Here is a 257,247-nt window from a genome sequence, read left to right as displayed (position 1 = left end):
CAGGTGCAGATTTTTCCTTGGGTTTACTCCCAAAGCCTTTCTCATGAATGAGTATAGCTGCAAGGCAGCAGAGGTTTAGGATCAAAGTTTTCCTTCTGCCCCTCTCTTCCCTCTGCAGCATGGGCAGAAACCGCCTGCTTGACCATTGGGTCCACCAATGGTCTCCTTCCATCAATCCCCTGGAGCCTGTCTTCACACACAAAGGAAGTCCTTACATCACTGAAGGTCTGAGACCCATCAGCTCCCCTCACCTGGATTAGCTAGCCAGTCAATGCCGTTTCCCAGGGTGTGGCTGCTGACAGCTTTAGGAGCCACAGGTGAGCTAAGTGCAGGGTAGGAGCCAAAGGTGGACAAACTACCCCAAGAATGAGCACAATGTCAAAGATACTGCCCGTCCCCTAACACACCAAAAAATATAGATCATGATATATCCATAATATGAGCCAACATCCAGGATGTAAGACAGAGGTTGCCAGAGACACCAACAAACTCAAATAAATGAAACCTCTGAACCACCACCACAATATATAGTGATTTTACCTAACTGCTTTTTCCTGGTTTTTTTTTTTTTTTTTTTTTGGTTTTTTTTTGCAGTCAGTGCTTAGAGGGCCATTCTCTGTGTTATGAAGCTATTATTGTCACTCAAAAGAAAATGGACCATTTCTGCCAGGGTGTACCTGCTTGCTTGTGTGAACATAGGTTTCAGAAAGCAATCTCTTGGGTCAGGCTAACAGATGTTGAGTGATGTGTTCCAAATGCAATGTCTGCCTGCATATGGGACCTTTTTGTAGAAACCATCCAAGACTGCAATAGGCATGACTTGGAAGCACAACTCAATAAAGGCATTTCTTAAGGAAGCAGCTGAGAGTTTGGTCAGATAACTAGCTCCAAAATACTCTCAATAATGGATAACATGGGGGAAATTTTGAAGTTTCTGTTTAGTTACAGGTTGCATCTGGATTCTATCCAGAAGAGCCAATACCTTAGTTGACATTTATTCAAGAGCAAGGCAGAGTTCAGTTATGGAAAGCAGTTATGGAAAGCTCCTATGGTTTTCTGTGCTTTGACTTTCACTGCCTCCGTATAACACTTTCCAGAGAGGCATTCATTAAAGAGTACACCCAGTTATTTAAATGAGTGAATTTATTCTATAGGCTGCTGATCCATGTCTGCCAAAAATGAAGAACTTTGTCATAGAGCAATTTATAGATAGGCTTTCCTGTTTACAGTATTTGCTGGACACCTCTAAAAGATTTTTGAGGTCCAATTGGGAAAGAGAGAAGAGCACTAAATCATCTGCACACATCAAGATTGAGATCTGTCTGTTCCTTATATGAGGTCCCAGAAAATACCAGAGCATTTTGCATGGACATTTCATCAACAAGTCAAGATTTACTGCCTCTTTGAGCCAAATAGTTGTAATGCAGCATGAGAGAAGAACAAAGATGGCTCTAATTGGTTTTCTAAACATTGCTAACAGATTTGGGTGGAGAGGGAAATGAATTTCACAAAGAGAGGGTTTGCTTGAGCATAATATGAAGCAAGCATCAAAGGCCCAGCATCTGATGATAGAATCATGATTCCATGACTAATGAATGTCCTTCTTGACCATAATGAAAGAGCCCCCCCCCCAATGGCCTGGCAATGCTTATCCCTGCTCATGCAGAACGCAAAAGCCGTTGACTGTGAAATTACCATTAATTAAATAGGACATCCTCTGAAAGTCAGAATATATGCAGAGATGATGGTGGCGGCGGCTGGGATAGAGCAGAGCAACGCACAGGAAAAGGCAGTAATGAAGTCAGCAGGCAAGAAACATGTGCCAATCAGGCCTGGATCCATGACAGAGGGGAAACGTTAGTTGCTGACCCACAGCCAAATCTCCATGCTCTGTTCCACAGTGTTACAGGCCTCTCCTTTCTTTGGACCTATGTAGCAGCAACTGTCCAAACAACCTCCCAGTGCTAATGACTTCCAGAAGCTTGTTTTCTCTTGGGTTTTCTTCCCAGCTAGATTACTACAATGCACTCTTCCTGGGGCTGCCCTTGAAGAGCATTTTTTATAACATACGTAGATTTTCCTTATTGTAAACCTCTTCAAGATCTGTGGGTAGTAAGTATGAAAAGAAAGAAAGAAAGAAAGAAAGAAAGAAAGAAAGAAAGAAAGAAAGAAAGAAAGAAACTTTAGCCATAGCGGTTGATACCATTGTGCTGTCAATCAAGGATGGAACCGCTCCTCCCCCTTGGAAGTTTTGGCACAGAGAGCTGCTTTCTCCCTGCACCAACACGAGAAATGAGTAGAGCTGTCAATTTTGCGTTCTCTCTGTTTCTCATGTTTGAAATCTTAAGTTTGGTTCACATTTCCACATGAGCTTTTTTAAGTTCACTTGAAAATTCATCATCATTTTAGTGCAAATTTCTCCTGATTGCAGGTTTTTGTATGCAGTTCTGCCTACTATATGTATTTTTGCAAAGCATATTTACCTAACAGTTAGTAAAGGTAAAGGTAACCCTGCCTGTACGGGCTAGTCGTGTCCGACTCTAGGGTTGCGCACTCATCTCGCTCAAGAGGCCAGGAGCCAGCGCTGTCCGCAGACACTTCCGGGTCACGTGGCCAGCGTGACGAAGCTGCTCTGGAAAACCGGCACCAGAGCAGCACACGGAAACGCCGTTTACCTTCCCGCTATAAAGCGGTACCTATTTATCTACTTGCACTTAGGGGTGCTTTCGAACTGCTAGATGGGCAGGAGCTGGGACCAAACGACGGGAGCTCACCCCGCTGCGGGGATTCGAACCGCCGACCATGCGATTGGCAAGTCCTAGACACTGAGGTTTTATCCACAGCGCCACTCGCGTCCCTAACAATTATAACAGTTATAACAGTACCTAACAGTTATATGTCCCCTAATATAATGATTGTCTCTCTATTATTTTCACTAAAAGGGCCCACTTTTACCCCTTGTATATGCATTTTTATACTCATTACTTGGCTGGAGAAAGGCATTGCAAAAGTGCAGATTTTGCAGGATTTTGTTTGGGAAGGTGCAAATTAGGTTGATTTGCTTTTATATGTGAACTGGATCAAGTTCCTTTCTCACTACTCCCCCCACCTCTAACCAATGCATTGAGCCATTCTTCAGGAGCGTGAGGACATTTATCTAATTTTTAGCTATATCTTTATCAAGATGCCCACTGTTGGATACTGGTCTCTCTGAGGGCCACCAAACAGCCTCCCTTCCACTTTCCCTAGGAACACTCTGCTTTCCACAAATTATCCCTTCCCTGCCATTCTTTATTCACCTGAATCCCCTCAGGCCATCCTTTCCCTCCACAGATGGATCTCATCCATCTTCCCAAAAGTGTCTCAAAGACAAAGGAAAGGAGCCTATGTACAGATGGAGCCAGGGACACTCCATCATCCATCCAAATCAGCGGCCAATAATGGGACCCCAAGTATCCCCCTGTGTCTATTGACTGACCACCCCGGAACTGCCTAAGATGGCTGTGTGCCCGTGTGTGTGCATGCAGGAAGGGGAGGCAGGGTCAGAAGAAAACAGCATGTGTAAGTTATTAAGGTGCAAAGGCTTAGGTGGGGTTTCTGGAGGAGAATTTTAATAAATAGCCTGTGACACAAATAAATTATACATCTGGAAAGCAAATGGCTGTTGTAAATTTAGCTGCCAAATTAAATTGACGGTGGGTCTCCCTACGTGACAATGGGTGAAATGTAACCCGATGGGAGAGGAAGGAAGAGCATAGCCACACTCATGCTTCATATGGCCTATTAGACACTCATTAAAATGTCACCGCATCATTAGGTTTTGCATTTGGGGCATCAGGCAGAGCAGGGGGCCCTGCGCTCAAAGCACCAGAGAAAGCGTTAGCTGACCCCGCCCAGAATCTGCGAATCTTCTTATGTGTGATCTTGTAAAGGTGATAATAATAAATAAATTGCAATGTTTCTGCATATATTTTATTCATCAGGAATGCTTTGTTCATCTGTTAAAAATGGCGCAACAGAAACTAAATTGGGGGAGAAGAAATCTCAGAGCGAGGGAGGCAGACCCTACTTTTTCATTTGGCTCAGATGATGCCAAATATGGTAATGCCCCCGCCCCCACCTTCCCATCTCCTCTTCCCGTAAGGAAAGAAGTGACCCCAGTATTGCTAAAACAAATCCATGAGGAAATGGGACCATTCTGCTGCCTCCTTCAGGGCTGGGGGAACATAAAGGACACTGTCTATGTTTAAACGGAACTGACTACCCTTAATGCTGTGTCTTGAGACTTCCCAAAATTGACTGGAAGGTTGCAGGCAAGGAGGAGGGGAGGGGAGGAAGGAAGGTGACTCGTCTCTCTCTTTTCCAATGTGCAACATCCAACTCTGATCTTGCATATGGTTCACTGGTCACAAAACACATTCAGGGGACATCTGTGGAAAAGAACATCACCCAAATGCCCCAGTTTCCCCCTTTTGTTTGCAAAGCACATTTCCCCCATTCTTATTTTCTGTTTGTTTGTTTGTTTTATTTTCATTATTAACCCTCCCATTTGATGTCATAAATAACCACACAGAGAGAAAGAGAGAGAAAACAAAAAAGAACAAATTGCACCCTCTTGTTTCCAGATTCGCAACACAATCCTATGCATGTTTGCTCAGGGGCTAAGTCCCAGCGTGTTCATGGAGGCTTTCATCCAGGAACATGAACAGAGGACGGCAGCCTTGGAGTGGGATTCCATTTGCCTCTTTCCAGCAGTTCACCAGGCCAAAGCTCTGGGCTTGGAGCGGGCCATTTAGGCTGCAGCATTGCCTGGCTGAGCTGCCAGCTGACCCTCCCATAGGAACAAAAAATGAACCCAGACTACTAGCAGGTGGTGGAGAAATTTGAATAAGTTTGCATCCAAAGGCCAACCTACCTAATCCATACGTTCAGAAAAAGACATGCAGACTACAGCACATACATACATCAAACCTCACATTTTGTGTGTACAAAAATGCTCAGACTAGGTGTGCATGAAAATGCATATATTTGAGAAGATAACATTTGAGAAGATAAAGATTACAGTTGGGAAATAGCTTTGCTATTTGGACAAATATAGCTTTGCTATATTAGACAAATCTGCATATAAAAGCATGTAGATTACAGGAAGTTAGCACTAAAATGCTGATGAATTTTCATGAGTGCTTTTAATGAGGATGAGGGTGATAATGATAATAATGAACCCAAACTGATTTGGAAATGTGGGGAAGGAAGGCTTAAGATTAGGAAAATGAGAAATGGTGAGAAACTGGAAGGGGCTGATTCATCCATCCATGCAGACCATCCCTGGACTCTGGACTGTGTGAAAGGAAGCGTGATCTTGCACTCTCTGGAAATATGAATTAGTGCTAACAAAAAACTTAAGTGCCCTGAGAATGAGGTGGAAACATGGAATCCACTTTTCTAGGGGAAGAAAAATTTGCAGACTATGCTAGGACAGGTTTCTTCAAGGAGCTCCAGGTGGTGTACAGGCAAAGCTAAGAAGCAGCGACTGGCCCAAGTTCACCTCAAGTGAGCTTCCTTGCTGAGTAGGGATTCAAATCCTGGTCTCCCAGTGTTAAGTTGTGGGTTGACAAAGCAGACGACACAGCGATTTCTCCAAAGCAGCTCTTTATTTTGTAAGCTGGAACAGAACTAACTGAGGAGCTCAGTCAGCCTGCTTATATAGAGCTACAGAACAATTGTAACTGTTGCAACGTTCTAAAACTATCCAATCACTGAATGTCACTTTTTGATCCTTCATTTGCATAACTATCTACAGTATCCCCCTCTTGGCCCAGGGTGAAACTACACTACATAACACCCCTCCCCACCGAGATAAGGCGTTAGTTACAATCGTAATGGTTTCCTTATATACAGCACTACACGTAATGGTTCAATTAGGCACAAAAGCATATCGGTTACATTTCCCATACTTAGACCAACAGTGATACATGTCCAACAACATAGTTCTTTAAATAAGTTGGGCGCTTGGAAACTCTGCCAGACTGCCGGGGACTGGTAGCCAAGTCCGGGGGGCCACACAATTCTTGCTGAGGCTGTGGTGCGACCCTAGGTGGCATTGAAACCAAATCCCCTGGATCCGCTGCTGTGGGTGGAGCCTCCGCAAGTGGAGTGGTCTGAGCCTGTGGTAAGTCTGGCAGACCCTCTGAAGCGGCTTGGTTCGGCTCCACGCTGGCAGTTTGCGAGGGAGGTGTAGGTGGAACCTCGCCATCTGTAAGTGTCTCTTCTGGAGCCACAAGCGCAGTTGGGGGCACCACGGTAGTGTCCAAGTCCCCAACCCTGCGTCTAAGCTGGTCTATGTGCCAGCGCCACAAGCGTCCATCTTCGAGTGCCACCTGGTACGAGAGAGGTCCAGTGACTCCCACTACTGTGGCTGGCACCCAAGGAATGTCCCCCACATAGTTCCGGGCAAAGACCTGGTTTCCTGGAACAAATGACCGTGGCGCGTTGGCACAGCCTGGGGGTTCACCCACGGCAAAGTCCGGTTGCAGCCGGTCGAGCGGTGACCTGAGGCCCATAAGCAGTTCAGCAGGACTCCGCCCTGTGGCCGCATGAGGGGTGATGTGTTGCACGAACAAGTATTCGGTGACCCGCTCGTGTCAGTCTCCCCGGTCCAGGCGCACCAGTGCCTCTTTTGCCGAGCGCACCATTCTCTCCGCTTGTCCGTTGCTAGATGGATGAAATGGTGCCGTTAGGGCATGGCGTATGCCCAGTCCCAAAAGATACCGCTCAAAAGTGCCTGACGTGAACTGCAGTCCGTTGTTGGAGACAAGGACATCAGGACACCCATGCGTCGCAAACAGGCCTCGCAGCACCCGGCTGACGGCCTCGGTAGTGGTGGAGGGCATCAGGGCCACTTCCAGCCATTTGGAATAGTTGTCCACCACTACCATAAAGGTCCGGCCATGAAAGGGGCCAGCCAGATCGATGTGCACCCTCGACCAGGGTGTCTTTGGCGTCTCCCAGGTGTGTCCCTTAGCTGCCGGTGGTGCAGGCCTTGATTCTTGGCACGCTTGACAGGCGGACACCCAGGCAGTGATGGCATCGTCCATGTTAGGCCACCAGACGTAACACCGAGCCAACACCTTCATTTTGACAATTCCCGGGTGGCCAACATGCAGAGCCTCCAGGACACGTTGACGGAGCCTTTGGGGAATCACGACGCGGTCTCCCCACAGCAGACAGCCGCGATGAGCTGAGAGTTCATGTTGTCTGGTTGCGAAGGGCTGGAACTCCGATGCAAAAGGCCCTTGTGGCCACCCCCTCCACACCCAGTTGAGCACACGGCTGATGGTGCGATCCTGGACAGATGCGGAGGCCACAGTGGCAGCCGATACAGGCACTGCCGGAAGATCCTCAATCAGGAGGAGCGATGAAGCTGGAGCCGGATCTTCCACAAACGCTGGAAGAGGGCAACGGCTGAGGGCGTCGGCATGGCCCATCAATTTCCCCGGGCGATGGACGAGCCGGTAGTGGTAGGCAGCCAGGAAAGCAGTCCATCGCAGCATGCGCGGCGAGAGGACCGGTGGAGTTGGACGATCACCAGCGAGGAGGCCCAGGAGCAGCTTGTGCTCAGTGATGAGGTCAAAAGACCTGCCATAGAGGTATTCATGGAACCTCTTCACTCCAGCCACAAGTGCCAGTGCCTCCTTGTCGAGCTGGCTGTAATTCCGTTCCGTCGGAGATAACGTGCTGGAAAAGTAAGCGAGCGGTGCTTCTCTTCCGTCTGGAAAATGGTGACTAAGGACAGCGCCAATGCCAAAAGGTGAGGCGTCGCAGGCAAGGACCAGCGGCCTGGATTCACTGTACTGTACCAGCACCCTGTCTGATGAAAGGAGAGCCTTGACCGCATTGAAGGCCGCCGTCTCCCGATGACCCCAGGACCAAGGCGTCTTTGTGCTGAGGAGTTGGTGAAGAGGCTCGGCTACCATCGCTTTGTAGGGCAGGAACATGTTATAAAAGTTCAGCAGCCCCAGGAACGCCTGCTACTCTGTCTTGTTCTTTGGGATGGGGGCCTGCTGGATAGCGTGGATCTTGGATGTGGTTGGGTGAAGGCCGGAGGCGTCGATAAGATAGCCCAGGAACTCTTTCTGTGGAACGGCGATCTGGCACTTCTCCCTCTTTACCTTGAGCCCGGCCTCTTGGAATCTGGTCAGCACGGCACGGAGGCGCTCGAACAGCTGCTGGTGTGAGTCTGCGGACACCAAGACGTCATCAAAATATGGTACCACGCCCGGAAGCCCTTGCAGGAGATGCTCCATAAGGCTTTGGAAGATGCCAGGAGCCACACTCACCCCGAAATGCAACTGGCGGCAATGGAATATCCCTCGGTGGGTGACGATCGTCTGGGCTTCAGCAGTGGCATCATCGATGGGCAGTTGTTGATAGGCTTGGGCAAGGACCAGCTTAATGAAGACCTTACCCTCACCCAGGGAATGCAGCAGGTGTTGGACAAAAGGAACCGGATAAGCATGCTGCTGAAGTGCCTTGTTGATCGTGCACTTGTAGTCAGCGCAGATTCTCACCAACCCGTCTGGCTTGACAAGCGTGACGATGGGGGTTTCCCACTTGGCGTGGTCAACCGGCTCCAAAACTCCTTGGGTGATCAGCTTGTCCAGTTGTTCGTCCACCTTAGCCTTGAGAGCAAAGGGAACCTGACGTGGCTTTAGCTTGATGGGGGCAACTTGTGGATCAAGGCTAAAGGAGATGGGCGTACCTGTATATTGCCCCAAAGTGGCGTCAAAAACCTCGGCAAAGTCTTTGACCAGACCCTCAGTCTCTGAATTAGAGATGCAGTTGATGCCGGTGACTTCCAGGCCGAGGGCATCAAACCAGTCTAGCCCTAGGAGGCTTGACCACTGACCTTCGACCACCACCAGTCGGAGCAGGCCCGAAAATCCTTGAAGGCAATCCAGAACCGGCCAATGCCTACCACGGGAATGTCGTTTCCCTGGTAGTCTCTCAGGTGTATGCGGTGAGAGTCGAGTTGCCTTTTGGACACTCTGGGTACCAGTCTTTTGATGGTGCTCCAAGACACGATGGACAGGGCAGACCCAGTGTCGATCTCCATGTCACATGGAGCTCCTTCAATGAGCACCGTGACGTTCAGCTTGCGTCGCGTAGGCGAGTCGGTTTGGCCAATCGTGGTTCCAGGCGGGCAGCGGTAGTTGGTGAGAGCGAAACAGCTTTCCTTGGCAGACTGGAGTGAAGACTTGGACTTACGAGTCGGTGAAGGGGGGGTGTCAGACGGAGCCAATCGGCAGACCTTAGTGATGTGGCCCCTTCTGGAACACTTCCGACAGATGGCATCTCTGAATCGACACTTGGCACGGGAATGGTTGCCTCTGCAGCTGGCACATTCCGGTTGGCCCTTGGACTTCTGTTGGAACTTCCTGCGCTCCCGCTTTGTCTGGTGCACCTCATCGTCTTCACTGGAGGATTCCTCATCACTGCTGGCCTCTTCGTGATGCACTGGAACTGGCTTCCTAGCAAGACGTGGGCTGCTGGACTTGCGGATCTCCTGGGTGGAGCATTCATCAGCTTCTGAGGCCACAGCCTCCTCAATGGCTTTCTGCAGCGTGAGGTCTGGCTTGGCAAGGAGACGCCTTTGCAGATGGATGTCCCGGACCCCGCAGACGATTCGATCCATCAGGGCATCGTCTAAGTCTCGGAACTCGCAGTGCATTGCAGCCTGTCTGAGGGCAGTGGTGTAGTTGTTGATTGACTCCCCCTCTGCCTGGTTCCGGTGGTAAAACGCATGGCGGGCAGCAATCTTGGACGGCTTTGGTGAGTAGTGGTTGTGGAGCTTCTCTTGGATCGTGTCCCACGGTGTTGCCTGGACTGCTTCAGGCGCAACCAATACTCGGGCCATTTCAAACACCTCAGGCCCACAGAGGCTGAGGAATAGGTCCCGCTTACGCTCCTGTGATACTTGCGTCAGCTCGTTGGCTTGGAGGTAGCAGTCAAACCGAGCAAGGTAGGAGTCCCATGATTCAGAGGCTGGCACAAACGGCGGTAGGGGCACAAGTGAAGCCATGATTCCGATGCCGGCGAGAAGGGCGATGGATGGAACACCGTGCTCTAGCCAGGACAGTCAGCTCTGAATTGGTTCTGTTTAGTGATTTCGCTCAGTGATTCAGCTCAGTGATTCAGCTCTGCTCAGAGGGTGGCTGCATCTGGCTGTGCTCTGATGTCCATCGATCCCATCCTCGTCGCCAGTGTTAAGTTGTGGGTTGACATAGCAGACGACACAGCGATTTCTCCAAAGCAGCTCTTTATTTTGTAAGCTGGAACAGAACTAACTGAGGATCTCGGTCAGCCTGCTTATATAGAGCTCCAGAACAATTGTAACTGTTGCAACGTTCTAAAACTATCCAATCACTGAATGTCGCTTTTCGATCCTTCATTTGCATACAAAGCTATCCAATCACTGAACGTCACTTTTCAATCCTTCATTTGCATAACTATCTACAGTATCCCCCTGCTGGCCCAGGGTGAGAACTTCAGTACATAACACCCAGGTCAAAGCCCAACACTCTAACCATTATACTTCACTTCTTCCTTCAATATCCCTGAAGACATTTAGTTAAGTAGGTAGGAGCAGCACTGCACGGGTGAGTGGTGTCCCTAGGGGGCTGCTAAGAGGCAAAGGGGTAGCAGGAGGGCTGGAGGTATAAATGACTACCAGGCTTTGAAAAGCTGGTGTCACTGGGGCAAGTTCATCAGGTTTTTTTTAATTAATTCAACTGAATAGATTTTTTTGGATTCTGAATCAATATGCAATTGTTAGTGTTTGGAATTTCATGATGTTATTATGCTCCTTAGTGGGTCATGCAACATGCTATTCTGGTTCATGTTTTTTATAGGATAGGGGAGTGGGCACAGGGATTGAGTTTATGGAACCAAAGGAGGAGTGGCCCCAAAATATTTGAGAACAACTGAAGGTCAAACAACGAAAACCACCTTTATACCATAGTATTATTTACTGAATTTATATACCACCCTATACGCATAGGTCTCAGGGTGGTTCACAACGTAAAGTACAATGTAAAAAGGACAAGGTACATAATAAAAATAATTAAAACAGTTAACAATACTAATATATACAAAACCCCCCAAAACCATTCCCCAGCAAAGCCCCTAAATAACAATACCCCAGCCCACAAATACCAGGCTCTCCAAGTCTCCCTGTTTTCCAGGGACGGCCCTGATTTAGAGAAGCAGTCCTGGTTTCTGATTTGATCCTGGAATGTCCCACTTTTCCTTAGGATGTCCTTATTTTTATTGGAGAAATGTTGGACGGTATGGAGTTATCTGACCTCCAAGCTGTCTGAAGGCAATCCTGTATAGGGAAGTTTTTAAAAAATGTTTAATGTGAAATCCAGATACAAAATCCAAATTAACATATAACATTTAACAACAATTTAAAACAACCCCATCCCCAATAAAACAACACCCCCCATCCCACCCCCAAAGGGCAGCCCCCAGAGGGACAACTCCTTGGGGGCAGCCCCAACCTTGGGCAGGCAGGCAGGTGTTTCCAATGCTGGCTACCCGCCCAGGGTGTTGGTTCCTGCCCTACTTGCACAGCTGCAGGCAGGTCCTGGTCTGGAAGTCCACTTGAGGCCACAGGTCCAGCAGGTGGTGGGGAGCGGAGATGGAGATCAGATCAAGTGCTGGAACTCTTTGCAGGCCCTCTTGGAGGAAACCGATTTTCTAGATGCATTTCAATCAGGATTTAGGTCCAGTTTTAGTGCAGAAACTGCTTTGGTCATCCTATTTGGTGACCTTTGTCAGGAGAGAAAGAGGGGAAATGTGCCCTTGTTAATTCTCCTTGAGCTCTCAGTGGCTTTCAATACCATCGACCATGGTATCCTTCTGGAGTGACACTCCAAACTAGGGGTGGGTGCCTTTAGGTGCCAGGCAAAAACATTCCTCTTTCCCAGACTTTTGGCTAATTAAGCAATCTATGGCATTTTAAACTGGGGAGGGGGCATTGTTTTTGTTTGTTACTATGTTGTGCATTTTTCTGTTATTATATTGTAAACTGTGCTGTGATCCTCGGATGAAGGGTGGTATGGAAATTTAATAAATATTAATAAATAATAATTTTGTCTTCTGGAGCCCAGGCACAAACAGAATGCAGATGTGAAACAGGATAATCTACTATGAAAATCAGATCTAATGCCAAGCGCCCCTTCATGTTTGAGCTCCATAAATGAGGTTTGTCAGTGAAAGGTTAGCTGATTGTCCCATCCTAATTAGAAACCACATCAGCCAATTATCTCAATTATCGTGCATTTGGAAAGATCTGCTGCATCCCCACAGGGAGGGAGGAATGTCTTAAAAATTAATAATAATAACCCAACCAACTCAGTTGTTAGAAGCAATTTGAATTACACAGATTTAAGCATCCATGTTCAGTGCGTAATAAGACAAGCGCGATGGGGCATTCCTCTGTAAACTCAGCATGATTTGCAATTTTAAAAAATTCTATTGATCATGACAATCAGGAAATGGATAGTACTATGTGGGGGGGAAAGATGACATTTGGATTTGAGAATTGAAGGTAATGGTTTCTAGAAAGTAGCTTTATTAGGTGTTATACTGGAGAGGGTGAAGTGAATAATGTTTATATATAGCAGACAGATGAAGAATTGGAAGTTCTTTAGCTTCTTAACTTTTCTCTCTCTCCCCCCCCCTTTTTCTCTTCTCTCTCTCTCTCTCTCTCTCCCCCTCCTCCCACTTTTTCTTTCTATTCCCTTTCCTTTATCTCTTCCTCTTTCCTTCTTTCTTTGCCCCCCGACTTTCTCTATCTTTTTTGCTTCTTGATTTTACTTTATACATTCTAATAAAATTCATTTTTAAAAAAAGAAATGGGTAGAACTGAATTTCAGATTGGAAGAATGAAAACCTGAAAGAAACCAAAATTGACACATTTGTCCATCTCTAATCCCCGTTTTATATTTTTTACTGTAATTATTGGTATGTTTTAAACACATTTTATATAGGGACATGGGTGGCGCTGTGGGTTAAACCACAGAGCCTAGGGCTTGCCGATCAGAAGGTCGGCGGTTCGAATCCCCGCGATGGGGTGAGCTCCTGTTGCTCAGTCCCTGCTCCTGCCCACCTAGCAGTTCGAAAGCACGTCAAAGTGCAAGTAGATAAATAGGTACCGCTCCGGCAAGAAGGTAAACGGCGTTTCCATGTGCTGCTCTGGTTCACCAGAAGCGGCTTAGTCATGCTGGCCACATGACCCGGAAGCTGTCTGAGGACAAATGGCAGCTCCCTCGGCCTATAGAGCGAGATGAGCACTGCAACCCCAGAGTCGTCCGCAACTGGACTTAATGATCAGGGGTACCTTTACCTTTATAGATGTATATAGTTTTCATTCTATCCATGTTTAATTGTATTTTAATGATTGATTTTTCTATGCTTTTCTAATAGGTCTTGTTCTTATCTATAAGCTACCTTGTGTCCCATCAGGAAAAATGCAGAGTATAAACCAACCAACCAACCAACCAACCAACCAACCAACCAACCAACCAACGAGTGGTTTCCAATCTCAAAGAGGCTGTGATATTCTGAGCAATTTTGAGAGGGTTCCTCCTACATTCTGATGTCTAATGCCTTTTGGAGTGGGACACAGGAAATCAAGAGTCGCCTGTTTGTACTTGCAGAACTTTTTCTTATTGTTATTTTAAAGTTTTAAAAGTTTGTGCAAAATATAATGAAAGAAGAGAGAAGAAGGTACAATATATGCTAATATATATATGATTCTTATATATGCTAATACCTATATAATAACCAACTGTATTCTGTAAAAGAGCTGTGGGTAGAGCTGTGGTCTAAACCACTGGTTAAAGGGAATCATAGTTTTGTACTTCCAGTTCATCAGTACCAGGCTTTCGGCTACAGTTAGGGTGCATAGAATCCATTTTTGTTGTTCTGTTTCCAATTTCCATATAATAGGTATATAATTCAAAATAATATTTTCCTCTGAAACATTTAAGTTTTCCCTTACACTCAAATTTATACAGTCCAACACTTTCTCCCAAAACCTGGTGAGAACAGGACACTGTAAGTACATATGTTTCAAAGAGACATTATCCTTATTCCATCTCCAACAAAGAGCTACATACACCAGACACTCCTTTTTTATACAAACATAATGGAATCCAATAGATTCTAAATATTATTTTCTGTTGCATAAGTCTTAGTTTTAGATCCATTAATATCTCTGCTATCGAAACTGAGGCCGTGTCCCACTGCCAAGGTAGTATTGTTGTTGTTTAGTCGTTTCCTACTCTTTGTGACCCCATGGACCAGAGGTCACACAGAGGCAGACAGGAATAACGACTAAACAACAACAATACTACCTTGGCAGTGGGACACTGTCTCAGGTACTCTAGGAACAACCAATTCTTCATTCCAACCATTTTGCAAAGTCTGCATATCAAACTAATTTATTAATAACAAATATCTATAAAAACGATAGTTGGTTTTTTGGTTCAAAATGATTTGATCAATTGTTCTAATATCTCTGGTGTCTCAGAGACTGAAAAAGCTGCCAGTCCAAACATTGTTGTTACAACATGTTGTAACTGCAGATATTGCCATTGGGATGCATCTGATAGATAGTTGTCTCTTAAACCACTTTGCGTATAAAATTCATCTTCCTCATTTTGCCCGCTTGCATCCAATTTTTAAATATTCCCATCTTTTCCTAATTTTTAAAGTTGAGTTTCCCCAGAAAGTCAATTTAGCATGTGAAAATGGGTCACATTTTTTTCTTAGACATTATATTCCATAAAAGACCCAGGGCTTGACTATGCCTGTTTATTTTTATTTTATTTATTTCATAAAATTTTTATACTGCTTGAGTATTTTTTTTTATTTAACCCCCCAAAGCAGTTTGCAAAACAAAGAAAACAATAAAACTATTAATGAAAACAATTAAAACATTCAGAATAGTAAAACCAGCAATAAACTGTTCTGGGTCAGCTCATCTAAACAGGCATTGAGAAGAACACAGCGATGTCATTAGGCGGGAGTTCCAAAGCACAGGTATCACCATACTAAAATATTGATTTCTTACAAATGCACCTGTGTCACTTCAGCTGAGAGGGCCTGTATGGGGCAAGGGGGTCTCACAGGTGAACTGGCCCCCAGTTGTTAAGGGCTTGGTATGCAAGTAGCAACACTTTGAACTTGGCATTGCAGGGAAGACCCTTTAGTCACCTTCCAACTGTACAATTCTCTTATTCTCTGATTCATGGCCCTTCCTTTTGGCCCAGGGAGCAGAACATGGGGCAGTCTGTGGTCCACAGGACCGTTGAGATGCATGAAATTGCAGGAGAGCAAAGAACAATGAAATGGTCACATATGTCTCTCCCCCCCTCCCCAGCCAGAGGACTTCAGCTGCAACTTCATTGAAGCCAAGACCGACCACGGTCGCCATGGGACCGTCTTCATCCAGCAAGAATGGCTTCTTGTAATAACCTCTTGTGTTCAGCTGCTTCATGAGGGCTGCAGCGGCTGCTGTGACTCTTGTCAATGACAATTAATGAACAGCTCGTTAATGCTCGTTTTTTGAGACGGCCCTGCTATTATCATGAATGACTACAATTAGCCACTGGAAATGGAGCAGCTGTGCTGGGTGGATGGGAGAAAGGGAGAGGAGCAACAAAGAGATGCAAAGTAGCTTATCTGGTTAGCAGGCCTCCTACAGAGCTTTTGCCCCTGGCTATACAAAAACAGGATCCGGATGCATCCTCCAGCCTGGAGGTGGAGGAAAAGAGGCACCATTATCCTGGATGACTTGATTAAGGCGCTCAGAATGTAGAATTTAGTCTGAAGCAGGTACTTGTCTCTTTCCCTGCAATGGGGGGGGGGGGCACGCTTGACATTTAGATGCACAAACTCTACACTTCTGAATTATTTTGCATAGCTTTATTTTGACCTCAGAAATGGTAAGATGCCTCCCATAGGTGTGTGGACAGAGTCCTTATATGGCTTAGTCACTAATGGGAACACGGGAAGCTGTCTAAGACTATTAATCAGCCTATCTAGTCCAGCATTGTCTACACTGACTGGCAGTGGCACTCCAGGGTTCAGGCAGAAGCCTTTTCCAGTCCTACATGGAGATGCTGGAACTTGAACCTGGGACCTTCTGTGTGGACAGCAAGCCCTCAACCATTGAGCTTCAGTCCTTCCTGAAGGCACAGAGCTTGGATGAAGCCAGTTTTCTGTGGCTGTTCTGTCCTTGCTTAAAAGAGAAAAGTTCTTGTCTCTACTTACTGGTGTGCCCTATAAGGCTTTCCTTCGTTCAAAAGCCAAACCATTCAAAGTAGAGCTCTGTGAGTGTTCTGTGAGCTCTCAAGGAAGTCAAAGTCAAGAGGAGAGCTTGCAGGGGCAGGACCTTGGGCAGCTCAAAGGGACCCTGCCAGAGCTGTTTCCTCTGCAGTGATCTAGAGGCAACAAAAGCCTTGAGCGCACTGTCCAGACCTAGAGGGGCTGGACTCCACCGTCCTGGAAGAGCTGCCTAGGTGGCAATGTTGGAGAGAGAGGCTTGGAAGACAGATCCCTACTCTCCATTTGCAGAGTTAAGCACAATGGTGATTGCTCCAAGCATATGCAAACTTAGAATTACATTTGCCCTCACCCACCTTGAAACTAATGTTCCCCATGAAAATACTTGGGCTAGAATACACATCACAGACACTTAGTTTTGCAAATAAGTGAATGCTTTAATCAGATAGTTTCCAGAAGTTACAGCAAACAAGTCTCCATCTGCTGGCAGTATAACAAGGATGGAAACAGGTTCTAAATGACTTAAAAAGAAAAGTTTGGTTTCCTTACAAAAAGGATCGTGCCATCTTTGGGTTGGCAAAGATACAGGCTTTAAAATCTCCATTTGGGGAGTTCTGTTCACTTGGCTTTTCTTGCAGCTGGGAGTCATTGGCCGCCTGACTCCTTGCTTGTTCTAGGAAACACAAACAGGGGAAAAGGGCAAAGGGCAAAGCTACTGGAAACCAGTTAGGCCACCCTCACTAGCAGCATGAACTCAGGGTTCAGGTTAAGTCTGTTTATGCAGGCAAGTAGGAGTCAGTAACCGCATATTACACCAGGCTAAAGGGTCTTCACATCATTTTGCAGTCTTTGGCTTTGCAAGGCTGGAGAGACTGAGGTATTCCAGGGGACTCATCCTCTAATTCAGTGTTTCCCAACCTTTTTTGGGCAAAGGCACACTTGTTTCATGAAAAAAATCTCGAGGCACACCACCATTACAGCCCCGTGACGTCAGCGCGCAGCGTCACGCCGGGAGGGACATGAATTGCTAGCAAATTACATAATCAACTCCTTGAGGACTGGCTCATCTTCTCCGAAGGCAGAACCCCATTAATTAACAGCACAGACTCACACCATAGCCAAGACGAGGGGGAAAAACCTCAGTCATGCACAGTCATGCACATGTGGGGGCTAAATGAGGACGAAGACCGGGCAGAGAGCAGGGTTCAAATCACCCCACCTGGCCAGGACAATCCCTGGGTGCTCCCTTGGGCCACTCGCCTGACCCACCTCGCAGGGCTGTTGTTGTGAGGATAACACGGGGAGAACCACGCGCGCCCCCGGGAGCTCCTTGGCGGAGAAAGCGGGCGATGAATGCAATGCACGAAATATATGAGAGGCGACCAGGTTTTGCAGGTGAGGGGCCCCCGCCAGCCTCCGCTTCCAACACCCGGCGCAACGACGCCGAAGTTTCCCCCCGGGCTCGGCTTGGGGAGCAGCGCTGCTCCCCCCCGGCTCCCCTTCGCCCTCCCGGCTCTCTCTGCCGCCCACTGGGGACCCCCCTCACCTGCCAAGTCCGGAGCGCCGGTGGAAGTTGCATGCATGCAGGGCGCCGCGTTGCCATTGCATTGCACTGTACTCCATGCAACGCCTGCACGCATGCATTGCCTTGCACGCCCGCCAAGGGGTCTCCCCGCGGTCCGATGCGTCCCCTCCGGCGCGGATGCAGCATTGCAAAAATAAACACACACCCCCGACGCAGCCCTACCTGGGGGGCAGCCTCCGCCTCCGCCGCTCCGCCTCCGCGGGGATCCCCGGGCTCCATCCTGCCACCCGATCTCCGCGGGGGTGCAGGCAGGCTGCGCGGGGTCTGCGCGGAAGAGCCCCTGCCCGCCCGGCCGCCGCCGCCGCGCTCATTCCATGGCCGGGAGAAGAGCGCTTCAAACAAAACGCCCGGCCCGCCAGGCCACGCTGGGAAACGTAGTTTGCGCACCCCGCGTGGGCGCGGAGCCCAAGGGCGAGGGGACTACGGATCCCGGCAGCCCCCGCACCGGGGACGGAGGGGGAGAGGCCGGGTGCAGGAATGGAGGGACGGGTGGACGAGCGAGTGAGTGAGTGGCAGCCGCCAAGCCTTGGCCGAGAGCCAGGAAGGGCCTCCCCGGAGGAGGAGGAGGAGGGAGGCGCAGAGCAGGAGGGAGGGAGGGAACCCCAGGGGTCATCTAGTGACGGCGCCCCAATCGAAAATTTGACTTAAAAAAAAAATCTTTCGAATTTTTTAATTTTTCCCGCGGCACACCAGGCAACATCTCGCGGCACACTAGTGTGCCACGGAACAGTGGTTGGGAAACACTGCTCTAATTCACCCACCAACCTAACCATTTTATTTGTATGCCACTTTCCCACAAAACAAACATGCTCAAAACTGCTTACAACAAAGAAAAGGGGGGCATTTCAAAACCATTCAATGGCAGAATGATAGAAATGCAGATACTGGCTACCACAGCAGCTCAACACATCTGGCCATTTCCGATGCAAGAGGTAGCTACATCATCTACATCACAGTACTGTAATGAACTTGCCCTGAGTCTTGGACTTATAGCCAGACAGGTCATTGGCCCAGTTCCCTGTTACATCCAAGCTTGATGAACTGTGGTTTGTTCCAACCATAATTAGTTAACAAACTAGAATATCACACCATGGTTTGATCCTAGCTTGTTTTAAATAATCACAGTTCCTTGAAATATGATGTAACAGGGTATGGTGGTTAGCTCAAAAGCAGAATGTTCCAATCTTTTTCTTGCATACTTGAAGTGTCTAAGCTCACATTAGCTTGTTTTTACAATGGAAAACCAGTGTAAACTGGGCCATTAGCTGGGGAATGGGATGAAATGAAAGCAAATGCATCCAGATTATCTTTCTGACACTGATGAAAATTCAGGTGTTGAAGCATATTCAAATGGTGGAAGAAATAATTTTCCATATGATTTCATTCCTTCAAGGGAAGAGATGGCTCTGGCAGAGAATGCAGCAACTCTGGGACTTGTCGAATCAGGTTGGATGGCAACGTCATAATGTGACATGACTCAGAAAGGAAAATGCCGTCTGTTGCCTCCTAAAGCAAGGTCTGCTCCAACACAATAAGCAGAAATAGAAATGTAAGTTTGCTGTGCAAAGCTGCCTACCTTGCTGAGGCATGGGAAGTGAATGGATGGATGATTTTCAGGTAGCAACAAAGGGGGCTGGCTTAAACTGAGCCACACCATTGCCCCACCCAACTCTGTATCGTCTACACTGACTGGCAGCATCTCTCCAGGGTCTCAGGAAAGGGACAGTTCCAGACCTACCTGAAGATGCCAAAGATTGAACGTGGGAGCTTGTGCAGGCCAAGCAAGTGCTCTTCCAGAGACATCACATTTTATTCACCTCTCGCCAGAGGCAGGCCGTGTGGTGCCCTCTCATTCTCCCTGGTCCCAGGCTGACTGGGGCTGAGGAAAGTGATGGTCCACCAACATCTGAAGGGCCTCCTCCCAATTCCCAACTTATTTACAAGGAACGTCACCTGAGTTTAGTAGTATGTGAATGAATGACCCTTTGCTGGGCTCCCCTCTCTGCTCTCTCTCCCACCTGACTTGGAAGGGGAGTTTGGAAGGTTTGGGGTTTGCTTTCCCTTAAATGAATCTTGTCATTTTCATCCAAACTGGGGATCATCATTTATCAGGAGCTTTGGGTAGTTTCAAAACAAGCCAGTTTCAAATCAGGCATCATGGAGCTGACTTGGTGAAACTAGCTATAGTTATTGCTAAACCAGTGTTTCCCAACCTTTTTTGGGCAAAGGCACACTTGTTTGATGAAAAAAATCTCGAGGCACACCACCATTACAGCCCCGTGACGTCAGCGCGCAGCGTCACGCCGGGAGGGACGCACGAAAGTGTAAGTTTCAATTTTTTCCCCTCCCCCTTGCCGGGGAACCTCCAAGCTTTGGGGGTGGGGGGGGAGGCAGCAAAGCGAGGGACTGAGGGACTCCTCCAATGACAAGGGTTGGGGAAGAAGAGAAAGGGCTATTCCGCTCCAGTCCTTTCTGAAGGAGCTGAGGGTGGGGGTCCTCCGGCGCCTTCGGCGAAACGGCGCCAGCCCAGAGCGCTTCTAGGAGGCTGCCTTTGTGCGCGACGTAAAGCCCTCTTTCCCTCCCTCCAGCCCCGTGTCACCTGTGGAAAAGGGGGCTGGATCCAGTGACGCAACTCGGAAAACTGTTAGGGAAGCCAGAGCAGGAAAGTGAGTGGGGGGCGGCGGCGCCACTTTAACCCACGTTTCCTTTTTGAAAGAGAAACTGACCCTTGGGACCCCTGCCAACTCTACAGTTCTATGGCCCTTTGTGGAGGGGGGGCAGCACCTGGAAAGACGGGCTAGGGGATAATTGGGGCGGCCGCCTTAGGCACACCAGAAGCGAAGCACGTCCTGAGCTACAAAAACAAACCCAATTCCTGCCTCGTTTTTTGCAGTTTCTGCAAAGTGAGGGAGTCTCCCCCGCCTCCATTCCTCGGTGCCTCCTCCTCCCCCTGCTCCCCACTACGGGTCTCCCCTGCACTTGGCCAGGCCGCCTCGCCCTCCTTCCTTTCCCAGAGCAGTGGCTCAGAGCGCCTCCTTGCACCGCAGGTACACTCCGTGGGGAGGGGAGGGAGCGGAAGCCCAGACCAGCCCCCAACCCGCTTAGTCCGACCCCTCAAACCTTCCCAAAATAAGAACTCTGCGTTCTACAACGTCACCCCCCAGCGGGGCCCCCTTTATTCCCGGTGAGAGGGGGGCGGCGGAGGGAAAAAGCTGCTTCCCACACTTACCCGCCGCCATCTTGACTTCCCGCAATGAGCCGGATGCGGCGCCTAAGCTCCCTGCCGTCGCTTCTCCGCCTCCTCTACTTTGCACAAGGCTTCAGGGTCGCCGGCCGATTCATCCATCGGCCGAACTTTCAAGCCCACTCGGAGGAGGAATGAGTCGAAAGAGCCAGAGACGCAGCCGCAGTGGAAGCCCCGCCCCTCCCTTCCAGTCTCGGGGCGGGGCAGAGGCCACCAGGCTGGCAAGCAGAGCGCCGAGAGCGAGGAAGCTGATGCAACGCGGAGGCAGACCCCGGCTGGCGTGTGTTAGAGCAGTGTTTCCCAACCTTTTTTGGACTCGCCCGCCTCCCTCCAGGCAACATCTCGCGGCACACCAGGCAACATCTCGCGGCACACTAGTGTGCTGCGGAACACCGGTTGGGAAACACTGTGCTAAACTATGGAATACATTGCATGCAAACCAACCTTGATTCTTAGATTTCAAGCTTCCTTTCTTCTTCTTTGTGCAAGGAGGGAATCAACAGCTCACACTCCTGAGTTTGAACTAACCACAGTTCCTTGTTATGTCAAACTCAAGGAACTGTGGTTTAGATGAAACAAAAAATTGTGAATTAAGCTTCCAAACTCCTCCTCCTTGCTGTACAGGAAATGAAGAGAAGAGGAGGAGAAGGTGAGCCTGGGAGGATATGGTCACTCAGACAACACCAAAGCATAATTTTGTGTTAAAACATAGTTGAGACTGCCCAGTGGTTAGAGCAGCTTTCACAGCTCCCTTCATTTCTGACCAGTGGCCACACTGGCTGCTGAGGCTGCTGTAACCTGGCATCCAGCAACTTCTGAATGGCACCAGGTTGCAAAAGACTGAGTTCAAATCCCCAGTCAGTCATAAAGCTCAGCGGGTGACTCTGGATTGATCACTGGATTTCATTCAGTGTAGCACTACTTTCAAGTCATTTAGCAGTATAGTTGTTGCACTAGTGGACCATTGTGGTACAAAAGTAAAGACAAGCACATTCCAGAAGATGGCTGGGCAACTGATACCACACCAAGGGTTAGCTGTTGGGCAGCAGACTTCCACTAGAGTAACTGTTGCATTGGATTCCTATGTCATGGACCAAGAACTCCAGATACAGCCTAGCATTTCTCAGCCTAATCTACCTTGCAGGGTTGTTGTGAGTATTTTAGCAGGGCAGGGAAGAGGAACGTCTGCTGCCTGGAGGTCCTTGGAGAAAGCATGGGGGGAAAGTAATAAATGACATTTGGGGTGTGGGGAGAAGGAATAAGTCTTCTAAAAATGGTTCTCTTACTCTTGAGGATAACATTGCGTGCATTTCTGAGAGGTTGCATAAAGTTCACTGTTGATTTTTCTGCTTAGAGGTTGTCTATTTTTGTTTTGCTTTCATGCCAAAGGAGGCTTGATGCATGGCTTATTTTGGATCCTTTGGCTTCTGAAAATCCCCAGGTGTCATCCCAGCGAGGTCGCTCTGCATGGCTTCATGCAGCCTCTGCAAAGTCTGCGGCTGAGGGAAACTGGGTCATGTTGACAAACTCATAAGAACATAACAGCACAAAAAGAGCCTGCTGGATCCAGCCAGTGGCCCATCTAGTCCAGCCTCCTGTTCTCGCAGTGGCCAGCCAGATACCCCAATGGGACCCCCTGGGCACAAGAGCACTCTCACCCATGCCATGGTTTCCAGCAACTGAAATTCAGAAGCATTGATGCTTCCAACATTGGAAGCAGAGCAGAGCCATTCCAGCTAGTGGCCATCAATAGCCCTCTTGTCAGCCATGAATTGGTCTAATTCTCCTTTAAAGCCACCTAGGTTGGTGGCCACCCCTGCCTCCTGGGGAGTAAGTTCCCTTGTTTAGTTATGTGCTGCATGAAGAAGGGCTTCTTTTTATGTGTCCTGAATCTCCAAACATTCAGCTTCAAAACTCAGCAGTGCCTTTCCCCCTATTCAGCCACAGCAAACCATTTTAGCTGTGATCCTAAGCATGTTGACTAGGAAGAAAGCTCCATTCTGCTCAGGGGGACCAATTTCTGAGCAAACATGTGTAGGATTTTGCTGCTTGTCTGAGGAACACCACAAGGAACAGCCACCCACCCAGGATCATGAGCGCCCTCATAACTTGGATTAGAGGAGCTGTAAACTGCAGACACCACACCATGCTATTTGTTTGGGATACAAGCACCCCCCCCCCCACTGACACAGGGGTCACATTCTGGGCCCCCAAGCAGAAGCAAAAATCATGTAAGTGGGGAGCACCCTCTAAAAAGCCTCCAAACACCCATTTTAACCCTGCTCTCCCCTGCTCTCTCTCTCCACACAACTGGAGTTGAAGCTCTGGAGTCGGCTGGAGGATGTGCAGGAAAAGGGCCGCTGTGGCTGCTGCGCTATGCTGTACATCAGCTGTTAGGCTGTTAAGGGTGCGGAGCATTCTTGTTGTTGTTTAGTCGTTTAGTCGTGTCCGACTCTTCGTGACCCCATGGACCAGAGAACGCCAGGCACTCCTATCTTCCACTGCCTCCCGCAGTTTGGTCAGACTCATGTTTGTGGCTTCGAGAACACTGTCCAACCATCTCGTCTTCCAGCGTCATAACTTTCATATGCCTGTTGTCTTTGTCCATGGAGTTTTCTTGGCAGGGATACTGGAGTGGCTTACCGGTTCCTGCTCCAGGTGGATCATGTTTGGTCAAAACTCTCCACTATGACCTGTCCATCTTGGGTGGCCCTGCATGGCATAGCTCATAGCTTCTCTGAGTTATTCAAGCCCCTTCGCCACGGCAAGGCAGTGATCCATGAAGGGGCGGAGCAATCTTAGGAAGCCCCTATTCCCTCTCACAGAGCTGCCATTCCCTAGGAAGAGAGATTGATGGTTAAACAGCACTGTGAGAGGGAATAGGGGCTTCCTAAGAAGGGATGCAGGTGGCACTGTGGATTAAACCACAGAGCCTAGGACTTGCCGATCAGAAGGTTGGCGGTTCGAATCCCTGTGATGGGGTGAGCTCCCGTTGCTCGGTCCCTGCTCCTTCCAACTTAGCAGTTCGAAAGCACATCAAAGTGCAAGTAGATAAATAGGTACCGCTCCGGCGGGAAGGTAAACGGTGTTTCCGTGTGCTGCTCTGGTTTGCCAGAAGTGGCTTACTCATGCTGGCCACATGACCCGGAAGCTGTACACTGGCCCCCTTGGCCAATAAAGTGAGATGAGCGCCGCAACCCCCGAGTCGGCCACGACTGGACCTAATGGACAGGGGTCCCTTTACCTTTAAGAACGTTCAGCATCTTTAACAAACTGCGGCTCCCAGAATTCTCTGGGGGAAGCCCTGACTGTTTAAAGTGGCATCATAGTGCTTTTGGTGCCTGGCGTGGATGCAGCCAATGTACCTGCTTTCAGAACTGCAAGGGTAGTGCCTCCTGATTCCTAGCTGGGCCTTCTTTGGACCTGGAAAAGTGGAGCTAAATGCTTCTGGGGCTTTTCCACATGGCGACGGCTTTGCCTTCTACAGCAGCTTGTCCTGGGGGTATATCAGGCCTGCTCAAGCACAGGACCCCCCCCCCCCCGCTTCAGAGGCTCAGCCTTGGCCTATCAAGCCTCACACAGGTTCTTTGGAGAGGATGTGGTCGGCCACTGCGAGAGCCGGATGCTGGAGTCGAGGGGCTGAGCTCTGCTTGCTTGAGCTAAGGCCCTGCAAAACGCCCTTCCTTGTTCCCAGTTCATGTCCTCCAGGTCTGATCCACTGCACAAGGAGGAAGCAACCCATCCTAAGTGAGGCCCTCAATCCAGTGATCCCGTATTGCTCTTAGCACGGAAGGTTTCAGACAGAGGATATCCTTAGCCTTACTGGGAGATGCAGGGATTGCGCTTTCTGTGTGAAGAGCAGATGTTTGGCCCTGAGACGCTGCCTCCCCCTGCCTGGCACCTCGCTGCCCTCTGGGTGGGATGAAATTAAGCCTGGCTTCTCAGGAACTCTGAAAGATGAACTGAGTCATAAAAGATGTAGGAACTGGCCTCCGCTCTCACTCAGCACATCCCAAAACACAATGATGAACTTCTTTTAAGGCTAAAGTTTCCATAGGGGAAAACAAAACACCCAACAAAGACTGATGACAGCAAGTGTGTTAGTGTGTGTGAGAGTGGGTGCACATAGGGTGAAGTCAAACCGGTACATCATTTGAAAAGGTATCAAAGCGGTTTACAGTAATATAAACATAAAAGCATACAATACAACCTACAAACAGTTAAAAGCAGACATCAATTAACTATTGTGGAAGGATGTATTTGTAATTCTCTGCATGGGTGTGGCAGAATAAAAAAGGTTTTCAGCAAGCATTTGAAAGTTAGCACAGAAAGCACCTGCTGAATCTCTAGTGGCAGAGAGTTCCACAGGACTGGGCCAGTGACACTAAAGGCTCAGTTTTTTGATGTTGTCAAAGGAGCCTCACCAACTTGGGAAATGACCAAAGAAGCTTCTGCAGATGTCCTCAGTGATTGAGCTGGAGTATCAGTCTGCACTCTGTTGGGCTTCCCACTTGCAGCGTCCAGGGAAGAGCTAAACTGTGCCAGGGTTAGCAAGTTCACAAGTGTACACACAGAAACATATATCCAAATTAAATGCACTTCTTCAGTGCCTTGATTTAAATGGAACGTGTCCAGAGGGCGGCAACCAAAATGGTCAAAGGCCTGGAAACGATGCCTTATGAGGAACGGCTAAGGGAGCTGGGAATGTTTAGCCTGGAGAAGAGGAGGTTAAGGGGTGATATGATAGCCATGTTCAAATATATAAAAGGATGTCACATAGAGGAGGGAGAAAGGTTGTTTTCTGCTGCTCCAGAGAAGCGGACACGGAGCAATGGATCCAAACTACAAGAAAGAAGATTCCACCTAAACATTAGGAAGAGCTTCCTGACAGTAAGAGCTGTTTGACAGTGGAATTTGCTGCCAAGGAGTGTGGTGGAGTCTCCTCCTTTGGAGGTCTTTAAGCAGAGGCTTGACAACCATATGTCAGGAGTGCTCTGATGGTGTTTCCTGCTTGGCAGGGGGTTGGACTCGATGGCCCTTGTGGTCTCTTCCAACTCTAGGATTCTATGATTCTATGAAATGGTTTTACTCAGAGTATGTCTTCATTTAGGGGCAGGAAAACTCTGGCCCTCTCGATGTTGGAGCCCAGTGTCCATCCGCCTCTGCCAGCATGTCCACTGCTTAGGGACAAGAGGAGTTGGGGTCTAACAGCATTGGGAGGGGAGCAGGTTGCCCCTCCCCGACTTAGTTGGCTATCACTCATATATTTTGTGGGGAGAATTGCCAGTCCCGTATGAGGAGCATCGCCCTCTTTCTTTCTCCTAATAATAATAATAATAATAATAATAATAATAATAATTTATTTATATCCCGCCCATCTGGCTGAGTTTCCTCAGCCACTCTGGGCGGCTCCCAATCAGTGTTAAAAACAGTACAGCGTTACATATTAAAAACTTCCCTGAACAGGGCTGCCTTAAGATGTCTTCTGAATGTCAGGTAATTATTTATCTCTTTGACATCTGATGGGAGGGCGTTCCACAGGGCGGGCGCCACTACCGAGAAGGCCCTCTGTCTGGTTCCCTGTAGCCTCACTTCTCGCAATGAGGGAACCGCCAGAAGGCCCTCAGCGCTGGATCTCAGTGTCCGGGCTAAACGATGGGGATGGAGACGCTCCTTCAGGTATACAGGACCGAGGCCGTTTAGGGCTTTAAAGGTCAGCACCAACACTTTGAATCGTGCTCGGAAACGTACTGGGAGCCAATGCAGATCTCTCAGAACTGATGTTATGTGGTCCCGGCGGCCACTCCCAGTCACCAGTCTAGCTGCCGCATTCTGGATTAATTGCAGTTTCCGGGTCACCTTCAAAGGTAGCCCCACGTAGAGCAGCCCCACGTAGAGCGCGTTGCAGTAGTCCAAGCGTGAGATAACTAGAGCTTGCACCACTCTGGCAAGACAGTTCGCGGGCAGGTAGGGTCTTAGCCTGTGTACCAGGTGGAGCTGGTAGACAGCTGCCCTGGACACAGAGTTAACCTGCGCCTCCATGGACAGCTGTGAGTCCAAAATGACTCCCAGGCTGCGCACCTGGTCCTTCAGGGGCAGAGTTACCCCATTCAAGACCAGGGAATCCCCCACACCAACCCGCTCCCTGTCCCCCAAAAACAGTACTTCTGTCTTGTCAGGATTCAACCTCAATCTGTTAGCCGCCATCCATCCTCCAACCGCCTCCAGGCACTCACACAGGACCTTCACCGCCTTCACTGGTTCTGATTTAAAGGAGAGGTAGAGCTGGATGTCATCTGCATACTGATGAACACCCAGTCCAAACCCCCTGATGATCTCTCCCAGCGGCTTCATATAGATATTAAAAAGCATAGGGGAGAGGACAGAACCCTGAGGCACCCCACAAGTGAGAGCCCAGGGGTCTGAACACTCATCCCCCACCACCACTTTCTGGACACGGCCCAGGAGGAAGGAGCAGAACCACTGTATGACAGTGCCCCCAGCTCCCAGCCCCTCTAGATGGTCCAGAAGGATGTTACGGTCGATGGTGTCAAAGGCTGCTGAGAGATCCAGCAGAACTAGGAAACAGCTCTCACCTTTGTCCCTAGCCCGCCGGAGATCATCAACCAGCGCGACCAAGGCAGTTTCAGTCCCATGGTGAGGCCTGAATCCCGATTGGAAGGGATCCAAATGGTCCGTTTCCTCCAGGCATGCTTGGAGTTGTTCAGCAACCACCCGCTCAATCACCTTGCCCAAGAATGGCAGATTTGAGACTGGGTGATAGTTGGCCAAATTGGCCGGGTCTAAAGATGTTTTTTTAAGAAGCGGTTTAATGACCGCCTCTCTCTGCGGGTCTGGGAAGGCTCCCTCACAGAGGGAAGCATTCACCACCCCACAGAGCCCATCGCCCAGCCCTTCCCGGCTCGCTTTTATCAGCCAGGATGGGCAAGGATCAAGGAGACAGGTGGTCGGTTTCACTTGTCCAAGCAGCCTGTCCACATCCTCGGAGGTAACAGATTGGAATTGATCCCATGTAACAGGACCAGACAGAGCTCTAGCACTCTCCCGCCCTGGCCCTGCTCCCACGGTGGAGTCTACCTCCTTCTGAATCTGAGCGACTTTATCTGCAAAAAACTTTGCAAAAGCATTGCAGGAGATCTTGGGGTCCCTACCAGGCCCCGGTAGTACAGGTGGTTCTGATAGATTGCGAACCACCTGAAAAAGTCTCCTGCTGCTGTTTTCTGCAGATGCAATGGAGGCGGTGAAGAAGGCCCTCTCCGCCGTCGCCATTGCCACTTGGTAGGCTCGACGTTGAGCTCTAACCCGTGTCCGGTCTGATTCAGAATGAGTTTTCCACCACCGGCGCTCTAGCCGTCTCAACGATTGTTTCATCACCCTCAGCTCCGGGGAAAACCACGGGGCTGTCCGGGCTCCATGCAATCGGAGAGGGCGCTTCGGAGCCAGACAGTCAATAGCCCTGGTTAACTCCGCATTCCAGCGTGCCACCAGGGAATCAGCTGAAAGGCCATCAACTTGGGATAAAGCATCCCCTACCACTCTCTGGAAGCCAATTGGATCCATTAAGTGGCAGGGGCGGACCATCCGAATCGGTCCCACCTCCCTGCAGAGGGGAAGGGTTGCGGAGAAGTCCAGTTGCACCACGAAGTGATCTGACCATGGCACTTCTTTTGTTTCGCTTTTAGTTAGTGTCAGATCACCAACCTCCATAGAGGTGAACACCAAGTCTAAGGCATGTCCACGGCTATGAGTTGGGCCCCAGGGACAGCCCCATGGAGGCCATGCTTTCCACGAAGTCCCGAGCGGCCCCTTGTAAGGTCGTGGTGGCATGGATGTTAAAATCCCCCAGGACAACCAAGCTAGGTGTCTCCAGGAGCATATCCGCCACGACCTGAAGCAGCTCGGGCAGGGAATCCTTGGTGCAGCGGGGAGGTCGGTACACCAGTAGGAATCCTGTACTGCCCCTATTGCCCAACTTCCAGAACATGCACTCAGAAAACTGGGTCTTCCCAATAGGACGCCTGGTGCAGACTAATGACTTCCTAAAAATCACTGCAACCCTCCCTCCCCGCCCACATGACCTGGGTTGCTGTGCGTAAGAGAAACCTGGTGGGCAAGCAGCGGCAAGGACAGGCCCATCTGCTTCATCCAACCAAGTCTCTGTTACACATGCCAGGTCAAGTCCTCCATCCATGATCACGTCATGGATGGCAGTGGTCTTATGAATCATTGACCTGGCATTGCACAACAACACCTTCACGCCATGTGGGTATCCCTTGCTGATTCTAGTATCCGTCCGGTCAGGACCAGACCTGGAGGCAGGAATAGTCCTCAAACAACGACTAAACCTGCCTCCTCGGTAATGACATGTTCTGGTCTTAGCATAACTCCTCCTCCTGCCCGTGATCACTGAGATCGGGTGTCCCAATACATCCCCCCCTGTGGAACCTGCCCCACCCAATCTATTGGCTGAGGCCCACTCCCAGGCAGCCATGACCCTTCCCCTTAAAATGCAAAATACAAACTATATAATAATTTAACAGAATAATAATAATAAAAAAACAAAACAGAACAAAGGAAAGCAAAACACAGCAAGAAACAATAGCGCTGACTAAATGCTTATCCCACCCCAAGCAAAAATAAAATAATGAAATAATATAATATTATAAAAAACAACAACCACCATTTAAGGTGCTGCAAATTAAAAGCAATTAAAACATTTAAAACCATTTTGTCCATTGCTGCCGGTAGCTGCTCAGGCCTCGAAACTGTAGTGGTAGTGCAGGCCCCGCCCCCTAGGCCGGATGGAGTTGGCAGGAGAGGGAGCGGTCTTCCCAGCACTCATACAAGCAGCAACAGCAGATATGAATTGATTTGTTAATAAGACAATACTTATGCCTTCAGGAAATCACAGCAACTGACATTAAGGGCAGATCACAACTGTACATTTAATGCACACCCAACAAACAGTTAAGCCATATGATCCCCACCCCCAATAACCCTGAGAACTGTCTTTGGTTAAGGGAGCTGAGATTTGTAGCTCTGAGACTTTCTCCAAAGAATCCTGGGATGGTTCCCTCGGCAGCTTTGTGGGCTTTTTAGCACGAGGGCTGCAGAAACACCACCCTTGGCAAACTACAGTTCCCAGCATTCATTTTTGGGAGGGGTGGGGGGGCATGCACGAGAAGTGTGTGAAGCTACAGAACATGCAGTGTTTGGAAATAAAGTAGGACGCTTGTCCCCCAAACCTTTTCAGCTTAGCGGTTGCGCAGAAAAGAAAGGAAAAGAGTGGCTGATGGTTGGAGTTTTGGAAGTTCCCAGGAAGGCAATGAAACGAAAGGAGCGTGAAAACCACGTTTGATGGTCTTAGCAAAGTCAGTGCAAAAGGATATGGGACGCGTGAGGCCCCCGTATTCCTTTTTGTGTTTGCAGAAGCGCGCTGCCTGTTTGGCGACCCAGCGTGGCGACAGAGCCCCCCCGCGCCCCGGGGCGCCACCAGCCCGACGCCCTCGCCGCAGCCACAAGGGGCAGCAGCGAGCGGAAAGCGCAAAGGACGCCGCCCGGCAAACGGCCTCCTGCCCTCCAGGTGGCGGCAGAGAAGCCTCTCTCGGGGCCTGAAAGGACTTCCCCGCCCTCCTCCACGACCTCCTGGCGGAGAGCGGCGCGTCATCGTCTGCGTCACCAGGAGGCGCCGGAAGTGCTGCGGGGAGCCTTGGAGACGGGCTGAACTATCGCTGTATCCGTCGAGACAAAGATCTCTGAATTAGAGGCGAGCATTGCGTGGGGAAGGCGAGGGAGGGGGCGGCCCTGGGGGGGGCGGGGTTTACTAGGCCGCGTTTCCATAGCGACATCCCTTTCGCCTCCCTCGGGGGCTCCCTCTGCAGAGCGAGGAAGGGGGTCTCTCCCCCCCCCCAGGGTGGGCCTCTTGCCCGGGGAGGCGCTGGATGCGGCCGCCCTTGCGCTGCTGCCTCGGGCGCCTTGGGGCAAACTTGGGGCCATTGGCTGGGATGGGAAGCCGAGGGGAAAGGCCTCCCCTTCCGCCACCTCGGGGAGAGGGCGACCTCGGCTGCTATTTTTATATTTCTTTGGACTCACCTTTTTTCCATGACAGGAACTCCAGGCGGCTTACAGATTAAGTAGAAACAGCTGAAAATAAAGAGGGGTGGGTTGGAAGAGCCATTAAAAAGCAATTAAACAATAAAATTGAAGCTATCTATCTCTCTATCTGATATATGAGAACATACAGATCATTATAGTAAAAACATCGCAGCACTAACCTTTTAGGACTTGGAAATCATGACCTAGTGAATTTATGGCAGAGGTGAAATTAGAACATGTAGCTTGTTTTCTTGCGCTCTACATTGTTTATTTTATTGCTTTCCTTGTAACTTGATCTTACACACATTTATTTCTTCACTGGGAATGTTTCTACCTTGGTTTGACTACCCCTTTCCTTCCCCAGACCAATTCTGTGTGGCCTCAGTTTGTATGAAGAAATGACTACGCAAGTAAGTGTATCAGAGCCACAACTTTTAATTTTATGATTTAAAATTTATTACTTTATAACAGGGATATTCCTTTTTCTCCCCTAGTACAGTATTCTCTTCAAGCAAGAACAAGGTGAGGAAATAATCCTACTTTGTCCCTGATTAACAAAAGCTGGCAAATTGAATGTATGAGAAAGGTATAGACTTTTAACATAAGTTATGAATTCCATCTTAACTGTTCAAAGAAAGAAAGAAAAAAAGAATTTATGAAAGAAATGTTCTATTTGTCGTGATTTCTGGTATGTTTGAAATATGAAGACACAAAATTAAGGATCAGAAAAGGGAAAAGTGTGAAAAATGAATCCAATTTGTGGCGGCAGAATCCAGAATGCAGCAGCCAGACTGGTGACTGGGAACGGCTGCCGAGACCATATAGCACCGGTCTTGAAAGACCTACATTGGCTCCCAGTACGTTTCCGAGCACAATTCAAAGTGTTGGTGCTGACCTTTAAAGCCCTAAACGGCCTCGGTCCAGTATACCTGAAGGAGCGTCTCCACCTCCATTGTTTTACCCGGACACTGAGGTCCAGCACAGAGGGCCTTCTGGCGGTTCCCTCATTGCGAGAAGCCAAGTTACAGGCAACCAGGCAGAGGGCCTTCTCAGTAGTGGCGTCCTCCCTGTGGAACGCCCTCCCACCAGATGTCAAAGAGAACAACAACTACCAGACTTTTAGAAGACATCTGAAGGCAGCCCTGTTTAGGGAAGCTTTTAATGTTTGATGTATTTTAATATTCTTTTGGAAGCCGCCCAGAGTGGCTGGGGAAACCCAGCCAGATGGGCGGGGTATAAATAAATTATTATTATTATTATTATTATTATTATTATATCCAGCTGTCATAATTTCTGATACCATAGGGATAGGGTACCTTTGGCCCATCACATGTTCTTGGGCTCCAATTCCCTTCAGTCCCAGTCAGCATGGTCACTGGTCAGGATGATGGGATTTGTAGTCTCTAGGTTGGAGAAGTTATGTACAGTCTTGAGAAGAGACAAACAGGGTGGTGGGAGAGACATCCTAACACTCTTCAAATGGCTTCCTAAATAAAAGCTGGCAAAGGCTTAAACTCTGCTGTTCAAGAGGACATGATTAGATCTAATGGGCTTAAATTGCAGGAGAGTAGATTTTGGTTGTACCGTTCTTGAGAACGAGCAGTTTGACAATGGAACCAGTTTCCTAGAGCAATGATAGTGTGTCAGACCTAGTCACTTTGGATATAATCATCAACCTTTATTACAGTCCAGAGACTCAACAAATCCTTACAAGGCAATACACAATTCATACAGCCTACCTCCAAGTTAAACAGCATTTTGTTCAGAATATAGGGATCATTGGTTCTTGCAACCACCGAAAAAAACTTTGCCACTGCTAATGTTCTAGCGTTTGTCTGGTCTTCCAATAGGAACCTGATATAGTAAGCCTCTGATTTTCCCAGGAAAGGTACCAGCAAGGGTAATATCAGTTCAGCCCTGGCTTGCTCGTATTTTGCACAGTGCAACAAAATATGTTTTATGGAATTGATGTCTTGAGCACACGAGCAAAGTCTGTCCTGGTAGGGAACTCCTCTCAACCTGCCATCCAACACTGCAGAAGGAAAGACGTTTAGTCTGGCTTTGGTGAAAAGCCTTCGATAATTTGGTACTATCAGGTTTTTAATGTAAGATGTTAACTTAAAGACACTTTGGATATGGAGCCAGACTTTCTGTTACTCCATCCACCCCTACCCCACCTCACTAGCTGAGTAAAACAAAGGAGAAATATATCTAATTCTAAAATTGTGTCCAGAGTGGACTAATGGATATTAGGGCAGAATTGATACTATCTGTGACACCTTGCTGTTATCCAGTAAAACTTAAGATAACCACAGCTGTTAAACTGCATTCCTTTTTGGAATCATCTTGCATTCATCTTTCAATCAGTTATTTTCTTTCCCAGCACATGACGACGCCATCTGGTCAGTGGCCTGGGGGAAGAATAGAAACGATGGCTCAGAAACAGTCATCTCAGGCTCTTTGGATGACATGGTGAAAGTCTGGAAATGGTGAGTTCCAAAAAAGAAAGAAAGAAAAAGAATTGGTTAAACTGAATTCTCGAGAAGCCAGGAGCATGATGTAAACATGTGCTGGTCTGTTTGGCATCATAGCTAGTTGCTGCTGATATAACTTCTGTGAACTTGTCTAATCCTTTTTCTTTTAGCTCTGATATAATTTGGTTTCCTGTGTATACACGCTGTAGTTCAACACAAATTCAGATTTGATTTTTAAGCTGTGCTTTGATTTACCCAAGCAAGCCTTGCAAAAAATTGTTTTCATTGTGCTGTTAGTAACTTGTGGTTTTGAAAGTGTTGACAGTGGGTTTCAGACAAGGGTGTTTCCTTCCTGGAAATGCCAGGGATTGAATGTGGGATCCTTGCCACTGAGCTAAGGCCTTTCCCATTGACTTTCTTGGGACTTCTATGTGCATAATTATTTCATCTCCTTTTCATGTGGAAGACTGAAATTTGGGGAGGGCAATGGATTGTGAAAACCAAAATTAATATGGAAATGGAAAAATATGCAGAACAGAATTTCAGAATGTGGTGATAGGTGTGCCATATGAAGAAACATGTATTGTTTTTAAATTTTAGTTTCCTTTTATTTTGCAAAGGAATGGAGAGAAGCTGGATCTCAAGTGGACATTAGAAGGTCATCAGCTGGGTGTAGTTTCGGTGGATATTAGTCACACGGGTACCATTGCTGCGTCAAGTTCTTTAGATGCTCACATTCGTATTTGGGATTTAGACACTGGCAAACAGATCAAGTCAATAGATGCTGGACCTGGTAAAGTTCAAAAGTTCTCTGACTACTAAGCATATACGGTTCAAGGGCTGCAAGTGTTCTAATGAGTAGTTAATATTTATTTTTACCATACTGTTTCTAGTATTTGTGTTATGAAATTTATATGAGAGTTATACATTGCTCTGAACCCTTTGAGAGGAAGGTAATTAATAGGTTATTGATTTATTGTTGATATTTAATTTAAAACATTAACTAAAGCTTTATGTATGTATTTGCTATTTTTATAAAAGAGGACCTTGTGGCGGATTACAAGGTGAACATATCATCATCAAACCTTTTGTTGGCATCACATACAAACATCCATAACATAACAGTACAGTTACCACTTCCCCCATGGCACAAAACATTTACCAAAAAAAAAAAAAAAAGGAGAGGCAGAGCAGACTATTGTCACATCTCTAGGTCTCCAGGGAGATCAGTCGTCTGCAATGTGTTTCAACAACAGAATACCAGATAAAGATATTTGGCCACTAACTTGGTGAGCTCCTGGTCATTCCCCAATAGTAGAAAGTGTATGACCACTGACTCTGGTTTCTATTTGGGGATGCAGAGTTGCTCTAGGAATTGCTGGTGGAGATCAGCATATAGTTTACATTTAAGAACCATATAAGTAAGAGTTTCCACCAGGTGGTCATCACATGGGCAGATTCTACCTCACTCCACCTTGTCCGAGAACGTTTCTCCAAAGGAGGTTTGATGGGTTTGAGTTGAACCTGGCCAGCGAAAATGCCCTTCTTTCTTGAGGGTTAAACAAAAATTTGAGATAGTTGTGGTTAGTTTCATGTGCCCAAGAAAGTAAAGAGGGGAGCATGTTTTTTGTGCTGCAACTGTTAGATCTGGCTTTCCTTGTCCCACAACCTAGCCTTGGCAGATGGTGGGGACATTGAACGCAGAAGTTCCATTGACAGCCCAAGTTGCTGTACCTTTGTGTTAAACTGTTGTAGCCTGGGGAAAGAAAGGGATCTAGCAACACTTCACTAAGGAGAGGATCTTTATCTGTTGTGAGGCAGATGTTTAACCAGCATAGAAGAAATCTCGTCCAGGCAACAGTCTCTACCTTGTGTTGACCTCCCTCTAGACACAAGGCTGCATAGGGTACACAGCGTGGGACAGCAAAAATCTTAAAAAGGAAAGCTGCCTGCACTTGTTCAACCATCTGGGTAAACCCCAGCAGCCAGATTGGAATTCCATAGAGCAATTGAGCTATAATTTTGGTGTTGAAGACCTTAAGGGTCATATGTTCCATAAAAATCTAGTCACAACTAACTGCAGTCATATGCATGCTGACTGTAGTTCATCACATTAAACTCTTCAGGACTGACTTCTGAATAACTTGACACAGGATCAGGCTGTGGATCCCATAGAAGTCAATGGGGAGTTAGTAATTTGTTCCATTAGGAAGTAGAGCTCTGCATGTTTGCTCAGATGGTTTGTTCATTGGGACAGTTCCAAGGTGACTGAGCTGGTGATGATTCAGTAAGGGGCCCCAGTTTTAACCTTGTCACTGTGATGAAGTTCACTAGCTGAATTTCAGGTAAGCCACTTCTTCTCAGCTTCTTTTTCTCCATCTTCAGAATGGAGGATAGTAATCCTGACTAGTGATGTGAGGTGAGAATATTCTCCGGAGAATATTATCGAGAATGAGAATACAGTGGTACCTCGGGTTACAGACGCTTCAGGTTAAAGACGCTTCAGGTTACAGACTCCACTAACCCAGAAATATTACCTTGGGTTAAGAACTTTGCTTCAGGATGAGAACAGAAATCATGCTGCGGCGGCAGCGGGAGGCCCCATTAGCTAAAGTGGTGCTTCAGGTTAAGAACGGACCTCTGGAATGAATTAAGTACTTAACCCAAGGTACCACTGTATTCTCTGCTAGAAAATTCTCTGGAGAATATTCTCCTCAAATTATAAATTTGAATGTAAGAATGTAAGAAATGTGGGTTTACAACCCACATTTAAAAAATCTAGTAAATAGTCAAGCCAGTGTAAGTAATGAATAATGATTTTTTTGATCCAGTTACATTACTGGGTATTGTGTCATTCACCACTGGCAGTTCTGAAATGTGAGCATTTTTTATTTATTTTTTAGTTTTAAAAATGCTATTCATTTAATCTGATGTGCATTTTAATTCGCATGCATTTCAACTACATGTAATAGCCTTTTTTCTATTTTGGTGTGACCTTATTCTTAACAATTCTGTATCCTTGGCCATACAGTGTTATTTTTTTTACAGAAAGTAGCTTTAATGCTTTATACACTTAAAAGTACCTAGGCTTATACAATTATGTGTAACAGCATGTGAGGTGGCTTTGATTTAAACAGTTGGTGTTTCTATATTTTTATTTAGTGTCAGTAACTGGTTTTTGCAGTGCCATTCAATGGTACAAGGTGCCATTTACCAGGGATTGACATACTGAAATATATTATCATTTTTATATGTATTCATATAGTTTTGTTTATCAAGCTGTGTTTTAGTCACCAAAACAGTAATTAAGTGTTAGAGCTATTAGAAGCACAAGATAGCCTATTACTGAATTTACTTCTAGCAAACCTTAACATGTCAATTGGATTTTTTGACTAGTCCTGTAACATATACAATACGTGTTCTAATGGAAGAATAAAATATGATTTAACTACTGAGTTTCCTTATACCAAACCTTAACATGACCATTACTGGTGCCATCACCTTAGAATGGTTTAACTTTAATTATAATGAATATTCTATTTTAAATGAAAATTCTCTAATATTCTCATTAATCAAGAATATTCTCGAGAATATTCTCCAAAAGATTATTCTCAAGAATTTAGCATCACTAATCCTGACTCACTTTATTGGATTGTTTGTAAGGATTACAAGATCCATCTGGTATGCAGGCTGAGACCCTACCTGCCTGTGGACTGTCTTGCCAGAGTGGTGCATGCTCTAGTTATCTCCTGCTTGGACTACTACAAATGTGCTCTACGTGGGGCTACCTTTGAAGGTGACTCGGAAACTGCAATTAATCCAGAATGTGGCTAGACTGCAGCGAGACTGGTGGCTGGGAGTGGCCAACAAGACCACATAACACTGGTCCTGAAAGACCTACATTGGTTCCCAGTCGTTTCCGAGCAGAATTCAAAGTGTTGGTGCTGACCTTTAAAGCTCTAAATGGCCTTGGTCCTGTATCCCTGTCTCCTTCTGCCCGGACACTGAGGTCCAGCTCCCAGGGCCTTCTGGTGGTTCCCGCCTTGCAAGAAGTGAGGTTATAGGAAACCAGGCAGAGGGCCTTCTTGGTAGTGGCGCCGGTCCTGTGGAACGCCCTCCTGTCAGATGTCAAGAAAGTGAGCAACTACAGTGGTACCTCTAGTTGCGTTCACCTCTGGATACGAATCCTAGGGTTACGCACGTGGCAAACCCGGAAGTATTCCCAGGTTTCGCCATGTGCACATGCACAGAGCAGGCACCTCCGGTTGTGAAAACCTCAGGATCCAACTGGAGCTCCGGAACGCATCCTGTCCGCAACTGGAGGTACCACTGTATCTTACTTTTAAAAGGCATCTGAAGGCAGCTGTATTTAAGGAAGTTTTTAATGTTTAATGCTGTATTGTATTTTTAATATTCAGTTGGGAGCTGCCCACAGTGACTGGAGAAACCCAGCCAGATGGGCAGGGTATAAATAATAATAATATTTATATTATTATATAAATAATAATAAGTTGTTGTTGTTAAATAATTAATATAAATCATTTTGAATGATTCAAACCATTACACAGATATCATCTTCAACATCATCACCAGGATATTGAGCACAATAGCATGTGAACGATGATAATGGCTTGCAATGGGATGCACCTTCTAATATCTGCTTTCATGCACAGCTAGTCATACATCAGCATTGCTGTGCACTTATAAGGACAGTTCAATCAGTGTTGGATATTTAATCTGGAGTTTAGAGCATTAACTTTTCCCCCCTCCTCCTCTCACAGTGGATGCCTGGTCACTCGCTTTTTCGCCTGACTCCCAGTATGTTGCAACAGGAAGCCACATAGGGAAAGTGAACATTTTTGGTGTCGAGACTGGAAAAAAAGAATATTCCTTGGATACAAGAGGCAAATTCATCCTGAGTATTGCATATGTAAGAATCCTGTCTGTTAATTGGCCTTTGGTGCAATCTCTTTTACTATTTCCACCACTTGCTAATTTGTCCTGAATGCCCTGTGTTTTGCTAGCATTTAAAAAGTGGTGCCAAGGGAGAGATGACCAGGCCCCCGACCTCCGCTGTGCTAGGCCATTAATGGTTTCAAAATGCTGATCAATAAGTGCTGCTTAAGAAGATTTTCAAATCCAGCACCTCTTACTCCGTTTTCTTCTTCCCAAAGCTGTGTGTGCAAATCTAAACCAGATAAAATGCTATGCTTTCACACTATATGGGGCCCACAGTAGGAAAATTGTATGGGTGCCCAGAGACATTAAAACACAGGCCCAGATAAATTGAATGTGACAAGAATATAACTGTGTACTTGTCAACAATCAGTGTTTGTTTTTTCATGTGATTTATAGGTGTGTCCCCACTAGCTGATCCTAGAATATGTTCTGGTGGGGCGCCTTTGTCTTGCCAGCCAGTCGTTGCCCACCAAAGGCTCTAAGCTGGCCAAGGCTGTTTCCCCCAATTCCTGATTCAAGGGCCTTGCACGGAACCCCAACTGAAACAGAAGTGGGGGGGAACCTTCCTTTTAACAGCACTTTGTACATTATGTCATTTTGATGACGTGATTGGCGTGTGGGCAGCCCAGTGAGGCTGATCTTGATAAGGATCTGGCCCATACCGCCAAAAAGGTTCACCACCCTTGTGATATAGTCTGAAATCAGCAGTTGGCACATTTTATGCCCCGGACCAATTGGTGCACTTGATTATGGATTAGGGATCCACCTCTGGGTTTTCTTGCAGGAAAATCAGAGCCTTGTTGAAGTGAGACTGATATCCTCTGGTGGAGTGTAGACCAGTACTGCAAAGCATCTAGTGCTCTGCAGACTTGCCTAATGCTGCCAAACTAGCCCCAAGCAGGATGATTTGTAAGAGACCTGCAATGTCAACCTGCAGCTTGAAGCCTTTCCCATCACTGGATCTGCTTGATATACCCACAGGCATATTTAATCTTCGTGCAGAGAGGGCTGCCTTTCTCATCTTTGTCCCAGAAAAAAATTGGCTGATGTTGGCGAGGCTTAGGTATAGCTGACTTTTTCTGGGTTCCACAACCTCTGGTCTGAATTCCTGTTGCTGGGGAGAGTGCTGCTGCTCTCGGGCTTCCCATAGGCACCTGATGGGCCATTGTCAGAACAAGATGCTGGACTTGATTACACTGTGGCCTGATGCAACTGTGCTCTTTTGACGTAATGTTCTTATAACGTGACCACAGTAATCAAGGCATTGGTGACTTCAAGGTTGGATTACTGCAAAGAACTCGGGGCGGGGGGTCCTTGCCATTGGTTTGAATACTGCAGTTGTTGAGAGCAGCATATTATAGCTCAAGATTTTTACTGGGTGCCAGTTTGTTACTCAGACAAGTTCAAGGTTTACTCTTATTACATAAAGCTGTTGAGAACTTCAGACCAGTTTACATGAAATATCACCTTACCCCTTACATGCGTACTTGACCACTTTGATCTGTGGAACTTGCACTTTCACAAAATGCCACATAATGTTCATTCCTCATCTGTTTGGACTCATCCAGTCTATGCTTTGGAGCAACCTTCCTAACATTAACACAGGCAGGCATCTTTTCTATGCTGTTCTAGATGCTTTCAAAAAACTTTTTATTTCAACTTAGAATCATAGAATCATAGAGTTGGAAGAGACCACAAGGGCCATCGAGTCCAACCCCCTGCCAAGCAGGAAACACCATCAGAGCACTCCTGACATATGGTTGTCAAGCCTCTGCTTAAAGACCTCCAAAGGAGGAGACTCCACCACACTCCTTGGCAGCAAATTCCACTGTCAAACAGCTCTTACTGTCAGGAAGTTCTTCCTAATGTTTAGGTGGAATCTTCTTTCTTGTAGTTTGGATCCATTGCTCCGTGTACGCTTCTCTGGACCAGCAGAAAACAACCTTTCTCCCGCCTCTATGTGACATCCTTTTATATATTTGAACATGGCTATCATATCACCCCTTAACCTCCTCTTCTCCAGGCTAAACATGCCCAGCTCCCTTAACCGTTCCTCATAAGGCATCGTTTCCAGGCCTTTGACCATTTTGGTTGCCCTCCTCTGGACACGTTCCAGTTTGTCAGTGTCCTTCTTGAATTGTGGTGCCCAGAACTGGACACAGTACTCCAGGTGAGGTCTGACCAGAGCAGAATACAGTGGCACTATTACTTCCCTTGATCTAGATGCTCTACTCCTATTGATGCAGCCCAGAATTGCATTGGCTTTTTTAGCTGCCGCGTTACACTGTTGGCTCATGTCAAGTTTGTGGTCAACCAAGACTCCTAGATCCTTTTCACATGTACTGCTCTCAAGCCAGGTGTCCCCCATCTTGTATTTGTGCCTCTCATTTTTTTTGCCCAAGTGCAATACTTTACATTTCTCCCTGTTAAAGTTCATCTTGTTTGTTTTGGCCCAGTTCTCTAATCTGTCAAGGTCGTTTTGAAGTGTGATCCTGTCCTCTGGGGTGTTAGGCACCCCTCCCAGTTTGGTGTCATCTGCAAATTTGATCAGGATGCCCTTGAGTCCATCATCCAAGTCGTTGATAAAGATGTTGAATAAGACCGGGCCCAAGACAGAACCCTGTGGCACCCCACTAGTCACTCTTCTCCAGGATGAAGAGGAACCATTGATGAGCACCTTTTGGGTTCGGTCAGTCAGCCAGTTACAAATCCACTGAGTGGTAGCATAGTCAAGACCGCATTTTACCAGCTTCTTTACAAGAATATCATGAGGCACCTTGTCAAATGCCTTGCTGAAATCAAGGTAGGCTATATCCACTGCGTTCCCTTCATCTACCAGGCTTGTAATTCTGTCAAAAAACGAGATCAGGTTAGTCTGACATGACTTATTTTTCAGAAATCCATGCTGACTATTGGTGATCACAGCATTCCTTTCTAGGTGCTCACAGACTGTTTGCTTAATGATCTGCTCCAGAATCTTCCCTGGTATTGATGTCAGACTGACTGGACGGTAATTATTTGGGTCCTCTCTTTCCCCCTTTTTGAAAATAGGGACAACATTTGCCCTCCTCCAGTCTGCCGGGACTTCGCCTGTTCTCCAGGAATTCTCAAAGATGACTGCCAGTGGTTCTGAGATCACATCTGCCAGTTCTTTTAATACTCTTGGATGCAGTTCATCTGGCCCTGGAGACTTGAATACATCTAAACTAGCCAAGTATTCTTATACTATCTCCTTAGTTATTCTGGGCTGTGTTTCCTTTGCTGAATCATTTGCTCCAAATTCTTCAGGTCGGGCATTGTTTTCTTTATCGGAGAAGACTGAGGCAAAGAAGGCATTGAGGAGTTCAGCCCTTTCTGTGTCCCCTGTTTGCATTTCACCATCTTCTCCTCTGAGTGACCCCACTGTTTCTTTGTTCTTCCTTTTGCTACGAACATACCCATAAAAGCCTTTTTTGTTGCTTTTAACCTCTCTAGCAAGCCTGAGTTCATTCTGTGCTTTAGCTTTTCTGACTTTGTGTCTACACGTGCTGGCTATTTGTTTGAATTCCTCTTTGGTGGTTCCCCCCCTTTTCCATTTTTTGTACACATCCTTTTTTAATCTTAACTCAGTTAAAAGTTCTTTAGATAGCCACCCTGGCTTCTTTAGGCACCTTCCATGTTTCCGTCTCATTGGTATTGCCTGACGTTGTGCTTTTACTATCTCCCTCTTAACAAACTCCCAGCCATCATGAACTCCCTTATCTTTTAGTATTACTGTCCATGGGATCTCACCCAGCACTTCCCTAAGTTTTATGAAGTCGGCTTTCTTAAAGTCAAGAAATTGAGTCCTAGTATGCTTGGCTGCTCCTTTCCGCTGTATAGTAAACTTCAGAAGAGCATGATCACTCGCGCCTAATGATCCTTCCACTTCTACCCCACTAACCAGGTCATCAAGATTGGTTAGGACCAGATCTAAAATGGCTGTTCCTCTTGTTGCTTCTCCCACTTTCTGGACAATGAAGTTGTCTGCAAGGCCAGTGAGGAATCTGTTTGACCTTATGCTCTTGGCTGAGTTTGACATCCAACAAATATTCGGGTAATTGAAGTCCCCCATTACTACTATCTCCCTTCCTTTTGCATGCTTGGCCATCTGTTCCAGGAAGGCATCATCTATGTCCTCCGTTTGGCTTGGGGATCTATAGTAAACTCCCACAATGAGGTCACTGTTATTCTTCTCTCCCTTAATTTTGACCCAAATGCTCTCACTTTGGCTTTGAGGTTCTAAATCTTGGATCTCTTCACAGGTATACACATCCCTGACATATAACGCCACTCCTCCTCCTTTCTTGTCTGGTCTGTTTCTCTGAAATAGATTGTATCCCCCCATTATTACATTCCAATCGTGGGACTTATCCCACCAGGTTTCAGTGATGCCTATTATGTCATATTTAGTTTGCTGTACCAAGAGCTCAAGCTCATCTTGTTTATTTCCCATGCGTTGCGCATTAGTGTACAGACATTGAAGTCCATTAATCATTCCCCCATGTCTCTTATTTAAGGATTTTTTCCTCCCACCACTAGGTCTGCGTGCTGTTTGCTCCATTTGGTCTATGACATTTGGATGATCATCTTCATCAATTGATAGACTCCTACCTTCAGGAGCACTGTCTCCCTCCCCCACATTAGTTAGTTTAAAGCTCTCCTGATGAGGTTTCTGAGATTTTTGGCAAAAACATTTCTCCCAACCGTTGTTAGGTGCAGCCCATCGCTTGCCAGAAGTCCATCTTCAAGAACCTGCGGTCCGTGATCTAAGAATCCAAACCGTTCCTGTTTACACCATTTGCGAAGCCAGCTGTTCACTTCCACTATTTTTCCCTCTCTCCCTGGGCCACGTCGTTCAACTGGGAGGACAGATGAGATGACAATTTGTGCATTTAATTGCTTCAATTTCCTGCCCAGAGCCTCGTAGTCTCTTTTGATCTTCTGGAGGCTATTGCTTGCAGTGTCATTGGTTCCCACATGAACCAAGAGGAAGGGGTATTTGTCAGTGGGTTTTATGATTCCTTGCAGTCGTTCAGTTACATCTTGGATCTTAGCCCCGGGGAGACAGCACACGTCCCGAGACATCTTGTCAGGCCCACAGATCACTGCTTCTGTTCCCCTCAGTAGGGAATCCCCTATCACCACTACACGCCTCCTCTTAGGTTTGGTCGGGGTTCTTCCGTGAGCTGTCCGTTCCAAGGTCGCCTGCACATTCCCTGAGGACTGACTTTGCTCAAATGGAGTCTGTTCTTCGTCTTCCATGCTAGGGGAGAGGACTTCAAAGCGATTGTGTATTTCTAAACAATCAGAGCGAACCCTGGGCCTCCTACTTCTTTGAGTCACGTTTCTCCATATATCTGGCACCTGTGTTGGTGAACTAGCCTCCTTCTGAGGGGTGTCCCCTGTCTCCTCCCTGGTGGAGACGGTGTTCTCTGTTGCTTCCAAGAAGAGCTCCAGCTCTCTAATTCTTTGGAGCGTAGCTACACGTTCCTCCAGTTGCTGGACTTTGTCTTCTAAGAGGGCAATCAACATACAATTGCTGCAGGTAAAGCTGCCTGCAACCTTTGGCAAGATGGCAAACATTGCGCAGGAACCGTAGGCGACTGCAGCTGTTCCCTCACCCTCCATCTTGAAAACGTGTTGTTGGGGGTGGCTACAGTGGTCCTCCATCTTAAAAAGCGTGAAGACAGGACAAATAACCCCCCCCCCCAAATACCTAGGTCTCCCCCAACAAATGTTTGAGACTAGCTCCCCTAAATCTAAAAGATGGATCAAACTGCAAGCTCTGATAAGCTCCTCCCACAGCTAATCACCTGACTCAACAGAAACCCTGCCCCCTCTGCCCTTTTCACAGGGAGAGCAGCTAATCATCCACAAATAAACACACACACAAGAAAACCCTTTTGCTCCTCCTTCAGCTGCTGCCCTGCAAGCTCTGGGGCAGCGGTGGTTGTTTTGATTAGGTGGTCTGTAAATTTCTCTAAATAGAATATGTTTTCCCTTTATGCCTGCTTGCACTTGGGGATGGAGGAAGATAGCATTTTTTTAAAAAATAACAAATTCTCTGTTATTTGCAGAGCCCGGATGGAAAATATCTTGCCAGTGGAGCTATAGATGGAATTATCAATATCTTTGATATTGCGACTGGAAAACTTCTTCACACGTTGGAAGGTAAGGCTTGGAATGCTTGCAGCAGATTGCTCTCCATCTCTGGGAAGTGGTCTGAAGCCTGTGCTTTGCTTTCTTCCCTCGTTTTCAGGTTCCCAGCAGAGCTTCTCCTGCCCATGCTTCCAGAAACAGTTCAGGAAAGGAGCTGGTCAAACAGGGTTGCAGGGGTGGGGGCAGTACAAGATGTGATATCTTCAGGCCTTCATGGATGAAAGTGGGATTCTTTTATATTTCAGGGCACGCTATGCCAATCCGTTCCTTGACATTCTCCCCAGACTCCCAATTACTTGTCACAGCTTCAGATGATGGCTACATCAAGATTTATGACGTGTAAGTGCTAATCCTTCTCTGTCCAGAGCATGGCAGTGTCTCTCAAAACTGATTCGGTGGTAATGTAATGGTAAAATCTTCCCTTTTGGAGATAAAAAAGTCAATTTTCCCTTGACTCTTGTACACCTTTCTACCTCCTTGTATCTCCTCTTAACTGCTCCTCAGTTTCCCAAACCAACAGGAAGTTTCCAAACTTGCCAGGATGTATGTTGATAGCATGTCCTTCAGAGGTTGTTGGACTCCAATTCCTGTGTCAGCGCCAGCCTGCAAGGCCAATGGTCAGGACCGGTGGGAGTTGTAATCCAACAACATCTGGAAGGCACCAGGATGAGGAAGGCTGTCTGAATCACTTACGTCAGTGACAAACTTTGGCTTTCATAGAAAAGAGCAAACAGCCCCAGAAGACAACCCTAATCTAGTGTTAGCAGTTTCTTACAGTGGCCAACAGAGTTAGAAACTCAGATATACACACTAGGCATCACATGGCACCTTAAGCCTAGGTTATGGTCACAACAATGGTGGTGACAACAACAGTGGTCACAACAGTGGTGGTTCCCCACCTTTTTGCTGCTGTTTTGATTCCTTTGGGTTATTCCAGGTGTCTTTTGTGGCCTTTTAAACAATGGAAGCAATTAACCATTCTAAAAAGAAAGCATCAAAAATAAAATGAGCACCCCAGACCATACCTTTGTGTTTTGGGCAAATAAATCCAGAGTAACTACCATTTCCTGATTCTGTTCTAACCAACAACACCACTTATTACAGCCTACACAACTGATGGCAGAGAGGCCCAATGCATGCATGTGCATGTGCATGTATTGCTTGCTAGCTTTTTAATCCAATGGATTCACAAGTTAGTTTACAATTGAGACAAACAATTATAAGTGAGCCAGAACATCATCAGAAAAACTACCAAATAAAACAAGTATCAGTAGAATCGATATGGAAGCGGGCCATTCTTCAGATTGTTAGATGGCAATGGCAAGGAAATCTGCATGCTTCCCATGGCCTCCTCCACTAAAGAAAGGCTGTGTTAAATTTTCACCTACAAAGCTGGCCAGGCCAAATTTAGGGTGCAGAAAAGTCAAAAAGAAAGAAAAACGAAATAGGCCATCACCATGATAGGGCAGGTTTGGTGGCCTAGATTTGAAAGAAAATGGGAAGGATCTTACAAGAGTTGGGGAGATGAGGGGAAAAAGGGGCCATTGCATTTTAAGATAAAGGAGGAAGGAAGGAGGAGAGCAGAATGGAGCCTGCAGAGACAGGATTCAAACACAGAACACTGTCCCTTTAGAAGGGGTCTGGGTGGTCAGAAGGGAAGAAATGGGGGAAATATCCAGACAATGAAAAGGAGAATGATCCGGTGGGGCGGGGGGAGGAAGTGGTCATGAGAAAGCTGGGATTCCTCCCCAAAGGCAGAAACGGTGGGGTGGTGAGTGGGCAAGATAAACTGCAGGAGGCAGTAGAGTGAACATGGTATACTTTAAAACATACACAACCCCTAGCTGGCCAGGCAGCACTGACCCTGGAGGAGACGCTACCTTCATGTGTTCACTCCAGCCTTAACAGTCACACACGGCTTCAGCCATTCAAGCACAGGCAACCCATGCATGTTTTACTTTGGAAGAAGCCCCATGGAGTTCTGTTGCAAGTAGAAGACAAACACCAGATCAGGGATGGAAACAACCCTTTTCTCCAAATGGCACACACATGCATACCTCTTCTCCCACCCTCCCTCTGCCGTCAGAGAGATCTCAGGCCCTGTCCCTCCTCCCACAGTGGTGGCTCCTTCCCTCCCAGCGCTCAGACAGGCTCTCTGAAGTGCAGATTTAATCCTGAATAAAAGCCTCCCCTATGGCACCCTCCCACCCTTGCTTGTTCTTTCTCAGCCTCCTGTGTCTGGTGGAGAAACACAGTCAAATGCAGCAGCAGGCAGCCGCCTTCTCTCTAGAGAGCCAGTGTGGTGTAGTGGTTAAGAGCGGTAGTCTCGTAATCTGGGGAACCGGGTTCGCATCGCCGCTCCTCCACATGCAGCTGCTGAGTGACCTTGGGTCAGTCACACTTCTCTGAAGTCTCTCAGCCCCACTCACCTCACAGAGTGTTTGTTGTGGGGGAGGAAGGGAAAGGAGAATGTTGGCTGATTTGAGACTCCTTGGGGTAGTGATAAAGCAGGATATCAAATCCAAACTCCTTCTCTTCTTCTTCTTTCTCATGTCTTTCTAATGTAGGGTGGCATTAGCATTCACGTGTGCAAGTAGATCCAAGTGGCAGCCAGCAACAGGCAACAGCCTCTTAGAAGCGCCAGTAATTTACCGTATTTTTCGTCCCATAGGACGCTCCGCCCCATAGGACGCACCTAGGTTTTTTGGGGGGAAATAAAGGAAAAAAAATTTCCCTTTATTTCCTCCCCAAAAGCAGGTCGGGGAAACCGAACCAGGTCGAGGAACAGCGGGATGGCGGCGCTGCGCCTCCCTGCTGTCCCCCAAGCTTGTGGGGCTGGCCCATGTCTGCCCAGCGCGAGGGGCACTCTGCTTCAGGGCGCCCTGCCCGCCGGACAGCAGGCTGCTATTCGCAGCGTGGGGAGCCCTGCGGGGAACTCCTGCAGGGCTGCCCACGCTGCGGATGTCTGTCCGGCACGCGGGGCGCTCTGCTTCAGGGCGCCCTGCCTGCCGGACAGCAGGCTGCTATTCGCAGCGTGGGGAGCCCTGCGGGGAACTCCTGCAGGGCTGCCCACGCTGCGGATGTCTGCCCGGCGCACGGGGCGCCCTGCCCGCCGGACAGCAGGCTGCTATTCGCAGCGTGGGGAGCCCTGCGGGGAACTCCAGCAGGGCTCCCCACGCTGCGGATGTCTGCCAGGCGCACGGGGCGCTCTGCTTCAGGGCGCCCTGCCCGTCGGACAGCAGGCTGCGATCCGCAGCGTAGGGAGCCCTGCGGGGAACTCCTGCAAGGCTCCCCACGCTGCGGATGTCTGCCCGGCGCGCGGGGCGCTCTGCTTCAGCGGGGCGCTCTGCTATCCGCAGCCTAGACATCCCTGCGGGACCTCCCGCAGGGCTGCCTAGGCTGCGGATGTGTTCCCGAAGCGCCGGGCGCTCTGCTTTCAGGGCACCCGACGCTCCGGGAAGCAAACTGCTATCCGCAGCCTAGACATCCCTGCGGGACCTCCCGCAGGGCTGCCTAGGCTGCTGATGTCTTCCTGAAGCCTGGAGAGCGAGAGGGGTCGGTGCACACCGACCCCTCTCGCTCTCCAAGCTTCAGAGAAAGCCTGCATTCGCCCCATAGGATGCACCCAGATTTCCCCTTCATTTTTGGAGGGGAAAAAGTGTGTCCTATAGGGCGAAAAATACGGTAAATTAGTTGCAATACACGGCGACAAGACATAAGAAATTCCTCACAATCAGCCCATTCTCTGTTACAGGAGGTGCCTGGTGCCCAGTTAGTTTCAAACACTGGTGGCCACTCAAGATGCCTTTGGGTATCCTGCAAGAGCGGCCTTCTATGTCTGAATCATAGAATCATAGAGTTGGAAGAGACCACAAGGGCCATCGAGTCCAACCCCCTGGAAACAGCAGGAAACACCATCAGAGCACTCCTGACATATGGTTGTCAAGCCTCTGCTTAAAGACCTCCAAAGAAGGAGACTCCACCACACTCCTTGGCAGCAAATTCCACTGTCAAACAGCTCTTACTGTCAGGAAGTTCTTCCTAATGTTTAGGTGGAATCTTCTTTCTTGTAATGTGGAAGTTCTATTTGGTTGACATGTCTAATAGCTACAAAAAACCTCTTTTTCCTTGGATTTTTGTTCCCACCCGGCCATCAGCCCCTAGGAAGCTGCCTTTATACCAGGTGGTATTGGTTCATCGAGCCCATTTTCCCCCTGGACCACCATAAAAATATTTACCTTCATCCATTTGGCTTCTGCAAAGAAGCATCTTTTGATGTTGTTTGCCCATTTCCTTTGGAAGACGAAGGTTGTAATTAATGTGACTGATAAAGGCAGCCTTCCCCAGCCTCTTGCCCTCCAGCGGCTGTTGAACCCCATCTCCCATAAGCCCCAGGCTGCATGGCAACTAGTTAGAGATGATGGGGGTTGGAGCCAGACATCTGGAGGGCACCAGGTTGGGGAAGGTTGAATTAAGGGATAAGTCATATCCTGCTAAGTCATATCCTGTTGGTTGTGTTTCCATGAAGTGTGAACCCTTTCACATGGCAGGAAATATGGGATGCAGTCTAGCACATACGTTTTATTCTTTCGGAATGCTAATGTCTTGGACCTTGAATGAAGAATGTGGTAAAACGGACCCATCACTCCCAGGTAGCTGAGAATTGCAAGGAAGATTCATGAGAAGCAACCGTTTTGTCACACTTGTCCACAATTGCTCCAACTTTTCATTGAGAATCCTCTGATAAACATCTGAAGAAACTCAGAAGTTCCCTGGAATATTATTTTGAAGAGCCTGTTGTTAGGGTGTATTTCTAAATTGGAGCCTGTTTTTGAATTCTGCAGGCAGCATGCGAACCTGGCAGGCACCCTGAGCGGGCACGCATCTTGGGTGCTAAATGTAGCGTTTTGTCCTGACGACACCCATTTCGTTTCTAGGTATGTAGAATGTTGACATGACCTGATTTGGTTAGGTTATGTGTTACATGTTCATCTTGCACTTTCTTCATGGAACTCTAGAAAGGAGTATGTCACTGGTGGGTTCATTGTTGAGCAGCACTTAGCCTAATTTCATGTGGGTAGCAAGGAGAGGGGGAAATGGAGGGGAAAGGAGGTGGTGCAGAGAGAGAGAAGTGGTGACCCACACTGGGCTTTGACCTTTCCACGCCTGTTGCTTGTATGTGGCCTCCAGCAGAGGGAATGGTTGCCTGCTGCAGGCCTATGCTGGGTTTACTCTCTTCTGCCTCCCCCCAAGCCATTCTTTTTAAATCACTAATTTTATAAGGGGCAAGACTACAAACACATAGCACATGAGAGGAATCCCCAGAATTACAACAGAGGTAAGTAGAGCACCCTTGTAAAGCAGGCTAGGCTGAGATAGACTCTGGTCCCTCCTCATCTGGTGAACTTCAAGGCTCACTGTGGATTTGAACTTGCCCCCTGAACCTATGACATTACAGCATCACCGTTCATTTATGTGGATGGGATGTGGAGAGGAAGGCCTGTTTATAAATGGAGCTTCATAGAGTAAAATTCACATAGTTGTAAAACTGAGTGCATGATTTTCTTAATTGGGCAGAACTAAGAATTAGCAGCCTTATTTTCAAAAGGTGCCAAGTAACTGTAGGATTGTATTCAACTAACTTATACTGATAGACTCCTTAAAAATTATGGACCTAAGTCATGGCCAGTTAATTACAATCATAGGTCTACTATTGAGTAAAAGTTAGTTGAATACAACCTATGCAACTGCTTCCCCTATTTTTAAGATGAGTTTTTCACAAATGAATATACTGTATTTGGGGGGGGGGGTTGCCCAGAGTTGTTCAGCTTTTTTGGGGCGGGGGGTTGCCAACAATCGCTCCCCCGCCTGACCAACACTCCCAATTGCCAGCAGCCACCAATCACCCACCCAATCACCGCTGACAATCTCCTACTCGCACCTGCAACCAATTGCCCATCCCCCCTCTGCCCTATCTGTGTTTAAGACGACCCACTAAAAAAACATCATCTTCTACATGGAAAAATATGTGTTGGCGTTAAAAAGTCTGGTTAAGTGTGTATTGGGATAAATGACAAAGAATTCCTAAGGAAAAATTCTCAAATGGGGTCTGCTGCCCAGAGAAACGTGTATGAGGCATTCCGTTTCTTTACCTTGCTGATCCTGCTCTACTGAGTGTGGGTTTGCTCTACTCCGCTGCAATGTACTTCAGTGTGTGGCTTTCCCCATAAACAGCAAGGTGTTAGCAGCATGCCTAAGCTCTTGCCCTTGTTCTCCTGGGTTTGTTTATGTGAGTGGAAGATAACTGTTGGTGTCATCTTCAAGCATGGCAAAATGAGGGGCATCTATTGCAGGGGTATGAGCCGTGCAGAATTTTTCTGACAGCTGCATTGAGCCACACTTGTCTTGCGGGGTTGTGCAGGACAAAGGAATTGCCTTACGCTGACTCACACCATTGATCTATCTTAGCTTAGGGTTCCCTACACTGACTGGCAGCCCTTTCTGCAAGTGCTGGGGACTGACGTCAGATGCCGCACCACTGAGCAAGGTTCTGCATTAGACACAGTTGCAAGCTGTGGGCTCACTTTCTTGCATGTTGTTTGGTAAATGGATAGCTGCCGGTCATCAAGTGTACAGCGAGTGGAATGTGTGAACTGCATTTTGCTGTGGTGAAGGAACATGGATGCTTGAACTTTTAGCTGCCTTGTTGGGTCAGGCCAGTGAGTTCTGCAAGTTTGGTCTCGGTTGGAACCTAAATGCACTGCAGTCTTTAATCTTGTATTGCTAAGGTCAGTTAGTTACTCTTTACTCATCTGCTTAGTTTTTGTGGTGCTGTGGTGTAAACCACTGAGCCTTGGGCTTGCCTCGGCAGTTCAGATCCCCACAACAGGGTGAGCTCCCGTTGTTCGGTCCCTGCTCCTGCCAACCTAGCAGTTCAAAAGCACGTCAAAGTGCAAGTAGATAAATAGGTACTGCTCCGGTGGGAAGGTAAACAGCGTTTCTGTGCACTGCTGTGGTTTCACCAGAAGTGACTTAGTCATGCTGGCCACATGACCCAGAAAAACTGTCTGCAGACAAATGTCGGCTCCCTCGGCCAGTAAAGCGAGATGAGTGCCACAACCCCAGAGTCATCCGCTACTGGACCTAACTGTCAGGGGTCCTTTATCTTTATGTAGCATGGCAGCATCTGCTTTGTGCTGTCTTGCACAACACATGGACTGAACATTATGCATGGCAAATAAACACTTAGGGAAACAAAAACAATTCTAATGCCAGTCTTCAGATTTTCTGCAGAGTCCCTGCTCCAAGCCTCTTCTTTAGTATGCTACACTCTTAAAAGAGGGCCTTTTCTGCATCCGCTCAAGGGACACGTCTGGTGCCAACACTAGCACCTTTTTCAATACCAGGGGAAGACCTTTTTGCCCAGACAATTCAGATGGTGGTTTTGTTTTTGCTTGATCTGTTCTGCTTTTCTTTGGGGTTGGAGGTGTTAGTCACACTTTTGTACACCAGGCCTGGAACTTTTCAATGAAATGTCCTAAATAAACATGACAAAATAGTGAGTACCGTGGCTTCAGGATAGATGAAGTGAGAGATGTGACTTGCAATTTTTTAATTCCCCAAAGAGGGAAGGGCGAGCTCAGGGTTGGAGGCTCACACCAGTGGACTGCACAAATGGTGATGATTTCAGGAAGCAGAGGTGGGTTGGTATTAACAGGGAACAAAATTGTTGATCATTGTTCTTTTCCAGTTCATCAGACAAAACTGTGAAAGTGTGGGATGTACCTTCCAAGACCTGTGCTCATACCTTCTTTGATCATCAAGATCAGGTATATAGAACTTTGTGGCTGTCGGTTGTAGCTTGCCTCTGTGCAAAGTGCTGGTAACGGGGGTGTGAGAGACTGAAAGTACAATCCCATTGGCCTGCCTTTTTAGCAGAATGAGTGTGCTTTTGCTGGCAGAGGGGCCATAGCGTGGTGGCAGTATATGCCTGGCATGCAAAGAATGCAGGTCCAATGCTTGGCATCTCCACATCAAGGAGCAAGCGATGGGTAAGCTCTGCCTCAGACTATGAGTTGCTGCTACCCAATATGAGGCACCTTCTTGTGTTTCAGTTTTACGATTGTCACTGTTTGACTCCTATCAGCCATAGTCAGGCACAGTGGAGTTGCAGCCCAACATCTGAGGGCCCATTGGGTTGGTTTTCTCTTGTGCAGTGGGCGGTACACAGCATATATAAATTACCTTTAAAGAAAAGGACTTGTGATCATTATAATTTTTTAAATGTCTGTTATAAGCTATTGCCTAACTCTATGCAATCAATCTTAACAGATTTTTGGTTTGTTCACAGGTCTGGGGAGTGCAATACAACGGAAATGGTTCTAAAATTGTATCAGTTGGTGATGATCAAGAAATCCATATTTATGACTGTCCAATTTAAATGTACCTAAATCAATTTGGGTTCCTTTTGAAAGCTGTGGAACTTTCAAAAGGTGTCAAGAAAACCTTTAGATTTTGACAAATGCAAATAATCAATATATATCTAAGTTTGTATGAATTTTGCTATTTATGTTTATAAATGTATTTGTTACTTTAAATTACTTAATTTGCCAACTGGGCTACTGGAGTATCATTTCCCCATTAGACATTTTTTCTGTTTTTGGGGTGGCAGTGCTTGTCATGGACGGCACAGGTGTGACTACAAAGAAGAATAAAGGCTGTGCATGTGCTCAGGGGAGCCCTGCAATTTGCAAATATATGCAATATACAAAGAGTTTCTTTCCAGCAGGGGGCACCCAAGCATAAAAAAATCAGAAAAAGATGCTGCTTGCATGCAAGTTCTTAAGCTTTTAGCTGGTGAATTTCTATTGTATGTCCTAGCTCCCTAAGCCAAGAAAGCATTTAGTTCCCATTCCAGAGGGATGGGGTGAGAGAGTTGCCCTCTTGGTTAAGAGTCCTCACACCACACAGAATGGTCCTGTTTTATTTGAAGCAATAATTCAGTTTTACAGCAAACAGGTTTAGAGAACAGCCCATTAAGCTGAAACTATAGCTGTTTTATGTAAATAGTGTTCTGAAAATTATTTCTACATTAGGGATTTTTAGAGAAACTGGAAGTGCTTATTCAACCAAGTTGCAGTATACTCAAGTCTTGCTACAGAGGGATTTTTTTGGTGTGGGTTTTTTTTTCCATGAACGCTTAAATATATAGTTACAAAAATGATACTCAGCATCTCTGTGCTGAACATGACAAGTGGCTTCAAAAGCCAATTTTTGAATCTGTCACTAGCAGTCCAGTTACACCTCCAGTTCAAGATGTCTGACACTGCACACCAGTTCTAGGGCCTTCGTCATCCTCCTCATAGGCTTCCCCATGATTACGGAACGCTCGCTCTCTTGGATCAAATTCAACAAGATCAACTTGATCCATGTCTTCTGAAATCATTACTTCTTCTCTTGGAGGAAGCAGAGCTTCTAACAAGGGTAGCTGTTCCTTGGAAAGCCACTGATGCTCTGGGAATGCAACCTATAATAAAAAGACAGCATTAATGTAACTAGTGTGGAGCTATGCTCACATCCTGCATTTGGAACAGCAGCTCCTTGAACACAAGCAAATACCTTAAGGCTGATTTTGTTAACTACCATCAGGAATTATTGCCACTGTCTTGCATAGATGGCAGGGTAGGCAATCTGGTGTGTGGAGGGGTCAGACAAAATCCAGCACTCTCTCCCTCGTTTTGTCCCTCAGCTGCTTTCTACCAAGATGACACACAGCTTGGCTTTCTCAAGATAGCTTACAATATAAAACAAGCCAGCAATCCCAAAATAAGAGCAGATTAAGTGGCAGAGCTAGGTGAAAACTTTGCTAAAAAGCTATTCAAAGGATCCCAGATGCCATTAAAACAAGAAAACATGGTGATGCTCCTTTGACACTGAACAATGAGTAGTTTTTAGATAACATGGCTGGAGAGGGAATTCCTTTGTGCACCTCCCTACCTCACCTCAGAACAACACATTTTGGCACATCCCTCCCATTTTTACAAATCTTCTACTGCTTCATGTGCACAAACCCTGAAGCAGGAAGCAGGAAGGGGCAGTTGAGGTGCCTCATGAGCTTGCAGTTCAGTGTGTTTCAAGAACGCTTTGCTGCTTGTGTGGCACCTACAGGGGACAGCCCATGTTGCTGACTTTACAACTGCCCATTCAGTTGGAAATGCACTTCATCCAGCTTGTAGGCAGATAGATTCAAACAACTGTTTAAAAGCAACTAACTTACTTACCAAGAACTGAATTATTAGGGAACCTTTTTCCAATGGTGACTTGTAAATTGGCATTCCCTCATTTATGATGCATTTGACATCTCCATGCTTTATCACTTCACCTGTTTGAATAGCGATTACACACAGTTAAGTTCGTTAGCTTTCCGAAACCCCTTTTTCCTTGCAGAGAGGTTCCCAACAGCAAAATGATACATGAAACCCTACTGGATCAGACAAGGGTCTCTATCTCGGTGGTGAGGAACCTGAGGCCCACTGGCCCAATTAGGTAGGTTCTGTCTCAGCTCAAAGTGTGTTGCAGGCTTTGAGCCTTTCAAAGCTCTGTAGAGAATAACGTTTTGAAAAGGGCTTCTGACAATCTGGACAAAACAAACAAAAAAAAACGGGCAAGATGTCATTGTGACATCAGGTACCTGACAGGTGATTGACTCTGCTCTCCTGTCCAACTTTGCTCAAGATGGGTGGGTAGGGGAGACAATTTGGCCCTTTGGGCTAAAAAGCTCAGCGTGGTTCAGCATTCTACTTCCACAGAGCCAATCAGATATTTGGAAAGCTCAAAAGCAGAAAATGGAGTATATTTATACAATATATGAAAGAACACTGTAAACATCTGAAAATGTTTATAGGTTTGAGTTAAAATATTTTGTAATGCTAATATTTGGAGCTGGTTTACAATAAGGAAAGTTTTATTAAGATAGAAAGAAGGTAAATAGGCGGTTATGGAAATGCAAAGATGTAACTGAATATTTATGAAAGCCAGAGAGTGGGATGGGGGGGGGGGGAGTCGAAGCTCAGTTTGAGAAATGTTTTTGGTGATGAGATTATTTAATGGATTGTGATCATGGTAAAATGTAAACTTAATAAAAATTATTTTAAAAAACCACAAAAAAACAAAAGCAGAACATGAGGAGCTATAGCCCTTTCCCACTATAGCCCTTTCCCTGCAATGGGTTCTGAGAGACAATCCCTTTTAAAGCCATCTAAGTTTGTGGGCATCATATCTCATGGAAACCAGCTCGTCTTTTTGTCCATCCTCTGTCTCCAATCATCAGCTCCAGTGGATGATCTAAACTGGTTTGCAGCAGAAACTCATTAAAATCAGTATCTTAATGGAAACATGCAAGCTGCTAATTAAATAGCATTTGCTAAGCATTTTTTCTTTAACAAGGTAGATGCAACACCTACCTGCTTTGGAAGTTATTACAAGGACTCTGTCATCCAAGGTATCAATTGTCTTTTTGAAGCCACACAAGGCTTCCGTGAGCTGAATTTTCATTTTCATAATTAAGTCGTTGCCTCTTCTCTGAAACACTGGGTGGTCTTTCTGATCTAGCACAATGATGACATCTCCAGGCTCCAAATCAGGTTCCTGGTCACCTTCTCCGTGAAATACTATTTTCTGACCATCTTTCATACCTATGAAGCAACACATAAAAAGGTAAAGGTACCCCTGCCCGAACGGGCCAGTCTTGACAGACTCTGGGGTTTGTGCGCCCATCTCACATCTATAGGCCGGGGGCCAGCGCTGTCCGGAGACACTTCCGGGTCACGTGGCCAGCGTGACAAAGCTGCATCTGGCAAGCCAGCGCAGCACACGGAACGCCGTTTACCTTCCCGCTGGTAAGCGGTACCTATTTATCTACTTGCACCCAGGGGTGCTTTCGAACTGCTAGGTTGGCAGGCGCTGGGACCGAGCAGCGGGAGCGCACCCCGCCGCGAGGATTCGAACCGCCGACCTTTCGATCGGCAAGCCCTAGGCGCTGAGGCTTTTACCCACAGCGCCACCCGCGTCCCTTAGCAACACATACACACACATAAAAGAAATCACATTCAGAAGATTTGTCAAAACAGTGCCAGCAACCTGATTAATGGATATCCTGTAACTTCTAGCCTATGGCAAGTTAGGAATACTTCCAAAAGTTCCAAATTATGTGGCCTTATTTCCAAAGTAAAACTGATGCATTAGGAATGCTTTTTAAGTTTCTGACCAAGGGTTTCAACAGCCTTGTACTTTTGCTTCTTTTCCCTTATAACAAATCATACATATTGATAAAAACCACTACAATCCTAGCACAATCACAATGCAATGCAATGTTAAGTATGATTGCATGAAGACTGCTTACTCTGCAGTGTGTTTATAAATGTGTGTGAGGAAGAGGGTGTGCTGCAAATTAACTCTAAAATGCAGCCAACTATATACACTGGGATTAATTATCCTAGTTAAGTTGTAACTTAAGCAACAAAGCACAGCAAAGCTTCAAAATGTGGAGAACAGGGGAAATCCATCCATCGCTTAGTGCCATGCTACTCTACTACTGCCTTCTGAAACAACTGAAACATACTGTATAGGATCAAAATTCCAAAACTGACAATTTTGAAAGTATCTCTAATATTTGAAACAAAATTTTAAAAATCCTTCCAGTAGCACCAACTAAGTTTGCCATTGGTATGAGCTTTCGTGTTCATGCACACTTCAGCTATCTTCAGATACACGAAAGTTCATCCCCATGACAAACTTAGTTGCTCTCTAAGGTGCTACTGGAAGGATTTTTGTTTGTTTAAACTACGGCAGACCAACACGGCTACCTACTTGTATCTAATATTTGAGATACTGTTTATGACTTATTTTAATCTGCTGTGGGTTCCCTACGGGGCAAACAGCAAGATAAAAATTATTGCATGCCTATGTGTCTGCCTTCCTTTCATCACTATGTAGTTACTTGAGCAATGAAATTCCAGTCCTCAAAGATCACTAGGATACCTTAATGGCAGTGAAGCCTTGCCATGAATGTCGTGCTTGAAAAAGGAAGCAATGGGCATGTGCAGGAGGGCCAGGCTTTGGGTATGAGCAAAGAGATATTCCCTCGTGAGCTGCCAATTTGGGTAGCTAGCTGCCTGGGAAGGTTGGGTGTGATGAAATCCTTACCTTTGTCAATGTGTATTTCTATTATTTTTTTCTCTCTAACCACCTTGTTGCCATTGCAGGTGGTGCATCTGTCTTTGGGATTTATTCGTTCCCCTTGGCCTTTACAGTCTGGACAAACAGTCTGGATTTGCTGCACCATTCCAGGTGCGATCTGCTGAACAAGCACCTGCACTCCTCTTCCTTTGCATGTAGGACACTTTTCCACAGCACCTTTCTTTCCACCGAGGCCTTGGAAGGAAATACATAAGCACACACACAGTAACTCCTAAAGTTCCCTGATGGCAGACAGCAACTCACCAAGCTCTCATTACCAATCTTAGCATCCGTGTATAGCTCTCGTACCAAGCAAACAGGGCTTTGACTACATCTTATCTACGAATTCAGTGCCAAACATTACTCCCTCTGAGCTCTGCGTCTCCCTGGGTCTGGCATAATTATTCAAAATAATGAACAAGTCTAAGCATATTTATGTCCAGTTTGGACAACAGCAAGGAAACTATTTGATTAAGTCCGCAAACATTGCTAGGCTACTCAACAGTTTTCAGTGCACTCTTTGAACAGAACAATCTGCTCACTTCTCATGATTTTTCATAAGACTGCCAAATATTTGACAATAGCCTTGAGAAGTGGAGATCAGTTGGAATCCCATCAGTTCACAATTTATGTGATAAATTATCCACAACTGACCTGTATCATCGACCAGAGATGAACACCTTTTTAAAGAGGATCATGGCCACTTTTCCTATGGACTCATTTTTTTTATAGCAATCATTGTTTTGTCATTAAAAAGAATGTTTGCTGTTAAGAAAATTAGCCGTTTGCCCGTTTCAGAGGCAAATACGTCTGAAACAGAAAGTTTCCCGTTTCACCCCTTTGTGGATTGAGATTTTGGATCTTAAGTTCCCTTGGGGAGTGAATTTAACTTGGCAGCTTGTAGAAGAATACAAGCTTCCTAATTAGGTAAAGTATATTTTTCTCCATTCCCATCCTCAGAAGTTTGTCCCAAAAGTGATTTCTAGAGATAGAGTCAAATGCTCCTTTAAGGTCAAGAAAAGGGAAATTCTAGAAAATACCACTTGTAGAAAGACTATGCCTCTGTGCATACACAAATAGAATCCGCTGTGCATAATCGGTTGGTTGTTAGTAGGGAGTGGTATTCACATGGATTTAATGTAGCCTTCTTTATGTTTACTCAGGATGGGGATAAGATGGAGATAGTAGCCAGGTTTCGGCACCATGCAATGAGGACTCGTGAATGCTTATACAATGGTACCTTGGGTTACATACGCTTCAGGTTACAGACTCCACTAACCCAGAAATAGTACCTCAGGTTAAGAACTTTGCTTCAGGATGAGAACAGAAATTGTGCTCTGGTGGCGCAGCGGTAGGAGGAGGCCCCATTAGCTAAAGTGGTGCTTCAGGTTAAGAACAGTTTCGGGTTAAGAACAGACCCCCCAAACAAATTAAGTACCATATTTTTCACTTTATAGGACACACCCGACCATAGGCCGCACCTTGTTTTAGAGGGGGGAGAACAAGAAAAAAAAATCTCCCCCTCTCTGCCCAGCGCCCCTCCAGCGAAGCGGCAGGAGGCGCTGCGCAGAGAGGAGAATTCCCCCCCGTTTTCCCCCTCTAAAACAAGGTGTCGTTCAAGGTGCATTCAGCCGCCTTCAGGCGGCTACCTTGGAAGCCCGGAGAGCGAGAGGGGTCGGGGCGCACCGACCCCTCGCTCTCCAGGCTTCAGAGGTTGCTTTCGACCTGCTCTTTGGGGCTGGCGGGGGGAAGCCCACCACCAGCCCCAAAGAGCAGGTTGGGGAGCAGCGGAAAGGCGCGCAGCCTTCCCGTTGCTCCGCGAGCTTCTCGGGGCTGCCAGGGAAGCCCAGGGCTATGGCTTCTTTAGCCCCGCGCACGCTCTCCCGGCTGGTGAGGTGGTGCGCGGCTAGGGCAATACCCCATCTCCCGCAAAAGCCCACAGGAGCTGCGCACCCTTTAAGGAGTGTGCGGCTCCTGTGGGCTTTTCTACAAGGAGGGAGAAGGGAGTGACTGGCCGCGTCAGTCCCTTGTCCCTCCTGAGGAAAAGCCTGCAAGAGCCGCGCGGAGCTTGTGTGCGGCTTTTGGGGGCTTTTCCTGCCTGCCTCCCCCCTGCATTCGCTCCATAGGACACACACACATTTCCCCTTCATTTTTGGACGGGGAAAAGTGTGTCCTATAGAGCGAAAAATTCGGTACTTAACCCGAGGTACCACTGTACAATGTTAACTCAAGTGTTAGATGCAGGTTTCTGATGAGTGATTTTATTGTACTGAACCATACTGGAATCTTGTGTAAATGTCAATAAAGGTTTGTGAATCTGAAAGAACGTAATGGCACATTCTTGATTTTAGATTTAAGAATGGTTTGGTGAGCACCGCAAGTACTTCCTGAGTAATCACACCCACAAAATGATTCTGTGTCTGACTTCAATGTATTCAAGGCAGCTGGTGCCTTCAAATATCCCTGCATATAATGTTCAGCATTTTCACTTGAGGTTACAGGAGTGGCCTTTAGAACACGTTTTGGGCACAGCCCAACTTCTATATTCAAGTTCACTGAGTCATTACCTTTGCACTTATCACAAATTACATTCTTCTGAAGCGCCAGCTTTCTTGTGGCTCCATTGTACAAGTCTTCAAGGGATATACTCAACTGATGGACAACGTTCTTTCCTTAATGAAAATGAAGGTCAGATGCTTAACACAAGATCCCCATTTCCAATGTTCATTTTAAGCTTTTTATCCTACCTCCCTGCAAGCCTAACAATCCTCCAGAATGGAATGTGTACCTTTTACTAGGAGGAAACTGCTTCTGGAACACAACAGCTCTGTTTCTGCAATACGGCTTAGCTTTTCAGAATTTTGTAAAGTTAGCTTCCTATATAACTATTTAATTTTTTTTTTCCTTTTTAACTTATCTGTAATGCCACACATGGACAAAACCAAGATGAAATCCCCCTCATCTGGCTTTATCATATATGCATCCTAGGCAAAGAAGAAGGCCATGGCAGTTCCTCCCTCTCAAAGGCAATTTTCTTGAAAAAAAATAGCCAGGGCTGCCAGCAACCATGGCAAGATATAATTTAAAAAATTGTACTTGGGAAATTTGAGCAGAGGCTATTGACCAGAATAAACTTGGTCCTCTGGACAACTTACCTCTATCCACTTCCTTGTTTAGACACTACTGGGCAGTGCTGAAATATGTATCCCTAAACCAACCAGTTTTCAAAAGCATTTGTATTAATAGTTATAGCCCTCAAATTCTAAACACTATTCTAAGTGCAGAACAAACCCCCCCCCCCAAAAAAAAAACCCAAGGGGAAACTCTCAAAATTAGTATGTTTCCTGGATATGAAACCAAAGATCTGATTAAACTATCCTGGTTTGAATTTTGCATTTTTTTTTGTTCAACCCCACCCCCCAAATTATTTGGTTCTGAGGTCTATCACCTGAATCTAAGCATTTCCAAAGATAACCTCAAGTTACAGTGCTTCAGATAAACCACACTGCCTTTTCAGCAGTAATGCTAAGTAAGATATTGTTGCCATATTCCCAGAATGGAAAAAACAGGTGCAACAGGGCCAACAAAAGTCAATCATTAATAATAGTAGCTTTGCCTTACAGTAAGGCCAAGAGAGCTGCCACATGAATGAAACCTTCAGTTGCAGTTCCCATTGGTAACTACAGTGGAACCTTGGTTCTCCAATGCCTAGGTACTCAAACATTTCAGTTCCCAAACGCCAAAAGCCCGGAAGTAAGTGTTCTGGTTTTTGAACTCTTTTTCGGAAGCCGAACATCAGATGCGGCTGTCAGCTATTGTTTTCAGGGCACCCACGCCAATCTGAAGCAAAGCCTTGGTTTTCGAATGTTTCTGAAGTTGAACAGACTTCCGAAACGGATTACATTCAAGAACCAAGGTACCAGTGTAAGTATTTTACGCTTTGGACACAATACTACAGTAGCATTCTACATTTTGGTCTCACACACTAGAATTTAACTGATGCAGTATTTAAAACACACATGCATACCTCTTCTTTCTCTATTCATTCTGCCTCCACCACCAAAGAACATGTCAAAGATGTCCATGGGTGAAGAGAAATTGCCGCCACTTAGGCCTCCTTCTTTAATAGCTTGCTCCCCACCCTGGTCATAGAGGTCTCTTTTCTTTGGGTCTGACAGAACTTCATAAGCCTGGGATATGAGTTTAAACTAAGAAGAGAAAGAGACCCTCTAAATAGCTGGCTAGCAGACAACAATAGTTAAGTTTCATACAAGTGATTAAGAAAACTCCTGAACATCCATCAAGAGACTATTCAGTAAATATATAACCAGCAAAAGCAGTCGTCCACCTATTTTAGAGTATTTCCCTCCCTGCAGTGGTTAATATAAGAAAAAGCCAGGCCAAAATAAATGCTGTAAAGGAAATTATATCAATATAATATAATATATCGATCAGCATAAGAAATGCTCACAGTATGCCACGGAAAATAAAACAGATACACAGCATTACTCACTGAGGAAAATGCTCTATTGCCTGCAAGACTTCCCATCCCTGGGTTCAGATGGAACCCAAGAAATTACTAGCAAAATGCCAATCATTTTGATGGATAAAATGTAATCTATATTGCAAGGATCTCTGGAATACAGTGTGTGGTGTGTGTGTGTGTGGATACTCTGTATGGACACCCAATGTACTCCTCTGCATAGAGTACCTGTTTTAGGACTGTTTAGTCGTTTAGTTGTGCCCGACTCTTTGTGACCCCATGGACCAGAGCACGTCAGGCACTCCTGTCTTTGTATTAGGACTACTAAGTGTCAAATGTTGGTCATTCCCACTACAATAACTAAGCACAGTGGTTTACTTCCTTCTGCAAAAGACCAGCCACTTCCTTTCATGAACTAAAAAATAAAGCATGTGCCTCCTGGCTGGTGTCTCAACTTGCCCACCTGCAGTTGCCTCCCTAAGACCCCCACTTCACCCTCTCCAACCGAAGTCCATACCCGCTCGCCCTCGCTGGGATTCTTGTCTGGATGGAACTTCAGGGCTAACTTGCGGTAGGCCCGCTTGATCTCATCCGAGGTGGCACTTGGCTTCACCCCCAGCGTATCATAGTAGCCCGTTTCCTTCACCATGGCAGCAGCCTGAGAGGATGAAAGAAACAGAAGGAATGAAGACAGCACTCAGGTTTTTCTTCATCAAATTTCCCTCATTTTGCTAAAGAATTTCCCATCCTGGAATGCAGGTTGTCATCAAATATGTTTGAAGGCACTAAGAAAGCTTTGTATATGGTAAAAACCAGAACTGGATACTGCCAATTAATCAAATGTTCCCTTTTTAAGCTGGGGTTTAAGACAGAAGAACTTGTAAAAATACAAATGGCAAGAACCATTTTAGAAGAGGTATGCTCTTTCCTTGTACACAAAGTAAATGCTTCATTATTTTCTACATACATTTCATTGTCTAAACACAAAACATGCTTTCTTCAGAACTACTGTATTATGTAAATGTATACTTTAACAAATTAATCCAAAATGAACGCAATTGAATGAACACATTAAACAAGCACAAAAATTGCCCCAGACAGTCCTTACTTTCTTCAATTATCAGAACAGATATCCTCTGGTACAACAGGATTCACCCTTCCACTCCTCCTCCCTGCAGCCCCCCCAAACTCTGCTTAGGATGTGGGAGAACCTCTGCAGCAGGTTTGAGGATGGTGGGGGAACAGAGAAGGGGAAGTCCACTGACAGGGTTATTGGCTGTTGATATGCGACTATGCATTTTGCATGCTGTTTTCAGTCACGTTAAAAATATTTCGGCATCTTCATCTAATGCATTATTTCATTTCATCTACTTGAGGGAACTGGATTTTTTTTTCCAAACACTGATAAGAGAACATAATAGCAACACAGCACAGATTTTTAAAGTTTTGTTTATAGGTTAAATAACTATGGAAAAACAAATTCCCATCAACTTAGAGCAGAAAAAATCCAACAGAAGGCCCACACCACTAGACACAGAAACTACTTAAAAACGACAAAATCAGTTTGCTGCTCTCCTTTTTTAAAGAGTATTCTAGTATCTAAGACACTGAGGCCTTTAGCTCAATGACAGAGCACTTGTTTTTGCCTGCAGAGTCCTTAATTCTCCAACCCTGGGCATCTCCAGCTGGTGTTATGGAAAGACTGCCGTCTGAAACCCTGGAAAACTGATGCCAGTCAATGTGCTGCCCTAGATGGACCCATGGGCTGACTTGCTGCAAGGCAGCTTCTTCAGATCATGTCTCAGGTCTCAGCCTGGAGTTTTCTAGAAGGCCTTAGATGAGACACTTGGCTTCAGCCACTTCACTCAACCCGCAAATGGGGACGACAAGGCTGGCCTAGCTTGCACAGAGAACTGCAAGGCCGTAAGCTAAAATAAATTATGACATGGTAACAAAAATGAAGCACTCTTGAACATTAGACATGGGCCACGGTTGTTCTCCATCTCCTAGAGATGGAAGATAAAAACCAAAGGTCTCCAGTTTGACTATCCCTATAGCCACCAGTTCGTTCTTCCTCAGTCCCCATTTGTCACATTAGTACTGACCTACCTCACTGGGTTCTCAAATATATATATATATATCTGATGTAAATGCAAGGCAATACCAGGACGGCTCCGGGTGTCCTCTTTTAACCCCAGTGCCGCCACGCGAGGTTAACAGCGTGGACCCCCCACCTCACAGCGTTTGCCTTAACTACTACAAGGCACCTTATAGAAACCCCTCTGAACACTCAAAAACACAACGGAAACACTATGTTCCCCCAACATTTCCAAAATGCATATTAGAAATCATCGTATTGCACCAATAACAAGCTCTACTTGATGCGCTTCTTGTTTCTTCATTCACCTGTATTTTTATAATCCTCTTCACCGCGAAAAACAGTGTTTGCGCCTATTGGCATCCCCAGCGCAAACCGCTGCCTCGCGCGACCCGTTCCCATTGCCCCTCTCCGTTTCCAGCCCGGAGCGACGCCCGAGGAGGGAGGAGGCAGGGGGCGAGAGGGCCCCCGCCGAGCCCCTTCGCGGCAGCCCCGGCGCCAGGGGAGCCAGAGCAGGGCGCCGCCCAGGGATCATCCAGCCCACCCCCAGCCCCGCTGCTGCGCCCGCAGCTCTGAGGGCGTTGGCGGCGGCGGAGTCCTTCCTCGGGAGCCGCGCCGGCCTCGGCCCGCCCTCCGCCCGCGCCCGCACCTCAGCCTCGCCGGCGCTTCTCTCGCGTCTCCCTCGCGCGCTCCGACCCGGCGAGCGGCGCCTCGACCGAGAGCCTTTTATAGGCGCCGCCGCCGCGAACTTTCTGGAACGACGCCGCCGCGACGTCACGACTAAAGCCTCGACAAACCTAGCGGGACCAATCGGCGAGCGCCGGGAGGACGAGGCTCCGCCCCCTCCCTTCCGCGCCCATTCAGAGGGGAGACGAGGACGGAAAGGGCGCCTCGGCCGCGCGGAGTTGCTAAGCGACGGCCGCCGCAATCGGGCCGGCGCCGTGCGCGAGGGGGGCGGAGCATGAGGCCCCGCCTCTTGCCTTATATGGCAGCCGGCGGCCGAGCGCCTCCCGGATTCTGCCGCTTTCTCGTTGCTTCGCGAGCGGCGCTTCTGGGCGCCCCAGTGCGCAGTCTCCAGAGCCCAGGAGGACGGCGGCGCTGCTCTAACGAGTCCCTGTTTTGCACAGCTGCCTTGCGAGTCGCCCTTCTCTTTCCGCCTCCCCCCGCGGGGTCCCTTCCGATCCCACCAAGCCGTGATTCCTCTCGGAGGAGCTGAAGCCCCGGGGCCTCCCGCGTGGGACTGGCGGGAGAGGGAACCTCCCCGGCGGGGCGCGCCCGGCTGGTCCCCCGGGGCTCCGGGCAGGAGACTGCCCCGCTTATTTCTTACCATTTATTTATTAAATGTATTGGTCTCCTGTTATGGCCCAAGGCATAGCTGCTTGCAAGCTAGGACCTAGGCTCACGTGATTGACCTGCAGCCCCTGGCAGGTGTCAATCACCTGGTGTCATAATTACATCAGAAGATGTAATCGCCCCACTCGCTTGCTAAAGCTGTCCCCCCACCCCCTACTGAAGGAGGTGAGGACAGGTGCCCCACCTAGGCCCGAAGTCACCCCCCCCTCAAATCAGGCCTCAAGATTTTTTCCAAAATTACTTTCTGAAATATACTCAGAGTCGCAAAGTGATTTCATGCTCTTTATTCAGCTCATAGTGGTGAGGAGGAATGAATGAATGTCCCCTCACAGTATCTGCTTTATATACATTATTTACACAATGGGCTGCACATGATTGGCTAATTCCGGAATTCTACTGTAAGCCAATCAGGTTGTGGATTCACTTCTATCTGGAGCAGGATTGGGTGGTTCCTGCCAACCAATCATACTGCTGCATTGTTCTAGGACCAATCAGACTGCTGCATTCTGAATCCTATTGTTCTAGGACTAATCAGACTGCTGCAATTTGGATCCTATTCTTCTAGGACCAATCAGACTGCTGCAGTTTGGATCCTATTCAACTCAGTACATAACACCCCTCCCCTCTAAGTTCCAGTCCTGCCCGGGAGGTCGCATTCATAGTCCTCAAGGTATGCTGGCGGCCTACGTGTGCGTTGCGGCCTGGGGTGTTCTCTGGTCCGGGCTCCAGGTTCTGGCTCGTGTTCCAAGGATGCTGGCTGTGATGGGGCTGTTTGGTCTGGTGCAACCGGCTCGCTCAGTCGTGGTTCTGGTTCCGGTGTCCTTTCGGCCTCATGGGTCCTCTCTGTATTTACTGATTCTGTCTCTCCTGCTGGCCCCTCCTGCTCTATGGGCCTCACTGCCCCGCTGTTCCCTTGGGACTCCTCTGACCTGTCCTCCTCCTGGGTTTCTCCCGGGAATCGTCGCCGTATCTGGTCGCAGTGGCGGCGCCAGCATTGCCCCCCATCTGTTAGCACCTCGTACGACACTGGGCCAGTGACCCTGGTGACTGTGGCGGGTACCCATGCTGGGCCTGCCCCAAAATTCTTTGCGTACACTGGGTCCTGGGCCTTGAAGGTCCGGGGGTTCCTGCCTTCCCCAACCACTACCTCATCCTGAGCTCTATCGGGGTGAAGGCGGTCCAATCTGATTGCAAGGCGCCGACCCATTAGTAGTTCAGCAGGGCTCCGGCCAGTCGTTGAGCTGGGGGTGCTGTGCTGTGCTAGAAGGAATGTGGCAAGGCGGTACTCCCAGTCCCCTTGCGTCATGCGGCGAAGGGTGTCCTTGGTGGTCCGCACCATGCGTTCTGCTTGGCCATTGGTGGCAGGGTGGAACGGCGCCGAACGGATGTGGCGGATGGCGTTCTGTGCTGTGAAGGTTTGGAATTCTCCTGACGTAAATGCAGTCCCGTTGTCTGAGACGAGAGTGTCAGGGAGCCCGTGGGTTGCAAACAGCCTGCGTAGTACCCGGATGCCTGCGGACGTGGAAGTGGACGGTACCAGTGCGACTTCCAGCCATTTGGTGTAGGAGTCCACCACTATGAAGAATGTTTTCCCCTGAAAGGGGCCAGCGAAATCCACATGCAGGCGTGACCATGGTGCTCGGGCGGACTCCCAGGACTGGACTGGGGCCCTTGGGGGATCTGGGCGGGATTCTTGGCAGGCCTGGCAGTGTTTGACCCAGGCCTCTATCTCTCTGTTGATCCCTGGCCACCACACATAACTCCTGGCAAGGGCCTTCATTCTTACTACCCCTGGGTGTGTCTCGTGTAGGGCTGTGAGGACCCTTTTGCGGAGGGGCTGGGGAACAACGACTCTGCTTCCCCATAACAGGCACCCCTTGTGGGCCGACAGTTCATGTTTGCGGGTTGTGTAGCCGGCGAATTCTGGCCCGGGGCTGCTGCTGGGCCATCCCCTCCACACCCAGTCCAGGACTCGGGAGATGACCCTATCTTTCTTGGAATGGTGGGCAACTTCTTGTGCCTGAATGGGGCGGTCGGGAAGCAGCTCCAGGCTCATAACCTCTTGTGCAGGTGCTGGGTCAGGGCCTGTTTCCGGTAGTGGTAGCCTGCTGAGGGCGTCCGCATGGCCCATCGCCTTCCCAGGTCGGTGAATCAGTGCATACTGGTAGCTGGCAAGGAAAATTGACCACCTGAGGACGCGAGGAGACAGCACTTGGGGGGTCTGCTTTTCGGGGGCAAACAAGCCAAGCAACGGCTTGTGGTCAGTCACCACGGTGAAGGGCCGCCCATACAAGAAATCGTGGAATTTTTTTACTCCCTTCACGATTGCCAGACCCTCCTTGTCGATTTGCGAGTAGTTCCGCTCGGTTGCGTTGAGTGTCTGGGAAAAGTACGCCACCGGTACCTCTCTTCCATCCGGGAGTTGGTGCCCCAGGACAGCGCCAATGCCATAGGGTGAGGCGTCGCATGCTAGCACCACCGGCAGCCTCTCGTCGAAGTGTGCCAAGACAGAGTTTGAGACAAGCAAGTCCTTGACTGCCTGGAATGCGGCCTCCTGGCGCTGGCCCCACACCCAAGGGGCCCGCTTGTCCAGGAGTCTGTGTAGGGGCTCCGCTACCGCCGCCTTGTGGGGAAGGAAGGAATGGTAAAAGTTCAGTAGTCCCAAGAAGGCCTGAAGTTCAGTCTTGCTCTTGGGCGCTGGGGCATCACAAATGGCCCGTACCTTGTCCCCAGTCGGGTGGACCCCTTCTGCGTCCACCATAAATCCCAGAAAGTCCACCTGAGGCACTCCTAGTAGACATTTTTCCCGCTTCACCTTGAGACCCGCCGACTGGAAACGGTGTAGAACGGTGCGGAGGCGGTCCTCGAACTCCTCTGGTGTGGGCCCGGCAATCAACACATCATCGAAGAAGGGGGTGACGCCAGGAATCCCTTTAAGGAGCGAGTCCATTAGATTCTGGAATATGCCTGGTGCCACGCTGACCCCGAATTGCAGCCGCTTTACCCTGAACGCTCCTCTGTGCGTCACAATCGTCTGTGCCTCTGCTGTGGCCTCATCTACTGGCAGCTGTTGATATGCTTGGGCCAAGTCCAGCTTGCCAAAAATTTTCGACCCAGCCAGGGTGGCAAGGACATGGCTGACCACTGGCACTGGGTATGCATGGGCTGTGAGGGCCTTGTTTATGGTACATTTGTAGTCTGCGCAGATGCAGACCGAACCATTAGGCTTGACGGGTGTGACGATTGGGGTTTCCCAGGGGGCATTAGGCACCGGCTCCAGCACTCCTTGTTCCACAAGTCGGTCCAATTCCTCGTCTATACGGGGTTTCAAGGCGAACGGGACCCGGCGGGCCTTGAGCCTGACCGGTCGTACTGCGGGGTCAAGCTGTAGCGCAATGGGGGGGCCCGTATACTGTCCCAATTTCCCGTCGAAAACCCCTGGAAATTCCTTGCAGATGGCGTCCACGTCCACTTGTAAGGTAGTGTGGTTCACCCCGGTGATGGCTAGCCCCAGTGGTCCAAACCATGCCAATCCCAGTAAGCTAATGTAGGGGCCCTTGACCACAAGCAAGTCCAGTTGCCGCATCCGCCCTCGGTATCGCACCCTGAAGGTCCCCACCCCCATTGTGGGGACCTTACGTTTCTGGAAGTCCCGTAGGGTGAATGGGGCCGGCCTGAGTTTGGGACCCCCAGTAGGACACAGTTTCCTTAAAGTCCTTGCCGAGATTATGGATAGAGTTGAACCCGTGTCAAGCTCCATGCGGCATGGGGCCCCCTCTATCTGTACCTCTACATAAATTTTCTCTACGTTGGGGTGGGGCAACTGGTATACCTGGCAGTCCGTGAGCTCCGTCGAGTTGCCTTGGTGCGTTGGGCCCCGGGACCTGGGGCTCTTGGGTTGGTCATCTGATGCCTGGTGTCGGGTGGGCCGAGCCCGACACACCCGGGCGATGTGTCCCGATTTTCTGCACTGCCTGCACTCTGCGTTGCGGAAACGGCAGGTCCTCCTCTCGTGACTCTCCCCGCAGCTTGCGCAGTTTCCTCCTTCTCGTCAAGGCAGCTGTGGTTTGTGCGCTGCTTGAGTGCGCTGCTGTACTCGGTGCACCTCCTCCCTGTCGGATCCTGAGTCGTCGGTGAGGTCTTCGTGGTGGACCCTCGGTTGGGATGGCAGGCTCGGCCGTGCCTCTTGCGTCGACCTCTCGGCAGCTTCCGTTGCCAGGGCCTCCTCCAGAGCGACCTGGAACGTTAGGTCCTTCTTAGCGTAGAGGCGTCGTTGCAGCTTCTCATCCTTCAGGCCACCGACGAGGCGGTCACGAAGCATGTTCTCCAGCTCTGAGAAGTTGCAGAACCGGGCGGCTTGGCGGAGAGAGGTCACAAACCCAGTTATGGTTTCCCCAGGGGCTTGTCGCTTTGCGTAGAAGGCATTTCGACGAGCCACCACTGAGGGCTGCGGCGAAAAGTGCCCCTTCAGCTGTTCCATTATTGTTTTGTATGGAACAGTAGCGACGTCTTCAGGCGCAAGGAGAGCCCGGGCGATTTCAAACGTCTCCTCTCCGCAGACGCTGAAGAATATCGCCCTCTTCTTGGCGTCTTCTTCGTCGGTGACCCCTGTGGCTTCTAGGAGGAAGGTGAAATGGGAGGCGTACGCTTCCCAGTCTCCAGATGCTGGGTTGAATGGCGAGAAGCTGCTGTTGGCTGCCATTCTGAGTTCCTTGTGTCCCGGAGCTGAAGCCTGGATACACGGTGCGAGGCAGCGGTGCGGCAGGTGGCGGTGCTGCGGTGCTGTGTGTGGCAGTCCGCTCAGCGGGATCCCACCCTCGTCGCCAGTGAAATATACTCAGAGTCGCAAAGTGATTTCATGCTCTTTATTCAGCTCATAGTGGTGAGGAGGAATGAATGAATGTCCCCTCAAAGTATCTGCTTTATATGCATTATTTACACAATGGGCTGCACATGATTGGCTAATTCCGGAATTCTACTGTAAGCCAATCAGGTTGTGGATTCACTTCTATCTGGAGCAGGATTGGGTGGTTCCTGCCAACCAATCATACTGCTGCATTGTTCTAGGACCAATCAGACTGCTGCATTCTGAATCCTATTGTTCTAGGACTAATCAGACTGCTGCAATTTGGATCCTATTGTTCTAGGACCAATCAGACTGCTTCAGTTTGGATCCTATTCAACTCAGTACATAACACTTTCTTAGTAGTTAGAAGCATTTCGCTGTGCTGTAACAAAGGTAGCTGAATAGAACAATGCCTTTTCGCTTCTCAGGCTAGCTGACCTTGCCAAAAAGTACATTCAACTTGCAACTTCTCTTTCTGGGAACTGTGCCAATAGAGCAAGAGAAAAGAAGCATATCTTGGACACGCTGAACGCAAGGCTTCTCGTCCCCTTTTCCTGGGAAGGGCGCCAAGAGTCCAAAAGAGTCCCAAGACAGGGGTGGATAAAACCGAATTCCAATCCCCACTTGGCTGTGATACTTGCTTGGAGAGCTTGGGTCACTCTCTGCCTCTCAGCTTAATCTACCTCACAGCCCTGTGGTTGTGAAGGTAAAATTGGGAAGGGGGTACCATGTAGGCCACCCGGAGCTCCTTGGAGAAAGGGTCAGATACAAACATAATAAATAAGCAAATTAAAACAAAATTCGAGATGAGAGTCAACTCCATTGAGCTCCATGAGATGCAATTCCAAGCAAACATTCATATTTTAAAATGTATTAAACATTTGTTCTCTATATTGGATATATTGATATATCCAATATTTTGTTGGATATCTCAACAAGAGATATCCAAGCAAGCTGACCATTGAAAATAAATAAATAGGTAAAACAGTTAAAAAAGAAACGTACACCCCCCCTCCCGCAGTTACTTAGGAGTACGTCTTGTGAAGTTAAGCAAGGCTTATGACTGAGTAAGCCTGAAAAGGGTTGATTAATGATCTGCCCTTTACCTGAAGGTTCCAGAGTGGAAATATATACACTTCAGAATAATAAAACTAAAAATATCCATGATACAAAATAAAGGTTTCCTTGAAAGCAGCAGTGGCCAAAACTACAAATCAGCAATACACATACCCCCCCCTCTTCTTTTGCAATGCAATTATAGATGTGTAATCAGAAGCAAGCCCCATTGAGAAAGGACTGCAGCCTTACAATGCAATCGTACCCATGCCTACTCAGAAGTAATTCCCGTCAGGTTTGATGGACAAGTGAGAGCATAGGACTGCAGTTTAAAGCTGGACCCCCTTGCACACAGAAGGCTTTTTTGAGCATTGTTCTGAGCATCTTCCCAGTTTTCAGGGCTGAGTGAGGACTGTCACTTCTGAGCCACCTCAAGAAGGCAATGGGGCAAGAAGGTCACTGCCCTGACCAGAAGGGGTCAGATCAGTGGATGAAAACCAGTGGAAAGGTTTTGTGCATGCAGCACCAAATGCATGTAAATCCAAAGCTCATGATAGCCATGATAGCCATGTTCAACTATATAAAAGGATGTCACATAGAGGAGGGAGAAAGGTTGTTTTCTGCTGCTGCAGAGAAGCGGACACGGAGCAATGGATCCAAACTACAAGAAAGAAGATTCCACCTAAACATTAGGAAGAACTTCCTGACAGTAAGAGCTGTTTGACAGTGGAATTTGCTGCCAAGGAGTGTGGTGGAGCCTCCTGCTTTGGAGGTCTTTCAGCAGAGGCTTGACAACCATATGTCAGGAGTGCTCTGGTGGTGTTTCCTGCATGGCAGGGGGTTGGAATCGATGGCCCTTGTGGTCTCTTCCAACTCTATGATTCTATGACACACAATTTGGAAACAAATTGCATTGTTAGGACGAGCCTTCCTCAACTTGGTGCCCTCCAGATGTTTTGGGACAACAGCTGGAGCTGATGGCTGATTAAACCATCTACAGCCTTTAAGATGTGTTTGCAGGGAGGGGAATTGCTTTTTTGTTATGATTTAATCGCAGTACCTGGAGACAATCGGTCAGGCTGCGTATCCACAGCAGGGACTAGAGGAGGAATGAGCGCTGGGAGGAGTGCAGAGAGAAGAAGAAGTGCCAAGGTGCATCTGCAGCAGCCTTCCTCTTCCCCAGCTGGAACAAAACCTGTCTCCTCCTCTATAGCCACAGCAGGCACTGTAACTCTCCATTGGTTTGACTTTAGCTCTGAAAATGCAGTCCTCCATTGTCTCCCGAGACAGACGGATGCCAACAACAACAGTTTTTAATTTTTGTTTTATGTTGTAATCTGCCCTGTGATCTTTGGATGAGCAGTATATGAATTTAATAGTTAAAATAAATAAATGGAGGTTGTACTCAAAATATCTGCAGGGCATTAGTGGTGTGTTGAGGGGGGAGGCTGACTGAATGTTATGTGTGCAAATCCTTCAGAAATATTGGGATGTCTCCAAAGTCAGTCGTACTCCGAGCAGACCCCTTGAAATCAATGAACATGACTAATTTCAAAATTGCCACTGTAGGCTCCTCTGGTAAGAATGTAAACTAAATTAAAAATTATTCAGGTACATTGATTTCAATGGGTCTACTCTGAGTAACACTTTGCCGGATACAACCTACTGGGGTACATTGTTCTGCTAGTGGAAGCCAGCACAAGGACTGCTGCTGGTGCAACTCTCCTGCCCCCTTCCCATGTTTCCCATGTGTCTTCCCCAGGCCTGGTCTGGGGGGGGGTCAAGAGAACCCCCAAAACAGGGCATGGGAGGGAGTAGGAGAGGGGAGATGGTTCTGTTTAGTCCAAAGAAATGCTTGCAGCGATGAAGCCATCTCAGAGCCACATTGCATTCCTGCCATTACATCCGCACAGGGCTCTCCAGTGGTGAGCTTGGAGATAGGATCCATGTGCCTGGGTGACAGGCAGCCTGTCTTGGCAGAGAGGTCCCTTCAAACTGGCCCAGTAAGCAGAGAGCAAGAATGCACAGATCTGAGATTTAGGAAAGGCTTCCACGAGGGAGTGAAATGCAATTCATATCAAACATCTAGAGAGCTTTGTGCTAGAATGACCTGGCAGTTTAGAAGTAGTTTTCTGAAAGTGTGCTGACATGTTATAAAATAGTATCTTGGATAACTTTGATTTAAAGGAAGGAATATGCATGGAATATAAGGAGGTTGTCTTACTGCATTTCCATCAGCTTGTTTGTCCTCGGTTGCTTGTCCATCCACCTGCTGCTTCTCTGCAGAATTGGCACTGGGTGCCTTGTCCTCCGCTGGCTGCCCATTAGCCTTCTTCTCCTCCGAGGGCTGCCCGTTGGGGTTTTTGTCCTCTTTAGGCTCCATTTCAGGTTCCTTTGTTTAGATATGCTGAAGTAGATTGGGAAAAACATTCAGAAATGATGAGATATGAAAGTACCTATTCCCCAAATGCAAATTGCAAGTGTGTCCCCCTTGCCCATGATCCATTTTGGGAACACAGTACACATAAACCCTTTTAAACCTTTTTTAAAAAAAAACACTTAAAAACCCCATCCTCCACATCAGGGTCCCAATCTGGATCAGCACCACTATTCCTGCTGACAATTTGTGGAAACAAAAACAACAACCTTGCACTTTAGGACACAGATTCATAGCTAACATAACACATACTTGGATCTTCACTGTCAAATAAGTGCATAGTTCTTTGCAATCTTAAAGCAAAATTATGCATGTTTCCTCGGGGTAGTGGGTGTAGGATTTCAGGCCTAAAGTTTTCTCAGAAGTAAGTCCCACTCAATTCAATAGGACTAACTCCCAGGAAAGCATGCACAGGGTTGCATTCTTCCCTCTGCATTCCTTTTTCTTTGTCTTTTAATATATGTAGAGTGCATAGAAAAAATAAGGTGCTTTAGGAGTGTTAAATAATATTAATATGCACACTTATATGGGATCAAGTCCTATCATGTGTTCCTAGATTCTTCTCTGGCTTGGATTCAAATCTGCGCCCAGGAAGAATTGGCAGCTGATTCATCTTTCATTCATCATACTGCACTGATAGCACAAAAAGGCACCTGAGTAATGTAGCTTTCCTAAGATGTACTTCCAAAAGAAGACTGGACTAAAAAATACACCAAACCTCTTTTGGGACGAGGGGGATTTCTGAGCTACTCCAACCTAGACTGAAGGGAAAGTGAGTTGCCCATCACTAGTGCTTGCACTGAGCATCATTTACCATCATTTTGTTGAGTTGGAAGAGACTCCAAGGGTCATCTAGTCCAACCCTCTTCAATTCAGGAATCTCAGCTAAGGCATTCATGACAGGTGGCCATCCAACCTCTGGTTGAAAACCTGCAAGGAAGGAGAGTCCACCACCTTCCATGGGACCCTGTTCCACTGTCGGACAGCTCTTATAATCAGACTGTTTAGTTGGAATCTCCTTTATTGTAATCTGAATCTATTAGTTCAGATCCCACCCTCTGGAGCAGCAGAAAATGAGTTTGCTCCATCTTCCATGTGACAGCCCTTCAGATATTTGAAGATGGCTTTCATATCCTCTTCTCCAGGCTAAACCTACCCAACTCCCTCAACTGCTTCTCATCAGGCTTGGCTTTCAGACTCTTTTATCACCTTAGTCACCCTCCTTTGCACACTTTCCAGCTTGAACATTGACTGAGCATTGACTTGTAATCTGAAATGTCCTTTAAAATGTCCAGTTTTTAAGTATAGGGACTGAATCAGGGGTGCCAACCTGAATAAAATATTGGGGGGGGGCAGGTAAGCCCCACCCCGCATAATCAATCACATGACATGGCACACCCACACCATATGAATGGCAATGCCCATGAACTTTGGGGGGCTGAAGGGACCTCAGTGCCTAGGAGGTGGCTCCTATGGACTGAATTATTATTATTATAACAATCGTGAGCTGTAATCTTTTGTTGAAGAGGTGCCCAGGACAGGACATACCTGTATTTATGTAAGAATTCATCTAACAAATGTGATGCTTGAAGACATCTTGTCCAAATGTGCAGATGAGAGATTCAGCTGTGTAAACAACGGAAGATCTGCTTGAGAAAAACAAAAACAACAGAGAGCTTAGAAACATCCCGTCCTTTCAGAGACCACTGAACAATACCACCAGCAGCCTTTCCTCTGGCCAACTGTCAAATGGAATGAATGGAATGTTTCCCCCTTTGACCTTTTTGGTCGCTTAGGAACACAGTTGCTCCTGATTTGCTGCTTCCTTTACCCTCTAAAATTATGTGTGTTTGTGTGTGTGTATACATGGGCTTTTTAAAAGAGTGAGGTCTGTTTTATGTGTTTAAAATATTTCCATACTGCCTTGTCTAGTGACTTAATGCAGAACAAATTACTCTGCCACAGCAAAAGTGTGTCCCCCCAAAAAAAATCTATGTAGCAAAGCCACAATTTATTAAAACAACTTCAATAGTAAAAATGCCTGTGCAAGTGATGAGAGAGAGAGTGATTTGGGGGGAGATGGAGATGCAAATTTGGGCCACAGAAATTTTTACATCACGATCAGGCAGGTTTTCTTCCGGGGAGACAAATGAAGGATAATATAAGAAATATCATAGATGTGATAGAATACCTGGAAGTAAGAAATGAAAAACAGGCAGCGTTGATGCTGAAAAGGTGTTTGATAATGTTTCATGGGAATTTATGAAAAAAAAGTCCCTGAAGAAATGAATTTTGGAGAAAACTTTAGGAAAGGGATTCAAGCAATTTACTCTGATCAAAAAGCCAAACTAATTGTAAACCAGGTGGTAACAGATAATTGTAAGATACAGAAAGGAACAAGACAGGAATGTCCATTATCACCTTTATAATTTATTTTGATTCTAGACAAAGTCCTGACAAGAAACATCAGGGCAGATGAAACCATTAGAGGAATTACGGTGGGGAAAAAGAAATAGAGGCATATGCAGATGACCTTGGAATTACAGTTGAGGACCCTAATAATTCTCTTCCAAAAGTTTTAGAAAAAATACAGAAATTTGGGCAAGTAACAGGTTTTAAGTTGAATAAAAATAAGACAAAGCTGTTGGTGAAAAATCTATCAGAAAAGGATAAAAAAGAACTACAGCAGAATAGAGAAATAGAGATCCATAAAAAAGCAAAATATTTAGGAATTTGGTTGACAACCAAAAACATTAACATTATTAAAGACAATTATGAAAAAAAATGGGATGAAATAAAAAGGAATTTAGAAATATGGGGGAGAATGAATTTATCATTGTTAGGAAGAATTGCAGTGATCAAGATGAACGTATTGCCAAAAATGTAATTTTTATTTCAGTCAGTACCGGTTATAAGTAATGCAGCATGCTTCAAGAAATGGCAAAGAGATATTGCAAAATTTATCTGGAAAGGGAAGAAACCAAGTATAAAATATAAATTACTTACGGATATCAAAAATAGAGGAGGTTTCTCTCTTTCAGATTTTAACTTATATTACGAAGCTGCTTGAATTGCTTGGATCTGGGACTGGATTAAATTAGAAAATACAGATCAGTCAGACTTCGAAAGACATAACAGATTTGGGTGGCATGCGTATTTGTGGTATGATAAAGGGAAAGTGTATAAAGAATTTTACAATCATATAATTAGGAGATCACTTCTAAAAGTCTGGGAAAGATATAAAGATTTATTAGAACAAAAGACCCCGTGGTGGTTGTCACCAAGAGAAGCAACATCAATTAAAAAAATAAATAGGAAAGAAAAATGGCTTAGCAGAAATAGAAGGGAAATTAAAATTGAAAGATTGTGAAGAGATTTGAGAACATGTCAATGACTGGTTGCAGTACAGTGGTACCTCGGGTTAAGTACTTAATTCGTTCCAGAGGTCCGTTCTTAACCTGAAACTGTTCTTAACCTGAAGCACCACTTTAGTTAATGGGGCCTCCTGCTGCTGCCGCGCTGCCGGAGCCCAATTTCTGTTCTTATCCTGAAGCAAAGTTCTTAACCTGAAGCACTGTTTCTAGGTTAGCGGAGTGTGTAACCTGAAGCATATGTAACCTGAAGCGTATGTAACCAAAGGTACCACTGTATTTCCAAGTAAATGAGGTATTTAAAGAAGATAAAAAGAAAGGATTCAGTTATACTTTATCTAGATTTCAAAGAGAAATTATAGATGACAATACCAAATTACTGAAGATGTATAATTTATTGCTAGAATGGGAAACCAAAGATGAAGAGGTTAAATGTGTAATGATTAAATGGGCACAACATTTAGGACATAACATACAAATGGAAGATTGGGAAAAATTATGGCAATTGGATTTAAAATTTACTGACTGTATAACTTTGAAAGAGAACTATATGAAAACAATGTATTGATGGTATATGACTCCTGTTAAACTTGTAAAAATGTATAGAACAAGCTCCAATAAGTGCTGGAAGTGTAAAGAGAAAGAAGGTATGTTTTATCACATGTGGTGCACTGGTGGAGGGACGGGGGAGTGGAGGAATTGAACTGCCCCCGGCACCACTATTCTGGTAGGGTGCCATCACGGCACCCCCCTGGACACACGCTGTGTACCCCTTGTGCACCGTCCGGGTGCCACGCCCCCACAGACGGCACGCCACACCCCCAGAACACGTGCCACGCCCTTGCGGGAGGCATACCACGCCCTCAGGATACGCGTCTCGCCCCCTGGGGGCACCAGTCACGTTCCCGCCTGCTCTCCACCCCCGGTAGCGGAGCATGCAGCTTCACCACAGATGTGGTGGAATTGGACAGGAATTGCCAAAAGAGCGCAAGAAGTTGTTTATGTATTCTGCAGTGGCAGCTAGGATTCTACTAGCTCAAAAATGGAAAGAGGACAAGATACCGACGAAAGAAGAATGGCAAGTCAAACTTATGGAATACGCTGGAAAAACAAAACTCACGGGAAGACAATGATAATGAAGACTTAAAAAAAAGATTGGGAACCATTCATGTTGTATCTACAGAAATATTGTAAAGAAATGGACTCACTAGCAGGATTTGAGGAAACACAACTAAGAAAACAAGTGTAAAGGTTAAGAAACAACGACATGGAAATTAATTAAGTGTAAGATGTAATTTGAAAGAAATTTGGTATAAAAATGATAAGAACATAAGAGCATTTAGCTAAAAGATCATAAAAATAAGATAAAAATTAAGCAGAAGTAGCAAATATTTAAAGAATCAGAAGGGGAAGTTGAGGGAAGTCACAGGGTGGAGGGGTTTCATTTTCTTTTTTTCTCTTTAATATGATAAATGTGTTGAATACTAAATCGTAAAATTTCATATACAAAAATTTATAAAGAAAGAAAAAAAGAAAAGAAAGAAAAACCTGCTCCTCTTTTGCTGAACCTTTGATTTGCACAAGATGTGTCTGCATCCGCCTCTCCATGGGCTGCCTCACATGGGTCTTTTTGCTGCATTGGCCCATGAGAGACTGGCTGCCTCAAATCTTGGGGCTTTTGGTTGTGGCACCCTCACCATGCAACTGTCTCCTCGCAGGTCTTATACCGGCTTGCTTAGCATTTGGTATAGTTAGAGAGCTGGCAATCATGTGGTAAACTTTAAAAACAAACAAACACATTCTCTGATATTATATTGAAATTATCTTGGGAATTGTTACTGTTACAGTAAAATTTTGTGCATTTTTTTAATATTAAAAAGTGATATTTTCCCCCTTCATTGCACACACTTTATTTAGTCATTTTAGGTTATTTATTTAATTTGCATAGTGCTTAAATGTAAATAAAACCTCTAAGTGGTTATGAACTCTACAATTCTGTGATATCATAGAATCATAGAGTTGGAAGAGACCACAAGGGCCATCGAGTCCAACCCCCTGCCAAGCAGGAAACACCATCAGAGCACTCCCGACATATGGTTGTCAAGCCTCTGCTTAAAGACCTCCAAAGCAGGAGACTCCACCACACTCCTTGGCAGCAAATTCCACTGTCAAACAGCTCTAACTGTCAGGAAGTTCTTCCTAATGTTTAGGTGGAATCTTCTTTCTTGTAGTTTGGATCCATTGCTCCGTGTCCGCTTCTCTGGAGCAGCAGAAAACAACCTTTCTCCCTCCTCTATGTGACATCCTTTCATATATTTGAACATGGCTATCATATCACCCCTTAACCTCCTCTTCTCCAGGCTAAAGATATGAAATCATTGGACAGCAGAACAGTAGAGGGAAATGGGGGACGACGACGACGACGACGACCTGGTCTTTTGTTTCCCTCACTTGTCTGCTGCACACTTAGCCAGATCAGCCCTTCTGTTTTGCACCCCTCCTTAAGTTTTTCCCCTCCTCCAAATCTTGGAGTTCTCCCAAGCCTGCTGATCCGCCCAAAGGCTCCAGACTTGGAGAATGAGTTTGTGACGAGTATATTGTGAGTGGTAAGCTGCCTCATGGGCTCTTAGAAGCTATGTTAGTCACCCCTAATCTGAACAAACATATATGCTGCCGTTGTTTAAGAGCTGGAGGACTTCATTTCACGAATTTTGCACAATAGCTGCAGACTCTCCCAGGCTGAGTTTAAGCACTATGAATCTGGGTTTTGAATGATGTGTGCCCCACATTCCATCTTTCTGTCGGTCTGTTGCAGAAATGCCTTAAGAATTTCAACACCCTTTCCCCCAAGTCAGTAACTGAGTTCCAGTTCTGTCCTATAGAAAGAGAACCACTATCCTACAAAATATAATATTCAAGTAAGAGAACTGGAATAATTTGAACCAAAGATTAGAAGGGGGGGAGCGAGAGAGAGAGAGAATTTGCATCTTAAAAAGCAGCAGTCTCATTGACATTCTTCTCATGGATATTAAAGAAAGGCAAAGGAAAGTTGTAACTGTTGAACACCATCCAAGCATTGATACATTTTTTAGCATGGTCAGTGAGAAATGGCTCCTAGGAACTCTGAGTCTCCTCCTATTGCATTACGTCTTTGACTAAGAAAGTGACCATTTGCTCTTGGTTCCCTAAGTCGTATCAGCTTATTTCTGCCTGGCCATACAAAACTCTTAGCATATTTGAAGCCAGCATTCGTCTGCCAAAGAAGTGGCACCTCTCCCCCAACTCCCATCAAGGATAAAACAATAAGCGGAGAGAGAATGACCGAAAGCAATGGAATCAGGTAAAGTAATTTTTGTAAATTCGATATTTCTTTCCTAAGAAATGGTGGCTGCAGTCCAATGCAAACTTACCAGCTAGAGTCCTACTGAACACAGCGGGGCTTGCATTGGAGTGAACATGAGGAAGGTTGATTTTTTGTGCATTCTGAGAGCTTGGACCTGATTCTGCTCTTGTAAGAAATTAAATGAGTGTTCTCTCTCATTCCATGACAACAAGTAGTAAATGTTGTAGATTTCAGCGAACGCTCCCTGTAAATCAGCAGGCAATGGGTTGCTCATTTAAAACTGGTAACAAGGATAACCAAACAAGGAATTCTTTGTCAATGGAAGGACATGGAAGTTTGCGCACCGTTTCTCATTTGCTGACATTGACTTGGGAAAGAGAACTTTTGCCCTTCAAAAAATAGCTACTTTGCACCTTGTGGTTTTTTTTTTGAACAACAACAGCAATCAAGCAATAATTTTAAGTTGCTGAACCTTCTAATATTAGCATACTATGTATGTTAGTACATAGATGTGATACTATTCCCCCCCTAAACCCCCCCCACACGCACCTGAAACCAGTAAATGGAGAAAATAGAACAGGAGAGAATAAAGTGGGGAAAGTAGCAATTTGCATTCCGACATGGAAACAAGTGCTGCTCAGTTGGGAGTGAAGCCAAGTCATAAGAATGCATGCAGAAAGGGGTAGGCAGGGAACGGGAAAAGTTTTGTAAAATCGCAAGGTATTCTGCAAACCACATACATGTACACAAAGCAGCAAAAATTGCTGTTATGGGAGTAAAAAACCAAGCAACAAATAAATAATAGTAGTAACAACAACAACAACAGCAGCAACATAATTTGCCCTGATTTTCTATACTAGACACCATTATGTTGTTGTTGTTGTTGTTGTTGTTGTTGTTGTTGTTGTTACTATTATTATTTATTTGTTGTTTGGTTTTTTTTAACAAAGGTAATTCAAAGCAACTTACAACATATAAACAAACACATATGTTGAAACTGTCAGAAAAGAAAGAAATCTAAAAGACAGTTCTGTTTTTAAAAGGCAGGATTAGAACATCCCACCCACTGAAGGATAATTAAGAGCCAAAGACCTGGAGAAAAATAATGGTGTCTGATGTGTGACATTGGGAGTACGGCAAGGCAAGGCACAGCTGGATTGGCTGTGGGGTTGGCTGTGGGGCCCAGTTCCCCATGGGGAACTCAATCATGCAGCTAATCCCCACTCAGAAAGCAGCTCTGCCAACCCAATGCAGGGTGCTTTGCTGGGCATAGAGCTTGCAACACCCCTTGCGGTTCCCAACTTCTCCCAAACCAGGTCACTGTCAGATAAATTGTCCTGCCCACCTCTCAAAGTTGGCTCAGGGGGTGGGGGTTAATGAGCAGGGCCAGCCACCCTGGGCTTACCTGAACAATGAATAAGACTGAAATTATGATGCAGCTCAGGACCACCATACCTCAAGGACTGCCTCTCTCCCTCTGAACCTCTGAGGCCCTTCTTTGTGTGCTGCCTTCTTGAGAAATCTGGAGGGTGGCAACATGAGAAAGGGCCTTTTTTGTGGTGTCTCCTCAGTTGTGGAATGCTCTCCCCAGGGAGGCTCACCTGGCGCCTTCACTACATGTTGTTAGGCACCAGGTGAAAACATTCCTTTTTATGCAAATCTATATGCATACATTTTATGCAAATCTATCTCCTTTTTTCTTTTGGCGATGTGCTTCTTCTGAGTCCATGCAAAACTCTGCCTACAGACTTTCTTCCCCCTTCTTCAGGAATTTGTCAGAAGCACAGAACAACTGGAAAAATTCTGGAACAGGGCAAGAAGATTCCTCAGGTAAGCATATGTCAGGAAAGGGGATACCCACAATGTAGCCCATAATTGCCTAATTGGGCCTTCTGTGAAAGGGGGGGGTGGAGGAGGACGCACAAGAGGCCAATTAACCTGCTCCAGGTGTAGCACCCATCTTTGCTGCAGGTAAGCGTGGGGGGAGAGCAACTGCTAAAGCGCAGCAAACGCAACCTATTCCTGCGCCTGCAGCGCAACCCAAACCGCCTCCTGAGTGCACCGGCTCTTTCTCCCACATAAGTTGGATGGGAGCCTTCTGGATTTGTCCGTGGTAACTTTTCATACTGTTAACCTGAGTTTCATACCTCTCCCTGCTGTGCGCACAGAGTTTCAAATGCGGCTCCTTTCCCCTCTTGTGGTCTGCGACCTCTCTTGCTCAAAGCATAATCAGGAAAAAGCCAAAAAAGAACTAGTTGTCGGTGTCTGCAGAATAAAGGAGCTTTTGTGGGGACCTAGAATGGCTTTTCTGTTCCTCAACAACTTTGTGCAGGGTTTCGATGGCACTCTGCCATTTCTTGCTATGGGAGCATTTGCCATTGTTGAACAGAGCCAGCTTTAAAAGGGGCTTCCTTGCTTCTGGGACTCAGAAGGGCTTCCCCATTGTGTCTGTTCCTCCTTTGTGTGCCGCAACTTCCTCAGTGGTGAGAAGAGCCCTCTTGGATCAGACCAAAATCCTGTCTGATCCAGCATTGGGTTCCCTAAAGGGGGGGGGCAGTTTGAATCAGTCTGCATTGAAAGGCAAAACTATTTCTACTTTCCCAAACAGTATTCTCACAGAAACCCAGCCATCCTTTGAAATTTGCACTTTGTTTAATTTTGCAATGCAGTTTTCCCACCAAATAATGCACACAAAAAGGTATATATGGTACTGAGGATAAAGTGTGCCACTGGGCTGCATGTTCCTCACCGCTGTCCCACATGAATGACTTTGTGCACGTAGAAACGTGGCACAGCAATGAGAGGACAAAGCCAGATCCTTTGTCCTGGCTTCAGGAAGTTCTTATATGGAAGAGCATTCAAATATTGTATCCCCCACCTGGTGAGAAAACAAACAAACGGGTTTTGCACCTTCAACAATTCCAAACAAGAGGGACCCTCAGGAATGTCTAGCTCAGGGATACAGAGGCCCCATTTTGAATGAGCCTCCTTGTGTGGCGGTGGCAATCCAGAGTAGCTCCACCAAAGAGTTTCCAATCCCTTTCAAATCCTCTGCTGCCTTCCTCCCTGACTTTCCTTCCCTGGAAAAATGCAAACTTTCCCTCGGCCTTTCTTTGGGGGATTTGTTCTCCCTTTCCATGCCTTGGTGTCAAAATGATCTTCGCCTTAGTTTTTCTCTCAGCTGAGGATGCAGCACATTCCAAAAGGGACTCTCAAACTTTCTTTCCTTCCCGCCTCCTGGCTGAAGTAAGAGTCAAGTAGCACTTCCCCCACCCCTCCATGGGTTAGAAACAAGTGCTGCTCTGGGGGCTACTTGAGAACTAAGTGTGTTGTTGTTGAGCTAAGCCTTGTCCTATTCTGACTGCCAAACCCTCTACCTCCATGCTTACCAAATGTCTGTCTCCCCTCCATGGATCCAAGTCCTCCCTCCCTGCCACTTTCTGGATCCCTTCACTTTGTCGCACTCTAGCACAGCCATGAAATAAAACACATGGCTCTGTAGCAGTGATGCATCTGAGTTGCAGCTGCAGGAGAGAGGCTCCTTCTTATGCGTTGCACTTTTGGGCATCGGGCCGTGGTCCTGGGTTGGGGGTGGGGGCTGAAGACCTTTTGCTCTTTCTGCAGTGGGGTCTCTGCAATATCCCAGTCTCCAGGGCCCTGGAGTCACCCCACCAACATAAGAGGGGAGCTGTTTAGCCACTGCATGCTCCAAAGTTGAGCATTCAGGAACTCCGAAAACATTCAGTGCCTCCATTTCCAGACAATGGGATGCAGCAAGTTCTGTGACATGCAGTGGAACTTCCAGGAAAATACGACTTAGGTCACTCTGAAAGTGATGTTGGAGCAGCCTGCGTCCTTTGCCCAGTATGTGCACAGCAAATAGCAGATCTTGGTGAAAGGCAACATGTAGCAAGGATCATTCTAATGAATTCATTATTATTATTATTATTATTATTATTATTATTATTATTATTATTATTATTATTTTATAAGATTATTGTATCATCTTAGAAGGTTGCACAATCTTAGAAGGGTCATGGCTGTGACTATTGTGAAGGACTACACTTCTGAATTTGCTACCTCACTCCTGGTGTTGGGTTGGCCTCTGTGCGAAACAGGGCCCTGAACTAGATGGACCTTTGGTCTGAATCTTGGGCTCTTATTATAGAATCATAGAGTTGGAATAGACCACAAGGGCCATCGAGTCCAACCCCCTGCCAAGCAGGAAACACCATCAGAGCACTCCTGACATATGGTTGTCAAGCCTCTGCTTAAAGACCTCCAAAGCAGGAGACTCCACCACACTCCTTGGCAGCAAATTCCACTGTCGAACAGCTCTTACTGTCAGGAAGTTCTTCGTAATGTTTAGGTGGAATCTTCTTTCTTGTAGTTTGGATCCATTGCTCTGTGTCCGCTTCTCTGGACCAGCAGAAAACAACCTTTCTCCCTCCTCTATGTGACATCCTTTCATATATTTGAACATGGCTATCATATCACCCCTTAACCTCCTCTTCTCCAGGCTAAACATGCCCAGCTCCCTTAGCCGTTCCTCATAAGGCATCGTTTCCAGGCCTTTGACCATTTTGGTTGCCCTCCTCTGGACACGTTCCAGTTTGTCAGTGTCCTTCTTGAACTGTGGTGCCCAGAACTGGACACAGTACTCCAGGTGAGGTCTGACCAGAGCAGAATACAGTGGCACTATTACTTCCCTTGATCTAGATGCTATACTCCTATTGATGCAGCCCAGAATTGCATTGGCTTTTTTAGCTGTTGGCTCATGTCAAGTTTGTGGTCAACCAAGACTCCTAGATCCTTTTCACATGTACTGCTCTCAAGCCAGGTGTCCCCCATCTTGTATTTGTGCCTCTCATTTTTTTTTGCCCAAGTGCTATACTTTACATTTCTTCCTGTTAAAGTTCATCTTGTTTATTAGCTATGATAAGAATGGAACCTCCATGTACAAATACAGTAAACCTCTGAATATCAGGCAGCAGGGGTAAACATTAACAAGAAGTGAGGACTATTGCCTTCAAGCCTGGGCTTCCTGCTGGCAACTGGTTGGCTACTGGGGGGGGCAGGACATTGGACCCTAATGGATATTTAGACTTACTCAGCAGAGCTCTTACCTTCTTAGCACTCCAAGCTTTTGTAGTTTTTATTCCTTTAAAAATCATGACAGTGAGGAATTGCATCTAAATGCCAAATCCCACCTTCTCTATAGCAGAATAAGCTGCCTGTAGAATGGGTGGCAAGCACTGAGACATCATTAATGAGAAAATTGTTATGTGCCGCCTCAATCGCTAAGCATGGAGAAACTTCAGGGATTCCAGGGCTCCGTTTCCTTGGAGATGGTGGTGTCTTGAGGATGTGTGGTTTTAGTTGCACACATATAGAACCTGAGCCTAAGATGGAGGGGCTCACAGCATTAACGCCCCAACAGATGTTGCTTCTCCATTAGTCTCAGCTTGAGAAGTAGCACAGAACAAGCAGGGTTCTGGGTCTCCGGATTCAGTGGCAGACCTTGGCAACTCAGATTTCAGTGGCCCCCTGTGTGATGCCAACCTCGGGTGCCCCCCACCTCTCGCCTTCCATTGGACACCATAGTTGTGGCACCTGCTGCAGTGCCTGCAAGGCTCCCTGCCCTGTGCAACTGAACTGGCCTAGATCTGCCTCTGCCTGCTTCCAGCTCAGCTCTCTCCCCCCACTCTACCCACAGTTCTCCTCCCAAGCAGCTAGTGGGGGTGGGAGTAAAGGCCACCCAATAGCCTGGAGGGCAGTTAGCTCTTACAACTGAGCTTGGGGTTTTTTAATATGCTGATGAAGACCCTTAGGTGGCCCCCTAAGGTCACTTAGCCTTACAAAGAAACCTGTCTGACCAGTCCAGCAACATCCTCCATGAGATTCCAGTCCTCCCTGGGCCCAAGAGCCCAAGATCTGGATGGGACCCAGGGCATCACACAGACTGGCACCGCTCCTGCAAAACACAAGAGAATATTTCATTGTCTGCATGGAGATGCATGGGTGCTGCAGCAGTCTTCTATTTCTCTGCCTGTTCCCCAGTGCCTCTCTGGACCACGTCTGCTGATGGGCTGGTTAAGCTGAGGATGGACCCCACATGTCTGCAAGCTCCCATAACTGTTCATCAGATGTTTCAAGAATCCTTAGAGAAATATGGGTCTCTCAATGCAATGGTCAGCAAGAAGGATGGGGAATGGGAAAAGATCACCTTTGCTGAGTATTACAACTATTCTCGCAAAGCGGCTAAAAGCTTCCTGAAGGTAAACTTGGGGGGCCTGAAGCGGGAGATCCAAAATGCTGTCCTTTGGGGTGTGGCTCTTGTGTGGTTGCTTTTCAGAGTAATTTTTAAAGCTTAAGGAGAGGTGTGAACAATAAGGCCACCCAATAAGAACAGACAAGCATCCTAGGAGGGTGGGCAGGGTCCCTGGCAGGAGGACCAACAGCCCCAACGTCGAGAGCAAGCCTGAGAGATGTCTGGTCCAGAAGCTGTCTGTGTCTCGGGGGGGGGGGTTACTGATGTGCCAGTGGGCCAAGCTCATAGTGTTTCTATTAGTGTTTCAAGCCCTAGCAACTTGGGACCAGCTGACCTACAAGAGGGCCTTACAAGACTGCTTCAATCTGCAGAACTTACACTATTGTAGGTGCCACATAATCCCAGTTCCACATGTGCTGGAAACTGATCTTTTAGTGCAGCAGCGCCTGCACGCTGGAACTTCCCACCTATTGACCTCAGGCAGCATTCAGACTTCTATTTCTTTTGCAAAAAATTGTGCTTTATCTTCTCTCTCTCTTTCTCTCTCCAGCTTGGCCTTGAGCGATTCCACAGTGTAGCGATACTTGGGTTCAATTCCACAGAATGGTTCATTTCAGCCGTGGGAGCTGTTTTTGCTGGGTAAGCTTTGGAGGAGGCATAGAGGACTTATTTCAGGCACTGTTCAGCCAACCTTGCTTTGCAAGATCAGAGACAAAAGGAAGCACCATTTATTCCATTATGTCACCACCTCACCAGTATTTCATATATTATATTTTTTACTCTTTTCTTATGTTGATAGCTCACCTTTCTTCCAGCTTGGAACCCTGAGCACATGTGCTTAGCTTTTGCAAGACTATATCCTGGGGAACACATTCTATACTGTAAAGCCAGCGATGTGGAGCCTGTGGCCTTCCAGATGTTGTTGGACCTAACAGTCATCAGCCTAGCCAATGGCAGGGGTCAGAGTCCGGCAATACCTGAGTGGTCCAGAGGTCAGGGTAAGGGACCCCTGACCATTAGGTCCAGTCGTGGCCGACTCTGGGGTTGCGGCGCTCATCTCATTTTATTGGCCGAGGGAGCCGGCGTACAGCTTCTGGGTCATGTGGCCAGCATGACTAAGCCGCTTCTGGCAAACCAGAGCAGCACACGAAAATGCCGTTTACCTTCCTGCCAGAGCGGTACCTATTTATCTACTTGCACTTTGAGGTGCTTTCGAACTGCTAGGTTGGCAGGAGCAGGGACTGAGCAACAGGAGCTCACCCCGTTGCGGGGATTCGAACCGCCAACCTTCCGATCGGCAAGCCCTAGGCTCTGTGGTTTAACCCACAGCACCACCCGCATCCCAAGAGGTCAGGGTAGAAGACTCCAATTTCCAGTGTTACTTGCACTGTTTCCATTACACTGCTGTTTAGTTTCCAACAAAAATTACATCCTTGGGCTTGCTGTCCACTGGGGTGGAATTTTGTGCAATTAGCTGCATTGTTATTATTATGTGATATTCCATACCGTTAGTTTCAGTGTGAAAGAAACACAATGACAATGGGTGTATATCATCCATTATGTGTTGATTTGTGGACTGAAAGCAACAATAACAGTAAATACAGTCCATATGCATCAGACTGATTTCCATTCTGGACACAGGACGAATGAGTAAACATTGTCAATTTCCACACCAGTTTCCGTCGGCATCCTCCGACCTCCTGAGCCACAGATCCCCCAGCCTTATGAGTAATTCTGGCAGGGTGAGGAAGGAGCCTTGGAGTACCTGGTGTGACCGAAGCCCTTGCAAGGATGGTCACATTTCCTATCTGGACTTGGAATAACCAGCCAGATTACCAGTGTGGCTAGAAGCTGATGATGGAAGCTAGAGAGACAGAGGCATCTCTGCTCAGCACTGGACCCCCGGCTGGGGGGGGGGCTTCCCTGGCAACCTAATGGGGAAGTGACATCTGCTGGAGGGTTAATGCTGTGACTGCCTCCATCCCATGCTCAGTTTGTGTATGGGTGTAAATAAAACCATAGGTCCTAAAGACACCACCGTCTCTGCTGACCTTTGTTGCAAGGAAAGTGCAGGAACCCCTAGAGCCTCTCGGAGACGGAGGTGCACACAACATTGCCAGGAAGCAAAGCTTTCATTTTTTAAAAGTATCTTTCCCTCCCCTTCCAGCGGCATTGTGACAGGGATCTACACAACCAGTTCTCCTGAGGTCTGCCACTACATTGCTCAGGACTGCCGAGCTAATATCATTGTGGTCGAAAACCAGAAACAACTGGACAAAATCACGCAAGTAAGAGACTCCAGCTTCTTCTTCTTTTTACTGACGTGCACAAGAAAGTTTGTGCCAGAAAGCTAACCCATTCCCAGAGGAATCGACCGGGGGCTGAAAGGCAAGGCTGGTTGCAGCTGGAGAATGACCATGCTCTGGGGTGAGGCACCTGCTCTGCATGCAGAAGGTCTCAGGTTCAATCCCTGCCACCCCCAGTTAACAGGATCAGATAGCAGGTGCTAAGAAATAACCTTCTGCCAAAGAGCTGCTGCCAGCCAGGGAAGACAATACTGGGCCAGGTGGAGCAGCGCTCTGATCTGTCTGCAGGAGGGCCTTGTTTTCTGGGAAGGCCTGAAGAGCAGAGTCAGGCCTCACTGAGTTGGGTTGTATTCCATCAGCCTGAGCAGCTGCAGATGAGGAGGACACTCCCCAGATCAGCAGACCTTGCACTGCTGCTGGCGAAGGGGAGGCTGTGTGGGTGGCAGTGCCCCCTGGGGGTGGAATCACTTGGCAGGGTGCTGGGAGGCAAGGGGCGGCATTGAAAAGCTGGGCTCACTGGATCAAGTTCATCCATTTTGTTGAATTAATTAAACCAAATACAAGCACCCCCTACTTACTCACATTTTACTTGCATGCAACTGTGTATACGCACAGCACCAGGAAATACTGGTAAATAAATAGAGTCCAGCCAGGTAATGGTGGGAGAGAGCTGGAGAGTCCTCATGACTCCCAAGGAGACCCTCCCTGGAGCCTGAAGGGGACAGCAGTGAGGGCAAAGGATGTCCCAGAGAGACAGTGGCGCAGCGGGGACCATCGGCTGAGGGGAGGGCTGCAGGGCCTGCGCCCTTCCAGGGCCTTTTCCAGCTGGCTCAGGCCCTCATTTGGAACAAACTTTTGGGGAAGTGTGGGAAGTTGTTCTGCTATTGCTTCCCTGTTCCAAGTGGTTAATGTGTTTTAAAATGTCCTTAAGCAGTCGGTGGCATTTTAAATTTTTCTTTCTTTTTCTCCTTTTTTGCTTTGTTGGGGGTGGGTGGGTGGGATGGATATCTGGTTGGGGATTATTTTTAGTATAATTGTTCTGTTTTTGTTGTTTTATTGGTTGTTGTATAGTTTGCATTTTGTTTTTAAGGGGCGGGATCAGGGCTGCCTGGGAGTGGGGCCCCAGCCAACACAATGGCTGGGACAAGTTCCACAGGGGGGGAAGCACTGGGACATCCGAGCTCGGTGATCGTGGGCAGGAGGCGGAGTTACGCTAAGACCAGACCATGTCATTACCGAGGAGGCAGGTTTAGTCATTGTTTGAAGACTATCCCTGCCTCCGGGTCTGGCCTTGACCGGATGGATACTGGAATCAACAGGGGAAACCCACATGACCTGAAGGTGTTGCTGTGTAATGCCAGGTCAATGATGAATAAAACCACTGCCATCCACGACCTGATTGTGGATGGAGGACTTGACCTGGCATGTGTGACAGAGACCTGGTTGGATGAAGCAGATGGGCCTGTCTTAGCTTCTGCTTGTCCACCAGGTTTCTCTTACGCACAACAACCCAGGTCATGTGGGCAGGGAGGGGGGGGGTTGCAGTGATTTTTAGGAAGTCACTAGCTTGCATCAGGTGTCCTACTGGGAAGACCCAGTTCTCTGAGTGCATGTTCTGGAAGTTGGGCAATAGGGGCAGTACAGGATTCCTACTGGTGTACCGACCTCCCCACTGCGCCAAGGATTCCCTGCCTGAGCTGCTTCAGGTCGTGGCCCATGTTCTCCTGGAGACACCTAGTTTGGTTGTCCTAGGGGGTTTTAACATCCATGCCGACACGACCTTACAAGGGGCCGCTCGGGACTTCGTGGAAAGCATGGCCTCCATGGGGCTGTCCCCAGGGACGCGGACTTATAAAAAATATGGGGGGGGGCCCGGGAAAGCTCATGAATAATAAATAAGCTCATGAATATGCAAATAAAGTGGCCCCGCCTCCTCGCGAGCGAATAGGGGAGAGTGTGCTGCGCCTATTAATCAGCTCCGAAGGAAATTGGGTGGAGCTTTTGCTCGGGAGGGAGGGCAGGAGGCATGCAGCCCGACCCTGTGCATTTGGGGCTGGGGGAGGGGCGGCGATGGCGCTCTGCTGGAGGGGCGCCGGAGATTATTGGGGGGGCAGAGCCCCCCCAAACGAATTTTTGAGGGGGCTCGGGCCCCCTCAAGCCCCATGGAGTCGGCGCCTATGGCTGTCCCTGAATAAGTTTGGTCCAACTCATAGCCACGGACATGCCTTAGACTTGGTGTTCACATCTAGTGAAGTGGGTGATCTGACACTAAGTAAAAGTGAAACAAAAGAAGTGCCATGGTCAGATCACTTCCTGGTGCAACTGGACTTCTCCGCGACCCTTCCCCTCTGCAGGGAGGTGGAACCAATTCGGATGGTCCGCCCCTGCCACTTAATGGATCCAAATGGTTTCCAGAGAGTGGTAGGGGATGCTTTATCCCATGTTGATGGCCTTTCAGCTGATTCCCTGGTGGCCCGCTGGAATGCGGAGTTAACCAGGGCTATCGACTGTCTGGCTCTGAAGCGCCCTCTCCGATTGCATGGAGCCCGGACAGCCGCATGGTTTTATTCGGAGCTGAGGGTGATGAAACAATCGCTGAGACGGCTAGAGCGTCAGTGGCAGAAAACTCATTCCGAATCTGACCAGACACAGGTTAGAGCTCAACGTCGAGCCTACCAAGTGGCGATAGCAACAGCAAAGAAGACTTTCTTCACCGCCTCTATTGCATCTGCAGAAAATAGTAGCAGGAGACTCTTTCAGGTGGTCCGCAATTTAATGGAACCACCTTTACCACCAGGGCCTTGTAAAGACCCCAAGATCTCCTGCAACGATTTTGCAAAGTTTTTTGCAGATAAAATCACTCATATTCGGAAGGAGCTGGACACCACTGTGGGAGCAGGGCTGGGGCGGGAGAGTGCTAGAGCTCTGTCTGGTCAAGTTGTATGGAATCAATTTCAATCTGTTACCCCTGAGGATGTGGACAGGCTGCTTGGACTCGTGAAACCAATCACCTGTCTTCGTGGCTAATAAAAGCAAGCCGGGAAGGGCTGGGCGATGGGCTTCGTGGGGTGGTGAATGCTTCCCTCTGTGAGGGAACATTCCCAGATCCACTGAAAGAGGCAGTCATTAAACCACTTCTTAAAAAAACATCTTTAGACCCGGCCAGTATGGCCAACTATCGCCCAGTCTCAAATCTTCCATTCTTGGGCAAGGTGATTGAGCGAGTGGTTGCTGAACAACTCCAGGCACGCCTGGAGGATGCGGACCATTTGGATCCCTTCCAATCGGGATTCAGGCCTCATCACGGGACTGAAACTGCCTTGGTCGCACTGGTTGATGATCTCCGGCGGGCTAGGGATAAAGGTGAGAGCTGTTTCCTAGTTCTGCTGGATCTCTCAGCGGCCTTTGATACAATCAACCATAACATCCTTCTGGACCGTCTAGAGGGGCTGGGAGCACTGTTATACCGCCCTGTGGAACGCCCTCCCATCAGATGTCAAAGAGATAAACAACTACCTGACATTCAGAAGACATCTTAAGGCAGCCCTATTCAGGGAAGTTTTTAATGTGTGACATCTTAGTGTATTTTTGGTCTTTGGAAGCCGCCCAGAGTGGCTGGGGAAACCCAGCCAGATGGGCGGGGTACAAATAAATAGTAGTAGTAGTAGTAATAATAATAATAATAATAATAATAATAATAATAATAATAATTTACATGGCTCAGCCTCCCCGCCTAACAGCTGGTGTGCTGGTAGCGCAGCAGCAGCCACAGCGGCCCTTTTCCTGCACATCCTCCAGCCGACTCCAGGGCTTGAACTCCAGTTGTGTGGAGAGAGAGAGCAGGGGAGAGAGCTGGAGAGCAGGGTTAAAATGGGTGTTTGGAGGCTTTTTAGAGGGTGCTCCCCACTTTATGTGGTTTCCTTTATGTGCATGAGGGCCCAGAATGCACCCCCCACATAAGTGGTGGTGGGGACACCTGTACTTTAAAATGGATTTTGAATAAATGTGCAATTGCTGATTGGTCATGAATTCAGAACAATGCTTATTATAGGGTAAGGGGGAGGGACACTGCGGATGAGTTATGGAACCAAAGGCGGGGGTGGCCCCTAAAAGTTTGGGGACCCCTGATAAAAGCCAAGCCTGCTGGGCAGGAGTTGGGTACATAAGCAGTGGCTCTTGTCAATAGATTGCTGGGGACAGGAGGAATGCAGGGGGCCCAACCCGCAGAGAGTGTCCTTGGCCCAGGAAATCCTATGTACATGGCTGCTTGGAAGGAGCAGGGTCTCTTCCCTCCTTCTGCTTGCGTCATCCCTAGAAAGCACCAGCCGAGCAGATTTTCCCTTGCCCTGCTCCTTTCCAAGGGAAAACCTGCTCTTCAGTGACAGATTGGAACAAAGGGCAATCCAGGGAAGTTGCCGTTTGCTCTGACTGAGCGCCAAAGAGTGGTTTTCCCTGAGGGAGGCCATGGGTGGTAGCTGGGGAGCAGTGGAACAAGAGGGGGTTTGGAGAAGCCCCAGGGCTGCGCTCCTGAGTCAGCCTGGTCACTAGCAGCGCAGGTGGCCCCATGGCTGAGAGTCTTTTCCCAGCTCTTCCGGGTTCACTAGCTATGGGGCTTTTTTTGGAACAAGGATTTAAAATGCAATAAATTCACATATGTTTCATCCCCCCCTTTAAATGTTGCACAGATCCAGAATTGTTTACCACACTTGAAGGCCATTGTGATGTACAGGGGGCCCTTGGCTGAGAAGCATCCCAATTTGTACACGGTATGATGGGCAAGGAACCACAAACCATACAAGAAATTCTGCTTATTTCTGCTTATCTGATTCATTTTGTCTCTTCTTCTTTGTTGCTGGAATGCCTCAAAAACAATGAAAAATGCCTCCAGGAGTGCAAGTTGTTAAAAATAGTAAAGAACAGCTTTTCTTTGGAATACATTGTGCATGCAGAATAGTTGGTGAGCTTGTTATCCTGCAAGCAGAATATTCCAAGGACTGTTTTCAGTGAGTCTCTTTCTTCCTTTAGTGCAAGGATGGGAGAACCTCTCTCAAGCCAAGGGCTGCATTCTCTTCTGGGCAGCCCGGCAGGGGCCACACATGAACTTGACACACACTTGCAGTTCAAGGGCACTTTCCAGGCAGGCCAGGGCACCAAGAAGGCAGGCGAGAGGGAAGCCCAAGAGCCAGGGAGCAGCCTAAAGGGCTGCAGGTTCCCATGCCGGCTATACCAGCATTCTGCATGAATTCCCTGAAGCCTCTGAAGAAGAGCCCCGGGGCTCATTTCCCCTTTGCTCTTCAGATGCAGCCCAGCCTTTTCAAATGGCGGCATCAAATGTCTGTGGAAACGGAAACTTTACCCTGATGCAGGAGCTTGCCAAGAAATCCGCAGCCAGGCGGCTTGGGAGCAGAAGGATTAGCGCTTCATGGGATGACAGGGATCACTTGGCCAGGATGAGGGCATTATGAAGTGTCACCAGGGAATGAGAACTAATCCTTGACCCATAACCAGAGGGATGGCACCTGCCCAGCGAGCGCAGAGGGCAGAAAAGGACGTTGGCTCACGGAGACTCGCCACAACAAGGAACGTGGATTCAGGAATCTTTAGCTCAAACATCTATTCTTTATCATCATGTAGCTATGCCTTAGACTTGACAAACAATTTGGTGTAGATAAGGGCAGCTTCAGATCAGCCCCTATCACTTACTTCTGTTAGATTAACTCTCCAGTAAGCGTCTGCTTACACATTATACATTTAAAGCACCTCACCCCCAGAATCCTGGGAACTGTAGTTTGTTAAGAGTGCTGGGAACTGTAGCTCTGTGAGGGGTAAGCTGCCATTACCATTTGAGCGTGTTTGCAGCAAGTGTCTTTAGTACAGGGGTCACCAACCTAAGGCCCATGGGCCGGAAGCGACCCGTGGAGGTCATTTGACCGGCCCATGAGCTGCTCCCAAACTGAGCTGCCCGCTCACGCTGTGCTAAACCGGCATGGCACAGGGACTCACTTCCATGGCACTGGGAATCGTGTCTGCGTACGTGCAGATGCCAAAAATCGCATCTGCGCAGACGCAGAGCCCGAAAATTGCAGGTGCGCGTGTGCAATCCAGCCCGCAGAGAAATCTCCATGGGACTGATCCAGCCCAGGCAAGATAAACCTTGCTGACCCCTGTATTAGCTGATTCACATGTACTTGTACGTTGGGGGAATTTAGTAAGAGTAACAAAGATCAGAATTTTTTATTTCCCTCTGGTAAACAGGCTATCAGGAAACAGAAGTTCAGCAATATTCACTGATTTATTTAGCACACATGCGCCCTGCAAAAAGGCTCCCAAAGCAGAACACAACAGTCCCGACCCTCAGGCTTATGAGAGCCCACCTGCTTTTGACATCTGCTCCTGAATTCCAGGTGGTGCTTATAAGAATTGCCACACAACTCCAAAAATTAGCTATTTAATTTGCTTGTTTTACTCTTCCCTCCTCTTCCCCTTTTTCTTTTGTGTCGTGTTTGGTTTTGCTTTCTTTTATAGATTGTAAGACAGCAGGGAGGGACTGTCTTGCTTTTATTATTATATGAGCTGTTCTGGAAGTCACATGGCTGAAGGGCAGGGTAAAAATGCTTTATATAAATGATGTTAAATAAGCAATGTCTCTCCTTCCTGTTCTATTGCAGATGGATGAATTTATGGAGTTGGGCAATGAGGTCCAGGATGGAGAGCTGGATGCTCTAATTGAGTCCCAAAAGCCAAATCAATGTTGCGTTCTGATCTACACATCCGGAACGACGGGGAAACCCAAAGGGGTGATGCTTAACCATGACAATGTGTGTATTCCAGGCACCCACATCTCCATGGGCTGGCCCATGGCGGGAAAGTGCAGTTTAGTCTTTAGCTTCAAATAGGCAGTACCTGGTCGTGGGAATGCTTGGAAGTGACTTGCCTTAAGAACACAACAGGACAGGAAAAAATGTTTCTTAAACTCTAAGCAAGAGAGCAGAACAATCCATGGGGTTTGTTGGGACATCTCTCAAAAGCCTGCCTCCAGAATGTCAACCAGAGCGGTTCAGGCCATGGCAGCTGCAGGTAGGGCTGGGAATGAACCCATTTGAAATCATGGAGAGCTGCTCCCAGTCAGTGCAGAAGAGCCAGGGGTCTGAATCCGCATAAGGCTATCTTCCACATGATTTGCACACTGAACCTCCCAGGGTTCAGTTGCTGGCTCCTCCAGCTGGAAGAATAAGCAGACAGCAGGTGATGGAGAAGACTAACTCCCCCAGGCCCTAGAGAGCTGCTGCCTGCCAGAGTCTACCGTGCTGGGCTAGATAGACAATAGGCTACCTCTTCCTGTGTCCCTGACAGTGGATGCAAAGTTGGTGACTCCTGTTTCCCTACGTGATTTCTATTCTGGCTGGTCGACCTGCTCCTGACAGCTGTCAGCGGAGAGGTTATTTATAATGTCACCCTCAGCCTGGAAAAATCCCTTGCCCACATGTGTGGGCTGATGCCCTCTTTATTAAAGTATGTTTCCCTCTGCCTGTGATTAAATTCGGAGCCACAGCATCACAGGATGATGCAGAAAAGCATATTTAGATGCGCAGGAGACACCAAAGCCTTGGGCTCAGAAGAAAGCTTTCTCTGCCACCAGCTCTTGCACCTGCTTGATCTCAGCCTTTGCCCATTGCCCTTCTCCTCACATGCCACAAAGCTTCCCAGTCTTACTCCATTCCTAGTCAAAGTGCTGTGGTCAGAGTGCCGACTGGCGCTGGTCACAGGACACAAGCTCTTCCCCTACTGAAACAGCTTCACTGGCTACCAGCCTGTTTCTGAAGTTTGGGCCCAAGAACCTAAGAAGAGGCTGGCTGCTGGATCCGGCCCATCTAGCCCAGCCTCTTGTCCCCCAGCCAGATGCCCCCAAGGGCAGCCTGCAAGCAGCACCGGAGCACAAGAGCCCCTCCCCTCCTGCTGCCTCCGACTGTGGACTTGGAGAGCCCTTTCCTCCATGAATTTGTCTAATCTTCTTCATCTCTCTATACACATCTGCCCGGGTGCTAAGCTCCTCGGGGAGCACCTTCTCTGGGTCCTGACAACATCAGAAGCTCAGCTGGTGGTGAGACAAGAGAAAGCCTTTTCTGTGGTGGCCCCCAGGTTGTGGAATTCCCTCCCAAGAGAGGTCAGACAGGCTCCCTCTGTCTATACTTCTGCTGGGAGGTTAGGAGCTTCCTGTTCAGGCAGATGATGCTGAGCACTGGGCAGCTGCCACTGCAAACTGAACTTTAATGCTGATTTTAAATGTGCTTTTATGTATTTTAACCATTGTTTTAAACTAGGGTTTACTTTGTATTTTATAATGATGTTTTAAAATGTTGTAAGCCACCTTGAATCCCAACCTGGGATTCTCCCAAACGCTTGGAGAGTTGCTGCCCTTCAGAGTCAACATTACTAGGCTAAATGGACTAATGGACCACGTAGCATTTCAAGAAGTGCTAATTGGTGAACACAAATTTGAAGTGGGCCAAAATCCCCCCTCCCGTCCCCTCTGATCATGGAGCAACAATTCACAGAGTTCTCTGGGGAAAGGGATTGATTGCTAAACCACTCTGAAAACTGTAGCCCCCTGGACCAACTCCCACTCCCAGAATTATTTGGGGCAAGCCATGAACTGCTTCAAGTGGACTCAGTGTTTTCCATGCATGGTGTGAATGTGACCTTGGTCTTTGCTGATGGAGGGCTCCTCGTTGTCAAAGGACATCTGCTCCATTATCTAACGCCTCTGTATTTATCTGCACAGATAACCTGGACTTCAGCCCATGCCAGCCGGGCTGGGGACATGCAGCCGGCTGAAATCCAGCAGGAGACCATCGTCAGCTACCTTCCTCTCAGCCACATTGCAGCCCAGATTTATGACCTCTGGACTGGAATCAAGTGGGGAGAACAGGTCTACTTTGCAGAGCCGGATGCCTTAAAGGTCTCTGTACAAAAAAATGTAAAAAATAAAAATGCCCCAGTTATTTTTCACTTTTCAAAACTGTCAAGTTGAACTTGGTGTTTTTCAGTGAGATGATGCAGAAGACCCTTTAAAGCTTTGGAAACCCCTCTGGGAAACAATAAGAAGCAGACTATATGGGGAACAAACAGTTAATTTACTGCCTTTGGGGGTGATTAAACCCGTCAACACCCTTTAAGTGTAAAGTCAGACTAGTGATCAGGATGGTTAAAGTATCATTGACTGCAGATATATGTCTTTATTCTAACTGTCCCTTCCTGGACAAAGAGTCCGTAGATTTTGAAAGAACTACAGAACTCAGGCTGAGCCGAAAGGGAGCACTTTTTGAGAATGTCTTTGGTAGCCACAAAAAGCCTTCCCCTCTTTTCAACAATGGGGTCTTCTCTGAAATGAAGCTTCACCCATTCCGAGTGAGGGCAATTCCTGTCTAGGAATGATTGCCTTCACTCTCAAGTGGCTTTGTTTGACCTCAGAAATATCAACAATACGTAGCCAAATAGGAGTAGCTAGCTAGTGTCAGGCTATATTGTGTTGTCTATGCAATTTCTGGTTGTCTGTGGTCTCTGCTTTCCAATTTTGCCATCCATTCTTGGTCTTCTTAGGGGGGCTTGGTGGGTACCCTGAAAGAGGCGCTGCCCACCTCACATATGGGAGTTCCCCGGGTGTGGGAGAAGATCATGGAAAAGATCAAAGATGCCTATTCTCAATCTGGATTTGTGAAGAAGAAAATCCTCTCCTGGGCCATGTCGGTCAGCTTGGAACAAAACCTGAGTGCCTCTTATAGGTATGTCATACAGATCTGGCCAGCAGGAGATTCAGCAGAGATTAGCACCAGGGACTCCTAGTCCTTAAAAACAAGCTCAGGGTAGACTTCCATTTTTCCAGGTTAAAAAGGTCAGGTGGTTTTTGTAGGTGACAAAAGACTCAGCTGAAACTTTCAGCTTTCATGTCATTTTAGAACAAGCTAAAAACTAGCCAAGTTCATCAAAGTTAGAGTGCAAGAGACCCTTTACAAGTTGCATGGAACCAGGCAGAGGGCCTTCTCGGTAGTGGTGCCCTCTCCATGGAACGTCCTCCCATTAGATGTCAAGGAAATAAACAAAGATCTGATTTTACATAGACGTCTGAAGGCAGTCTTATAACGTGAAGTTCTTAATTTTTGAAGTATCGTTGTGCTCTTTTATATTCTGTTTGGCGCTGTCCAATGTGGCTGTGGCAGCCCAGTCAGATGTGTGGGGTATGAAAAACAAATTATTATTAGAAATAGAAATAGCGCTGAATGAGACAAATGCCAGGTGGAAATGGGGGGAAAGGCCTTCTTCTCTCCCTTCATTCCAGCCTTGCAAAAGACACTCCAAGAGAATGTGAGGCAAGGCCCTTGAAGGGGGTGGAGGTGTGGTAATGTTAAAGATAGTAGGAAAGAATATATTGAATAAGTATTACCCTTCCTTCACTCACGCTAGTAAGTGATGTAGCAGAGCAGATTCCACTCAATATAGCTGGAAGCTAGTTTGTAGATTCGTTTGAATCTCTTAGTTAAGATTATTTCCTGGTGTCCCCTTTAATCCCTCCTAAAAGAATAAAGACACAGGAGTCTTTCTGAGTAAAGTAACAAAAAGTTTACTCACATTTCAGTTCACGATTTGATCCCTGAAAGGCAGACTTTTCTTAATAGTTACACAAAGAAAGTGTGAGTTCATCTCATATGTAGACTGAACTCATGTGCTGCTGGCTGAGAGCCAGCAGACAGCAAAATTATATTAAGAGAACAAAATGGCTGCAGGAGACCAGCATGACAGCAAAAGAGAGAAGCAAGACAACAGAAAGACAAAACCAGACTGAGAAAATGGCTGCGAGACTCAGCTCTTTTGTGGAGTCAGCCAGAGCTATGCCCTTCTCCCAGGTCACATGCAGGGGGAGGATGCTCCAGACCAGAGGAACAGGAAGTTACCCTGACTGGATGTCCCCCTGCCTGTGCCCACTCTAGGGAAATAAGGAATGTTGCATTTGACTGCACCAGTGGATTACACCCTACAGGAGGGAGAACCCTGCGGGGCCAGAAGCTGAAAACTGGAGGGCCACATTCCTCTCTCCAGTTTGAGGTTCCCCACCCCTGGTGTAGTCCAACAACACCTGGAAAACCACAGGTGGCCCATCCCCGGAGCAGAGCATTTTTAGCCTCTGTCTGTCTCGGGAGACAATGGAAGAGTGTGTTTTTGGGAATGAAGTCAAACTGCTGGAAGGTAGCAGCCCCTGCTGTGGCTGTAGAGACCAATGCAGGAGAGACAGGTTTGGTTGAAGCTGGGGCAGAGGAAGGTGTCTGGTTGTGCTGATGCAGATGTACAGTAGAGTAGACTGGAAGAGATATTATTCTAGGCAGCTTCCGGGGGGGGGGGAGCCTTTTCCCTGTGGCTGCTTTGCATATTGTTCCATTCTTGATGTCAGTTAGAAAAAAATTCCATTTGGCCTCTTTTTCTGTATCTCAAAGCTATTGCCATTTCTCTTGTCTCCCTCCCTCCTCTTTTATTTTCCATAGTGATTTAAAGCCCTTTCGAATGAGGTTAGCAGACTCTTTGGTACTTGCTAGAATCCGCCAGGCTCTGGGCTTTTCTCGATGTGAGAAGCACTTCTGTGGAGCCGCTCCTCTCTCGACAGAAGCGCTGCACTTCTTCCTGGGCCTGAACATCCCCTTGTATGAAGCTTACGGGATGAGCGAGACCACTGGCCCACACTGCATGTCCAGCCCATATGTTTACCGGCGTTACAGGTAAAGCTGTGCCATCTTTGTTCTTGAAACCTGATCAGAAACAATCTTGCAGTCAGGACAATGGCCCTCAGTTAGGGATTGGTAAGAAATTTGATTCCGTTCACATTGAAATGCGAACCAACCTAATTTGTGCTTTCTGAAACTGTTCACAAACCACAATACAGTCAACTTTGAAACTTGCATTTCTCTGAATTTTGCAATGCAATTCTCTAGCCCAAGTAATGTGGTTCAAAAATACATATATTGAGGTAAAGTATGTATTTGAATCAATGTATCAGTGAAAATAAAGTACAGAAATGCTGGTATTGAGTAATGCTGCTTCTGGAACAAGAAGGGCTTAGGGGAACCAGACGGTGTTAGCTGTATTCCTTCCCATTGCTGATGTTTGCACATTTAACTTTAAAAAAAAAGTTTTTAAAGCTTCCAGCTGCCATCTTGCCTTTGTCCCCCAGTGCCATTGAAGTCGAATAATTCCAAAGCCTTGTGCATTAAAACAGATGCCCGCCATCAATTTTTTTTTTATTTTAAGCTGGAGCCATCTTCCCCAACTCCTCCAAGACTACAGAATAACTCCAGTTCTGGGGCTCTGAGTTTTACAGCATCTGTGTGTCAGAACACTCACATGTTTCCCCCCCAACAAACATACACAATTATTTATTTTTCCACATGGGAGCTCAGAAAAGGGACCCAGGCAGGACTTTGGAGGACGTTTGGGCCCTGTCACCTGCCCAAGCAGGGCTTGGGGGGGGGGTCATGCCTGCTGGGCGAGGACCACGATGATGCGACTGTCCGCTCTTTGGGCTGTTGGTGCTATCACTGCTGCTCCTCGTGTTCTCTTTCCCTTGCAGCTGCGGCAAAGCTGTCCCAGGTTGCAAAGTGAAGTTAATGAACAAGGACGACGATGGCAATGGGGAGATTTGCTTCTGGGGGCGAACTGTTTTCATGGGCTATTTGAACATGGAGGACAAGACCAGGGAAGCGATTGATGAGGATGGCTGGCTGCATTCTGGAGATCTGGGGAAGATGGACAGTGATGGGTTCCTCTACGTCACAGGAAGAATTAAAGGTGCAACACTTCCTGGGGCCTAGTCCTTCTCAGCAGGCCAGCATGCTTAGCACCAGGGTTGCTCAGTGGAGAGGGTCACACCTTTTGGTGTGTTTTTAGGGGATCCTCTTCAACCAAGCACCCTGTGCCTTCTCCCCTTGTTAGCATCTACAGGGCCAGCCCCCCCCCCTCAGGCAAGCGGAGGCAACCACCTCAGGCTGCCTGAGATGTAGATCTTGCCTCACCCCTTCTTCCTTGGTGGGGAGGGGGCTCCATTTTTGGGTCTGGCCCTGGCAATCTTGCTCTCTCCTCTCCTGCTCTTTTGCTATTCCAAATCTGCAGTGAATTGTCCTGTCCTGCCCCCTTCTGGTGGTTTTGCAGCTGGCACTTCAGTCTAGCATTTCCACAGGGTGACACAGAGACTCAGCTGCTCACCTTAGAAAGAGCTGTGTTTCAGAGGGAGAACACCTGCTTTGTACATAGAAGTTTCTGGGTTCAACACCAGGCATTTCCAGTTTAAAGGTGATGGGGAAAATCTTTCTCTGCTAGAGGTTTTCTCCTCCGGTCCTTGTGGGAGTGAGGTCAGCTCAGGAAGCCCTTACACCTGGGTTTGTCTGCTCCCAATGTACATTGAGTTGTGGTTCTCCAAGCCACATAGCCCCCCTCAGCACACCAGTGTAATAATAATATAATAATAATAATTAATTTTTTATATCCCGCCCATCTGGCTGAGTTTCCCCAGCCACTCTGGGCGGCTCCCAATCTGTGTTAAAAACAGTACAGCGTTACATATTAAAAACTTCCCTGAACAGGGCTGCCTTAAGATGTCTTCTGAATGTCAGGTAATTATTTATCTCTTTGGCATCTGAAGGGAGGGCGTTCCACAGGGCGGGCGCCACTACCGAGAAGGCCCTCTGTCTGGTTCCCTGTAGCCTCACTTCTCGCAATGAGGGAACCGCCAGAAGGCCCTCGGCGCTGGATCTCAGTGTCCAGGCTGAACGATGGGGGTGGAGACGCTCCTTCAGGTATACAGGACCGAGGCCGTTTAGGGATTTAAAGGTCAGCACCAGCACTTTGAATCGTGCTTGGAAACGTACTGAGAGCCAATGCAGATCTCTCAGAACCGGTGTTATGTGGTCCCGGCGGCCACTCCCAGTCACCAGTCTAGCTGCCGCATTCTGGATTAATTGCAGTTTCCGGGTCACCTTCAAAGGTAGCCCCACGTAGAGCGCATTGCAGTAGTCCAAGCGTGAGATAACTAGAGCATGCACCACTCTGGCGAGACAGTTCGCGGGCTGGTAGGGTCTTAGCCTGCGTACCAGATGGAGCTGGTAGATAGCTGCCCTGGACACAGAGTTAACCTGCGCCTCCATGGACAGCTGTGAGTCCAAAATGACTCCCAGGCTGCGCACCTGGTCCTTCAGGGGCACAGTTACCCCATTCAAGACCAGGGAATCCCCCACACCAACCCGCTCCCTGTCCCCCCAAAACAGTACTTCTGTCTTGTCAGGATTTAACCTCAATCTGTTAGCCGCCATCCATCCTCCAACCGCCTCCAGGCACTCACACAGGACCTTCACCGCCTTCACTGGTTCTGATTTAAAGGAGAGGTAGAGCTGGGTGTCATCTGCATACTGATGAACACCCAGTCCAAACCCCCTGATGATCTCTCCCAGCGGCTTCATATAGATATTAAAAAGCACGGGGGAGAGGACAGAACCCTGAGGCACCCCACAAGTGAGAGCCCAGGGGTCTGAACACTCATCCCCCACCACCACTTTCTGGACACGGCCCAGGAGGAAGGAGCGGAACCACTGTATGACAGTGCCCCCAGCTCCCAGCCCCTCTAGACGGTCCAGAAGGATGTTGTGGCCGATGGTGTCAAAGGCCGCTGAGAGATCCAGCAGAACTAGGAAACAGCTCTCACCTTTGTCCCTAGCCCGCCGGAGATCATCAACCAGCGCGACCAAGGCAGTTTCAGTCCCATGGTGAGGCCTGAATCCCGATTGGAAGGGATCCAAATGGTCCGTTTCCTCCAGGCGTGCTTGGAGTTGTTCAGCAACCACCCGCTCAATCACCTTGCCCAAGAATGGCAGATTTGAGACTGGGCGATAGTTGACCAAATTGGCCGGGTCTAAAGATGTTTTTTTAAGAAGCGGTTTAATGACTGCCTCTTTCAGCAGGTCTGGGAAGGCTCCCTCACGGAGGGAAGCATTCACCACCCCACGAAGCCCATCGCCCAGTCCTTCCCGGCTAGCTTTTATAAGCCAGGATGGGCAAGGATCAAGGAGACAAGTGGTTGGTTTCACTCGTCCAAGCAGCCTGTCCACATCCTCGGAGGTAACAGATTGGAATTGATCCCATGTAACAGGACCAGACAGAGCTCTAGCACTCTCCCGCCCCGGCCCTGCTCCCACAGTGGAGTCTACCTCCTTCTGAATCTGAGCGATTTTATCTGCAAAAAACTTTGCAAAAGCATTGCAGGAGATCTTGGGGTCCCTACCAGGCCCCGGTGGTACAGGTGGTTCTGATAGATTGCGAACCACCTGAAAAAGTCTCCTGCTGCTGTTTTCTGCAGATGCAATGGAGGCGGCGAAGAAGGCCCTCTTCGCCGTCGCCATTGCCACTTGGTAGGCTTGACGTTGAGCTCTAGCCCGTGTGGGAAAATGATTGCTTGTACATAAGAGCATGAGCAGAGTTCTTATTATTGCAGAGTGATTTTACAGCACGAGATATTGCTAAGAGCATGATGAGCACGTGACCACCTCATGCTAGACTAATGATTGGCTCACGTAGCATAACACTCTCTTTGTCTGTGGGCAAAAGCAAGGTTACATTCCTTTGATTTGGTACCTTTGAGTACCAGGCAGAGCAAGCGCAGTGCTGGAGGAGGGAGGATGATCTATTTTTTACTGCACACAATAAACGTTGCGGCTGAAACCAAAGCTTTTTCTTCAAGTCATCTTGGTGTGAGACTGATTTCTTACTGATTTTCTTACTGATGTCGAGCTGGATTCTCGACAAGCCCGTGTCCGGTCTGATGCAGAATGAGTTTTCTGCCACCGGCGCTCCAGCCGTCTCAACGATTGTTTCATCACCCTCAGCTCCGGGGAAAACCACGGGGCTGTCCGGGCTCCATGCAATCGGAGATAAAGCATCCCCTACCACTCTCTGGAAGCCAATTGGATCCATTAAGTGGCGGGGGCGGACCATCCGAGTCGGTCCCACCTCCCTGCAGAGGGGAAGGGTTGCGGAGAAGTCCAGTTGCACCAGGAAGTGATCTGACCATGGCACTTCTTTTGTTTCGCTTTTAGTTAGTGTCAGATCACCAACCTCCATAGAGGTGAACACCAAGTCTAAGGCATGTCCATGGCTATGAGTTGGGCCAAACTTATTCAGGGACAGCCCCATGGAGGCCATGCTTTCCACAAAGTCCCGAGCGGCCCCTTGTAAGGTCGTGTCGGCATGGATGTTAAAATCCCCCAGGACATCCAAGCTAGGTGTCTCCAGGAGCATATCCGCCACGACCTGAAGCAGCTCGGGCAGGGAATCCTTGGTGCAGCGGGGAGGTCGGTACACCAGTAGGAATCCTGGACTGCCCCTATTGCCCAACTTCCAGAACATGCACTCAGAAAACTGGGTGTAGTGTAGTGTAGTGGATGCAATCCTGGTATGGACAAATTTGTCCAGTTTCTCTCGGTTTCTCATTATTCTGACCATAAACTTGGTTTTTCACATTTCCACATCACTTTGCTTTTTTTTTAAATCCTCTATATTTCAAAGGATAATTGTGTTTCAGTTCACATGTTGAAGTGTGAATTAAGTAGTTTCTCATTAAACTACAGACAGAAACAATATTCTCTCTCTTCCCCCACCATCCCCATAGTCCCATAGCAAGGGCTTTACATTTTCCCCACTTTCCTTTTTCTTCTTTCATGGAAAATTGGGCTAGCGCTACAGATGGGCAAATAAAATGATTTCAGTTTCTCATTTTCCCAATCTTCAGTTCAGTTCTACACAGTCACACATTGATTGTTCAAAATTACTTTTTAAAAAAAGAATTAAATTGCCAGACATACAACCTGTTACAGTTCGCCCCCCCCCCCTTGCAACAGCAACCCCAACTACATCCAGTTGTATCTAGTACAAATTTCTCCTGACATCCACCTTTTAAAAATGCAATTTTGGCAACTATAAACATTTTTTGCAAAGTAATTTCCCAAATACAAGGCAGTATAACCTGCTATTTTCACTATTCTAGGTAACTATTTTTGGCACACTTTTTGTATGCATTGCTTGACTGAAGAACTGTCCTCCAAAACCTGGAGAAGTGTGGATTTTGAAGGATGCCTGACGGGGCGTATATTTTGCAAATTTCTCCCCCATCCTAAAAGGCACATGCATGTCCTTTCTTTGGGCTTCCTAATGTCTCCTCTGGTGTGACTCATCAGAAAGCAAGCTAAGCCATCCATAAGTAAAAGAGTGAGATCTAAACTCCACAATGAGGAATGCCTTGTCTGTCTGTCTGTTTCTCTCTGAGTGCAAACCAGTGTTTCCTGTTCTCAGAGATCCTGATTACAGCTGGGGGTGAAAACATCCCTCCAGTCCCCCTCGAAGATGCTGTCAAGAGGGAGCTGCCTCTTGTGAGCAACGCCATGCTGATTGGAGATCAGAAGAAATTCTTGTCCATGTTACTGACTTTAAAGGTACACGTCCAGCACAGTTAAACATTTCTGGCAGATGTCCAAATGAGGCATAGAATTCAGCGGCTCACTCACTTGGTGTGGAGCAGGAGGGGGACACCTTCTCCACTGAAAACTGCTTATGGCAGTGGTGTCTCCTGAAGGGAGGGTGGGAGGCCAGAGGCAGGGGCGTAGGAAGGGGGGCGGTTGCCCTGGGTGCCATCATGGAGGGGGGTGACAAATTATCAAGGAACAATTTCTGCCCTACTAGGGCGGTTCATTAAAAACTTTTTTTTTTTTTTTTTTTTTGGAAAATGGCTGAGGGGAAAAACAGAAGATGGGTGGCTATCGGTCAGGCATGGTCTAGTTGAGATCCCCAGGGGTTTGGCTAGATGACCCTCGGGGTCCCTTCCAACTCTACAATTCTCTGGTGCAGGCTTGTGCAGAGTTTTAGGTACAAGTTGGATGCAAGGGGTGCATAGGATTGCAGCCCATCTTACGCACCGTCAGCTCAGGAATAAGTCCCACTGATCATGATGCAACTAGATTGCTGCTGTGCAGTCCTGTTTTTTAAATCAATGTTTTCCTTTTCAGATGATAGAGCATGGTGAAATCACAATAAATAAAACCTCCCCTTCAGTAGTTTCAAGCACTACTACAGGTTCCACATAACATCTGTACTGCATTGTTTACTGTGACAGCACCTGCACTTTGGAACTCCCCACCTACTGCAACAAAGCACGTGCCTTTGCTAGACTCTTTTCGGGCACCTGCTAAAAGCATTCTTCTTTAGGCAAGCATACCTAGATGCTTAGGAAGTAGAAGTAATTTTAATCTTAATATTTTAGCTTTTGTATGTTCTAAAGTAGGATTGTTAATTTTTCTTGATTTTACTGCTGTGGTGTTTTTTGTTTTGGTAAACCACTTTGCAGGTTTTTAAAAATAAATTTTATTAAATAAATAAACAAACAATAAATATAAATAAAATAACACAAGCCTAAACACAATCCATCCTGTAGATTTAAGTATCTGTCCACAGTCGTCTACTTGTTATTAGAGGCCCAAAATAAGAAAATATGAAATAACGTAAAACCATTTTTGCAGGCAAAAAGATTTTAAAAATTCAATGTGGGGGGTGACAAGAAATTTTCCGCACTGGTTACCACCTGACCTTCCTATGCCTCTGGCCAGATGCCGTCCCAATGTTGTCAGATTCCAGCTCCCATCAGCCTCTCAGCCAGGACTGCCTACTATCAGCGATGGCAGGGTGTAGCTCTCCCTGCTCTGTGAAATGCCGTCCCCAAAATGGTGCAGCTGGTACATGCAGTATCATCTTTTCCAGAACTTTCTGTTCTCTAAATTTTTAACTCTCATTGTGCTGCTTTGAAAATTCTGTTTCTGCATTTTTTTTAAGCATGTGCTTTTATTCCTTTAAATTCCAAGATGCTTTCTGGGGCTTGCTGCAGTTTTTAGTTCTCTTTTACATTTACTTGCTGCTTTTATATTGTTGCATTTTAAATACTGTGGATGACTGCATAGTGTGGAAAAGAAAATGGGACAGAGAGACGCTTCTCTACCTTTCTCCTGTTAGCAGAACTTGACTCATTCAACAAAACTGCTAAGTTCAGAAGAGGCTTCTTCCTAGGAGTCAATGGAAATTGCTGCCCCAAAGGGCTGAGAGCTGCCAGCTTACCTTGGCCCTTAATTGGGAGTTGACAAAGAGAGAATCCAATACTGTCCCAGGACCTGGAAGCTCTGGGTCTGAGATGAGAAGCCCCAAGACAGAGGTGCCCCTGACTCCACTATTGAACCCTCAGCTCTTCCCAAGCCACAACTCTCAGTGACTCTGCTCCACCCCTCCCAGTATTTTGGCCTGACTGAAATGTCTCCTTGAATGCAAATCCTCTGGCTTGTCTGGGTGTAAGACTCTCTGTGTGTAGCAAAAATGAAACAAATCCACATTTGCTGCTCTGCTCCCTTTTTGCCACTGGCAGGTGTCCTCTCCCCTGCAAAGGCTGCCCGAAAGGGCATGTGGCCTGGCTGGAAAAGGTTCCTCCCTCTGGACTAGATGGAGCTTTGGCCAGATCTGGCAGTAGGGAAGTTCAGGCTGGGTAGCCTCCTTGATACTAGCAGGTCCCCTTTCCACATCAGGATCACTGCGACATAAGTACCTGTGTGAACTCTTTATGCTGTAAACCACCCTGTGATCTTCAGATGAAGGGTAGTATATAAATTTAACAAATAATAAAAAGCTGTTTATTTCACCACACTCTCCTTCCCCATTTCCAGTGTGCAGTGGATCCTGAGACTTCTGAGCCTACGGACAGCCTGACCCAAGAAGCCAGGGAGTTTTGTCAGAAAGTTGGCAGCAAAGCCACTCAAGTGTCTGAGGTTGTGCGGACAAGAGATCCGGCTGTTTATCAGGCCATCCAAGATGGCATAGACAGAGTCAACGGACGGGCAGCGGCCAATGTTCAGCGCATTCAGAAGTGGGCAGTTCTACAAAAGGATTTTTCCATTTCTGGTGGGGAATTTGGTAAGTTTTCCAAGGGCTGGGTTACAATCTGGAGTTCAGTTATATTAAAAATTCCAGATATATCTCTTTGGAGGGATAGTAAGACTGCTAAATTTGGGGTTTGACTTTGGTAAATGTATCCAGTAAAGTAGAACTGCAGGATCTCTGGTGTATTCCATCCATCCTATGCAGTTCTTCAGCTGGGATCATTAAGCCTCTGGATTAGAATCCACTTTTTCCACACACACTTTCCTCATGACAAACTGCTAATATCAATTCATTTCCATTTTAGGTCCAACCATGAAATTAAAGCGGCAAACTGTTGTTGAGAAGTACAAAGATGAAATTGATTCCTTTTACAAAAAATAAAGTCAGCCATCCAGTATTGCTCTTCAAGCTCCAATAGAACAGAAACGCACATTCTGTAGAATATGTAAGACCATCTTTCCAAGGAAGCTGTTTGAAGACCACCACCATTTTGAAGAGGAGCACCAGATACTAACAAGAGCACATTTTGGGTTCCACTTCTAAATGCTAATTAGGCTACAGAAGCCAGAGAGAAGCAGGCACCCCAGAATCAGTGTTGGAAGGGGTCCAGAGGGTCGTCTAGTTGAGCCTCTGCAATGCAGCAATCTCAACTAAAGCATCCATGACAGATGGCCAGCCGATCAATCCAATATTCATTCCAGTGAATATAGATTTTCATTCAGTTATTGATAGGGATGGACCAATCTGCCAGTTGTGATTTCTCATTTTCAGTCCAATCTTAAATAGGATTTGCAACTTTTCAACATCAGTTTGTTTCTTTAAAGAAAGCATTCACTAAAATTCACCATCATTTTAGTGTGCATTTCTCCAAATACACAAATCTCTATTCTGCCTTGGCCAGACCACACCTGGAATACTGTGTGCAATTCTGGGCACCACAATTTAAGAATACTGACAAGCTGGAACATGTGCAGAGAAGGGCAACCAAGATGATCCAGGGTCTGGAAACCAAGCCTCATGAGGAACGGTTGAGGGAGCTGGGTATGTTTATCTTGGAAAAGAGGAGACAAAGAGAAGAAATGATAGCCATTTAAAAATATCTCAAGGGCTGTCACATGGAAGATGGAACAAGCTTGTTTATTCCTGCTCCAGTGGCTTCAAGTTACAAAAAAGGAGATTCTGACTGAACATCAGGAAGAACTTTCTGATGAGAGCTGACAGTGGAACAGACTCCCTTGGGAGGTGGTGGCCTCTCCTTCCTTGGAGGTTTTCAAGCAGAGGTTGGGTGGCCGCCTGTCAGGGATGCTTTAGTTGAGATTCCTGCATTGCAGGGGTTGGACTAGACAGTCCTCGGCTTCCCTTCCAACCCTACAATTTTGATTCTTTACTGTCACAATCAGTGAGTAGGATTCTCCTAATATACATATTTTGTATGCAGTTTTCCTAAGTATAATACATTTTGACATTAATCTTGACCAATATATATAGTTTTATGCACACTTTCCTATAAGATATATACCTTTGGTTGGAGAACTGCACTGCAAAATTCAGAGAAGTATAATTTCGAAAGTTAGCTGCGCTTTTGTTTCCTGCATTGTCTTGGGAGACGCTAATTTGGTCTGGTCACATTAAAATGTGAACTAAGCTAAATTTTTCCATCTTTATTTATAGCTTCTGGAAACAATTCAGATTCAAACACTATTTCTGTTGAAAACATAACCATATTTTTAAAAGTTAGGTTTTCTAGCAAATGAAGTTAAACATACTAATTTGTACTAAATGCCACAGGACTGCTTTCATTGAATGGCTGCAGGTTGTATTTTTGTCAGCTGAATAACAAATTAAAATAAAATTATGTAGATCAGACTACAGAATTCAAGTTTTGCAACAAATGAAAAACAGGCATTGGCACAAGATGTACCGTAACTATGAGTTAAATCAATGGTCTTTTAACCCAATCTTACAAGTTAAGGCTTTTTCTGGCCCTGGCGAATCCAGGTCTCTCTTAGAAGCCAGTGTGGTGTAGTGGTTCAGAGCGGTAGTCATGTAATCTGGGGAACCGGGTTCGCGTCTCCGCTCCTCCACATGCGGCTGCTGGGTGACCTTGGGCCAGTCACACTTCTCTGAAGTCTCTCAGCCCCACTCACCTCACAGAGTGTTTGTTGTGGGGGAGGAAGGGAAAGGAGAATGGTAGCCGCTTTGAGACTCCTGAAGGGGAGTGAAAGGCGGGATATCAAATCCAAACTCTTCTTCTTCTTCTTCTTAGCTGAAGATATGAACCAAGCACCTTCTGAATGCAAAGGTTAAAAACACCTCTTGAATTTATGCTGATTCATTGTAGTAGCAAAGAACATGACAACACAAAACATATTCCTTATGTTCCTTAAAAGGACTTATTTCCAAATCAACATGTAGGATTGCATTGTTTGTGTTGAGGCAAGAGCAGGGATAGGGAACCCCTGTGGAGGACTAGCCAAGGATATTTTTACTGCACACCAATAATAATAATAATAATAATAATAATAATAATAATAATAATAATACTTTATTATTTGTACCCCGCCCATCTGGCTGGGTTTCCCCAGCCACTCTGGGTGGTTTCCATAGAAACCAAAAATACACTAAAATCACAGATTAAAAACTTCCCTGAACAGGGCTGCCTTAAGATGTCTTCTGAATGTCAGGTAGTTATTTATCGCTTTGACATCTGATGGGAGGGCGTTCCACAGGGGGGGTGCCACTACCGAGAAGGCCCTCTGCCTGGTTCCCTGTAGCTTTGCTTCTCGCAATGAGGGAACCGCCAGAAGGCCCTTGGCGCTGGACCTCAGCGTCCGGGCAGAACGATGGGGGTGGAGACGCTCCTTCAGGTATACTGGGCCAAGGCCGTTTAGGGCTTTAAAGGTCAACACCAGCACTTTGAATTGTGCTCGGAAACGTACTGGGAGCCAATGTAGGTCTTTCAAGACCGGTGTTATGTGGTCTCGGCGGCCGCCCCCAGTCACCAGTCTAGCTGCCGCATTCTGGATTAGTTGTAGTTTCCGAGTCACCTTCAAAGGTAGCCCCACGTAGAGCGCATTGCAGTAGTCCAAGCAGGAGATAACCAGAGCATGCACCACTCTGGCGAGACAGTCCACGGGCAGGTAGGGTCTCAGCCTGCGTACCAGGTGGAGTTGGTAGACAGCTGCCCTGGATACAGAATTGACCTGCGCCTCCATGGACAGCTGTGAGTCCAAAATGACTCCCAGGCTGCGCACAGTTACCCTATTCAGGACCAGGGAGTCCTCCACACCAGCCCGCCCCCTGTCCCCCCAAAACAGTACTTCTGTCTTGTCAGGATTCAACTTCAATCCATTAGCCACCATCCATCCTCCAACCGCCTCCAGGCACTCAAACAGGACCTTCACCGCCTTCACTGGTTCTGATTTGAAAGAGAGGTAGAGCTAGGTATCATCTGCATATTGATGGACACCCAGTCCAAACCCCCTGATGATCTCTCCCAGCGGCTTCATATAGATGTTAAAAAGCATGGGGGAGAGGACGGAACCCTGAGGCACCCCACAAGTGAGGGCCCAAGGGTCTGAACACTCATCCCCCCCCACCACTTTCTGAACACAGCCCAGGAGGAAGGAGCGGAACCACTGTATAAGTGCCCCCAGCTCCCAGCCCCTCTAGACGGTCCAGAAGGATGTTATGATCGATTGTATCAAAGGCCGCTGAGAGATCCAGCAGAATTAGGAAACAGCTCTCACCTTTATCCCTAGCTCGCCGGAGAGCATCAACCAGCGCGACCAAGGCAGTTTCAGTCCCATGGTGAGGCCTGAATCCCGATTGGAAGGGATCCAAATGGTCCGCATCCTCCAGGCGTGCTTGGAGTTGTTCAGCATCCACCCGCTCAATCACCTTGCCCAAGAATGGAAGATTTGAGACTGGGCGATAGTTGGCCATACTGGCCGGGTCTAAAGATGTTTTTTTAAGAAGTGGTTTAATGACCGCCTCTTTCAGCGGATCTGGGAAAGTTCCCTCACAGAGGGAAGCATTCACCACCCCGCAGAGCCCATCGCCCAGCCCTTCCCGGCTTGCTTTTATTAGCCAGGATGGGCAAGGATCAAGGAGACAGGTGGTTGGTTTCACGCGTCCGAGCAGCCTGTCCACATCCTCAGGGGTAATGGATTGAAATTGATTCCATACAACTTGACCAGACAGAGCTCTAGCACTCTCCCGCCCTGGCCCTGCTCCCACAGTGGTGTCTAGCTCCTTCCGAATATGAGTGATTTTATCTGCAAAAAACTTTGCAAAATCGTTGCAGAAGATCTTGGGGTCTTTACAAGGCCCTGGTATAAAGGTGGTTCTGTTAAATTGCGGACCACCTGAAAGAGTCTCCTGCTACTATTTTCTGCAGATGCAATAGAGGCGGTGAAGAAAGTCTTCTTCGCCATCGCTATCGCCACTTGGTAGGCTCGACGTTGAGCTCTAACCTGTGTCCGGTCAGATTCGGAGTGAGTTTTCTGCCACCGATGCTCTAGCCGTCTCAACGATTGTTTCATCGCCCTCAGCTCCGAAGAAAACCACGGGGCTGTCCGGGCTCCATGCAATCGGAGAGGGCGCTTCGGAGCCAGACAGTCGATAGCCCTAGTTAACTCCGCATTCCAGCGGGCCACCAGGGAATCAGCTGAAAGGCCATCAACATGGGATAAAGCATCCTCTACCACTCTCTGGAAACCATTTGGATCCATTAAGTGGCAGGGGCGGACCATCCGAATTGGTCCCACCTCCCTGCAGAGGGGAAGGGTCGCGGAGAAGTCCAGTTGCACCAGGAATTGATCTGACCATGGCACTTCTTTTGTTTCACTTTTACTTAGTGTCAGATCACCCACGTCACTAGAGGTGAACACCAGGTCTAAGGCATGTCCATGACTATGAGTTGGGCCAAACGTACAACAACAACACGATTTGTGCTCGTGATGCTGTCAGAGCAGTGGCATGCTGGCCTACCAATTCTGGGATGTTGCAGAATACACCCGTCATAAAACTGTGTGGAGAGGCCACTCAACTACAGTCAAACCTCGGTTCCCAAAAGCCTCTGTTTTGGAACGTTTCAGCTCCCAAATGCTGAAAACCCGTAAGTGTTCCGGTTTTCAAACTTTTTTGGAAACCTAACGTCCGACATGGCTTCCGCTTGAGTACAGGAAGCTTCTGCAGCCAATCGGAAGCCACGCTTCAGTTGTTGAACATTTTGGAAGCCGAACGGGCTTCCAGAACGGATTACATTCAACAACTAGGTTTGACTGTACCTCTTTCTTCACCTCTACCACTGGCCATGCCTGGAAGCAAGACTTTGGGGAGATGGGAAAGGAAGCATAGGAGGACAGCATTCAACCTGTTGTCCTCCAACTTTTTTGGGGACTATTAAAGTTGTAGTCCAATAATTCTGGATCGTGCTCTAGGTTCAAGAAGGCTAGTGCACAATTGTTTTATAGATTATGCAGCAGGCAACATTGATGTGGAGATGTTGCCTGTGGTACATTTTTTTGAATTATAAATTACACACTTCAAAGGAGCAACATGGCCATGTCACTTTGGGGCACTTATTTGCCCATCAAAAGGCTTTAAAACTGATTAACCAATCCATCCTCTGCTACACTATGAATGAAAACCAGTAGATTCTGGACTGAGGACATTGCAACATTTACTGCTTAACACCTCAGGCACCTGAAATGCATTTTTTCACACCAACACTATTTAGCACATTATATGTTTTTAATGAGCCAGTTGTATGTTACTAGCAAAAGCTACTAAGGGGACTAATTTTTGCCTTCCAGTTTAAAGAAGATGTACTCAGAGCTGCCTTTTCCAGAAGAGCCAATATGGACTTCCACAGAGGGACATGAGCTCTCTGAAGGCTGGATTATTCAAAGCTCTTAAAACTAGTCGCCTAATTAAGAACGAAAACAAAGGCAGCGTATCTTGGGGGGAGGGACTTTATTCTTTCCTTGCTTTGTGTGCGAATGGTAACCTCAGTACAACCCAAGAGACAGACAGAAGCAGCAAAAATATAACACACACAGATCAAGCAAGAGCTCTGTTTCCCAAGTTCTTTGAGAAGCCCATATTAATACACAATATTGAAAGGTACCTCTCAGTGCAGAAGCAAAACACAAAAAGACAAGTTCCCAAGGCCTCACTCTCATCCCTACTTCTGGTTGTGCAGATACTACATGGAAACTGGCAAGGCAAAGCAATCCTGCACGACGGCTTTAATGTGTGGGAGAAAAAGCCAGACTGGTGGCACCAGCCAGCTGCAGGCCCAGCCACAGTTCTCCTATTCCTCTTGGATAGAGACACAATGGAGAGAATCTGGCAGGGGACTTCTAGGTGATCAAAAGGTTTGTAACATTCATGCCCATAACAAAACGTGCAAGGGGCATGTTATGAACTTGCAGCAAGAGTTGTTGCAAAATACAGCAACCCTGAAAAGTTCTCTTCTTTTGCCCCTGGATAACATCTGCTCAAGACAATCTATGCACAATGATGCTGTAAGATTGCCCACCCATTTTCCCACTTCATCTGTTGTTGCTTTGGGAAGGCACAGCTCAGGGGTACAGCATCATGCACTTTAGTGTTACCAAATGTCACCACGAGGTGCAAAGCTGCTGTTTCCAGCAGCAGCCATGAGCCACGCACCATTATCTCCTGGCCTGGATTAACTATAAAATCTCTCCATCTGATTGGCTCAAAAAAAATTAATGACCAAGCAGCCTATTTAACGGTAAACTGAAGATATATATATATATATATATCTCATTGAGCACATTACAAAAGCCATTACATACATACAGTAGTAACTGTAAATTATACATTTGGTATCCCATCTAGACAGGAAAGCATTAAACATTCCCTTCACAATCTGTAGCCGACAAAATCAAGTTGCGTAACTAATCTTCATTGAGGAATGCTAGAGCAAGTAATGTGCAGAGAAGACTAAAAAGGAGTAGTCATTTTTACTTTTAACACTTTCCCTTCAGTCCCAGAAGGATAGAGATACCTTGCATTTTATATATAACAGCTCAAACCCATGTTTCCACAGTTACAAGTCTTTATTTATGCTTCTGAAGGACAGATTCCAGGAGTACCTCTGTATAGCAAGCTTTCTTGTTCTTTGCTTTAGAAAAATATATTGTGCTATTTTAAGGCTGTGCCACCTCCTGCATTCCTAATGGATAACAAACCAAGCCTCCTTCAAAGTTGTAGTGATAAAATCAGACCTTTGCATATCTGCACACTTAAATACATCAAGTGTTTCTGAAAAAGTAGGAGGACTCAAAATTGAAGGTTGCCAATTGCGTGCAGTATGAACTAAAAAAAAAGGAATTTGACTTTACAAAAATGTGTCTGACATGTAATAAATAAAAATAAGCACTTGGAAAAAGTCCACCAGAAGCAGGCACAAGATGAATCGCATCCATTTGGGCTGAATTTATTTAACAGAGAGGCTCTCCGTCTAACAGTTTGCTTTCCTCAAGAGAAAGGCAAACAAAATGGAAATGAATTGCAGACAGCTAACACGTTTTAGTAACAGCTTCCATCAGGGGCAACTGAAACCAACAAGCTATGGAGATGCTTTATTCCATCGCCCTTACTCTGCGACAGATCTCTGCTGTGAACTCTGAACACTTTGAGTTACCTCCCAAATCTTTGGTCAAGACCTGAAAAGAAAGATGGAAAAAGATGGTGAAGAAGAATGGACACTTTAAACGCTTCAGTTTAATGAAATGTAATTAGCAAACTACAGCCACATAAGTCTTTTCCAGGATCAGGACACATAGTGTGGTGTTGTCCTTCTATGCCCAAAGTTAGAAGACTTGTGCTAGTTCTTGATTAAGGGAAGGTTTTCCAAACCATCATCTCAAAGGCTGGACATTTTGCAAAGTGGTCCCAACTCAACTGGATGGACATCAAGTGTTTTGTGCTCAGCAGGGCCAAGTGCCAGTTGCTCCATCTGACTGTGTCCTCTCCATAATTATTGTGACAAGTCTGGGTTGAGCCAAGAAAGGCAATGGATTGAACCTGGGATCTTCTGCTTGTATAGCAGGTGCTATAATATCCCCCCTGCGCCACCTGTATGAATTTTGAGTGCCAATGGCACTCTGAACGTCTAATCAAAATCTTATTCAGCACCTATATGCTCACTTAACACATAGCGCTGGGATGATAAGAAAGCTCTCCGTTTTCACCGCTGCTCAATTCAATCATAAGAAACCAATCTAGTTCACGCAGAAGAGAATCTACCTACCCTGCAGGTAGAGATAAGCACTCCTTTCTCCTCTTTGCAGAGCGCACATGCTTGTTGCTGGATACAAACAGCTAAATATTGTCTCCCAACTAAATGCCAACCTCCAGTTAACAGATAATGCTAGCAGCACTGTTTATAAGCTAGAAACTAAAGCAAATACTGAGACACAAATTGGAGCTGGTGGCGCTATAGACCTAGTAGAGATAATGCAATGTTGCACTAGTGTAATGACAATAAAGAATCTATCTATCTATCTATCTATCTATCTATCTATTTTGTGTATGTGCTGCAAAAGAGAGCATTTATAGACCTGGTAGAAGAGAGTGGAAGACTTGTTCAGTGTCAGTGGAACTGGACAACAGAAAATTCTTCCAACCTGGCATAGCGTGTGCTCTAGTCCTATCTGAATCACATTCTGTAGAAACTGGATTGCAAGATCGCCAGTGATAGGTGAACCCTGACAAGGCATACCTTTCCATCTTTGATGGTATCAAAACAGGCATCTTCTATTTTCGTGGCGTATTCTTGCATTCCCATGTGTCGCAGCATCATCACTGCACTCAATAGAAGTGCTGTTGGGTTTGCCAAGTCCTTTCCAGCAATATCTGGAGCTGTTCCATGAACCTATGAAAATAAAGAATGCTGACCTGATTCTTTGGCTAAAACTAAAGCATTGATTCAGTGGATTATCTTGCACCAGCAGTGGAAAGTTGGTGCTTTTTACAAAGCCTGTCTATTATCACATATCTGCTGCTGCCAAGGTAAGTGGTGATGCTGGTAGTGGCAGATGCAGCTGGCCTCTGTGCTACACCAGTGTGCGGCCAAGATTCTAAGCAATTTCCCAAGAGTGAAGGCTAGTCAACATAAAAACAAAACAAAACACTACATCCTTGTTTGGAAGAACAACAAACTCAGCTGTATATTGAATAATATTTCCGTATGAGAAGTGAATTTGAACTCCTAATTCTTCCAAGGCAGCTTAAATGCTGCCTTGGAAGACCCTCTTTTCAAAATCTTGCTACGTTCGGTAATTCTTATTTGACAAAAATTGTATACCATTTGACTGTAAAAAAATAAAATAAAAAACCTCTTAGTGTTTTACACAAATATAGACTAAAACATTAAATTGGTTTTAAAAAAGCATTTAGAAATATTCCAACAAACAATTGCTAGAAAGAAACAAAATAGTTGCAACTTCTACATATCTGGGTAGGCTTGTCTAAACAAAAATGTTTCCATCTGGCATTAAAAAGAGCACAGTGAAGGCGCCTGCTTGATGTCAACAGGCGGGGAGTTCCAAAGCGTACGGGTTGCCAGACTTGCAGATCTATTTCTGACAAGTGAGGAACAAGCATGATGCCGCACCTGTAATAGACTGAGGCAGCTGAGTGGGCATATATGGGATAAGGCCATCCTGCAAACAAACATATCCTACCCTGTTATACAGTGATACCTCCGTGAACATCCGCCTTGTCTAGCATCCATTCCGTCGAACATCCGTGGCAAACCTGAAAGTACTGGAACAGGTTACTTCCCGGTTTGCCAATTGCGCATGCACAGAAGCACTAAATCGCGCTTTGTGTGTGTGCACAGAGGCGGCGCTTTGCCCTATGTCCTTTCTGGCTAGCGGCCAGGGCTCCAGAACGGATCCCGGACACAAAACAAGGTACAACTGTATAGCATTAATAACCCTTTCAACCTGGCTTGGCAGCAAATGGGCAGCTAGTGCAGATCTCTGAGCAGAGGTGTCACCTGCTGACAGGTTCTCCCTTCAGCGAGCAACCATGCTGCAGTGTTCTGCAGCTTCTGGATTGAGTGCAAGGGAAGCCCCCCTCAGAGCGCACTGCAGAAATCCAGTCCTGAAGTCAAGCTTCTTTGTTACATGCACTTGAACAGACCTGTTATGAACTTATTAAAACCCCGCAGAGAGGCATTTGCTTTTCCAGAAAGCAATTATGTCAAAAATCAGAGTTCAAGTTCCAGAATTTTATTTCAGAATAGGAATCTTACTGATTCAAAGATTGCAACTCCATTGGCACCAATGTTTCCACTTGGTGTTACTCCAAGACCTCCAATCAATCCTGCACACAAATCACTGGAAGGAAAATGCAAACACACAATAAATATTTGAGTTGGTATATTTAGGCTCTTTAAATTATTATATACTTGCAGTGGGAAGTTCGGGGAAAAAGGGAGCTAAAAAGCAGAACTAGTGGAAAACAGATGATGATCTTCACAAGGACCTAAAACACAAAAGGAGTGTTTGGTAGCAGAGTGCAGTCACGCACAGCCTGTTTACTGGGTGCAAATAGGAGCAGGCCAGTGCCAAGCATGGCTTGAGGAATGGAGGAGGCCAGACAAACTTAGAAAGCTGCAGCACAGGAAGACCCAGAGAAGCTGTGAGCAAGTGATGCGCTCTGATGGACTTTTTAGGTATCCCAAAACCGTTCCTCCAATCAGAAGTACAGGGTGGCCAACAACACAGACTAAATGAATAGAACATACAATTAAAAAACAACAACACAAAATCAGTGGTGACAAATATCTATAATCACCTCTGAAAAATCAATTCCAATCGTGGTCCAAAAACCTGGACAAATGAGATGTCTTTAGTCTTCATTTAATATGTTTTTATTGTGGGGGTGAACTGGATGTCAGCTGGAAAAGTTTTATAAGCAGGGCATCACCACAGAGAATGCCACCTCATGACATTGTCCTGACAACTCCAAGAGATGGGATGAGTAAGGCATCTCCTGCAGATTGTAACGCAGGCATCAGTTGGCACTGGGGAAAACACACCCAAGTTACTGGGTCCCAAGTGGTTTAGGGCTTTACATGTAAAACAGCAAGACCCTGAACTGGGCTCACAGCTGACCAGCAGCCAGTGCAGTGCTTTAAGAACTGGAGGGATGTGGTCCTTCCCTGCTGGCCAGCAGCATTCTGCACCAGCTGCAGCTTCCAGAACATCTTGAAGCTTAGCCCTGAGCACAACACATTTCAGAAATCTACCCAGGATATAACTAGTGTGTGTCTGAGAGGCCGGGCTATTCTGATCCAGGAAGAGCTGTAGCTGGCAAGCCAGGTGGAGCAAGGCACAAGTGCCCCGTGGGCATCTCCAGTGGGCACTTTCTGAGTTAACATGCTTCAAATTCCATTTTATGCAGCAAGCCAAAATCAGCTTCTGCAAGAAAGAAGGCCTAGTTTTATGGCTGCTTTTCAGAGATTTGTTCATTATTTGCACACCACTTTGAGAGCTTGTGTTGAAGAGCAGTTTATAATCATCTTATAAATAAATACGTACATAAAATCCTTCACACTAGCTCAAGTCTCCTTACCTAAGGATGTCACCATACAAGTTTGGCATTACAAGGACATCAAACTGAGATGGATCCTGCACCATCTAAGGGACAAGAAATAAGCTGCTGTTTTTAGGAGGAAAATAGCAACTATGAAGCACCATAATCATGAGTTTGCTATATACTCACATTCAGACACACAGTGTCGAGATACATTTCATTAAACTTAATGTCTTTACAGTTTTCTGCTGCTTCCCTGCATTTTTTCAGGAACAACCCGTCAGACATTCGCCTGTGCATCAAGGGAAAAAAAGCCGCATTTTAGGGTCCTAGATGTGCGTACCAGATTAATGTTGCATTCAGACATGGGGGAGGGGACAGTAGTAGAGAGGGAAAGCACCTGTCGACGGCAACTATAGTGTAACATGCCGGGCGTTTAGTTTGAGTTCAGAAGCAAATATCCATGTTTCAAAGGTAATATTCCTTTCTAATCTTAAGCAATTCACAAATTTTAAGAGAATGAGAAAGATGGAGATATAACAAGTTATTTTTATGCTTTCTGCCCTAAAAGTAGAAATTGTATTTCTCAGGGAAAATTTATAACCTGCCTTTCCTCCTAGATGCTTAAGGAAGCAAACGTGTGTTTTGTTCTCCCAATAAACCTGTGGAGCAGGTGAGGCTGAGGCTGGCACAGTCTCCCAGTAGCTTCATGGATGAACGGGGATCGGAACACTCTCAATCACTAAATTACACAGAGACCTTACAAGCTATTGTTATATTTGACACTGTTCTCTTGAATGGTCACAGAGATCTATACACATAATGATGCACGCACACACCCCTCTGGAAGCCAGCGAGGTCAAAACGTTTCTCTTCTTTTTGGCTGTGCTCAGTATATATTATAGTAGACAAGTCCACTGAAGAGAACGAAAGGCCAAAACATATCTGACCAGCCAGGAGAGATTTTTCACTTACCGCTGTAGCTGATCCACTAGGGTGGCTGGCAAGGGCCCTCCAGATATACAAGGGAAGGTCTCTTTCATGCCACCCAGGGACAGTGCTGTGGTACTATTTGAGTCAGATTGTTCAGTGACCGTAACATGATGTAAAACTCTTCAGAGCAAGGATGGTTAACCTGTGGCCCTCCAGATAATGCTGGACTTCAACTCCCATCAGTCCCAGCCAGCAAGGCCAATGGCGAAGAAAACGGTAGTCCAAGATCACCAAGAGAGACACAGGTGAGCCATTGCTGCTTTGGCCATGGTATCAAGTGGCCTTCAAAACTGTGTTTAAGATACATAAATACAAACTGTCTATATCCTCACCCACCATACAATTTTCAAAGCAAGGTATTTAACCATAGACTATTAAAAAAAGAAGTCTGTGGTAAAACTGAAAAGTTGCTCTGCCTTCCTTGTTCAGGAGCATCGTGATTCCAACTTATGGAGACAAGGGAAGTGGGCACACTCAGCTATAAATAATACAGCAACACTGTATTGCACCAAGTGTTTGGCAAAAATTTCTTTTTTCCCCCTAGGTGCAGATTTGAATACAAATTCAATTACAGTATTCATGCAGCAGCATCAGGTTTAGGTTATTCTCAGTTACAGTTTTAGACAAATGTTGCAAAATTTAATTGTGCTATCCTGGATTACTGAAACATCCTTATTAATACAAAATTAGCTTTTTTCTATGCAAAACCTTTTTTTAGTTAAGGCTTACTTTCATAATTACCTCTAGTATGCACCATCTGCCAAAAACAGGAAAAAGAGGTGAATTATTTTCATCTAATAAAACATACTGGGCTATGGGGGAAAAGGTTTTCTAACCGAATGGAATTTAGGAGGGAAGGTTTCTAAACAAGAGTGCTATTCTTACATTCTAATATAGAGCAGACTAAACTGGGGAGAGAAACAGGAGCCCTTCTGATGGTCCCAGTGGAAGATGAGAACCTGGCTGTTATTTATTTAGAGCACTTTTATCCCTCTCTTCAGCCAAAAAAGGCTCTTCAATGCGATCAGAAATTAAGAACATAAGAAGTGTCTGAGAGCTCAGGGCAAAGGGGGCTCATCTAGCCCAGCCTCCTGTTTTCACAGGGCCAGCCAGATGCCCCCATGGGAAACCAGCAAGTGGGATCAGGGGCACACGAGCCCCTTCCTCTCCAGGGGTTTCCAGCAACCACTATTCAACTGCATTAATGTCTCAGATAATGGAGGGAGAGCATAGCCATTGTGGCCAATAGCCAGTCCCAGCCTTTGCCTCTACGAATTTGTCTAATCCTCTTTTAAAGCCACTAGACTCCGGCCAACACCATTCCCACACATGCACACAACTCCGTACTCAGCTTCTGGATGTGGGGAGGCCGGGAGCAGCAGGTTACCCTCCCACTCTCCTCCATGGATTTGACGGGGGGAGTGGCTAATAATTTCATAAACACGTGAAGAACTATTTTCTAGTGAGTTAACATATAAACTGTTTTCTTAAAAGTAGAGCAAGGGAATGGAGTTTAAACTTTGACAAAGGCCTGACTGCCAAAAGAAGGCTCCATCAAATGTATGGCATCCTCTTCCGGCAGCAACAGGAGGCAGCAAACCGACACACGCTTGTCCCTTAAAAAACGCAGAATGACTTTTGCACATTAGAACTGGGTTACCATCATGGTCACGTACATAATGTTTGCTTTGTGCACAGCTGTAACTTTGCTTCTTTGATTATTTCTGGCGTACTCAAAGGCAAAATCAGCAATGCGTTTGCTGGCATCTTCTGTGATGAGCTTGATACTCTGTACAACACCATCAACAATCTGAAAGACACAAAATGGTTGCACGGGTAGTCAAAAGCAGACTCCTAAGAAAGTAATTCTGTATAGGTCCGGCAGGGCTGGTCTGGTGAATCATCCAGCCCGCAGAATACTGCATTAGAAAATTCTACAGCAGTTAAGGAAGCTAATTTGTTCAAGTGCTTTCTAGCTTCTGGCTGCATTCTGCACTCATACCACATGCTCGATTCCGCTGTATTCCCCTTCTGTGTTCTCTCGTATTGTGACTATGTCGACATCTGTGTAAGGGGTTTTGTAGCCTTCAATCGATACACAAGGACGGACGTTTGCATAAAGGTCAAATGTTTTACGAAGCAGCAGGTTCATTGACGGGTGGCCAGCAGCTATGGGTGTTTTCAAAGGGCCTGAAACAGACAAAAGGAATGGACGAGGTACAATTGTCAAACCACGGCCTGCTCCTTAGCAACAGCATTCCTCCCTGCCACTCCAGAGTTAAACCCTCTGGTTTGAGATGGGAGGAGGGGAAGTTCTCCCTTATAACGAACGCCTGTCCTTGTTGCCAGGCTCTTGCTACAACTTGCCATGGCATACTGCTCAGCACTAAGCAGAATTTTACACAATGGGTGTCACGGATGATTGGTGGGTGCTAGAAGAGATAAGAGCCCGGGACTCCAGCCAGCTTTACAGGATTTATTAGGTCCATTTTACTATTTACACCACAGAGCTCTCAGAGCACGTCCGGCTCTTTCGGTATCAGTTGCCGAGACTGACCCCTCCTTTCGTTTTCTCCAGCATAACCATTTCAGGAGCCCTCCCCTCTTCCTTTCTCTTTTACGTGAAGAGCTAAACCCCGGAAATTGCTCCCCCCTTCCTGATTCATTGCTTCCTGACAACCCTTCGTCATCCTCCCCCTATGATGAGGTGCAGCTGCTTACGATCGGAGGCTTATCTCTGTATTTCCCCAGCATTTCCCCCTTCTCAGCCCCCAGTTCCCTGACAATGGGGATATATTCTGCAGGAAAGTTCTTCATCCTCAGCTGCAGTATTTCAAAAGACAATAATGATTTCAAACTTTTGGAATCTGCTAAAGGAAAACATGTAAGAGAAGCGGCTGTGTGGGGATCAGGCAGGACAGCCTTCCCTGACACAGCACCCTCCTGGCGCTTCAGACTACAACTCCCATCAGCCCCCGTCAGCACAGCCAGAGATGACAGAAGTGTTAGTCCAAAACATTTGGAGGTCACTAGATTATAAATTATTGCCATTTTTATTCTGTTTGGCAAAAAAAAAGGCTCCCAGACCAGCTTAAAAATATCACTGACAATACAGTCCCTGTCCTCGGGCCCACAATCCAAGAGACACAACTCCAAAGGAGAAGGGACTGGGAGGGAGAAGGGGAGGAAGCAGGCCCCAATTCTTAGTAATGGAGACTTTGCAGCAGGAACAGAAAATTTTGGAGAGGAGTCAGAAATTGTTGGTTCTTCAGGAGAGGCAACGGAAAGGTCCTGCAGTCCCAGATCTTCCTCTCCTTCTGGAAACTGCACAGGAACCTGCTTCAAAGAAGGCCACACTTTGTCTATTGTCTAGCATTGTATACAATAGCAAATAGCAGATCTGCAGGATTTCAGGATGAGCTCTTCTCTGTCACCTGCTGTGTTTCTTTTAAATAGAGATGCAAAAAATTACTTTGGACCGTCAGCACGCACAGGATGCACTCCACCACTGAGCTATGTTACCTTTACAGTTAGCATAACAAAGAAAATTCAGCATCAGAATTGAGAAAATATTTGGAGGCAATTTTGGGGAGAAGTATGCATGAAAATGTAAGCAAGCAGAAGTAGGTAGAATATTTATTTAGGACTCCCCTCTTTTTCTGGGTTAAAAAAAAAAAGAATATTCAAACAAGATGGAATGGGCAGAGGCTGGGGTTAGGTGTTGCTAGACTCCCTGGCCTTTGGGCCATACTTGCTGGACCTGATGGAAGTGGTTCCTCAGCCATTATGTGAAGGGCTACAGGTTCCCTTCCCCAGTGAAGGGCTCCTCCATCATCACTCTGGACTAGAGATAGGAAGGTCTGGAAAAAAGCCAGAAAAAATTGGGGAGAAACCAGGTCCCCCCCCCCCCCCGTTTTTCCCCAAAGCCATTTTTTTTCCGGAAAATTTGAAAAAAATAGTTTGATATAGTTTGAATATTCCATACACTACCCCCCCCCATTTTTCCTGGAAAAAATGGCTTTGGGAAAAACCTGAAAAAACTGCCCCATTTTTCCCCCAGGCCTTCCAGCACCCCCACTTTGGAGCTCCTTGCCGACTGACACCAGGCAGGTTCTCTCACTGTACTCATTCCGGCAACTGCTCAAAACATTTTCATTAGGGCAGCCCATCTGAACACGTGGAAGCTGCATGCGATTTACTTCCTTTTAACCATTGCTGATCTTCTGAATACTCTTAAATACCTGCTTTTAACTGTGTTTTATCAATCATTTTAATCTTCTGTTGTACATTTTTGTAAACTGTTTAGAAAGCTCTCTTACCATCATGCGGTTTATAATATATAATAACAAATTCAATTCAAAAACACACACACTCCTTTTCCTTTCAGTAACTGAATGTTGGTTACTTCTGGGCCTGGTATGCAAAAAATCTTCCTTATGCTTTGCCCCAGATGGAAAGGCCTGGGGGGGAAATCGGATTTTTTTTGGGGGGGACAGCCCCCCCTTTTTTGAAGTCCATGAGAAAAATGACAAAGAAGGAATGATGGCAGTAGTTCAGAAAATGAGATAGAATAAAGTGACTGTATATGTTGTGTCTCCCCCTCCCTTTTAAAGCAGTACTCAAAGGGTAGACCTCCTATGGAGTTTAAATATTGAGGTGGACCTTAACTTTATTTGCTGTTGGTGCTAAGAGGCAAATCTGATTCTTTTTTATGTTTATGGTTTCTTGCCTTTTTTGTTGCTTTTGAGGGAAAGGGGGTGGCTACCTGTTTTATTGCAAGCAAATACTTTTATCTACAATGTGTTTCATGCAATTTGTAATACTGAACTTCTTTTCAATTTTTCCAAAATTTCAATTATTTCTGGGGGGAAACAGGGGGGAAACGTTTTTTCCTTATGGCTTCAAAATTTCCAGAAACTTCACATCTCTACTCTGGACCTTCACACCCATCAAAAATTAGGCTTAGGGAATGTTTCTCATGACACTTCCTATACATACTGGGGGAAAGAAGGGGAGCTTGACATGAACAGAACAAATTGTATGTTAGATTTGTGGATCTTGTTTGCTCCAGGAGATCAATTTGTTCTGTTCATGTCAAGCTGAGTCATTAAGCACCAGTAGAAGGAAACACTTTTGAGGTTGTTCTTTTCATAGTGAAGGGATTGTATTATTCTGGTGTCTTACAAGAAGACTTACATGGAGTTCAAATGCAATGTTTGAAGAATATACACAAGTTGTCCTTGAGAGGCTGCAATCCTACTCGCACAACCTGGGGGTAAGCCCCACTGAATAGTCAGACTTACTTCTGAGTAAACACACAACTAGGGTGCTCTGTGCACTTTACAGAGCTGGAGAACATGACATGCTGCAACAACACCATTTCTCCAATAATGATGCTTCTGTCCTTAGACACAAACTATTAACGGCTTTGTGGGCTTATAGAATAAGGAAGTTCAGAACATTACTAAGAAATTTATTTGTATAGAGCAAAACTCTGTACAAAATTAAACACAGGTTTGTTCAGTAAAGATGCACCTTTTTTTCTTTCTTTCTCTCTCCCCCCCCCCCCCGTCAACAGGAACCTCCAACATACCTTTCAGTCCTATTTTGTTCTTGTCCATGGATTCTTTGGCATCTTGAGGTATTGTCCATTTGCCTCCTGGCCCTTGTATTGCTGTCACGTTTCTCTCTTCAAACTGAACTGGTGCCTAAAAACAATTGTTTCACATTATCTTCTGATCTGTTTTGGGGGGAAATGATCAATTGCCAAAGGGACTTTGTCAAAACACCCTGAAAAAGAGACACCCCCTGCAAAAGAGAAAACACAGCCAGTGTTTTCAGGTTGGATAATGGGAAATATTTACACAGGAATACAAGCTAGCAGGAAGGATGAAAGTATTATTATGAGCTGCTGTTTCTGGATATTGTGGGCTCATGGGAGCATAGGTGGGTGATAAGAGGAAACACCATCAAGCAAGTTAATTGGTTTAAATATCTAGGCGTTTATTTTCATTTTAAGGCTGGCTGGGTAGCTCAGAGAATCCGCCATTAATGCTGCTAAAAGCAGTGTGTCAGTGATCACTCGTTTCTATTATTCCAAAGGGAACCAGTATGTTCCAGCAGTCCTGAGGGTGTTCAATGCTAGATTAAGCACACAACTACCATATGGGATAAATGCCTTCAATCAGGCTACTGAAAGACTTCAGTTTTCCTTTGGAAAAAAAATTGGTGTACCAATTCGTGTCCCCTACGCTGCCCTATGCCTAGAAACAAACCAATGCCTTTTAGTAACAAAAGCCTGGCTGCTAACATTCAAGTTCTGGTTGCAGCTGCATTTTAGAAATGAACCTAACAGTCTGGTTACAGACATGTGAGCTGAATAAGCAACCGTCATGATGGTTGAGAGGAATTGAGAAGAAAATTAAGCAGACCGGAATCCTACTAGACACCCTGTACTCCTTACTGGAAAATTCTGCATTTCAAACAATTAAACACAGATTGTTAGACAACACATTTCAAGAACTTAGTAGCCAAATCAGGAATAGTGTCTATGTAAGTCTGGGGATGACGCGAGGCAGACAGCCAATGGTGACTTACCTTTTCCACTTGACCAACCCAAATCAACGCAGGGCAGGGTGGATAAAAATCAATGGTGTTATTATTATTTTTTAAAAAAATTAAATCGGATTTTAAAAATTTAAATTGGATTTTAAAATAAAATGTTTTTGGAGGGAACATCTTTCTAAATATAAGGTAAAGGTACCCCTGCCCGTATGGGCCAGTCTTGACAGACTCTAGGGTTGTGCGCTCATCTCACTCTAGAGGCCGGAAGCCAGCGCTGTCCGCAGACACTTCTGGGTCACGTAGCCAGCGTGACGAAGCTGCTCCGGCGAACCGGCACCAGAGCAGCACACGGAAACGCCGTTTACCTTCCCACTATAAAGCGGTACCTATTTATCTACTTGCACTTCAGGGTGCTTTCGAACTGCTAGGTGGGCAGGAGCTGGGACCGAACGACGGGAACTCACCCCGCCGCAGGGATTCGAACCGCCGACCATGCGATCGGCAAGTCCTAGGCGCTGAGGTTTTACCCGCATCCCTCTTTCTAAATATAGTTTTCTATTTAAGTTACATTATAGTAATTTTTGATATAACTGTAAAAACTACTCTGAAAATTTATTATTCCAAAAATGAAACCTTCATCTGGTTGTAAATATTAAGATTATACCAGCAAGAATGAGTCTTTCTGTAATAAAAAAAATTAAATCAAGTCTTACTGACTAGTGATTTAAATCAAGTCTTACTGACTAGTGATTTTAATCAAATCCACCCTTACGCAGGGTGTACATCCTAGTCAGACTGAACGTGCTACCTTTGGCAATACTACAGAGGAGACTCTAGAAAATGCCATTTGCCCCTGTGGACAAAGGCAAATAGAAACCATCGCATATGTTCTTTTGTCCTGTCCCTGGCATCAGACAATTCAATCTAAGTTTATTATTCAGTTGGTTGCTAGTAGGGAGTGGCATTCAGACAAATGTTAGGTACAGTGGTGCCTCGCAAGACGAAATTAATTCGTTCCACGAGTTTTTTCATCTAGTGAATTTTTCGTCTTGCGAAGCACAGTGTCGGAAAGGTTTTGGAAAAGCTTCAAAAATCACCAAAAACCTCAAAAAAGGCTACCAGACCGTGTTCTATGAGTTGCTCCTCGAAGTCAAGTCGCAACTGTATTAACAGTGTTAAGAAAAAGGAAACAAACTTGCAAAAAACGCAAGACGTTTTCGTCTTGCGAAGCAGCTCAAAAACTGCAAAACCCTTTCGTCTATCGAGTTTTTCGTCTTGCGAGGCACCACTGTAGCTTCCTTATGCTTACTCAGGTTGGGGATAAGATGCAGATAGCAGCCAGGTTTCTGAAACATGCTATGAGGATTTGTGAATGTTATACAACATTATCATAAGTGTTAGTTGCAGGTTTTGATGAGCAATTTTATTGTACTGAACCCTACAGGAATCTTGTATATATGTCAATTAATGTTTGAGAATTTGAACATGAGTGGGTTCATGTCAGCAAAGTTGAAAATTTTCTGGTGGATTTTTTACCCATTTTTAGAAATTCATTGTTTTTTAGAAAATTGGTAACATAATAAAATGAAACAATGCAAGTTGAATTAGGGAACAGGAATGGACAAAATGTTGGCCTTCATTCTGTCTTCATTGCCTTCATTCCCTACCCCTTTAAGTCTAAGTGACTGGATTCTAATTTACAAAGTATTTTCACCAAATACACTTTAGTGATTCCCGATCCCATGCCCCACCTACTTCCACTACTATTGGCTACAGGGTGGAGTGGGGACTTCTTAGGTCTTTACTAAAACTAAGTGGTCTTTACTAAAGGCAAGTCAAATAAGCAAAGCAAATCAGGTCTCCAACATCTTAGGGTAGGGATAGGAAACTTTTGACTCTCCCTGTGTTGCTGGATCCCTACTCACGTCAGCATGGCCATTGGTTAGGAATGACTGTTGGGAGTTGTAGTCAGGCGGTCCATGGAGGAGCAAAAGAAATGTTTCCCAAAACACACTGGAACTAAATAACATCTCTGGTTCTGAGAGGTTTTGTTAGACAATGTTCACAAGGGCTTGGAACCAATCCAAAACTTCTGATATAGCAGTAGACTAATCTAAATTTAAGTGTCTCAGTTGGTGGAGTCTCTCTCAGCTTTCTTAGATGACAGTCACCTGGGGAATATCCTTTTTTGCAAGCAGCTTATGTGACTTGGCTTGGAGCTCTCATTTGATTACAAGGATAGCCTATCACATCCAAGTCTCCTGCTGTTATGCACAGAGCCACCACAGCCAAGGCATTTGTTGCTCTGAAAGCTACTGCTCTATCCTAAAAAGAAAAACAACGGTTCCCAAACAAGCAGATCGCTTCTCAAAGCAAGAGACCCTTGCTCTTTTGAACCTCTCCTTCAACTGAACTTTCATTAACTTATACCAAAAGTGAACAAATCCCAATGGTGTCCAACTGAACCTAAGACATGCAGTCAAAGAGTAACTTACTTTAGCAGCTGCGAAAATCTCCACAACAGCAGCAGATATTTCTGGTCCAATGCCATCTCCTGGGATCAAAGTTACTGTCTGAACCTAGATGTAAAAAAAAGGCACCACATACCATGATTAAACACAGATTGACAGAAATCTGCATGCCACTTGGGGCTTGCATGGTTTTAAGTTTCCTCTTCTTTTTATTGTAACAGAAATAGAAAGAGCAAGAGCAAGGGCAACCCTCTCAAGCAGCAACTGGCAGAGAAGCAGCAACAGTGCATACTAAGCTTTCAGAACAGCATCACTACGCAGCAAGGCACACGACTGAAAATAAAGTGGAATATGATACTCAGATGAAAGTGACAGTTCTGCTTGCCTGAGATTTATTCGTTTAACGCTAATCCTTTTACAGTTACACAAGTTACAATCCTCCAGATTTCCTCATTCTCCACTGACACTTGGTTATTACAGCATTACCACTGTCAGCTAATAATTTTTTGAAGTTCTCTTTGCCTATGAAACACTAAATGCTACTATGAGGGTTCCCTTACTCCCCATCAAGATGTACATGTGAGATATTTTAATATGGGTACCATATTTTTCGCTCTATAGGACGCACCGGACGATAAGATAGTTTTTTGGGGGGAGGAAACAGGAAGAAAAAAATTCTGAACCCCAGAAGCCAGAACAGCAAGAGGGATCTGGCTTCTGGGATAGCCTCTTGCTGTGCTGGCTTCAGGGACAGCCTGTGAAGTCTCCGCAGGGCAGCGGGGTGAAGGCACCCCGCTGCCCTGTGGAGGCTTTGCGCAGCTAACCCCAAGCTAGAACAGCGAGGTGGAGCGCTGCGCAGTGCTCCGTCTCGCTGTTCTGGCTTTGGGCTTAGCCGCGCAGCCTGCATTCGCTCTGTAAGACGCACACACATTTCCCCTTACTTTTTAGAAGGGAAAAAGTGTGTCCTATAGAGCGAAAAATACAGTACCTAAAGTGTGAATGTGACAAACACTTGGGAGGGAACCAAGGAGGATCACCAGGCACTGTCGTTATATCGCTTTAGGTTCCTTTCTACAGGCCTCTGGCTTTTAACTATCTATGGTCTTCTTGCAGAGGTGGGATGTTTGAATTTTTTTTAAAAGTCTTTTAGACTTCTTAAATTGCTGGTTTTAAATGTATGTATGTGTTTGCTTTTTGCTTTAAATATTGTAAGTTGCTTTGAGCTGCCATCTCAAAAAACTGGATAATAAATGAGTTAAGATAGACTACAGTTCCTTGATGAACTGCATAATGTCTCCAATTTATTTAGTTTTCAAGATCCTACTCCTGCTGATTTTTATTATTATTACATATTCATCAAGTATATACATCAAGCATATGTTTGCAGCAAGGTTAAAACCAAAATAAACACGCTCAAAATAAAGTCATGGACAAGCTTGAAGAAATATGGAAGATTTGCAAAAGGCAACTCACACTATGCTAATAGAAGCATATGTGACAACTGTAATTAAGCACTATAAAAATTGTTGAAATAAACCAATGAAACAGTTCTGAATATCATCACTGTTGAGGAATCATTCTAAAATAATTAAGGATTTAAGCTGCAGAGAAATCTACTCTAGATAGCAAAAATAAATAGGTCTACTGCCTGCAGGGGAAAATATTCAAAACAATAATAGTGCCAAAGATAAGAAGGTTCTCAACTGTCTGTCCTCCACCGCTTTGAAATTTTCCAACCGAGAAGCATTAAATACAAACTATTATTTTCTTTGTAGACTCGTGATAAAAACCAAGGCTTGGGTTGGGATTTGGTTTTTTGCCACTATTCAACAGGGTTTTCTCCAAATGTGTGACCACACAGAGATCTATTTAGTCAAGTTAGACTGAAATGTGGTACTGCATTGAAGTGTACTGGAACAGAATTAGGCTACACTGGCAGAGAAATTCCACAAGCTTGGTTTTATCTTGGTATTTAGCACTTTTATTGAGAAGCTTCTCAAAAAGAAAAGAAAAAGTTATACTATTATACTCACAGAACTACCAAAACTTCTGGTCACCTGTTTTTGGCCTTTGAAAGCCCCTAGTAGACGAAAGACCTGTAGAAATGTAACAAAAGCAGAAATGCTAATATGTTACACAATCTGGGCAATTAAAAAATAATAATTCAGTATGGCTGTATTCTAAGTCAGCAGTGAAAAGACTTTTACAGTGGCACCTCGGTTTACGAACTTAATCCGTTCCGGAAGTCCGTTCTTAAACAAAAACAGTTCTTAAACCTAGGCACTTTTCCCCTAATGAAGCGTCCTGCCACCGGTGCCCTTCCATCGATGGGATTCGGTTCCTAGACCAAGGTAAAGTTCTCAAAGCAAGACACTATTTCCGGTTTTACCGAGTTTGAAAATCAAATAGTTCTTAAAGCGGATTGCTCTAAAACCGAGGTACCGCTGTACTCCATAAAATGGTTTGTGTGTATGATTGCAATGAACCTATTATAAGAGGGCCTACAAGAAAAGAAAGAACTTTTTATCTTACAAGAGTTCCTAACTGTGATTTCCCCCCTGATCTCATAGATGTCAAAGAAGATGAGAAATTGACTGGAGCAAACTGCAGGAGGATTGCTGTCTATGAAGTTTTCCACTCCTGAAGCCCAATGTCTCCTTCCTTTCAAGAGTCAAGTGGGTACTCATCTACATATACACCTCTCTTTTCTCAACACAACCATAATCGCAAATACAATTCCATAAGTACTCTTGAAATTGTGATGAGGAAAGCTTATTGCATCCTCAACAATCACATCAAATACAGAGTCTGTTGCAGTGATGTGCTACAGAGAGCTGCAATATGAAGTAGCATGAAAATCTGCGAAACATATTTAACTAGACACTATGGAAGGACATGAATTGCACCATATGCAGCAACAGACCTACAATGTCACCTCTTACATATCTGATAGAATACCATCACTACATATTCTGAGATTGAAAGATGCTGCAGTATGACCAGTCAAATTCACCAGCTCCAAAAGAGACATCAGAGTAGAATATCAATTTTTACCAAGTAGAATATCAATTTTTACCAAGCCCATTCTTTTTGTATCACTTCAGCAAGCCAGAAAATTGTCAAGATTACTTGAGGACAAGAGGCCATGTCACATTTAATCTTGACAAGCACAAGCAGCAACATGCTCCACTGACCCTGCATAATCCAAGCGCTCAACCATTCTCCCTAATGGACAAGAGCAGCGCAGGAAAAACCTCTTCACCCATTTGAGGAAAGGGCAGCCAACATAATGCTCCATAGTAGTCTGGAATATGACACGTTTGTTGCCACACCTGGCTGGGTGCATACACAGATCACAGTAACTATCAAATTTGCTCAAACCTGATTCGGAAACATTCAATTCCCACAGCCCAAACTGCCCTCTCTCCTGTTTTCCTCCCCATCTGACAGGAACCAGTATGACCTATAGACGACAACTGGCAGGCTAGATTTTGGCAGCAAGCAGAGTGTTTTCCCTCATGGAGCAAAGTGTTCTCACCCCTTCTTCAGATTTAGGATTCACACTGCTGCAACCACAGGATAGCTCTGTATGGGAATAAGCCTCAAAGTTCAAGTCACACACTCAGCTGCAAAGCTTATTAACAAACTCTGACCATCTCTCATGGGCATTTTTGCACCAGCACTTTGGACTTTTCTTCTCTTTACATGATAGTGAGCATCATACAGAGAAAACAGGGGTGATGAAGCATCTGGAACTGTCACATCGCTCTTTAGTAACACAGCTCCTTTGACATATTCAGCAAAAGCAATCTTCTGCTGATAAAGGATGCAAAGCCATGACGATAAACAGAATATCCCCTTCACAAAAGTGCTTCTGAGCTTGACAGGGAACACTCCACAAAGTAACCAAACACTTTTAAGTGTATTGCCAGTCGACCCAACTCACCCTTTCACAGAGTTGCTGCAATTATTTTTAAATTTGAATATTATTGCTAACACACTTCAAGCCCTTGGGAAAGAGTAACAAAGGCATTTTAATTAGAAGAAAGCAAGCCAACTAAGTGTGTGAGGAAATCCAATGGAATAATACCTCCAATAAAGCATGGGATGAATACGGGTTGAAGCTTAGATTTGAGGGGGGAAAATACTATCAGTCACTTAAAAAACCAAAATATACCAAGAAAGATGACTGCCATCCCTCCCCTTTCCAGTCATTTATCCACATGTGAATGAGAGGTGAGAGAAATTTACTCAGAAGTTTTATCCGTGACTCTCTTCCCACACTAACAAAATAGTACAATAACACCACTGAGCTGCCTTCCAACCCTGCTTCTGAGCATCCCAGAGGTACCTGGTTGGGCAGTGTGTGAAACAGAAACTAGCCCAGAATCCTGTTTACATATTTATCGCATTTATATATCACCTTTCCTTCCAAGGAGCTCAAGGTGCAGTACATGGTTCTCCCTTCCAAATTTTATCTTCCCAACCCTGTGAGGGAGGCTGGGCCAAGAGACAAGGTCACCCAGGGAGTTTCATGGCTAAGGATTCGAACTCTGGTCCCTCCAGGGTCAGAGCCCAACCCTTCACCACGGGGCCAGCTCACAGGTGCCCCGAGGAGAAGCAGCACCCCGTGGCCTCGCTTCCTCCTTCGTCCCCTTCTCAGTTACTTGCCCTTTCCTTCCTTCGCTTCCTGTCCTGATTCAACTGCCATGAACTAAATGCAATAGCATGGGGTCATTAGCACCCAACAACAACCAAGGACTAATTAACAGCAATAAACAAATGTCCTTTGGGGGCACTTCGGGGGGGTCAAGCGAAGACCAGCCTCCTCCGCCCGCGCCCTCCCGGCCAGCAGGCCCGGCGGGCGGAGCGCGGAGAAGAGCCGCCCCGGGGAAGGTCACGCAAGGTCACGCGAGAGGGAGAGGAGAAGCCTCGGCCTCGCGCCAGCCCCTCCCGCCTCACCTTCGGCGCCCACCAGGCCATGGCGGAGGCGGCGGCGGAGGCTCCTTCTCCTCTTCCGGCTCCTTCCCTTCGAGGCGCCTCTTTCGCTCCGCGACGACAGAAGAAGCCGCGGCCTCCTCGACGGCCTCTACCCGCTCAACCTCGCGCTCGCCGGCGCGGCCAATCGGAGCCGCCACCTGCCCCGGATGTGGCAGCTGGTTGGCCGGGAGCCGCCGGGCAAGGCGGGGCTTCTGGCGGGCACGCCTCCGCGCTTCCTCACTGGCCGGCGTGGGGCGGGGCGGGGCCACCGGGCGACGGACTCCGCCCACTGGCCTCGGCCCGCTAGGGGGCGCTGCGGGCGAGGTGGGGGGTCGCTCCGCCCGCGACCTCCCGGGAGCAGCCTTGGTTTATTTCTAGACCGTACTCTTGGTTGAAAGCGCAGCGGAGGAGGCAGCCGCCTCTGGTTTCTCTCGCGGAGGAGGGAATGTCTTCTAATCTCAGCATGCTTGTAGTGTGCACGTGAGAATCATCTAAAAAACAAAGGCCTCCGAAATATTGTTTTCATCACTTGCAAATGTAATTGACAGATCAATTAGCCATCTAAAATCCATATGCTTAATCAACATTTCTTGTAACAGGGTTGCTACTCTATTAAAATGCGTAAAGTCTCCCTGAATGGTGCTTACTTCCAACTGGCCTGTTCCACAGAGTTGCTATATCCTGATGTGCATTGAGAAAACTTACTTTTTTAGGAAAGATGCCCAACTGCCACATTGTGTGCTCGCTTACTTGGGAATTCAGTAGCAGTTATTGCTGAATAAACATGATACCTGGTTGTAGGGTCACAATATCCTGTGTTCAGGCACAATGGCTACATATTATGCTTCCATGGCTGGAGGCTATATGCCTTGATGCATATTTCCCACAATGGGGAAGGTGCCGTGGGCAGAATTGGCAGGGGAGAAGGACTTCCCACCTGTCAAACACCTGATGTTACAATAATATCAGATGACTGAGTGCACTGAAGTCCCAAAGCAAGAGCGTCAAAGGGCCCAGAATGGCTTGCAAAGAGCGGCTTGCTTTAAGGTCCCACCAGCAGATGTGGTGGGCCAAATCCTACTTTCCTTCGTCAATGCCAATCGAGAGAGCACTTTACCTCCCCACACCTGATGTCTCCACCTGCCGCAACCTTGTGCCACATGCAATGCCAGGTGTGCGATAGGTGGCTGTGGTTTGAGGATAATGGCCTCATGGGCCGGATCTGAACCCATGCTGAGCCAGATGTCTGGTTGGTGGCTGTGAGAGCCGAATGCCAGACTGGACAGGCCTCTGATCTCATTCCACTGGGCTCTATGCCTACATTCTATGCATGCTTATGAGAGTGAGCCCCGTTGAAAGCCACAGGACTTGTTCTGCATAATCACACTTCAGATCCATGGCTGCAATCTAATGCCCACTTGAAACTGAAGCCCCCTTCAAGTGAGTGGAGGTGGCTGCACTTCAGGTTTGCAACATGCAATACTGGGGCCAGCCCTATCATTGGCTTCAGGCCACAGGTGTATCATTTTATTTGTGTGCTGCGTCTCCACAGTTAAAACCATGTGAGATGTTGAAGCACAGTGCTGTGTGCACCATGTGTCTGATCTGTGTTCTCCTGCTTTTATGTGTGGTGGGGGACACGGTTGTGCGTGGTGAAGTAAGACACAGCTGCCAGCCTGGTTGGCTTGTGTGGGTCAAATTGGGTGGCAGCGGCACCCACTTGACCTTCACCGCAAGCAGCCAAGCAGCTGGGCCCAGCCCCATGCAATATATGGCTGTTTCTGTCCTCAGACAGATGGCAAAGAACACAGCTGAACAGCTTAGCAAGTCAGCGACTTTTTGAGCCTGTTGAATAGATAAACCTCTGAGGACTGACACCCTCTGAGTAACCGGTGGCTGGGAGCAGCCGCCAAGGCCATGTAACACCAGTCCTAAAGGATCTTCATTGGCTCCCAGTGTGTTTCCGAGCACAGTTCAAAGTGTTGGTGTTGACCTTTAAAGCCTTAAATGGCCTTGGCCCTATAGATCTGAAGGAGCACCTCCACCCCCATCATTCAGCCCAGACACTGAGGTCCTCCTCTGAGGGTCTTCTGGCAGTTCCCTCACTGTGAGAAGTGAAGCTACAGTGGTACCTCGGGCTACATACGCTTCAGGTTACATACGCTTCAGGTTACAGACTCCGCTAACGCAGAAATATTACCTCGGGTTCAGAACTTTGCTTCAGGATGAGAACAGAAATTGTGCTCCGGTGGCGCGGCAGCAGCAGGAGGCCCCATTAGCTAAAGTGGTGCTTCAGGTTAAGAACAGTTTCAGGTTAAGAACGGACCTCTGGAACGAATTAAGTACGTAACCAGAGGTACCACTGTATAGGGAACCAGGGACGACCTTCTTGGTAGTGGTGCCCGCCCTGTGGAACGCCCTCCCATCAGATCTCAAGGAAATAAACAACAATCTGACTTTTAGAAGACATCTGAAGGCAGCCCTGTTTAAGGAAGTTTTTAATGTTTGATGTTTTATCATGTTTTTAATATTCGGTTGGGAGCTGCCTAGAGTGGCTGGGGAAACCCAGTCAATCAGTCAATCCCTCCCTCCCTCCCTCCCTCTCCTATAGCCATCTCTAGCACTTTCCTCCATGGGAAAGTTTTAACTTCGCACTGCACAAACCTCCCAACCTTCTGCTTAATTGGATGTCCACAAATCATTGTGTTTTAGAGGCCCTGAGGAAGGAGCTGAAGATTTATGACAACACTGGGAGGTTATGCAAATGAAATTTGAACATGCCCTCTGCAAAAAGAGTCAACGGAATGTTCTTTTCCCCAGGGGGAAAAAGATGACCTCTGTTCTGGGGGTGGGGGGAGTGGAGTGTCTGCAACCCAGAGGTGAAGAACCTGTGTTTCCATCAGTCCAGTCTTAATGGTCAGAGATGATGGGACTTGTTGTCCAGCAGCATGTGGAGGGTCTCTGGCTGGGGAAGACCAGTCAGTGTTGGGCATCAGTTTAGGAATGGATTGGAGGGGTGGCAGTGAGCACACTCAACACAGATCCAGACAAGGCAGGGTTGCTGTGGTCAGGAGTCTTGCTGATGGGAGAGAAACTGTTTAATGCAGATTTCCCCACCTGTTGCCCTCCAGATGTTGGACTCCCAAATAACAACAACAACAACAATAATAATTTATATCCCGCCCATCTGGCTGGGTTTCCCCAGCCACTCTGGGTGGCTTCCAATAAAATATTAAAATGCAGTGGTCTGTTAAACATTAAAAGCTTCCCTAAACAGGGCTGCCTTCAGATGTCTTCTGGTAGTTGTTCTTCTCTTTGACATCTGGCGGGAGGGTGTTCCACAGGGCAGGTGCCACTACCAAGAAGGCCATCTCCCTGTAACTTGGCTTCTTGCAGTGAGGGAACCGCCAGAAGGCCCTCGGCGCTGGACCTCAGTGTCCAGGCAGAACAATGGGGGTGGAGACACTCCTTCAGGTATATCCCATCAGCAACATCCAGAATGGCTAAGGAGAGGGACTGTAAATCAGCAGCATCTGCAGGGCAGCACGTTCCCCATCCCTGATGCATACAAAGGAACACATGCAGAAAGGTGCTTGGTTCCTAGTCCTGTACGCTTTCAACAATGTTGATCCAAGGCTTTATCTGCAAAACCTTTGCTTGCCTGTGATAAATTTTTATTTGGCCATGCAATCTTTGGGCAATTGGTTGGCCATTTGCAAACAATTCAAGCTGAAGCAACACCCATGATGAAAGATGGTGGAGCTGATAACACAGCAGCACCCACAGAAATGTGCTGATGTCACATGGCAAGTTTATCTCGCTTGGATAAATATTGCAAAACAGCCAATGGGAGCAATGGTCAAACATCCTTTGGGGTTGTCAGGCTGAAGTCTCAGGCCCACTAACTTGGGAGTAAGTGTGACCTCAGAGGGACTTCACTTCTGCATAAACATGCCTTGGGGATAGGTGGGCAAAGAAAGCACCCTGGTGGCACATGGCTTCCCCCAAAGAATCCTGGGAAATGTAGTTTGTTGAGGGTGATAGGAATTGGAAGACTGTAGTTGATAGCATCTTAAAAAGCAGAGATATCACCTTGCCAACAAAGGTCTCTATAGTTAAAGCTATGGTTTGCCCAGTAGTGATGTATGGAAGTGAGAGCTGGACCATAAAGAAGGCTGATCGCCAAAGAATTGATGCTTTTGAATTATGGTGCTGGAGGAGACTCTTGAGAGTCCCATGGACGGCAAGAAGATCAAACCGATCCATTCTTAAGGAAATCAGCACTGAGTGCTCACTGGAAGGAAAGATCCTGAAGCTGAGGCTCCAATACTTTGGCCACCTCCTGAGAAGAGAAGACTCCCTGGAAAAGACCCTGATGTTGGGAAAGATGGAGGGCACAAGGAGAAGGGGACGACAGAGGACGAGATGGTTGGATAGTGTTTTTGAAGCTACCAGCATGAGTTTGACCAAACTGCGGGAGGCAATGGAAGACAGGAGTGCCTGGCGTGCTCTGGTCCAGGGGGTCATGAAGAGTCGGACACGACTAAACGACTAAACAACAACAGATGACCCCTCACAGTGTGGAAAGGGAAGAGTCACATCCAGTGACCCTGCCCACTGCCAGCATGTGGCCTTCAAGCAGAAAAAGATCCCTGGTGTATGCTGCAATAACTTGGTTAGTTTTTTAAGATGATATAACATCCAAGTTCTGTTTTTAAGTACGGTGGGCAATCACAATGTCATATTCAGCTGCTTCTCCTTCCCATCGATTTCTTGAAAGGATCCAGAGTCCCTGGCTGGATCTTGCCTGTCCTTTCTCTACCCTAAGACAGGAGCAAACAAGGACACACTATTTTTAAAGCTACAAGCTTATTGCTACAGAGGTAATCTCATGATTAAAGGGATCTAAATGTTTGCCTGTGTAATTCTATTGATCAACTAGGATTTTACAGTGGGAACAGATTTACTTTCTTTAAACTATATCAGTGTTTTCCTTTTCTTTCTTTCATATGTCTGAACTCATTGAACACAGGCAGGGAGCTTGAAAAATCTGATGTGCTCAGAGCAAACTACATGTTCCATGTCTGCACACATGCTGTACATTTAAATCACAGGACTTCCTCCAAAGAATCCTGACAACTGTAGTTTACACCTCACAGAGCTACAATCCCCAGCACCCTTGGCAAACTACAGTTCCCAGGATTCTTTGGTGGAGGTTGTGTGCATGAAATATAGGGTGCCTACACAGCCAATGTCTGGTGCACCCAAAGTCATTTTCTTTTTTGGTAATAGGAGGAAGCAGGGAAGAGGCCTGGAGGGGGATACTTACATGCTACAGCAGGATGAGGAAGGCACATCACAGCCCACCCTCTTTTTTGCAGGCAGGACAAGCTAGTCTCAGTAGGGGTGGGGCCAAGGTGGTGCCCCCAGATGCTGTTGGGCTGCAATTCCCACCAGCCCCAGCCACCACGGCCAGGGGCGCGGACTTATAAAAAATATTGGGGGGGCCCGGGAAAGCTCATGAATAATAAATAAGCTCATGAATATGCAGATAAAGTGGCGCCACCTCCTCGTGAGCGAATAGGGGAGAGGGTGCTGCGCCTATTAATCAGCTCCGAAGGAAATTGGGTGGAGCTTTTGCTCGGGAGGGAGGGCAGGAGGCATGCAGCCCGACCCTGTGCATTTTGGGCTGGGGGAGGGGCGGCGGTGGCGCTCTGCTGGAGGGGCGCCCGAGATTATTGGGGGGGCAGAGCCCCCCAAACGAATTTTTGAGGGGGCTCGGGCCCCCTCAAGCCCCATGGAGTCGGCGCCTATGACCACGGCCCATTAGCCAGGATGAGGGGAGTTGTAGTCCATCATCCCATGAAGAGCACCCCACTGGCCATCCTTGCCCTACAACCTGTTTCAGGTGGGTCCTCTACAAGCAGCAGCTTCTTCTGCCCCGCCCTTTTGGCGAGTGCGGTTAGCATCACGCCCGAAGAAGAGTTCTGTGACACTCCGAAGTCGGCCCGCTCCCCGCTGCGCGATCTTCCTCGGCCCTAAGCAGGTTGGGCGGAGGCGAGTCTCTTTTCCAAAGGGGCTCTTGGCTGCCACCTCGTGGTGGAGAGCCTTCCCGCACCGCGAAGCTGCAGAGAGGAGGGAGGGGTCTTTCGCCGGGGGCGCTGGAGATCGGAGGCAGCCGAGATGGTTTCTCCAGACCCTGGAAGCTCCGCATCAGATTTCCGCCCTTCGGAGAAACCCTTCCGTTGCACCCGAGGAAAACGTAGGGCACTGAAGGAGGCAGCCTTCGGGGGCGATCTTCGCGTGGGATTTTAACCCCCTGCCTCCTGCCTTTGCTGGCTGCTGCTGCCCAGGCGGCAGGCGGGAGCCTCCGCGATGCGGGCGCGGGGATTCTCTTCCACTCGCTCCTCGAGTTGCACGTCTGCTCTCAATGCCTGCAGGACAGAGAACTCCTGAGTCTTGCCATGGGATACCTGTGCGGGCGGAGAGGAGTCCCCCTTTAAGATGGGCAATAAGCAGACGATATTTACCGATGAACAGCTGGATGCCTACCAGGTGAGCGGCGCTTGCCTTGCAGGGGACGGGGATGTCGCCCTGCTGCTCTGTAATGTATATTCTCTTGCCAGAGACAGAAAATCCAGGGAGCACCTGCCCAGGGGGGCAATGCTCTCCCCCGCCCCCAATGCACAAAATACTGGATGCTTTTGAGGTGGTCTTGGGCAGGGGTCAGCAAACTTTTTCAGCGGGGAGCCGGTCCATTGTCCCTCAGAACTTGTGGGGGGGGCGGACTGCATGTTGCCATGATTATGACCCACATTTTTGGCAAAACCCCTTATTGGGACCAGCCCCAACGTTGCCCAAATGTGACTTTTTTTGGGGGGGGGTGTTCCCTCATACAGCCACGCTGCTTCCTTTGCATTTTACACATTGACAGTTCTTATTTCTCTCGGAAGGTGGGGTGGGTGGGGGTGGGTGGGGGGCTGAGGTAAGCGTGCCATTCCTGTCAGCCCTGGAGAGCGTGTGCGCATGCGTGGGTGAAGGGAAAAGCCGTTGGCCACGCGAAGTCAGGCCGGCGCCGCTCAAGCAAAAATGCTCTTTTCCCCACGTGAGGGAAGATGAGGCGGCGGCGGCGGCGATGGCGATTTACCTTTCCTCGGCCCGCACCGCGTAGCTCATGAGCGGCCTCCCCAGCCGAGCGCAGCCGCCCAGGCGCTCCCCGCTTCCTCCAGCGGGGAGCACCGCTGCCACAGACTCGGGCGGGCGTCGCTCCCGAGGCGCCTCTGAGCCCCGGCCGCCGCCGCCGCAACTGCCCCTCCTGAAATCCACACTGTGGCTCCTTTTCCCTCTCCCCCACCCCGGGAGAAAAGATTGCTGCGCGTGCGAGGGGCGGAGAAGGGGCTTGTCTCCAGCAGCCGCCCACCTCACTTTTGACCCCCAAACCTGGCGGAGTCACAAAAACCAGTGTGCACGCGCGTGCTATGCCGGCTGCCTGGATCCCGCACTGTCCGCAGGCCGGATCTAGAAGGCAATTGGGCCTGATCTGGCCAGTGGGCCTTAGTTTGCCAACCCATGGTCTTGGGGCTACATTTGTTTTAACTGCAGTGTAACAGTGTAATTCTGTATACAGTGGTACCTCGGGTTAAGTACTTAATTCGTTCCGGAGGTCCGTACTTAACCTGAAACTGTTCTTAACCTGAAGCACCACTTTAGCTAATGTGGCCTCCTGCTACTGCCGCGCCGCTGGAGCACAATTTCTGTTCTCATCCTGAAGCAAAGTTCTTAACCTGAAGCACTATTTCTGGGTTAGCAGAGTCTGTAACCTGAAGCATATGTAACCTGAAGCATATGTAACCCGAGGTACCACTGTATGTTTGGTAAGAGAAAAAAGAGCCTCACCAAGTCCAATGCAATTTTCACCTGTCTATGATGACAGCCCAAGAGAGCTAGCAATGTACAGAGAGGTGATAGCTCCATGGCAGTGCTCCTGTTTTGTGAGCAGAAGCCCCCAGGTTCAATCCCTGACATCTCTACTTTATAGTCATATCATTTATATTCTACTTTTCCTGCAAAGAGCTCCAGGGCATGGATGTACATCCCTCCCCCCCTTTATCATTACACATCCCTGTGAGATGAATAGAAAGCTCCCATTTCCTTAGTCAGACCATTTGTGTACCTAGCTCAGGGTTTTCTGGACTGACTGGCTGTGGTTCTCTAGGACTGGGAAAGGGGCACTTCCATCCCCCCATGGAAAGACCAGGATTGAAGCGAGAAAAGTCTGCCTGCTCAGAGTCACAGGAGAGCTCTGTCCCTCAAGGAAAGACCTGCCTATACAGAATCAGACCAGTCCAGATGTGTCTAACCCTTTTTTAAAGCAGTAACAGCATTTTCTAAACAAACAACTTTTCTATTATGTAGTGTAACTTTTTTGTAATGAATGTTATGACTGGAATAATCTTATGTAAACTGCTTTGTGAGGCTTGCCTGAAAAGTGATATATACATCCTACAATTTTTAGTTTATGAACACAAGGCTTTAGGGTAGAATCAAGTCTCCCCCATGTGGCTCTTCCCCATGTTACCCATAGACTTGGGGGGGGGGGGCGTCATCCTGCCTCTTAGCATTCTTTGACACAGGGGAGAATCCATCAGGAAGCTCTGCTGTGGAAGTCCAACCAAATGTCATGGTAGGTTGCACCCTGTGGGTTAAATCTGTCTCCCCCTGCTGCCCTCCATGGCTTCTTAATGGCACCCCAGATTTCACAACCCCCCCTCTCTTGCTGAATGGGGGGCAGGGGGCAACAGTGCACATCACTCTGCTCGCACTCACACTGAGTTTCACCTGCCAGTTCCACTCGTTTTGCAGAGACCTTTTTAGAACTCCCTGCAATTCCCTTTTGGTTGAATCCCTTTGAACAATTTGGCATCCTCAGCAAACCTGGCTCCTTCACTGCTCACTCCTGGGGGGGCAGTATCCACCCCCCCCCAATCAGGAGAATAGCTTGTTTATTCCTGTTCTCCATTCCTGTCTCAAGCTATCTTTTGTTCTGTAAGAGAAACTCTCCTCTAATTCCATTCCTACCAAGCTGGCTCAGGAGTCTGGGGAGACAAGTAATTCATCAAAATCTTTTTTGACCTGTCAATAAAATGTTAGTAGACAGTCCCAGTCCCAATATCAAAAGCTTATTGGAAGTCCAGGCATACAGCATCAACTGGCCATTCTGTGCTTGCTGACACTCAGATAACTTTAATACGTTAACCAGACAGGACTTGGCCTTCTGCCAGTTATGAAAAAGCAGTGGCATAATATTCTCACATTTAATTATTTTTATTCATTTCATAAAATTTATATGCCACTTGATTGTAGAAAAAAATCCTTCAAAGCAGTTTACAAATAGAATAAAACTATAACAATTTGAGGGGTTTGACTAGATGATCAAAGGATCCCTTCCATCTATAATTCTATGAATAAAATTATTAGTAAAAGCAATTAAAGCATTCAGAGAATTAAAACCAGCAATAACCAAGAACACATCAGTGTTCTAGATATTTTTAGCAGGTGCTGCCTAAGAGAGTACCGGGAAGACACCCACCTGATATCGCTCATACCTGGCCCCAGTTATTTCATTACAGTTCACCAGTACAATTCACAGCTTGCCTCCCTGCACTTCCTCAGCCTCCAGTGCGTTCACTTGGTTTCAGGTGGGGGGGGGGGTTCAGAGGAGAGCCTCCGAGAGTGCGCTCAGCATTTCAGCAGATTCAGTAGAAGGTGGTCTATTAGTTGAGTGCATGCAAATCTTGCACCTCTTCCTCGCATGAGATCCCTATGAGACTTTTCAGCAGAAATGCAGTGAACGGAAACATGAAGTGAATGTGGACCCACGGGCCTCTGCTTCCAGGAACGCCTGAGCAAGTCTGGCAAGTTAGCCGGTCCCATGTGAATGTTCTCAGCAGGCCTTGTCTTCCTCTTTAAACATGAGGGCTAGAACCTTGCCCCTTTATTATTATTTTAAGCTGAGCAGGTAAATAATGGGTGTGTGACCATGGTTGGGACAGTGTGAAAGGGATTCAGCCTCCTTGGCTGCCAGTTTCTTACCCCCAGAGAATACAGAGGCACCCCTGGTTATGAATGCTTCGAGTTACGAACTCTGCTAACCCGGAAGTAGCTGCTCCTGGTTGCAAACTTTGCCCTAGGATGCAAATGGAAATCACGCGCCGGAGGTCCACGTGCAGCGGGAGGCCCCATTAGCGAAAGCGTGCCTCAGGAGAAGAACGATTTCAGCTTAAGAACGGACCTCCGGAACGAATGATGTTCGTTACCAGAGGTACCACTGTATAAATAGTTTCTGATTTCTGGTTGTAGTTGTTGCAACGTGGTTTTAAACAGGGAGCAGAGACCTTCACTATACAGTATCTTGAGTGCATTACATTCGAGCAGAGCTGGTTGTCTTCACTGACCCAATAAGATGGAGGGAGATTAAACAAAGACTGCTCATTCTTTTGGATACATGACACTTGACCTACAAGGGCATCAATGGCCCATCAGCTGACCAGGAGTTAACTCTGTTATAAAGGGTTATAAAAGGTCAGGTTGGGTGGAGCTTCAGGTTTATGCGAGGGCCTTATTTGGAGACAAAATGTGTTAAGGACCAAAGAGGGCCTCTGGGTGGATTTGTGGATAAAACAGAGAGGCACAGAAACATCAGTTTATATGGATTATAAATAATGTATAACAAATGCAATTTCAAATAAAAGTAACTCCAAAATCCCCAGGCTGGTAACCTAAGCAGGACTATAGATACAGATTTTCTTGAAGTACCCAGACTATACTGCCAGCAAAGTCCATCCATTCAAATAAATAAATAAGGAATGCACAAGCCACTTTGTACATCCTGTCAGGGAGATGCAAAGGGCAAAAGAGCTAAGGGGAGAGACCAGCACTTATAGAGAGCCTAAAGAGATAATTAGTAGCCTGTCCTCCGACAGCGAAGAAGAGGCAGGGAGGGGGGAGGCTGAGCCCGGAACTAGTTATTCTTTGAACAGAGGAAATCGGAGGCGGGGTTTCCACTGACTAGCCTGCTGGGGAAGAAAAAGTAAAAAAAACCCATACGAGGCATCTTAGCCGACAGGGTCAGACATGCTTTGAAGCTCTGGAAACTTTCTTTTGAACTTTGTAAATAACTCTAAAAGACAGCAACTGGCAGCGAGCCTGGAGTTTTATCTATGCCGGCTTTGGCAGCACTCACCTCTCACACATCCACATTGTGAAATAGCAATAATAATAACAGTAGTAGTAGTAGTAGTAGTAGTAGTAGTAGTAGTAATAATAATAATAATAATCCTGCTCTTCCTCTTAAAGGAGTTCAGGGCTGCAAACAACTACCCAAACTTTAAAAACAACTGGATATATTCACAGCTAAATAATATAAATGATCCAAGGAACATTATCTTTCAGCCACCCAGTGTCTGGATGGACAGGAATGTTCTTAAATTAAACCATAATATGGGTATCCACAGGGACATTTTCAACCAACTATTTGTGCAAACATCGTGTTTCGATATGGAATAGGATTCCCCCTTCCCAGGATTTAATATAGCTAATATATTAAATCAAATATATTAAATTATATCATATCAATAGAGCCAAAGTAGTGTAGTGGTTAGAGACTCAGACTATGATCTGCGAGAGACAAGGGTTTGAATTCCCACTTGGCCTTGGAGCTCACTGGGTGCAGCGGCAGAGGAAGACTCTCAGCCACTTGGGGCTTCCCTATGGGCGCCACATGCCCCATCCCGTCCCTATAGGGACAGCACAGGGAGGGATGGAGCGTGCCGTGGGGCCTCAGCCGCCCTACAGCAGCCGGCGGACAGCGCGGAGCCTGTGGGCGCCAAGATGCATGGCTTGTGCGCGCTGCAGGCCCTGCAGTGAGTGCCGCCGGCCATTTTGTCACCCCCCCCCATCAGGGTGGCACCCGGGACACACCACAGCCCCTGCATCCCCCTTCCTATGCCCCTGACTGGGTGACCTTGGGGGCCAGCCACTCACCTTAAGCCTAACCTACCTCACAGGGTTTGGGGGAGGAAAAATGGGGAGGAAGAGAACTCTGTAAGCCACCTTGAGCTCCTTGGAGGGAAGATGAGATATAAATGCAATCCATCAATCAATCAACCCTCTGGACAGATTGCAAAATCATGTGTTTTGAATTAACTCCATCCACTTCTTTCCTGACAGAGGAAGAAAGTCTAATGTGTTCATTAAGTCATTCTCAAGGCTGGCGCAATTTTCTAGCCTAGGGAAGCTGCCTGATCAGATGTGGATGATTCATCTCCATCTTTCGCCAGGCAGGCCAAAACATTTTAATTGAATTGGAATTCAATTGCCAGAGCTCCAGCTGCTACAAAAATAAATAAAAAATAAATTGGAAGGTAAAGTTGGCTTTGTGTTTGCCTGGTGGAATTGGCCAAAGATTTGTTTAAAAGAGCAGGATATTTTCTAGATAATGGCTTGGATCCAATTCTAGTCTTACTTAGAGTAGACCCACCAAAGTTAACAAGCATGGCTCATGTATGCCGTTAATTTCAATGGGTGTACTCTGTATAGGACTGAGTTGGCTACAACTTGACATCTTAAACCTGATATTTAATATTTATTGAGCTGGCTTGTAAAACATGATGACCTAGATAGAATAAATAACGTAAAATAATTTCAGGCTACAACTTGAAAGCTGCAGAGAATTGCAGTCAAACTGTTTTATTGTGTGTTGCTTTAACTGGACAGATATGCAAACCGCCCTGGGACTTTTCTTGATGAACAGGGTGGTTAAAACATCTTGTAGATTAAAGCAAGGAAGCAAAGAAACAGGCAGGTGGTTTGGGCTGCCCATGAAAGAGTCTGGAGGCACAGCGTGAGCAATACTGCTAAATATCCCTTGTTCCCTCCTTGTTTATTTGCCCCTCTCTCCCTCCTATTTCTGTCCTGCAAGGATGGAGAATTTGTGACTTCCAGAAGTTGTTGGAACACCATACAGTATCCCATCATTCCCAGCCAGCTTGGCCACTGCTCTACTGCCTCCCCTGTGCCAATTTTTATATTGCACATTCCTCGGGGCAGGGACCTTTTCATTGTTACATAGTAAAAGCTATGGTTTGCCCAGTAGTGATGTATGGAAGTGAAAGCTGGACCATAAAGAAGGCTGATCGCCGAAGAATTGATGCTTTTGAATTATGGTGCTGGAGGAGACTCTTGAGAGTCACATGGACTGCAAGAAGATCAAAACTCTCCATTTTGAAGGAAATCAGCCCTGAGTGCTCACTGGAAGGAAAGATCCTGAAGCTGAGGCTCCAATACTTTGGCCACCTCATGAGAAGAGAAGACTCCCTGGAAAAGACCCTGATGTTGGGAAAGATGGAGGGCACAAGGAGAAGGGGACGACAGAGGACGAGATGGTTGGATAGGGTTTTGACCAAACTGCAGGAGGCAGTGGAAAACAGAAGTGCCTGGCGTGCTCTGGTCCATGGGGTCACGAATAGTCGGACACGATTAAACGACTAAACAACAACAACAAAAAACAACAACCGTTCACACCAATGGTGCCTTGTATGCCTCTGAAATTGGGGGTGGCTAATGAAGATAGGGCCTTATTTGTGGTGGCACTGCAGTTGTGAAGTTCCCCACTTTCACTACCTGTGCCAAGTGTCTGGTGACTTTTAGGAAGCAGGTGAAGGCTACTTTATTGTCTGGCACGTCCAATGGTTCTAAACATATTTCTAGTGGCTTTTAGCAATCTAACAAGTGAGGTCTGCAGCAAAATGTCATAGTGTGGAGTGCTCCAGTTTAGGGGGCCAGTCAGCCATGCTGGATACTCTGTGATGCTTTATTCCACCCCCCCCCCCCGTCCTTGGTTTTCCATGCCTGCTTAACAGTGCCCAGTTCTCACTGGGCTATTTTTGTTTCATGCCCTAGCTAAGGGGTCTTAGCCCACCTCCCATTTTTTTATTGTACTTCTGCATAACTTGGTGTTTCACTGCAAGTCTTTTAAAGCCCCCTTTCTGAGTGTGGCTGGTGACTTTATTCCTAGGAAAGGACTGGCACTCAGAAAATAAGTTCTCTGTTTGTATACAGGATGATTTTACATAAAAACCTAAGTTGTTTGTGGTAAACTGTCTGGACAAATTCACAGAAAACAGATTTCGGTTTAAAGCTGCTAGTCCATGGCATTTGACAATTCACCACTTTTCAAGGCAAAATGTCTCTGCAAAACAGAGGGGGCCAGATGTGAGTGCAGGGGTCAGATCAGAAGCTCAGGCCCTTTGGGAGCCCCCCCCAGCAGCCCTTCATTTGCCTCCTGGACAGGCTGGAATGTATCCTTGAAGTGTGACTCTGCTGCTTGCCTGCCTGTGGAGAGGAAAGAGCTGGGGGCAGGCACAGAAATCTCTGACTCCTCTTACCCCTGACCACGCCTACTTGGAAGAGACCCCCTGGCCCCTGGAGGGTGGCCTGTGGTGGGAACATGGCCCTCTGGGACTGAAGGTCATTTGGAAGAATCAGTGGAGGCTGCTCTGTATGGGCCAATGGGGCACTGCCCCACCAAGCTCCCTCTTCATTCCTCCAGACAACCTCCAGGCTGTCTACTCCCTCCTTATTCTGTCTTGCCATCCCAACAGCAGGGACAAGGGTAGGATTTCCCTTTCTGTCTGTCTCCCTGCCTTCTGCCATATCCGCCCTAAGAAGCAGCTCTGGGAAGAAGAAGCATTTCCAGGGCTCTTGTGTTTTCCTATCCTTGCAGAGTACTGGGGAAAGGCATCATCATCATCATCATCATCATCATCATCATCATCATTATTATACTGCCCTATACCTGGGGGTCTAAGGGTGGCTCACAGAAAAGTCAAGGCAGTTCCTGTTTTGCTTCTGAGCACTCAGAGGCTTTCAGCAGACCACTGTCAGAATGTTGGGCTAGCCAGCCTGTGATGAGGATTTATTTTATAAAATAAATCCACGGTTTGATGGATAGCTAGATAGATTTTTTTTATTGAAAAATAAGTATAAAATTACAACTGTGCAAGGTAAAATAAGACATGAATAGTAATATAATAAAAGAGCACCCATGTAAAAAACAAACAAAAAACATAAACATTACAAGATTGTTATTGTGCTTATCTTAAACCTAACCTAATACAGTGTTTATAAAAATGATTTCCAAATATCGTAAAATTTGTCCACAGCAAGTCTATGTTTGTACGCAACTTGTTCATGTGTTGCAAGTTTATACATATCTTTTTTCCATTCGTTGACGAGAACCTCATTTTTATTCTTCCAGTTCATCAATACCTGTATTTTTGCCATAGTAAGGGCACGGAGAGTCCATTCATATTGTCCCTTTGTATTGGATATATCATTCAAAAGTATATTTTGCTCTGCAAATTTAAGAGTTTTCTACACAGTCAGTCATTTCTATTCTCTGCCAAAAATTTACCAATGTAGGACATTGGAAGAACGTATGTTTTAAATTCACCGCTTGACTGTAACCTTCCCAAAAAAACCCCTCAAAGTGGTTTCCCTAAAATATATAGCAATAAAATTATCAATAAAAAAGAATTAATAATAATTTATGACTTTTGGGGGGAAAGTAGGCTAAGAATTTTCTAAGTTGCTAAACATGTGGGTAGGCTAGTCTATACAATGTTTTTTTCAGCAGACACCGAAAAGAGTGCAGGGAAGGCCCCTCCTGATGTCAGTGAGCAGGGAGTTCCAAAGTGTAGGAGCTGCCACAATCAGGGATCTCTTCCCTACCAATGTGGAAGAGATGATGATAAGTGGCGTCTGCAACAGGGCCAGTTCCGCAGATGGGAGCGTTGAATTGGCCTATATGGGGCATCACAATACTCCTCCCCAGCAGTAGTGCAGTATTATTATTATCCCTGATTGAGCTCAATGCCGCTCTCTTCTTCCTTGCTGACTTGGACATTTGGATGACATTCCACTCCCTTTCTTGTTAAGTACTGGCCTTGGCTGCTTCTCCAGGCCGATATAATTACACAGCAGGTTGCTTTTGCAAGAGTTAACCCACTTCTCTTTGTTACCTTGCGCCAGCCTTTTGAAATGGAGCTCCCTGAAGTGATAGCTCTGAAAAAGTGAGGTGTTTTGCACATTCCGGGATGAAGGCAGATGTGGCCCTGGCAGCTCTTATTTCCCTTTGTGCCGATTCAGACCAGGTGACATCACCGACCAGGTGCCTGCTCTCCCCTCCCCCTGTGCCACGTAATACAAGTCCAGGAAAGAGCCTCACTTTCGGATCACTTGGGGGGGGGGCTTAATAATTGATGCTCCACTAGGCACAGAGAGGGCCTTGAAACCCAAACCAGTTTGGCCCAGCCCAGGTCTGCTGGTTCAGCTTCTTTCCTTTCTTATGGTTAGTTAGGGCTGGCAAATTAGAACATGTTTAGCTAGTCAGAATTAAACTAGTTTATTGGGGCATCCTGATTGTGTGTTTGGGGGTCTGTAAGAGCACCTCTTGCACCCTTGGCACCGGAGAGGAACACAGGCGCCTGCCTCATACTGAGTCAGACCACAGAGCTCAGTACTGACCACACTGACTGGCAGCAGTGGCTCTCCAGGATTTCAGATGGTGGACCTTTCTTCTATCAATAAAATAAAATAAAATAAAATAAAATAAAATAAAATAAAATAAAATAAAATAAAATAAAATAATTCACTCTCATGAGTGAAGTGCAGGGGCTCTTTTTCGGTCTTGCTTACCTAACTTTTAAGCTGACTGGGGGTGGTGATTATGTTTTTTTTAACCTTTTTATAAAATTTATATACAACTTGATTGGAAAAAACCCCTCAAAGCAGTATTTGTGATTGCTCTTGCTTTCATTCTGTAAAGCATCTCACTGGCGTGCCGACTATTGCAGCCTTCCTGGCTTCTTGCACTTCAGTTCAAGACTCCTCCCATGGGGCCTTTTCAGCCCAGGAAGTGCTGGCAGCCAGGGAGGCTGAAGAGAGATGGAGAAATGTTTGCAGCAAAGAAGCAAGCAACCCCCCACCCCTCCTTGGCTACTTTGCCAGGTGTAAAGGTAAAACCCTCAGACAGGCACCGTCTCTTTTGACAAGTAAGAGGCAACATGATAGAAGTATATAAATGGAGAAAGTAGGTGGAGAAAAGGTTTTCCCCGTCTCTCATAATACTCAGACTCATGGACACCCAATGAGGCTGAACACTGGAAGATTCAGGACAGAGAAAGTGCAGTACTTTCCCCACCGACACACAGACAAACTATGCCACTTGCTCCTCCAGGAGGCATTGGATGGCTTTAAAAGAGGATGGGAGGCTTTCATGGCGGAAGAGGCTGTTGGCGGGACAGGAGGGGGCTCTTGGGCTGGCATCCTGCTTGCGGGTTTCCCCTGGGGGCACCTGGTTGGCCACTGTGAGAAGAGGATGCAGGACCGGATGGGCCCCTGGCCAATGTCGGAACCTGCGATTGGCCGAGCTCCTCCGGAATCGCCTCTGACGTGATTAACGACCTGAGCCTTTGATAAGGCTCCAGGCACATTCCATTATGCAGAGAATCAAAGCAGCATGTGGAAGTGATGAGATTTATGGCTACATTGCAAAGAGTTTTATTTTCCTAACTACGCAGACAGAAAACACATCCTCTCTCTGTGAAAGCAGAGAGCAACTGAAACAAACAAAGGAACAGGAAACAGTAACATCACGTCCATCTCCCGTGAGACTTCCAACAGCCTGGAATGTCTCTGGAATGTAAACAGAGTCTTGTGACTCAAAGTACTGCACAGTGGCAAACAGAAACTAACAGCCAGATCCAGCAGATGCTCTGCTCATGTTCTTAGAGTCTTGTCTTTTTGGCAACTACTGAATAAGTTCTTCTTCTAAATAGAGAGCTTTATCCCACAGTGGCAAACAGAAACTAACATCCTCCCCCTTTCTGTGAACATCACTGGGCAATGTATTAGTACAATCTCAGTACAAACCCAATTTCTGTACATAGGTACAGTGTTGATCCTTCGAAACATCCTTGGACAATAAATCAGCATGAATTTCATTACCTGGCATGTAGGAGACCGTTACGAGTCCTTTCTGAACACATTCTCTAGCATGTTGCAGCTTCAATTGCAAGTGCTTCGTGCTTTGCTTACAACCTTCAGAAGTCAGCAAAGCCAAACATGCTTTGTTGTCCTGATAAACTTGGATTGGACACTTTACAGGAATTCTCATGACTTTAAACAATTGTAACAACCATTCACAATCCACAAGTGAATAAGACAGTGCATTCAGTTCAGCTTCACAAGAACTTAAGCTTACTGTTGTTTGCTTCTTGCACGACCAATCAAATAGACCCTGGTTGTACATATAGCAAACTCCAGACATGCTTTTCCTGTCTGTAGTGTCACTTCCAAAACTCGCATCAGCAAATATCTCAAGACCATCAGACTTCTGATTGTTAAATCTCTGTCTGTAATGCATAGTGCCTTTCAAATAGCGTTCTTAAGGAAATCAGCCCTGAGTGCTCACTGGAAGGACAGATCGTGAAGCTGAGGCTCCAATATTTTGGCCACCTCATGAGAAGAGAAGACTCCCTTGAAAAGACCCTGATGTTGGGAAAGATTGAGGGCACAAGAAGAAGGGGACAACAGAGGATGAGATAGTTAGACAGTGTTCTCAAAGCTACAAACATGAGTCTGACCAAACTGCGGGAGGCAGCGGAAGACAGGAGTGCCTGGCGTGCTCTGGTCCAGGGGTCACGAAGAGTCGGACACGACTAAACGACTAAACGACTAAACAACAACAATATTTTAGTACACCAGTCACAGAAAATTGCTCATGTGTTAACCAAACTAAGCCTGATGGATGCTAATCCTGTAGACACACCAATGACAACAGGTTATCAGGTAGATGATACTGAAGAAGCATTTTCTGACACTACACTGTACAGAAGTGTGCTAGGCAAACTAAACTTCATTGCCAGATGTTCAAGACCTGACATTGTAGTTAGCACGAATTTGCTAAGCAGACAAGTCAACAATCCTACTGTTAAGGATTGGAAAGCTCTGTGTGCAGCATCCGGAACAAAAAGAATGTTGCGTATCGATGCACCCAAGCTGTGAAGAACAACCGTTCCATAGCCTTGACTGGAGATCGTGTGGTCATCCGCTTGGTGAATCGCACCTTTGTGTGGAGTAAAGGACACGAACAGGTGTTTGTCTTTGCAGACGTGCTGGGTCGCTCCCGAGTCAACGATGAAGAAAGATCTAGACGTCTTCTGGACCTTTGGAGTGAAGCGTGAGACCATAGCCTTGTGTTGCATTGTCCTGGACATTGGCCCTTTGCCTTTGCCTTTTCCACACATTGAGCTTTCTCTGCGCTGCTCTGTTGTCTTGGCCTTGGGATGTTTGTACTCCCTCTTCACGTGGCCAAGACGTCCACATGAGTAGCATTTCACTGACTTCAAAGCTTTGGCACCTAGTGGTTGCACTGCATTCTGGGATGACGTCTGTGAGGACTCCCCCTTGATGATACAGCTAGCACTATGCTGATCCACTTCATTCAACACCACAGCAGTAATATGTGCTACCGTTAGCTGAGTAGTAGGCAAAACAGCAAGCTGGCTGGCAATCACTTCCCAGCTTGAACCCAAAGAATGTAGAATCATGAAGGAATACACAGCTTCTGGAAAGGTGATTCCACGCTGTTGCAACTCATGCCTGAGATTCTGTATTTCCATCAGGTGAGCACGTACATCTGCTCCATCAACAAGTGCCATATCATGCAACCTGGCATAAAAGTACAAAGAAGTTCCCGCCTCTGTTCTTAAATGTGACTGTTGGAGACTGTCCCACATCTCTCTGGCTGAGGCCTTGTCACGCAAAAGACATAGCTCTTCAGGGGACACAATCAGCGTCAGAGTTCCCCTTGCTTTGGAATCCTTAGCGTCCCATGCTTCGGTAACTGGAGCTGGGGAGGGCGGGGCGTCTGTTATCACATTAAATAGACCCTCTTTTCTTAGCAGAGCTTCTGCATACTGCACCCAGTCCTGATAATTCCTCTTTGTGAGCTTCGGAATTGCCATCGCATTTTGAAGGGCCTCCATTATTCTGGCATTAGCCTTCTGTGTTATTTTGAAGCAGGCTCTGTCTGTTTACAAGCAGCTGCATTCCAAAAGCACCCTTCTTGAGGCCTTTGCATGCCCCTGAGCTTCTGCCACAATTGGTCAGTGCTTTGGCTAGAAGTTCAAAGGGACTGGCAGGCTTCCCGGGGCAAGAGCACATACCTCTCATCAATCTTCTTGACATGCAGAGAAGATAAGCTGCATTCCGTTCTTCTGGGCCCATAACCAAAAATGTTGGAACCTGCGATTGGCCGAGCTCCTCCGGAATCGCCTCCGACGTGATTAACGACCTGAGCCTTTGATAAGGCTCCAGGCACATTCCCCATTACTCAGAGAATCAAAGCAGCATGCGGAAGTGATGAGATTTATGGCTACATTGCAAAGAGTTTTATTTTCCTAGCTATGCAGACAGAAAACACATCCTCTCTCTGTGAAAGCAGAGAGCAACTGAAAAAAAAAAGAAAAGGAACAGGAAACCAGTAACGTCACATCCGTCTCCCGTGAGACTTCCAACAGCCTGGAATGTCTCTGGAATGTAAACAGAGTCTTGTGACTCAAAGTACTGCACAGTGGCAAACAGAAACTAACAGCCAGATCCAGCAGATGCTCTGCTCATGTTCTTAGAGTCTTGTCTTTTTGGCAACTACTGAATAAGTTCTTCTTCTAAATAGAGAGCTTTATCCTTGCTGTTTTTATTTAATTATTATTTCTTATTCTTATTCATTTTATTTCTATACCACTTTATATTTTTAACATTAATACCTCAAAGTAGTTTGCAATCAACATTAAAACATCAGATTTTTAGAATTAAACATTACAGAAGAAGATCAAACATGAAATATAAACTCAAAGCAACATAATTAACAAAAAAGTAAAATATTGTAAAATCATAGAATCATAGAATTATAGAGATTGAAGAGACTCCCAAGGGTCCTCTCAGCCAGAAAGCATCCCTGGCAGATGGCCACCCAACCTCTGCTTAGAAACCTCCAAGGAAGGAGAGTCCACAACCTCCCGAAGGAGACCATTCCATTGCTGAACAGCAATTACTGTCAGAAAGTTCTTCCTGAGGTTTAGTCGAAATCTCCTGTCTTGTTTGACTCCTGCCCTTCAGAGCTGGAAAAAGCTTGCTCCATTATCTTTTTTATCTTAAAGATTTCAAAACAAGACATTTTATGCAGCAAACCTTTTTTATTATCTTAAAGTTTTCAAAATAAGACATTACTAAAGGAGGTCAAATGTAGAATACACATTTAAAACAGCATAGTTAGCAAGAGAATAAAGCATTTTCTTAAACACAGAACATAATTGTGCTGTTGTTGTTTTAAGTTGTTTCTCTATATGTAATTGTTTTCTAATTGTTCTTACAGATTCCATTGTTTTAAATGTTTTCTATATGCCAGCTGTTTTTGGATGCCACACAGGAAGCGATTCATAAATGAAATTATCACCACCACCCTCTCAAATCAATCAATACTTTTCTTACCACCTTCCCAATGAAAACACCATGTTTCCTTTCTCTTTTTGTCTCATTTGCAGGATTGCACTTTCTTCACACGAAAGGAAATCCTTCGGTAAGCAGATCACACTTCCTTCTGCTCTGCTAATTTGTGCTGGGGCTGGTGGTGGTGCTTCTTTTTAGAAGAAAGGGTTTGTGTACTGAGATGTAATGCTTGGTGATATAGAAACCACCCAAGTGAAGCAAGATAAAAGAAAGGACTTCTTCATGCAGTCCAGTTAAACTATGGAACTCCCTGCCACAGGAGGCAGCGATGGCCACCAACCTAGATGGCTTTAAAGAGGATTGCATCAATTCATGACGGAGGAGAGGGCTGTGGATGTCTGCTAGCCATGCTCTGCCTCTGCAGCGATGCCTTTGAATACCAGTTGCGAGAAACTGCAGGGAGAGGGCTTTTGTGCTTGCCAGTTTCCCACAGACATCTGCCACTGTGAGAACGGGATGCTGGGTTAGATGGGTCCTAGGCCTGATTTAGCAGGCTGTTTGCATGTTCTTGCGTTCTTATCGGTTTGGTTTAAGAGGGAGAAGATGATCCCAGTGAGGGCAAGCTGCTGCCTGACACCATCTGGCGGCCACCGCCTTGGTCTGCCTGATCTGGACCACCGTTGTCTCTGCTGAGGACTCATCTGCTGGCTTCCCAGGCCCAGCTCCGAGCGCTTTGTTTTGTCCTGGTGCTTTCCCTTGGAAAACCTGTGTTTTGCCGCTGAATTGGAGCAAGCAGCAATTCTCAGAACCTGATAGCTGGTTGCTCCAATTCAGCGGTAAAATGTGGGTTTTTCTGGGGAAAGTGCTGGGACAAACAAACCCCCTCCTTGGAGACGGACCTGGAAAGCCTTGGCGTGTGCCTAGAAACACGGAGCAAAGCTAAGAGTGGATGAGGCCCAGCTAGCTGTGCCCTTTCCAGGGCTCTGGCAGAGGTCTTTCCTATCACCTCCTGCCTTATCTATTGTGGAGATTCCAGGGATCTATGAAGCAGGGACCATACAAACCACACTTTCTACAATGGAGTGATTGTCCTGCTTCCAGGCACTGTCTGGCTTTCCTACCATTTAGCCCAGTGTTGTCTACTCTGGCTGTCAGCTGCTGTCCAAGAACTCAGGCCAGGGTTGCTCCTGCCCTCCTAGCTGAGAGACTCCTGAGATGCCGATCAATGAACACGCTCAGATGATGATGACCCAGACAAGGAGTCTCTGCTCCCTTTTACAGATGTTTCCCATACCAGAAGAAATGTCATGTCTTCATGCTTTCAGGCTGGTCTCATCACAAATGTTTTCAGCAGACACTGAAAAAAGTACAGCGAAGGCACTTGCCTGATGTCAATGGGCAGGGAGTTCCACAGAGTAGGTGCTGCCACACCCAGAGATCAATTTCTTGCAGGTGCAGAAGGGTTTTATGTGGCACTTACAGCAGTGCCAGCTAGTGTAGACCCTCCCTAGAATTATATGTATTCATTTCAGCAAAAACAGGTGTCACTTCTGTGTTCAGTGTACCTAAAAGGTAAAATAAAAATGAATGATAATTCTCTGTCCAGCCAAGGCTGCAGGACTTTCAGTTCCCACAAAGAACATAATAGTCTGAGGAGAAGAGAATGTGTCAGGCAGGCACTGGAGGGTGGAATAAGGGAACTGTGCTAATGGGTACAGTCTCCGTTGGTTTATTGATGCCCTGCCTGGCTGACCCTTCCTCACAAATATTTCCCCTTAGGAACAGCCAACATTTTCTGTCTGCTAGGTATGCTGTATCTTTGCATGGCTCAGCCAAACCCCCCATCCTTCTCAAACTGGTGTTCTGTTGAAACCGGACCTCTTGTTTCTCCAAAGTTTTCTTTGCCTCCAAAAGATGCTTCCATTCCCCTGCCAAGTCTCTTTGAAAGAGTGCTAGAATTTCATTCTTTGTTTGGCAGGTGTGAGATTAACCTAATTAATCATTTTGAAGAGGCTGTGTGTGGTGCGTGTATGCTTTTATTTCTCTGCCCTGCTTTTGAATGCCAGTTGCTGGAAACCATGGGGGGGGGGAGTATTCTCACACTGGGATGGGATCCTGCTTGCAAGTTTCCTACAGGCATCTGAGTAGTCGCTTTGAGAACAGGAGGTTGGAGTAGATGGGCTATTGGCCTGATCCAGCAGAGCTCTTAATGCTCTTCTGAACCTCTGGCTTTTGTGTGGCTGGCATGCAGCCTCCTGTGCAAAGGTGAGAGTTGCACCCATTGCTCTGTCTGCTTTTGCCTCTGGCCCCTGAAAACTTTCCCATGTGGAAATGTGGCCCTTGGACTGAAGGAGGTTCTGCACCCCGAACAACTTCTCTCTTTCATGGCTGCTCATCATCTACAGTGGTGCCTCGCAAGACGAAAAGAATCCGTTCTGTGATTCTCTTCGTCTAGCGGTTTTTTCGTCTTGCGAAGCAAGCCCATTGACGGATTAGCGCTATTAGCGGCTTTTAGCGGCTTATCGGATCAGCTGATAAGCAGCTTAGCGGCTTAGAAACGGGGGGGGGAGGAAAACCCCCCCGCAGGAACTCGCAAGACATTATCGTCTTGCGAAGCAAGCCCATAGGAGATTCGTTTTGCGAAGCACCTCCAAAACGGAAAACTCTTCCGTCTAGCGAGTTTTCCGTCTTGCGAGGCATTCGTCTTGCGGGGCACCACTGTACTGGTATTCAAAATCTTGAGATTAACTGCAGCCGTGATGAGTAGCCAGGGGTGGACTTTCATTCCAAGATGACAACTCCCCACCTTGCCCTTTCCCAAAGGACCTAGGGTCAGGCTCCATGGCCCAGTTCCACCTTCTCCTTCCTGTAAAAATGTTCAAGAGAGTGGAATAATTAAATCTGGGAGCCTCTCCCGGCTAATGGATTTTTGCCTGTCTCCTTCTTCTTTCAATGATAATTTGAAGAAAACCTTTAATGAGGGAATATGATTGATGCTTGTCCAAAGAAAGAAAGAAAGAAAGAAAGAAAGAAAGAAAGAAATGTGCTCCAAGATCCCATTAGTAACTGGCAATAGATGGAGATAAAAAGCAGGCTTTTCAGGGTAGCTCAGCAGGCATCCCAGTTGGAGCATGGATCTCTGAAAGTGTATGCGGCACAACATCCATGGGAGCACATAGCACCTCGGGACTTGGCCTCTGAGAGATGCAACACCCTCCTGCCTATGGATTCACGGAGGGGCCGTGTTGCTTTCCACTGAGCCAGCTAATTGGTTCTGGGTCTGTCTGTCACAACATGAAATTACTCCTAAGGAGAATTGCTTCAGCTTTGGATTTTTTGGAAGGCCACAGACAGAGGCGTAGGAAGGTCAGGTGGTACCTGGTGCAGAAAATTTCTTTTTTTATACATAATATTTATTAAGGGTTTTAAACAATATAACACCATACATATACTCCACCCATAAACAATAAGTAAACACCATCACCAAAATAAAAAAGACATACAAAAAAAGAACAACAAACCAAAATAAATCATATAAAAGGTATAAAAAATGATTCAGTTTCATAGACCAAATTTCCATAACCTTCTTTTTCGACTCCCTCACATCTCCCTTTTCTGTGTTCCCATTTATAAAGTCATATTTAGCAATACGTCCCCTTCTCTCAAAACTTGTTTTAAATTGTACATTTCAACTATTATGTCTCCGATTTTACCCTTTGTTACAAATATTTTGGTATTAAGCTTGACATAATAATATTGTTATTCAAATTCCACCTTTGTTCTTATAATTCAATTCTTTTCATACTCCTTTCAACTACATCACTAATGCCATATTGTCTATATGTCCTGCATCATTCTAACATTCATACAATTTACAATGCTTTTGCAAATAGTCCTTGAATTTTTTCCAGTCCTCTTCCACTGTCTCTTCTCCCAGGTCTCGAATTCTGCCAGTCATTTCTGCCAATTCCATGTAGTCTATCAGTTGTGTCTGCCATTCTTCCAGAGTGGGCCTGGTGCAGAAAATTTCTTGTCACCCCCCTACCCATTGATTTTTAAAAAAATTTTCCCCTTCAAAAATGGTTTTACGTTATTTCATATTTTCTTACAAAGGAATATGGATTCTGAGCCTCTGATAACAAGTAGCCAACTGTGGACAGATACTTAAATCTACAGGATGGATTGTGTTTAGGCTTTACACAGAGAGGAACCCCACATGGGTTTCCTCGCATGTAACGTAACAGGCAGGGAGCCAGCGCAGATAGAGAGAAAGACCTTGGGGGAGGGGAGGACAAAAGAGTGCCAAAGTCTGCCCATTTGATCCTCTTTGGGGTGGGGGCGCTAGGGCTCTGGGACCACCCTCCCCAAAAGATTTACTTGTCTTCAATGTATTGTTACCACTGTTATTCTATAGTTCAGATCCTTTTTAAATTAAACACTTTCTCTAAAATTAAAACAGCAGAAGTAATCAGTAGCATCAAAGGAAAGGCAAGAGAATAGACCCTAATAGATACAAGGGAGACACAGATACACTAGCACACAAAAGTAAATAAAATCCAGCCTTGGGGAGAGGGGTGTGAATGTACAGTTTGCTGTACTTAGCCTTGAGACGGGTGTTAAGTTGTGGGCGAACATAGCAGATGACACAGTGATTTCTCCAGAAGAGCTCTTTCTTGTAAGCTGGACAGAACTGAACAGCAAACAGCTCAGCCGGCCTGCTTTTATAGGAAGCCGGCTGTCAACATTGTAGCAACAACAACCCAGGGTTTCCCGCCTAAAATAACTGACGTGGACCTGAGTGAAAACTATCTACAGTATCCCCCTGCTGGCCCAGGGTGAGAACTTTAGTACATAACAACGGGAGACTGAAACGGCTTAAGAAATAAAAATATAAAAGTCTTGTGTCTGGGAATACAGTGGTGCCCCGCAAGACGAATGCCTCGCAAGACGGAAAACTCGCTAGACGGAAGAGTTTTCCGTTTTGGAGGTGCTTCGCAAAACGAATTTCCTATGGGCTTGCTTCGCAAGACGACAATGCCTTGCGAGTTCCTGCAGGTTTTTTTCCTCCCCCCCTTTTTCTAAGTCGCTAAGCCGCTTATCAGCTGATCCGATCAGCAGATAAGCCGCTAATAGCACTAATCCGCTAATCCGTCAATGGGCTTGCTTCACAAGACGAAAAAACCGCTAGACGAAGAGAATCACAGAACGGATTCTTTTCGTCTTGCGAGGCACCACTGTATTTTTCTGCAAAAGCATCAGACTGGTTGTCAAAAGTGTGAACTTCATTATTAGACCCTAATTGGTCAATTAGCCACAGAATAGCTTTGCTGCTTTTTCTCATCTTCTTTTAATTACACAACTGCTTTGGGGGGTCCTAGCTTCACGCAGGGGAGGCTGGGGGCCAAGGGGAGGCTGAGCTGCTCCTCCCAGCGCCACACGCGGGCAAAACGGGGCGACAGCGCTGCCATTGTCCCGCACGCTCCACTTTGGGGGGCAGCAAAAGTTTTTCGGAGGGGGGTTTGGGCCCGAAGGGGGTGCGCAGGACAGGCAGCGGCCTTGGCAGGCCTCCTCAGCAGCCCGGAAAGTCGGCCTAGGAGAAGAAAAGGAGGCCGAGTAGATTTGGCCTTGCCTTGCCTTGCCTTGCCTTCGCCCCGCCCCCAACCCAGCTGGCCAATCGGCTGTGTGCAGGGGGCGGGGCGAAGGCAAGGCAAGGCCTAGTCTACTCGGTGGCGTCTCATTTTCTTCCCCTAGGGCAGTGTTCCCCAACCTTGGGCCTCCAGCTGTTTTTGAACTACAACTCCCATCATCCCTTGCTAGCAAGACCAGTGGTCAAGGATGATGGGAATTGTAGTCCAAAAACAGCTGGAGGCCCAAGGTTGGGGGACACTGCCCTAGGCCGACTTTCCAGGACCTGGGAAGCCAAGCGGAGGGTGGGACAGTAGGACGGGTCATAAAAAACTTTTTTTTAAAAAAAATGCCTGCTCCAAAGGTCTTATTTTACTAAACTAGGGATTATATAGCTATATAATTTCTTGCATATCAGTTAATATCTTGACCCTGCTCCACTGAATGGAAATTTCAGCCTTCACGACATAGGGAAACAACCAAGTAAACAGCTATTTTCGTGGAGGAGGGTGGAGATATTAACTGATATGCATGGAATTTCACATATAGCTATATAATCCCCAGTGTACTAAGATAAGACCTTTGGAGCAGGCACCTTTTTTTAAAAAAAAGTTTTTTATGAACCACCCTAGTAGGGCAGTAATTGTTCCTTGGTCATTTGTCACCCTCTCCATGATGGCACCCGGGGCGCCCCCCGCCCCCTTCCTACGCCTCTGGACACAGGTAAATTTTTTGACATCAGCTATTGTCTGGCCATAGCCTTTCCCCCATTTCTGTGTTATTTATGGTTTTTGGTGTCCCAGGGATATCTTGAGAAGAGCCAAGCTTGATTGCTGTCCATCACAGGAGTTTCCAAGGAAGCTCTGAAGGGACCTCTTCAGTCTCCTCACCAGCCAGAGGCTTCTTGGGGCTCCCCTCCTGCCCCTCTAGCCTAGTATTTCTCTACACTGACTGGCAGCAGCTCTCCAAGGATTCTGGTAGGAGTCCCTCTGCACCCTGCATGGAGGGGTGGAGGTTGAACCCGGGACCTTCTGCTTGCAAGGCAGATGCTCTACCAGTGAGCCCTGGGGAAGGCTGGTCTGATCCAGCTGGCACCCAGTCTCTGGCAAACCTCCCTTCCCAGCCCTGAGACCCAGTTCTTTAACTGGAGGTGCCAGACATTCAGCTGGAGACCCTTCTGTATGCAAAGTGGGCAGAGTTAACTTGAGTTGCTGTGGTGTCCAAAGCTTCAGCCCATAATTTAAAAAAAAGAAAAAAGAAAACCCACAAGCCATCATTTCTCTCCATCACATCTCTCCCCCCCCCCCAATAATGCCTACTCATTTCCCAGCCCATCTGTTGTTGTTTTTTAAAAAAATTCTCCCTTTAGGCTTCAGGACAAGAAACCCAATTCAGCAAATCCAGGTGCCCAGGAATGCGCTTTTGCTCTCCTGCAGAAGCATCACAAATGAAAATGGAATGTTCAGTCAGCTGGCAAATTGCTGACTGAACATGGCCCACCCATCCATTGGCTGAATGTGATATTTATCCTGGATAGCTGCCCAGTTTCTGTGTCTCCACCTCACCTGGCCCCTTCTCCCCTCACATTCAAAGCTGCTCGTCTGGACAGAGCAGGGATTGGATAGGTCTGAGTGGAATCCCTCAGCTCCACCTCATCATTGCTCCGAGTTCCTGGCATCCCTTTGCTTCTGCTCCAGTTGAATCCCAGAAGGACTTTGGGATTTCAGAAAGTCAAAAGGATTCTACTCATGTGTCCTAAATTTGTGGGTTGGAAAGAGAAAAATCTTACAAACTACTATGCAGAGAAAATTGAAATCCATCACTTCTGAGTTTGAAAAAAATATGTAAATAAAATTTCTTATCAGCACCATTATCCCACTTTTAGAAGGTAGCAAATTCTTCTGAAGCAGCTTACAAGTAAAAAAAAAAATATCAGTAATAACCTTACAATATCAGGATACTTCCCACAGTGGTGGTGTTCTTGTTTTTTAAATTTTTATTTATTTATATTGTTACATCATTACAATTTTAATATAACCTTGCAATCTTTTAAAAAAAATGAACATTGACTTCCCTTCCTCCTTTCCGTGGGTTCTAATTTCTTTTACTACTGCATATGTTTATTACTCCGTATTGTCTCGTTTCTCGTTTCATTTCTGCATATTTTGTACTGCAGAATTTATTCTATACCTGCTAACGTTTTTACCTGTTTACAGTAGTTCTTCATATATTCTACAAACATTTTTCTAATCCTCTTTAAATACTCTTTTATCTTGCTCTCTTATTCTGCTGGTTAGACTCACCAACTCATCGTTTTCAGCATTCCTCTCTCATTGGGACTGCTCCCTCCCTCTACTTTTGGGCATATACAATTCGAGTTGCAGTTGTTGCATAGTGAAATAAATTCTTATACAGTAGTTCTTAGGAACATCTGACTCAATTATTCCTAAGAGAAACGCCTCTGGTCTTTTTGGGAATTAACTTTTAAACATTTTTTATCACATTATAAATAATCTCACCAGATTCTTTAGCTGCTCTGCATGACCACCACATATGATAAATGTCCCCTCTGTTTCTTGGCACAGTGTGGCTGTTCAGCAGTATTGGGTGGGAGAAAGAGGGCCTCAGGCACATTTTAGGAATGTAAGACTATATGTTCTCATTGAAAATGAGAAAATCCCATCACCAGTGAGGAAAACAGTTGCAGAAAATGCACCAAGCACCGCAAAATGTATGCTGGAGCAGTTTTCTACTAAATCTCATAAACACTGTTTGGTTCACGTCTCAGGGTTTGATGTTTCCTTTTTTGGTGGTGGTGGGGCATCAGGGGGAAGGAAAGGATCCTCCTCAAATCCGAGGCTCTGGAAATGGTGAGATATGTACCCCGCCCCTGTCCATGCACATTCCTGGTTTGCAATCTCTTCTGCAGGCCAGAATCGACTGGCATTGTTGTGGAGGAGACATAATGAGATGCTCAGAATCGCTCATGGCCTAATGGCCACTCAAGCCTTCCTAATCAATGAGCTATTACCAGCTTTTATCTTCCATTCCCAGCAGTTTGCCTCCTGGGAAGTTCTTGTCACAAAGGTGGCAGAGGTCTGCACAGCCGGCTAGAGTTGGCCTTACAGCCTAGCAAAGAGGGCACTGCCCTGCCAACTGCAGCCATCCCCCCACCTGCCTGACTTGTTTCTTACAACCCGTCAGGTGCTGGCTTCACCTGCATTGGCTCTGGCGCCACCTGCTGTTGGTCTCCCTGCCTTTCACCCTACCAGTCCCAATATGCACCAGCTGAAATGAGCAGGCCCTGGGTCCACCTCCTGGTTCCCCGGCAACCAGTGAGAGCTGGAAAGACTAGCAACCAATCAAGAGGCAGAATGGAACTTAAGTTAGCTACTGACAGTGGGATAGGGACTTCCTGTCTGGGTAGGCAGAGGGATCATCTTCTCTCTCTCTCTCTCTCTCTCTCTCTCTCTCTCTCTCTCTAACACTGTATTTTTTGCTGACCATAAGATGCACCTAGTTTTTAGAGGAGGAAGACAAGAAAAAAATATATTCTGAATGAAACAGTAGATGTATGATTTTTGTGGTTCATGCTGTGGCCATGTGATCTGATGGTGAATTTGGGGTGACCTAATGCAAAAATCCTGAGGATCCATGTGGATCCATACTTTGTAACCACGTTTTTGCTCCATTGCGGCCCTAGGCAACAGTGGGTGCGTGATTTTTTTGGTGCAGGCTGTAGCCATGGACATGTTGTGTGATCTGATGGTGAATTTGAGGTGACCCAATGTAAAAATCCTGAGGATCCATGGGTTTTTACCTCCCCCCTCCCAGGCAGCGTCCGCTAGCATCCCTTATCTCTCTTCTGATCTCACCGATTAGCTGTTTCCTTTCAACCCTCCCTTCCCTCTTGTTTGCCTTAGGGTCTTTTCCATAGCTGGAGCAGTTTTTTGCTCCCCCTTTTCTTCTAATTTCTCTCCTTATTGCTTTACTCTTCCTGTTTCCCCACTTTGCAAGTTTGCTGTCCTTACCTCCCCCCTCCCAGGCAGACTCCTTTATCTCTAGCGTCCCTTATCTCTCTCCCCGATCGGCAAACAATCAGCAGCTTTGTTTCGACATCCACTTCCCTCTTTCAAAAGAAAAAGAAAAAGAAAAAAAAAAGCACGATCTGCTTTTTGCCCTCGGGCAATTCGGCTCCAGGGACCACACATTCGCTCCATAAGACGCACAGACATTTTCCCTTACTTTTTAGGAAGAAAAAAGTGTGTCTTATGGAGCGAAAAATACGGTACTTTATCGAAACAATACTTTAAAAACAAACAAACAATAAAAACAAAACAAAACAATGCAGTAACAATACCAAAGAACAACCCCCCCCCAAATCACATGTTCCTTTGATTTCCATTCATTCCACAATGTTTTCTAGGCTTCATTTTCGATTTCACACTTTGTATTATCATTTCTTAATTTTAATTATCACTTTATTTATTAGTGTTCCATATTGTCCTGCAAGGTTCAGTCTAGACTCATCAAAGCGTTTACGTTTTTACAATGTATCTGTAAATATTCTTTAAAGACATTCCATTCTTTATTTAATCTTTGTTTTGAATCATCTCTTAAACTGCCTGTCATTTTGGCTAGTTCTATATATTCTATCATCTTCACCTGCCAGTCTAATTTGGTGGGTATCACTTCTCCTTTCCAATTTTTTGCTATCAAAATTCTAGCTGCTGTTGTTGCATACATGAAAATTCTTCTAAATTTTTTTGAGATCTCATTATACATGATTCCCAACAGGAAGGTTTCTGGGGTTTTTTTTGAATGAACATTTAAAGATTTTTTTAAAAGTTCATTATATATAATGTCCCAGAATTCTCTAACCTTCACACGGTTCCACCACATATGTAGCATTGTACCTTCTGACTTCTTAAACCTCCAGCAAACATTCAATTTTTTAAATACATTTTGGCTAATTTGGCTGGAGTCAGGTACCATCAGTAAAACATTTTCATCAGATTTTCTTTCAGATTATAACATGCAGTGAATTTTATGTCTACCTTCCAGAGTCTTTCCCACACATCCATTTGGATATTATAGCCAAAATCCTGGGCCAATCGAACCATAACTGATTTTACCTCCTCCTCCTTGACTTTCCAATCAAGGAGGAGTTTATACATCTTGGATAAAAGTTTTTATTTCAATTGGATTAAATCTTTCTCTTATCTTGATAACTCTGCTGCAAAACCCCTTTGTTTGTCTTTTCTAAATATTTCATTACGTTGAGAATATTGGAGCCAATCAGTTAGTTGTGTTCGGATCTCCTCAAATTTCTTTAGGCTTTATTTATTAATTTTTTCTTCCAGCAAGGTTTTATAAGTTGCCCAGTTCTTTTTCATATTTTTTGCCTAACTGCAAAAGCTTCTAGAGGGGAAAGCTACCAAGGGGTTTTCAGTTCAAGTAAATCTTTATATTTAGTCCATACTTTGTAAAGGGGTTTTCTTATCATATGATTCAAGAAACCCTTGTGGACTTTTACCTTGTCATAAGCCAAGTATGTGTGCCAACCATAATGGCTGTCAAACCCCTCTATGTCCAACTGGTCTGTGTTTTGCAGTACTATCCATTCACGGATCCAAGATAGGCATGCTGCATTGTGATACAATTTGATATCAGGCAAGGAAAACCCCCCTCTCTCCTTAACATCAATTAATAGCTCATGGTTAATCCTATGTCTTTTCCCTTGCCATGTGAATTTTGAAATGTCTCTTTGCCAGTCCTTAAAGCAGCGCATTCCCCCTAACACCGGAATAGTCTGGAGGGAAAAAATCATTTTCGGAAGGACATTCATCTTAATTGTGGAGATTCTTCCCCCAAAAGAAAGATGTAGTCCACCCCAAATTTCCAAATTTCTTTTTATCTCATTCCAAGTTTTTACAGAATTATCCTGATATAGGTTGATATTCTTTGCCATTAGCCAAATCCCTAAGTACTTGACTTTCTTCTTCACCTCTAATCCAGTAATTTTTTGAAATTCATTCTTTTCCTCCAGCCCTGTATTTTAAACTAACATTTTTTTTTACAGTTAATTTTAAAACCGGCCACCTGTCCAAATTCTTTTATCACCTCAATCACTTTTGGCAAACTTTCTTTGGGGTTTTCCATAGTAATGATAAGGTCATCAGCGTAAGCTCTCAATTTATAAGATTTTTTCCCTAATACTATACCTCTTATAACTTAATCATTCCTTATTTTCCTATTCAGAATTTCCAACACCAAGATAAATAGTAATAGGGACAGGGGACACCCTTGTCTGGTTGAGGGGTCATCTGCACTCAGGGCTCCTCCACACTTCCCTTTGTCCCACTCCTTTTCCACAGTTTAGTGTGGAATTGGAACAAACCACAATTGGGGTATCTGCAGATTGCCCAAAATTTATTTGCCAATAACAACGAAAGGCTAGACTTGAAAGTTTCTCTTTAAAGAATGTGTCCCAAATTGTTCCTGACCCAAAAAGGAATTCAAATTATGGAAAAGGGGAAAGGAAGGTGTACTGTTTCAAGACTCCTGCCTATCCTCTTGCAGGTTCCAAACCATGGTCTGAAATTGTCTCATGGTCTATTAAACAGTAATCCCCCCCCCCAAGCAGCAACCCCCCTAGAGATATGTGGTGCCATTAATCAGCAACTTATTTCTGATTTGGTTGCAAGAAAAGTGAGCATCTCTTGGAAGAATAAGCAGTGCTATTAGTGCATTTTCCTAGCGGGGACTTCTTGAGGATGCATTGCTAGCGTTGCTCTAGTTCAGGGGTCTGCAACCCGCGGCTCCGGAGCCGCATGTGGCTCTTTGACACCTTTGCCGCGGCTCCGGGGTGGATACTAGCGACGGGGGGAGGCGCATTGTGCGCCCCGACACTCCCCACTGTGGCAGGCGCTGTACTGGCTGTGACGTCGCATGGGGGCGGTGCGTGCATTAGTCACGCACCGTCCCGACGTCACCTTCCCGCCTGCTACATTGTAAGGGGCATGTACGCTGGTCATTGTTTTGAAGGGGAGTGAAGAACACACACACACAAAAAGGTAACTTGTTAATTTAATGTTTATTTCTATGAGGAGGAGTAATTCTGAGGGGTCAAACGAAGAAATAATAAAAAAGTGACAAAAAAGTTATTTTTATAATGACGAGTTTTGCGGCTCCCAGTTTTTTTTTTCCTTCGGAAACGGGTCCAAGTGGCTCTTTTTGTCTTAAAGGTTGCAGACCCCTGGTCTAGTTCAACAATCAGACCTTCTGCGGAGATGATCAGCATAACATGCATGCCTGGTCTTGGGCTAAGCTGAAATTGCTTTGAGAGGAAGACTCAGCAGCTCAATCCCCAGCCTATTTTGTTTGCAATAAAAGAGGGCTTTAGAGCAGCATGTCTGCCTGAGTCTGTCTGCACTGTGGAATGGAAACAGTTCCTTACAGCCTCTTCTGTGTGTTGTTCTGTTTGTGTCTGTGTGCTTGTTTACAGGTTGCACGGCCGCTACCACGAACTGGCACCAAACATGGTACCTATGGACTATACGAAGAATCCAGATGTTAAACTACCTATGCAGCTTATAGTGAACATGCCAGAGCTAAAGGTATTACTTTTCATGTCTCCATTCTGCCATTCTTCTGCAGCCCAACCCCACAAAATCTTTGACTGGGGGGACTGACTTTGGCTGTAAGGCTGCGTACACACCATACATTTAAAGCAGATTTGAAACAGATTCTTTCTCTCAAAAAATTCCAGACACTGCAGTTTTCACCTTCACAGAATTACAACCCCCAGCAAACCTTAACAAACTGGTGCCCAACTTTTTGAGGGGGGAAATGTGCTGTGCCTCCTCCTCGCCGCACTATCTCCATTCCTCCATTCTTCCTGGGAGTTACCAATGGGGAGAGGGCTGTTGCCCTCAGGTCCTGCTTGTAGGCTTCTCAGGGCCACCGGGTTGACAACTGTGAAAACTGCATGAGGGACTAGACAGGCCTTTGGCCTGACTCAAGAGCCAGGCGCTTCTTGTGAGCTTCGTTTCTTTGCTTAGATCGGTTCCTCACTTCCATGTAAATTCAGCTTCTTTCTTTTTAAAAATGTTTTCATATTTGGCTATATGGGTATACCACCTCCCCCTGCCTCCCTTCTTCCATAGATTCCCAGGGCAATCCATGACTTCATCCAGAGTCTATTCTCGAGCCATTGCAGCTTGGTTGCTTTGACCTGCTCACAACCTTGAGGATTACTTTACATCATATCCATGGCCTTGTAACTTCATATATGCACAGGGTGATCGACTACTCAAGACATTATATACAGGAGTCTAAATTCTTGGGTTGAGTCAACAGATGAGTTAATTTTAACGCTTCACATTTTGAAGGAAGCTTTGGGATGATCAGTTGCCATATGATATATTTGTATGCTCAGTATGGAACAAAGGAAGGTGGAGGGGAGAAAAAGGTACCAATTCATCAGATTGCAAAATGGGAGATCATAACATACAATATGGAGCCTAGACACTGAGGTCCACCTCCAAGGATCTTCTGGCGGTTCCCTCACTGCAAGAAGTGAGGTTGCAGGGAAGCAGGCAGAGGGCCTTCTTGGTAGTGGCGCCCACCCTGTGGAACAGCCTCCTGTGGAAGGGCAACCCAGTCAGATGGATGGGCTACAAATTATTATTATTATTATTATTATTATTATTATTATTATTATTATTAAGCAAGGTGGTGGTCACCTGCTTAAGCCAGCATGTCATGGAGGTGCTGCTTGTATGAACCTGTGCCTTCACATGGAAGGTGGACTCAGGGTTTCCATGATTTATTGCAGGCTGAAGAAGAGTGGCCTAACTCCTGGCATGATGAATGGCATGGTGCCTGTCACGTGTCCATCCCCATTTGGAAGACAGTGTTTACTTGCATTTCTCAGTATGTCTAGATGAGTCTTCCTGGCTCAGGAACTCAGCCAGTGGCCCACACACTGGTGGGTTCCAGGTGGAGGTTGCAGCCAGTTGAGGGTTTTCAGCAGGAGTTCAAGTTCAGGGTCGCACCTTGAAGTGGAGCTCAGGTTGGCAACTCACACAAGCAGACATGAGTGTTGCTTCCCCCATCCCACTCCATCAGCTCCTCAGAATTCATGGCATCACCCTCTGAAGGGGAGGAATTTGGCCCAGGAGAGCAGGATGCAGGTGTTCCTGACTGTATGATCCAGACCTCTTGAGTAGCCACTGCATGCATTGGAGCACCCCAATATTCTCCAACTCTTTCAACTTTTTTGGGAGGGGGGAATTTCCCCAAATGAATGAAATTGTGGGCATTTTTTCTCTGCACTTCAATTAAAATTAGGTAGGGTCACCTGAGGGCCAGATAACATTTGTTGGCAGACCGCATGGGGGGCCCTGGTATAAGAGTGCAGCCCTGCGGTATGATTTAGGTTCATTACCTGCTTCTGAGTGTCCTTAATTCATCACTTTGCAAACTGCCATCACCGTAACTGGATCCTGTGGCAATATACTCAGTTGTAAGAGAAACCAGTTGGTGGTAATGCAGGGCGTGGAAAGGAGAGAGAGGCTGCTGAAGTCCTGGTTTGCCCAGGATGTTATGTCTGGGTGCAGATAATAACTCTTCAGACGGCTGCTGCTCACGTTCCAACCTGGGCATGGGGGGAGACGGCAAATGGCTCTGCTCTGCTTTTTGCAATGGAAAGGCATGTCTTACTGTTTCGTCCCAGCCTGGCCCATCCTCCCGGTGGACTGGCAGGGGACTTGTGTACAGGGACTGCAAGAAAAGAAATGTGCCTTGTGTGGCCACATTGGCATCACTTTAGAGGAAGCAGTATGGAACATTCTTGGCATGTGCAAGGCATCTCCAGGTAGGGGCTGGGAAATATCCTTCCTAAAACCCAAAAGAGCTGCTCCCGGTCAGTGTAAACAGTGTTGAAGGAGATGGACCAATGGCCTGACTTTGTATAAGGGAGCTTCCTGTGTTGCTGGAACTGGCGGACTGAGTAGATGAGACCAAGAGTGGGTCCAACGGTCAAGAAGGCAGTTTCTGCCCGTGCTGTGGAGGGAAGTGAGGGGCAGATGGGGCTCATCCACCTGGGAAAGGAGCCCATCTAGAAGAAGGAGAGAGAGAGAGCACAGACTTTGCAGGCCAAAGGTCTCCAGTTGAATTCCTAACTTCTCCAGGAAGGACTAGGAGATTTCTTCCTGAAACCGTGGAAAACTGTGGCCGTCAGTGCAGACGGGACTGAGAGTGATGTGCAAACTATCTGAGTCAGCAGAAGGCAGCTTCCCATGATACACTGCTTTTCCAACTTGGGCTGGGATGTAAGCTTTGGCGAGACAGGCTTCACAAAATCCCGGCTCCCCGCTGCCCTCCCTGCCTGCTTTCTCTAGCCCTCTGAACAAACTCCTTCCCAGCCCCTCTACTTGCCAAAACACTGTTTCCCTTCCTGACGTCCTGGGTGGTAGTAAGAGTAGGGATGGGGTTGCCTGGGGAGAATGAAGTCAGTCCCTACCCTGCTGTGCTGAAAAGTACATCTCCCATGAACCACTGGGCTTTCACCTGGGGCACCTGTGCCACTAGCAGGCTGCTCCTGGTCCTACCACTTGGGAAGTCTTGAAGGGGAAGCCCTGGGACATGGGTAGGAACCTCAAGCCCCCAGCCTGGAAAAGCTTATCCATTCTTGCAGCTCTACTTTCACGCTTCTTTTCCACCAGTTAACTTAGAGGCTCCAGCCATCTGACATTTGCAGCTTTACCTGTGCAACTAGTCAGTCAGTCAGTCAGTTTTATTGCACATAGCCAAAGGATACTGCAATGTACACAGAATCATTCAAGTTAAAAGGAAATATGCTGAATTAATAGAAAAAACTTAAAACATTTATATTATCAAAACATTACCTACTCTAAACAGAGCTATAGAAGTACCTTAATATACAGGTTAAGACTTTGAACAAATTTATAGGCTAAAATCACCACATGTCCACTAATATATTAAAAATAATGTTAATTAATACAGTATGCAATTATATTCGGAGTTTGGTGATAAAGATAAAATATATCTTGATGTAAAGGGACCCCTGACCATTAGGTCCAGTTGTGGCCGACTCTGGGGTTGCGGCGCTTATCTCGCTTTACTGGCCGAGGGAGCCGGCGTACAGCTTCTGGGTCATGTGGCCAGCATGACTAAGCCGCTTCTAGCGAACCAGAGCAGCGCACGGAAACGCCGTGTACCTTTCCGCCGGAGTTGTACCTATTTATCTACTTTGACGTGCTTTTGAACTGCTAGGTTGGCAGGAGCTGGGACTGAGAAAACAGGAGCTCACCCCATCGCGGGGATTCGAACCGCTGACCTTCTGATTGGCAAGTCCTAGGCTCTGTGGTTTAACCCACAGCATGACCCTTTAGCTTGTAGGGTCAAATAAATTGTAGGTAGGGTCAAATAAATTCATCTCCTTTACAATTGGTGGCTATCTTGGCTATATAATTTGCTCTAATTTTCCTAGCGGCGATTGCAAAGAGTGCTAAAGGCCAGGTCACATACTTATCTATGTCTGCGAGCAGATATAAAATCATGTCAGAGGGGTTCTGGCCAGGGGAGCTTGTCATTATAGGTGCTAAAAATCATTCTCTTGCTTCATTATATAAGGGGCAGCGCAAGATATAATGCATAAGGTCCTCTACTTCAGGACATCCCCTAATGCAAACACGTTTGTTTGTTGGTATGCCTCTGTGTCTCCCATCTCTATAAGCAGAGTTTATTGTATTTAATCGTAACTCTGTAAAAGCTTTCCGAAGTTGTACAAAAGTCAGTTCATTGAAATAAGGTGTTTGTTCATGGGCCTCTCTAAGTTTAAAATATAATGGGGTGCATGTGGATGTGTACATAGAGTTTAGGTTGTTTTTAATTGCCACTGCCCTTATGGTTCATTTAAAAATGTTTTTCTGGGAATATAAGGGAAGTTATTTGATCTCAGTCACTGAGAGGTCATATGTGCCCATCAGTTGGGCAGCGTGATGTACCCAGTTTTTAAGGGGTAATCCATTTGAGAGCTCAATCGGACATTTTTTTGGTAGCCTAGCGTTGTCCATCTGTTGAATTCTAAACCAGTAGCAGAGGATTGTTTTATTTATTTGGCTCTCTATGCTCAACATGCGAGTCTCCAACCTGACCATGGGCGCTTCCCAAATACAATGACCTGTGTCTTATCGCATTTTATAGATAAAGCATTCCTCGTGCAATATGAACTTAATTTCGCAAGCAGCCGTCTCAGGCCTACCTGGGTTGTAGATACAAGTACTAGGTCATCAGCATACATTAAGACTGAGAATTTTTGGTCAAGAATTGTGACAGGGGCAAACTGTAGGCCCTCCAGTTCTTTAACCATGTCATTAATATAAAAATTAAACAAGAAAGGCACCAAAATGCATCCCTGTTTGACTCCAGTAATGGTCTTAATTCTAGTGGTAAGATGGCCAGCCAGATCCACCTTTACTTGTATTGATGTGTCAGTATATAATGTTTTGATGAGAAATAATAGACAGGGGTCTATATTTGTCTTTTCTAATTTCTGCCACAATGCATGTCTAGGAACCGTATCGAAAGCTGACTTTAGATCGATAAAAGCAACATATAGTTTTTGCTTCAAATTATGGATGTATTTACATAGCAGAAAGCACTAGTCCTATGTGGATTTCCCTCTTTGGAAACCTGCCTGGGCTTCAGATATCACCTTATTTGTATCTGCCCATTCTTCCAGTCTCCCAAGAAGGAGCCTGGCATATAGTTTAGAGGCTACATCTAACAAACTAATGGGTCTATAATTGGCAGGATTTTTCTTATCACCACCAGCCAGTGTGGTGTAGTGGTTAAGAGCGGTAGTCTTGTAATCTGGGGAACCGGGTTCACATCTCCGCTCCTCCACATGCAGTTGCTGGCTGACCTTGGGCCAGTCACACTTCTCTGAAGTCTCTCAGTCCCACTCACCTCACAGAGTGTTTGTTGTGGGGGAGGAAGGGAGAGGAGAATGTGAGCTGCTTTGAGACTCCTTTGGGTAGTGATAAAGCGGGATATCAAATCCAAACTCTTCTTCTTCTCCTTATATATTGAGCAATTATACTCAGTTTCCACCCTTCTGGTATGTGACCTGAGCTGTTAATGTATGAAAACAGTTTTGCAAAAATGGGTGACCAGAAATCTGGTCTTATCTTATACATCTCCATTGGGACCATGTCTTCTCCTGGAGCTTTATTGGCTAGCTGGCTTACGATTAGCCTCTTAATCTGATTGGGTGTGACATCCGGCCATTCTGGCAGTTCTAATAACTGAGTATAGTAAACTTGTGAGGATGAGTCAGAGCGGGGGCTGTATATTCCTGTAAAATATGTCACCCAATCCTTTCCTTGAACAGATACTTCTAACGAGTAGCCCAGCCCATTTGTACCTTGGGCAACGAGATGCCAGAATTTTCGTGAGTTCTTTTGAAGTGCTGCATCTCCCAATGCTTTCCACTGTTGCTCATAATATATTTGTTTCTTGTTTTTAAGTAATAATTTATAATTGTATCATAATTGGGCTACCTCAGCTTGTAGAGCAAGATTGTGCTTGTCATGTTTTAACTTCAATTTTCTAAGATAGGCATTTTTTGCTATTCTGACATTCCTTATCAAACCAAGTCTGTCTTTGAAACTTTTTATTTTTTACTCACTAGCTGTGTACATCAGTGGGCGCATTTGGTTGATTATGTTCTAATAATGTCTGATTATGTTTCCTGTTTCTAACAACATTTCCCCCTTTAATAAAGCAAATTCATGAAATCCAGGATCTGAATCATTTTTTCTTGGACCTGTGCATTCCATTTTAACCTCCACTTTCCAAGTATCAGATATTCCGTTTCATCCAATAATTTAGGAAAGGCAGGAGAAACGAATGATGTCAGAGATAACTCAAGTGGAAAGTGGTCACTTTCAGCTTTGGGAATTATCCTAAAGGTGTCTCAGTCAACTGGCACATTATTGGATGTTAGGATATAATCTATGGTGCTAGTAAAGCCTCTGGGGGAGATAAAAGTAAAATAACCCTCGATTTACAGTCAAAGGGGGAGGCGAGCCACTGTTCTGTTATCATGTTTGGATTGTACGTCTGATTTGGCAAAAACTCCCCTGGAAAGGTTGATTTATGGAGCAACTGGTCTGGGAAAATTAATGAGCAGACGCTTAGACTTTGTTTCATCGGAACTGTCAAAATGGCGCCTGCCACTCAAATAGGACTTTTGGATCAGTGTGAAAGTCCACACAGAAACATAATAATGCTTGCTTCAACTCACCTGTGGAAACAACTCAGAGGTTATTAAGAAGAAAAACGATAACAAGAAGAAGATTGGACTTGTGAACATTAAAGCAGCAGAAATGTGAGATGATTGGATCCTTACTGAACTTGAAGCATGGGTACCCCCAACAAAAAAATTAAAAATTCGGCAAAATATTTGGATTTTATGATATGTATTGGTATAATTCGGATTACCTAATGTGATATGATTGGATTGTTAAATGGAAAACTTAATAAAAATTATTTTTTTTAAAAAAGTAAAATAACTCTCTTGATCCCCTTGACCATGCCCATTGCATAACAAAAGGTTATGCTTACTTATAAGTTCACAAAGATATTTCCCAGTGTGGTTAGAGGTGGTGTCCATTGCTGCCCTCTGACAGATTTCGGGTTTGTCCTCCAAGTTTAGTCCAGATAATATTGTATTTTGTGGGGAAACAAGGCCAATCTGGGCACTGAGGTCACCTCCCAAGACAAGCCCAGGGTTGGGAGACAGAGCGTCTATACTTTCGAGTAGTTGGGAGCAACTAGACATTCCTCAGGAGTTGAAAAGCACCAATGATTTGCAGGAGCTTGAGAAAAACTCAGTGAAATGGACTTTTCACCAGTGATCTCTTGTGGGGATTCAGCGTTCTTACTTATAATTGGGATTTTGTATTAGGTTGTACACAGTGTTTTTTCCTCTAGAAAAATAGGTCCTGGTACTCAGCATCAGGGACGCGGACTTATAAAAAATATTGGGGGGGGGCCCCCGGGAAAGCTCATGAATAATAAATAAGCTCATGAATATGCAAATAAAGTGGCCCCGCCTCCTCACGAGCGAATAGGGGAGAGTGTGCTGCGCCTATTAATCAGCTCCGAAGGAAATTGGGTGGAGCTTTTGCTCGGGAGGGAGGGAGGGCAGGAGGCATGCAGCCCGACCCTGTGCATTTTGGGGTGGGGGAGGGGCGGCGATGGCGCTCTGCTGGAGGGGCGCCGGAGATTATTGGGGGGGGCGGAGCCCCCCCAAACAAATTTTTGAGGGGGCTCGGGCCCCCTCAAGCCCCATGGAGTCGGCGCCTATGCTCAGCATGAAGTTGTAACCGTAAGTGCCGCACTTTTTAACAGCAAAAAAGAGGTGCTGGTACTGCGTACCCTTGAGTGCCCCCTGGGACAAAAGCCCTGGTTGTACACTTGTTTTGGGTGATACAGAGAGACTTTTAAAGGAGTGTTTCAGCTAAAGTGCTGCCTTTTTGGGTTTCTTTTTAAAAGAGAAGCAAATCTGCAAGTTGCTCATGCATTCTGTCTTTCTGCAGGAGAACCCCTTCCGGGAGAGGATTGTCCACTCCTTTTCTGACGATGACGAGGGGAGCCTCAGCTTCAATGACTTTGTTGACATGTTCTCTGTACTCAGCGAAACGGCCCCTCGAGAGCTCAAAGCAATCTACGCCTTCAAGGTCTATGGTAAGGAGAGGAATTGGCATTGGGTTAGAACATCGACCAGAAGGGAAGGGAATTTTGTTTTGGTCCATTTCAGATTTATATTTAATAAAATTTATACATTGCTTAATTGTAAATAAAAATGTAATAAATAAATAAGTGATAAATTAGAAACAGATTAAAACACACAACAAAGTTCTACATATCAGCGTAGGCTTGTCTACAAAAAAAGGTTTTAGCAGGCGCAGAAAGAGTTCAGTGAAGGCTGAGGTCAATAGACAGGGAGTTCCAAAGTATAGGTTCTGCCACACTAAGATACAGATTTTTTTACAATGCGGAATGAATATTATGCGACACCTCTGGCAGTTCTGCAGATTGAAGCAGCTGAAGGGGCATATGTGAAGTAAGGCGATCTCATGGGTAAACTTCATGGCAGGGGTTGGACTAGATGACCCTCAAGGGTCCCTTCCAACTCTATGATTCCCTCAGCTTCCTGGGGGTGCTGTGTAGTTGGAAATTGTGTATTCACTCTTGCCTTATGGAACAACTGCAATTTTTTTTAAAAAAAAAAACACCTTGGGCTTCTGAGAAGCAACATTCTCAGAAGCAATATAATTGATTTAGTATAACAGCTGATTTTAAATTTCACCAAAGCATTTTTTGGGTGAGGTGGGGGCCCGATATTTTTTAAAAAACGCTTTCTGATTTATTTTCTTTATTTCAGAATGACCTACCAGATGCCAGAGCTTTTGCAAATAAATCCATGCTGACTGTTTTACTGACAATTACCCAACATGCTAAATGTCATTCTGCAGCTCTATAATTAAATAGGGATGATGCTAATCCTGCTTCTTGGGCCAAAGACAATAAAACAAATCAATGCAATGGCCTTTTAATTGCCATTCTCTTATGCATTTGCAAGATTAATCGGCAAGCACCTGGTGTAGAGCAGCCAACACCTGCCAAATTCACCCCCTTGGCCTGCTGTTTTGTAAAGTGGAACTGGGGAGGACTGTAATGGTCACTTAATGGTTACTTGGAAAAGTCGTCCCTGTAGCTCTAAACTCTGTGGAACACCCCCCCCCCGTGCTTCTGGGCCACAGACCTGAGCCTTCCCCTGGCCGTGAAGCAGATGAGGAGCCGTGAACAGGGGCAGGAAGCAGGTGAAGTCATGGTCTCTCCTCAGCTCTGAACTGTGGCCACAGCCACAACATACATTGAATGCACATGGCTTCCTCCAGGCATCCTGGGAGCTGTAGCTGTGAGGGGGCAAACTATGGTTCCCAAGTCCATGTGCTTTAAATTTGATTTGAATTATGATCTGGATGTGACCCATGAATCGTGATGGCTAAGAGTGGGACCTTCATGCCCACTTCTCAATTCCAGTTGCTGGGGGACAAACAGTCCCCATTGGTGGGATTTTCAGAGGTATCTTGTTGGCAGGATTCTGGATGAATGGTTCAGTCCAGCAGAGCTCTTCTGATATTCCTGACTGAGATAACGTTCACACATCCTTTAGTCACCTGCCATCCAGGGGTTCCCTTTGGGCTTACGGTGTCCTTGGAGAAGAGGCATATCGACCACCTGTTTTCTCCCATCTTTGCTTGCCCAGATTTTAACACAGACAACTTCATTTGTAAATCTGATCTGGAAAAAACCCTCAACAATTTGACAAAAGAAGAGCTGACAGAGGAAGAGGTGAGCCTGGTCTGCGAAAAAGTGATTGATGAAGCGGATATGGACGGTGATGGCAAGCTTGGATTTTCTGATTTTGAAAACATGATTTCCAAAGCACCTGATTTCCTCAGGTACATGTATAAGCATTTGCAATGCTCCCAGAATTGATTGACTTCCTCTCACCCACCAGTTTCCATTCCCCCCTTTATTCTCTTTGCATATAACTATTTTTCTTCACTTAATTTCAAATTCATTTTCACATCCTAATTTTACCTTTAGTTCATAAATGCTACAACCACCCTGCTAATGTTTCAACATTTTTACAGTGTTCTTTAAAATACTCTATAGTTTCCCCCCATTCTTGATTAAATTTTCCTTCATTTTGGTGCCTGATCTTCACGGTTAATTTTGCCATTTTGGTATAGTCTATCATCTTAGTCTTCCATTCTTCTTTCATTGGGACGTCCTCTTCTTTCCACTTCTGGGCAAGTAGCATTCTGGCAGCTGTGGTTGCCTACATAAATAGTCTCTTTTGCTTCTTTGGCACTTCATCTAATATTTTTAAACATTTTTTTCATTTCATTGTGTATCATTTCCCAGAAGCCTTTTACCTTTTTGCATGTCCACCACATATGAAAAAAACGTACCTTCTTTTTCTTTACATTTCCAACATAAGTTAGATGAGTTTTTATACATCTTAGCAAGTTTTACAGGTGTTAAATACCATCGATACATCATTTTCATATAGTTTTCTTTTAGCGAACTACATGCCGTGAATTTTAAATTTTCTTTCCACAGCTTTCCCCATGATTCAAATAGGAGCAGGCTTTCCTTTCAGGATGGGATGAGGGCATTGCTTCTGTAGCGTTGTTTGCAGATGTGTGGAGAGGAGGAGCAGAGCAAAAAGGAAGGTGCAGTCAGGATCCTGAAGATACTGGGTTGTAGCCAATGTAGTGCCAAGTTAAAATCACTTAGCAGTTGTACTTACTGTGTCGGTGAAATGCTTTGCACCAGTGGAATGTAGCTGAGCAAGAGATCACCTACCGTAAGCAAGTTGCTGGCAATTTTGTGGTGCCAGAGATCATGAAAAGGGTTGTTCAATGGGTTTAACCTAATGCAACGGCTGTACTGAATTCCTCTTTGCACAACAACTCACCCATCTGCTAGTGTTCTTGCACGAGTGGACACAGAATGGTGGCTACAGACCATTGGCTGCATTCTGCCCCACAACACTCTAGAGACAGGAAAAGGATAAAGCCACCGCTCAGATATCTCCAGGTGGAACTTGCAAGTTCCTTTTGAAGATAGGGTTTTACTCCTGCGAGGTGAAGGTAAGAAATCCAGGAATTTAGCATCACTGCAATGGGGCAGCAGCACATGCACATCCCTGCGCACACCCACACCCACCCACTAGAAAGGACTGCTCAAGAGGTAGTAGCAAAAGACCAGAGTTTGGGTTCTTTCTTATTTGGGATTTGCTTAATGGGGGAATTCAATTACAGGTATAACAAGATTCAGAGTTTCAGCACAGCCTTTTCCCAAACAGTTCCTACTGCTTAAGTGGTGTATTGGGTTGAAAAAAAGTAATTAAATTAGGATTGATGAATCAAATGCTGTGGTTCAGATACCACCTTCTCTCCCTTTTTGGAACTGAAATAGTCAGCATTACCGGAACAGATACTTATTTTAGGAGTTACGTAACATACATTGAATATACACTAAAAACAGAAAGATATTCATATATATAAAATAAAAGTTAAATATTCTAACTGTATGATTAAACAGAACCACCAATCGGATTATGATACTTTTTTTTTAAAGAAGAAAGCTCCCTTGTATATTTGATTTGACTTGCTTTTAAGTGGTAACAACTAGGCTCATTACTAAACAAGAAAGTTGTAGCACATCTACGTTGATAAATTTTAACTTAATTCACCCAAAGAACCACAAATTTTATTTATTTTTTTATTTGTTGGGGGGCTGCAAGGCTTCTTTCTGGAATTCACTCAACTTTCCACTGAACTACAGTTCCAGGGGGCTTTGGGATTGAAATACAGGCCTACCAATCATAGGAAGGCACCTTATGTTGAATCAAACTATTGGTTGATCAGCCTTAGGATTATTGACTCTAATTTGAGTCTGTGAGGATTCCTCCACCCATCTAGCTGGGACTAATTGCCCTTTTCCAGAACTGTCTCATGTAGTGACCCTCATGATCACCAAACTTGCTCATTTGATTCTTCCCCTTTCGCTTGCTTTGCATCATTCATGTTTATTAAATTAAATTAAATGGCTGGACTTTCTTTAAAACAATGAACTTCCTCAATGCAATGCCCAGAAGGCACTATGTAAATTAAACAAATAGTCATGGAAGGAGATGGGATGAGGATTGGGGTGGAGGAGAAAGCACTCTCACTTCATTGTGTTAAATTCATTGTTGCCTTCTCTCTGTCTTCCTGTCATTATCTGTCTAGAGGTCCTAGGATGGGTTACAATAGTATAATGTACAATTATAAAAAGATGAAACCATTGCATTACATGCAAGAATGTTGGTTTGACGACATAAGGATCCACACTCACCATTGAACTTTGGAAACAGCAGATAATTCCTGTAAATGGCAGGGTGAAGAGTTCTAGATTGGCCTCCTCTGTGTGCAGAGACATTTGGGGTACATGGATTCAATCCTGCGAGCCTCCTGCCAACCCCCTTCTGCACTTTAAAGAGGCACTGTCCAAATACCTGCTGACCCCCCCCCCCAGCTGCTTGTGAAATGTAGGCCTTCTGGCACAGGGGCTCTGGGTCGCAATCTGGACAGATAGCTTGACTAGGCAGAGTTGATCAAATCATTCTAAACACACTTTTAAAACACATGCTCTCTCCCAAAGAATCCTGGGAACTGTAGCTTGCTAAGGATGCTGGGAATTGTAACCCAGTGAGGGGTAAACTACACTTCCCAAGAATCTTTCTCTGTGGTGGGGGAGCCGTGTTAAATGTGCTTTAAATGTATTTTGTGGATATGTTGGTCTTTTGCATCCAAAATATTGGACTGGCCTTTATAATCCCTCCCCCCTAAGTGCACGCTATCCCTGAGAATGACAGCAATCCCAGAGGGTTTTAAATTACTCCATAAAAGAGGAAGAGTTGGTGCCAGAGGAACCCAGTATCTTTGAGTTACTGTCCTGCTGCTTCTGTATATTGTTACTTTCATTACTCCTTGTAATATTAGCTTCATCTCAGTACATCTGGGCTGCCTTTGTTTATACTGCACAGGGAACTTACCAGATCATGATTGCCTCTCTGTTCCAAGTTCTTACGTGCATATTTTTGAAAGGATTTCACTCTTTGAAATCTTTTTTGTTTTTCTTTTGTTTTGCAAAAGCAGATATGCATAGAAGTGCTGGAGGGATCTGGTAAGTCATCTAGTTCACCCCCAACCCAGCTCAATGCAGGAAATCCAGATTTTGGCCATATCCACAGTGGACAACAGGCCACAGGAACTATAAAACAACAATGAAACAATTGGTCCGTCTAGCTCCGCATGACCTCCCCAGACTGGCAGCAGTTCTCCAAGGTTTCAGATGGGAGACGTTTAAAGTCCAGGGATTGAACCTGAGACCTTCTGCATGCAAAGCAGATGCTGCACCCCTGGAGCTGCAGCCCTGCCCTATAAGCGCGGAAGAGGAAAACTAAAAAAAACTCCAGCGACAACCCATCCCTCTGCTCTAATAGCTGGCCAGGACAGAGGAAATTGTCTGTGCTGGACAGAGTCCAGAAGTAGGAATAAGTTGTAAATGACTGAGGCAGTGGCTGGTTCAGAAAATTTGATCCCTGTAGGTTTATTTCACTTTAAAAAAATGTTATCATTTTGAGGCTGCTTGTATTTTAATGGACCCATTAGCACTCAGAGCTGGCCATGGCTTAAGTGTTCTGTTCTACAAGACTGGTTACATTTCCCACAGGAAATTGTTTTATAAATCATTGTGGAAGCTAAAACTCTTTTTATTTTTTAAAAAACAGATCTGTATGGATTGGTACAGGTGGTGCAGCAATAGCTTCAACAGAGACCGACAGTGCCTTGCCCAGGGTTATCTGAGCCCCTGATAGCAACCTGGCTTGATTACTGCATTGCATGGCTATGTGGTTGCCCTTAGAAGCTATTTTAGCCAGTGCAGAAAGTGGCACAGCCAAGTTACTGACTGACACCAGCTCCTCTGATAACGCCAAGGTTGCAGGTTCAATTCCCACCTGGTACAGCTGGGGTTGGGCTAGATGATCCTCGGGGTCCCTTCCAACTCTAGAATTCTAGAATTCTGTGAACCACCCTCAGACCTCCAGGTATAGGGCGGTATATAAATTCAAACAACAACAGAATTCTATGGTTCTATGATCTTTACCAGTCTCCGGTTTGCTTTCATGTACAGCAGTACCTCGGGTTACATACGCTTCAGGCTATATACACTTCAGGCTACAGACTCCGCTAACCCAGAAATAGTGTTTCAGGTTAAGAACTTTGCTTCAGGATGAGAACAGAAAGTATGCTCTGGTGGCGCGGCGGCAGCAGGAGGCCCCATTAGCTAAAGTGGTGCTTCAGGTTAAGAACAGTTTCAGGTTAAGTACAGACCTCCGGAACGAATTAAGTACTTAACCCAAGGTACCACTGTACAATTCAAGGTGCTGTTTGCCCAGGGGTGTTGCAAGTATTTGAAGGGGGGGCTCCAAGATGTGTGCCCACTGTTCAGATATTTGTGACAGAATATTTAATCCACTACACACACACCTGAGTTTTGTCTGTACTTCATTTATTTACTGCATTTATATCTCACCTTTGTCAACTCTTCCAAAGCGATGCTTCTGCTCTGCTGTTACCTTGAATCTTGTTTATGTCTCTGCAGCACCTTCCATATACGAATCTGAAAACGTTGGGCTGAGCTGCTGGGAATAATTTGACGCCTGTCCTGCCTCTCTGAATCTCAAGCACTGCATGTGTTTGCAGGGGGAGGGGGCCTACATGTCAGCCTCCTCCTCTGAATTCTGCAACAGAGGAGTGAACAAATCTCAGAGTTTCACAGTAATGAAGAGAAGAAGCTGTTTCTCTGGAATGAACCTGTGGAGACATTTGGCTCCCCCCACCGTCACCGTTGGCCAGTGATGTGGCAGGCAGATGAAAAGTTGTGGGGTGGCCACATTGTTTTAACCAGACCAGATGCTGCTCTGTGTGTCTCCCTGCAATTTTTATATTTGTAAAGATTTGATATTGTTGTCCCTCCAAGCAAAAAGGAAAGAGTGATCTAGCAGAGACTCCCAGAAGGTAATGGATAAACATAAAAACCGGCCTTACAGGAGATGTCTCCACCATTGCGTAGCACCGTCTGTCCGGAGCCGTCACCTGACACAGATGGATGTGGCTGCATCCGTGATCATGGAAGACGGGTGTCCGTGCCCAGGGAGCCACTGGGCTGGCTTTAGGTGCTTAAGCGACCAGTATTGTACGGATGCTCACATCCTGAAGAAACTTGAAACATTTTTATTTTTTTTAAAGTGTCATATATTAGCAAACAATTCTTCTTCAAATGGACTCTTTTTGAATTATGTTGCTGGCATCCAATGAGGGTCTCATTTAGTTTCATATTAAATTCAATATTTCTGACATATTGCAAAACAACAACCACACACTCAAGATCAAGCCAAGAATATACTCATGAAAAAGTAAAGAGGAAGTACATCACCAAGAATAAGGACATCTCCTGCTTTTTAAAGAAAGCCAGCTATGCAATCTTCCTCCTCAAATGCATGACAGCAACCCCTGACTCTTGGCTCTCATACCCTCTCTACAAAACCAGCTTCCTTCCTTTTCTTTTCATGCCCAGTCTTGGCTGAAAACTGGGGCAGGATGACAATCACACATGTACAATAACTGTTCTCTAACAGTCTTATAGAAGGGCTCTGATACATATTTGTGGCTTCTGTATCCAAGTTGTCCATGATTAAACTACTCCTGATTTTATTCTTCTTGGTGGTTTTTTGGCCTGGTATAACGAGAATGATTTCTGAAATTAGTTCTGGAATAGAAGCTTTAATATTCATTCATTGAATTTATATCCCACATTTTTTATTCAAGGAGCTCAAGGTAGTGTAGATGGTTCTTTCTCTCCTCATTTATTCCCCACAACACCCCTGTATGGTGCCAGTATGGTGTAGTGGTTCAGAGCGGTAGTCATGTAATCTGGGGAACCGGGTTCGCGTCTCCGCTCCTCCACATGCGGCTGCTGGGTGACCTTGGGCCAGTCACACTTCTCTGAAGTCTCTCAGCCCCACTCACCTCACAGAGTGTTTGTTGTGGGGGAGGAAGGGAAAGGAGAATGTTAGCCGCTTTGAGACTCCTGAAGGGGAGTGAAAGGCGGGATATCAAATCCAAACTCCTCTTCTTCTTCTTATTCTGTGAGGTAGGTTAGGCAGAGAGGTAGTGACTGGCCCAAGGTTACCCAATGAGTTTTGTGGCTGAGTGGAGATTTGAACCCTGGTCTCTCCCTGGTCTTAGTCCAACACTTTAACCACTGCACCACGCTGCCATGTGTGTTAAGCAGCATTTTATTAGGTTCCTTTGCATTGTTCCCACCCTTTGTTACACTGATGCATGTCTTGCTAAAACACTGCACAAAAAAGCACTCCACAATGGCTCTGCTCTGCCTCTACCGTCAAAGGCATATGCATCTGAATACCAGCTGCTGTGGATTATACAAATCATCACACACCAAAACATGTGTACAAATCACACTACAATTGCTTGTAGATATGCTTCTGTGGGTTTTTAAAAAATCATTGTCTGCATGTGCATTGGTGATGTGGACGGGGTAGGATTTTAAAAAGGACTGAATTCACTCTGAATTCTGAAGAGAGACTTGTCCAAAAGGGATGGAGGAGGATCAATGCATCCATTCTGCTTTGGAAAGAAGACCAGGTAATTCAGAACTCCCAAACCAGGGGAGAAATAAAGACAATTCTGGAGGCCTCTCTGGACAGAGGGCAGGGCACCTATTACCATTTCACATGTGACCAGCAAGTTCTCTCTTGCTATCATGACACCGTCCCATCGCATTGTGAATTTTCATGCTTTCTCCTAATGGCTGCTAGAGAGAGGGGGCAAAGAAACTTGCCACAGCATGTGGGAATTAACCAGGACCAGCCCAAGGCCTTCAGACAGGCAGGCAGAAGGTCCCAGATTCAATCCTTGGCATCTTTTCCGATGATCTTCCTGAGGGGAGAAGTGACGGCTGCCCACAAGAAAACAGTTCATCCAACGTAGAAAGTTGCCTTATATGGAGTCACACCATCATCCCAGGATTCCAGACATGGCTGCCTCCCAGCAGAGGCAGTTTTAGGATAGTGCGACCGCTTCTGCCACACTGGGCACACTGCCATGGGGGGGGGGACCACAACAATGATGTCAAACTGAGCATGAGAGGCGGGGGAGGGGACCAAATATTAGCATTGCAGAGGGCACTGCTGAAACTTGCGAGGCCAAAGTCTCCACAGCTCCCAGCCCTTCCTGGAGGCGCCAGGGGTGGAACCTGGGGCCGTCTGCATGTAAAGCAGATGTTCTGTCATTGAGCTGCAGATGGAGCCCCAAGATGGGGAAGGGAAGACTTCAGAAACAGAGCAAGGAGGACCGAGTGCACTCAGGGACCATGAAATACTGATTGAAAATATTACAGAGGGACAGGATGAGAAACTGGGGAGGAGGGCCAGGGGAAGGTGGAATTGGGTGAGTGGAGCACTGAACAGAAGCACCCAAAAGGAAATGTTTTGTTTAGGTATCCAGGATTTTAATATAGATGCAGTTTGAGGATAGTGTGTCAACCCCGAAACAAAAAGTAGCAGCAAAGTAATTTTGAGTATTGGACCCTCCCCCCCCCCCATTATCGTGGCTGCTTATAGTGATTCCAGATGCTGTTGGGCTCCAAATCCCATCACCCCTGTTGCATCCCAGTGATGACAGTGGCTAGAGAGATTTCACTCTGTCTGTCTGTCTGATAGTGCTACTACAGCAGCCATTCCCAGCAGGGTGCCCTGCTTGACTTCAGTCCTGTCAACCCCAGCCAGCATGGCCAAGAGGAAGGGATGATGGGAGTTGTGGTCCAATTGCAAAGGGAGAAACACAGATTCCCCATTCCTAGGGGAGAGAGTTATATGGACCAAAAGGTGTACTGAAAATCCCCATAAAAAGGTAAAGGTCCCCTAACAGTTAAGTCCAGTCACGGACGACTCTGGGGTTGGGGTGGCTCATCTTGCTATACTGGCTGAGGGAGCCGGCGTTTGTCCGTAGACAGTTTTTCTGGGTCATGTGGCCAGCATGACGAAGCCGCTTCTGGCGAAACCAGAGCAGCGCATGGAAACGCCGTTTACCTTCCCGCCTGAGTGGTACCTATTTATCTACTTGCACTTTGACATGCTTTTGAACTGGCAGGAGCAGGGACCGAGCAACGGGAGCTCACCCCGTCGTGGGCATTCGAACTGCCGACCTGATCGGGAAGCCCTAGGCTCTATGGTTTAGACCACAGCGCTACCTGCGTAGCTCCTAAAATCCCCATAGTCCTGTGATATCCCCGGACTGTGAATTTGGGGTCTCCTGCTCAAAGCGAGGCAGTTGGGTGCTGTGTCACAGTGCTGGCTGCGGCTGATGGGAGTTGTAGCCCAAAAGCATTCCCTGGGCACCAGCTTGACAAAAGTCATTATAGGAGTTGTCTCCTGGTGAGACTCTTCCTGTTACTTTTCAATATACATGTTCTTTCATAAGCAAAATACACCACCCAAAACAGAACTTTGTTAAATGACCCCCCACTGTTTTTCTTTAGTTTTAGAATATATGCTTTTATTCATTTAGGATGTCCATGTGGCCCCTGGAAGGTTGTGCACGAGGGAACTTGGCTCTTGGCATAAAAACTTCTCTGCTCTGGGGCAAAACTAAGCAAATGAGGGGACACTGAAAGGAGGAGAAAGGGGGGCTGGGGATGGGCTTTACAATGGCGCTTTTGAAACATTTCAAAGGGGGGGAAGTGCCAGAGCCTCTCAGGCCTTGACTTCTGTCAAGGTCAGGGGTCAGCAAACTTTTTCAGCGGGGAGCCGGTCCATTGTCCCTCAGAACTTGGGGGGGGCGGCGGACTGCATGTTGCCATGATTATGACCCACATTTTTGGCAAAACCCCTTATTGGGACCAGCCCCAACGTTGCCCAAATGTGACTTTTTTTGGGGGGGGGTGTTCCCTCATACAGCCACGCTGCTTCCTTTGCATTTTACACATTGACAGTTCTTATTTCTCTCGGAAGGTGGGGTGGGTGGGGGTGGGTGGGGGGCTGAGGTAAGCGTGCCATTCCTGTCAGCCCTGGAGAGCGTGTGCGCATGCGTGGGTGAAGGGAAAAGCCGTTGGCCACGCTAAGTCAGGCCGGCGCCGCTCAAGCAAAAATGCTCTTTTCCCCACGTGAGGGAAGATGAGGCGGCGGCGGCGGCGATGGCGATTTACCTTTCCTCGGCCCGCACCGCGTAGCTCATGAGCGGCCTCCCCAGCCGAGCGCAGCCGCCCAGGCGCTCCCCGCTTCCTCCAGCGGGGAGCACCGCTGCCACAGACTCGGGCGGGCGTCGCTCCCGAGGCGCCTCTGAGCCCCGGCCGCCGCCGCCGCAACTGCCCCTCCTGAAATCCACACTGTGGCTCCTTTTCCCTCTCCCCCACCCCGGGAGAAAAGATTGCTGCGCGTGCGAGGGGCGGAGAAGGGGCTTGTCTCCAGCAGCCGCCCACCTCACTTTTGACCCCCAAACCTGGCGGAGTCACAAAAACCAGTGTGCACGCGCGTGCTATGCCGGCTGCCTGGATCCCGCACTGTCCGCAGGCCGGATCTAGAAGGCAATTGGGCCTGATCTGGCCAGTGGGCCTTAGTTTGCCAACCCACGGCCAAGGTGAAGAGCCACTTCAAATAAATAGGTAAATATGGTTTTTGCTGCTAAGGATATCTCTAAACATCAGACCTGATACTTATATGTCATCAGAACCATCTGACGGAGCAGATAGGACATTCTAGAAAAGCATGCATGCCTTGTGATGGGAAAAGGGACTTCTGTAAAAATGCAACCATTGCAGCCCAGAGTAGGAAACAATGAGGTTTCGTAACACAGCGGAAGAAGACTGTTAGGAAGCCAAGCTGCTGCTGGTTCTCATTTAGTGATCTTTAGTACAGGTTGAGGCTCAGAGCGACAGTTCAAGCACAGTGCTCAGAATTTAGTCTTCTTTTCTGCAAACAGGAATCTTCTGGGCTTATCACTCTGGTAGGGAAATGAATTACATGAAGGTTTATTTCAAAAGGAAGGCAGAGAGAGATTTTTAGGTAGTCTACCGAGCAGTTCTGCACGAGGGTAATTGAAAAGGCAAGCTTTGCACCCTGGAAAGTTCATCTTCAGCTTGGATTTTAATCTGAGCTGGGGCTCTTTCCCCACTTCCCACCTGCCACACCTCCTTCAGAACACCCCCTCCTCTTCACTGCTGTTCCATCAGGGGCATCATGGGAGGGACGGAATCATAGAATCATGGAATTGTGGAGTTGGGAGGGACCCCAAGGATCATGTAGTCAAAGTCCCTGCATTGCAAAAATATGCAGCTGACTCATAAGGAGATCAAACCAGCAATTATGGTGTTATCAGCACCACAAACTATCCAACTGAGCTAACGCAAAACTCTTTCCCCACTCCCTTTTGCCTTGCATGCTGCTATGCTGTGACCCAGACACCAGGAGCACTGGGAAGTATGAATTTCTCAGCGTTTCTGACCTTGCTAACTGCATTTCCCAGCCAGGTGCCTAATTTGCAGCTGAAGCAGTGTGCTGGGCACCAGAAAGGCATGGGGCGGGAATGGAGAGCAGGAAAAACTTCTATTCCAACACTCTGCTGCCACCACTGGAGCAGCAAAAACAGATAAGGGAAGTGGGCCCTTTTGGGATCTGGGGGAAGGATTGGGCCCTGTTCCATCCCAGGTGACACCAAAGGGGTGCAAGTGCAACAGGATCTGATTTGGATTGGTGCTGGGTTTGGATGAGCGGAGCTATTTTATGCAAGCTTTGTTTACCTTTTGGCTTGCCTTGCATTCTGCTTCTTTTCCAGGACTGAAGTGAATTTGTTCATAGGTGTTCTCTGCAGTGAAGACATTCCTTTTTGAGGAAAAGGCTTTGGAGAACGGATCAGGGCTCTTTTTGCATGGATTCACAGTATAGACCTGTGCCTTAGAGGATCTCCCAGTCTTCACAGAGATTTGATCATAAGTCTCTTTGGGCTGTATTAGTGAAGACTGGAGAAGCTTTTCTGAATTGGGGTCATGGGTGATGCCCTTTGACCAAGTAAAAGGAATCTGTTCATAAGTATTGCTTGCCTCATCAAGATCATCACCATGGAGGGGTGCTGTGGATTTAGGGTGTTTCATCTTAATAATCTGCCCATGCATGTTTCCCCTTGGCAAACCTGGCAAACTCTGGGGGTGGTTTGGTTCCTGAGGCTCTTTCTCAAACACAAGAGAGCTGGCATAGGCTGCAAATGGAGACTGCGAACCCCAGAGTTCTGAGGAGGTCACAGGCTTATTAGGTAACTTAGGAGACAGCTTGGGAGGAGCTGAAGCAGGAGGGTTTAGCATTGCTTTCTTGGGTGTAGCAACAGAGGATGGACCACTGGTGGGGGCAGGGAATGCCAAACAGCTCTTGTCTTGGTCTCGGCTAATTATAGAGTAAGTAGTTTCTGGATGGGAGTTTTCTGTGACTTTTTTGCCATATAGACTATCAGATTGCTTAGGCAATGCAAACACGGTACTTGTTTTTTTCTTGTAGGGAGAGGCACTAACTTGGCCAGGTTCTTCAGGCTTTGGCAAACTGTCCACCAACACTTTGCACATGTCTTTTGGCACCTCCAGGCTCCTGTTGTTTAACGGGTGTTTCTTCACTGCTGAATAAGCAATGCTTCCTTCGGTTCCAAAGTCTTCCTCAAAGGTTTCTGCTATTAGCAAGCAGCTCTTGTCTGGCACCAGTGGGGCTGCTTCGGGGTCCTGCTGAGATAGAAAGGGGCAGGAAAGCAAGAAGAAATGGCTGAGATTAATGTCCAGTTCTTAAACAAGGATATCAACATCATAGAATCATAGAATCATAGAGTTGGAAGAGACCACAAGGGCCATCGAGTCCAACCCCCTGCCAAGCAGGAAACACCATCAGAGCACTCCTGACATATGGTTGTCAAGCCTCTGCTTAAAGACCTCCAAAGAAGGAGACTCCACCACATTCCTTGGCAGCAAATTCCACTGTCGAACAGCTTTTACTGTCAGGAAGTTCTTCCTAATGTTTAGGTGGAATCTTCTTTCTTGTAGTTTGGCTCCATTGCTCCGTGTCCGCTTCTCTGGAGCAGCAGAAAACAACCTTTCTCCCTCCTCTATGTGACCAGAATACAGTGGCACTATTACTTCCCTTGATCTAGATGCTATACTCCTATTGATGCAGCCCAGAATTGCATTGGCTTTTTTAGCTGCCGCGTCACACTGTTGGCTCATGTCAAGTTTGTGGTCAACCAAGACTCCTAGATCCTTTTCACATGTACTGCTCTCAAGCCAGGTGTCACCCATCTTGTATTTGTGCCTCTCATATTTTTTTTTGCCCAAGTGCAATACTTTACATTTCTCCCTGTTAAAATTCATCTTGTTTGTTTTTGCCCAGTTCTCTAATCTGTCAAGGTCGTTTTGAAGATGAGAGAGGACAGTGATCTTTTCAAAGAACATCAAAAAGAGCTCTAGTGAGTCAGGCCATTGGCTTATCCATTCCAGCATCCTGTTCCCACAGTGGCCAACTGGATGCCTATGGGAAGCCCTGAGGCAGGACCTGAGCACAGCTCTCTGCTTCTGATTTCCAGCAACCAGCATATGGAGGCAGATCACGCCCCCCCCCCAGTAGAGGTACAACACAGCCATCCTGCCTCGTAGTCAGTAGGGGTGGAGAAAGAAGTTTGATTCAGTTCACATTTCAAGGTGAACCTACATAAAGAATTTCACTGGCTGCTGGCTATGTTCCTGGTTTTGGTGTGTGAAGCCCTATAGAGCTTGGGATCAGGATACCTGAAAGATGGTCTCACCCCTTCTATACCTAGTTGATCACTAGGCTCTTCAGGTGAGGGTGACCAGCAGATGCCATCTTACCAGAAGGTCCATTCTGCGCAACATAGGAACCAGGCCTTTTTTGTGGTCGCACCTCCTCTTTGGAATTTCCTTCCCTTGAATATTAGGCACTGCCTCTCTTACCTTTTCGGCACCTACTGAAGACCTTTCTCTTCCAACTTTTAAGTAGAGCGAGGGTTTGCCTCTTTTAGTAATTGGTCTGTTTAAAGCCATTTAAACTGCTGAGAACCACTGCCAGCATCTTTCTAACAGTAGCCACTCAGAGCTTTTTCTTCAAGAAAAATCTACCTCTGGGCTCAGCTTCCAGTTCTCCCTTGACAAAGACTCCTGCTGCTCCTGAAGCTTTTTCCTGGGTGTCACTGGCTGGGGGCTGCTGTCTTCTTTTGCTGGCCTGGGGGCTGGTGAGCTGCCAGACACTTCTCTGGTCAGCTCCGAAGTGGTGCTTGCAGAGCTTTGCTGGAAAGCTCTTGGCTGATGCACAGAGATTTCATCATAGATGCTTCTTTCCTCTTGCTATCAGGGTATGGAAAAGAAATAGAAAGGGGGATAACAGTAGTTAGATTTGCAAGACGATTTGGAGGAAAAATGGAATGCTGAATTAGATGGGCCTTTGCTCCAAGGAATATGTCACTTTCAGTTTTTCTCAACTTTTCATTTTCCCAGCCTTAAATGTTAACACATAGAGTTTTCAGGCAGCTGTAGAAGTTAAATGAATCCTTTCCTGGAACATCCCTGCAGTTGAAAGAATACAAAGCCCAGTGTCCCTTGACCCCCATAACCTCCTTGTCCACTCCACACCCCTCAAACTACAGCCCCCCCGGCCTGCCTGCACCCTGCCAGCTACAGCCTTCCCAACCACCCCAAACCCCCAGGGCCTGCTCCTTCTCAGGGTCTCCTTATTGTTTTTATTCAGCTGCTGGATGGGTGGCTGCCAGGCCGGAGAGTCAAAGCTTCCCACTGATGTGGCACTGGCAGTGTCAGCAGTGGTGCCCCCCTTGTGCCACTCCCCCTTTCTCTTCCCCCGGGCCTGGTGCAAGACTTTCCCCCTCTTTCCCTCCACCCATCTTCTCCAACTTGGGCAGAGGAGGTGGCGGTGGCAGTGGAGGAGGAGGAGAAGGCCTCACTAGGCAACTCTCTCTACCTCTGCTTCTCCCAACACCAAGCCATTTGCGGTTAGCGTATCTCTATGAAGATGGGAATTTGGGACTCTGTATGAGAAAGTGAGATGCCGTGATGGTTTAAGGGTTTTTGTGACAGTCCCAGCATTTTGGGGGCAGTTGGAGACTATGCCCTAGACTTGTGTTTTCTAGTCCAACCTTCAGGATCAAACTCCAATAACAAAGTTATAAAAAGGTAAAGGTACCCCTGCCTGTACGGGCCAGTTGTGACCGACTCTAGGGTTGCGCGCTCATCTCGCTCAAGAGGCTGGGAGCCGGCGCTGTCCGAAGACACTTCCGGGTCACGTGGCCAGTGTGACTAAGCTGCATCTGGCGAGCCAGCACCAGCGCCGCACACGGAAACGCCGTTTACCTTCCCTATTTATCTACTTGCACTTAGGGGTGCTTTCGAACTGCTAAGTAGGCAGGAGCTAGGACCGAACGACGGGAGCTCACCCCACCACGGGGATTCGAACCGCCGACCTTTCGATCGGCAGGTCCTAGGCTCTGTGGTTTAACCCACAGCGCCACCCGCGTCCCCAACAAAGTTATAATAAAACATAAAAACAACACAGAAGATCAAGCATGAAAATGCACCCCAACCCCCCAATAAAACCCAACAAAATCCTGCAAATTATATCAGAAAGTTAAAATAGGCTATAAAACGTGTTGAAACATCTGGGCACATAAAGAGGTGCTTATCCAATTTTAGGGTACCATCATGTCCAGATGAACTGGATTGCTGATCACATTGCTGTACTTGACTAAAAGCAACAGGATGACTCTATCTGTGGTTGCTTTTGGCAAAATGTGTTGCTCAGATCAGCAATTCAGTTCACATGATGACTATAGGAAGGATTATATTTTTGAAACAAAGTCTCTAATGCTTGACTCACATTTGGACAGGCCATAGTCAGATTTTCTCCGAAAGGCTCTATCTTGGAAGTCTGGTAGTAGCTTATGAGCTCCGCAAGGCTTGGATGGGTCTGGGTGTCCCCTGATATGACATAACATCCATTCCGTTGACAACTGATGACAAAATGGCGGCATCGATCTTTTCCCCTGCAGTCAAAAGAAGTGCCCCTTTTAGGACTAGGCAGAGAGGAATTTCCACTGGTCTAGGAGTGTGGGCAAAGGGAGCAGAAGATCTGGGCGCATTGTTAGTGCAGCTACTAAGCTACTAAGTCCGCTTCAGAGAACATGATTCATGTCCTTGACTGTGACGGGGGCAACTCAGCTCCATGCACAGCCTGAAAACAGGGCTTGACCAGGGATGCTTCCAATGTCCTCCTCATTTAAATTTCAACCTGAATTAGCAAAGCACTCAGCCCATACAATCACTCAACACATTAAAAATATATATATATTATTTTAATAATAATAATTTTATTATTTATATCCTGCACATCTGACTGGGTTGCCCCAATACAATAGAAATGTTTGAGAGATTCAGAAATGAACAATAGCTTTCCTGTTTGACTTTGTATGGTCCACAACTCAATACAGCATACTGTACATGTAAAGCATTATTATACTACTTTTAACAGCCACGGAGAAGCTTGGGAACTGTAGTTTATAGTTTATCAAGGGTGCTGATCTCACAGAGCTGCAGTTTCCAGCACCCATAACAAACTACAGTTCCCAGGATGCTCCATGCCTGTAAAAGTTCTTTAAGCGTATGATTTGGAGGTAACCCCAGTTGATCCTTCGTTGTTCTGGGTTTCCTAACTTTGTCTGGATTACTGTGCACCCAGGTTGGCAGCCATCACCATGTCTTGTGGCAGTGAGTTCTAGAGTTTAACTATTTTCTCTGTTCAGAAGTGCTTATTTCCGTCTGTCCCAAATCTCTCACCATTTAGCTTTGGTGGACAATCCCTGGTTCTAGTATTAATGAGAAAGAGTGAAAAACGTCTCTCCTGTCAGTTTCTCCACAACAGACATGCTTTTATAAACTACTATCGTGCCCCCGACCTGCGTCACCTTTTCTTCCTAAACTAAAAAGCCACAAATGATTGTGACCTTTCCTCATACAGGAGTTGCTCTAGACCCCCATCATATTGGTTGCTCTGCTTTGCATTGTCTACTTCTCTCCAATAGCCTTTTTTAGTAACTGCCACCAGAACTGCTGGCATTTGCGGGTAAAGCCCAACCACACTAGCAGCAACCAAGAGTCCTCTCCAGGATACAAACCTGGGCAGTGTGCAGGGATGTCCTGGGCTTCCCAAGACCCCCTGTCTCTCGGCCTCACTGATGTGGTCCAAAGGAAAGCAGAGCAAGACGTTGGGCACCAGCTTGGCTGCAGGAGTTGCTGGAAGGAGGCAGACAAGGCGCCATCCAACCGTCTTAGGGACTCCACTCCGAATTTGTGTAGGGTTTACTCCTTAGCCCTTTCTTCTTCTGAAGATATTCCACAAGGCAGCAGAGCTATAGGATCAGAGTTTTCCTTCTCCTAGATGGGCTCCTTGGCGGACAAGCCCCATCTGCCCCTCACATCCCTTTATAGCACGGGCAGAAACTGCCTTCTTAACCGTTGGGCACACCCTTGGACTCATCCACTCCATCTGCCAAAGCCTGTCTTCGCATGTAGGGGAAGACACAACTCTCTGAGGGTTTGAGTCCCATTAGCTACCCACACCTGGTTGAACTGGCCGGTCAAAGCCATTCCTGGGATTGTGGCCACTGCTGCATGCTGACAGCTTCTAGGAGCCACAGGTGAGAGCTGAGTGCAGGGTGAGGACCAAAGGTGGACAAAGTACCTCAGAAGGAGCAGGACATGTTCCCAACCAAAGGTACTGTCCCTCCGCTAACACATGACACACCCACCGGAACTGTACACATTTACAAATCAGGCCAGTTGCTGCTTCTGAACAATTGTCAAGGCAGATCCATATGTGCAGCACTGCAGTAGTCCAGAAGTCCTGCCTGGAAGTCAGTGGGGCGCAAAAAACAGAAAGGTACAGACCTCCATGCTCACAGGCTTCATTTGGCCTGTTAAAAACTCCAAAGCACCCTAGAAAATGTTCCTAAGAGCCACTAGCTCCCATAAGATAAATTTCATTCTTTTGTTTCTCTTATTTGTTTACAACATAGCAAGTATAATAACAGATGCCAAATAAAGTAAAAGTCGAAAGGATATCTAGTGGTAAACATATAGGAACAAATTTCCATATCAAAATCAAACATAATAAATTAACATCACAAAGGTTCTGCTTAGCACATGAGGGTTTACCTTATTATACATTAGTACATTAGAAAAAGACTGCATTTTTCATGGAGGAAGTTATCTTGTTGGCCGTGCTCTCTGCTTCTCATCATATATTTAATTCTTTTAAGCAGAGCAGTTCCAGAAGCCTGAATACTGAACTTCTGTATAAGAAGGAGTACCTCTTCATGGAAAGTCACCACAGAAGGATTGAATTCAGACATAGCATTTGAGAGAAGAGATGGACAGAGCCCATCATAAGGCTTTGGGTGTGCAATAAATGCTTTTCATTTGACTACAAATGAGCCACAGTGACAGAAGCCACCATGCAGAGACTCATCAAGGGCCTTTGACACATTAACATGTCTGAATTTGCATGAGTACTTCTTTCACCATTTGTGGTATGACTACCAAACTATCTGAATGGTCTCGATCAGGAGTCAGTTTTCTCTGAACAATCGGCTGCCTAAGGACTGGAGTTGCTCTTATGTCACAGAAAGTGATGCTTTGAAGGGGAGCCAGGCTCCACCATAGGACTGGGGAATCCTCCCGTGGTCGCTGGGCTGCAACGCCTAGCATTCTTGGCCATTGGTCCCGCTGGCTACGGCTGTGGGGAGCTGGAGTCCAACATCCCTGCTCTGTAACAAAATGGACAGCACCAAAGCTTCAAGGGTCTCACAGTTGTGGGGCAGAGGTGTCCATGCCATGTCCTGGCCATGCTGAGGACATCACAAATGGCACCCTGAGAGGAGAAGGCACTTTCCCACAAATCAACTCAGAAGCCTGTAAAAATCCATGGAGAATAAGGCTATCAAGGGCTGCTAGCCACACCAGTCACTATACAATTTTTCAGAAGGTGGCTGAAAGAAGGCAGAAATAGTTCCTGTTGAAACTCTACTGGCATGGAGTTCCACAGGGCAGGTTGCCAGAGGGAAGCTGCCATATCCCATATACTTACCAAACAATCGCTTAAGGATGGTAGACCAGGATCCATCCCCACCCCACTTATAAACCTTGGGCCAAAATAATCATTTCAGTGTCAACAGAGCCAAACAATATCACCAATGGATCTCACCACCTGTAGATGAAACCAGCAGAATTTGATCCAAAATCAACTCACAGTAAATCCACTGAAGTTAATGGACATGCCTAACTTAGTTCCCCTCATTTCAGCAGGTCTATTCTGAGTAGAACTTGATTCAATTCAGTCTTAGGAGGGACAACTGAGAGTACTGCATCACAGTATTGCATTTCCTCCTGATTGCAGTCAGTGGCCTCATATTACATGCATCTCTGGAATTTGTTCCCGGTTGCCCCATCATTCCTTCTCTTTCCAGTGCTCGGGTGACACACGCTGCTCCCTAAGTAGTCTACCTAAGACCATCTACACACAAGAGAGAAAGCTTTCAGGAGGCTTGAAGGGGCCCAGGGCTTTCAGAAGAACACCAAATTTATATAGAGACAGCAACCCTTGGGTTGGCCATCCACCCAAACCACCCCATGGGGACTGAGTGGCCACAGAAAGCGGACTGCCTATTGGAGGAGAATGGCAGAGAGTGAGAGCAGTGATTCTACATGACATTCTGCTAGAAGTCCAAAACAAAGAAACAAACAAACAAAAACCCAGTGTAAGACAATTTGAAAATGGTGACATTTTCGAGCCCAAAAAGACAATCTAAACTCAAAAGCTTACCTGTAGGAGAGGATGTATCCAAACGATCTCTCATTTAATCGGATGAGAAAACTGCCAAAGCTTTTTTCTTTCAGCTGCTCTTCAGTTTGCCTGTACAAAGAGACAGCTTCTTTTATAATGTCACAGCCTGATTTGGTACAGAAGTAGAGGTTAGACATAAAAGATTCTATCAGTTTTTGTTTTGTCTCCATTTCTCATTTTTCCAATTGTAAATTCAGTTCTTAACATTTCCACATCAGTTTGCATTTTTTAAAAGTCCTCAAGAAAAGTGGATCTAATAAATCCTATCCCGATGATCTATTCACTAACCCACAGCAACCCTAGCGTGGACTCTCCTGTTAAGCACATTTTCTTTTCTTAATAAAAAGAGAAAGGTACAAAACCAGCAGCCTCCCATCAATCCCAAATCATCTAGTTCAAAAGACAGTGGCAATTAACTAAAACATTCATTTCAGTGCTTTTCTCCTTACTTCCTTGTAATGAATCCATGGAACCATTCTGGCCAGCTGCCGTCCTGTAACATAAGAGGAGCTTGCGTCTGCAGAAACCACCTCAGCACCAGGTCCTTGAGCATCTCGGAGGGCTGGTTCTCAATTTCCAGGCTGGCTTCCATCCCTCAAGCAAATTGCTGGTGCCTACTATTTATCCAGAGATGGAAATAGCTGAAAGGGGGAGGGGAGGAACGGAAGAGTTGCGTGGTCTGTGTTATAGCCTCCTAGAGATCTCATTTCCTTACAGCTTTCTCTTCCAAAGAGTAAAAATATAAACAGAGGATCATGCTTCCTCAATAGCAGGGATAGCATGCAACTTTCCTTTGGGGCAACTCATGTGACTTTCAAATTGTCTGACAGAGCCTGAACCTCTAGCTGTTGTATTTTGTTGCATTTTTATCCCACCTTTTTCTCCAAGGAGCTCTAGGTGACACATACAGCTCCCCTACTCCTTATTTAATTTCCACAACAACGCTGTGAGGTAGGCCTGAGGTCACCCAGTGAGTTTCACCGCTGAGTGGGGAAGCAAACTCTGGTCTCCCAGGTCACAGTCCAACACTCTAACCATTGCACTTCACTGTTAGCAGAGGTCCACTAACAAGGCCCACATGTGACCCCTAGCAGCTGTTATTCAGAAGCATATCAGTTGCAACAGGGGAGGCAGAACCCAGCCATCATGGCTGTAGCCATTAGGAATGCGGGAAGAAATTGGATTCCGTTCTCAGTTAAAGGTGGACCTACATAAAGAATGGAAAGAACTGTACCGGCTGCCGAGCTAAGGTCAGGGAATGGCTTTGGTGTGTATCACTTGGAACTGGAAGCAGCGCCTCATCCCTTATATCCAATTGATATCCAATTGATCAACGAGCACTGCAAGGGAGCATCTCCTGCAAATGCCGTCTGCTCAGGAGGCCCATCTATGCAATGTTGAAATTGGGCCTTTTGTGTGGTGGCTCCTCCCCCTGGGAATCCCCTCCCTGTGAATATTAGGCAGGTGCCATCTCTGTTGCCTTTAAGCATCCACCGAAGATCTTCTTCTTCCAGCAAGCCTTTTAAGTTGGGATCTTTCCTAGTCCAGATCCATACTGGAATTGTTTATAAGATGTTACTCATCATTGCCAGCCCAGGGCTCCATTGGGCAGAAGGCTGGGATGTAAATTTAATAAGCAAACAAAGAACAAACAAGCACTATTAGGGTGGATAACATTTTTCAGGCCAAGGGCCACATTGTGTCATGGTCAACCCTCCAGGGGCCACATGCCAACATTCTGTTTTTTAAAAAAGTACACTAGATGGGGTTCTGCAGGGTTGTCACAAAAACCTTTTGACATCATAGAGCCAAAGCAGGAAGAACCAAAATTTTGTTTTTTAAAATATAATTTTGAGGGTTTCTGAAATATACTCAGAGTCGCAAAGTGATTTCATGCTCTTTATTCAGCTCATAGTGGTGAGGAGGAATGAATGAAAGTCCCCTCAAAGTATCTGCTTTATATACATTATTTACACAATGGGCTGCACATGATTGGCTAATTCCGGAATTCTACTGTAAGCCAATCAGGTTGTGGATTCACTTCTATCTGGAGAATGATTGGGTGGTTCCTGCCAACCAATCATACTGCTGCATTGTTCTAGGACCAATCAGACTGCTGCATTTTGGATCCTATTGTTCTAGGACCAATCGGACTGCTGCAGTTTGGATCCTATTGTTCTAGGACCAATCCGACTGCTGCAGTTTGGATCCTATTCAACTCAGTACATAACACCCCTCCCCTCTAAGTTCCAGTCCTGCCCGGGAGGTCGCATTCATAGTCCTCAATGTACGCCGGCGGCCTACGTGTGCATTGAGGCCTGGGGTGTTCCCTGGTCCGGGGTTCAGGTTCTGGCTCGTGTTCCAAGGATGCTGGCTGTGATGGGGCTGTTTGGTCTGGTGCAACCAGTTCGCTCAGTTGTGGTTCTAGTTCCGGTGTCCTTTCGGCCTCGCAGGTCCTCTCTGTATTTGCTGATTCTGCCTCTCCTGCTGGCCCCTCCTGCTCTATGGGCCTCACTGCCCCACTGTTCCCTTGGGACTCCTCTGACCTGTCCTCCTCCTGGTTTTCTCCTGGGAATCGTCACTGTATCTGGTCACAGTGGCGGTGCCAGCATTGCCCCCCCATCCGTTAGCACCTCGTACGACACGGGGCCAGTGACCCTGGTGACTGTGGCCGGTACCCATTCTGGGCCTGCCCCCAAATTCTTTGCGTACATTGGGTCCTGGGCCTTGAAGGTCCGGGGGTTCCTGCCTTCCCCCACCACTACCTCATCCTGAGCTCTATCGGGGTGAGGGCGGTCCAATCTGATTGCAAGGCGCCGACCCATTAGTAGTTCAGCGGGGCTCCAGCCAGTCATTGAGCTGGGGGTGCTGTGCTGTGCTAGAAGGAATGTGGCAAGGCGGTACTCCCAATCCCCTTGAGTCATGCGGCGAAGGGTGTCCTTGGTGGTCCGCACCATGCGTTCTGCTTGGCCATTGGTGGCAGGGTGGAATGGCGCCGAACCTATGTGGCGGATGGTGTTCTGCGCTGTGAAGGTTTGGAATTCTCCTGACGTAAATGCAGTCCCATTGTCTGAGACAAGAGTGTCAGGGAGCCCGTGGGTTGCAATCAGCCTGCGTAGTACCCAGATGGCTGCGGATGTAGAAGTGGACGGTACCAGTGCGACTTCCAGCCATTTGGTGTAGGAGTCCACCACTATGAAGAATGTTTTCCCCTGAAAGGGGCCAGCGAAATCCACATTCAGGCGTGACCATGGTGCTCGGGCGGACTCCCAGGACTGGACTGGGGCCCTTGGGGGATCTGGGTGGGATTCTTGGCAGGCCTGGCAGTGTTTGACCGAGGCCCCTATCTCTCGGTCGATCCCCGGCCACCACACATAACTCCTGGCAAGGGCCTTCATTCTCACTAACCCTGGGTGTGTCTCGTGTAGGGCTGTGAGGACCCTTTTGCGGAGGGGCTGGGGAACGATGACTCTGCTTCCCCATAACAGGCACCCCTTGTGGGCCGACAGTTCATGTTTGCGGGTTGTGTAGCCGGCGAATTCTGGCCCAGGGCGCTGCTGGGCCATCCCCTCCACACCCAGTCCAGGACCCGGGAGATGACCCTATCTTTCTTGGAATGGTGTGCAACTTCTTGTGCCTGAATGGGGCGGTCGGGAAGCAGCTCCAGGCTCATAACCTCTTGTGCAGGTGCTGGGCCGGGGCCTGTTTCCGGTAGTGGTAGCCTGCTGAGGGCGTCCGCATGGCCCATTGCCTTCCCCGGGCGGTGAATCAGTGCATACTGGTAGCTGGCAAGGAAAATTGACCACCTGAGGATGCGAGGAGACAGCACTTGGGGGGTCTGCTTTTCGGGGGCAAACAAGCCAAGCAATGGCTTGTGGTCAGTCACCACGGTGAAGGGCCGCCCGTACAAGAAATCATGGAATTTTTTTACTCCCTTCACGATTGCCAGACCCTCCTTGTCTATTTGCGAGTAGTTCCGCTCGGTTGTGTTGAGTGTCTGGGAAAAGTATGCCACCGGTAGCTCTCTTCCATCCGGGAGTTGGTGTCCCAGGACAGCGCCAATGCCATAGGGCGAGGCGTCGCATGCTAGCACCACCAGCAGCCTCTCGTCGAAGTGTGCCAAGACTGAGCTTGAGACAAGCAAGTCCTTGACTGCCTGGAATGCGGCCTCCTGGCGCTGGCCCCACACCCAAGGGGCCCGCTTGTCCAGGAGTCTGTGTAGGGGCTCTGCTACCGCCGCCTTGTGGGGAAGGAAGGAATGGTAAAAGTTCAATAGTCCCAAGAAGGCCTGAAGTTCAGTCTTGCTCTTGGGCGCTGGGGCATCACAAATGGCCTGTACCTTGTCCCCAGTCGGGTGGACACCTTCTGCATCCACCATAAATCCCAGAAAGTCCACCTGAGGCACTCCTAGTAGACATTTTTCCCACTTCACCTTGAGACCCGCCGTCTGGAAACGGTGCAGAACGGTGTGGAGGCAGTCCTCAAACTCCTCTGGTGTGGGCCGGGCAATCAACACATCATCGAAGAAGTGGGTGACACCAGGAATCCCTTTAAGGAGAGAGTCCATTAGATTCTGGAATATGCCTGGTGCCACACTGACACCGAATTGCAGCCGCTTTACCCTGAACGCTCCTCTGTGCGTCACAATCGTCTGTGCCTCTGCTATGGCCTCATCTACTGGCAGCTGTTGATATGCTTGGGCCAAGTCCAGCTTGCCAAAAATTTTCGACCCAGCCAGGGTGGCAAGGACATGGCTGACCACTGGCACTGGGTATGCATGGGCCGTGAGGGCCTTGTTTATGGTACATTTGTAGTCTGCGCAGATGCAGACCGAACCCTTAGGCTTGACGGGTGTGACGATTGGGGTTTCCCAGGGGGCATTAGGCACCGGCTCCAGCACTCCTTGCTCCACGACCCGGTCCACTTCGTCTATAGGGGTTTCAGGGCGAACGGGACCCGGCGGGCCTTGAGCATGACTGGTTGTACTGCGGGGTCAAGTTGTAGAGCAATGGGGGCCCCGTATACTGTCCCAATTTCCCATCAAAACCCCCCAGAAATTCCTTGCATATGGCGTCCACGTCCACTTGCAAGCTAGTGTGGTTTACCCCGGTGACGGCTAGCCCCAGTAGTCCAAACCATGCCAATCCCAGTAAGCTAATGTAGGGGCCCTTGACCACAAGCAAGTCCAGTTGCCGCGTCCGCCCTCGGTATTGCACCCTGAAGGTCCCCACCCCCATTGTGGGGACCTTACGTTTCTGGAAGTCCCGGAGGGTGAATGGGGCCGGCCTGAGTTTGGGACCCCCAGTAGGACACAGTTTCCTTAAGGTCCTTGCCGAGATTATGGATAGAGTTGAACCCGTGTCAAGCTCCATGCGGCATGGGCCCCCCTCTATCTGTACCTCTACATAAATTTTCTCTACGTTGGGGTGGGGCAACTGGTATACCTGGAAGTCCGTGAGCTCCGTCAAGTTGCCTTGGTGCGTTGGGCCCCGGGACCTGGGGCTCTTGGATCGGTCATCTGATGCCTGGCGTCGGGTGGGCCGAGCCTGACACACCTGAGCGATGTGTCCCGATTTTCTGCACTGCCTGCACTCTGCGTTGCGGAAACGGCAGGTCCTCCTCTCGTGACTTTCCCCGCAACTTGCACAGTTCCCTCCTTCTCATCGAGGCAGCTGTGGTATGTGTGCCGCTTGAGTGCGCTGCTGTACTCGGTGCACCTCCTCCCTGTCAGATCCTGATTCGTCGGTGAGGTCTTCGTGGTGGACCCTCGGTTGGGATGGCAGGCTCGGCCGTGCCTCTTGCGTCGACCTCTCGGCAGCTTCCGTTGCCAGGGCCTCTTCCAGAGCAACCTGGAACGTTAGGTCCTTCTTAGCGTAGAGGCGTCGTTGCAGCTTCTCATCCTTCAGGCCACCAATGAGGCTGTCACAAAGCATGTTCTCCAGCTCTGAGAAGTTGCAGAACCGGGAGGCTTGGCGGAGAGAGGTCACAAACCCAGTTATGGTTTCCCCAGGGGCTTGCCGCTTTGTGTAGAAGGCATTTCGACGAGCCACCACTGAGGGCTGCGGTGAAAAATGCCCCTTCAGCTGTTCCATTATTGTTTTGTATGGAACAGTAGCGACGTCTTCAGGCGCAAGGAGAGCCCGGGCGATTTCAAACGTCTCCTCTCCGCAGATGCTGAAGAATATCGCCCTCTTCTTGGCGTCTTCTTCGTCGGTGACCCCTGTGGCTTCTAGGAGGAAGGTGAAATGGGAGGCGTACGCTTCCCAGTCTCCAGATGCTGGGTTGAATGGCGAGAAGCTGCTGTTGGCTGCCATTCTGAGTTCCTTGTGTCCCGGAGCTGAAGCCTGGATACACGGTGCGAGGCAGCGGTGTGGCAGGTGGCGGTGCTGCGGTGCTGTGTGTGGCAGTCAGCTCAGCGGGATCCCACCTTCGTCGCCAGTGAAACATACTCCGAGTCGCAAAGTGATTTCATGCTCTTTATTCAGCTGATAGTGGAGAGGAGGAATGAATGAAAGTCCCCTCAAAGTATCTGCTTTATATACATTATTTACACAATGGGCTGCACATGATTGGCTAATTCCGGAATTCTACTGTAAGCCAATCAGGTTGTGGATTCACTTCTATCTGGAGAATGATTGGGTGGTTCCTGCCAACCAATCATACTGCTGCATTGTTCTAGGACCAATCAGACTGCTGCATTCTGAATCCTATTGTTCTAGGACCAATCAGACTGCTGCATTTTGGATCCTATTGTTCTAGGACCAATCAGACTGCTGCAGTTTGGATCCTATTCAACTCAGTACATAACACCTTCTCTGGTGAACTACAAAAACATTGTGTGTGTGTGTGTGTGTATGAGCAGTGACGGAGCTTCATGCTCTGGCACCGGGGGGGGGGGGGCAGAGAGCAGGCAGGGGCAGGGCTGGCACACGTCTTGAGGGCATGGTGTGCCGCCTGCAGGGGCGTGATGCGCATCCTGGGGGTGTGACGCACCGCCTGCGGGGGCATGGCGCCCAGCGCGGGAGGGGGTCAGCTGCGATGGCACCCCACGGGATCGTGCTGCCGGGGGTGGTGCGCTCCCCCCGCAATCCTCTTCCTCGGCCAGTGTGCATGAGTGCACATGCGTGGCTCACAGCCTGTTGTTTTGCCAGCCCTGATATAGTAACACTTGGCGAGGTGTTCAGACAGTGCCAACTAGTGGCCACTAAGAGGAACACCATACTTCCAGGGGCCATTTTTTTGTACCCCACCCCAGAGATGCACCTCCTGGGTCTAGAAAACTGGCAAAACATGCCTGTGTGAGAAAGCATTTCAACTCATTTTCAGCAGACACAGGAGGAAAAAACTTAGTTTGCTCACTTCCCCTTGTTCTGCACAGCTGTTTAAAAGTGTGCACAAAATAGCACGCCTCCTTCTCCAGAACTCTTCTCAGGCTGGATGGCAAAGACGGGGGTTTTCCGCGGGGTGTGTGGAATTGGCAGGACCCTAAGCAGAGTGTTCGTATTTGGCCAGGCTCAAGATGGGAATGTTGGAGGCTGCAGCAGATGCTCCAACGAGGCTCCGTTTGGTTACCCCAAGGGCTGCTGGGGTGATGGAGCAGACAGTGATTGATTTTCCCACCTCTGGAAATATAAAGCCCAACCACTGCTCAGTTCTGTCTCCATTGGAGCCAAAACACCCAGATAGTTTGAAAAGGTATATTAGCTTTTTTGTTCTCCTGATCATCTCACCTCCTTCAAAATGGAAGCAGGCAATGTATCTGCATTTGAATAAAGTCCGTTACACTTTTGCATGGTGTTCCTTCATTTGCAAATCTGCTAAAAATAGGGAAAACATGAACTCTTTCCTTATTGGCTCCTTTTCTTATTAGATGAGGCAGTGTGGGCCCAGCACTGCAGACTGACCCTGTCTTTGCACAGCACCCCAGAGGCAAGGGCCCCAAACTGCTTCAGTGGGAGAGATGGGAAGCAGGGCTCATGCCATCAACTCTGCTGAAGGCCAGCTCCGACAGGCAGCTTCTACCTCCGAATGGTTTCCATTTCAGCCAGTTCTTATAAGAACTACTTACCATAAATTTCGCTCTATAACACGCAGATTTTTTTCTCCTAAAAAGTAAGGGGAAATGTCTGTGCGTGTTATTGAGCGAATGTGTGGTCCCTGGAGCTGACTCGCCGGAGCGCAGGGGCAAAAATCAGGCAAAAATAAGATCAGGCGGGCGGGCGGGCGGAGGGAAGGCGGAAGCTGCTGCTTTCCTGCATTCTGCCTCAGGGTCTTACTGCCCACCCGCTTCTGTTGCTGCGTTTGCTCAAACTCAACAAAGAGCAGGGAATCACCTGCCCTCCTGGCTGGAAGAAAGGATCGAGTCCTTCCTTCTAATTCTTTCCTAGTCACACTGCCTGCAGGCTCCAGCCCACCACCTCCTCCTCTCCGTGCTCTAGGGACTCGCAGGCAGCCGAAAAACATGCAGGTGGGAGAGAGAGAGAGGGCTGGCTTGGGTGGTGGTGGGGGGAACTTTTGCTTTCCTTTCCTCCCCCCCCCCATTAAACCCCTCTCCTGCATTGTTAGCCAGCTGCTTCTCCGCACACCCCTCTTGTGCTCCTTGTCCCGTCTGTGTTTTTCCTTCCCTCCCCATTTAAAACGTGGTGACAAAGCACGGATCCACATGGATCCTCAGGATTTTTGCATTGGGTCACCCCAAATTCACCATCAGATCACATTACATGTCCATGGCTACAGTCTGTACCAAAAAAATCACGCACCCACTGTTGCCTGGGGCTGCAATGGTGCAAAAACGTGGTTACAAAGCATGGATCCACAGGATCTTTGCACTGGGACACCCCAAATTCACCATCAGATAACATAGCATGTCCATGGCTACAGCCTGCACCAAAAAAATCACGCACCCACTGTTGCCTGGGGCTGCAATGGTGCAAAAACGTTACAAAGCACGGGTCCACATGGATCCTCAGGATTTTTGCATTGGGTCACCCCAAATTCACCATCAGATCACATAGCATGTCCATGGCTACAGCCTGCACCAAAAAAATCACGCACCCACTGTTGCCTAGGGTCGCAGTGGTGCAAAAATGTGGTTACAAAGCATGGATCCACATGGATCCTCAGGATTTTTGCATTGGGCTACTCCAAACTCACTGTCAGATCACATGTCTGTGTCCACAGCATGAACCACAAAAATCATACATCCACTGTTTCATTTAGAATATTTTTTTTCTTGTTTTCCTCCTCTAAAAACTATGTGCGTGTTATGGTCTGGTGCGTGTTATAGAGCGAAAAATATGGTATTTGACTTTGGGGATTGGTTTTCTTCTTCCCTCTCGGCTCCTTTTTCCTTTTGTGTTGTGCCTTCTAGTTTGTAAGCCTGTTGGCTGGGACTGCCTTATTTTAACTGATTGCTTGTAACATCCTCTGGAAGCTTAGTTGGGTGAAGAGAGTGATAGAAATAATCTAAATAAGCAAATAAATGCCACAGTGCCATGAAGCCTTTCAAGTGAAAGGTGTACTGGGTCAAAAGGAGACCATGATAGGGATCACCTGCAACTTTTCTTTCCTTCTCCTTGAAACATGGGGCTACTAATCTGATTAGGTGAGCGATGATGAGGAAATGGGGGCTTTGACCTTCAGCACATTTCCCCTCAATCTACTTCCCCTCCCTTCCCCCATTAGCTATAATTTCTGCAAAGGGCCAAAGCAGGTGCAACATCTGGATTGAGACTCCCTGCATACCCAACCGATCTCTGCACTCTGCTGGAGAAGGCATCTTGCAGATCCTGTAGCAGGGGTAGGCAAGCTAAGGCCACAAGCGGCCCGCAGGGGTTGTTTAACCGACCCATCAGCCGCCCCCGAACCGAGCTGCCCGCTCGGCGAGTCCCCGCGTGCTGTGCTAAACTGGCACAGCGTGGTGCGGGGAGTCAGTTCCGCAGCGCTGGAAATTGCATCTGCACATGCGCAGACACTGGAAATCGTGGGCGCGTATGCTCACACGCGCATGCAATTGGGCCCACAGAGGGATTTCCACTGGAATGAACCAGCCCAGGTGAGGTAAACCTTGCCGACCCCTGTCCTACAGTATCAGGAAGTCTGCTCTACACGATGCTGCAACTGAATCTGGTGGCCCCCACCCTTTGCAGTTCCCTCCCACCACATGCCGGACAGACACCTTCTCTATTGTCCTCCTAGAGTGCGCCAAAAACCTTCCTCTTTCAGTGAGGGTTTTATCTTAGTTGCTACCTGTACAGGATTGGAATTGATCTTATACATAGGTGCTGTTGTAACACACCCACCCACATCTGTTTTATACAGTGCTTTTTTCCTTAAAAATGTTTAGGGGTAATATCATTTTCCTACTCATATTGAAATACTGCCCCTCCATGAGGTCAAAATTAGATTCACAAAATGTTTAGGGGTATGTGTACCCCTGTGTCCCCCCAGAAAAAAGCACTGGTTTTATATATGCAAATTTTTCAACTGTTTTTATATATGCCATCGTTCTATATATGTTTTAGTGTTTTGCAAATTGCTTTGGGATGCCTCATGGGAAGTGATTCATTAATGGGATAAATAAATAGTGATCAGGGCCATAACACAATTGTCACATTCAACTTGGTTTTGACAGCCTTTTCCTTGTGCAACTGAACCTCCAGGAAAGGCACAGACAGGTGCAGCTTCTTTCTTGACTGCTTCCTGAAATGCACAAGATTTAGAAAGAAGTTAAGTAGTCGAACCTAATATTTCAGAAAAAGGTACAAGCAGATGGCTAAAAACAACCCCTGAATGGATGCGGATTTTGTCATTTCAACGAATGTGTAATGCTCATTGTACAGCCCATAAGCTGTCATTAAAATATTGTGAAACCCAGCTTTTGGTTGTCATGTGGTTTTAAAAGAAGAAGAAGAAGCACCTGTCCCTCATGAATTCAGAGCTATTCTTGGAAACAGGATGTAGAAGCAAACAAGCATGAAGATTGGCAGCCAGGAAGCCAATCACAAGTCCAGATCTTCTGTGCTGCCAGCTCTGCATTTTGATATATTTAGACCTGCTGCTGTTGGTTGAATTATGACATTACAAGGTTAGGCATCATAGTGGAACATCATGCAAATAATTCCTTTGGCCCTGCGTAAGTTGCTAAAGGAAAAATGCAAATTGGTCTCTGCTAGAAGGAATATAGCCAGCTGGAAAATATGCAAATATGCAACACCAGTACTGTTTTCAATTCGTTGTCTGACTATTGGATACTCTAGCCACCAGTATATCCAAATTTCAGACAAAGCACTGGGAGCAGAATTGAAGGTTTGTTGTTGTTGTTGTTGTTGTTGTTGTTTAGTCGTTTAGTCGTGTCCGACTCTTCGTGACCCCATGGACCAGAGCATGCCAGGCACTCCTGTCTTCCACTGCCTCGCGCAGTTTGGTCAGACTCATGGTTGTAGCTTCGAGAATTAAAGGTTTACATATTTTCAAACCAGCTTAGAGTCTATAGAGTCCATGATTCCTGGGTATTGCACCTGGAGGTGAACAGGTTCAGGGATGGGGAATGTCTGGCCCTCCAGACGCTCTTGGGCTCCACCTTCCACCACGTCCTGCAAGTATGGACAATGGTCAGGGATGGTGGGAGTTGTTGTCCATCATTTCATTTCACCATCATCACCTTTGCTATGACAAATCTCGATTCATGCCGTTGGATCTGGAGTTCTCTTCCTGCCACCATAAGGACTCTTTCCAAAGGCAAAATGGGTAGGAATTCTGCTTCTGGGCCAACAGAGAGATCCTGGGTAGGACCTTACAGTTCTAAGAAACCAAAAGGGATGAAGGCCGTGAGATCTCTTTGTAGGAGATGCCCTGAGATGTCGCTGAGGAAAGGAAGAATCAGCACAAAAAACATAATACTCAAATGGGGGGGAAGGCAAATGGTCTTCTCCAGTGCTTGCTTTCTTTAAAGAAAAAAAGGTGCCAGTGCTCACCATGAAGTTGTTACAGTAAGTGCCACACTTTTAACCGGGGGCGGGGGGGAGGTGCCGGTACTGAGAACCCTTGAGTACCCCTAGAAAAACAGTACTGGTCTTCTCCCCTTCATTTTTCTTCACACAGGAAAGAGCTGAAGAAGTGTGCATGCACATGAAAGCTCACACCAAGAACAAACGTAGTTGGTCTCTAAGGTGCTACTGGACAAATTTTTTTTGTTTTTTGTATATATTTCTACTGACCAACACAGCCACCTACCTGAATCCAGAAGTTCCTCCTTATCCAGAGGTAGAGAGGCAGGCTTGGCAGCAGAGGCAGCAACTCTATGGGGCGGAGGACAGCTCAGCCCCCGTCCCACATGTGGGGATGTGGCTGAGCCATCCCCAATCTTGAGGGTCCCACCGGGCCTCCCTGGGCCTTGTAACATCACACACATGCAAGAAGGTTGTGTGGAACTTGGCCCCTCTGCTTGGAGGGCCACATTCCCCTTGGGCCTAAGATCCCCCATTGCTGGTCACTGCTTGGAAAGTTCAACCGCCTCCAAAAAGGAACGAATTCTGTTCACAATTCACACCTTGCCCATGTGTCCTCGATGTGCCCACCCAGCTGCTGCCTTCAGAATTTCGCAAGCTGCCTGCTAAAGTATAAAATATACTTCAGAAAACATCTAAACACCCCCCCCCCACTGTGTCATGTTAACAATGGAATTATTTAACTCCTTCAAGTATTTTGGTCTTTAAGTTTCAACAGCTGACATCACTTTTCAGACATGCAGAAATGGTAAATGCAATGAGTTAAGGGACAACCCTTCCCCCCCCCCCGGGGTTATTAAACTGAAACTTTAGTCAAACTGAATTGAAAAACACCAGAGTTCCACAGCAGAAGGAACTCGATTCACATTAAGTTCAGCTGGAAATTATAGGAAATACTTTCAGGTGCAATTCCAAGATTTCTGAATTAATTCAGTGAATTAGTTAACATGAATTAGAGTTCAGTCCAAGCCCTGTTCCTGTTTTATACTCCTTTCCATGCACAGTGAGGACTCTCACTCTGCATATCTTGCTTTCCCGCTCAGAGAGAGGAAATGTTGTTCTGCCACCTAGTGGCTGATCAGGGTAATACACGCAGAGGCCCAGAATGCGACGAGCAAGTCCGGAGCATTTATGGATCTTGAAACTTTCGAGTTCACTCATTTTCACCCGCTGCAGTGAAGGTCTCCTGGGTTTTATCAGGCGAGGATTAAAGGGAGAGATGGTTCAAGGGGGTGGGGTGGGGCAAGGGAATGAGCGCAATTCGTGAGGAAGTATTAGAGCACAGGCCATGAAGGCAAAGCGCCCCTGCTCTTTCCAGGGGGGGCAGAGCTTTCTGGCAGCCACAGGAGGGGGCCGAGAAGGAGCAGCAAGACAGGGCTTGGGATGCGGCTGGAGGGGTTAATGGAGCTACAGTCATTTAGACCACATCTAACATTGTCTTGGGAAGTGTAATTTACCTCTCCTGGATCTACAGTTCCCAGCACTCTTAACAAACTATAGTTCCCACAATGCTTTGGGGGAAGCCATGCAATGTAAATCAGATTTAAATGTATGCTGTGGATGCGACCTGGAATTCTCCATGTGGTGCCACCAAGGACGGAAGAGCTGGAGACGGAGGTCTGAGCTATGGGCAAGAGTTGCTTAGACGCTCTCTTTCAGAGGCTCTGTTGTAATGACTAGGAGTGGTGCTTGTGCAGTAGAACGTCCCAGGTAAGGCTCCTCCATTTGAGCTACTGGCTAACAACCCCACAACCTCTCTTTTTTTAAAAAAAAAAAATCGTTAATTTTCAATTACTAAAATCCAATATAAACCACATTTTAACAATCTCAAATTACAATTCAAATTCAAATATATATCAATTATAAAGCCAATTATACATTTTCCGTGGCCTCCTGTGTACTAGATTTCAAGGTGAGATAATTTTATTTCATCTTGCTTCCGAAGTCTTAATTAATCCATTTACATTCCGTCTTGATCTTAATCCCTTATCAACAGCTACAGAGGTTTTTTTTACTTCCATTCATATTGGCACATTTAATAAATTTTATTTCTGCAAGAGGAGTTCTGTATCCCATATATTTCCTCTGTGTGATGTTTATTTTGTCCACGTTGTTTCTTCATTCTTCCTATTCTCCATCATGTCCTGCACAGCACCGCTGCTTCCGCTTCGCTCTTTCTTTTCCTTTGTACCCAGAGAATGAGGCTGCAATTTCAACTGTGTCACACACCATCTTTTTGGTGTTACTGTTTGAGTTTAGAGAGAGAGTAATCTGGCGTCCTGCCAAAGCCTTGGCCGATCTGCAAAGCTCAAAATCCAGGTCCTCCCATGGCAGTACAGTGAAAGTTTGATGCTTTAAATCCATTTCAATTTTCTCACACAGTTCTATTTTTCATTGTAATCCATGAATATGACCCCGTTCTCTTTTGTCTCCTCTTGCCTTTTATCAGTTTGTTAGCATTCAAAGCGGGGGGGGGGGGGGGATTGCCGAATCATTTATGTAGAAAGAAAGGGTAAAGACTCCCCCCTCACATACCATATTTTACATGGAAGGAAGTCTTCTTTCCAGTTTGAATTGTAATGGCTTTGTAGCTGTTTCAATTTAGCAGTTTATGATCTTGTTCCATCTGCTCCAGCACGTGTCTGTATATTAGTCATAATTTCTGTTATGTACTGAAGTTCTCACCCTGGGCCAGCAGGGGGATACTGTAGATAGTTATGCAAATGAAGGATCGAAAGTGATGTTCAGTGATTGGATAGTTTTAGAAAATGGCAACAGCTACATTGTTCTGGAGCTCTATATAAGCAGGCTGACTGAGCTCCTCAGTCAGTTCTGTTCCAGCTTACAAATAAAGAGCTGCTTTGGAAGAATCGCTGTGTCGTCTGATATGTTCACCCACAACTTAACAATTTCACTCTAATAAACAGAAGTACGTCTGCTTCCTAATGGCTGCGTATGAGGGTTACCGATAGGCAAAGTACTTTTGCACTCAGTGCCTCCCTGCCTCCCGTATTCCATGCCAGAGCGAGAGCCAGGTACTGAGACAATTTGCAAGTGAAGCTCATCCCCCCCCCCGCCCCGGGCCCTGTGGGGAGCTTGAAAGGACAATTACCCTCAAATCATCCTTGTTTATTGTTCGCTAACTGTCTCCACTGGGGACGCGGGTGGCGCTGTGGGTTAAACCACAGAGCCTAGGACTTGCCGATCAGAAGGTCGGTGGTTCCAATCCCCGCGACGGGGTGAGCTCCTGTTGCTCAGCCCCTGCTCCTGCCAACCTAGCAGTTTGAAAGCACGTCAAAGTGCAAGTAGATAAATAGGTACTGCTCCGGCGGGAAGGTAAACGGCATTTCCGTGAGCTGCTCTGGTTCGCCAGAAGTGGCTTAGTCATGCTGGCCACATGACCTGGAAGCTGTACGCCGGCTCCCTTGGCCAATAAAGCATGATGAGTGCCGCAACCCCAGAGTCGGTCACGACTGGACCTAATGGTCAGGGCTCCCTTTACCCTTTACCTTTAACTGTCTCCGCTATTGTGGGAGTGGCATCCATTAAGGGAACAACCCCACCAACCTCAGTCCACCCTCATCTACCCGCTGGTTGCATGTCCTCTAAATCACAGCCAGTCTATGGAATGGCACCACCAATCAGCTTCCAACTTGGCAGGGAGGAGGATGGACACAAAACTAGAATTAGTTGTCTCTGCCTATCATTGGCTTTGATCTCGCCAATATAGGCTGGTCTTCCTGCCTTCTGCCCTGCCAATGCCATTGGGCACCAGCCACCTCTGAAACTTCCTAGTTTGGTTGTATCACGTGTTAATTCCCCAGAGGAGGTGTTTGAGGGGGAGTCAGTTGCGGTTAAAATTTCAACCTTGAGTGATTTCTAAGCAGAAGGGAAGTGAAAGGCTGTAAATAACTGCTGCACTTACAAGTTGCTTCATGTTAGCTGTCTCTTCTTCTGCTTTCCTTTCCTTTCTCAAGCGAAGAGAACTTAAGGCGACAAGACCATTTGCCTTTTTTTGTTTTCCATTTCAGGATTATGTTTTTCATGCTGATCCTTCTTTTCCTAAGGGAAATTTCAGGTACGTGTCCTACAAAGAGATCTCAGGGTCTCTGCTCCTGTTGGTTTCTTAAGGAGAGGAACTGTGAGGGAAGGTCCACCAAGGACCACGCCAGGCAGAGCTGTTGTGAAGTCATGGAGAGCCCCTGGCACTTCTGCAAAGCCAATTTTGGGCTCCTCAGAGCAGATGGAAGATGTTCAGTTTGGGGCAGTGCCTGAAACAGCCTTTTGTTGGTAATAGTAAAAACGAAATGTGAATCTACGCCACAGACTGAAACTGACTTAACCATCCTTCCTTTTACACCATGAGAGTGAATGTGAGAGGCCTTGACTGTGCTGTTTTCAGTGCATGCTCAAAGCATCTTGGTTTAGACATGCCTACCCAAATATCTCAACTGCTGATGTATTTTTAGTTTATTGCTGGTTTTAATTTTCTGAATCTTTTAATTGTTTTTACTAATGATTTTACTGTTTTATTCCTTTCATAAACTGCTTCAAGGTTGTTCACAATTGGGCCATGTATACATTTTATGAAATAAATAAGCAATAACAATCAATGGGCTGGAGAGGAAAGGTTATTTCATTTAGGGAAAATGGCAGGTGAGGGGAACATAATGAGGGGTGTAGGAGACATCTGGAGAAAATGGAAACAGTAGCAGAAATTGCTGATGTTTGCTTACTTCTTCCATGCCCAGAATGGAAATCAGTCTAGCAAATACAATCAGTATTTGATGCTGTTGCTATTTTTTCAACCTCCAAATCATATGTAACTGATTACAGTTTCCCTGCCCCCATTTGCATTGCATTAATATTAATATATTGGAATAATGTGATGGAAATGTAATTTACATATAATTGATTAAGTTCTGTAATTTTGTCACAGCCGATAGCTGCCCTATATCCTTTGGCATGGCAGAGGTGTCTAAAAGTCTGCATGATGTAAAGAAAATGGACAGAGGTCCATTTTTCTCCCCCTTTGTTGGTCATCCAATGAATCCAAAGGGGGTGAGATTCCCAGTGGCCCAAAGGAAGAACTATCTTGCAAGGCATTTACTTAAATTATGAAATATGCCTTCACAGGAAAGAGTGACAGCCACCCATTTAGATGGCTTTAGACAAATTCATGGAAGATAAGGTTCTGAATGGCTACTGGCTTTAGTGGTTACATACCACCTCTGGTGCTCTGAATTCCAGGGGCTGAGACTCGCAAGGGAGTCTTGCCATCAGGTCCCCTTGGGGCAGTGGTTCTCGACCTGCGGGTCCCCAGATGTTGTTAAACTACAACTCCTATTACCCCTAGCTAGCAAGGCCAGAGCTCAGGGATGATGGGAGTTGTAGTCCAACAACATCTGGGGACCCACAGGTTGAGAACCGCTGCCTTGGGGGCTCCCCATAGGATAGGCATCTGGTTGGCCCCATTGAGGGCAGGATGCTGGAGTAGAAGAGCCTTTGGGCTGATCCAGCAAGCTGTTCTTAGGCTCTGTCAGCCACCCTCCAACTCCAGCTCTGTATTTGGGGAGGTGATGGCAGTTAAAACGGTGTAACACTGAAGAAATATATACTAGCATAGATACATTCAGGAGAGGGGCCACATGACAGCTTCCAAAGGTTCAGGGAATTCTTTTGCCCTGAAGTGCAAGATCCTACAAATATGAGCCGTGAACACTTTCCTCCCCCTACAGGCGCAACCTTCATTAATATTTATGAAAATGAGAATCACTGGCTGAGCTGCAGCAACACATCAGCCGATCAGAAGGAATCAAGATGGTGGTTGGGGAAAGACTGCTCCTCCTTGGTCCAATTTCAGCCAATGCCTTGTGATCCAAGTTCTCAGTGCCCAGCAGGAAAGAACCCCACAAGCCGATATCTCAACTGTACACAAAGGAATGTCTCTCTTGCTGCTTTCCCAGGTGGTGGAATATTTGCATGCAAAGCCCTGTCAGGTAGCAATGCGTCAGATCCACACCCACTTATTAATAAGGAGGACCACTGCAGGAATTTCAACTTCTTCATTGTAGCAATAATAAACAACACTGTAGGTGAGTGCATTAAAAGACAGCATGTCATTTTGAGGTGAATTCAGAAAGCATAAGAGTAACAGGTGCACTGGAAAAAGAAATAGGAACACAGGAAATCTGCCATACAGAGTTAGCTAAGGATTATCTGCAGTGACTCCAGGGTTTCAGAGAGGGTTCTCTCTTGCTCTCTGCCCCTGAGCTAAGAACATAATTTCTCTTTTAGAACCATTTCCATTTATGTTTGCTAGTGGGAATGCAGGCAACAGCCATGAAATTCACAGCAAAAGCAAAAATGATGTGCTTCCAACTGAGGATAACTCTTAAGAGTCAAAATAAATGAAAGACCTTTTTTTTTAAAAGAGAGAAGGCGTTAGACCAGATGGATGTGCCATCTTAGTCCTACGCAGATTAGACCCATTGAAGTTAATGGGCACAGCTCACCTGGGTCCATGAATTTCAGTGAGCCAATTCTTGATAGGATTAGTAGGATGCCATAACTAGCTGCTGTTTACTTTGGCAGGGAGACAGAATGCAAACCAGTTCAATCAGATCCATGCAGAATAAGCTGCAATAATGCACAGGTCAAAATTCACCATTGGAAGCAAAAGTATTGGAAAGCTCTCCCTTTTCAAACTTTGCCCATTTTGCTTGAGGGTCACTGACTTGAATATGTCATGTTAGTTTTCAGTGAGGTACAAATGCCAGAACGAACCAAGGGGGAGCTTTTGCACATTTCTAGCAAATTGTATGAAAAAAATGTCATGATTATGCACTGGTACCTCGGGTTAAGTACTTAATTCGTTCCGGAGGTCTATTCTTAACCTGAAACTGTTCTTAACCTGAACTTCCACTTTAGCTAATGGGGCCTCCTGCAGCTGCCGTGCTGCCGGAGCACGATTTCTGTCCTCATCCTGAAGCAAAGTTCTTAACCTGAGGCACTATTTCTGGGTTAGCGGAGTCTGTAACCTGAAGCATATGTAACCCGGGGTACCACTGTTACTCTCATGTGACTATGCCATTTTGCATTGCAGAGAGTAACATGCAATCAGAAGAATTAGTGGTTGTTGAAGGAGAACAGAACTTCAGTCTTCCTTGTGAATTTGATTTGACTGGTGCCAGAGACATATTTACTTTGTATTGGATTAAGGAAACATTTGAAAGGAGGTGCCTTGCTTCTGTTTCAAATGAAGACCACTGTTTTTCTAATAATCTAAACTGCTGTGTTGGCACCAAGATCAAAAAGAGACAGGTCAAAAATTTGACTGACCCACTTGGCAGACATCAAAGTCATTACCTGACAATTTTCAACACCACCACTTCAGACACTGGAGTGTATTTCTGCCTGGTTGCTGTTTACACCAACAGACACATGTGGAAGATTGTAAAGAATGTGACTGTACAAGTGCGAAAAGGCAACAGTGAAGGTGAGTTTAGAAATTATTTTTAAAAATGTGTTCTCTTCCTTTAGTTGAGTGTTGGATGCTCAGAAACTCTCCTCATTGACTGAGGACTTAGGCAGGAAGGGCAGGCACCCCGAAGGCCTTCCCTCACCACTCAAGACATTTGGGAAACTCTCGGAGAAACCCTTGTGGGGGACGGATCATGGTCATCTGTCCTCAAATTGGGCTCTGCCACGAGTGGTGGGGGAAAACAATCGGTTCAGAACTTTCTAGTTTACCCTTCCTGAAACACTGAAATTAATACAAATGTAAGGTTCTGCACTTAGGCAGGAAGAACCAGATGCACAAATACAAAATGTGAGACACCTGGTGTACATGTGAAAAGGATCTAGGGATCTTGGTGGACCACAAGCTGAACATGAGTCAACATGAATGTGATACAGCAGCTAAAAAAGCTGACACTATTCTAGGCTACATCAACAGAAGTCTAGTGTCCAGATCAAGGGAAGTCATAGGACCACTGTTCTGCCTTGGTCACACCACACCTGGAATCCTGCCTTCAGTTCTGGGCACCACAATTTAAGAAGGATGTTGACAAGCTGGAAGGTGTGCAGAGGAGGGCAACCAAGATGATCAAGGGTCTGGAAACGAAGCCTTATGAGGAATGCTTGAAGGAGCTGGGTATGTTTCGCCTGGAAAAGAAGAGACTGAGAGGTGATAGGACAGCCATCTTCCAATATCTGAAGGGCTGTCCCATGGAAGAGGGAGGAAACTGGTTTCCTCCTGCTTTCGAGAGGAGAACACAAAGCAATGGATTCAGGTTGCAATTCCTCTTACCTTCAACAGGCTTGTGTGGGACAGTTGCTGCAGAGGTTTTCTCAACTGGCTTAAACCCAAAACAGACAATGTTTTTTTTTTTGGGGGGGGGGAGGGAGGTGCTGGTGCTCACCATGAACTTACTACACTGAGTGCCACACTTTTAACATTTGAAAGGGAAAAAAGGTGCCGGTACTGCTTACCCTTGAGTACCCCCAGAAAAAAAGCACTGGAAGGAGTATCCCATTAAAAGGATTTGGTAGAAGTTGCTTCTGTCCAGACATCCAGGCAGGGGCCATAGCACTCCTCAAGGTGGCGATCCCATGGGGCATTCCTACTTGATGTATGTCACAGGACCTCACCATTGTGTTGACCTCCAAAAAGGCTACTTCCAGCAGGTGGCTGGATGTTGATGGTTGTGTCCAATGCTTATGCCAAACCTCTGACATTTGCAATCGATAAAGAGGTGGCCTGATTTGACTCAAAGCAGTGATGTTCTGTCTGGTTCTTCTCTGTGAGTCAGGCAAAGTGGGCTTGGGATTCTGACTAAAGACCAGGAAGAACTTTCTGACACTAAGAGCTGTTTGACAGGGGAACAGGGTCTTCTTTGAGTAGGACTAGCATTGAATTCCACTCCCCATAATCCCCAAAGCTCTAAGCCCGAGAAAATACAGACAGGATTTTGGCTTGTATGATCATATCAGCAGATCAATGTTTGCCATCCATTATCCTCACAAAACTTTGAGGAATGTTTAAGTAATTTGGAAACAATAAAATTAGCCTGAGGCTGCCATGTTTCTTTTCCTCCGCCTGATACCATATCATATTGGGATCTCTTTTCAGGGTCTACAAAAGAGCTACAGATCTCACTGGGAGTGGTAGGAGGAATTGTTCTGATTAGTGGGACAATATTGTTCCTTTGCTGGAAGAAAAAGTCTAAAGGTAATGAAAGAAGAACATATTATAAGGTGGAATCAAAGGTGACTGTGTGATTTGCAAAAGCATTTTAAACTGCTACTTAATAATGCATATATTTTTTGTTTGACAGGAAAGGCATATGAATCGCAACAAAGGTACTATATGTCAGACAATATAAAGAATTCTGCTGGTGCTTCTCTCCCTTCCAGACCATAAAAATGACTCTAAATTTATCTCTTCTATTTAGGGATCAGACCACAACTGAAATGGAAGAAGACTGTAAGCACAAGCCCCCTTTTGAATAATGTTATAAGTGGTGTCTCATGTAAGAGATATAGGCAAATGTCCAACACATATTCCTTAGAGGATGTTACATGTGTCACATTTAGTGGACATGAATCATTAAGTGTGAATTCAGATAGTTAGCATTCATGCAATTAAAATTCTGCATAGAACTTGAGCAGGTTAGGAAAGGAGACTAGGTCGGCGAATGCAAAGACGCCATGCAAGAAAAAATCTTGCTTGTTGGAGAGAAAGGTGCACTTTATGCCATAGGAGCCAACTCCGAGGGGTCAAGGTCCTTTCGCCCTCCCAAAAATATTTGAAGGGGCTCCCCCCCCAGTTGATGGGTAGTGCCATTTAAATGGTGTGTGTGTGCTGTGCCATGCGATTGATTATGCAAGGTAGGGCTTACCTGCCCCCCATATTTTATTCAAGTTGGCACCCCTGCTCCCTGCCATGCTAGTTGTCTAGATGCAGGGAAACATTCACAAATATGATCTCTCAGCTGCTGTAATGGGAAGGTGGTGGTTCATTTTACCACCTTAGGATTCTAGAACTTCATTCGCATCTCATTCTGTGGGGGACTCTTTCCTTTTGTGTGGGGGTCAGCCATATTTCCAGACTGCACTGGGGTAATAAAAATCCTTAAGAGGCCCTCAAGAATGACAGTGACCATTTCAGTTTGGAGCAGCAGGGAAGGGTCTAGCAGAGGTTCAAAATAATAATAATAATAATAATAATAATAATAATAATAATTGTAATTGTAATTGTAATTGTAATTGTAATTGTAATTGTAATTATAATAATTTATTTATTTGTACCCAGCTTATCTTGCTGGGTTTCCCCGGCCACTCTGGGTGGCTTCCAACAAAGATTGCAAATACATTAAAACAGTCATTAAAAACTTCCCTAAACAGGGCTGCCTTCAGATGTCTTCTAAACGTCAGATAGTCGTTTAGCTCTTTGACATCTGATGGGAGGGCGTTTCACAGGGCAGGCGCCACTATTGAAAAGGCCCTCTGCCTGGTTCCATGTAACTTGGCTTCTTGCAGTGAGGGAACCGCCAGAAGGCCCTCGGAGCTGGACCTCAGTTTCTGGGCAGAACGATGGGGATGGAGATGCTCCTTCAGGTCTACTGGGCTGAGGCCATTTAGGGCTTTAAAGCACCAACACTTTGAATTTTGCTCGGAAACATACTGGGAGCCAATGTAGGTCTTTCAAGATTGGTGTTATGTGGTCTCGGCGACTGCTCCCAGTCACCAGTCTGGCTGCCGCATTCTGAATTAGTTGTAGTTTCCAGGTCACCTTCAAAGGCAGCCCCACGTAGAGCGCATTGCAGTAGTCCAAGCGGGAGATAACCAGAGCATGCACCACTCTGGCGATGCAGTCCATGGGCAGGTAGGGTCTCAGCCTGCGTACCAGATGGAGCTGGTAGACAGCTGCCCTGGACACAGAATTAACCTGCACCTCCATGGACAGCTGTGAGTCCAGAATGACTCCCAGGCTGCGCACCTAGTCCTTCAGGGGCACAGTTGCCCCATTCAGGATCAGGGAGTCCTCCACACCTGCCTGCCTCCTGTCCCCCCAAAACAGAACTTCTGTCTTGTCAGGATTCAACCTCAATCTGTTAGCTCTCATCAATCCTCCAACCACCTCCAGACATTCACACAGAACCTTAACTGCCTTCACTGGTTCTGATTTGAAAGAGCAGAACCACTGTATGACAGTGCCGCGAGCTCTCAGCTCCTCTGGACTGCCCAGAAGGATGTTATGATCGATGGTGTCAAAGGCATGTTGTGTGCAGGCATTGGAAATGACATGCTGTGCAGGTCTGCACTTTCTGACTGTGCATCTGGGACAGATGTTTTGCACCTCTAGATGTTTGCCGAACTAAACTCCCATCTGCCCCAGCAAGCAGGGCCAACGGCCAAGGATGTTGATGATAATAATATTATATAATTTTTATTTATTTATACCCCGCTCATCTGGCTGACTTGCCCACCCACTCTAGGCGGTTTCCAACACAAAGAATAATCATAATAATAAAACATCAAACATTAATAGTAACAATCTGATCCTATATAAATAGTCACAATATCTTTAAAATAAACAACCTACATCAAATAAAGCAAAATTCAACAATCCACTAAAATTCAATAGTAAACAGCAAAATCAAACATCAAATAATAATTAAACTGTTTAGTAATTCTTTATTGTAATAAATATAATCTATAACATTGGTCAACAACAAATTTGTGTTTTTTCAGTTGATTTAGGACGAATCTGATGCGCTGAATCCAAAAATCACATTGGTTTTGCTCAATCAGGTCAAGTTTTTGAGCTATGGCCACGTCTTTTTTATGTTTTTGTTCACATGTACGCTTGTGTGGAGCATTTTAGAAGAAGTTGGTGGGGGTAAAATGCCATGTCAAATAATTGTTTTGATTGGAAATGATTATTTTAATGACAAGAAGTATTCAGGTCCGATAGTTCTGGGTGATTATGTCGAAAAGGGATCAGTTTGAAGTCATAAAACCTCGAAATCTTCCATAAATTGGTGCGGCTGGGATCAACAGAAAGAACCGGAGCAGCCTCAAGTATCCTAATCTTCGATCAGCACGTCGTCCTGTAGCTCATTGTGATGAAATTCCAGTGCCTATCTTCGGAGAACTTCCTGACATTAGTGATGAAGATGCCTCCAGTGTTGAAGGACATGAAGAAGAAGAAGTGGTTCTTGAAGATGATGCTCCACATCCATTTTCCCAGAAGGAGTTGGATGATCTAGTTCGCGACCTCAGCTTGTCGAAGGACTCTGCCAAACTGTTGGCATCCAGATTGAAGGAAAAAAACCTCCTCTCTGACAGTGCTCGCATCATCTTCTTCTGCAACAGGCATCAAGAGTACCTCCGTTTTTTCTTGGAAGAGAAGGACTTGGTGTACTGTGCAGATATTGCACAGCTTCTGCTCAAGCTTGGAGTGCCACAGAACGAACCCAAAGATTGGAGACTGTTCATTGACAGCAGCAAGCGATCACTGAAATGTGTTCTGCTACACAACGGCAACCATTTTGCCTCTATACCCCTGGCTCACTCAAGTACACTGAAGGAGAACTATGAAGCGGTGAAGTATGTGCTGGAGAAAATTGGTTATGATCAGCATAAGTGGTTTATTTGTGTTGACCTGAAGATGGTGAACTTTTTGTTGGGACAACAGTCTGGCTTCACCAAGTACCCATGTTTTCTGTGCATGTGGGATAGTAGGGACCGTGCTCAGCCTTACACAAAGAAGGACTGGCCTGTGTGGGAGGAATTGGTGCCTTGCAAAGAAAGGAACATCATCAACGACCCTCTGGTGAACAGAGACAGAATACTCTTCCCACCGCTGCACATCAAGCTCGGCTTAATCAAGCAGTTCACCAAAGGCTCTGGACAAGGATGGTGCATGGAGAAAGCTGACTCACAAGGAGAGCATTTGGCTAGGACATTTCCCCCTGATGTACTTGGTTTCTATGTGCAGGGAATCCACACAACTCTTTTTATTTTTAAAACACACACAACAGCAGACATAGATCAACATCACACAGAACACAACAAACAGTACATAAGGTAGGATCTAATGTTTGTCCTACTTAGAGTAGACCTGCTGAAGTTAATGAGCATGACTAACTTAGGTTTATTCAGTGTATTGGGGCTACGCTGAGTAGGACTCGCATTATTATTATTATTATTATTATTATTATTTATTTATCCAATTCGTTCAACACAGAAATTTTGAATGTAACACTGGAAAAGAAAGATATTGTAAACTGCCCTATGATCCTTGGATGAAATTAAATAAAATTAAAATTAAATATAAAATAAATAGGAAAATAAAATAAAAGTAACATACAAAACCATTTGCTTACCTTTAGTATAAAATGGTAGAATTTAGAAAGGACTTTGCCATATGTTAGTTGTAGGTGCATAGCTTGGTTCTAAAGTGGTGCATCCATTTTCAGGTCCCCCTTTAAAAATAAGATAGTTGAACTTTCCATCTTAAAAATCCCTTGACATAACTTTGTAGGATAGGATTGAAAACTCATGTGAGTCTTTCCCCCTTTTCCCCTTACAGGCTCCCCATATGCCGTTTCCAGCCGCAATGACATAGATGGGAATGAAGTTGTGTATTCACTCGCGATGAGTCCTGGTGTGAACCCAGACAGTCTCTATTCTTTACCAGAGAGCAAATCCGATCCTGGAATGCAACCTGGAGAGAATGTGCAAGCAATTTATGCTGTGCCAAAGAAAGAGAGATCTTGAGTAGCGCCATGGATCGAATGTTAGCTACAGATGTGGAAATTCTGGCTTGATGTCTATGTCCACACTAACTATAATGCCAGTGGCCATGGACGAGTGTCCTTGATCTCTCAGCTTCAGTCAGGAATAAGCCATAAACAGTCTTGGCTTCCCCCAGAGAATTCGGGTTGCTAGGAGATCCCTGTTTTGGCCCACAGAGCTACAGTTTCAGAGTTCCCTGTGAAGAGGAATTGATTGTTAAACCACTCTGGAAATTGTAGCTCCAGAGGCGTAATAGGGGGATCTCATAACATAGGGTTGCCATAAATCGGACACAAAAGGTTTTTGAGCTTTTTCAGGAAAGTTGTTGAGCTTTGGAAGATTGCCCACAGAAGGTTGGCAACCCTATTATAACAGCACTCAGTGCCCTTAATGAACTACAGCTCCCAGAATTCTTGGGGGTGAAGCCAAGACTGTTTAAAGTGGTATCATAGTGCTTTTAATGTATGGTGTGCATGCATGCCTCCCTCAAGAACCTGTGGCCTTCCAGATGTGGACCCACCCTTCCCTTACACCCTGCTTGGGGGCAGAATAGGATTTTTTTCGTAAGCCCCCAGTTGGCCTGGGGACTCACTCCTCTTTTTTTGCTGCCGCCATTCTGCTGGGAGTCCTGTTTTTGGATTGGTGTTCTGGACTGGTTTAGTTGGCTTTCATTTTGGGCAGGAAAGACAAGTTAAGATCTGGTGGGGCAAATACCTGAGGCACAATTGGGTTAAGGGCACTCTTTGCCACCCTACACTGTCTTGACGTTGGGTCCTTTGGGATGTCCTTTGGCCTTGGCAAGTGCCTGGGCGTGAACTCCAGCCCGGTGGTGCCACAGTGCGCTTGTCAGGTTCACATGCCCATGGGGACAGCATCTTAGGGGTGGGCAGGGCCAGAGGTGGATGTGGTTGAGGCAATTGTTGTGACTCTTCCCTTTATAGAACAGGCTACTTACCAGCCATGCAAAAGTCAGAGGTTTCTGCTTACACCCCCATCTAGGCAAGCAACAGGCGTTGTTCCAAGAAGTGTGTCAAAGAGAGATCTTTCCCAGTCTGCATCTGTATTGGAACTGTTTTAAATATGTTTTTATTATTTTTATTACTTTGTTGCTTGGTGTTTTCTACCTTGAATGCCTTTAGGAGGAAGGATGGGATATAAATTTAATGAACAAATAAAATTTAAATAAATAAATAAAGCAAGTAAGCTGAGTTTGATTACCATCACCATCAGGGTTCTGGGACACATTTCAGCCTGGCAAAAGCACTCAAGGAGGGGATGGAGCAGAGCTGGAGAGGGTCTGGTCTGGGAGAGGAGGGGCAGCCTGTGAAGGGTTTGGGAGGCCGCACAGGGCTCATCCACACACCTGCTGCTGCTGCTGCTAGTCCCATGACTGCAAAACACGGGCCCAAGCAGCAGTGTAGCTAGCTGCTCAGGTGCCCGGGGTGGCACACATGCCCTGCAGCCGGAGGTGGAATGAGCCGCCCACGGGGGCAGGGCGAGTCTCAGCCGTAGGGCGGCTGAGGCGGTGGGCAGACGCAAGCCCCACGGTGTGGCACCCAGTGCCCCCCGCCTCACCTAGCTACCCCTGTGCCTTCATGATCACCTAAGTGTGGACCTCCAAACATTCCCAGAGCCCTCCCCCCATTGCTCTTGCTCCCTCCCACAGGAGCTTATGGAGAGGGGAAGAAATGGGGCCAGCTGGTGGGTTTCTGGCTTATTGCAGAGATTCAAAAGCCGCTTTTTAGGGCAACGAGCCTCCAAAGGCGGCTTCCACCTTGCAGTCATAAAACCCAGAGCAGGGGACTGCAACCTTTAAGACAAAAAGAGCCACTTGGACCTGTTTCCGAAGGAAAAAAACTGGGAGCCGCAAAACTCGTCATTATAAAAATAACTTTTTTGTCACTTTTTTATTATTTCTTTGTTTGACCCCTCAGAATTACTCCTCCTCATAGAAATAAACGTTAAATTAACAAGTTACCTTTTTTTGTGTGTGTGTTCTTCACTCCCCTTAAAAACAGTGACCAGCGTACATGCCCCCTTTCAATGCAGTGACCAGCGTACATGCCCTTACAATGTAGCGGGCGGGAAGGTGACATCGGGACGGTGCGTGACTAACGCACACACCGCCCCCATGCGACGTCACAGCCAGTACACTCCCACAGTGGGGAGTGTCGGGGCGCACAATGCGCCTCCTCCCCTTGCTAGTATCCGCCCCGGAGCCGCGGCAAAGGTGTAAAAGAGCCACATGCGGCTCCGGAGCCGCAGGTTGCAGACCCCTGACCCAGAGCAACCCAGACCCACCAAACGTATTAACTCACTCCCACACCGCCCCCGACAATACCAGAAAAGCAGCCCTCATGGAAACCCGTCCCAAGCAGCCTCAGCCCATTTCAACCCGATCAAGCCTTGGAAAGTTTTCTAGGCGGCTGAAACCTGGCAGGAAGATCCCTGCCGCCCCTCCTGGCTCCGGGGGCAGCCTCGCAGGGACTCTTCTGGTTCCTGCGGAGGGAAGCGGTTTTCCTCCGCAGAGACTTACTGTGCCAAAGTGAGCAGGCGAGGGAGACGGAGAGGAGGAGGCAGCTTAGGCAGATTCATGGAGGAGAGGAGGCTACTAGCCAGAAAGGCTGTGCTCTGCCTGCAAAGTTGGAGGCAGCAATGCTTCTGGTTTCTGGAAATCACGCGAGGGGAGAGTGCGCCTGCAGTGGCGTAGGAAGGGGCGTGCGGTGGGTGCCAGGGCTATTTTTTGTCACCCTCCTCAGTGATGACACCTGGGGTGGCCTGCATCCCCCTTCCTAGCCACTGGGTCCAAGTGGTTTTCCGCTTGTCCCGCCACTTTCCCAGGGAAAACCCACTCTTCAGCCCCAAAGAGCAGGTTTCCCTGGGTGAAAGCGGTGAGACAAGCAAAGGTTTGGATCGGCCAATAGAGAGGCTGGGGGGGGGGGGAGAGTGCATTTGGTCCCCAGGATTGAGGTTCCCTAGGTTCTGCCTTATATTTGCAGAAGTTCGTTATGCAATTATGCAGAAGCATAATTTTTGCCTGAAGATTGCTCTTTCCCCTCCCAGTAGTAGGAAAAGCTGTGAAAGCAAAGGGATAACAGTTCACCTCTAACAAGAACATCAGTGGCAAAATCCTCCTATAAGGCAACATTTCACAGCTTCTGCTAGTTCTTTTTCACAAGCTGTATTCTGCCTGAAGGCTAAAGAACCTTTTTCAGAGAAACAAACCCTGATTTCTTTATTATATTACTCATTTGGATAATATACTGACATGATTTTTAAAAATGGAATGCTTCTTCAAAGCAACTATCCAAAAGGCTACCTGGAGATGGCGAGGTGGATTTTATTTCTGGACCACTAGATGCCACCCTCACTCTTGCTAGAAAGCTAAGCTTTCCTTTCCTTTCCCATGGGAATAATATTCTGATTTCTGCACATCTGGAAATCCCAGGTGCTCCTCTCCCCTGCCAAGGGGTATTGGACCATTTCCCTCCTGCTGCTCTTGCAATATTCCTGCGTTCCTCCTCCCTCTGGGACTTCAGGGCAATAGTGGCCAGGAGGGGAAGGACTAAGCACCCACCTTGCTCACCGCGTCTCCCCTGCAAATCCTTCTTGTCATTTTGAAGTGAAATGCACCTGGCATAGATGTCAACTGGATGCCAAACATTTGATTCTGGCATTGGGGAAGCTTTGTAAAAGTGTTTAATCACCTCCCCGCAGGCGGATCCTGTGCATTTTTACCAGTCAGTGCACTGCCTCAGGTCTGCAAGCAATCCTGCGTTCCTCTGCTTGAGAGTGAGCAGTTCCTTCTGCCTAACCAGGCATTTGCCTTTATTGACATTGCAACCCTAACCATGTCTGCTCAGAAGTATTATGGTAATTCAGTGGCACTTAATTCCAGTTAAGTGGGGTTAGGTAAGAGGGGCTCTTCAAGCTTACCTGGGAGTAAGTCCCCTTGGCTTACTTCTCAATAAATATGCATAGGATTGTGCTGTGAATGTGTTAAGAGTACAGTGGTACCTCGGGTTACAGATGCTTCAGGTTACAGACACTTCAGGTTACAGACTCCGCTAACCCAGAAATAGTACCTCAGGTTAAAAAGTTTGCTTCAGGATGAGAACAGAAATTGTGCTCCGGCGGCGCGGCAGCAGTAGGAGGCCCCATTAGCTAAAGTGGTGCTTCAGGTTAAGAACAGTTTCAGGTTAAGAACAGACCTCCAGAACGAGGTACCACTGTAATAATATTCCACATTTATATAACTCTGAATATTCAGCGTTTCACATACATTATCTTATAGTAATGTATCTACTGCATAATGGATTTGTGTGTGCATTTATATATGCAGTTGTTTTATGGATATTTTTATTGTATTGTGAAATCATTTCAAGATGCTTCATTGGAAATGCTTCATAAATAAAATACCGTATTTTTCGCTCTATAACACGCACCCGACAATAACGCACACGTAGTTTTTAGAGGAGGAAAACAAGGAAAAAATATTCTAAACGAAACAGTGGATGTATGATTTTTGTGGTTCATGCTGTGGCCACAGACATGTGATCTGACAGTGAGTTTGGAGTAGCCCAATGCAAAAATCCTGAGGATCCATGTGGATCCATGCTTTGTAACCACGTTTTTGCACCACTGCGGCCCCAGGCAACAGTGGGTGCATTATTTTTTGGTGCAAGATGTAGCCATGGACATGCTATGTGATCTGATGGTGAATTTGGGGTGACCCAGTGCAAAAATCCTGAGGATCCATGTGGATCCGTGCTTTGTAACCACGTTTTAAGTGGGGAGGGAAGGAAAAGCACTCAAGGGACAAAGAGCATGCGTGGGGTGGGTGGAGAAGGATGCTGCTAATAATGAAGAAGAGGGGTATAAGGGGAGAAGGCTCCTCACCTCTCCCGCTTTGCTCCTTTAAAGCAAGCAGGTTCTGCTTTTCTCCCTCCTCCCCGCTCATCCCCGGCTTAGCGAGCTGAAAAACTTTGCTGCTATTTAGCGAGCTGAGTGGGGAGGAGAGAGGGACAGAGAGCCTGCTTGCTTTAAAGGAACCAACCGGATAGGAGCGGCTCCTCTCCTCTCCCGCTTTGCTCCTTTAAAGAAGCAGGCTCTCTGTCCCTCTCTCCTCCCCACTCTGCGGCTCTTCTCCCACTTTGCTGTTTCAAAGCGAGCCATGGAGGAGGGAAGGAAGGGGAACCATGGATCCTCTGCTCACGACTGCAGCAGATCCCCCCCGCCACTCATAGGCATTCCCTCCATAACACGCACAGACATTTCCCCTTACTTTCTAGGAGGAAAAAAGTGAGTGTTGTGGTGCAAAAAATACGGTAAATAAAATACTACCACGGCTGCTGCTACTACTAATTCTTTCAGCAGAGTATTACAGCCTCCTCATTGGGGGTGGGGGGTGGGGTGGGGCTGAAAGTCTTCAGCTTGCATAAGATCAAGAGGTGAGTTAATGGAAGAGGCAGGATTTGAATGGATAACTTCTTGGTCTGCAGCTCTGTTTCTTAGCCACTGCTGCACCAGCTAGAGCAGGCCCGGCCTCTTTCATCAAGGTGGAGTGCCCCTTAAGTGGCTTTGACAATAAGTACATTTTAAAAATGTAAAGGCTGTATCCAATGTAAAGCTCCCGTAAGTTAAAGTCACTTAGTGGCATTCTTCTTGCGGAACATTGTTGCATGTTGCAAAATGCAAGTACAGTAGTGGTTGTTGTTGTTTAGTCGTTTAGTCGTATCCGACTCCTCGTGACCCCATGGACCAGAGCATGCCAGGCACTCCTATCTTCCACTGCCTCCCGCAGTTTGGTCAGACTCATGTTTGTAGCTTCGAGAACGCTGTCTAACCATCTTGTCCTCTGTCGTCCCCTTCTCCTTGTGCCCTCCATCTTTCCCAACATCAGGGTCTTTAACAGGGAGTCTTCTCTTCTCATGAGGTGGCCAAAGTATTGGAGCCTCAGCTTCACGATCTGTCCTTCCAGTGAGCACTCAGGGCTGATTTCCTCAAGAATGGATACGTTTGATCTTCTTGCAGTCCATGGGACTCTCAAGAGTCTCCTCCAGCACCACAGTTCAAAAGCATCAATTCTTCGGCGATCAGCCTTCTTTATGGTCCAGCTCTCACTTCCATACATCACTACAGGGAAAACCATAGCTTTTACTATACGGACCTTTGTTGGCAAGGTGATGTCTCTACTTTTTAAGATGCTGTCTAGGTTTGCCATTGCTTTTCTCCCAAGAAGCAGGCGTCTTTTAATTTCGTGGCTACTGTCACCATCTGCAGTGATCATGGAGCCCAAGAAAGTAAAATCTCTCACTGCCTCCATTTCTTCCCCTTCTATTTGCCAGGAGGACCATAAAGAAGGCTGATTAAAATATGCACATTTTTGTATCCAGTTGTGCCTAAGATACACATTTTTTTAGGCAAGAAATTCTCCTAATATAAGACACTCTTGTCTGTTTCGATTCAAATATACATATTTCTCCCTTATATATGCATCTTTGAACATATTGTTGGGTTGGAGAATTGCACTGCAAAATTAATAGAAGTACAAGCTCATGGAACCAAAGAATTATAGAGTTGGAAAGGGCCACAAGGGTCATCTAGCCCAACCCCCTTCAATGCAGGAATCTTTTGCCCAATGTGGGGATTAAACCTATGACCTTGAGATTTAGAGTTTCATGCTCTACCAACTGAGCTACCCCTCATAATATGCAAGTGTTTGTATGCTATTCCGCCTTTAAATGTGAACCGAATCAAATCTCTCCCTCATGCCCAGAGAAGGAAGGCTCAGAGCCAGGGGACTGGTGGTGGGACACCAGGGAGAGGGCAGAGGGAGAAGAGTGGAAGGAGTTGTTGGAGACTGAAGGCGCAACAGGATTTGGTGAGCAAGGAGAGCCTGTGACAGAGAGCAGTTCTGACTCAGAGGCTGAAGCAGAGGTGGGGCAAAGGCTGCAGAAGAACACAGATTGTCCTACTGTGACAAGCTCCCCTCCCCACTTGTCTCCAAGGACACACAGAGTGATGCACAGTGTGGAACAGAGATTGGAGATGCCACGTTGAAGTTTGAGACTGCTTGGGAAACTTCTGGCAAAGTAGGAGGCTTGGAGGTGGGTGAAGGTGGGGAACCTCAGTCCTGGCAACTGCTCTACTGGGGCAAAACTTGCTGGGATGTATTGCTGAGTTGTATGCCGTTTCTTTGAATAAAGAGTTAGCTTCTCGGAGAAACTCTTGCTTCTTGCTTGCTGACCTGCGTCTGATATATTTGCAGTTGTAAAAGCAGGACAATGCAGAAGGTCCATGGCTCAACCCCTGACATCTCCAATTAAAGAGAAGCAGGTAGGAGATACCACTTGCAGTCAGAGCAGAGAAGCAGAGGCTGCAGAGGCCTTCTGGATGTTGCTGAACTACAACTCCCACCAGCCAAATGTTCCCCATGCCTGACATAGATAAATAGTTTGACCAAGTACAAAGCAGCTTGGAAATAAGACCTTCAAAGTCTCTTTGGCCTTACAATGCAGCCATTTCTGAGGAACCAAGAACTCTCAGAGCTTGCATACAGTTCACTGCCAATGACTCAGACACATCAACATCAATGGCAAGGGGTGCCTCTGCTTCACAGGCAGCTGCTATCCACCCCTCCCCAAAGCAAGACGGAACTGTTAATTAAAAGAAAAAGAAACGAAATCAAGCCTCCTTGATATTTCAAGTTGGTCTGCTGTATGCTGAAAGTGTTTCCTGTCCGCTACATTTTCCTCTTACAAGAGAGAGCAAACCTGCTGGCTGCTCCCTTTCTTCCTGACACCCTGAAGCCACAGCTGACACAGACAGCATCAAATGCAGGCACTCAGGGGTGCCAAGTATGAGATTGCTCTGTAACCATCACATCTTAAAGAAAAATGTATCCATGGTTTTTAGATCCGAAAGCTCTGATCCAGCGTGCATCATTAATTCAAGGAATCTATTCAAAACCATCCATAGGAGCCAAAAAATAACCTCACTAGATGCTTTTAACACAACACTTTGTCTCCAGCAGTGGTCATTCAGATGCTTTCTGATGAATATGTATTTTCAGACCTGAAAATTGTGATTCAATGTGCATCAATGTTTCCATGAGTTAAAGAAAGTACCAGGGGCATCATCTCACTCTCAGGATTGTGGGTGCCCACCACCTGCATGTAGTGTGTGTGATGTCACACACACAGCGTGCAATGTTGCATCGCATTTTGGGAGGGGCTCCTCTTCCTCCTCCTCCTGCAGTCAGTGAGGCACCCTTTTCTGGCTGTGGAGGGTGGAGCTGAACTGCTTCTCTCTCGGAGGCAGCACCACAGAGGCTGGCTGGCTGCATCTCTCTGGCTTTCCTCATTGACTTTGTGGGTGCCCAGCTCCCACAATTATATTATTGTGAGTGCCCATGTACCCAGGGCCCCCTGGAATTGGCTCCTATGGAATGTACCTTTCACACCAACAGTATCTCCAAGGGGAGGGTTTTATACAACCAGGGCACCACCCCAGTGACCAACCAGTGGTCAACCAGCTGCGTGCCAGCAAACAAGACCCAAGCATAAGAGAAGGTTCCCTTCCTGTGGTTTCCAGCAACTAGTGTTCAGAAGCATTGCTGCCTCCACCATTCGAACATAGCCAGTGTGGCTAGTTAGCATCCATAGCCTTATCCTCCATGAATTTGTCTGGTCCCCTTTTTAAGTTGTCTAGCTTGGTACCCACCACAGCCTCCTGCAGGAGGGAGTTCCATAGTTTAACTATGCACTGCATGAAGATGCACTTCCCTTTAATCTGATACCATGCCCTAGGTGGGGTGTCAGCTGGAAGTGAAGAGAGCTACATCTAAGCAAGGTGAGCTGACACCACCCACTGATGGGCAGGATATGCCCTGCAAGTGCTCAAAGTGACTTCTTGCCCTTCCTCCCGTTTCCCCCAAAAGGCTTCCACTGCCCAGATATTGCCAGATATCAGAACAACAATGTTTCTATTTAAATCAATGGGACTGGAAAGTGCATCATTTTGGCTACAGCATGTGCAGTGAGATTAATTGACTGAATAGAATGGGCTCCTCAAAACCAAATGCATTGGAATCTGGAGCAAAAGAGCCACAGACAATCCACTTCCAAATTAAAGAATTGCAAATGCAGAATAATCAATAAAACATCATTGATGCATGAATTATAGGCTGGCCATGAACACTTTTTTGTTGTTGTTTTAAAATTAAAGTACTTATATGGATCACTATCCCTGCTGGCTGCAGTAGATTAATTCTCTTTAATGCATTTTGTTATCTTTCAGTTTTAATGGCTATTGAACTTAAATTGGCAAGGCTTTTAAGCAGCACGAGCCTTACGTTTTTTATTCTGCAGAGCTCCAGAGTCTGGTTCAAGGGACAGGAGGACATGAAACCTGAGGCTGCTGGCTTGGGGAGCCATACAACAAAATTCAAGGAAGTGTGAATTTCAAAGGATGGCAGTATGTTGATTCTTACATTGTTTCAGAAAGTGTGAATTAGCTGGGCTCAACTTTAAATGCAAACTGAATTGAATTTCTCCCTCACTTCTACTCCCAGGATTGTCCTCCCGTGTCTGAGTGCATGAGAACCTAAGATGAGCCTTTAGCTGGATCAGGCCAATGGCCCATCTAATCCAGCATCCTGTTCCCACAGTGGCCAACCAGATGCCCCCAAGGGAAACTGGCAAGGAAGGCCTGAGCACAAGAGCAGAGGCAGCCACTGAGGTCAGCAGCCATCCATAGCCCTCTCCTGCTTTGGCCCTGAGAACAGGAAACAAAAATGATGGAACCAAAGGTTATTCAACCAAGTAATGTCTAAAAAGGGAGGGACACATACTGGCGTAAAATGTGCATAGAATGCATGTACTATGGAAAATCACAGACAAAAATGTGTTACATTAAGGAAATATATTAGACAAGATTGCCTAGAAAAATGTGTATATTAGGAGAGCATCATACTAAAATGCTGATGAATTTTCATGATGATTTTTTTAAAGAAAAAGAAATTGTAAACTGATGTGACAATGTGGAAAATGGAACTTCAGTTTGGCAAAAGGGGAAACTGAGAAAGAAACGAAATGGACAGGTTTACCATCCCTGCTCGTAAGGGAAGTTATGCTGAGAAATGGACGTGCCTCTAAAGAAGGATAACAACAGGAGGACTCAAAGAAGGAACTTTTGGAAACTCAAGGCAGTAGAAACATAAGATGATTGGACCCCACTGAACTTGAAGCATGGGAAGCCCCAACAAAAATGTATAATTTGGCAAAATATTTGGACTTTATGATATATATTTGTATAATTTGGAATATTTAATGTGATTTGATTGGATTGTTAAAATGGAAAACTTAATAAAAATTATTATATGAAAAAGAGAGAAATGGACGTGCTTCTGGTCAACTCAGAGGAAGACCAGGCTGTTCTGAGGCCCCCAGGGCTTTGCTTGCAGAATGTTAGTCTAATCAGCGGAAGAAAATATAACTACAGATATCTGACAATGATACATTGGAAAAGCACGGACGTTGATGCACCTCCAAATGCTTGAATTATCTCTTGCTTCTAGACTAATTAAAAGTATCACACTGAGCCCTTGACCCCTGCTTGACAGAGGAGGCTGGCAGCGCTTTGTGCCTAGGAGGCAGATCTTGAGCTGCCTTCATCCTCTGTTGCCTGTGCCTGCTGAGTCTGTGTCTACATTGTCTCTAGTATTTCTTGCCTTTTGAAGACCCCCAGTTAAAATGTTGACGGTCTAAGTTGCTACAGTTGGCACCATCAGCAGGCGGCTTCTTGCCCCAGTCCTTGGAAAGCAGGAGTGGGAAATGGCTATATGTAAAAAGGAAAGAGTCACAGTCATTTTCCTGCCCACTTTGTCTGTGGCTCCACTGGAATGTCACCCCCAAAGTGTTGTGCCAGGGATATGTGACCCTTGGGCTGAAAAACGACCTTCAGCTCTGCTTGCAGGTCTGCCAGCTGGAAGTGGAAGCATCATTCAAAAAGAGCAGCACAGCTGTCTTGATTTTCTGGAAGCTGAACTCCACTGTTGTTGGGTTTTTTTAAAACTGACTTTCAGTCTAAATATTGTGTTCAGCCTGTGGATGTTCGGCTTGGATGAACAACCGGTAAATAACAACAGATGCAAAGCCAGAAAGAACCAGGTGAACACCAAATGTCACACTAGGGGGCAGCACTGAACCATGGATTCTTCCTTCACCTCCTGCTGCTTGTTGAGGGTCTTGTAGTTTTGGTTTGCAGGATCACAAATGGAAATATTAGAAGTATATCTCACAGCTACGGCATAATAATCTCCAACATTGTGAGATGCAGATGATGAAAGCACCTGTGTGTCTCTAGGGGCTGGCTCAATCTTCCTCCTGATTCAGGTATTTTCCTTTCCCCAAACTGTGTTTATGTGCCCCTCTCTCCCTCCCTCCCTCCCTCCCTCCCTCTCCAGACACATATACAAGAGGAAATATGATATAATTCAACTCCAATCACACAGTTTCAGATGAAAGTATCTGAAAGGCTGTAGTCATGCCAAGGACAAATTTTCCTTTTCGGCCTTTTAAAGACTACATTGCAAAACACCCTTAGAAACTTAGGGAGCTGCCTTATAGTGAGTGAGACCAACGGTCATAGGAGCCAGCCCTGCCAGTGGCCTGCCTAGCTCATTACTGCACACAATGGCAGGCAGTGGCTCTGCAGGGTTGCAGACCAGGGGACTCTCTAAGCCTTACCTGCAGAGGCCAGTAACCAGGTCTGTCACCTTATGCATGCCAAGAAGTTGCCCACCCCTGGGCTACAACCCTTTCCCTTAAAAAAAGTCAAATGTGACCAGAGTGATGGAGGTAACTTCTACCTTGTCCAAGTAGGCATCTTCCTTCCTTCCTTCCTTCCTTCCTTCCTTCCTTCCTTCCTTCCTTCCTTCCTTCCTTCTGCAACTGAACAAAATGGGATCTGCTGTCTAGTTTGGGGCTGAATATGCAGCTTTCCCCCCTTCAAACCCACATGGGAGTTCAGTGCATAAAAAGCAGTCAATACAATCCTTCTTGGGAATTTTTTCGTTTATCCAGAAGGATTATATCCACAATGGTATGCTGAAAGTGAGCAAAAAACACGACAGGAATTGTATTGTCATACTACAAGGCAGTTATTGGACTACAGCTCCCCCCCCCCCCGATTCTTGGCAATAGGAACTTGGGCTGATGGAACTTTAGGGCTGCAAAGGTTGAAGGATGACATCCTATACAAGCTTGCCTGGGGCCAAACACATCCAGACGTTCTTCTGGCTTACACTGTGCATAGGCTTACAGTGGAGCCTCCTTTCTTCTCTTCGTGCATGCCTTTGAAGGGAAGAGTGGGTCAACAGTGACCTATGTTTGCTGATGGGGTCAGATTCAGGGAGTTGGACGGCGCCTTGTAAGCCATCTACCCCAAAGACATGTTTAACACAGGAAATCCAGAATCAGGGCATTGTGGAAGTACAGATATGCTGGATGGGATGCTTGCACTCTGAATGCTATACGTAGGGCTGCCTCTGAAGATGGTTTGGAAAATTCAGCTTGTGCAGAATTTGGCAGCCAGATTGCTCATTGGGGCAAGCCAGTTTGGGCATATTACACTGATCCTGGTCTGACTGCACTGGCTACCAATTAGTTTCTGGGCCCAATTCCAAGTGATGGTTTTAACGTATAAAGCTTTAAATGTCTCAGGACTGCAATACCTCAAGGACAGCCTCCCTGCATATGAACCCTGCAAGCACCTTCTGAGGCCATGCTTTGTGTGCCTCCTCATTGAAAGGTCCAGAGGGTGGCAACATGAGAACGGGGCCTTTTCTGCAGTGACTCCCCATCTGTGGAATGCTCTCTCACTGGCAGCTTCTTTACATATCGTTACATGGCAGGCAAAAGCGTTTCTCTGTAACCAGGCCTTTGGTTGATTGACATTCCGTGGCCTTTAAAAAAACACATGTGTGTGTGTAGGGAGGTTATTTGTTTTTTGTTTTATTATGCATTTTGTGTTCTCATTTTGTATTTTTATGCTGTGAACACTGGGCATGCTGTCTGTGGCTAATGGGAACTGGGAGCCCAGCCACATCATAGAGCATCCTATGACTACTTGTTCCATAAAAGAACTCACCGTAATGCAATCTCAATTACACCATGAAAATTAACTCTCAGCTCTTGATCAACTGATTCTAAATTTTGGCAAACTTGGTACTAAGAAAGAAAATTAACTATCAGCTCTTGATCTACTGATTCTAAATTTTGGCAAACTCTGTACTAAGAAAGAAAAGCCCAGGGAAGTTGCAGCCTCATTAAGGAGATGGGAATAGCAAAATGACCTAGCAGTCTCAATTATTTTGGTTAGTCTTTCAGACACCCAATTGGTTCACACTAACATATGTGACACAACTACTGAGATTATTACAAATTTACTAAAGGCTTTTGGATTGACAAGCAAGCTTTCATATTGTGCTTGGATGAGAGATTTGTTTAAATTAAAGTTTGAATGCAAGAAAGACTGTTAACAACCACATGACAGAGTTCCTAGCCATCACTGAGAAGCTGGAACTTTTAAACTGGATGGTGGACTGAAGGTTTGCTACTTTGGGGGGTCACTAGGATAAAAATATGAGATATTTGCCACTCTCTTGGATGGTGAACCACAGTTAACCCTAACAGATGTAATTGGCCATCTGGGAGAGGAGTGTGCAGAGAGAAGAGAAATCTCTCCAGCCAGGAATGGAAAACCCAGTGATTCCAGCTATGTGTTGTGATCTTAGAGGAGAACCAAGGCTCCATCCAAAAGAGTTGCTGTTTCTGAAGTAACAAAGAGGGACACATATTCAAGTTTTGTGAAGCCCCCAAACCAGCAAAATCCCTTTCATTTAAGCACCAAATCAAAATAATGGGAACCACAACAAGAGGAGTAGTTTGGATTTGATATCCCGCTTTATCACTAACCGAAGGAGTCTCAAAGGAGCTAACATTCTCCTTTCCCTTCCTCCCCTACAACAAACACTCTGTGAGGTGAGTGAGGCAGAGAGACTTCACAGAAGTGTGACTAGCCCAAGGTCACCCAGCAGCTGCATGTGAAGGTGCGGAGATGCGAACCCAGTTCCCCAGATTACGAGTCTACCTCTCTTAACCACTACTCCACACTGGCTCTCAACAATGAACAAGAAAGCAATTTTCTTTTGCATGAGAAGAATCTAAATATAAACAATTGTGATGCAAAATCAAACAAATGCTTCAGTAATTCTGGATGTTCTTTGCATATGAGTTATGATGAAGATTTCTTTGGAGGCGTTGTCAGTATTACCCCATCAGTGGTTGACAGTATTCAAATTGCAAATGGTGAAACCATAAAGAAATGTGGTATAGGTTCAGGAACCTAAACTGCAAACTTAGCCATCAGTTGAAAAAAACCATGTGAAACAGGTCCTATATGTCCCACAATTGAATTGCAACATGATCAGTGTGTCCACCTTGGACAGAAAAAGTATTCATATACAGTTTGGAAATGGTAAATGCCAAGTAACCAAAGGTGGCAAATTGTATGCTGAAGCATATTTGATTAATGGTATCTATAATCTTTCAGAACTCGAGACTGCAAACGTGGCACACATGTGCCAGAAGCAAGGAGCAGACTTCCCTCAAACTCTGGCACAGAAAGTTTGGTCACATAGACATCAAAGCCATGGCAGAACTGCAATGCAATGAGCTTGCAACAGGAAGGTAAACCAAAATGCACCAGTCACAACCAAGTGTGTAAGTTGCTTCACTGAGAAGAGTGTTTAGCCTTTCCCCCATCTGTGTACTGAACAGTGAAGCACCAGAGTGACACACGTAGCCTACCCTGCTGTACACTTAATGTTCCCTCCCTAGGGAAGAATAAGTCCATACTATTTTTCCTGGATGCTTTCTCAAGGGACAGTGTTGTATACGTTCTAAAGGAGAAAAGTGAAACAGTACAGATGTTCGGAAATTACATGACCATGGTGAGGATCATCATCATCATCATCATCATCTTCAAATATTACGGTCATAGACCAGCATAAGTAGGGTTGGGTACAATCATTTAGAATCTGTAAAATGTTTTGGAAAGCTAAAAAGTATTTAAAACAGAAGGTACTGTATATATAAAAGACTATAAGAATCTAAAAAGAATCTAAAAGAAGGGTTAGGAGCATTAAACGGATGTAGAAGAACATAAAAGATTAGTATATAAAAGACTATAACTATCAATTTAGAGAGCACTCTGATGTGAGTGTTTATTAAGTCTAGTTTGTGGCACAGGTCATCATCTGACAAATTTTGAGCACTGGCAACATGGTATGTTGTAGCAGGGTTGGTATCTGAAAGCAGCAGGGAGGTATAGAATTGTCCTGTGCGCCCTGGGTCCTTATGGAGCAGTTGGGAGAGGAGGCTGATACAAATGTCTCTATAATACAGGCACTGGAGAAGCACATGCTCTATTGTCCAGAGTCACAGAGGCATTGTCTCTCTGAGAAAGCAGTCTTCCTATATCAACCTTCAATGACAGCCGAGGGGAGGGCGTGACCTCGTGCCAGGGTAAAAGTCCTCCGGTGCTAAGGGACTTCGAGTTTAGTTTGATATGCCATGGGGGAGGCAGAGTACCTGGTGGATTCATTGGCAATAAAAGTTGGGGTCCTAGCTAGATCCAATTGGCGCTCTGTGTCTGCTACATGCTGTTTCATGAATGCTTTGGCCTGATTGTATCCCATGCTGAGTAGAAGACCTAGGGATGAGATTTTAGTTGCCACCGCCTGTTTCCATGTGGACTGAAAATCACCACTCATAGTTAGTGGGGCAAGGCCAAGGGGAAATAAAGATAGTTTGAGCCAGTAGTTGAGTATGGTCACCCACACTCTAGCCTCCACTTTTGTGAAGCTTGTCTCTAGTCTCAGAGTGGCATTAGAGATACATTTTGGGACTTGAAGGGCTGATCTTAGAAATTTGGATTGTACAAGTTCTAGTGGTGCAAAATTGGAGAAGGGGCCCAACTGGGCACCATAGAGAAGTTGTGCTATTGGCTTGGCTTCAGATAGTTTGAGTGCTGCAGGTATATAGTGACCACCTCTTGTTTTTTTAAAAAATTAAGGATTGCAGATGAGCTTCTTTGAGCAATTTCAGTAACATAGTCCCCATGGGCTTTCCTACTGCTGGCAGAATGAAGCACTACCCCCAGGTGTTTGAAACAGAAGACCTGCTCAATCTTGTGGCCATCTATGCTCCATGAGCGGCTCATAAGCCTTTTGGTAAATGCCGTGATTTTAGTTTTCTGATAGTTGAGTTCTAGCTGGTCCTCCTTGCAATACTGTGTTAGTGCTCTCAATGCTCTTTTGAGGCCAACAGGTGTTCTTGAAAGTATTGCTGCATCGTCTGCTTAGAGCAGAACAGAGATGTGTCTTCCAGCAAGTTTTGGGGAGTGAAAGTTTGTGCTATGGGGTGACCCACTATGGAGTTGATGTAGAAATTGAATCAGGGTGGGGCCAGTATGCAGCCTTCTTGACACCTTTCTCAGTTTCAACGGCATTGGTGAGATGGCCCCGGGGGTTACAGCTTACTTTGTGAGGTCCCTTCATTTAACATACAAATTAAATGGAATAGATGTTGATCTGTTGAGGTCGCCTCCAGTTTTTCCCCACAGTTTAGCTCTGGGTATGGAATCAAATGCTGCTTTGAAACCTATAAAAGCAGCATAAAGGGAGGTTGTGTTACGAGAGGAGTACTTCTCAACGAGATGATGGAGTACTAGGCACTGGTCAATAGTGGACTGACCTTCCCTAAACCCAGCTTGCTTCTCTGCCAGTATATTTCATTGTTCCATCCAGTCGTGGAATTTCCACTGAAGGTGTCTTGTGCAAAGTTTGCCAATTACGTTGAGGCGTCTAATCGGTCTGTAGTTTGCAGGATCATCCTTCCCCCCCCCTTTTATATATTGGGACAATGATTGCAAGCCCCCAGTCCTTGGGGACTTGGCCATGGGTTTCAATGTAGGTGAAGAGTGAGGCCAGAATAGAGGCCAATAAGTCCATATTGTTTTTAATGGCCTCTGGCAGGATTAGGTCTTCCCCTGGGACCTTCCCCAGTCTTAGCTAAGCTGCCAGGTTCTTAATCTCTGTCACCGTCACTGGTGCCCACATAGGCAGATTCTCTATAGTTTGACTAGAGCCTCCATTTTTAGCAAAGGTGTCTGAGTAGAGTTCCTGAAAGGCATGGTGAGCATGTTTCAGAGGAAATAGATAACTTTTGTGTCAGGGACTGGATTGAGGAGGAATGATGGGAACCCACCCCCCTTTTCCTGAACCTTCCCAAGGGCAGGAGGATTGTATTGATTTCAAACAGTGGTTTGCAGAAAGGCATAGTCCAGAGGGGAAAAGCTGGGAAATACTGGGTGAGGAACAGCTAGAAGAGGAAACACCAGGGGAGAGACAGCTGGCAGATTCAGTGTCCTTGGACAGTATTCCTGACCCCCCTTCGTCTAAGACTAGACGGGCTTTGAGAGTGATAGAACAGAGAGCTCAGCGGCAACAAGTTCAGATTAACTGATGTAGGAGTGGTATAGATTAATATGGATGGAGGGGGTGAACCTTTACTGGGAGCAACACCATTTCTAGGGAGCTATGCATGTTGGGATTTCATTTCTCCATTGCTGGATGTGTGATTGTTTTCATCACATGTCCACATGTCTGTGTTGACATTCCATACCGTTGGAGTCATGAGAATGGAAGTTCAGTTCCATTATGTTGTACTATTGCTGGTCCCATCACCTCCTGGCAAATAGAAGGGGAAGAAATGGAGGCAGTGAGAGATTTTACTTTCCTGGGCTCCATGATCACTGCAGATGGTGACAGCAGTCACGAAATTAAAAGACGCCTGCTCCTTGGGAGAAAAGCAATGGCAAACCTAGACAGCATCTTAAAAAGTAGAGACATCACCTTGCCAACAAAGGTCCATATAGTTAAAGCCATGGTTTTCCCGGTAGTGATGTATGGAAGTGAGAGCTGGACCATAAAGAAGGCTGATCGCCGAAGAATTGATGCTTTTGAATTATGGTGCTGGAGGAGACTCTTGAGAGTCCCATGGACTGCAAGAAGATCAAACACATCCATTCTTAAGGAAATTAGCCCTGAGTGCTCACTGGAAGAACAGATTGTGAAGCTGAGGCTCCAGTACTTTGGCCACCTCATGAGAAGAGAAGACTCCCTGGAAAAGACCCTGATGTTGGGAAAGATTGAGGGCACAAGGAGAAGGGGACGACAGAGGACGAGATGGTTGGACAGTGTTCTCGAAGCCACAAACATGAGTCTGACCAAACTGCGGGAGGAAGTGGAAGACAGAAGTGCCTGGCGTGCTCTAGTCCATGGGGTCACGAAGAGTGGGACACGACTAAACGACTAAACAACAACATTGCTTTTAATCTGCTCTCTCTCAGAGAAAAGGAAGAGAGAAGATCCATGTTCCTTTGTTCTGTAACACTTGTATATAACAAAGTAGCTTAGATTCCACACCTCAAATGCCTAGTTTCTGTTGGACTCTGCTATCAGATTGTGTGCCTATATCCTTGGATATATGTCGCAGAAGCGCATCGGGAAAGAAGAGTGAAGAATTATCCCGAAGGTTGCTTGTGGGGGAGAATGCAGCTGCCTGGCATTTTCCAAGTTGGTTCAGAAGCCCAGCATGGCTTATACATACCAACAATGCATTCCTTTTTGTCTCGCTGTGATTATTTGATCATTTGATTATTTGATCATTTGATCTGCTTATTTACTGCCACCAGGGGAGGGATCCTATTCCCTGAAGACTGACGTTTAGTCCGTGACAATGGAGGTGAGTTTACATCAAGCCACATGAAAACCCTCCTGGAAGAGGAAGGGATGACTTACACACATGAGTGTTAGTCACACCCCACAAGAAAACTCAATTGCTGAGAGAAAGTGTAGAACCCTTCTGGAGATGACCAGATGCATGCTGAATGTCTCTGATCTCTCTCCCCCCCCACACATGTGTACATGTGTGTGTGTTTGTGTGTGTGTAAGGGAGTAGACCCTGCAGCATATTTCCAGAACAGGCTGCTCACCAAGAGAACTACATGCACACCTTTTGAACTCTGGTATGGAAGAGGGGCACATATATGTATTTGGCACATGGGTGTTGCCAGGATTTTTTTTTGGGGGGGGAGCCAAAGTTCTTGACTTTTTTTAAAAGAAAGAAATCAAAGTTGTTGAGCTTTGCCATGGAAGAGTGGCACATATGCGTATTTGACTTTGGCAGTGTTGCCAATCAACTTGAACTGCCAGCCGAGAGCAATCTAAAACTAACAAGTTACATGGATGCTGTCTGAGTAAGAGACTCTAAGGATTACAAATCAACAGTTGGGTTTCTCTTTATGTTTGGAAATGGTCCTAGGCTAGTTATAAACAAGGATGACTAGTTTTTCTTCCATAAAGTGCTTGCTAATGATATTGTTAGCATGAGCACTTTCAGCAAAACGATTAAAATGAAACCAACCCTCGGTGTATGAGGAAATTGGAACAATACTAAAGTGGAAGAGAAAAGACCAGCCCAGTTTACTGTTAGTCTAACATCCATCTGGATCCTGAGTTGGCAAATCTGTTGATGCAGCTTTCTATCTTAATAAGATGGTTTTCTGATTTTTAATTCCAAGAGATTCCTTTGCAGAACAATGCTGGTTGGCTGAATGAGCATCTTCACAGCAGGGGGAGGACAGCTTCTCCAGTCCAAGGACTGCATTCTCTCTTGGGAAAGCTCCCAGGGGCCACAAGCCAGTAGCAGGCAGGGCCAGAGGCAAAAGTGAGGGGAGGAGTGGGCTGCTGGGCTGCATTTCAGCCATGCAAAAGCCAGATGTTTCTGTTGGACCTTCTTCGCCAACCGAGTTTGTGCAGTGACTGGGGCAAGGGAATAAAAACTTGCCTGCAATATCTTTGCTTATCTTTATTTTTAAATAATAATCAAACAGCTGGAAAACACCCCTTCTCACCACCTTTCCTCAACAGTATTCTATAACAGCACACACTACACCACTTGATCAACTTAAATACAGTTTTCAAATCAATTACCCTATCACATCGCTGCATTTGGTGCAGTAAGTAAACTCCCCCTGCTAATTAGTTAAATTGTTAAGATACCTCAGGTGTGCTGAATTGTTAAAAGCTCACAGATGTGCTGCCATGCAGGTTATACTTACAAACACACACCTCTGAGTAGAACCATTGACCACATTAATATTTAAAAAATCCCCCCAACAACCCCCTGCTGGTCAATGAGACCATCTAGCATTTTCCTTGTATTCAAACATAACTACTTTATCGTTAAACATTTATTTTCAAACTCCAAACGTATATTTTTAAGGTTTGGTCTACTAGTGAAGAACCATCTGCAGTCCTGTCAATTTTTTGACTTCCCCAAACTTTTCACATCAAAATGCTTTGGTATTCTTTCACATTCTTACAAGAAAATAACAACTCATCAAGGTAAACAGCCAATTTTACAATAGAATTAGCATTTTGTTTGGTAAACACATAATTATCAGCTTTCCCTTGCGCAAACCCAAATTCATTCAAGGTTTGTTTCAAGGTTTTGTGCCAATTCCTGCTGCTTTGACGCAGGCCATAAAGAGACTTGTTTAACTTACAAACAAGATTTACACCCCCTCCCCTAGATTTTCAGGAGCCATTTATGAGGGGAGGGGTATATAAGACTAGCAGTTCCCTCTGGCTCTTTGCTACAGCAACTACCCACCTAACTGTGCTTCGGCTTCCTGACTCCTGGTTTCCTGATTCGTGGACTCTTGGCTTCCTGATTCGTGGACTCTTGGCTTCCTGACCTCTACCCCGGTCCCGATGTACCAAGCTGGGACTCTGACTGCCTGTAACTCGGACCGTGACACACAGGTGCAGCTTTTACACCATCTGGAACCTTCATGTACATATTTTATACAAAACGGTATTAAGATAAGCCGTAGAAATGTTACATGATACACATCACATTTATTCTTAACAACATCCAGTGTCATTAGCTTTATGCTTTCATATTTCACACTCTAAGAAAACACATTTTTATAATCAATGCCTTCCACTTACTGGCATCCTCTCGCTACTAATCTAGCCTTATAACTCATTTTATTCTTATCATTAAGCTTTACTTTGAACACCCATCTTTATTCAATGACATGCATATCAGGTGTTGGTTTCACAAAAAAATATTTGGTATATTTTTACCACAATGTGTGTTAACCCAAATTGTCTTATCATCTCTAGTGCTTAAGTGTTCTTAGAAATTACATATGTCCAAACATATCTGGGTTTTCTGGTCCACAAGTGTTAGCCAGAATCGGGACCCTCAAGTGTTTCTGGCAATGGTCCTACCAGATCACAATGAAACCTTTCAAAGGGCTCAGCAACCTCTCTTGACTTCATGAGGCTGTGGTTCTGCGAAGAATGCCTGCGGCTCGGGCCAATTTCCTTGCTGCCGTTGTTCCGACAGCTTCCACGCCTGAGTGGATCTGTGTCCCTTTTGCGACCTGGAGGAGGTCTCCTTACTTTTTGCTCTGCATTCAAAAGCAATATGTCCCACTCTGTCACAAGCAAAACATGTCTTATTGGTCCTTAAAGCAACAACATCCCCATAGTTTTCTGTACTGCCATTCTGCTCCCTTGGGACTGGCATAACCAAGGCGTCCCACCAGTCCATTGCCACCATCAACTTTGCAGTCACACCTTCTATGTTCAGCTGATAAGGAGGGACCAAAGGAAGCTGGTTTGTGACTGCATCATACTCTTCATTTAACGAGCAGAGAATTATAAAGCAAAATTGATTAACAGGAATCACAATGTCTCTCCTTAAAAGCTCCATCCTGAGCTCTTGTAGATGCCTCAGATGAGCTGCAAGGTTCTCGCGGGGGCGCAGCTTTGCATGATAAAGCTGCTGGAAGAATGCCAAGGCAGATGCGGACTCCTTTCTTAAATGGATCCCAGCCAAACACTCCCACATGTCTTTAGTCGACGTTTTATCTCTTATATACACGACTTGTTGATCGGACACTGCTAGATTGGCACTGCCTTGGGTTTGTTATCTCCCCACGTCCTTGCTGGGGTGACTGATTGAGGAGGTGAATCCTGGGTGTAGTCAAAAAGGTCCTTGGAGTCAAGTAATACTCTCATTCTAAAGGACCAAAGGCTATAATTACCATCCATCAACTGGGGAAAGGTAAGCACTGTCTTTACGCCATCGACCATTCTGGATATTTTTCCAGCTTCCCTCTGACCGGCAAACAGCTCAGCTCTGCAGCCCTTTCAGCAAGCAGTCCATATGCCCATGCGCTGCCTCTGGGCCCATAACCAGATGTTGGACCTTGTTTGCCAACTGAGTTTGCGCAGCGACTGGGGTGATGGAATAAAAACTTGTCCATAATATCTTTGCTTATCTTTATTTTTAAATAATAATCAAACAGCTGGAAAACACCCCTTCTCACCACCTTTCCTCAACAGTATTCTATAACAGCACACACTACACCACTTATAGAATCATAGAATCATAGAGTTGGAAGAGACCACAAGGGCCATCGAGTCCAACCCCCTGCCAAGCAGGAAACACCATCAGAGCACTCCTGACATATGGTTGTCAAGCCTCTGCTTAAAGACCTCCAAAGAAGGAGACTCCACCACACTCCTTGGCAGCAAATTCCACTGTCAAACAGCTCTTGGATTGAAGTTGAATCCTGACAAGACAGAAGTACTGTTTTTGGGGGACAGGGGGCGGGCTGGTGTGGAGGACTCCCTGGTCCTGAATGGGGTAACTGTGCCCCTGAAGGACCAGGTGCGTAGCCTGGGAGTCATTTTGGACTCACAGCTGTCCATGGAGGCACAGGTCAATTCTGTATCCAGGGCAGCTGTCTACCAACTCCACCTGGTACGCAGGCTGAGACCCTACCTGCCCGCTGACTGTCTGGCCAGAGTGGTGCATGCTCTAGTTATCTCCCGCTTGGACTACTGCAATGCGCTCTACGTGGGGCTACCTTTGAAGGTGACTCGGAAACTACAACTAATCCAGAATGCGGCAGCTAGACTGGTGACTGGGGGCGGCCGCCGAGACCACATAACACCGGTCTTGAAAGACCTACATTGGCTCCCGGTACGTTTCCGAGCACAATTCAAAGTGTTGGTGTTGACCTTTAAAGCCCTAAACGGCTTCGGCCCAGTATACCTGAAGGAGCGTCTCCACCCCCATCGTTCTGCCCGGACACTGAGGTCCAGCGCCGAGGGCCTTCTGGCGGTTCCCTCATTGCGAGAAGCGAAGCTACAGGGAACCAGGCAGAGGGCCTTTTCGGTGGTGGCGCCCGCCCTGTGGAATGCCCTCCCATCGGATGTCAAGGTGATGGACAACTACCTGACATTCAGAAAACATCTTAAGGCGGCCCTATTCAGGGAAGCTTTTAATGTATGATATTTTAGTGTTTCTTGGTTTCTGTGGAAGCCGCCCAGAGTGGCTGGGGAAACCCAGCCAGATGGGCGGGGTACAAATAATAAATTATTATTATTATTATTATTGTCTTACTGTCAGGAAGTTCTTCCTAATGTTTAGGTGGAATCTTCTTTCTTGTAGTTTGGATCCATTGCTCCGTGTCCGCTTCTCTGGAGCAGCAGAAAACAACCTTTCTCCCTCCTCTATGTGACATCCTTTTATATATTTGAACATGGCTATCATATCACAGTAAGAGCTGTTTGACAGTGGAATTTGCTGCCAAGGAGTGTGGTGGAGTCTCCTTCTTTGGAGGTCTTTAAGCAGAGGCTTGACAACCATATGTCAGGAGTGCTCTGATGGTGTTTCCTGCTTGGCAGGGGGTTGGACTCGATGGCCCTTGTGGTCTCTTCCAACTCTATGATTCTATGATTCTATGATTCTATGATTCTATGATCACCCCTTAACCTCCTCTTCTCCAGGCTAAACATGCCCAGCTCCCTTAGCCGTTCCTCATAAGGCATCGTTTCCAGGCCTTTGACCATTTTGGTTGCCCTCCTCTGGACACGTTCCAGTTTGTCAGTGTCATTCTTGAATTGTGGTGCCCAGAACTGGACACAGTACTCCAGGTGAGGTCTGACCAGAGCAGAATACAGTGGCACTATTACTTCCCTTGATCTAGATGCTATACTCCTATTGATGCAGCCCAGAATTGCATTGGCTTTTTTAGCTGCCGCATCACACTGTTGGCTCATGTCAAGTTTGTGGTCAACCAAGACTCCTAGATCCTTTTCACATGTACTGCTCTCAAGCCAGGTGTCACCCATCTTGTATTTGTGCCTCTCATTTTTTTTGCCCAAGTGCAATACAGTTTGGTGTCATCTGCAAATTTGATCAGGATGCCCTTGAGTCCATCATCCAAGTCGTTGATAAAGATGTTGAATAAGACTGGGCCCAAGACAGAACCCTGTGGCACCCCACTAGTCACTCTTCTCCAGGATGAAGAGGAACCATTGATGAGCACCCTTTGGGTTCGGTCAGTCAGCCAGTTACAAATCCACTGAGTGGTAGCATAATCAAGACCACATTTTACCAGCTTCTTTACAAGAATATCATGGGGCACCTTGTCAAATGCCTTGCTGAAATCAAGGTAGGCTACATCCACTGCGTTCCCTTCATCTACCAGGCTTGTAATTCTGTCAAAAAACGAGATCAGGTTAGTCTGACATGACTTATTTTTCAGAAATCCATGCTGACTATTGGTGATCACAGCATTCCTTTCTAGGTGCTCACAGACTGTTTGCTTAATGATCTGCTCCAGAATCTTCCCTGGTATTGATGTCAGACTGACTGGGCAGTAATTATTTGGGTCCTCTCTTTTCCCCTTTTTGAAAATAGGGACAACATTTGCCCTCCTCCAGTCTGCCGGGACTTCGCCTGTTCTCCAGGAATTCTCAAAGATGACTGCCAGTGGTTCTGAGATCACATCTGCCAGTTCTTTTAATACTCTTGGATTAAATCAACTTAAATACAGTTAAATACAGTTTTCAAATAATCAATTACCCTATCACATCACTGCATTTGGTGCAGTAGGTAAACTCCCCCTGCTAATTAGTTAAATTGTTAAGATACCTCAGGTGTGCTGAATTGCCAAAAGCTCACAGATGTCCTGCCATGCAGGTTATAATTACAAGCACAGACCTCTGAGTAGAACCATTGACCTCATTAATATCAAAAAAACACCCAACAGTTTCTACTCCTACACCCACACCAGCAAGCTAGAGGCATCATCACATTCCAGGGATACATTGCTGCCAGAGAAAAGTCCTTGAAGGACTGGTGAGGAGCTGCCATGATAGAGGGCCTAATAGAGAGCCCCACTCCATGAGAACAAAGCTAGAGAGAAGAGGAAACAAGATGTACTGCTCAATTATAATAGTAAGACTTGAATTCTCAAACGACAAAGCCTCAGAAAGCTCCTCTATTATTATTTTTCTTAGAGTCCGGGGACTCAGGTCTAAATATATGCATTTTTAAAAAGTACACCGTGACTCTTATTCAGAATTAGGTATGACAGTTGATAAATTGCAATGCTTAATTTATTGTATTATTCAGTGCAGAACTATTCACTTCCTGCCACATACAGAAACACTATGTTTGTGTGCATATATACAGAGAGAGAGAAAGAAAGAGAAAAAAAAGAGAAAGAAAGAAATCTGGATAGAGATACCCACTCTCACAAGGGAATCTAAAACCAAGGCTATGAAAGTGCATTCATAATCTACTTGTCTGCAATTACTTAAGAAGCTACACTGGGGGAGAGGAAAATAGTCAGCAGCCCCAAACAGAAATCTCAAGTAATACCACCAGTATTACAGTGAATGTGTGTGTTTACATTTCAATTTGTTTTCCGGCTAAAAGCATGTAAGAACCTGTCAGAGCTGCTTCCAGATCCTAGCTCACAGAGGATCACGCTAGCCAGCGATCATTAAGTAAAAGTCTTTATTGAGTTACAGTTTCCATTCTCAAGCTGCTGCGTGCAACTCTACGTCTTATGGGTTAGACCGGCGAAGCTCCGTCTGAGTCTCCGCCCCTTGTACACCAACTTAATATCCTAGCCTTACTCCACCTTTTCCACCTGACTGTTCTTCTCTGGGTCCCTCTGCCCCCCGGGGTCTCTTCCTTCCGGGATTCTTCTGACGCCGACTCCCCGGACCCTCCTGTCTCCTTGCGCCGGGCTTTAGGACCTGGCTCCCTTTCCGGGCTGCTTACTGCGCCACCTTCCTGTGCATTTGAACTTGGCGCGCGCGCCCAACCTTCCACTTTCCGTCTGACCGTTTCTTCGCTCCCCGATGGAGGTGTGGCCACTCCTGACTCGTGCCCTCCCTCCTGTTGTGAGCTGCCAGCGCTTGATACCTGACGCCCTTCCTCTCCCCTGCTCTCTGTTGGTGACGCTGGTCCCGATTTCCAACTGCTCCCCTCTGAGCCCCCTCTGGCCCTTTCTTCCTGGGGTGTCCCCCTAGGCTCCCCCCTTGCCCTGGCCACTGGTGCTCCTTTCTGTGAATCTTCTGATTCACTGGAAAGACTCGGAGATCTCGGGTCGTCGTCATCACTCATCTTTTCTTCTGCCTCCTCCCCCTCGCTCTCTGTTTCCTCCCTTGCCCTTGCCTCTGCTCCTGAACCCCTGACAGAACCATTTGAATCCTTTTCCCCAATCCGTCTTCAGATTGTTTGCTCAGCAAGTTCCAAACTGCCTTCAAGTGGAACTGGACTCAAGTTGCCCAAATTCTGTAGCTTTTGTTTTAGCTTTTTAAAAGGGCAGTGGCAATTACATCAAAACATCTCATTATAACATTGCAAGGCAGTTTACAGAACAAAATCAATATCACACAGGCAGGAAGATCCTAAAAGAGTCAACATTAGAGATGGCCAAACTTTCCAGTAAGGCTAATGCTAAAAGCCAGTGCTTGGGAAGCCCTCAGAATTAAGCATGCTTTAACCATATGGTGGAACCACTAGAAGATTCAGGACACATAAAAGGATGTCCTTCTTCATGCAATGTAGTTGAACTATGGAACTCACTCCCACAGGAGGTGGTGATGGCCATAAAATGAATGGCTTTAAAAGAGGATTAGGCAAATTCATGGAGGAGGAGAGGGATTTGGATGCTACAAGCCAGGATGGCTGCTCTCTGCCTTCACAACTGGAGGCTGCAATGCTTCTGCATGCCAGTTGCTGGGAATCACGGGGTGGTGAAAAGCTCTTGTGCTCCAGTCCTGCTTGCAGGTTTCCCACCAGCATTTGATTGGCCACTCTGAGAACAAGATGCTGGACTCGATGGGCCATGGGTCTGATCCAGCAGCCAGGCTCTTCTCAGGCTCTTATGCTCCTGTAGATGCCTGATGCATCTCAGTGGGAACTGCTGTAGCAGCTTCCAAAGCAGCAATTCTCTTTAATCTAAGGATTGTCTCACACAAGCATTTTGCAAGCACATCATTAAATAACACTCTAGAAACCATCCTCAGAGAAAGGTTGTGTTTATTCAAATATGACAACTTGGAGGGTTTGCAAACTGTAGATCAACCTGATTAACTAATCAAAATATAGTCTGTGCAGGGAAGTTCCCTAAGACAGAAAGGACCAACTCCTCACTGGGCAGATTTCCAGGCTCATCCTGTGGCCCCACAGCAAAGGTTTGGGAGGGCTTCTCCCTTCTCACAAAGAGCACCTTGACCAATGCACCAGCTCCACCAGTTTGGCATTCACTCTCATGTGCTCGCTGAGCCCAAAGGGCACCCCAAGGCCCTGCAAACTGAAGCTGGCATTGGATGACCCAGGAGTGCCCTCAACCCAATATTGCCTCAGGTATTTACAGCAGATCTTAAAATTCTCTTTCTGGTCTGGCCAAAAGCCAATTAAATCAATCAGAATGCCACTCCAGGGGTCATGTACTGGCTGGGCACAGAAGAGTGGTAGGAGGCACCAGTAGGGGAGCCCCCTAGGGAACCTGCAGGGGAAGAAGGCTCAGAGTTGGTGATGGAACAATGAGTGGTCAGAGGGAGAAGAGGGAGCAGACTGGGAGGAGGAAGTGTCAGAAGCAGAAGAGGTGACAGGGTTTAGTGAACAGGAAGAGGCTCTGGCAGAGCACAGTTCAGGCTCCAAGGCAGAAGTAGGGGCTTTAGAGGGGTGGAGCCTGAAGACAGAGAGGCAGGTGGCTGAAGAAGCCAGGAAGTCTCTCCCTCCTGCTGAGAGCAGCTCCCCTCCCCCCTAGTCTCATACAACTCTTTTTTTCCAGCATAATTTTTATTAATTTACAGCAAAACAAATAAAAATCAGATAAACCACATCTTGTATTCAACCGATTCATTCTTTAAGACTTCCTTCGGCGTCTCCGCAAATCTCCGTTGTCTATCAACACATACTTTCGCATCTCCTACTATCTATTGACATTATTAAAGTCTTTTCCACCCTTTTCTTTAGACAATATTCTTACAAATATCACAGAGCTCTTTTAAACCCTACTAGCGTTATTTGTCCCTCACTTAAATTATCCAGATATTCCATGAATTTTCCCCATTCCTCCATAAATCTTTGATCTCTCCAATATCTAATTTTTCCCGTCAGTCTATCTAGTTCCGCATAATCTAATAGTTTCTCTCTCCACTCCTCTATTGTCGGTATTTTCTGTTGTTTCCAGTTTTGGGCTAATAGGACTCTTGCTGCCGTTGTTGCATATTGGAAAAATTTGCCATCTTTGTTCTTAATCTCTTTTCCTGATAAACCTAACAGAAAGGCCTCTGGCTTTTTTTCAAAAGTATATTTTAAAATTTTTCCCATTTCTGTATATACCTTTTCCCAGAAACCTTTAACCTTTTTGCAATCCCACCACATGTGGTAGAAGGTCCCTTCATTTTCCCTGCATTTCCAACATTTACTGCATGTCTTATACATTTTTGCTAGTTTCGCAGGGGTAATGTACCAACGGTATAACATCTTCATTAAGTTTTCCTTCAACGTTACACATGCCGTGAATTTAAGATTTTTTTTCCATAATTTCTCCCACTCTTCAAAATAGATATTATAACCGAAGTCTTTTGCCCAGTGTATCATTACCGACTTCACTTCCTCGTCTATTAAATTCCACTCTAGCAGCTGGTTGTACATTTTTGATAGGATTTTATAATCATTATTTATTATCTCAATCTGGAATTTAGAATCTTTTTCCGCATATCCTCTATCTTTAATATCCTTCTTAGCCATTTCGTTTATTTGAAAGTAATGGAACCAATCAAACACCTTTTCCTTAACCTGGTTGTATGGTTTTAGATTCCACTTCCCCCCATCTTTAATTAGCAGCTGTTCATAGGTAACCCATTTATCCCTCATGTTGGTCTTTTTAACACTCGTGGCTTCTAGTGGGGACATCCAGTGTGGGACTCTGGGTTCCAATAAAAATCTGTACCTCTCCCATACTTATATCAAAGGGCCTTTAAAGATGTGGCTTTCAAATCCCTTGTGTACCTTCTTCTTTTCATAACATAGATACGCGTGCCACCCAAATCTATTGTCGTGGCCTTCCAGATCTAAAAGTTCTTTATTATCTAATTTTATCCACGGTTTTATCCAACATAGGCACGATGCCTCATAATATAGTTTCAGATCTGGAAGTGCGAATCCCCCCCTTTCTTTTGCCTCTGTCAGTAATTTAAACTGTATCCTCGGTCTTTTGCCCTGCCATACGTACTTTGAGAACTCTCTTTGCCATTCTTTGAATATCTTAGTACCTTTGATTATCGGAATATTCTGGAATAGAAACAACATTCTCGGAAGTACATTCATCTTAATTATGGCTATCCTGCCCCAGAAAGACAGTTTTAGCCTCCCCCACGTCACCAAATCCTTTTTAATCTCTTTCCATACTACTTCATAATTATTTTTAAATAGTTCTATATTTTTTGGAGTTATCCATATTCCTAAATATTTCACCTTTCTGGCCACCTCTATCTCTGTTTGTTGTTGTATTTCTTCAATTGTACTTAGATCTATATTCTTTGTCATTAATTTAGTCTTACTTTTATTTAACTTAAAACCAGCCACTTTGCCGAATTGCTCTAGTTCTTCCAATATCTCTTTTATTGAATTCGCCGGATCTTCTATTGTTATTAGCAAATCGTCTGCAAATGCCTTTACCTTATATTCATTTTGTCCAATTGTTATTCCTTTTATCTTCTTGTTTTGTCTTATTGAGTTAAGTAACACTTCCAATACAGTTATGAACAGCAATGGGGAGAGCGGACATCCCTGCCTTGTACCCTTCCCTATCCTTATTTCTTCTGACACTACGTTGTTTATGATCAATTTCGCTTTCTGCTCCGTATAGATTGCTTTTATTCCATTAAATAACTCTGCACCCACCTCCATGTATTCTAGATTTTTTAACAAAAAATCCCAATTTGTGTTATCGAATGCTTTCTCTGCATCCACGAACATCAGTATAGCTTGTTTGTCACTCTTGGCCGACAAATATTCTATGATATTTATTATGTTTCTTATATTATCCTTCATCTGCCTCCCCGGCAGGAAGCCCGTTTGGTCTCCATGAACATAATCTAACAATATATTTTTCATTCTGCTAGCTAGAATTCCTGTAAAATTTTTGTAATCTATGTTCAACAATGAGATCGGCCTGTAATTTTTAACTTGCAATAAATCCGCATCTTGTTTTGGGATTAATGTGATGAATGCCTCTTTCCATGTTTCTGGTATTTCTCTTTCTTTTAAGATGTTATTTATCACTTCCTTCAATGGGGGCAGCAATACAGCCTTCATTTCTTTGTAGTAACTAGCCGTAAACCCATCCGGGCCTGGGGCTTTCCCTCTTTTTAGTTCTTTTATTACTTTTTCTATTTCTTCTATCTCTAGTGGAGCGTTCAGTTGTTCTTTTTTCTCTGCTGGTATCTTCTGAACCTTTTTATCCTTTAAGAATCTTTCAATCCTCCTCAAATTATGTCTCTCTCTATTATTATATAGTCCACTATAGTACTCCACAAATGCTTTCCTAACTTCCTTGGGGTTAGTTTTTTCTTCACCATCCACTATTATTTTATTTATAGTACTCTGTTCCTTCCTTTTTTTTATCTGCCATGCTAGCAGCTTCCCTGATTTATTTGAGTATTCAAAACTTCTTAGTCTCAATTTTTTGATGTTCCATTCCACTTCTCT

The 257,247-nt window shown here is 46.3% G+C and overlaps 7 protein-coding genes and 2 long non-coding RNA genes across 22 annotated transcripts; 6 read left to right on the top strand and 3 right to left on the bottom strand.

Annotated features, from left to right (window-relative positions):
* Nucleotides 1–30,394: 30,394 nt before the first annotated feature.
* Nucleotides 30,395–53,524, top strand: SKIC8 (SKI8 subunit of superkiller complex). Of its 3 annotated transcripts, none has more exons than XM_083476016.1 (11): nucleotides 30,395–30,969; nucleotides 31,663–31,708; nucleotides 31,793–31,820; nucleotides 33,682–33,787; nucleotides 34,393–34,565; nucleotides 38,554–38,702; nucleotides 44,830–44,923; nucleotides 45,157–45,250; nucleotides 49,756–49,848; nucleotides 52,662–52,740; nucleotides 53,262–53,524. In XM_083476016.1, exons 2-11 carry the CDS (start codon nucleotides 31,697–31,699, stop codon nucleotides 53,349–53,351), a joined length of 918 nt encoding a protein of 305 aa, XP_083332142.1. In that variant the 5' UTR covers nucleotides 30,395–30,969; nucleotides 31,663–31,696; the 3' UTR covers nucleotides 53,352–53,524. The 3 variants fall into 3 exon arrangements, with proteins under 3 accessions (XP_083332142.1, XP_083332143.1, XP_083332144.1); XM_083476017.1 differs by having other exon boundaries at nucleotides 30,756–30,969; nucleotides 31,793–31,884; XM_083476018.1 differs by having other exon boundaries at nucleotides 30,767–30,969; nucleotides 31,798–31,820.
* A 356-nt stretch (nucleotides 53,525–53,880) lies between these two features.
* Nucleotides 53,881–76,164, bottom strand: DNAJA4 (DnaJ heat shock protein family (Hsp40) member A4). Of its 2 annotated transcripts, XM_083475780.1 has the most exons (9): nucleotides 75,969–76,164; nucleotides 74,208–74,390; nucleotides 63,148–63,288; nucleotides 62,175–62,355; nucleotides 60,715–60,819; nucleotides 58,115–58,342; nucleotides 56,374–56,604; nucleotides 55,192–55,292; nucleotides 53,881–54,437 (listed from the first exon to the last, which is right to left on the bottom strand). In XM_083475780.1, the coding sequence occupies exons 2-9, from the start codon at nucleotides 74,364–74,366 to the stop codon at nucleotides 54,222–54,224; spliced, it is 1,362 nt and encodes a 453-aa protein (XP_083331906.1). In that variant the 5' UTR covers nucleotides 74,367–74,390; nucleotides 75,969–76,164; the 3' UTR covers nucleotides 53,881–54,221. The 2 variants fall into 2 exon arrangements, with proteins under 2 accessions (XP_083331906.1, XP_083331905.1); XM_083475779.1 differs by lacking the exons at nucleotides 74,208–74,390; nucleotides 75,969–76,164 and adding an exon at nucleotides 65,378–65,637.
* Nucleotides 76,165–80,895: 4,731 nt separating this feature from the next.
* Nucleotides 80,896–111,572, top strand: ACSBG1 (acyl-CoA synthetase bubblegum family member 1). 4 transcript variants are annotated; one of them, XM_083475766.1, is made up of 14 exons: nucleotides 80,896–81,131; nucleotides 82,903–82,964; nucleotides 87,195–87,412; nucleotides 87,956–88,044; nucleotides 89,573–89,693; nucleotides 94,397–94,477; nucleotides 96,380–96,529; nucleotides 98,494–98,670; nucleotides 99,312–99,493; nucleotides 101,246–101,476; nucleotides 102,325–102,542; nucleotides 107,088–107,227; nucleotides 109,493–109,739; nucleotides 110,011–111,572. In XM_083475766.1, exons 1-14 carry the CDS (start codon nucleotides 81,109–81,111, stop codon nucleotides 110,085–110,087), a joined length of 2,016 nt encoding a protein of 671 aa, XP_083331892.1. In that variant the 5' UTR covers nucleotides 80,896–81,108; the 3' UTR covers nucleotides 110,088–111,572. The 4 variants fall into 4 exon arrangements, with proteins under 4 accessions (XP_083331892.1, XP_083331891.1, XP_083331893.1 ...); XM_083475765.1 differs by having other exon boundaries at nucleotides 80,911–81,131; nucleotides 82,882–82,964; XM_083475767.1 differs by lacking the exon at nucleotides 87,195–87,412 and having other exon boundaries at nucleotides 80,911–81,131; nucleotides 82,882–82,964.
* Nucleotides 111,573–115,668: 4,096 nt separating this feature from the next.
* On the bottom strand, nucleotides 115,669–136,561 carry IDH3A (isocitrate dehydrogenase (NAD(+)) 3 catalytic subunit alpha). 2 transcript variants are annotated; one of them, XM_083475964.1, is made up of 11 exons: nucleotides 136,283–136,561; nucleotides 133,354–133,416; nucleotides 131,345–131,428; nucleotides 127,879–127,993; nucleotides 124,288–124,475; nucleotides 123,962–124,095; nucleotides 121,482–121,584; nucleotides 121,332–121,396; nucleotides 120,007–120,091; nucleotides 118,468–118,620; nucleotides 115,669–117,409 (listed from the first exon to the last, which is right to left on the bottom strand). In XM_083475964.1, exons 1-11 carry the CDS (start codon nucleotides 136,301–136,303, stop codon nucleotides 117,326–117,328), a joined length of 1,095 nt encoding a protein of 364 aa, XP_083332090.1. In that variant the 5' UTR covers nucleotides 136,304–136,561; the 3' UTR covers nucleotides 115,669–117,325. The 2 variants fall into 2 exon arrangements, with proteins under 2 accessions (XP_083332090.1, XP_083332091.1); XM_083475965.1 differs by having other exon boundaries at nucleotides 133,378–133,416; nucleotides 136,283–136,450.
* On the top strand, nucleotides 127,165–135,457 carry LOC310693691. The gene is made up of 2 exons (XR_014519332.1): nucleotides 127,165–129,834; nucleotides 130,144–135,457. It is a non-coding gene; the product is annotated as an uncharacterized lncRNA (long non-coding RNA).
* Nucleotides 136,562–142,399: 5,838 nt separating the features above from the next.
* On the top strand, nucleotides 142,400–186,936 carry CIB2 (calcium and integrin binding family member 2). 4 transcript variants are annotated; one of them, XR_014519284.1, is made up of 6 exons: nucleotides 142,400–142,855; nucleotides 157,966–158,000; nucleotides 171,003–171,114; nucleotides 179,131–179,278; nucleotides 180,867–185,157; nucleotides 185,825–186,936. XR_014519284.1 is itself a non-coding variant. In XM_083476035.1 (6 exons), the coding sequence occupies exons 1-6, from the start codon at nucleotides 142,805–142,807 to the stop codon at nucleotides 185,844–185,846; spliced, it is 564 nt and encodes a 187-aa protein (XP_083332161.1). In that variant the 5' UTR covers nucleotides 142,406–142,804; the 3' UTR covers nucleotides 185,847–186,936. The 4 variants fall into 4 exon arrangements, 3 of the variants coding, with proteins under 3 accessions (XP_083332161.1, XP_083332160.1, XP_083332162.1); XM_083476035.1 differs by having other exon boundaries at nucleotides 142,406–142,855; nucleotides 180,867–181,062; XM_083476034.1 differs by lacking the exon at nucleotides 157,966–158,000 and having other exon boundaries at nucleotides 142,406–142,855; nucleotides 180,867–181,062.
* A 1,797-nt stretch (nucleotides 186,937–188,733) lies between these two features.
* Nucleotides 188,734–200,839, bottom strand: SH2D7 (SH2 domain containing 7). 3 transcript variants are annotated; one of them, XM_083475827.1, is made up of 6 exons: nucleotides 200,639–200,839; nucleotides 200,169–200,258; nucleotides 196,170–196,335; nucleotides 194,405–194,629; nucleotides 192,041–193,006; nucleotides 188,734–191,555 (listed from the first exon to the last, which is right to left on the bottom strand). In XM_083475827.1, the coding sequence occupies exons 1-6, from the start codon at nucleotides 200,779–200,781 to the stop codon at nucleotides 191,547–191,549; spliced, it is 1,599 nt and encodes a 532-aa protein (XP_083331953.1). In that variant the 5' UTR covers nucleotides 200,782–200,839; the 3' UTR covers nucleotides 188,734–191,546. The 3 variants fall into 3 exon arrangements, with proteins under 3 accessions (XP_083331953.1, XP_083331951.1, XP_083331952.1); XM_083475825.1 differs by having other exon boundaries at nucleotides 188,734–191,244; XM_083475826.1 differs by having other exon boundaries at nucleotides 188,734–191,244; nucleotides 192,041–193,003.
* A 15,197-nt stretch (nucleotides 200,840–216,036) lies between these two features.
* LOC310693589 (uncharacterized protein) lies at nucleotides 216,037–227,206 on the top strand. 2 transcript variants are annotated; one of them, XM_083475952.1, is made up of 7 exons: nucleotides 216,037–216,275; nucleotides 217,936–218,292; nucleotides 219,303–219,695; nucleotides 221,331–221,429; nucleotides 221,536–221,560; nucleotides 221,653–221,684; nucleotides 225,798–227,206. In XM_083475952.1, exons 1-7 carry the CDS (start codon nucleotides 216,233–216,235, stop codon nucleotides 225,983–225,985), a joined length of 1,137 nt encoding a protein of 378 aa, XP_083332078.1. In that variant the 5' UTR covers nucleotides 216,037–216,232; the 3' UTR covers nucleotides 225,986–227,206. The 2 variants fall into 2 exon arrangements, with proteins under 2 accessions (XP_083332078.1, XP_083332079.1); XM_083475953.1 differs by lacking the exon at nucleotides 221,331–221,429.
* Nucleotides 227,207–237,256: 10,050 nt separating this feature from the next.
* On the top strand, nucleotides 237,257–240,781 carry LOC310693817. Its single transcript, XR_014519391.1, has 2 exons — nucleotides 237,257–237,399; nucleotides 240,620–240,781. It is a non-coding gene; the product is annotated as an uncharacterized lncRNA (long non-coding RNA).
* The last annotated feature ends 16,466 nt before the right edge of the window (nucleotides 240,782–257,247 follow it).

Source organism: Podarcis liolepis (genome assembly GCF_965112155.1).
Source record: "Podarcis liolepis genome assembly, chromosome: 14".
Lineage (NCBI taxonomy): Eukaryota > Metazoa > Chordata > Lepidosauria > Squamata > Lacertidae > Podarcis > Podarcis liolepis.
This window is presented reverse-complemented; position numbering and strand designations above follow the sequence as displayed.

What these genes read in the sequence shown, in the direction of transcription:
- LOC310693589 (XM_083475952.1), top strand. Translation starts at nt 216,233, where the DNA reads ATGTTTTTCATGCTGATCCTTCTTTTCCTAAGGGAAATTTCAG. An exon ending in GCATATGAATCGCAACAAAG is followed by an intron (nt 221,561 to 221,652) that starts GTACTATATGTC and finishes TCTTCTATTTAG; the next exon opens with GGATCAGACCACAACTGAAA. An exon ending in AACTGAAATGGAAGAAGACT is followed by an intron (nt 221,685 to 225,797) that starts GTAAGCACAAGC and finishes TTCCCCTTACAG; the next exon opens with GCTCCCCATATGCCGTTTCC.
- SH2D7 (XM_083475825.1), bottom strand. Translation starts at nt 200,781, where the DNA reads ATGGAAGCCAGCCTGGAAATTGAGAACCAGCCCTCCGAGATGCTCAAG. An exon ending in TGACTATGGCCTGTCCAAAT is followed by an intron (nt 194,630 to 196,169) that starts GTGAGTCAAGCA and finishes ATACCCTGATAG; the next exon opens with CAAGAGGAAAGAAGCATCTA. An exon ending in ACTGGAAGCTGAGCCCAGAG is followed by an intron (nt 193,007 to 194,404) that starts GTAGATTTTTCT and finishes TTTCTATCTCAG; the next exon opens with CAGGACCCCGAAGCAGCCCC.
- CIB2 (XM_083476034.1), top strand. Translation starts at nt 142,731, where the DNA reads ATGCCTGCAGGACAGAGAACTCCTGAGTCTTGCCATGGGATACCTGTG. An exon ending in TGAACATGCCAGAGCTAAAG is followed by an intron (nt 171,115 to 179,130) that starts GTATTACTTTTC and finishes GTCTTTCTGCAG; the next exon opens with GAGAACCCCTTCCGGGAGAG. An exon ending in AAAGCACCTGATTTCCTCAG is followed by an intron (nt 181,063 to 185,824) that starts GTACATGTATAA and finishes ATGTCTCTGCAG; the next exon opens with CACCTTCCATATACGAATCT.
- DNAJA4 (XM_083475780.1), bottom strand. Translation starts at nt 74,366, where the DNA reads ATGGAGCCTAAAGAGGACAAAAACCCCAACGGGCAGCCCTCGGAGGAG. An exon ending in ATCCCAGCGAGGGCGAGCGG is followed by an intron (nt 62,356 to 63,147) that starts GTATGGACTTCG and finishes TTCTCTTCTTAG; the next exon opens with TTTAAACTCATATCCCAGGC. An exon ending in AATGAATAGAGAAAGAAGAG is followed by an intron (nt 60,820 to 62,174) that starts GTATGCATGTGT and finishes ATTTTCATTAAG; the next exon opens with GAAAGAACGTTGTCCATCAG.
- IDH3A (XM_083475964.1), bottom strand. Translation starts at nt 136,303, where the DNA reads ATGGCCTGGTGGGCGCCGAAG. An exon ending in AGATTTTCGCAGCTGCTAAA is followed by an intron (nt 127,994 to 131,344) that starts GTAAGTTACTCT and finishes AATTGTTTTTAG; the next exon opens with GCACCAGTTCAGTTTGAAGA. An exon ending in TTGTATGGTGACATCCTTAG is followed by an intron (nt 120,092 to 121,331) that starts GTAAGGAGACTT and finishes TTTTCCTTCCAG; the next exon opens with TGATTTGTGTGCAGGATTGA.
- ACSBG1 (XM_083475765.1), top strand. Translation starts at nt 81,109, where the DNA reads ATGACCGAAAGCAATGGAATCAG. An exon ending in GTGGGAGCTGTTTTTGCTGG is followed by an intron (nt 88,045 to 89,572) that starts GTAAGCTTTGGA and finishes CTCCCCTTCCAG; the next exon opens with CGGCATTGTGACAGGGATCT. An exon ending in AACTGGACAAAATCACGCAA is followed by an intron (nt 89,694 to 94,396) that starts GTAAGAGACTCC and finishes AATGTTGCACAG; the next exon opens with ATCCAGAATTGTTTACCACA.
- SKIC8 (XM_083476016.1), top strand. An exon ending in TCATCCTGAGTATTGCATAT is followed by an intron (nt 38,703 to 44,829) that starts GTAAGAATCCTG and finishes TGTTATTTGCAG; the next exon opens with AGCCCGGATGGAAAATATCT. An exon ending in ACTTCTTCACACGTTGGAAG is followed by an intron (nt 44,924 to 45,156) that starts GTAAGGCTTGGA and finishes TTTATATTTCAG; the next exon opens with GGCACGCTATGCCAATCCGT.